This window comes from Pipistrellus kuhlii, unplaced genomic scaffold (genome assembly GCF_014108245.1).
Source record: "Pipistrellus kuhlii isolate mPipKuh1 unplaced genomic scaffold, mPipKuh1.p scaffold_m20_p_8, whole genome shotgun sequence".
Lineage (NCBI taxonomy): Eukaryota > Metazoa > Chordata > Mammalia > Chiroptera > Vespertilionidae > Pipistrellus > Pipistrellus kuhlii.
In genome coordinates this window covers 53,156,477-53,444,834 of record NW_023425584.1, presented here as the reverse complement: position 1 = coordinate 53,444,834, position 288,358 = coordinate 53,156,477, and the positions used below count along the sequence as shown (strand labels likewise).

The following is a 288,358-nucleotide window of genomic DNA, read 5'->3' as shown; positions in this document are numbered from 1 at the left end:
CTTTGGCCAGCTTGAATCTTTGGCTGGGCTACTGTGGGACTCACGCCATGGAATACTGTCAGCACAAGGGATATCCTTTGGAAAACAACGCAAGCTCGCTCGCTCCCTCCCTCTCTGTTCTTGCATGCAACGGTAGGGAAACTCTCACTCCTCAATTCATTAATGTCAAAGAGCCTGAAGAAGTTAGTAAGGACAAAGAAAAGCCCTGCTAATTAACCACTGTGTTATAATCATCATCAAGAAGTACAAAGTACTTTTTTGTGCCAGGTAGCACATAGATTGCACAAAAGACAATTTCTGCTGACAAATATTCTGACAGACCTCTGTTTCAGGCCTCGCCGGTTGGACTTTTTGTTCCAAAGACTCCTGATTAATTAGGAAAATTCAGCGAGCAATTAAGAAAATAGCTCCCCAAGTCATTTAGGCACAAGGTAGTGTTTTCCTGTTATATTTCAAGTAAACAAAAGGATATTGGTTGATTGTTGGAGGGGAGTTGATTGTAACCTTTTGGCTCTAAATAACGAGCCTGTGTGCAATTCCATTTAATGGCCTGGAATTCCAAAGCTATGGAGTTCATTAGGGAAGCAGAGGAAGTAAACACATGAAAAACAGGGAAAGAGACCCATTGAATCCCGACTGGCTTCCTTTCCCCGGCATTAATTGGCAGGTGGACCAAGTCCACAGCCACGTCTCACTACACACGGACAACAAAATAACTTTTAGCTGTCCCCGTGCTATCTTTCAGTCCAGAAGTGGGTTCCACAGGTGCTCAAACGGATCGATGAGGGGAGCAGTGCAGAGGGGGGACTCTGAACACAGTAGGAGTAGAATCACTGAGAAGTTGATAACGACGGATGTTTTCAGTTACAATTTTAATGGGACGTAATGGCTTCCCCACAGGAAAGCTCCTGGATCCATAAAGCCGGGCCACGGCTCCCTTACAGGAAAGGAGCTGTTTATGACAGCCCATGCCACCTGCCTGCCCACCGAGTGTGCGTTGGCCCTCTTGGCAGCAGCAGGGTGGGGTAGTCACTAGAATCAGGGCTGGGAGCCAGCAGTGTTCCACTTCCAAATCCTGGCTGACTTCTCCGGTGACCTCTGTCTGGTCCCCTCAATAAAACGAACCACTGCTTATTTAAAACGAGCCAGATTATGTGGTGCCTTGGGAAATAGCCACACGTTACTGGGATTTCTCTGGCACAGAAAGCATTCAAAATGATCCTTGTCACCAACAAATGTGTAGTGAGAATCTATGCACACAAGATAAGTGAGTCAAAAGGCATATGGCATTCCTAGATGTTTTCAATATGCTTCTAAATACCCAGTTTGTTGTAAGGGGATTATTATTATTTTTTTTTTTTACATCGTGTTGTAAAGCATGATATTTAAAAAATATTATGCAAATGTATCTATTTTTCTAAGATTTTTATACATTAAATCAATTCTGTAATAGTCTGTTGGTAGGTGTTGTCTGTGCTACACAAAATCAAATTTCAATCTAAATGTCAGTAACAAAACACAAAAGTTCCCCCTATAATGAATCAGAATGTTCCAAATTTTCTATTGTGGTTATTAAGAACAGAGTGAGAAAAATGTTGCTGATCTTGGAAGCCTATGTTTGCACCATTAGAATTATGAGGGGGCGCGAAGACAAGCTATTCCCTGTGCCCTCGGAAGGAAGTGGGTGGCAGCTCCTGGGCTCGGTGGGCAGTGCTCCACAACAGCCAGGGGCAGAACAGCCCCAGCAGCAGCTGACCAACTCCAATGTTTTTGTACTAGCCTTGACTTCTACAGTTGAGAGATGAGAGAGAGAGAGAGAGAGAGAGAGAGAGAGAGAGAGAGAGAGAGAGAGAGAGAGAGAGAGAGATGTTCCAGAAATTAATGGTGTTGAAAAGATGGATACCCAAAAATGGAAGGTGGCGGGAGAGAAATGCTTCTCACACATGTTATCAAACATGGGAAACAATCAGTGGTCACTCCAGAGATCCCAAGTGTTTTAGAAATTCAAATGGTAACAAAAATCTGGCATTTTAAGACTCCAATCACCTGGCTTAATTTTACATTGAGAACTTCAGTGTTGCTGTACGATACAAGAAAACAGAAACCTATTTGGAGTCTCACAGAAGTTCCCCTGGAGAAAACTGTCCCCACAAGAAGCTGAGTCCCGCGCGGTGGCTCCGGATGGCAGCACTCGGCCACAGCACACTGCTCTAGGCCCACCTACTGCTGTGGGAGTCATGGTTTTCCAACTTCTTAATGAGGTAATTAGCTGGAGTTGAACATGAGTGAACCCAGTGGTAAAAGCAAAAAAAAAACAAACAAACATGAAATTATACTGTCTCTCCTTAGCAGCTAACTTTCTTTTTCTTTTCTTAAGTACTTTTTATTTTTCAAGTAAGTTGATATACAATATTATCTCAGGTGTACAGCTTAGTGGTTAGACATTTATATAAGTTATAAATTGATACTGATAAATCTAATATCACCTGGCATCATACATAGGTTATTACAATATTATTGACTATATTTTCTATGCTGTACTTTACATCTTCATGACTATTCTGATACCTACGCTTGATCTTAGCCCAATGGCTAAGAAAGGATCCTGTGACTATTCTGTAACTACCAAGTTGTACTTCTTATTCCCTTTACCTTTTTCACTCACCCTTGCAATCACCATCCCATCTGGCAACTGTCAAAATGTTCTCTGTATTTATGAGTCTGTTTCTGTTCTTCTTGTTCATTTATTTTGTTTTTTTAGATTCCAGATATAAATGGAATCATATGGCATTTGTCTTTCTCTGTCTGACTTATTTCAGTCGGCACAATACCATCTAGATCCATCCATGTTGCTGCAGATGGTAAGATTTCATTCTTTTTTATTTATTATTATTTTTTTTATCACTGAGTCTTATTTCATTGTATATATGCACCACTTCTTCTTTACCCATGTTTCTACTGATGGACACTCAGGTTATTTCCATATCGTGACTATTGTAAATAATGCTCCAACAAACATGTGGCTGTATATGTCTTTTTGATTTAGTGTTTTGAGTTTCATTGGATAAATACCCAGAAGTGGAATTGTTCAGTCCTTTTTTGTCTTTTGCTCTAGCCTTTGTTTTAAAGATATTTTTATGAAATATCTTTTTCCATTCCTTTACTTTTAGACTGTATGTGTCTTTCAATTTAAAGTGAGTCTCTTACTCTAGCTGGTTTGGCTCAGTGGATAGAGCATCAGCCTGCGAACTGAAAGGTCCCGGGTCCTAGTCTGGTCTAGGGCACATACTCAGGGTGGTGTGCTCAATCCCCAGTAGGGGGCAGCCAATCAATGATTCTCTTCATCAATGTTTCTCTCTCTCTCTCCCTTCCTTTCTGAAATCAATAAAAAATATATTAAAAGAATAAAGTGAGTCTCTTATAGACAGCATATGTAAGGGTCTTATTTTGTTACCCATTTACTCACCTGTCTATTTATTGGTGCATTTAATCCACTTGGACTTATAGTGATTGTTGATAGGTATGTATTTATTGCCATTTTATTCATATTTGTGATCTTTTTCTTCTTCTAAACAAAGACCCATTAACATTTCTTGTAACAATGGTTTGATGGTCATAAACTCCTATAGCTTTTTATTGTATGGAAAACCCTCTGGAAGCATCTTGGGTAGACCCAAAGGTTGGGTGGGGCAAGTTCTCAGGGAATCACCAAGGCAGTGATTGTTGGAGACTCAGATACAAAAGAACAATGGCTTTACTGTGTAAATGTTCTACATCGCTTTTATCCACTCAAAAGAAGGGTCTCTTACCCTTTGAGACAGCATGGAGGTACCTGGAGAGTATTATGTATAAGTGAAATAAGCCAGTCAGAAAAAGACAAGTATCACATGATCTCACTCACATGTGGAACCTAATGAACAAAATAAACTGATGAACAAAATAGATCCAGAGACATAAAAGCATGGAACAGACTGACAAATCTCAGAGGGCAGGTGGGGGTGAGGGGTAAAGAGTGGGAACAGATTAACCAAGCAACATATATGCATATATACATAACCATGGACACAGACAATGGTGCGGTGAAGGCCTGGGGAGGGGAGGTGGGACAGAGGTTGAGGAGGTAAATGGGAAAAAAAGAGGGGACATCTAATAAAGGTAAATTTTTTTAAAAAAATGGCTTTGGCCAGCACATCTGCCTGGGAGAAAGCTGTTTCTCCAGTTCTTGCCCCAGAGCCAGACACCTCAGTTCCTCCCTCTGTGTCCCTGGCACCTTTCCAGCTGTCACCTCAGCACTGGAGTTCTAAGCAAGTGACTCTGAGTCAGTCTGTGTGCAGGCCCTTTAAGAGGAATGCCTGGGACTCCAGTAGCCCTCTGTCTCACTCAGCCACAATCCCCATGGGTTTTTACAGCCAGAAGTTATGGGCACTTCTTTTCCTGGCACTGGCTCCCTGGGTTGGGGGTTCTGGAACTCCTTACTCCTCAGGGGGGATCTCTGCAGCCAAGATAGCCCTCCCGATCTTTAACCACCACAGGTGAGTCTGGGGCCTGTTCTGAATCTCTGCTCCTCCCAACAGTCTTCAAGTGATTTTTCTGAATAGCCTTAGTTATAGGACTTCTGTTTACCTAGACTTAATGATGGTTGCTCAGTAGGTTAGCTGTAATTTAGATGTAGAAGGTTCTGATTACCTACTCTACCATCTTGACTGGAAGGCCCTTGAAACTAGTTTGTCTATGATTCATTTCTCCTGTTAAAAATGAGACCACCGTATGGGCCTAGCCAGTGGACATGGACAAGGGGGGTTGGGAGAGCATATCTGGGGAGGGGTTTGAGATGGGAATGGGGGAATAAGGATAATTATGTGAGACCATAATCAATTAAAAAATAAGTTTCAAGGAAAAAAAATCAATAAAAAGCAAGTGTTGACAAAAAAGAGAAAAAAAATGAGACCACCATTACCCAGCCGGTGTGGGTATCAGCAGAGATAGATAATCTAATGTCTATCAGCAGAGACCCATGAACCAGCAGGTCACAGTTCAGTTCTGGTCAGGGCACTTGCCTTGGTTGAGACTCCTTCCCCAGTATGAGGCATGTAGGAGGCAGCTGATCAATATTCTCTCTCATTGATGTTTCTATCTCTCTCTCTCCCTCTCCCTTCTTTTCTGAAATCAATAAAAACATATTTAAAAAATAATTTTAAAAATGAGACTACCAAAAATACTTTTTTAAAAAATCACAAGTATCTTGCTATTGACAGCCTTAGGACAAAGTAGCTAAAAGATGAGCCGTAAAGAAGAATGTCTAAGTTGATCAGAAAGGCATACCAATCTCTCCTGTCATTTTTAGACATACAAATAACAGTGTACACCTTCAGAAGAGATCTCTAAGTTCTGCCTGTAAGCTTTCTTTTCCCAATTTTGCACATGTGATATCATTGTCCTTGGTGTCATCAAATCTCCATCAAGAACAAGGTATTAGTAAGCTTGAATAGCTGTAACAAAATGTCACAGACTGGATGGTTTAATCATAATTTTATCACTCACTAGTTATGGGAACTTAGGCCAAACTTGCTTTCTCATAGTTTTGGGAACTAAAAGTACAAGATCAAGGTGTCAGAAGGTTTGATTCCTGGTAAGGGCTCTCTTCTGGCTTGCAGATGGCTACCTTTTCACTGAATTTTCACATAACATTACTCTATGCTCATGATAGATAGATAGATAGATACATAGATAGATAGATAGATAGATAGATAGATAGATAGATAGATAGATAATCTGATATCTTTTCCTGTCCTTATAAGAATTTCAATCCTATCAGATTAGGGACCCACTCTTATCACCTCATTTAACCTTAATTGCATTCTTAAAAGTCCTATTTCCAAATATAGTAACATTGGGGTTACAACTTCAACATATAAATGTTGTGGGACATAATTCAGTCCATAACAAATGATAAATATTGATTAGTAATTATTAATCACACATATGCACAGGGCACTAGTATTGTCCAATTCAATTGCTAATACTAGGTAATAATTGTTTCAACTAATTAACAACACAAGTCAAATCAGGGCATTAAGCTAAGTGAAATAAATCAGACAGAGAAAGACTTACTGTATGGTTTCATTTATATGAGAGATCTAAAAAATCTTAAGTCATAGACACACAGAATATATTGGTGGTGCTAGAGGCAGGGGATGGAAAAAATGGGTGAGGCTGACTGATTGGTACAAACTTACAGTTATAAAATAAGTAAGTGCTGGCAATGTAATGTTCAGCATGGTGACTTTAGTTAACAATACTATAGTCTATATTTGAATGCTAGATCTTAAAAGTTCTCATTGCAAAAGAAAGCTTGTAACTATATGAGGTAATAATGGATGTTAACAAAACTTACTGTGGCAATCATTTTGCAATATATACATATATCAAATCATTATGTTAATACAATGCTATATGTAAATTATATCTCAATAAAAGTTGGCAGGGAAAGGAAACTTAGCAGATAAGATCTCATTTTATACTATGACAGATATAGACACTTCACAGTATCTAATGGAGCCAGATTGATTTGAAATCACAATTTTATCACTTACTAGTTATGGGAACTTGGGCCAATAGCTTAACCACTCTGAATCTCAGACATTTTGTATGAGAGAGGTTTATAAGGATTGAAATGAGGTCCTTAAGTATTAAGTATTTAGCATAATGCCTGGCATATAATATATACTGAGTAAATGGTAGTTAATATTATGAATTATGGTAATATAAATATAAAAATGGAATTTATTTAATCAGCAAATGGATGTTTGTCAAAATTCTGTGGGAAGCTAACCTTTTGTATCTTTCACACTGCCAGGTAGGAATTTTCCTGGTTTGTTTTAGGGTTGCAATTCAGAGCAACATTGTTCTCTCTGATGATAACTAAAGTCCTCAAAGAGCTTAATAACTTGCTTCAGGCTCAGAAATGGGCACTAGGCACAACCCCCACAAGATGACAAATACTCAGGTGCCCTCTGGAGGCTGTGCTATGAGAGAAAAGTTCCAGCCCAGGGGCAGCATAAAGCTAGTGACTGAGGGAGTGTTGAGAGTAACATCTAAAACCACGGGACCAAGCTTAGCATGAAACACTACCTCAGACCCTAGAACATTATTTGCTTATAACTGTGAGTGAAGATGGATGTTTTGATTTTTAGCTATAAACCTTCTATTTCTTGGCCACATTGATCTCAGGGTATTTTTGATCTTATGAGCAAAGCAGTGTATTTGTTGTGATTATTTTTTAATTACTATTCCTCATACAGCTTTTGACATTTATAAGCAATTCAGTTCTCTTCTAAACTTGGTTTTATAGATTTTTCTAGGTGTGCATTGCCCTTGCTTCTTGGCACAGCACTGGGTTGCTATTTTTAACAGTAAGCATGACAGTGTAGATACTGAAATGGAAACACAGCCAAAGCAAATTTGGATTCAATGAGAGGAACCAAGAAGCTGACATTCAAATGTCAATGGATTCCCCTACTCACCTAAAAAAAAAAAAAAAAAAAAAAAAAAAAAACATTGTAAGATTTACTTACTAGATTTATTTTAAGACTCTAGGTTGCTACTATATTAAGCCATATCAATTTATTTCCCTCAGAATGAATAAATATAAATGCTTTAAATTTAGGTGCCTCCCTAGGACTTCATTTCTGAACACATCCTTTAAAATTATGCTATTTAAATACTTTGCTCTCTACCTCTCCTTCCTCTTCATAAAATGTTTAAGAGTAGGAGAGATTATAATACCCTGTGTTGGGGAAGGGTGTAGTTAACATTACATAAAGCTGATGAGAATGTTTTGATTTCTAAGTTGCTGTTATGATCTAGCTATCCACATTTGATTTTTTCCCAAGCTACACTTTACCTCACTTAAATCCCTCCAGGTGGCCTAATTGTTTTAACACGCAACTGGATAATATTCCCATATCTATTGTTTTCTTCTCCGAAAATCTGATAAAGAGTTTATTGGTTTCACCCTCAGGAGATTTGCTTTCCAGAAAGAAAAATATAAGTATCAGATCCTTTGGAAAGGAATGATGCAGTGAAATTTTGGCTGGTCATTTTTTTTTTTATTTTTTTTTTTGAGAGACCAAGAAAAAAATGCTGTCAGCCATAATGCTAAATTTGAAAGTGCAATGTTGTGCCAGCGGGTATTTTAGCAAGGCTGATGCTATACTTGGGAATTTGTCAAGTACACCAATAATATTTCATAGCACATTTGGCTGTGTGCAAAGTAGATACAGAATTTATTCTTCACCCTGACAAGGAGAAATGCCACACATTTAAAAATGTATCGGGGTGAGTTCCTCCATTCTCTTCTTCTATTTATTTGTAGGGTGCTTGTTAAAAAGCACCTAAGCTGCTTTTAAATGTCCTATCTTAGCTAACATTGTGGGATTTATCCACCAAATGAAATTCAATCATGTTCAGGCAGCTAGTGGAAAAATAAAATAATTTATTCTGTACACTTGAGCAGCAAATCTGACTGGGAAACCAGCTGTAGGCTGGTGAAATGAAGATATTTTCCAAATGGTTGTCCTTAAAAAACTCACTCAGCTCTCTTGTGTCACCTGCTGTTGCTCTTCCAGAACCTTTGGTAAAGAAAATGAGTAGCTGATGCAGGATTATATCTACTGTAAAAACACATCCACTGAGAAATGGCATTCTATTATTCCTAAATACTCAACATTTTGGAGCTAGAAGTGCCTTGGAAAAATAATTCTGACCAGGCTTGCAGGAAAAGACAGGGACTCTAGGCAAATTATGTGAGATCCCAATTGTCATTTAATCTAGGGTTCTTTTCTTGTTTTGCCACATATGTATATTTAAATATGTTTTTATTGATTTCAAATAGGAAGAGAGAGAGAAGAATAGTGACATTAATGATAAGAGAGAATCATTGATTGGCTGCCTCCTGCACACCCACACTGGAGATCAAGCCCGAAACCTGAGCATGTGCCCTGATCAGGAATCGAACCATGTCCTCCTAGTTCATAGGTTGATGCTCAACCACTGAGCCACACCATCTGGGCAGTAAATAACTTTTTACCTCTAAGCCTTGTCTCCTCCTCCAGAATTGATGGCATCAAAGACCATGTTCTAAGCAGCTTTTTAAAATATTTTTATTGTCTAAAGTTTTACACATGTCTCCTTTTTCCTCAATTGACCACCCTCCAAACCATTCCCACCCTCGCCAGGCAAGCCCTCACCATCTCAGTGTCTGTGTCCATCGGTTATGCTAATATGCATGCATACAAGTCCTTTGGTTGCTCTCTAAGCACCTCATCCCCTGACATTTGTCTTTGGATCTATTCTTATTCATCAAATTATGTTAACCATTATATTCCACATATGAGTGAGATCATGTGATATTTATCTTTCTCCAGCTGGCTTATTTCGCTTATCATGATGCTCCCCAGTTCCATCCATGCTGTTGCAAATGGTAAAAATTCCTTCTTTTTTATAGTGGCATAGTATTCCATTGTGTAGATGTACCTCAGTTTTTAAATCCACTCATCTACTGATGAGCACTTAGGCTGTTTCCAAATCTTAGCTTTTGTAAATTGTGCTGCTATGAACATAGGGGTGCATATATCCTTTCTAATTGGTGTTTCTGGCTTCTTGGGATATATTCCTAGAAGTGGGATCACTGGGTCAATGGGAGTTCCATTTTTAGTTTTTTGAGGAAACTTCATACTGTTCTCCACAGTGACTGCACCAGTCTGTATTCCCACCAGCAGTGCAGCAGGATTTCTTTTTCTCCACATCCTCATCACCACTTGTCATTTGTTGATGATAGCAATCCTGACAGGTGTGAGATGGTACTTCATTGTTATTTTGATTTGCATCTCTCAGATGATTAGTGACTTTGAGCATGATTTTATATATCTCTGGGCCTTCAGTAATGTCCTCTTTCAAAAAATGTCTATTTACATCCTTTGCCCATTTTTTTTTTATTGTACCATTTATCTTCCTTTTGTTTAAGTTGTATGCATTCTCTGTTCTAAGCAGCTTTTATTAATATCTTTTATGTTTCAACATCTCTTATGATAAGGAAAGGAGTTTTTTTTATATGTTTACTTCATAATTATGACAACATAATTCTAAAGAAAGTGCTCCTTTTATGGCATTTAGGCAAATAAATTAATTGTAATCCTCTGTAACACATTATAATCATTGGTCTATATAGGGCTCTATTTTCTGCTTAATTACTTTAAAGTTTTATAGTGATTATTTGGAGATCTATCATTCAACTTAAGATGTCACAGGGCAAGTTCCTGCAGTTTTTATTTAACTGCAAATGTTCACCAGTCGTCTACACATAAATGATTTTTAAACAATAAAACTGGATGAGATTACCAAGGAGTATCTATCTATCTATCTATCTATCTATCTATCTATCTAAAAGCCTAAGTGACCATTCAACTGTTCGACCGGTAGCTATGGCATGCACTGACCACCAGGGGGCAGACATTCAATGCACAGGCATGGAAACATGGAACAGATCGATGAATCTCAGAGGGAAGGGGGGAGGGTGGGAAGAGATTAACCAAAGATCTTATATTAGAGGCCTAGTGCACAGATTCATGCACCAGTGGGGTCCTTTGGCCTGGTCTGTAGGGACTGGGCCAAAACTGGTAGTCCAACCCCTGAGGGGGTCCCAGATTGTGAGAGGGCACAGGGTGAGACTGAGGGACCCCATGGGTGCACAAATCCGTGCACCAGGCCTCTAGTATAAAGATAAAACTATAAAAAAAAAAAAACACTGAGTCTTGGGAGATACCAATGTTATAAGAAAAGGGGGGAAAAAAAGGGCACATGTCTCAGTTGGGGGCTCAGTCCGATTTGGACACATGTGATTGATTGATGTGTCTCAAATCTTTGTTGCTCTCTCTCTGTCTTTCTTCCTTCCTTCTCTCTCTGTCTTTCTATATATATTATATATATATATATATATATATATATATATATATATATATAGAGAGAGAGAGAGAGAGAGAGAGAGAGAGAAACAAAAATTCTATATATATAGAATTTATATATATATATATATATATATATATATATATATATATAAAATTATATATATCTAATTTTTATTTTTTAAACTTATTTTTATGTATTTATTTTTGTGGCTAATCCTCACCCCAAGATTTTTCCCCAGTTTGAAAAATAAAATCTTTTCTGGTACTCTACAATATTAATTTATATATGATAAAATAAAAACCTGCAGAATAGAGAAGATATTTGAAGCAAAGCTAATATATCAAGAATATTAACAACAAAAAGGGCCTTGAAATGTTTGCTGGAAGTTAACAGCAGGATTGCGTGGATTTGAGGCTACAGTGACTTTATTTTCTCAAAGGTCTCACTGCAATCAGTACAATTTAATAAAAGTGTTAATTGCTATAACATCTTATAAATACTGAGTCCATTTAAATACATGATTGCATAAATATGAAATACTTTAGTTAATGTTTCCTGGATATTTTGAAATTAATTTGATTTCATGGTACTTCAAGCATGAAAAAATGCAATTTTTTTCTAAAAATCGCTTAATCTAGTTATTAACTGACTATTTGTATTCTCATTGGATAGTTGATGAGTGCTTGCCTAAAGATATGGCTTCATGCATGCCCAGCAATTATGTCATTATTAAGCATGGAGGAACCCAGCTGTGTTTTGGTTCCATTGAACATACTGAACTATCATTCAAACATTTTTGCTAAAATAAAATTAACATGCATTTTGCAAAGGAATTTTTTCATTTAATTTTAAACCCACAAACATTTCAGAAGAAATTTAATCTATGTGATTCTGAACTCATCAAAGATTTTGCTAAGAACTGTAATATGTTTTAAAAGCTGCATGTCATTTAATGAGATTTATTTGTCCCTTTTCTTTTCCTCATTTTCTGACAAAATGCCATCTCTGTGAAACAAATACCATTTTAAAGCATTCGTCATAAAATTCTAAATTTACAATGTTTTAGTTGTTTCTAAATTGTCTAACATGAAGTCTTTGCTTGTTATTGTAAAAACAGTTTGGGAGGCTGAGTTTATCATTAATTTTAGAAAAATTAAGAAGCCTGGCCAGCTGGTGTTGTTCAGTGGTTGGGCATTCACACATAAACCAGGAAGTCATCATTTGATTCCTGGTCAGAGCACATTCCTGGGTTGCAGGCTTGATCCCAGTAGGGGGTGTACAGGAGGCAGCCAATCAATGATTCTCTTTCATCATTGATGTTTCTATCTCTCTCTCCCACTTCCTCCTCTCTCTGAAATCAATAATAAAAAAATTAAGAAGTCTAGCTATAAAAACGTCTTTAATTGGAAAGATTAAATAAAGATTAAATATTTGCTAAGGGACTATTTTGTATATTGCTTTAAATTTATCTAAATAGGCAACATCCATCACAAAACCTGGCACAGAGTAAGTATTTCATAAGTCATTGTCAAATGAGTGAATGAAAAAATGAATGATTGAATATATTAAACTCAACTAGAAAATACACTGGACCTTTGCTATATTGATTTTAGATTCTATTTAATAGGACTGCTATATAGAAAAGATAATACATTCATTGCTTGTTGATAATTTCTTATTTAAGTATCTAAAACAAAATATCTTTACATAACATAAAAGTATTAATTCACCTACTCAGTTATTAGCTTGAATGAGGTACTCCTCATTATATATTATGCATAATATGTAAGACATGTTCAATATTTACATATTATATATGTGCATGTTATACTATATATAAAATATGAACACATACTATATACACATATTAGGGCTATATTATATATCATATCTTCTGTTATTTAACTGTATGTATTCATGTATTCTTACACCATCTTGTTTGATCTTTGCAGTGATATTGTGAAGCATTAACCTTATTTTCTATGGAAAGATACAGAAGAAAGAATGCTACCTTGCATTTGTAAATGCACTTGACCCTTGAACAATGTAGGAGGATTAGGAATGTGACAACCTGTTGGTCTGGGCAGGCAAAAATCTACACATAACTTTTGACTCCCCCCAAATTTACTAATAGCCTACTGCTGACTGTAAACATAACATAAACAGTTGATCTACACATATTTTGTACTCTATTCTTACAATAAAGTAAGCTAGATAAAATAAACATATTATTAAGTAAAATACATTTATAATACTATATATAAAAAACAAAACAAAATATCTCAACATGTATGTGGCTCTTTGCAGAACAAACCCGTTGTTGTTAAAGGGTCAATTGTAATGAAAATATGTCTAAAAACCTGAAGTCTTCTCTTAAACACTTTCAAATGAGATATTGATGCACTAATTTTCTTGCTTTCTTTGGCTATATTAAAATTTTTACTTTCTCTCGGTTTCTTCTATATTTGTACAGAATTATACAATGTACTCCACATAAGGGATAGGATTACAGAAGTCATGTAAGACTCTTGAAATATTATCAGGCTAAATTCTGGAAACCATTAATCTAGCTATTTTTCCCACTACTGAACTATCTTAGATTTTTCTCTTCCTTTCCTATTTCTCCTTCGTTTTCCCCCCTAATCACAAGAGATATAGTTGTAATAGGCTTATTTCTTCTTCAATTACTTTGCACTTAGAATGAGTAATGTGATAGAAAGAAACTGTAAGTTTATAGGTCAATAAATTCCAGAACACATGCATCTCATTTGACTTTGTGTCCAGGTACAAGAAATAAGCAATTACTGGTATTCTTTACATCTTTGTAGTCAAGCCTAGCTGTCTTAGTGATTATCAATGAACTCTCAGAATAGTGAATATTTAGCAGAAATTTGTGCTGCCTGATCTGGTTTATAAATAGAAGCAAATGGAGGTTATATATTCTTAGAAAAAGTTTTCCTCATTTTGCTTTATATTCTGTGAACTATACGCTTAGGGTGCATTGTAAGGCCCAATTTATCATAATCAAGTTTTCACTTCAATTCATCAAAAGCTCAGATCTTTCCTTAATTCATTACAATGCATTATTCTTTGTTGAAAATGTTCCCAGAGACATATGCTTTGTATACCTTTTCTTAAACTAAAAGAAAACAAATAAAGAGTGGATTCTGTTAAGCGAACAGATGCCTAATTCCATATTCTGTCTCTCACCAGTCTGTGAAATCCCCTCCCCTCTCCTTCTGAGAGCATTTAGAACCTCACTCTGGCTTTACATGAAGGTTTCCTGGCAGGCTAGCACATGCCGTATGAGTTTTATGTACAGATGTGAAACATGGCCTGTGGTTCTCTTGTCAAAAACAAACTGTTCAAAAACATGATCAATTTCTGGTGCTGTCAGCATCTAGACTGGTTTTCTGTAAACACAGTAGAATGTGCAATGCTCTTCCACTTAACATCTCTCTTCAAGACTGAGGTCTTGCACCGTATTTTCTGGCGTATAAAACGACTTTTGAAACGGGAAAAAAAAAAAAAAGAAAAGAAAAAGCCTGCTCAGATTGGTCAGAGTCAGAGAGGAGGTCTATTAAAAAAAGAACTGGTGTTGCCTCAGAAGTGGGGGGTAGTCTTATACAGCGAATATAGGCCTAAACCTATGTTTTAACTGTAAAATTAGGGGGGGGGGGGTCGTCTTATACGCCGGAAAATGCGGTAATCTATTCCAGACTCTATGCTCAAAACAAATGGACTGGCTCTTCCCAGCTCCTTCAATGGACTCCAGTTGAGATTAACTTCCAAAGCAAGTGAAAGGGCTCTTGGTTTTTTTGTATTATAAACTGTTCACAATTCCTTTGTCAACATTTGCAACAGGATAAGCCGTGAATTGTTCTTCTCTCTAGTTCCCTCAATAGCCCTAAGAGGAAGTCCCATCTTTTTCCTGGCCACTGGAGCCCATCCATATGAACAATTTACACATATAGAAAATTAATCCAGCACACATTAGCCACACACACTAATAGGGAAGTTTTCCTTCTCGTAATAAACATTTTATTGTGCTTTTTTGTTTTGTTTTCAATTGGGAACTGCTTAACCAGAAAATAGAGCTACACTGAAACTAACCTTTCCACTCAACTCCACAGAAAGGTCACCTTTGCTGGGCAGATGGTGATGTGCACTGCTGTGTGCAATCCATTTCCATGTCAGTGGGCATTCTGCGCTTTTCAGAAGCAATTTAAAACATATTTTAAAATAAAATGTGATGGGATGGGTTGTGCTCTAAGTGCCCACACTAGGCTGACAAGCCCTCTTTTTTCCTGCTTTAAGACTAGCTAAAATTAGAAAAGGGAAATTAAGTTATAAAGTTACATTTGTACGCTGTGTGTGGGGAGAGGTGTTAGCCTAAATACAATAGCATCAGAGTTTGAATAAGCTTCCAGCTATATCACCAATAATAATTTGTGAGACAGGAAAATGTAATACCAAAACTGCCTCCTAAGAAAAGATTAGTTAGTCATAATATTATAGAAATTGTCAGAAATTTTTTTTTTTAAATTACTGGACAAAAACAAGGTCTATAATTTCTAATCCTGTTTCTGCCATTACTCAGCCACTTAATTTCTTTGGACTTTAGTTTTATCACATAAAATAAAGGGTTCAGTTTATACCAGCACATTTAACATAAACTTCTTGGAACCCAGCTCTTCAAGATCCATAGTAAAAAGAATTTCATGATCAAGTAAGTTTAAGAAATTTACATACTGTTTTCTCTCCTTGTCATATATAGAAATTCATGAAGAAATTTGCCTTTGAAAGACTTTGAGAAGTCCTACAGTAAAGAAACCATGTAACTTTGTTTGACTTAGTGTGTCTGAATTTTATTTGACCATAAAATATAGCATTATTAAAATGCTAGGAGACATATTTTGGGAATCATTGCTTTACATAATTTATAAAATCTTGTTAGTCTGTTTTATGCATATTTACATTTTATGATTGATTTGATTAATAATATTACAACTTTAATATTTTAAATTAATATAACACCTATTTGATATTTTACCATTTTAATGTCACTATCTCTTATATTGGGTACCTAATATCAGAAATATATTTAAATGGCATTGAGATAATTACAAAGTCTGATCTTCAGATTCAACAATCATGTTCTTTTTTTTTTTTAAATATATTTTATTAATTTTTACAGAGAGGAAGGGAGAGAGATAGAGAGCCAGAAATATCGATGAGAGAGAAACATTGACCAGCCACCTCCTGCACATGCCCCACCGGGATGTACCCGCAGCTAAAGAACATGCCCTTGACCGGAATCGAACCCAGGACCTTTCAGTCCACAGACCCACGCTCTACCACTGAGCCAAACCGGTTTCGTCAACAATCATGCTCTTTATCCATATAAGTTGTTTTTAATCTCTTTGATTTTTCAACTAATCGATTATTTTGAACTCACACGCCTTATACCAGTTTGTATATTGTTAATTTTATTATTGCATCTTTGAGCGTCAAAAGAACTTGAAGTCCAGTAAATATCTGTCAAAATTAAAACCCAAACTTTAAATTCTTTGCTCTGTGGCTGAACCTACTGGGCTCTGTATTATCTGAATGACTGGCATGATCCAAAGACTTTATTAAAAAGTCATAGATTGTTCCTATTTAGCACTCTAGACAAATCACTATGATGATTAGGTCATGGACAAAGTTTGCAGTAAGGAGATAAAGTTTGGGGATATAAGGAATTGATGAGATATTATGGGATATACTTAAGTGCAGTTTAATAACAGTAATCTATAATCACATGTTAAAAAAAACAAACAAAACACATTTGGGAACACCCAGATCACACCAGATACCTCTGTCACTTAAAATGATTCAGGCAGTAATTTGGCAGCTGCCACACTATGGGTGCCATATGTGTGATGATCTCACAGAGCTGAGATGCTACCTCCTGAATCAGTTTTGTAACTGTGATTCATACTATGCTAGCCAACCTCCCCCACATTCTTCTGCCTCTCATGCTATTTTAGTCTTATATCCTACTCTGCACCTATCCCTAGAATTAATCATCTAATCATTCCAGAATGAGTAAAGAATGGACAGAGAATGCCTACAGTACTCTTTGAACATGTTCCAGAAAATACCTATTATTTATTAAAGAGACAAAGTATAACTAATTTATCAGTGTTCTTTAAGTAATACTAATTCTAAACTGCCCCAGTAACCCAATAATACAAAATGCTAACTTCTGTTGGTAAGCACAAGCTTTCTCTACCCACATATAAGAGCTAACTTAAATATATGACAATGATAAGGGGAAATGGAAAAGAGAAAGAATTTCAGTTCTAGATGGGCTTCCTAAGAAGCAACTTGAGTTTGATTCTAGAGATTGAATTGGCTCAGCCAATGTGGCTCAGTGATTGAGCATTGACCTGTGATCCAGGAGGTCATGATTTGATTCTTGGCCAGGGCACATGCCCAGATTGCAGGCTAGATCCCGAGAGGGGGCCATGCAGAAGGCAGCCAATCGGTGATTCTTTCTCATCATTGATGTTTATTTTTCTCTCTGCCAATCTCTCTGGGATTGCATCTCACAGGCAAGGGAGGAGGGAAATGCTGGGTGTTGGGGAAGAAATAGGTTAGAAAAGTTTTTAAATGGACAAATATTTTAGGCTTACGGCTTTAGTGTTGCTGTCACAAGCTGCTCAACTGTGTCCTTATAGCTCAAATGTAGCCTATACTTATACGAATGGGTGTGGTTCTGTCCCAATTAAACTTTATTTATAAAAACAGATGGTCCATTGACTAGCTGTACTTTGCTGACCTCTGTTTGAAGTCTTGAACATGATAGATGACCAATGTTTGACCTTATCATTAATATCCTGTTAGAATGGGAATAGACAGTAATAAATAAATTAACCCAAGAAAATGGGGAATAAGCCTTTCCTGTAAGTAAAGTTCTCTATGCCTTCCACCTCTTCCTAGAGAGAACCTAGAACCTGGCTGATTCAGAATCACTAATTAGCCAGGGAAGGAGAATAGAGGATTCAACAGGATCAAAACACCAAAGTAAAGGGTTATGAACACAGAAAAAGAGTTAGACAGGCTGGATTCTACCTTGTTTCCCCGAAAATAAGACATCCCCTGAAAATAAGACCTAGCGCAACTTTGGGAGAAAAAATTAATATAAGACACTGTCTTATTTTCGGGGAAACAGGGTAGTTCAGCCTTGCCATTCACAATGAACCTGATCTCGACTGATTTTTTTATTTATGTTTATTGTTGAAAGTATTACAGATGTCCCCTCTCCTCTAAATGCTCCTTTCCACCTTTCCTCCACTCCCCCAGGCCTTCACCACACCATTGTCTGTGTCCATGGGTTATGCATCTATGCACATAGATCTCCATTGTTTTTTAAGTTAAAATGTTTTAGTTTTGAAAGTGTTATTTCAGAAGATCTACTTTCTTTCCACTCTTATTGATTATTCTGCGAGCCAGGTCCAGCTTTCCTGTATCTCTTTTAGAGTTTTGAGAAGAGAAAACATATACAAAGGACCATGGCATTGGCTATTGCAACACTGGATAATGTTTACAAGGTGGCAGATACCTCCTTACCTTAGAGTGTGCCATCAGAATAGTAAAAACTGTTTTGTTTTCATTTTGCTCAGATGTTCTGCTTTTCTCTTTTTCTTTTTTTAAATATATTTTATTGATTTTGTACAGAGAGGAAGGGAGAGAGATAGAGAGTTAGAAACATCGATGAGAGTCATTGATCAGCTGCCTCTTGCACACCCCCTACTGGGGATATGCCCACAACCAAGATACATGCCCTTGACCAGAATGGAACCTGGGACCTTTCAGTTCCCAAGCTGACGCTCTATCCATTGAGCCAAACCGGTTTCGGCTGTTCTGCTTTTCTTATTCCCTAATGTGATCTTTGGCAATTCTTATGTTGTCTCTCTCTCTTGTTGTTTTTTTTTAATGGGGTGCTTTTTTTACAATCTGGATATCAATGTATAACTAATTATGTATTGAAACTATTTCCCCCTCTATTTGTGGATTGCCTTTTCTTTAATTTTGGTGTGTTTTTTGTGAATAGTTTTGTGTGTGTGTTAAAAAAAAAACAACACGCTTCTTTATTCCAAAGTTATAATGATATTCATTTTATTACAATGATATTCACTTGTATTACTTTGAAAAATTTCATAAATTTATCTTTTCAACTTAGGTCTTGAATGCTCTTGAGGTTGATTTTTGTGTAATATAAAAGCCAGTGATCCATTTTCCCCCATTAATATAACCAATTGTCCCAGATTGTTAAAAAGTAAAAAACCTGCAATGGCATTTTCTTATACTAAATTTATATGAGTTAACCTGTGTCAATACCACAAATATTAATTTACTTAGCTTTATAATATGTATATTATGTTTTGAAATCTGTTAGGGTGAATTTCCTCACCTTATTATTCACATTTAAGAATTTCTTTATTGAGCTCTTATTCTTCCATGAAATTTTACAATCAATTTTCAGGAATAACTCACTACAAGTCTGATTATAATTACATAGATCAATTTGGAGTTGAGAAATTTGCAGTATTGAATAAACTTATTCACATTTATGATAAATATCTCCAATTATTTAGATGTTTTGTTAAAGGCTTTCCAGTTTCATAATTCTCTGTATAATACTTCGTATTAAAATTATTGTTAGATATTGTGTGTTCTATAGTGTATATATATATATATATATATATATATTTTGTAAATTATATTTGAAATGTAAATTATATTCTAATTACTTTTCTATTGGTTCCTTGATGTTCTTTGTAAATAGTCACATCACTTGCAAATAATTACAATTTTGTATATTTCCTTTTCTATTTTTTAAAGTCTTTTTCTTAATGATTTATTTGGGTAGTGCCCATTTTAATATTGAAGTAATGATGGTAGATAGTCTAATCTTATTTCTGACCTTAAAGATAATTATTTCAATGTTTTATATTATGTATTGGAGGTCCAGTGCACAAAATTTGTACACGGAGGTGGGGGTGGCCCCTCAGCCCAGTGCACCGTCTCCAATCTGGGACCCCTCAGGGGAAGTCCAGCTGCTGATTTAGGCCCAATCCCACAGGCAGTCGGTAGATTTGGTTTTAATGAATACATTTTTGAACTATTAAAGTAATTATAAGGTCATACTCTTCTAATGTTTAGGGTAGTTAATTTAACAATTTAGTATTTATTAATTTCCTAATATTAAATCAAGATTTACTCCTGGAAAAGTTTCCAAATTGTCTACCAATATTTTAAAGCACATCTCTGGGAGTCCTGACAAAGCCTGTGTCCCTGCTAGTCCCACTTTTTTCTTCTGTTAGCCCTGACAGTTGGGTCTGCCAAGATGGAGAAAGGAAGGTGGGGAAAGGAGTGGAGATGCAGGTACTAGTAGAGAGGAGAAAGCAAGTTTTAAGACTTCATTTTATATTAATTATTTAACCTTAATGCTGCTCTCCACCTCCCCTTGCCTTGTCATCCCATATTCTCTCAGACTCTAGCTCCACAAATTACTCTCTTGCCTAGATTTCAATTTAAATCCATTTCAACAGCCAAAGAATCTGTAGCCAAAGAAACACATGCTGCTTCAAAAAAATGTATGTAGTTTTTGTTTCTGTCTCTTATGATGTCCTGTAATTTTTATAATTGCAACTATCTTTGTTGAAACAGGAAAAGAAGATAGAGATATTTGTACCATCCCTGCTTCCTTAGGATTTTCAGCTTTATTTATACGGGTTGTATAATGTTTAGTAAATAAGTGTATCATCTTTATTGTTAATAATTTTTAAAATTATAACTAGAAATTTTAGTGTGTGTGTGTGTGTGTGTGTGTGTGTGTGTGTGTGTTTCTTGGTGACAAGGTTTTCAGGAATGGATTCTCCCCATTACTAGATTTGGAAGTCCCCAGTAAGTTTTTTGTTGTGTTTTTTTTTTTTTTAAATCAAAATAGCAGTATTAATTGCCCCAAATAATATATTCCCCAAAATGTGGTTTTGATAAACATGTTGACTTATATTTATAAGGAACCCAACAATGGGCAAATAACAGAGATTCTATTTCTGAAAACACTGACTCAGAGAACTTAACCTGGCAGTTTTTCTAATTATTTGGCAATTCATCAGGACATAGAAAGGCTTCTGATAGATCTGGTCCAGTGGGAACCCAAGTACATTTATGAGATTCCCATTAGAAGCATGAATGCCCTGAAACCAGTGGGAGCTCCAAGGATGCAGAACTGTCCAATGGCAAGCACAGTGGGCGGAGAAGCAGAATTTGACCCCAATTGGGCCTTTCTGCAATGATCTCAGACAGGAAAGGTAAAATCAGTTTATACCTTTGAGTTCTTCCTTTGTAACAGAGCAGTTGTTACAAGGAGCAAACAAAAGAATGGACTAAAATCACTTTGGAAGGAGGAAAATTTGCCACAAACAAGTCACACAAGTCTTGTCACAAAGGTAAATGGAATCCCTTTAGACTCCCCCCCCCCCCCCCCCCCCGCACCCTCCCCTCCCCCCGCCCCTCCAACTTTTATTGCTCTTGAGACTATTTGAACCAGTGCAGGGGCCTGGGGAATTCAGCCTGGGCAACAGCCCCTCATCTGCAATCTCAAGAGCTTCCAAACTCCCTTGCTTTTTTGTTGCCCTTCCCAGTGAACTAGAAGTATTAAATTGAATAAGTTTAAGAGTTATTTCTAAAAATGGTAAGAACAAATTAATGACTACTATTTATTTTCTTACACAGCGCAGTTTCATTCTAATGTCCTTTGTTCTCAACCCTTTCCCATCATCAACCAAGATGGTCCTTGGACAAGCTCAATGCATTTCCAATGCACTTTTCAGAAGGTGCTCTTGTGTGACAATCACCCCTCAAAGATTCTAGATTTTGGTTAAAAAAGAGTTCTGGCAAAAACTGGTTTGTGCTGCAAAAACACTCAACTTGCCAATAGCCTTGTTTTTAGTTACTATGTACACAGAGAGGGAGAGAGGGAGAAAGAGCATGGTGCCGAGGAAGGGGATGCCTTCCCAATCGTGAGGAAATTGCCAATAATTCACAAAGGTGGAGCCTTAGAAAGTTGAAAAGGTCACTTTCCCAGCTGTGACAACAGCAGGCATTTGTTTTATACAGGAGTTATGCTCAGCATTATCTGTTATATGCTATCTGTATAAATCATTTTGACCTGTGTTACTTCTTAAACAAAATTATCTGCTTTACAGTTGCTTCCTATTCTGATGTCATCAATATTTATAGCTTTTTTCTTAAGTTAAAATTCAGGTACAATTTTAATGTACTGATTTTGAAACTAGAATTATTGCTTGCAGCATTTTCATGTGATATGTGAATTAATTGTAAGAAAAAGTTGAGAATTTTATGAAGTCAGATTTTAGGAGTATGAGAATAAAACAGGAATAGAACTTTTCAAAGATGGTGTAGTTATTGATAAGGTATTAAACTATTAACTTAATTGTGAGCTATTGAAAATTCATAAAATTTATAAATTAAAATTTTAATACTTTAAAAGCCTTAAAAATCATGGTTCCTGATAAAAGTAACAGTATCTCTACATAGCATCCATAAATAGGTCTTTATTAATTTAGAAAAGTTTCTGATTTTTTTTTATCCAATAGCCCTTTTAACAAAGGTGTCTAATATGCACTCTTGATTATCTTAATTACCAAAGTGGAACTGAAGAAGAAGAGAAAATGGTAGCTGTCTTACAGTAATCATTTTCTTGGGCTGTGAATCTGTAAATTATTTCTAATACATCATGAATGAAACATATGTCACAAACCTCACCTGACCAGTGCTTGCCACAATAGTGTACAATAAAGGTGAACTCCAAACACAGTTTTCTTTCTTGAAGTAGCCAACTTTTGCTTACATTGATTGCTTCCTTCAGAAACAGCTAATGGAACTGGGTATTCTTCTTAAATGTTGTAAAAATAAACAAACCAAAAGTAATGTTTTGTTATCCACCCCATATGTCAGTTGCTCCCTATTCTTCATCTTTTCTTTGTGTGTCAATTATGCTTTTCCCTGAACTCTTAACTGTGAATAATATTCCTCCAGCACAAGAGTCTAGCCAGGCATCACATTCTTGAGCATGTTCTGACATATTTGAAAGTCTTTTCTGATTTATCAAGTCGTTGAGTTGGTTTAAGGAGGATTATTGTTTAAAGTTCACTTTTACGTTTGTTTCCTATCTGCGATAGAGTATTCACAACATGTTACCCATTACACTATCAGTGGAAATTGTGTGATTTCTGGTATAATTTATTTTTCACAAACTATGTTCAATGATTTTTTTAAAATATAAATAAAATTGAATACCCAAAGAATTCCTTTTATTTTTTTTTCTTTCTCATCTTTTTCTATCTTAAGACCACTCCTCAAACATACTTTAAATAGGCTTAAAATTGAGAAAAATATTAATAACATCCAGTGGTAATAAGGTATAATTATTGATGTTATAGTTCTTTGTTTTCATTGTGTTCACAAATTCCCCTGCCTTTTATAAGTAATTTCTGTCACAAAGTTTAAGATGTTTATATTAATATGCTAGGTATCTGGTTAATAATGCAGATTTTGTAATCAAAGAAAACACAATAATTTCAAGAGAAACATCAAAAGTGCTTTATTCACAGTAATGTCCACTGGCTACATATTTCCCACATCTTTCAGGTAATTTGTGGATACCATCCCAATAGAACTTTTATTTATTTATTTTTTTAGGCAAACCATTCAAAGACCCAATTTCCCACTTCTTCATTCATTTTGAAGTGCTGCTCAGAAAGTGCATGTGCCATCAATCGGAACAAGTGGCAATCTGAAGGAGCAAGGTCTGGTGAATACAGCGGGTGGGTTAATACTTCCCAGGCAGAACCTTTTAACATTTCTTTTGCTGGTTGTGAAGTGTGTGATGGTGCATCATCATGAAGCAAAATTACTTTGTAGTGTTTCCTGGCACATTCTGGTCGTTTTTACCATCAAAGCATGCTTCAAATTGATTATTTGTTGTCAGTAGCAATCAGTATTAAAGGTTTCACCTGGTTTTAGAAGCTCATAATACACTACACCTTCCTGATCCCACCAAACACAGAGCATTGTCTTCTTTCTGAAGTGATTTGGCCTTGCATTCGATGTTGATGGTTGACCTGGATCAACCCATGATTTTGTGCTTTGGGGATTCTCAAAATAAATCCACTTTTCATCACCAGTCACATTCAATGCAAAAAAAAAAAAAAAAAAAAAAAAAAAAAAAAAAGACTTTCATGCAGTTGAAGCAACAGTTTACTGATGACTTTTCGTTTTTCCATTTGTATTTTGTTCAGTTGATGTGGCACCTATTTTCCTTTCTTTAAAATTTTTCCCATTGCTTGTAGATGATCAGAAATTGTTTGCTGAGCAATATTTAATCTTTTTGCAAGTTGTTTTTTAGTTTTACATGCATCTTCATCCAATAATGCTTGTAATTATTGTTCGTCAAACTTTTTTGGTTGACCTAAAAATTCTTTGTCTTTCACATTAAAATCATCACTTTTAAAGTGTTTAAACCAGTGTTCATAAGTATCTTGAGATGGAGCATGTTCACCATAAGCTTCCCAAAGTATACAATAACTTTCAGCAGCACTTTTCTTCAAAATAAAGTAATGAATTAAAACTTTCTGTAAATGCTCTTTTTTTTTGGCATGAAATTTGACATTTTTAAGTGTAAAAATATCCATGATGTTGACACCTTCAGAAAATTTGACATATGAAGTTTTGAAGCTTATTGTCAATACAACAAAATAGCATACATATCAAAATGCATATATATCAACATATGTGTAACTCCATCTACTGGGGGGGAAAATCTTCATTAGTAACCAGTACACCTACTACATATATGTGTTTCAGAAAGAAAGGAATTCTATAAGCCTTTTCGCTATTCTAACTGAACATGAGACATCTTTATAAAGTGTAAGGGGAAAATGGGAAGGAAAAGTCCATTCAACATCTTATCAAGGTCATTGTTTACCTGTTAAAAAGTATAAATCATTTAGATCATAGCTCCTATATTGTCCTTCTCCATCATCCTTCCCCAAAGGGTTTATTTCATTTGTTTTATCCTCAGCAAAACTTATGCATGCAACTTGAAATAAATAAATCTGCTTGACAAAAAATACCAGCAGGAAGAAATATGAATTACTGATTACCACCATCTAAACCTATAATACATCTAACAGAACAGATTATTTCTGGGGTTTTTTGTTTGTTTGTTTATTTGTTTGCTACAGGTCAGTTTGCAAAGGCAGGCCAAATAAAAATGAAATACCTATTGTTGGTAAAAATAAAGTATTTATCTGAAAAACAGAGGCAAATGGAAGACTTAAGAGCAGCATTACATTTCAAATGACTGCATCATCAGACAGTTACACTGCCCCATGCTGTGATTAGACTGAAGATAAGGTCTTCACCATCTGTTCTCTGGAGGTCCTGAGTTTAAATCTCAATGGGAGATGGCTGCAGGATGCCCGGGGAAAGGGAAAGGTAATTTATAAATTTCATTTCCCTTATGCTAAAGCGATAGTGATTTTTGCATACATTTGTTTATAAAAAGGGATAACATTGCATCCATACATGATATTAAACAGACTAACATTTAATTGTAAATTGAGACCTATTTTCACTTACTTGGTATGTTTCAGTGTTAGTTGGCTATGTTTAGGTCGTACTATACACATAAAGAAGGTGTCAGCAATTATACCTACTCTGTTGTAGTTTGTCTAATCATTAATGCTATTGGATTCTGACAACATTGTTTGAGTTGGAGTGGGCTGGTGATATTCAAAAGTATTTAAAAGTTCCATCAAATGTAATATTATTTTCTCTTCAAATGTTTGGCAATGGAGTAAATTAGAAGTTCACAATCAGGTTGAAGTTGCCTTAGTATTAAACCAAACCAAATATACTTTTGAAATAGCCAGGCAGATGTTGGCATCTGGTGCTATCTAGATTAGTCTGTGACACAGCTGAAGATGAGCATGGCAGTGTTTATTATAGGTACTCAAGAGGAGAGGGATCACCTGCCTCTATAAATGCATCAGGTTTGTTGCATCATGTCTATTTTAATTTCCTATATTTTCCTTGGTCTCCCAGAGAAACTGCATTTGTATCTCAAAAAAATCTTCAATATTGAAAGCATTTCAGAAAATATAACAATTTTTCTCAAAACCATTGTCCTCAAAATACAAAAGCTATTTCTCCATTTCCTCCCTTCTCTCTGCTCACATCCACCCATATATGTCTCTTTCCTACCTTTGTGCTATAAGTAGTCATTTCATAATGAATAAAATGATTATGTTCAGACAACAAATTTGGATTTTTTTAAAGGAAGTATTTATTGTCTGTACAACCCAACATATAATTCAGCTTCTTACATAGGATCCTAAAGGAAAAGTTTGAACTTTCCTTTCTTCTGGGAACTGTAAAACAAAATGGCCTTGGTAGCTCTTTAGTATGTTATGCCCTTGGTCAAAGCCTTCTTTCCCATTGCCAATTGGAAAGGAAAGGTTTAGGTTACATAATCTCCTGGACTCCTTCTGACTTTAGAACTATAAAGATTCATAAATGGGCATATTTTATAAGATTATATATGAACATTATAGGCATGAACTAACATACATTATATACATTTATAAATATAATATATATGTTTATTTTATAAGTATTAATGTCATAAAAACATGCTAGTCATAATAAAAACTTAGATTTTTTGGGGGGGAGAAATAAATTGTTACTTATTAATTAGATTTGGTAGTCAAAAAAGTTATTAGACATTTCCTCCAACTTTTTTGAAATTTTGGATGAAAATATTGTACATCCTCCTTTCAGGAATCAAGAATTAGCATGATGTTAGAACATATCAAAATTTGTATATTATATATATTTTTGTCATATGTTTGTAAATCTTTCTACCTAGCCACCTTATCATCATATGAAAGTTCATTTTTTTTTCTTTTTTTTTTTTAGTTCATTTTTTTCTAACATATAGTTTTAGTTTACAAATAACACTGGGTATGTTTCCGATAAAAATACAGTGATATTATTGATATAGTGGGGTTGTGTTGTATTAGTTCTTTCATTTTTTAATTTTAATTTTTTAACTGATGAGAGAGAGAGAGAGAGAGAGAGAGAGAGATTTGTTGTTCCACATATTTATGCATTAATTGGTTGCTTCTTATATCTGCCTTGACCAGAGATCAAACCAGAAACCTTGGCATATGGGGACAACACTCTAACCACCCGAGCTATCCAGCCAGGGCTGGATTAGCTCTTAAATTACTTAATATTGGGTGGTTGGCTGTAAATATTACATATGTCACTAAGTCTTGTACATTTTCTTCAGTTGCTTGTTTGCAGAAGATAGTGTCTACCATGAAGCCATGAAAATTATTAGAAATAGTCATATAGCTATGAGATTTTCTTTTAACAGTTAATCTGGTTGTATAATAAAATGATAGTTGATACTTTTAAATATTTTAAAGCACTTTAAAATGAAAAGACACAGTATACTTCTAGCTATGTACTAATGATGATTACCTCAATTGAGTTTTGAATTCTTTGAGCTAGGTCTAAAAAATGTGACATCCTGATTATTTGATCCCATATTGGAAAGTATTTTTGGGGAGAACTGTGTTTGCTTTTGATTGGATGATCTGGACACAGCATGTTCTCAGTGAAAGCGAGCTAACCTGGGTAGAGCAGAAAAAAATGGAAAGGCTAAAGTGGAAGAGTTACTTAAAATCAAAATAAGATCAAGATATTTACATTGCTATCATTTAAATATAGCTTATTCTATTATGAGAAATTATCAGATTGAGTGTAGGAGGTGAATATATGTTTATACAGATGTGAAACTGCTGTCCAAACTCATTATCCCATCGTGATTCAGTTAAATCATGCTCTCTAAGGAGAGTGATTTGTTATATTTGTGAACAGGTGGCAGCTTCATCTACTCAGAGACCAATTATGTAAAACAGCATGAAAATAGCCAGGGTGCCAGTGCTAGGGGGGTGAGGGGGTGGGGATAGCAGAGAGTAAATCTGTCACATGTTACAAAAGTAAGAGTGATTTGATTTTTGAAGGAGGAAGGTGTTTTTTTTTAAGTATCTAGTGAAATAACTCCCTGCATATGTGTCTATCATGTGAAATTTTCATCTGAGTACCTGGTTGTGAAAATCTGTTAGTGTAGGTAGTAGGAATAAAACTTAGCTCCATTATATGTCAATGGTATTTTGCCTTAGGACATGCTGCTGGAACTCATTTTAAAGGGTGGTGACCCTTAACAGACAGACTAAATGTTCAAATTTGAAAAATACTAACAGATCAACTTGCAACCATGAGTCCTGGCTGCACATACTATCCTTTTTTGGGGAAGGGAGGGGGGGTGTTAAACCATTGCCTACCAAGTTACAATTTACATGCAAATATATCTGTTTAGTACAGATTTCTTATGGAATTAACTAGTTGTCCCCTGGAAATGAAGAGAGAGGGTCCCTAGATAAATGAGGAAAAGTTTGGTTTGTTTTGAAGAGGGTGAACTGCTCAGAAAGCTTGCTGGGAGATGGAACGTTTCTGAGAACCCGGAGGCATGGATGAATGGGAAGCTAAGAGAGTGAGGCTGCCTACGGTGGGAAACGGAAAGCCATGGCTTTGCAGAATTACCAATAACTGGATCTGCTGGCAATTTCAAACATGCCTTTCTTTGATCCTTCTAGGCAAAACTTTTTTATACTAAAGTTTGTAAGTTCGGGTAGAGGATCAGTTTGTGTGGTTTTTATTTTATAGCCTGATAAAAATTTCCACAAACCCAAAGATAAGTTGAAGAAAAGCTATTCTTTCTGAAGCCTAGAAATGACTTACACAATGGTAAACAAGTTAGGAACGTAAGGGTGTTTATACTGTTGTAGTGTACCCCATCTTGCAAAGGACACCTCAAAAAAGTCGAATTATGGAGTCATTTATTAAAGGCCGGCAGCATATGAGGGGCTAAAGCTCCAAATCTCACAGCCCCGAACATCTGGCTTACATTGGCAGAATATCACAAAAGTATGGATTACAGCTTTGGGTCTGCAATGAGGAACCTGTTTTGCAAAAAGCATTTTACAGAAGTGAAACTGAGCAAGTTAGTTATCTCAAGTATCTACCAATCACTGAATCAACAAAAACACATATCTGGGTCCACCAGGGCAAAATTGTGCTGTCCAGTTTTGGGGATCACTGAGTCAATCGGAAAGTATTATCTGTAGCTACTGAGACAATTTAGGATAATTGAGCAGTCTTGGTTTCCAGAAAAATGTGCTTCAGTAACCAGTGAGATCACAATCAATGGGATATTCATTGATCACATCAATGGAGTATTGGGATAGCACACATAAGTTCAGAAAATCAAAATAGCTTTCTATTGTTTTAGCAAACAAATAAGTACAGAACCCAAACAGCAGTTTTTACCTGAGATAATTGCTACTATACTTCAATACAATTGTGCTTTGACACTACTCTTTTTTTTTTTTTTTTTTTTTTTTTTTTTACATAGCAAAGTTTGCCTACAGGAAGTGAAAACATTAACAGTACTCATAATCCCTGTATTTGTTGTCAGCATTGGGGAAAATAATGGAGCCTCTTTGTTTCAAAATAAATATTTTTTCAGTATTTGTTTGGGATTCAAATTCTCTGCTAAATGTATTGACTTAGTAGAATCCGCATCACTAGATTTCGACCTATCAGGCATGAGTATGTAGGATATTTAAAGTGTATTGTGAACCATTCTAATGGAGCTCATTCTGACTTGACAAAGTTGCTGCATGTGATCCTGAACTTGTTAGGTTTGGGGAAAACTGAGTTTCTGTGAAATGATGGTTTCAGATTTCTTGGATGACATGCAGTTTCTCTGGGTGTTTGGGAATGTGATGCAGCTAAGAATGGGAATAAACATCCAGCCACACCTATCTAAACACATGGCTAGTCTGCCCAGAGGTCTCCTGTGTAATTTGCATTAACTGAATGTTTTTGTGTTGTAGCTGATGTTGACTAGATGCTTAGTGTTGACTTAGCTTAGGCTAATAAGCAACTAGTTAAAGTTCCTGTATTACCTAGTTATTTACACATAATTTAGATTAGAGCCTACATTTTAATTTAATTTGAATCTTTTTGAATGAAGCAAACATTTTATCTTTAGTGGGTTTAGATTTAGGTACATTTTTGTAATTTCTGTGGTGTTGGATTTGCATTTGCTTTGTCACGGTGCTGACCAGAAGTCTTCTGGTTTGGCCATTTCCTGGTAATTGGGGGAAATTTCCCAAGATTCATTGGAGACCCAGCAGAGAAAATTTATAGAATTGGGAATGCTTGTGGGAATAAATTGTTTCTCCGTTTTCAGAGATGAAATTAGTCATATATGAATTATTAAAATATCCCCTTTAATCTGTCTGCAAATTTGGTCTGAGAAGGAATAAAACTGCAAAATTTGGGGGTTTTTCAACACCTCATTTCAGTGTGATTTGTGAATTTAATTTATATGCTACCCACTTTTCCAGCTAGATTTGTATAAAATTAGGCTATTCTGATCTCTCTGGTAGCACCTAATTATCCCTTCATTTTTCAATACCTACCTCTAAATCCTTCCCTCTGGTTTTATCCCATCATTGATGGTCTGATTTGCCTTCATTTTCAAAAAGTCTTTTTTATCTTTTCATTAAGTTCCACTTCAAATATTTAATCTTTAGTTACATTATATTTACCATTTCCAGTCTAGCACTTTGTTAATATGTGGACACCTTACTTGAATTCTATCTACAGAAAACTTGTAAATGCAGAAAAGAGCCTTGCACAAAGAGCTTTTAGAACTATTGTGTGTATAACACCACAGCAAGAGGTTTAAGCTCCTGTAGAATATGTTCTAGAGTCAATTTACTGGGTGTTAGTGTTTTCCAAAGTACTGTAAGTTCCTATAAACAGCAAACTTTTCTTGAGCTAATTCCCCACCTGTGAGAATGGGCATGGCACCCAAAGAAGCCAGGAGAGGAAGCCTGTCAGGGACAATTGTGCTTCTTGAATCTGCTTGTCTGTCCCACTGAACTGTTTGATCTCTCATGATGTGTACTCAGGGCCCCCTAAGCAGCTTTGCTCAGGTTTCCCAGCTGAATTCTGTGACAGACAGACATTTTTAGACTTAACACTTAAAATACAGTGAAAGGTAATGGGCAGGTTAAAAAATGAAAGGTTTTGTCTTACTTTTCACACACTTTTAGGATTAGACAGGACAGTATTTCATATGTAAATGTGTGTTTTTTATTTCTTTATCTCCTTGAGTAAATTTTACACATACATGAGTGAAATTTTCCTATCATTCCCTAAATGAAAAGTATTTCTTTTTAATATTATGGTTCTTTCTCCATAGAAGAATTAGGTGCATAGAGAGCCTGTGAGAGACTTTGTTACTTATTACACAAGAATGGAACATAAATATATATAAATTACAGGTTTTCTATCAGGATCAAAGGACAATTTCCACAAGGAAAAACAACAAATTGAAAAACCTCAGCCATCAGAAAATCTGGAGTGTGTCTAATCAGCCATAGAACTACACATACCAGGATCTATGAATTCAGTGTATATGTGTATGTGCGTGGTTACGTATACACAATGCTCTCAGATGTTTCTTCCCAAAGTATTTTTGTGTGTGCATATATTTTTTGCCCATTTTTTTAAGCAGACATCTAAAACTCTCAAGAAGACAAAATTTCATTTATCAACTTAGTGTTTATTGCACACTAGAGATCCACTTCAAAATGAAACTCACTTTCAGTTCATTTAAATGAGACGCTTTCCTTAGTCTGGAGAGGATGTGCTCTCCTGGAAGGCAGCCAATTGATTTTGCCAGAGGATTCTACTTCCACTGTCATTGGAAATTTCTCACACAGAGATACTCACATCCCGGGCAAGGATAATGATCACCTGGTTTAAAAAATGCTATTAATGATTGTTCAGATTTGGAGTAGATCAAGCTGTTTACAAATTATCCTACTAATATATCTTCCATGAGTCTGATGGGGAAGGAAGTTACGCAGGCTAATACAAGTCTCCAGGATTTCCCTGTTCTCTCTGGCATTTACCTCCATATTTATTTTTCTAAAGTGGCTCTGACACCTGCTTAGATTTCTTTTAAAGCTTATTTGTAAATCCTCAGTTAAAAAATATCAGATTGTTAGATTCGCTTCTAAGTCCCATTTTTTTTCACTTCTTTATGTCAAAATGAGACAAGATTATACTTCACAATATTTGTGAAGTATTTTTTTGCATTTCATTATCCACTAGAATTCATCCCCAAACTGTCTTTATAGTTTAAGATGGTTATACTCCTTACTTTCCACATTCTGCCACTTTTTTGGTCACAGGTTAACTACATTTTGTTTTCTTAAATTGCTCACGAAATAATCACCCATCATTTATGATTATCACATTAATTACAATAATTTATATTTCTGGAATACTTAGTGAGTGCAATGCTAAATGCTTTGCATTACTTCATTCAACCTTCGTAACAACCCTGTAACGTGGGTACCCTTACAGAGGTGAGAAAATTGAGGCACTGCGCATCACTAATCCACCCCACGTTTTCAGTCGCTCTTCAGTCCACCTTTCCATTAGCTTCCTTTCTGCCAAAGCTCTCTTTAAACAATGATTCTTCACCTCTGCAGCTGTCTGGAGCTCCTTTTCCTTTGCTGGCTCCCCTCTATCTTTTTCCTGCACGGACTTTTCCTGACATGATTCTGTAGTCAGGCTTAGTTCCTTCCCAATCTCCTGTCTGTTCAAATTGTGATTCCCTTTTCACCTCATAAATCCCTAGGCACTATTGGAGAGTCCGCAGTAAATCTGGAAGCACCCAAGGCCCAGTTTTCAGGTGTGCTGTTAGATGGCAAGATAACTGCGAGCTGGGGAATTAGTCATAATGAGTGTTTCTGTCAGTAGAGGGCAGGAAAGCGTACTCCCTCAGTCAAATAGATTAGCATTGATTACAGCTGTCGGGAGTTCTTGTTGGGACACATAGAGGAAAAAAAAAAAAGGAACTGTTGATAATTGATTCATCTGCTTGGTAAACCAGAGGTTTATTCCATTGAAAATATTTGTTATATATGAGCCCCCTCAGTTGTCTGAGAAAGGGTGGGAATAGGGTGAGGAGAGGGGAAGTACATTTACTTTGTTGTCTGTCCCTTCCTCCAAACCTGGTGTGAAATTCCACTTGGCATACTTTCTAAAATTTGGCCTGAGAAGCACACACAAGGATACACAGTGTATACAGGAAGCAAAATTCAACAGAGTACCTTTGGCTAGCACCCATGTTTATACAAAAGAGGAAATGGGCCATTATCCCACTCTCTACTTGCTGAACTTTGGCTACCATTGCTGTGAGGACAATATTTATCCTCATCTCACTTCATTCAAACTACTGCATTGTTTTCAAGGCACAGTATGAGGCCACAGAAACAAAACCCAAGCAAAACAAAACCTTACCTACCACAGCCAGACAGTTAATAAGTAAGAGAAAAAACTTGACAAGATCAGGCATACTTAAAATTTTTTTATATTTGTACACAAAGTGCTTTATAAAATAGGAGTGGATAAACCACCAAGATTTACTCTTTTAAGGGCATTTAAAGTTCTTTAAGACATCGAATTTTTAAAGTGGAAAGGACATTTTATGGATTTTACAGATGTTCAGAATACAGATGTACAGATTCAGAATCATAGGGAATAGTGCATTGTCCAGTATTATTAGGTAGGAAGGGACAGAACCAAGACCTGGATTAGGATCTCTGGATTCTCTTACATCCTTCAATGAAGCATATGCTTACATATCATGGTGGGTGGTATGAGATCTGAGGAGATATGATTTGATTACAGTCAACTTTTGCTTATCCACAATGAAAATATTCAATTTGTAAATTTTCTACCGCAAATTGTAATCTTGTGATACTTTTATGATGAGAGCACATATCATGCCACCTCTAACTTCATTTATATTCATTATTTTGTTGTAACTGAATGCTATAATTATTATGCTCCTCCAACAGAAGTAAAAAGAGATATTTTTTTTTCTTGCTGGAGGAAATTGGGGAAGTCCTCACAGAGGGCTTTAGCTTAGGATTCAGAGAGGAAGTTTGCTAGAACAAAAAAGGAGAGAAAGAAGAAGGAACCAAGATGGCAGCATAGGTAAATGCCTGCACTTGCTGCCTCCCACAACCACAGAAAAATTACAACTAAAATACAGAAGAACTATCATCAGAACTGCAGGAAAGCTGGCTGAGTGGAACTACTATAAGGAGAAAGGTAAAGAAGAAAGCACACTGAGACTGGTAGGAGGTGAGGAGACAAGGAATGGGCTGGTCCTGCACCCACGTGTGCCGCTTTTTTAATGGGGAGGGAGATTGCCCCTGCGGAGGTTGCCTGGAAGAGTGAGGGGACCCACACCAGACCCCCAGCCCAGATTCCCAGAGCAGGGGAAAGAAGTCCCTATGAGCCGTAAGAACTACGGACTGTAAAAACCAGTGAGGATTGGGGCTGAGTGACAGACTGTTTGAGACCCAGATGCTCCTCTTAAAAGCCTGGCACCATGAACTGAATTTACAAGCTCCCATTTCCTCTGAGCTGGCCATTGAAGTGCGAGCACCTGGCATGGAAGGGAAAGTCCCAGCTGACCTCTGGGCCCTGGGAAGCACTTGGACCCCCGTGTACCTCCCAATACCTGAGGCACAGTGCACCCTGGCGCAGAGATGCAGTGAGTGTGGTGGGTTGCTGTGGGCTGGGGACAGTGTGGGCTGGGTGGGCAGCGCACTCTCTCTTGGTCAGCCAGCCGTGTGCAAACCCACGGGGAGCCCGACTGGCCCCTATGGTCCATCACCCGGAAGATGCCACGTGGGTGAGGGGCAGGCTAGCTCTTCATGGGTGCCGGGTACCTGAATGAGGGGCTTCCCAGGTGTGCGAGCCCTGACATCCTTGAGGAAGGAACCAGGGGGAGTGAGAAAGACACCTTGCATTCTCATCACACCTCCTTCCATGTCACCCCTGCCCCTAGGTAGCTGGGGAGAGGTGACAGTACATCACCTATAGCTACCATGTTCCGTGCTGCCCCCTCATGGTCAGCACATGTCATAGCGAGCAGTTGAATTTCCAGTCACCCAGTCTCCCTGTCAAAACAGCTGCCCAAGGGGACAATATGCACATTAGGCTTTTATTATATAGGATGCAGCAATAACATTTTCATATTAGCCTTATTTAAATTCTCATTTAGTTGAAAAAAGAAAACAGAATCTTTTTAAGTAACAAATTAGGCACACATTTAGGGTTAGAATGCAGAAAACCTTATTCACATATTTAATGTTTGTTTTGTTGAGTCATAACTATAGCATCTCACTTCATGGTGGTCTATGAACAGCCAACTGTTGTATATATGGGTTTGTATAATATGACGTAGTGGAAAGAACTTTTGAAATCCATCAGAATAGATTCTAATACAAGCTGTTTGAATTTGAAAGAGTCTGACTCTGTACAAATAACCTTCCCTATAAGCATTTGTTAAAATGGAGATTATAATGCTCATTATTTTTTGAGGATAAATCAAATAAGATATGTAAGCATCTAACATAAGGCCTGGTATACAAAGGACATACTCAAGTGTAAATTTTCTTTCCTCTTGCCTGCTTAATGTAAAACTTGATATTTACTTTTTATCCCACAGGAAGAAAAACACAATTCAAAAGACAGGAAATTGAATTTCTAGGAAATTTGGGCTGGAGAACTATACTTCGATTTTTAAGGTAATTTAATTTTTCTAGTACTAGAAAATCAGTGCCTAATATCCAGCTGCCTTACTGCTGAGTAAATTCTTAGATTTTTATTTCTCAAACAATTCTGAAGTCATTGGATACTGATACAACTTGCTTTGTGAATATGAAATTTTGCCTAACTAATTAATCTAGATTAATGCACCTAATCAGCATAAGCCACCAGAAGGGAGAACAAAGTATATTATCATATACTTTGCCTTTTTACAAATAAGTGTAAAAAGGCAAAGTATATGATAATCCCAATGCCTTATCTTACCTTTCTTTCAAATAAAGTAGACTCAAAATATACTGGTCTAAATTGACTTATTGCTCATTGTTTCTAAAATTGTGACAATGAGGCACTAAAAATAGATTCAGGTGCTATTTATGTAGTTTTCTTTTTAAATGGACATTTCACTGTCCATAACTCCTCCCACAAAATTTTGACATCCTCCCCACCCCCAGGAGAATAATAAAAGAAAAGATCACCTCCTTTGCTACTATTTCCCTGAGGTGTATTTTATTTCCATCTATTAATCCACCTTAGGTGAACTGATGATCCCATCAATAGGTTAGTGTCACACAAGGACACTAGATCTCTGTCCAGGAAGAATAGCGTCCTCTTGGAGAATGACATTTTAGCTGTCTACAGTTGCTTTTATTCTAAATTCAATTATCTCTAGGACAGAAGGAAAGTGTCAGATGTCTCACTACAGCAGACTGTAGAATGCTAGATGTTTTATGAAACAATCTTGCAGGGTTTCTGATTAGTTAACATTTCAAGAAAAATTAAACTCATAATATGTGATCCATAAGAGTTCTGTTTAAAACTCAAATGTCTCCTTTTGTGTAAAAGTTTATAATTAAAAATCAATTATTTTAACAATGTTCATATTGAAAATGCTATTAAACTAACTTAACACCTTTTCTCTGCATTTTTTCAAGGGTCACCTATAGTGGGTGAAATGATTCTTTTAAGGAAGAACATGCTTTGAGGTTCATTCAACTTAATTTTGATAAATAAGCCAGAAGAAGCATAACTACATCAAGATAGAGGTAGAGGTGGAAAAGGGAATAGAAAGCATAAATGATGATGGAAAAAAATAAAATGAAATAAGAATATATTAAAAAAAAAGAACTATATCAAGATATTGAGGGGATAGAAAGAACTTGCAATGTATCTTCTGAATCATGGCTTGACTTCCTTTTAAAAAATATTTTTTATTGATTTCAGAAAGTAAGAGAGAGGAAGAGAGAGATAGAAACATCAATGGTAAGAGAGAATCATTGATTGGCTGCCTCCTGCATGCCCCCTACTAGAGATCAAGCCCGCAAACTGGGCATATGCGAATGTTAACCTCCTGATTCAGAGACTGAGACTCAACCACTGAGCCATGCCAGCTGGGCATGGCTTGATTTCTGATACTCTCAGAACTGCTTAGATACACATACCTACCCTCTTCCATATCTCATATACCCCAGGTCAACATACTGTGGCTCACGAGCCACATGCGGCTCTTTGGCCCCTTGAGTGTGGCTCTTCCACAAAATACCACAGCCTGGGCGAGTCTATTTTGAAGAAGTGGCATTAGAAGAAGTTTAAGTTTAAAAAATTTGGCTCTCAAAAGAAATTTCAGTCATTGTACTATTGACTAATGAGTTTGCTGATCACTGTCATATACCACCTGCCTCCTCATGAACCAGGACCAAACACCTTCTCAGTTAGAATCAAGCAATTCACAGACTCAATCCCACTTTTTTCTCATAGAAGCTATATGTTCTTTTATGGATAAACTCCACACTTGGGCAATATGATGTTTGTGTTATTACCAGCGTGTGCATGCTATCTTCTGGACATTCTGTATCCTTAATGTTTCCTTACCTGGAGCAGGTTATCCTGGATTATAAAATAAATAGATCGTGCTATGCTGGGAACAGTAGCAAGACATGGGCACCATTTTGTGTGTGTGTGTGTGTGTGTGTGTGTGTGTGTGTGTGTGCGCGTGTGTTTTTAACCTGACATTTGCTATTTTAAGAAAATCAAATTTTATTTTTTAGAAACATGAAAACTAATTTATAACTAGTTTCTGGTTTAGTATTAATATTTAGTATTTCCATCCCTTTCTTCTGCCCTGCTCCCACCCCTGACTACCAAAGATACCCTTGCTCCCTTGCTTCAACCTCAAGTTCTTGTCCTATTGTGTATGCCCCACTGGACTCCCTTCCTGCATACCTGTCTGCCTCCAATTATGGCCCTTTTTTCATTTACAGTGGATTACAGACAATTAAAATAAAAGGATTTATTTGAATTTTACATTAATTTGTATTATACAAATATTGTTTTGAGTGATGCTTACCTTCATACATGGACAGTTTTGAAACATTTGTAAATAAAGTTTAAACAATTGTCTACACATCAGATTCTAGCTTCTGTGCATTTTTTTTTCTTTAATGTGAAAGACATCATGATGTTTTCTGACTTGTGTCTGGCCTTATGAATAAAGCCATGTTTGACTCTGCACTCTAATTAATGGCGCTCATTTTCCGGCCAGGTCTCTATTGGCAGCCCAGGATGGATGAGGGCCAAATTTCTGAGGTTGGTTGTTCACTGAGTAGCCTAAACACAGACACATACACACACATATTCATGGCATCAGCAAATGGGGTTTAAGGTGGTCCTTCTAGAACAGCTTCATTGCAAATGGAAATTTCTCCCTCCACTTTAAGTTATATTTTATCATAATAATTTGCTTGATTTCTTTTGAACTTCCATGCCTGGCCCCAAAAGATACTGACAACAGATATTAAAAAACAAACAAACAATTTTTGGCTGCAGATTAATTTAAAAACCTTCGTACAATGAGAAACATAAGAATTATAAGGTAGTAAGTAGTAAAGAGTGAAGGCTCTGGAATAGATAAGATTGGATCCTTACGTAACCATTTACAACTATGTGACTCGTGCTTTTACTCAACCTCTGTAAACCTCAGTTTTATTATGTAGAATGTGGGAAAATTGCTCTTGCCAGTTTGGCTCAGTGGATAGAGTGTTGTCTTGTGGACCAAAGGGTCCTGGGTTCGATTTCAGTCAAGGGCACACATCTTGGTTATAGGCTCCTTTCCAGTCCCTGGGCACGTGTAGAAGGTAACTGACCTATGTGTTTCTCTCTCACATTGATGGTTCTCTCTGTCTTTCCCTCTCTCTTCCACTTTCCACAAAAATCAATGGAAAAATATCCTCGGATGAGGATTAACAACAAAGAGAGAGAAGGAGAGAGGGAGAGGGGGAGAGAGGGAGGGAGAGAGAGAGAGAGAGAGAGAGAGAGAGAGAGAGAGAGAGAGAGAGAGAGAGAGGAAAGAAAGAAAGAAAGAAGGAAGGAAGGAAGGAAGGAAGGAAGGAAGGAAGGAAGGAAGGAAGGAAGGAAAAAACGTGGTTAATTTTTAGTACCCGCTTATTGCTGGTGTCATATAGGTTAAATGAGATGTAGCATAGTGCCTAAGCACTGAGTAAATGGCAGTTGCTATTATTGTTAATTTTTATTAAGATTATTAAGGTCATTTCCATAATGAGGACTAGGGCTATAATTAAGAGTGGTCTATTTTAATGTGGCTAAAAATGACAGTCTCATCTGACGTGGCGATATTTTAGCTCTCAGGATCTCTGAAATATTTATAGGAGTTAAAGGAAATTCTACCCAGGCTTTGTAATAGATGGGAGCGCCGCTCAATATCTCTCTGGCAGACACTGTAGGCTGGATTCTTTTCTTTTTTTTAAGAAGTTTTGAAGTTTTAGAATAATAGAAACACCTTTTAAAAAATATTTGATAAAATTTGACATTTTGCTGTAGATACTAAGATAAAGATAATTTTAAATTAATTATTTTTCTTTCTAATAACATCAGGATATTGTACTCTGTGTTATCACCTCCATTTGGGCTTTACACCTCCAATCACATTTATTAAACACACACACACACACACACACAAACACACACACCCCAAAACAGACTTTTCCCTTTGTAATATTGTTGGGGTGACATCACTGGTCCATAAGATTTGCCAAGTGTCAAACTCTGACACCACTGATTCATCTTTTCTGAACTGACCTGGGTTTCCTTCTTAATAAATAGTTCCTTATCACTGTCTGTGTTCACAGGATAAACACGGTATTATCAAGTTATCAGGGCCAAATATGCAGTAAGATTTTATTTCCACGTCCAAATATGCTTTAGGATTTTATCTTCAGCTTAAATCAATTGTGGGTTTTGACTATTTGAGAGGAAAAAAGAAAAGGCATGAATTCAATATGCCTTGCAAAATATTTTTTTGCATTGAAATGTAACCATTGATCTCAGAATAAACATATCCTCTTGATAACTCAGAAAACCATAAGGAAGTTAGTGAAAATTGCCTGAAGGATACCTGGTTTTCTTCTCTGTGTCAATCACACAACTCTTCTTGACAAGGCTTTTTGCAATTGACACACATACATACACACTTCTATGCACTCTAACATGAGCCCACACACATGAGCACATGAACTTTCAAATTTGCAGAGATGACTAGCCATTTGAATCTGCATGTTCTGTGTTCCGTAGACCACACACACAAAAAAATCTTTCCTATATGGAAAAAAAAGTTAGGCTTGCTATTATTACAGAAAGGCTTGTAAATCACATATGTTAAACGAGTGAATAGAACAACAACAAAAAAAGTATACTTGACATTCTTCTTTCAGCAATTCAGCCAAATTCAGTGTGAGACTCCAAAACCTAGAATCATGTGGTGTGGATTGAACATCATCAGTCAGTGTTCATTGCATGCCTACCAGATACATGACATTATTATTCACTTTTCTACAGGCTGTGGTTCCTTAAGATGACCCTCAAAAGTTTAATAAGCAAATAAAAATATAAACAAAATAATATTCACTCAAAAATCCCAATTAGCTATGATTCATTCAAGAAAAGTTTTTGCCAGAAAAAATTTAATTAATTTATAATTGGAATATCTTGTATTTTTCTAAAATCCCAAATGATTTTTTAAATCAATTTAGAATTTTTTTCTATTTTCTCATATACAAATAAAAAGGAATGGTTTTTAAAAGGTGTTTCTATTATTCTAAAACTTCAAAACTTCTTCTCTCCCTGCTCTATATATTTGACACAACATACAGACACATTTATAATGAAATAGCCATTATCTTTATCTTTAAATTGTCAGAAGTGTCAAATTTGACAGTTTTAGAACAATCATTAGTAACAATTTTTTCAACAGATAATTAGTTTTCATTACCAAAAAAAATATATTTCTACCATAATCTAAAAAATCCAAAAATTTATATATAATGAAGATGAATTTGGTACTTTTATTAATTAAATATTTTTTTTCTTTGTGATAATATATGTGGAAGTTGGGTAACTTAAAGAGGCCTCACCTTTCCAAAGCAAACTAAACAAAACTTAAAAATGAAGAGAAAAGAATCAACAATCTTGTTGAAAATTCTTATATTTTTTCTTACATTGAGAAAAATAGATTTTAATATGCTTATTAAGTTAAAACAAGAAATGTGTTCCTTTTATTAGTTCCTTAAATTACAAAAAAATCTGAGCTTTAATTTTTTCAATATATAAGTACACATATAAATACTATTTTGGTATACAGATAAATGTAATATGCCCTTACAGTAATATAATACATGTTGTCATGCATACTAGTACTGGTATAACCAAGGTTTATATGAGAAAAATTCTGACCTCTGAAATATTAGGAGCTTTCTGATCTTTTCTTTCCAGCCCACTAAGAAAAAAGTACTGTTCATTTTATTTACAGCAGAGTTGTTTGATACCAATAGATGGAATAGATACAACAACGGCTGTCTAATTGTAGAGAATTTAGACGTGCAGTACCTTGCTTGGGGGAGAATTCCAGAAGCAGGGTCACCTTCTTAACTCTCAGTCCAGAGCACCTGGCTCCCCTGAGCTAGTCAGTGACTTGTCTAAAGGACTCCTGGTGAGTTGGTGGTGTTAGGGTCCCTGAGAGGCCCCAGCGAAGGAAAATACGGTGCCAGGCTTTCTCCCTGTGGCCTGGGGAGATTGTGGCCCGCTGTTAGGGCTATCAGCTCCAACACTAGAAAGAGGCAAGTCCCGGAAATGGAGACGCTACACTTGTGTGAATTTCAGGAATTTAAAATGAAGGACAACATTGACTCCACCCAACTTTATCGGGGCTTTTTGGCTTCCAAGGAGATCACAGGGAGCTGCAAGAGAAGGCTAAGTATGTATGTATTTTTAAAATGTTTTTAAAATATAATAATGATATAAATGACTTATCAATAACTCAATTATATAACTCCTATTCAATAATCTCTTATATAGTGCTATGATAACCTTGTCTAAGATTTTTGTGTGTGTGTTTTACCTGATCTGGACACTTATCCAGATTGAACTTTACTTTTTATTATAGGTATTTCTTTTCATATTTCAGTTTAGAGCTTTAAAAGCCTGACCAGAGTGAAAGAATAATGCAAGTGGACCAGGACTAATATTAAACAGAAATCTCAGAAAAGGCTACACTTGTAAGATGCCAGGTCATGCGTACCATGCCAAACAATGAAGGTAATATCAAGCTCATTCAATGACATATTTTGTTTGTTGTTGTTGTTTTTTTACCTTCTTATTTATTCTCTTTGAACTTAGAGAGGCTGACTTTCAACATGATTTCTTTGAGCTATGAAGTCCTCTAAAATTATCTCGTTTCATCTCTCATTTTTACTTACACATATGGTGGTCTCTAGTATTTACTTGATTATATTTGTTATGACTTGACAGAGAGTTGATATTTTGTTTGTCACACAGTATTAATTGTAAGGAATTTAATTTTTTTTATGTTTTCAGTTGAACCTTGAAAAAGTCACACAGGCCTCTGATTGAGCCTCCTGTGTTAGATTAACATGGAGCCACTCAAATAACAGGTTTCAATCATAGATTTCCTTCAATAATATGAAAACTTGCACTTAGATTCTTTTTCTTTAAGAATATAATATACCAGGAATGTTATTACGTGTTACTTTAACACTTTATCTGGTTCTATTTTCTGTCATTAACTTTGTGTCTTCCAGTTCAGAAGGGAACTTTTTCCACCTTCTTAAGCCATTTCTATCCCTGTGAGTTGCCATGGTAGTTAGATGGTTGGAGATATGAATTTGGCTAAAAGCTGGTGTTTCTTTCTCTCTCTTTCCCACATGCACACAGCCACAGAGAGCCAAAAACTATATACACGCAACACATATTACATACATACCACACATCAAACACACACACACATTCACACACACAAAGATGTTAGTAATCTGTAGCAATCCAGGGGAATGCTGGGTGTAAGAGTTTTGGGACTGCTCATAGGAAAATGAATTCTTTGTTCATGACCTTTTGCCAGAGCTCAGTTGGGAAATTAATATTATAATTATTATCAGTACTCATATAATGTCCAGCAGCAACAGAGTTTTCACTTTTCTCTCCTGTATAAGTAAAACAATATGGCTCTGCAAGTTATTCTTTACTATCAACTTTGATCTCTAAACCACAATTTCAATAATTCATGATTAGAAGCTCAAGTATTATGAGATACAAAAATTAATATATTACTAAATTTTAAATATTTTAGACACAGAGACCAATGTAAATGAGCTATTTTTACTGTTCTTCCTGCCAACTGTACTGTCTGAAGACTCTGGCCAATGCTTGAAAGCTCTTTTAATTCAAAACTCCCTCAGATGTTCTTTTATGATAAGAAAAAAAGGAGAAAGCAGAACAGCTTTGTGTTCTGAGGTAATGAAGGAAGGTCAGAAACCATAGCTTATAGAATTTTGGAAAAGTGTCAGAACTACTTAGAAAGAAAAGATAAAGATTATGAGCAGCATTCATCTTGCAATCCAATGTAATGATTCCTAAGGCTAAATTGAAGTCTTGTGGAACAAACAACGTGCTGACCCCCAAAATAACCTCAGTATAAGTATGAACCATCATGAGGATATTAGATAGAAGTGACAAGAGATTTAATGTTAAATTATAGCAGTGACTTCAGACTCACACGATAAACTCAAAGCAGAGTGTTTTCCATATTTTATTTCTGTTTTTGGTCAGTAGGACTGTAAATGCTATATTTTTCTTGTTTGCATCATCACTATAGTAACCATATAAATCATTCTAGCTGAGCTACTTTTGAGAGTGACAAGAATACTATTATTATTCTGAAACAGCAGGAATAAACTTGGATTGCCTGGGGAAAATATTCATGGTCACCCAAGAATATATTTGTGGTAGAAAAAATATTTTATTATCATAGAATATTCACTAGTATGCACCCTATGGAACCTCAATAGTAGTTTCCAATTATCTGTGACTCAACCTAAAATTAAACCAGTACAACCTCTAAAATTTGATCAACATTTAGATTTGTTGCCAGGAGGAAAAGTGATTGAATTTCATCCAAGTTTAAAAAAAAAAAAAAAAAAAAAAAAAAAAAAGGAAAAAAATGAAGGAGAAAAAAAAGGAAGAAAGAAAAATTTCATCCAAGTTTTAATCATAGTGCTTTAAAAGTTGTGTTTAACAGAGAATGATGATATGGTCTAGTAAGTGTTAACAACAAAGTCTTATGAATTGCAGCTATGATATAAAATGGTTGTCTAAATATAGGTCTATCAATGTAATATTCCTAGGGTGTAATTCTTGTCTTAATTATCTGCACAACATTGTGGACATTTCAATAAAAATATATGTATGAATCATCACACAGAAATTCTGTAATGTTTCCATGTTGTAGAAGGATGTTATAATTAATATCTAGTCTAAGATGGGAATTATCACAACTAATAATAATGAGAAATATTTTAGGGGGGGGGGAAACTGCTGAAAATGGTATTACAGTACACATAAGCACAAAGGATCAGGCTAAATTTAGTTATTCCTCCCAATTTTCCACCTTAATTCTTAAATTGGATTTTATGTGAAATTGTGGTATTTTACTAAAATGTGAAATTTTCCAAAGTTAGCTTATTTGATCTAGGACACTTATTAAATGCATACATTTACTTTGAATAAATTATTTTTTTTAAAGCTAAACCAGTTGTATGTAGTGGCACAACCTGACTCTAAATTCTCTAAATCCAATATCAATCTATAGATTTCATGGATGAGTGAAAAAATTACTGAAATCACAATGAGAAAACTTGGCTTGAGCAACTGTGGGTGAATGGTTAAGCCTCTCTGGGCTTATAAGAATGAAAGAACTGGATTAGATTGTACCCTAGGTCCGTTTCAGCTTTGACGTTCTCTACTTCTGTCCCAGTGATTCAAACCACCAAAAACCATTTTGTTGTTATTTGGCCATTAATTTTGAGATGACTATCCCCTTGACCTTGTAAGTACTTATGCATCATAGAATGGCTTTCATTGATATGCATAAAAAATGAGCTGTACTTAAAGAAATAATGGTAGGAAAATTTTTGGTTTAGATTTTTGAACCGTAAGGACTGTATCTTTCTCAGTTTCCTTCTAAATGTTTTCATGTTGATAATCCACTGCATCTAGTGGCATTCTCTACGTAGCATCTTTCAGCTGCATCCTTATTTCACTTTTACATAAGAAAACAATCCTAGTTGGTTCATAAGGATTCACTTTCTGGAGAGGCATGGAAAACATTTCTGATTTATTTTTTCCTTTCAAAGGTATCTCTGCCAGCTGCAAGTGAGATTCCATATGTTGTGTGGTATTTAAACAGAAACTGCTCTTGATTTTATTCACACTTGAACTACCCCATTTCAGATGTTCCAAAGAATAGCTACCTAAAATGAGCTGCAAAATAGATTATAAAATTATTTTGGCACCATTTACTGAAGTGAAAATGGATAGTATTTACTAACATATTATCACACCATCACATAAAAAGAAGGAGGCTGGTAATTTTGCTAGTTACTAGAGTACCATTTAAAGCAATTGAATGAACGGAAAGGTTTGTTGTTTTTTTTGTCTTCTTGGAATGACTTCCACACTGAATAGCTAGACCTGGCTGTATTCTTTCCAAGACCCTGATTTTTCTCCAAAGCACTTGCAATTATAATAGTAATTTACAAGTTACAATATATAGTCATTTACAATTATAAGCACATGCAATCTTGGCTTTGTGATGACAAATTTGAACATAATTGAAGTGGTGTTGTCATCTCCATAACAATTCTCACACACCCCTGTTATTCACAGTGCTGGAGAGAATGAGAGTTGTGTAGCCACAATGTAAGTACCTACTGGCAGAAGCTGTCAATAGCAGGACTGCTGTGGGTACAAGTTCAGATGCCTGGAACATTTATTACATGAGATTCCACAACTTCAGGTTACTAACTGCTGATTCTCCAGAGTCTTGAATACTACTAGTAGGTCTTCAGGTTACATCTGAGATCTGTTCCTATGGTGTGATGGAACGCGATTTTCGCCCTATGTTGGAACCCACCTACATAAGCACCTATGTTACTCACATGGAGCACATACACAGCAGCAATGAAGTGAAACAGTAAAAAACGTTTAAAAGACAGATAACAATTCCCAACCTTTACTTGTGGTAAATAAATAATAAAAAACATAAAGCACAGATGTACATACGTCAAAATGACAGAACTTTTTTTTTTAAATAAATAAATGGGAGATGGTGATGTAACCACGAAACGACATACATCGTGTTCGACATAACCCGAGGACTGCCTGTATAATAAGTATGAATAAAATCTCTGAAACAGAGAAAATGGTTAGTTGCCCTAAGATTAGATATGCTCTTAGTGTGAATGTAAATTTTATAAACATCTCTCCTTTGTAAATAAGTGCTTTCTAGACTTAGTAATTCTCATAACTTGAACCATTAAAAAATCTGTACCATTTTCTGCTGCATAATTTTAGGTATTATTTTTTTAGTCATAGCTATTTTTACAATACCAAAGGTCTAATCTAATATCTTTTCCCTGGAAGTTTAGGAACATTGTCATCTACATAGTAATGCTGCAATGACTGAAACTTCCTGGTGTCTCAGCAACAAAAAATGGAATATAATTTCTAAATATGCCAAATAGAATCAGGTTCTAAGAATGTTATAGCAAAAATATTAAAAGCATCTTATTTTTAAACCAAGAGAACGACATGCAAATCTTGAAAGTATCTATGCCTAACAGCAGAAACATAAACATACATTTTTTGCCAACTGAAATTTAATCATTAGGTCACAACTTATTATGTTAAAAAATAAAGAATAGTCTGCAGAAGTCTTAAAGTCTTAGATTTGCTCTTCCGATGTTTAAGTCTGAATTAAACATAAAAGTTTTATCCTATGACATGATGAAAGCACAGTTCTATGTATAAGATTATTACAAAGCAATGCTGACACCTACAGAGAATGTATGCAAATATCCACATTTAATTGGTATACTTATCATTGGTTGGTACAAATAGTTAAAATCCCAGTTATCTTGATATGCAAAAACAAGACAACTTGAGTTTGGTGTGTTATATTTAAAAAGAATGTTTAATTTATAACAAAAGACTCCTTTATTGACCTTTCAATAAACTTTATTGTTGTAACATTATTATTAGTGTCAAATCAAAATGCCTTGACTATTTTAACAGCTAAGGTGGAGCCTATCCTACCAGCCCCATTGCTATGGACCCATCTGCTGATGTCACCTGATGACATGTGTGAAAGACACTCACAGTGAAAAACAAACAAGCATGCTCATTTTCCTCCCCCTGTATTTGAGTAGCATTTTGAGTGAGGAAGGAGAGTTATTTTCCTCTTTCTGGGAAAGCTAAGAAAGGGTACTCCCAAATATATTCCTAGTGGCTAAAAAGATGCATGCCCTTGACAAGTGTTTTTCTCCTTGGGCTCTTCGACTACATGTTATAAAGGAACTATTTCTCTCAAATTAAAGCCTGATGTGCCCTTGGTCCAATGAATACTTTTTTAGTAAGCAAAACTCACTAGCCTCTTTAATGAGCATTAACCAAAGGAAGGCAAAAGCCATCTCTTTTATTTAACAAGTATATGAGTGTCTAGTGGTTATGAGAAGAAGTCAGGCTTTTACCATAAATGAATAGAGTATATTGATTCCAATGTAAAGCTCAAAATCCTACCAGCTATTGTGATAGAAAACAACCCATTTATCTGCAATAAAATGTACCTAAGAACAACTTCAAAAAAATGAAAGTTCAGTAACTTGATGGAGAAAAAATATAAAGTTGATTGAAATACAATAAAGCTGATTTAAATTAATAAAGTAACATGTTCTTAAATAAAAACATAAATTAATATATAGATGTCCTTTATCTCTTAATTAATTTGTAAATTTTATGTAGTTTCAAAACAAATCTTCATTGGAGGTTTATTTTCTTAAACTTGTTAGAAGTTATATTAAGGTTTTCCAGAGAATCAAGCAATATATATTGGTGTTGGGTAAGACAACCTGCTTTACTCAGCCTACCACTTTAAATGTTAATCTCATTCAGAAATACCCTCACAAACAACTCAGAATAGTGTTTATCCCAATATCTGGGCATCTATGGCCCAGTCAATAAAATTTACGATCACAGGTACTAATGGGCAATATTAGTTAAGAGCAATTTGAACAAGCCAAAATCGGTTTGGCTCAGTGGATAGAGCATAGACCTGCGGACTGAAAGGTCCCAGGTTCAATTCCAGTCAAGGGCATGTACCTTGATTGCGGGCACATCCCCAGACGGGGGTGTGCAAGAGGCAGCTGATTGGTGATTCTCTCATCAATGTTTCTAACTCTCTATCCCTCTCTCTTCCTCTCTGTAAAAAAATCAATAAAATGTATTTTTTTAAAAAGAGCAATTTGAACAAGAATACTAATTATAGAACAGTACTAGCAAATAATTATATGCCTAGTAAGATGTGTATTCCATAATATATGCTATATGCCATATTAAATGTATATAATATGAAGCAAAAATAATTAGCATTATCTAGACAGATACTTTAAAATGCAGAATTTATAATCTATCAGTAAACTATAATATCACACAAAAAAGAATTAGTCAATAAAATGATATTAGAAAAATTAATTTTTCATTTTATTAAAAATTTAGATAAAAATACAGAAAGTAAATTGCATATATCATCTGATCCTTAAATATGAATAAAGAAAAAATAAACTAAAATAAAATCACAAAGAGTGGTTGAATTAAGTAGAAATTTATGTGAGTCAAAACATGTCACATGAATTTAAAAAGACAGTGACAAATTTGAGAAAAATATTTACAATGATTATGAAAAGAAACTCGTAAGAAAAATCTAAAAATATTCAATTGAAAATTAGGCAATGATTATGAAAGTTTATTCCCAAGAAAGCTAATACAAATGTTTAACAAATATAAAAAGAAATTGTTCAACATCATTAGTAATTAATTTAATAAATTTTAAATTTTGCCTATTAAAATTGTCAAAGATTAAAAGTAGACTATAATCACTATTGAGTAGGTATATGGTGAGAATATACATTCTCACTTACTTCTGATAGAATATTAACATGATAAAACCTTACGAAAAGATCATATGTAATATGAGTTTGAATAATGATCATATTTTCTTCCATTAATTTTACTACATACTTTTATTCTTATTAAATTGTGCTAAGGAATATATCTATTTTTTAATTTATTTTTAAATTTTTAAATTTTTATTGTTGAAAGTATTACATATGTCCCCTCTCCCTTCCCCCCATTGACTGCTTCTAGCCTGCCCCCTCTACCTCCCTTGCCCCAGGCCTTCACCACCCTATTGTCTGTGTCCATGGGTTATGCATATATGCATACAAACTCTTTGGTTGATCACTTCCCACTCACCAACTAACCATTAATCATTAGATGACTATCCTCTTGACCTTGTAAGTACTTATGCATCATAGAATGGCTTTCATTGATATGCATCAAAAACCAACTATATTTAAAGGAATAATGGTAGGAAAATTTTTGGTTTGGATTTTTGATCTGTAAGGACTGTGTACCTTTCTCATAGTTTCCTTCTAAATATTTTCATGTTGGTAATCCATTGCACCTAGTGGCATTCTCTACGTAGTATCTTTCAGCTGCATCCTTATTTCACTTTTACATGAGAAAACAATCCCAGTTGGTTCAGAAAGATTCATTTTCTGGAGAGGCATGGAATACATTTCTGATTTATTTTTTTCTTTCAAAGGCATCTCTGCCAGCTACAAGCGAGATTCCATATGTTGTGTGGTATTTTTCATTATATGGATAGAGTTTATCCAATGAAATCTTTAGAGCATAATGAGAATCACCCTCACATTCAAATATCAGAAATATTACATTTGAAGTAATAACTATATAATATCTAATTTAGTTATATTGTATAATCATAATTCAACATTATATCTATTACATTATATGTGTGAGAATAGAATATTGTTGTGCATAAGTATGTATAGACATATTTTTTAAAAATGACCCTAGATAGAAAGTTTTAAGATACTGTCAAGAAATAGTTTGAGGTTCAATTAAATTAAATACATTTATTTATTTACTTTGGCATATATATGTATATGTGTATGTGTATATGTATTCATATATATATATATATATATATATATATAAAATAAAAATCTATTGTATATAAAATGTATTTCCAAGAATATGTTTCTTTGGTCAAGGAATCTTTTCTTTTTTCAGAAAAATTTTTTTATTGAACTTACATTTCTTGGGACATCTTTAAATATTATAGCACTGAAGAGGTATGAATTATTCCAGTTTTTCTAAGTGCATATAAATTTTATAATTCCCATAGCAACTGCAACTTTGAAACATTAAAAAACTAAATAAATGTTTAAGTGTAAAACACATTTTAAATGTGTATTATTTATATCAAATGCCCTGATGTGAACAACGCATTAATATGTTCACTATTATTAATAATAGAAAGATTAAAATACAGAAAGTTATAAAATATATGTGAAATTTGGGAAGAAATATAAGATTATTACCCAAGGTAAGATCTAAGGAGAGAACATTTTCCAGTTTTGTATAATAGATTAAGTAAAGGCTAAAACAAGGCCAAGACAAAGAGAATTAGAGAGCTCAAAGGAAGCCAACAGGTGCTTGATTCCACTTTCATTCTCCCCCATATTCTCTATTAAGGAACAACACCCTATGAAAATTCTTTCCTTTTTCCTAAAGTGAAAATGATAATTTTTCATAGAACATCTATAAAGTTTCATTTGTTTGTCATCTAAGTTATGATAGTTTATCAAGTTCTACTTGTCTTTTACCTTATTAGATTGTACAGTCAGGGTGATGCATATTGTACTGTTAATCTATACTAATAAAAGGATAATATGCTAATTAGACCAGATAGACTGGAAGTTTTCCAGACGACCTTCTGGACAAAGCCACAGTGATGGGGGCCGAGGCAGAGGCAGTTAGGGATGATCAGGCCAGCAGAAGAGAGCACTTAAGGGCAATCAGACCATCAGGGGAGAGCGTTTAGGGGCGATCAGGCCAGCAGGCAGGTGAATGGTTAGGAATCAGCAGTTCTGAACTATGAGAGGGATGTCCAACTATCGGTTTAGGTGCCCTGTGGGATTGGGCCTAAATTGGCATTTGGACATCCCCTGTGGGGTCCTGGATTGGAGAGGGTGCAGGCCGGGCTGAGGGACCTCACCCCTACTATGCACAAATTTCATGCACCAGGCCTCTAGTAAATACATATTGTCTTCAAATAATTAGGCATAATTGTAAAAGTTATAGTTATTACAACTAAACTTTTCAGTATAAGCAGCATGCCTGGAACTATGTTACGTGCTTTCAGAGGTAAGCCTAAGATCTTCTTATATATATCTTACATACTTATTTATGCAGCTATGTTTTATGTTGAAGTGCACTTAATTATTTAATATCTTAATTTCATGGAATAATAATATGTATTATAGGATTAATCAAAATATAGTATAATTACATTGTTCTAAAATTTGAGGTTTTATTTTACAAAAATGTTTGCTAAAAAGCAATTGTCAAATAAATGTCTACTTTTAATTATCCTATATAATGAAAGCCTAATATGCAAATTAGCTGAACAGTGGAACAACTGGTGAAATGAACAGTTGCTATGATGCACACTGACCACTAGGGGGCAGATGCTCAATGCAGGAGCTACCCCAGCCTGTAGGCCCCAGGCCAACAAAGGCTGGTATCAGTGGGGAACCCTCAATTGCCCCACCAGTCCCACGGGTTGCCCCGCAGAGGGATACGACCTACAGCGAAAGAAGACAGGGCTGAATGGTGAGCAGGCAGTGGCAGGGAACAGGGCTGGTAGGGGAGTGGGCTGACACCACCCCCCCATCACCCTGCTGGTCGGGAGGTGATTGGGCAGCGCCTGGCCGGCCAAAGCAGGTGCCATCAGGAACCACCCAATTGCCCCACTGGTTGCCCCACAGCTTGCCCCTGATTGCTGGTTAGGCCTAGGAACCCTTCCGGTGCACAAATTTCATGCATCAGGCTTCTAGTCTATATAATAAAAACCTAAGCGACTATTAGGGTGGAACAACCAGCACAACCGCTTGCTATGGTGTGCACTGACCAGCAGGAGGCAGACGCTCAATGCATGAGCTGCCCATTGGTGGTCAGTGCACTCCCACAGGGGGAGCACCACTCAGCCAGAAGCCAGGCTCATGGTGAGCTGAGTGATAAGGACCAAAGAGCAGATGGGTAGTAAGGAGCAAGGAGTCCTGGACTGTGAGAGGGATGTCCAACTGCCCACTGGGAGCAGACCTAAACTGGCAGTCGGACATCCCCCCGGGGGTCCAAGACTGAGAGAGGGCGCAGGTCAGACTGAGGAACTACCCCATTCCCACCCCCAGTGAAGGAATTTTGTATACTGAGCCTCTAGTTGTGATATAAGGAAGAGGCAAATTACTTTCATTTTCCTCTGATACTCAGCTTATATTATTATTGGACTTTTCACTGTATTTCCTTTCATTCATATGCATATTTGTTTTTCTTTCTTTTTTTAAAGTAACTTAATGTACTCTGACTGTAATGAAATTTCTAGAAAATTTGAGGAAAGCTTTCTAAAGGTATATAGGGGTGGGCATAAGAAGGTTTATAATTGTTCATATGGAAAAAAGACATGCAGGTTATGATTATTATAAAGCTTTATTAACTGAAAAGAATGTCATGATGGAGCAATAAACCTGCTTTTGCCCACTCCTGTATATGTTTAAATATTTTCACCCTCTCAAACCTGAATAAATGCTGTGATCTGAAAAATGAAAAAGTACTCTATGAGCCTTGCTAAGGTTTATTTCTTTGTGTGCAGTTCCTACAGAGATTCACACAGGGCAAGGAACTTTATGTTGGCTGACACCTTCTGGTTCTCACTAGAGGTTGCAGGATGTCAAAAAACTGACCAGCCATAGGGATGCAATTGCCAAAGTTATCTGCATAAAGCACACTCCTTGCTCAGTATCCTTAATGTCTAGGGCGGCACTCCCATTAGAACCCCATGCTCTGAAACACAGTGAGGCCAATTAGTGCCTGACCCCTGCACTGTTTTTGTCTTTGAAACTAATGGTTTCAATGCTACGTGGCCTTTCAAGACCTGGTAGGAAAACAGGATCTGAAGATTGGTATAATATTCTTCAGAGCAAATGCTTCCCTACAGGATAATAATTCAATATCTCTAACACTTCTTTAAAGAAGTGTTAGAGATATTGAATTATTATCACAATCATTGCTATAAGTTCAACACTTACAAAATCAATATTTCTTTAAGAGTTTTAATCATATTGCTAAAAGAGTAGGTAATATTGTCCTGTCATTTTCTTAATACATTTTAGTGGTTTCCATTAGCAAATATTTATTTGTTAACTTTAATTTTCAACTTTCCTCACATGTAGTATTTTCAATATTTAAGCTTTGATGTCGAGCTCATGTTTTTTTTATTTTTGTCCATCATATTAACTGTTAGAACATTAGTGAAACAAAAATCTCTCACAATTGTAGTAAAAAAGAAACAATTGTAACTCTTAAGGAGAACTTTTATTTTTACTTTTTATAATATTTTTTCTTTTTCAATTACAGTTGACATACAACATTATATTAACTTCAGAAGTCTTTTATAAGGAGAACCCTTCCTCTCTCTCTAAAATTAAAAAAAAAGTTCTCTTGAGCTAAATTTAAAAAATCATCATTACATTATTTACTTTGATGTATATTATTTTGGGAAATTCTTCATTAAAAATAATGAAACTTAGGTCAGAGTGGTAAATATCCATTTGGTTATATAGAGCCAGTTAATTTTTAGAGGCAGGAGGAATATAGACTAGTAACTAGTCTTCTCTGATATTATGCTTTTTGTGTAAGTAAGGTCATTTACTGGCACATATTCTATTTTATGCAATGCTTCTTATTTCATAACTTTGTTTATCATTTGAGATCATGTCCTGGGAATGGAGACATTTATATACTGGGTTATTAAAATTAAAATGGCTAATAAAATGTCCCACTGCATTCTGAATTAATTGCTCTACTAATTACTTTCCTGTTTTACTAGTAATTAAGAGCAGCGAGGTTCTCTGCATGTGGGCTGATGATTCCAAAAGTGTAAGCCATAAAGTTTGCACTGATTTTAAAGCCAAACACATGACAATTTTAATTTCTCATAGCAACTGTTATCATAGAGCAAGAAAACAAAGGAGGACCAACTCATTTATACAGGCTATCTAGAAATGTCTAAACCTTTTGTTATTTCTTTTGGAAATTATTAAAATGTTTTATTTTAAAAGGGAGCTGAACTTATAAATTGTTCTAGCAATAGGATTTAATTATAATTATGTTGATGTTGGAACCCATATAAGTGAGCACACTTTTAAAAAATCCTAAGATCAGGGAGAGAGAGAGAAAAAATAGATAGCAACCTTCTCCAGCTCTGTAAAACCACAATGCTTAATAGTGAAAATGAAACATTAAGAATAGCCATACAATAAACTATGATCTCAACTCACAGATGGTGGTGTTTTTAGAGGAGTGGGAATACTTTGGAAGGCACTGGTATTACCTTCTATCAAGTACATGCTAACTAACAGAGAAAATGGAGGAAATGATCCCAAAATGTCAGCACTTTCCCACCAGCAAAAAATTAAAATACCACACCCACTTTCATCTGAAATAGCAAGATAATTGAGGATGAGGGGTGCTTTCAAAGCCTTGTCGGAATCATTAGCTTTTGATAACCCAGCTCTCCGTGTACCCTGGCAAAGCCATGAGCATATTTCAGTGCTCTGCTGACCTGTGAGACAACCAGAATCCACTGTTCAGACAGCTGACATCCCTGGGCCAGCTGTGCTCTGCTCTGTTGACAATATTTTTATTTATTTATTTATTATTTATTTATTTATTTGTTTGTTTATTTATTTATTTATTTATTTTTTGGTTGTCAGACACAGAGCAAATCTGAATGAAAGCTTTCCCCAGGAGGTGAGAAAGAGGAAAGACATGAAGGAAATAGTCTCCTTTGAATTCAGCATCTCAGATTTTTAGAGTTTGTTGCTAGCCTCAAACGAACCATGTTCACCTATTTTAGGGAGCATTAGTTAATGTGAGAGTGCTTTGAAGATCAAAAGCTGTGCGTGTGTGTGTGTGTGTGTGTGTGTGTGTGTGTGTGTGTGTGTGATGGTTCATATTGATTGGAGATGGGCTTTATAGTGCAAAACTATTGCTTTAGTGGCTGGGAAAGTGACCCAAAGTGAGTTATAACACCTGAAAATGAAGGCCAAGGTCATTAATTATGGCCACCTGAAAGCCCAGTGCAGCTTACAAAATGAACTTGGCCTGGCCCCAGAACCAGAGTCAGAGCATAATAGAGAGTTTAGAAATACTCACAGAAAAACTAGTGTTCAAGTGCAGCTGCATATTATGAATAGAGTTAAATAAGTTATAAAATCACTTGGTGATTTTACAATGCATCATAAAAATGAAAGACACACAAGTTTTAAATATATGCCAACCAATTACTCAACAACTTAATCAAGAAGTTAGTAGACAATGTCAGCTTTTACAATTTAACTTGTCTCAGCACATTGTGTTTTTATGTACTGATTACTGAAAGACATTTGCTTTGATAAATCTAGCTGTCAGACATTTATTTTTACCAAATTCATTTAAAACTTTTTTTCAATGACAGTCCACATTCAGTATTATTTTGTATTAGTTCCAGGTGTTCAGAAATTATTTTGAGGAGGTAAATTAATTGTTTATAGGTAGAGGATGGAGTCACGAAACTGTGAAGTAGATGAGTTCTATTATGGATATAAGCATTATCCTCCAGTCTTCCCTTATAACTAGTCTCTTTCTAACTGTAAAGAATAATTTTGTATTTCCCAACCATTTTATAAATACTTATAATTTATAACTATTTATGAGCTTTCCTTTCAGATTCTCTGATTTGATTGTTGGTGTTCTCAGGACTGTGTCTTTGAACAGGAGAAGAGACAAGACTTCATAGCCTCTAAGTCCCTCTAACTGCTAGGCTCCATGCTAAGTGATGTTTACTGCTGATGTGTTTGCGTTGCAAAATAACCATCTGAGTAAGCATTTTGTTTTAAAGGTGAGAAAGAAAAAAAAATGTGCTAAGAAAGAATTAGTGGTCAAAGATAACTAACAACTAGAACAACAATGATGCAAAGACATTGTCTGACTCATAGATACAGAGAACAAATTGTTGATTCGCCAGAGGGGAGTGGGGTGAGGAGATGGGTGAAAAGGTAAAGGGAATGAAAGTACAAATCTGGCCCTAGGCAGTTTGGCTCAGTGGATAGAGCATTGGCCCCAGGACTAATGGGTCCTGGGTTACATTCTAGTTAAAGGCACGCACCTCAGTTGCAGGCTCAATCCCTGGCCCATGCAAGAGGCAACCAGTTCATGTGTTTCTTTCACATTGATGTTTCTCTTTTTCTTTCTCCCATTCCATCCCACTCTTTCTCAAAATCAATAGAAAAATATCCTTGGGTGAGGATTAACTACAACAAAAAAGAAGGACAAATTAGTAGTTACAAAATAGTCATGAAATGTAAAGTATAGCACCGGGAATATAGTTAATAATATTGTAATATGTATCCATGGTGCCAGCTGGGTGCTGGAAATATTGATAGGAACACTTTGTGAAGTTTGTGATAGTCTCATCACAATGTTGAACAACTGAAACTAACACAAAACAATATTGAATTTAAACTGTGATTTTAAAAAACAAAACAAAACAAAGATGTGCTTTGATTCCAAACCTTGATTTTATAGTAAATGCATAGATGTTTAAAATTAAATTTTCTTCATATCCTAGCATTAAATAATTCTTGTGATTAGAATATTTTTTGGATTGATGAAATAGACTCAATTTTATTTTTGTCAATAAAAAAAAAGTTATTTGCACAGATATACACAAAGTCTTTTGTGGGATTCAGAAAAGAGCATCCTGGAAAAGATGGGCATGAAAAAGATGTGACCTTGATTACATCAATGACTTGAATGCAAGGCAGGGTAGAATATAATTCATCTAGAATATAATTTATCTCTCTAGAATATAATTTGGGGAACACAGAAGGATACAATGCAGAGTGAAGCGTGACCAGATGCTTGAAGGGAGAAAGGGCTTTAGCTGGGATTAGAGGCCGTTGGTCACCACCAGATGTGCAGTTCTCCACTACACAGTCCTTGTCAGAAAGATTATCAGAGCATCAGGGCCCCAAGAGTGGTCAGCGGCAGGAGCCAGTGGAGGGTCAAATATTATGAGGTGACGGTAAATGTTTATAAATGACTCACTCATTCCAACTCTTATTCCCTATTTTCAAACTATAATAGCATAAGATCAGAAAAGTGATTGGCCTGGATGATTGGCCTGGATAATGGGCCTTATGGAGCATGGGTGTTTCTTTTTCACAGGAAACTGCTACTACTTCATTATTTATTTTTAAATTAAGTTGTTTTCATTGCATGGAAAGTATATAGTATGTTTATTGAAGGCTTCAGTGGCTATTTTTAATTTTCATGAATTAAGCAGAATGAAATAAAGTATAGATTGCATTTGCTAGGGAAATTGCATAGGTCAAATTGGGAGACCTACCTTATGCTCGTAATATGGGGGAAGTGGAGGAAGACACAGCACCGAATCAGCTAAATGAAGGGAACAGAAAATGGCCAGATGAGAGACATACTAAATTTTAGTCACAGAAGCATATTGTTGGAGAATTTATAAGCAACAAAAGTGATGTCACCTAATCTTTATTTCAGTTTGGTAGGTTTTGTATTAGTAGAATTTTTAACTAAAACTTTTCTAGCTATTTAATTTAATTTGTAATCAGGTGTGTGTGTGTGTGTGTGTGTGTGTGTGTGTGTGTGTGTGTGTAAGCTAAATTTCTTGCCTGATAGTCCATAATGAACAGGTTCTTCTCACAGATCACTAGGAAAATGTCAGTTAATAATCACCACCTTTTTAATGTGCTTACACCTGATTAGAAGTACCTTACATGCACAATCTTACTTAATACTCAATTCAACCCTAGTTAGTATTTAATTTGTTTCAAAAATCAAAAGTGAAGTAAGGGTCATAATTTGCCCAAGGCAAAATAACTACTAAATGACAAAATGGGACTTAGAATTCTATGTTTTCTGTTGGTGAAGCCTATGGTCTTAACCAGTTTGTCTACTTCTTCTCCCTGCATACCTTTGAATGTGCTACTGTGTCTTAGAGCTATGCCATTCAGGTCAAACTGAAAGGGGAGAAGACTCTTTCCAAATAATGTACTTAGAGGGGCTGGAAAGAGTTTAATTTTTTAAATTCAGTAAAGATGATAACAGCAAACATGTACCAAAAGTTCACTATACCCTCTGTACTGAAAGTGCATCCCGTATAGTAATTAATTGAATCTTTATAAAATGGTATTACTCCTCAGATTATCCCTGTTTATGGATGAGGAAACTGAGGACACAGGAGGTTTAAAAAATGGGATGGAAGTGACCAAGCTAGTGAGCAGAGAGCTGGAATGCAGGCTGAGGGATATGTCCAAGCTCCATACTCTTATGCCTCCCTAGCTAGGTGTCCAGGGGACAACAGTGAGGATTCAGTAGAGGTATAGAGGTTACACAATTGAAACTACTAGTGGATCCACACCTATGAGTTCCACCAGATGGGAAGTGGGATGACCCCTTCTTCTTCCTCTCCTTTCCCCCCATTTCCTTCGGTGAACCTGATACCTGAATAAAGGATACAATAATTAATGAAAGATGAGACAGAGGGCCGAAAACCAGGACTACAGGCTTTCTTAGAGGAGGAGGACCCTGCCGGGTTCACCGGGAAAAGAGCAACAACACGTGCAGAGGGAACACACCTTCTGAGGGGAGGAACAGGAAGGGATGGGGCTTAGGGTACTCGGCACATGCTGATTGGTGGTTTCATATAAGGCACATGATTAGGTAAATAGGTACTTAGGAATCAAGGGCTTAAGGTGTTTGGCAGGTGCTGATTGTGGTTCAATGTAGAGTCCATATAAGGTGCCTCGTTAGGTGCTCAGGAATGTCCAGGCCTCCGGTGTAGTTTACAGAAATGTCAGTGGCTCTTCTTGAGACTAATGTATCAACTAATACCTAAACAAGCAAAGAAGCCCAAAGTGCTAAGAGTAGATACATGCAATTTCTGTGTCCAAACATAGCCTTTCTGAATTTGGGGCTGACAGAATGGGTGATAAGCAAGTAAAAGAAGGAATAACTGTGGTCGAGATGTGATGAAAGGTGCAAAAAGATTGTTTTTCACAGACAATGTAGGTATGGGGACATAAGGATTGGAATTATCAAGCATCCCTTAACCTTCATGTGCCACTGTTATTGTTGACTTCATATCATAAAGCTACTAACTTGTTTAATCTAAGTATTATTATAAGAAATTATATATATATATATATATGCAATTGCAAATATGTTAATAATTATCTTTTCTAATACATATATACACATATATACATGTGTACACATGTACATACATATATATATTGTATGTAACCCTCAACACCTTTTTTAAAGTTTATCACTGTTAGCTAAAATCATCACATGTACCACCTGTGGTTGAAGTATTATACTTTGGGACACTGAACTAAAATTAAGAGATGCTATTCTTGTCCTTTCCACGTAAAAAACATAAATTTGCAAGAAAATATGAAAAATAAGATTTGCATGTGAGAGAGATGTAGAAATGCTCAGGGCTGAGAGAGAGCCTAAGACAAAGGATGGTAAATTAAAATGTTATGCAGAGGGTCTCATCAGGATGGGGTGAGAAGGACAGGGGAGAGGTCTGGAGTCACTGACTGCTATAAGAAACAAGGGCTGCCTCTGTGCCCAGAGCCTGGGATGCTAGAGAGTAGGGAGGCACAGCCAACTACCAAGCACCAAGGAATAACCAAAGACTGGGGTCATTACCCCAATCCACACCAGAGTCAACTGCTGAAGGAAGGTGGTTATTTTTTTTTCTTTTCCTAAAGAGAAACAAATAAACACCTTCTTTAGCACTTCTGTTGTGAAGCAAATATTGTTTTCTGTTCACTTTTTCATTCTGTCTCTGACACTATGTTTGTTACTAGGAAACAGCAATAAGCCCAGGTTTTGACTGAATGTAGTATCATCCTAATTATCCAGGGTTGGGAGCCTACTGCAGTAGTGATGCATGAAATACTGTGATATAAAAATCATAGAATATAACATTTTAAGAAAAGAAAACTTGGAAGTCAAAGGCTTCTTCACTTAAAAATATTTATTGAGATGCATATAGAGTAATTTAAAAAACACAACAGTATTAATGAATCCAAAGCAGGGTTTTAAAACAAAGCCTTAAAGTAATTGATTGAAACATATGAAATTGCCAATATTTGCTGGTTTTAATCTGCAAATAAGAATTTGATAGAAGTCCATCTACATACATCCTTTGGTTAACAGGTTAACAGTGTTCACTCCAGAGAAGAGGGCTAAGATCAAGAGAGAGAGAGGGAAACATTTTACTTTGTATACGTTTGAATTATTACTTTAAACCAGGGACTTGAGGGGGAGTATATTCATGCATTTCTTGGTTTCATAACAGAAAACAATCATAACTAGCTTTTCACAAATTGACTGCATTAGAAAATAGACCTTTCTAAATGACATTGCCTACAAGGCAAATTTATTTTAACCACTGTGATAGCAAACAGGGTATACCGATTGGCAGAGAAGGAGCCTCTTGCTTCAGCTATCTTGGGTGGCTTTATTTTGGAGGACGGCTGGGGGCTGATGGGGTCCTGCTGCAGGTGGCCATGCTGGTTGGGGCAGTTGCCAAGTAGATGCCAAAGTGACTTCAGTGCAAGTCTTACTAAAGGAACCCATCTCCTCTTCCTGAGGAGATTGGGTCCATGTGATATACATATGTGTGGCTGCAAACATTCAACTCCCTTCTCAGGTGCACATTCTTGTTTTTATATTTTCCTGCAAATTCTTATAAATTCATGTTTTTCCACGGACAGGGCAAACTATTTTTAGCTTGCAATCAAGGCAACTATAGAAATCAATTAAGCTTAAAGTGTGCATTTCAATATTATAAACTTGGATTTAATAAAGGCCTGTGATGTAAATAAGTATTCTCTGCAAATATTTTAGGTATAAAGAAACACTTGTATATTTTGATTTGAGGTTCTACTATGTTCTAACTCTGGATTGCAAATTTGTAAAATTATAAAACTAAGCAATAATAAATTCTTTAAGGAAAACGTGATAGGAATCATTATGTAATGAGGCAGATGTCCCTATATGGTAGGTACTTTTGTTTTCCAAGACTGAAGAATGAGACATCTTTATTCCTTAAAGTAATTGGTATTTAGGCAAACTCCCAGTACCAAGTCTTGCAAATTTACATATGATCAAATAGTCTAATGAGATGAGGTGTTTGCTGACATTTGGATTACCAAGGGACATTTTAAAAGGTGGGGGGCAGGGAGCTGGGACACTGTCAGCAGCTCAAGAGCAAGGATCTCTAAAGGAAAGTCGGATTTCCTAGGCTTTCCCATTGGGCTAAGCAGAATACATTGTTTAGCCCTGCACTAGAGCAACACCTTTATTAATTATGCAAACTCTTTTTTGGATGGGAAAAAGAATTTGAGGATGACTCAGCGAGAGTTTTCAAAACCAAATATTAATACCTCCACCAGCCCATGAAACATGCTCTTTGCAAACCTGCTCTCTGCTCTGTGACCTGGGGGTTACCAGTCAGTCCTCCCATCCTTTTATTTTTAGTTTAAGTTGGAAATAGTTGGTACTTCAAGATTAGCCTCTATTTTTTCTTCAACCAACATAAAACCGGGTCAAATTCCCTAACCAAAGATCTGGTCTACCTGTCAAAGGTGTGTGTGTGTGTGTGTGTGTGTGTGTGTGTGTGTGTGTGTAGTTACCTTCATATTTCCCTTTAGATGAGCCTGTATGTTGATGGGAGCTTGGGAAAGTTAGATGTTAACATGTAAAGGCAACTTGAGGTTTTTTAGAAGTCCCCGCTACCGTGACAGTTCAAGATTTAGTTGGGAAAGGAAAGGCTCCCAACCACCAGTCCCTTGGATATTTGGGGGACTTCTCACCTATTTTGGAAACCACTTGCAGATGTGGGCAAACCTCTGAGTTGCGCACACCGGGGGGGGGGGGGGGGGGGGGGGGGGCGGGGGTTTGCAGAGATTTCCTCTGATTTTTTTTTCTTCTTCTTCCCAATTTCCCACAGCCTGTATTTGTCTTGCGTCTGCTAGGCTGACATGCGGTTTACCTCGCGGATCCCGCTGCCAGGTTTTACACCCTCTTCTCTGGTGTAAAACGGCTCAAGCCCAAGGATACCGAGCAGCTCTGGGCGCGGGCGCCAGAACTGTCACAGAAAATTTGCTTCCCAAGTAACCCTTCCAACTTCCCTGCCTGCGGCCACGTGAGCCGCAGCGCCAGCCCATCAGCAAGGTCTCAGCGTTTCCTGCGGCTGCAATCTGTAACTTGACTTTGAATGTGTGTGTGTGTGTTTCTCCCTAATTGTAGTTTTGAGGAGCTTGGTTCTTAGTAAAAGTTTTTGATTAGGGGGATTTTAAAACTGTTTCCTTACCTAAGCCACGGAGGCTCCGGACACTTTCCCCCCATCCCTGGGTTGGACTCACGTTAATGGGCAGCGAAGGAAAGACACACACTGGCTGTTAAGGCGGGGGGGGGGGGGGGGAGGGGGGGGGAAAGGCAGAGATTTGGAGCTAAGTTATGATCCCCTCGCACCACTCCCTGGCCTGACACTCAAGATTGACACGGACATCACCTATTCATTGCTGTTCGCGGACGCAGATACCTATTCTATTCATTTTTTTTTTTTTTAATCTCCGGTAAAATAGAAATGGCACATTCAGCGCGCTCACGTCTGTTTGTTTGTCTAAGGCTATCAAAAGAAGTCACCGAGGAGGCTGTGGCCCGGATCCTGACCCTGATTGTATGAATAAGTAAGCAGGATGCAAGTGATTGGGTTAGATGCGGCGAAGATTTTTTTTTTTTTTCAAGTTAGGAAGAGGGTAAAAAGACAGCCTGGGGTGGGGGAAAGGCAAACAGTGCATCCCCCAGTCCTCGGACTCCGTCCTCAGACTCCGGCTCTCCTTGCAGACAGTCAGTTGCTTTGCTGGCTTCGGCAGCAGGCTCCTAAGGTCTCTAGGCGTAGACGATGCCTGCCCCCCACCCCCTTCCTCGGTCTCCCCTTTCAGTTCAGATGTGCTGATGTGCTGACCGGATTCATCTTCCCGGAGCGGCGGCGGCGGCGGCGGGCGCAGGCAGCGGCGGCTCGCACTCGGCCGCCCGGTCGGTCCCGGCGGGGGCGGCGGCGGGGGCGCGGGAGCCGGAGCTCCGGGTGCAGCTGAGCCCGCGGGGCCGCGGGCCAGTCCGGCCGCCAGAAGGGACGACCTGGCCGGCGGCGAGCGCCCGCTCCGCCCGCCCTCCCGAGCCGAGCGCGCCCGCAGCGGCTCCTCCCCGCCTGCGGGAGCCCAGCTCCTCACCTGCCCTCCGCCCACCCGCGGGCCCTCCGCCAACTTCCCTCTCTGCCACCGGGGGTCACAGGCACGGCTCGCCCCCCTCTCCTGTCCCAACGGCACACGCATGTCTCCGGACACCTGAGCACCCCGGTCCCGCCGCCGAGGAGCCTCCCCGCGGGGACAGGAGCGCCGGCCCCCGGGACCCCCGCACATCAGCGCGGAGCGCGGGCGCCTCTCCGCCCGGGCCGGTCCCCTCCTTTCCCTCCGGGGAGGAGGATGGGGCTGGAAACGCGCTCCCCGAGGATGCTCTGGTGGCTGGTGGCCTTGGGGGTTGTGTTCTACGGGGAGCGGTGGGTCTGCGCTGGCCTCGATTACGATGACACTTTGGAGGGGAGCGAAGAGGAGAAGGAGGAGGCGATAGATTACAAGGACCCGTGCAAAGCCGGTGAGTGCGCTCTCTCTCTCCGGGTGGGGACGGGGCGCGCGGGGCTCCGCGGCGCCCGGTGGTCTGTGGGCGGCGGTGGGAGCTCACCTGTTTCCTTCGCTCCCTTGCCAGCCCCCCTCTGCCGCCCCTCCTTCCCTCCTTCTCTCCCCCTCCTTTTCCCTTCCCTCCCGGCACCCCAAAAGCGGCAGCCGCCGCGGCCCGAGGTGACCGGAGTTGCGTGCTAGCGGCACCGGGTGCCAAGCGCCAGGCTGCCAGTTTGGGGAGAAAGGTCCTGGAGCGGCTTCCCCTCCCCTCCCTTCCCCCAGCAAAGCGACCGGAACGGAGGTGTACACACAGCTGGCCGCCGTGGGTTTTAAATGCTCTCCACCCGGCGGGCACGACACCTCCCCTTTGTTCCCCCAACGGTGGGTGGGGATGGAACTGCTACCTCGGGACCCGGGTGCTCCCTCCCTCCCGGCCAGGGATTTCCCGTGTGGCTTCCAGGCGAGAAGGGGGTTGGGACGCCCTTGGAGGCTCTCCCGCTGGAAGGAATTCCAATGCACGTGCCCATTTTAAAAAAAAAGAAGAAGAAAGAAAGAAAAGAAATCAAAGTTGCCACCCCATTCAAACTTGTGTCTCCCTTCCGGCGGCGTACACCCCCGGGTGGGGACTGCATCGGACCGGGCACCGCCTGAAGCTCAGGCTTCTCCGCGCCCCGCGCCCCGGAGCTCCCGGGACCTCCCGTCCCGGAGCGCGCCCCGCGCCCCGCGCCCCTGCGGGTCTCTCCCCGGCGGGTCTCTCCCCCGCGGGTCTCTCCCCCGCGGGTCTCTGTCCCGCGGTCTCTCCCCCGCGGGTCTCTCCCCCGCGGGTCTCTCCCCCCGCGGGGCGGCGCTTCCCTCCCGCCGCCCCGGGCCCGGCTGCACGTGCCGCGGCGGAGACCACGTGAGCGCCGCGCCCCGCGCCGCCCGCGCCCGCATCGCCTCCCGCGGGGTCCCGGCGCCCCGGACCCAGGCTCTGCGGGACTGAAGTGGAGGGGACCCCGGAATCAGTGTGGACCTGTGACTGACTTCTGAAGGAAGGTTGCAGGGGTGTTGGGGACCGACCTGCCAGGGAGAGTGTTTGGGAGCGGAAGGCGTGCTCTGCCCCATCCCGAAAGGTGGGCCCTGCGGAGGGGGACGGGGGAGGGAAGGGAGTGGGCAGAGCCCCGCAAACATCTTGGCCTCTCCCGATGGTGTGCGGGGCTCCTGGGTCTGTGACTGCGAGTGCTTCCCTTTTCTGGCTAGGTAAACCTGGTTCCACCTCTCTGGCGCCCGGGGCAAGGAGAGGTGTACGCAAGGAAAACTGATGGAAATTCCCTGGTTAATTTCTGCCTCCGGTAGCACATTGTTCTGACAAAGGAGGATGTGTGTGTGTGCTCCCTTTGCGTTATCAGATCTTTCCTGGTGAGCTCTTGCTGCAGATACTTATCAAAACTCAAAGTAGCTTAGAAGAAACTTGTCAGTCAGGGACAAACACACACAAAACACAACAATCCTGATTTAATTCATTTTGGCTTATACATTTTCTCCTCTCACCTTTAACTCTCAGTGGATCGCACTAAAAGTTTCTTGGGCCTTGCCTGGTCATTTGGAGGACAGGCTGTGCTTCTGCCAGGGGTAGCTAGTGGCTGAGCAACCAGAATTCAGTACAACTCCTAAACTTTTTATTGAGAAATTTGGTTTTTTTTTAATAATATTCACAACCAGGTGAAAATGGTGCACTTTATTGTTTTAGGTAAGGTGGAAATGAAGTATGTTAGTTCTAAACATTGTCTAGGAAAACTCTGTTCCACTCTGTTACGAGAAAGATTCAACCAGCCATCAACCTGAGCTGAACAGGGCTCAGTTGGCCCAATTCCAGGGAAATAAATACAGGTTTGTACACAAATTGAAGTAAAAGTGCCTGCCTTTTAAACAGCATTAGTTTCAAATGTGACTATATAATAAGCAGTGTCAAAAATTAGCTAATGCATTTTCAGCAGTTACGTCATCCCAAGCTTATCTTATGTTAGAAATTGTCCAGAAGAAGATTTTGTGAACACAAGTGGTCTCTTTTCTATTTATGGATGTTTTCAGTTTTTAACATTTTAGTAGTTGCCACATACAGGTTGAAACATCTCAGCAAATAAGGGGTAGGGTAAGGAAAAATAACCTTCACCAGCAGTCACTTTTGTTTTTCCTTTAACACAGGTTTATTCTGAACACCGCTGTTGAAGTTAAAACAACCTTGAATAGATTATTAATCTAATCTTATTTCTTCCCTGTCTTTGAGTACCAGAAACATGCTTGTGTGTGTGTAGTGAAAGTGAAATAAGAATGGCCCAAGTGGAAGGCTGAGAAGTTTGCTCAAAATCTGAGATCACTTTTTAAAGTATCAACCCTGCTTTTTAATTTAGTGAAATGAAAGGCTTTACATTTACCATCTTGGCTAAAGAATGGCAAAATCTTTGTGCCTCCCTTTTGGCACTGTATAAGAGAAAAGTTGTAATGACAAAAAGAAAATAAAAAAAAATAGTACATTGAAATCCCAAACGAGTCAAAAAAAAAAAAAAAAAAAAAGTCCCTAAAGTGAGATGAGGACAGATATGTGAATGATGGCCACTCAAAAGCAAAAAGGACTGTGCTCTCCAGACTCCAGGCCACCTTTGACCTGCCCTTTCCAAAATTCTGAGTGAAGGGCTTGGCCCTGAAATAAAGTATTCTTTCTGAACTTTTCTAACAGGGGTCCTAATATTCTGGCTTGGTGTCCAAAAACTTTATGGCTTCAGAGCATATTTGAGCACATTATTTCAACTGAACACTACAGCTCTGTATGGTAGAGTGTATTAATCTTCCCATTACACAGATTGGAAAACAGATGCTTAGTGAAGTTAAATGTGTTTGCTAAGATTACTCATAACTTAATTTTAAGTCTCCTGGCTGCAAAGTCTGGCTGTATGAAATGGTTACTGCAGTCTTAGCTGGCCTTTTGGAAGCCTTTCTTGAAATGCAAACAATAGAAATCCATCCAGGTTTAACCTGGAGTCTAGACTAAGAAAAAATGCAGTTACTTTTATATCTGATATGAGTGGAATGGCTAAAAAAATAGTTTCATCTTTTCCAAACCCAATTAGAATATAAAGTCCTTGTCCTAGCTAGTTTGGCTCAGGAGATAGAGCACTGGCCTGCGAACTGAAAGGTCCCAGGTTCAACTCTGGTCAAGGGCACATGCCCGGTTGCAGCTTGATCCCCAGTAGGGGGCGTGTAGAAGACAGCCCATTAATGATTATCTCTCATCATTGATGTTTCTATCTCTCCCTCTCACTTCCTCTCTGAAATCAATATTCTGTATATTTTTAAAAAGAATGTATAGTTTTTGAGATAAAAAGTTATAGCTGATTTTTAATGTTTATCACAGGATGGATTACTGTTAGGTGTGTAGTTTGTTCTCGATACCTATAGATTATTAATATTGATCTTTACCCCTTATCTATAAACTTTTGTTCTAACCAAATTCAAATGTTATCCAAGGAGGAATATCCATATATTGTGCCATACTCAATATATTTGTGAAACAATACTTAATATATTTGTGAAACAATCACAACTCTGACTTCATGAATTCATAAAACTAAATAAAAAAAAAAGAAATCTTGTATTAATTTAATTGAATTTTGGTTTCAAAAGGCATTTTGGGTCTACGTGAAAGTAAGTAGCTAGTGCAGCACAGCTTCAGATATATTTATGCAGCCAAATCCATTAGGACAGAATATAGGTAATTAATGTCTGTATAGATAGACACAAAGATGCAGATAATTCAAAGGAGTGCCTGACAGCCTTTCTCCAGTGCAGTCCATGGCCACCTGAATTTGCAATCCGATTTCTCTTACTCTCTCCAGTGCAGAATGGTCTTGCGGGACCTTGGGATGCTGGTGCTGCAGGAAGTCCTTCCAGAACAGAGACCGAGGTGTCCTGTTTCACTGTTGAACTATTCTAATAGGTGTAAATCTGAGTGTTAATATGTGAAGAGCCTGGGCAAATTCAGTGTGTAAATTTATCTCTCAGATTTGCCTAGAGATTACCCGGAAAAGCAGAGACCTGATAAAACCAGTCCGTGTTCTCCCTCCCTTCCCCCCTCCTTTTCTTTCATCTTTTCTCTTTTTGGACTTTAGGTTACATCGGGAAAGCTCAGGCAATTGAAAATATAATGTCAAATATAGGAGATTGAAGAAAGCAGTATGTTGAATGATGGGTGGAAGCTGATTAGACAGATGATTTGTCCAGAAGGATAACCTTATCCTCTTACGCAAGTGTGAGCATTCTGAAAAAAGACTCTAGAATCCTCTGAGTCAATGGTTCTTTCTTGAAAAAAATCCAAGCATGATTAAAGGTCAGTGATTTGCAAGGTTACATTTGCCTTAGAGTCACATATGCAAGCCTGTTTATATAGAAATAGATTTTTGGCATCCTAAAGGTGTCTCCCTTCCAGTGCCCTGGTTTCCTAGTATACTAATTCCAGGGATAGTTTTCATAAGTTTGTAACTTCTCCATAAGATTTTATCAGTCTTTTAGTCCTCGATGTTGTACTCTCTAGCTTCATCGGCAGCCTCATAGGTGTGGTCTTTTAGAATTCCTGTTCAGTGCCATGTCTACTTTATTCCATCATAATATTAAGTACCCAAACATATAGTTTTTGGTTGGCACCACTCTAGGTTGCCAAACCCTCATGTTGAAAATGCATTCCATGGAGCCGCTTCTCTAAGGCAGTCAATTCTGTTTTAGTTTTCATTTCTCAGATCTTGAACTTCTCTTTTCTCCTCCTGTGTCTGGGGCCAATTTGGAAGTGGCCAAAATACAGTTTTTGCAAAAGGCATGGCTAAAGCATTATATTTTACATATTTGTAATTCTGTTCTTCATTTGCAATAGTAATTCTTTAGCCTCTGTCATGAGGACCCACATCCATTTTTGGCTAACAAATGGCAGTTCCTGTTATTAGCTATGAATAAGGTTATTTTTTCTTAAATATATTCTTGTAAATGAATAAATTCTCTGAATTGTTACATGAACTACCTAAGAGAAGGGATCCAGGTAAGGAATTCCCATCCCTTCTCTGTTTAGGTTTCCTTTGTCCACAGTGAAACAGTTAAGAGTGTGAAAGAGGCTAGTGAAGACCTTTTGAAAAAGTTCATATATGATCTCACAGCTTTTCCTCTGACCCTCATGATGGCTCACTTTTCTACAAAAGTCTAATATATATGCCATTGTAGGGTTTCTTCTACAGAAACCATATTGTTTTCCTCCACTGTATATGTATACATCTTATATTTTTACATCTTAAAAAATTTTTGATTTAAAATTTAGGCTCCCTTGGATGCCACCATATTCTTTGAAACCTTAAGAATATTAGTCACATCAGTAATCCGTTAGGCTTCTCCATCACTGAGATTAGTGGAAAGAAGAAAGCCCTCAAATTTTTCTAGAAATCAGATAGAAAATATTAACTGCTAGTGATTTACCATCATTAATATTTTTTTTTCCTTTTAGAATATTACCTATTATTTCAAGCAGTACCTTAGACCCATATTTTAGAATATTTAAATCCAGTTCCCTCCCTAAGCTTTTCTAAGAATGCTTAGGAAAGATAGAAGCAAGTAATCCATTTAAGCTGTGGCCTTGCACATCCTGCTGGGGCCATCTGGTATCTGGGGAGATGGGGGAAGGGGCACCGTGCTCCCCTGAACTGTAGGGAAGCCCCCTGCAGCATCCTGAGCCCACAGCTAGGCTGGCCTAGGCCGGGCTCAGGTGCCTGGCAAGATTCCTGGGGATGTAGGATTTCCTCTACTGGGGAAGTTGTTGAGGTGTCTTCCAGTTCTTTCACATTCCAAGACCTGGAATTAATCGTGGTCTTACATTTCCTAAATTAAGGCTTGGAGTGTCCTCTCCCCAACCCTGCATACAGTCGAATGATTTAGAAATATGGTTAGTGGTGTACTTCCTCTAGTTATCTATCAAATAATAATATTTGGGAAGAAAATTAAAAAAAATGTTATAGCCTCGCAGCTATGGAATGGATTCTACAAAATGTATTCTTCCCCAGAAAGTGGGAGGAGGGTACCCCTTGCTTATTTACTTCTTGCTATTGTCAGCGCTGCAAACGGGACCTTGATTATTGGGTTTTGAGACACTGTGGGCTGGCTAATGGAATGCTTGTTTTGTCAGCTCCTTACAAAATGGGTGCTAATCCTGTCAAGCTCGTCTGAAGAGTTCAACTACATATTTGTATTAAGAAGTATTGCAAATTAGATGTTAGTTGAAAATCAGAAAGTGAACTGAGCAGATGTTTATCTGACTCAGCTCTTTTCCTGCAATTTACATGTATGGTTTAAGACAAAATATTTGCTATAGACCATATGGGACACGAACTAACTTCTTCAAATGATGACAGTTCTAAAAAGTTGAAACCATACATTAAGTAGGTCAGAAATGCTTCCAAGATATATTATTTTCCCCCAACAAAATCTAATTTTATGTTATTAGTACCCCACTCAAAGCATTTGCTTCAGTGCTTGATAAAGACATTTCAACAGTTTTTAATACACTGCGCTGTTTTACACATTACAGGAATCTTTACAGGGATGGAGACACAAACCACATATTTAAGTCAGCATTTGATACTGTCTGTGTTGTTGAACTTCCTATCGATTGCATTTAATTTGTGTGGTGGGGAGGCAGAGGTGGAGGGGTGAGAGGGTGGAATAGTTTCTTCATTCCTGACATTGCTTATCTATGCGAACCTGTCAGCACATGGGTTGTGTACTACAGGGGCACCTCTAATGGCCCCGGCCTGGTTGCTAATATCAACGTCTTTCGAGCTTGCTTCCTCGGCCATGAGTGGACTTGACGTGTTTATTAGGACAATCTCGGTTCTTGTGCAGCATTGGGAACCGCCTTGGTATCAGGTCAATGGGACGACTGTGCTGGAAGGGAGGAACTCTGTTTCTCTGCTTTGATCGTTTGGAGTACAAATACCTAGTAGTTGAGGGTTGAAGGCATTAAAATATATATATTTATAAAATTGATTTTTTACAGAGAAGAAGGGAGAGAGAGTTAGAAACATCGATGAGAGAGTCATCGATCAGCTGCCTCTTGCACACTCCCTACTGGGGATGTGCCTGCAACCAAGGTACATGCCCCCAACCAGAATCGAACCCAGGACTTCTCAGTCTGCAGGCAGATGCTCTATCCACTGAGCCAAACCAGTTTCAGCTGATGATATTTTTTGTTTTGTACTCATGTTATTGTGTTATGAAGTATGCCTCATCTCGTGGAAGGTAAATCTTTAAAATACCCAGGAAGACCCTTATGTGTAACTAGAAAACAGCCAAATTGAGAACTTTTAAGTGAATACATTTTGGACCTCATATACCTCACATATCTAAGATTTGCCTTCATGACTCATGTCAAAGTTCATAGTTCATAGTTTTACATTAAACATATTAAATGGGCTCCTGTCTTCACCGTATCCCATCTAGTTAACATCATTCCATCTATTTAACATTATTTTGTCCCCCCAAAAGGGGATACTAGGCCTCAAAAATGACCTTGGGTGGCTGTCACCACAGTCCGTAAGTGGTGAGAACATGAATTGAGGTTCTGTGTTCCAGAGGCCATTCTCTCTTTGAATGCTCTACGCTGGCTCTCCAGCCAGCACAAACGTCTAGAGCCTGGCAGTTGAAGTGATGGTCTTTGTGCAGTGGGCATCCATCCACTGTGATTTTCTGTACTGAGAATACATCTCGTGTTCAGCGTTCAACATCCTTACATTTTGTAAGCCATGTACTGTTTTGTCAGAGTGGGGAGACCTACCACTGAAATGCCTCAGTTAGGTATGAAACAAATGAAAATGCTAAATAGCTTTGGGGAGACACTGCTGTGTGTTGCCCCAAGTATATAACTTGTGACAGCAGGCTTTCCATGTCGATTAAGGCAGGCGTTGAATTGAATTTGAGCAGAATTCAGTCATTAGTGTTCCTTCTTGGCACAGATTCCAGCGTTTTGTGTGGCACATGTTAAATTGCTTCACACTTTCAATTTGCTCTCTGAGTAGTCAGTGAGTTCATGATTATGAGCCCATGGAGTGTGAATAATATCCTTTCAAATGCAGGCAATTCAGGAAAGTGGTTTACAGTGTACATTATGTATGTAAATGACATGTGAATGCCTTTGAGAAAATAAATACACTGTGAGAAGGGAACATAAATAACTTGATCCTTTTCAATCCCAACTTGTCTAAAAGCCCTAAGATCCAAAGCTTGAAAGCCTTTAGTGATCATAGGGTTAACTAAACTTCTTAGAATCCAGTCTAGTTTCCTAAGGTTAGGAAATCTGGTACACTCAGAACACATACTGTATATAATATTTATTATATTACAATTTCTTTGAAGAAAACATATTTTTAGCAAAATATCTGGCTTTCTGGAGGGACAGTTCCTGCTTATACTTGTCCTCTAACAAATGGGTAAGAACAAAATCTGGTAAAACAGGCTTCCCTTTTCTGTCTCCTTCTTTTTGAAACCTGGGGACAAGAGAAACGTTCATATATATATATATATATATATATATATATATATATATATATATTTTTTTTTTTTTAGTCCAAAGAGAAGAAATAGTATCTATCTGGACCTGGATGGAGTGTAGACTGAAGGCAGTTGTTCGGGGAGAAATAATTGGGATTTGCCATCTGGAATGGGTAACGGAAGTAATGACCTAAATCTGGGGCCTTCTGTTGCCTTATGTTTCTATGGGGGAAAGAGATTTGTGAACCAGTAACCAAGAGTTAAAATACCGAAAGAAGATAATGATTATAGCGCACACCTCCCTAGTGTCCCAGGGTTCAGATGCTTGCAGTAAGAACAGATCTCTAGTGTATCATCCTCAGAGTTGGGATGCAGCTTCACGCACACAAGTGTAGGCTGCTAAAATGGGTATCTGATACTCTATCTTATTTCTATATTGAATTGCACCTGTTGCTTAGTGTTTCAGATAACTTGCCTTATGTCACTCAGTGGTGGAATTAGATTTTGAATATGAAACTCTGGATGTCATGTGTTGCTATTATTGGCATGATGTTTCTACTTTTTTACTTTTAGGGGGCACTAGTACATTTTTGAAAATTGGGATTGGCTTCAAAAGTTATATTTTAAGATTTCAGAGAGGCAGAATAGTTAAAAACTTGATCTTTGGAGTTTGATGGACATGGGATCTAATATTGGACCTACCATATAGCAACTGTGAGGATTTTGGCACAATATTTAACCTTTTTACACTTCAGTTTTCTGATCTATAAAATGGAGATGGTGTTATGATGCTCGTATTATTTGAAGAATTAAATGAATGTAAATTAATGATCACTTTGCCTGGAACACAGTAGTAAATAAACACTGTATAATTTTTATTCTTAGTAGCATGAATATATAGGAGGTGGAAAATTATTTTTGAATTGCAACTGAGTATTTGTGGGAAGATGATCTTTATAAAAAAAACATTTGTGGGATAAAGTTCATTTTTCTTGCCACCATATGTGCATGTCTCAAGTCCTCTACATACTGCAATTGAGAGGTTAAACTCCTAAATAGATTTTTGTTGGAAAGATATCAGAGGTAATAATATAAACATGTCTGTGTGTTGTTTTCTTGGCTACTTGCTCAAATGCTTGATATACTAAAAACATACTGACAATTTTCAGTTCACATGAACTAATGTGTGAATAGAATCTTGGCCATCTAGTCTTCCAATAATTTCTGGTTCAGATTTTATTTGCCATCTGGATTAACTTGAAGAGCTTACATACTCACAATCCTATGTTTACGCAGAGTTAAATTTAAGCACATGGCACTAAGCTAGAAATATTCATAAATTCATCAAAGCTTTATTGAACGCTTCCTGGGAGTGAAACATGGATTTATCTTTGGGTTCAAGAGATATGAAATATGATACAGTGTCTGATCTGGTGTATTCTTAACGTTACCATTTGCAGGTAGATTATAGTTTATGTATAAATACTTGCTTACATTCAAGTCACATAATTTTATGCTAAATTATCCTAATTTAGCATTTAAAAATGGACACTATTATATATTAATCAGAATATATATTCTTACAAATATTTCCTGGAATATGCTTTATTTATGGTACACAGTAGTCTCCTTTTACCTGTGGGGGATACATTGCAAGACCCCAAGTGGAGGCCTGAAACTCTGGGTAGTACTAAACCCTGTATAGTCTATGTTTTTTCCCTATTCATACATACATATGGTAAAGATTAATTGATAAATTTGACAATTTCATGGATAGAAGATTTGTGCTTACTGTAGATATTAGGAACCCCAGCATATAATTTTCTTTTTTTATTTAATCAAAAACTTTCAACTTTTCACTTAAAGGGAGCAATTTATGGCTTCTGTTTGACATATCCAAATTGCCAGCCTCACTACTATTGAACTTTGGGGGCATTATTAAGTAAAATAAATGTTTATTGAACACAAGCATTGCTATAATGCACAGTTGGTGTGATAACCAAGAAGGCTGTTAAATGGCTAACAGGCGAAGAGCAGTGAAGAGTTACAGAATTTTATGAAATTGGTAAATAGTCTGATGCAGACAGAATGAAAGGTAAGAAGGGATTGTGCTTTGGCAAGAAATGAGTCTGGAAGATGCAATGTAAAGGATCTTAAGTTATCGGTAAGGGGAGTGAACTTGATCCCCCTGGCAGTGAGAGGTAGATTTACTAAAATTTTAAAGTAAATCATTGGCTTGACTACAGCCACATTGTATAGGAAGGAGGGGTTGTAAAGGATGGGCTCAGTTAGTTGGTGTTGGAAGTAAAGAGCAGTGAAGCAGGGAGACAGCTTGTTAGAGTTGTAGTAGAGGTCAGTGTTGAAGAGTGCTTGCATTTGGAAGGCATCAGTAGTTACAGAAAAGAGGGACTGGATTTAAGAAACCAGTCACCAATTGCTTGGCCTTGAGGTGAAAGGTCAAAAGAGTAGAAAAAAAGGAGGAGCCAAAGATGATATCTAAATCTCTGCATATTTGAATGATTGGAGACAGTGATACAGGTGAGTAAGGTGAGAAAAAATAAAAAGACAAGTTTGTGTTTTGTAAAGCAAATAAAATTGGTTTTGAGATCCTTGGAGTTGTATGTGATTCTTAATGCTTGTTTTCTCAGGTCCCCTCATGTTCTTTAGGAATATATGGTTATATTTGGACTTTTGTGTTCTATATTAAGTTTGAAATCATGTCAGATCCCACTGTTTAAATTTAGATTGGAATTGCACTGGCTTTATAAGTTAATTTTGAGAGAATTATTATTATTATTTTAATATATTTTTATTGATTTCAAAGAGGAAGGGAGAGGAATAGACAGAGAAAAACATCAATGATGAGAGAGAATCATTGATCGGCTGCCCTTTGCACGCCCCCTACTGGGGATAGGGCCTGCAACCCAGGCATGTGCCCTTGGCTGGAATGGAATCTGGGACCCTTCAGTCCTAGGTTGACACTCTATCCACTGAGCCAGGCCAGCTAGGGCAAGAATTATTTTTATGATATTGAATCTTCTAAGTTATGAATGTTGTATATAATAGCATTTGTCTAGGCTTTCCTTAGTGCTGTTTATTGAATTTTTAATGTTTTTATTTGTAAAGTTTTTTTCCCCTGTATATTTGATAGATTTATTCATTTATTTTCTCATAATGTGAATGTGTACTTTTAAAAAGTTTTCTGTTGCTGTTTGTTGATTTTGATTTAAAAATATATATTTATGTTGATTTCAGAAAGGAAGGGAGCAGAGAGATAGAAACATCAGTGATAAGAGAGAATCATTGTTTGGCTGCCTCCTGCATCCCCTCTCTTCCTATTCTTGGGGATCAACCCAGGCATGTGTCCCAACCAAGAATCGAACCTCAGCCTCTTGATTCATAGGTTGATGCTTAACCACTGAGCCATAGCAGCTGTGCTGTATTTGACTTTTGATATACTTTTTATCTAGCATCTTTAAAGTATCTCATTAGTTTTTATCGTTTATCTGTATAGTCTTCATGTAGGCAATCAAATAATCTGAAATATACGTACTTTGTTTCTGCCTTTACTATGTTTATGCTTTTAATTTTCCTCGCCTAACTGTGCTGGTAGTCTTCCAGTGTTGCACGGAAGTGATGACCGAGGGCTTACTCTGTTTCCAGTTTTTAAGAGAATGCTTTCAATTACTTACCAGTTATGCATTTGATGTTTTCTATTAAAAACTAGATACTTTTTTTTTTAATCAGATTAGGAATTCAGCATTTACTGAGATGATATAATTACCTTTATTTTCCCTTTTAATGTGGTGAGTTAGAATAACTGATTTAATAATATTTACTCCTGAGATGAACCCAATTCGAGCATGATCCATTATAAGCATACCTTGGAGGTAGTATGGGTTTAGTTCCAGATCACTGCAATAAAGCAAATATTGTAATAAAGTGATCCACAATTATTTTGGTTTCCCAGTGCATACAGAAGTTATGTTTACACTGTGTTCTTCTCCTTTAAGTGGGCAGTAGCATTATGTATAAAAACAGCAATGTATATACCTTAATTAAAAGTACTTTATTGCTAAAAAATGTTAACTATCAACTGAACCTTCAGCAAGTTGTCATCTTTTTGCTGGTGGAGGCTCTTGCCTCAATATTGATGAAAACATGGTATCTGCGAAGCACAGCAAAGCGAAGCACATTAAAATGAGGTATGGCTGATTTCTTTTTACAACTTTGGATTTAGTTTGCTACCATTTTGCTTGGAATTTTTGTTTTTATGTTTCTTAGTTAAGTTGGCTGAAACTCTCCTTTTACTGTTGGTTTTTGGTGTCAAGATTATATTAGCCTCACCCATGCTATGGAATAATTTGTGGAAGATTGGAGTTATTTATTACTTTAATGAAGGGATGTTTCTTTGCTTCTTTTGGGTGTAGTAACAGTTCATGAGGAGTTTAAACTAAATTTCTTGCTTGATATACTGGGCTACTACGGTAAGGAACATTTAGAACTCCAACTTGCTTTGGGGATGATTTTTGCCTATGAGACTTCGGAGGTTACTTGCCTTTCTTCCCCTGCTTAAGTTCAAGTTTCAAGGAAATCAGTTCTTGTGCTGTTACCTGGGGTGGTATAAATTTAATTTTTTTTATTCCTTATGACATAGGACTCCCAGATTTTGGAGTTCTGGGTTATCCTACTAGACGCTCCAGCTTGGGTGGGCCTTGAACAGTATATTCCGTCCTCTGCACCCTGCTTGACAATAATAGCAAATAGTCATGTCAACCGAGCTTGGAAGTGCCCTCAGTTGAAAGCTGGCTTTAGTCTTCTGCTTATCTTTCCGGACCCCATCCTTTACTCGACAATGAAAATGTTTTTATTCATCTTGTCATACATTCAGGAAGATTTTAAGATGTATTTTATTTAACATTTTTAGTTATATAGAAAGGTCAGCCCCAGTACTTAGTCTGCCATGTTGGCAGAAGCAACATTCTCTAGAGAGGACTTTGAATGTTAAAAAGTTCTTGAAAATGTTAAACATTATTGGGCACTTCCTTCTAGAATTTAAAAGTTATGGCAATTAAATCGCTTTATTTAAAACTAATTTATTTATAAAATATAACTGTAAAGTTTTCTATGAGAATATACCATACATGGGACTTTCATAATGATTAAGCTGCCATTTGGTTTTAGCTGACTTTTGGGGATATTCATTCAGCCCTAGTATGCACAAGACCTCTGGAAATTTCGTGCATTATTGTGAAAACTTCAATTTAAATGTAAACAATTCTTATGCCCATTGCTTGGAAGAATTCAGTTCACATTTCAGGGGGAAGAATGTACATGTGTAACTCACACCAGCCATTGTGACTGCAGGGAAGAGGCTGCTTGACTAAAGCAGTACAAGTTGCCTGCACTGACCAGTGCTGCCTTTAGGCAGATTTGATTACTCTTTAACCTTGTGGAAAAAACTATTTTTAGTTTTCCCTAAACTTTCCAGTCAGGTAGATCGGGAATATTTTCTGCATCTCTTGATACTAATTGCATTGGCTTTTATTGATTTGGAAAAAAAAAAAATAGAGAAACAGCTCACCATCATTTGATCTCTTCAATTCTTAAAAAGTCATTAATAAGGTTTTTCTTGTTTTAAATTTAATATAAAAGGCATTTCTTTAACCTATTCTCACATGATTATTTAAACTTTTAATAATAAAACTTTGACCTCAACACTCATTCAGAGTTTCCTATATAACCTTTCATTTACACAGGGCCTCAAAGGCAGTCTTATTCATTAATTTGTAGGAATGTGGCTCTGGATGTATGTTCAGAATGTACTCCAAACTCCTCATATTAGAAGTGTTAGAATGTTATTCTGAAGAACTAAATGATCCCAAATCATACTTAACCTATCTTGGAGCAGGTGATTCAACTATGTGAAATTAGGGGAGGTAATTTATTAATGTGAACAGAAGTGAATTCAAAAGGTCACCTAGTACCCCACAGTGTGTCGTTCACTGATTTATTATGGCTTCCTGAAAATATGACATTAATGATTTCTTTGAATTAAGCAGTGCTCTTTCTCTGCCTCTTTTCTTTTAAAACATAAATACTGTATTCTGGGTCAACATTAAGTTATTAACATGAAAGGTCAGGTTCATTTCATAAATGTACTAGGCAGATAGAGAGTAAAAAGGTGGAGAAACCAGCTGTTGGGATAACTCCACCCTACTTTACACTTTGCTTTTGGGCAGCTCATGATCTGGGTTTCCCAATAACTCTCTTGTCCTTTAAACTTTTGCATTCTTTATATTGTTGCCTCTGCATTATTTTTAGTGATTCTTAGCCTTGTTCTGGGGTATGGTTATTGCCAGATGTTGGGGCATCATTTAATGCCGGTGGGTCTTGATCTGGCATCTGGAAGGGTTCAGCAATCTGGAGTAGGCTGCACGTAGATTAAATAAGCGTCCAGAGACGAAAGATAATTTTGAAAGGTATTGAGGGTCAGAGGAGCCTGGCAAAAGAAAGCAAGTTCTCCTTGTCTCAGGATCCCTTGCTTTTTATTAACATGAATTGTCCTAAGGCAAGGTGGAGATATATACTTCAAAGGGTAGGATTTTGTACAGAGTCCATTGTCAGATTGGGGAATAGCTTAGGTTGTCCAGGTGTTTGGCAAACGGGAGGCAATAACATGTAGATTAAGATGCCCTTAGCTTTCTGGCAGCAAACAACCAGTTTAATGCATCCTTTTCAGGTTTGGGGAAATGCCTTTAGACATTCCAGCAAGCCATAACATATGTGACTCAGTCCTTGTTGAATCCCCAAGTTCTATCAACCTTTTGATGTAACTCTTGCAATTATGGCATGCTGGAAACTGGCTTCTGGTAGGTTATAAGTATTTTTAGTCTCTAAAGAAATTATTGTGACTTAATTTTAGGAGATCCATCTTCAAGATGGTAGCTATTTCTCTTAACTCCTTCTCACAGCTCCAAATTATGCTTGCCGTTTTGAGTCATCCGTGAGCATATAAGCTAGTACTGAGCTTTTGAGTGGGATTATCACTTGATAGTCTTACAAACTTCCACAGTTTGATAATTTTTAAACTGCTTTAGTAAGGTTCTCTATATGGGTGAGTGTTCACTATTTAAAGAAAATTTTCTCTAAATTGAATGATCATATTTACTGATATGGGATTAGAAAGATCTTAATAAGTTCAAGCTGAGTGAGCTGCTTCTGGTCAGGATGGAGTAACAGGGACCAGGTTTATCATTGTGCCTGAAGCAATTAACAAAATAGAATAAAATAGACAAAATATATGGAACAATATTTCCCAAGACACTGGGCATCCGGCAACAACATCAGTCTTTGGGAGATAGGGAATCAATGAATTTAGCCCTATGATTACCTTAGAGTAGGAAAATCCAGGCAGAGACCAGAAGTCTCCCTGTGTTGAGGACATGGAACTGTGAATCTAAGACAGCTAGAGTTTTCAGGGCAAAATGCCAGAGAGGAGAGAGCAGCACAGATAAAAAATCCTGGAGCACTACAGAAAGTTCTTACATTTATTCTGCAGAATGTCCAACCCAAATGTTCAGCTGTCAACTGATTAGTGTGTTCATGTAACAAGGCTACCCAAGGCTCAGGAAATACCCACCCAAAGAGATAAAAGGGGGGAAATCCTTGGAGCTCACACAGAGCAAGTAATAGTGTTCTGTTTCATCAAACAGAGTGAAAAAACCCTCATATTTATTGGACATCAGGTAGAATACTGAGAAGAATTTTTCCACAATATTGGGGAGAACTTTGTTCTAGACTAAACACTACTCTGGTCCTACCTAACAAAGCTTGAAAAACAGGCTACCGAGGATCCAAGTAACTTAATTGCTCCTCAGAACAAAAGTAAAGATTACTTACAGGAATATAAAGATATCCAGCAACTAACAAGTTAAAATTTAACCAGCATTGCATCTAGCATACAATCAGTATTGCAACATTGTTTTAAGAGGCAAAAATATTGGAAACAGTTGGACTGTCTATCTTAGGAAAATGGTGTCCAAAATGTGTTATATTCTTAATAGAGAATGTAATAAAGATATTGAAGAGAATTAACTAAGCATATATCTGTTCATCTAGAAATATATTTATAGTGTAATAAATTTAAAAAATTTTACTAAAACAACCATAAAAATATTTGTGTATATGTTATGTACAGATAAGAAAAAGAGAAAAAATAGAAAAAGATATGGGAGGATACATACATGCTATTAGTATTTATTGCTTGAGGAAATGCATTTGGAATAGGATGTGCTATATAATTTTTTTCTTTTATATAATTGCGTTGTTTTGTAAAATAAGCATAAACTATTTTGCAATTTTTCAAAATTTAAAATATTCAAGAGGAAAAACAACAAAGACTATATGGGAATATTAAAGATTTTTATAAAAAAAATAATAGCATAGAAATACTAATTTGACAATATACTTTTATTACAACTGCAAAGTTGATATATACACATGGATAAGAGTCAGTAAGAAATTCAGAGTGATAGATGTATGTATAGTTATTCCCCTTTTATATCTAAATGTTTGTGAGCAATAATGATAGTTCTATTATGTAAAGTATGTAAAATATAGATGCATATGGACAAATGTAGATGAGAAAATGTAAAAATGTAAAAGTGAAAGGTATTAGAATGTCATACTTATGAATCACTTTTATTTTTAATTTCCTCAAAGTTTAGGTAATGTTATATTTATAATAATAGGCTTTCAAAGAACCACAAAAAATGTGATTCACAAAGAGGACAAAAATCAACCAAATAAAAGTTTCTCAGAAGTTGGACATGTGCTAGAACTACTAGACAAAGACATCAAAATAATTATAATGGTACTAGAGGCCGGGTGCACAAAATTTATGCAAGGGTAGGGTCCCTAGGCCTGGCTGGCAATCAGGGCCCATTAGGGACTTCGGCTGCTGGCCAGGACCTTCCTTCCAACTGCCAGCAAGGGCCTTCCTTCCCTGGCTGCTGGCTGCCAGCTGGGGCCTTCCTTTGTTCCCACCTCCCCTTAGTGTTCAGTGCACATCATAAAGAGCCATCGAACTCCTGGTCTCCAGGTCGAACTCCTGAGGGGACACTTTGCGTATTAGCCTTTTATATAGATAGATTTCATATATTCAAAAAGCTAGAAAAAAAAACAAAAAACTTAAGCTGATATATGGAGACATGAAAAATATTAAAGAAAAGATCCAAATCAAATTTTTAGAGATAATTAGCCAGTATCTCAGATTAAAAATGCACTGAATGGTATTATCAACAGGTTATACACTGCAGAAGGAAAGATTAGTAAACTTGAACCCAATATAAGAAACTATGTAAAATGGAACATAAAAAGAAAAAGACTTTAAAAGCAAGAACAGAGAATCAGTGAGCTGTGGACAACATCAATATGCAAGTAATTGGAGTTCTGAAGAAGAAGGAGATAAAGGGAGGTGGAATGTGGTTGGTGAAACTAGTTGAGGAAATTATGGTTGAAAATTTCTAAATCTGATGGAAATAATAACTCTATAGATGCAATAATATCAACAAATTCCAAGTGCAAAAAAGAACATGAAGAAAACTGCACTGTGTCACATCATAATCATATTGCTTAAATCCAGTGATAGTGAGAAAATATTAAAGAAGCCAGAGAAAAGAATATATTACAGAAATACATACTAAGGAATTATTTATGGAGGTGTAAATATAAGCATGACAGCAGATTTCTCATTTTAAGTAATGCAAACTAGTGGACAGTAGAGCAATGCCTTCAAAGTACTAAAAGAAAAACATTGCCAACTTAGAAGTTTTTTAACTGTGAAAGTATCTTTCCAAAATGAAGTAAAATACTTTTGGGAGGTAAAGAACATACAAAAGCGGAAAGAATTTATCACTATCCAGTTTACCCTATAAGAAATGTTAAAAGAAGCCTTTTAAGTAAATGGCAGATGACAACATGAAACTCATGAATCTACTCAAAGGAATCAGGAATGAGGAGCATAGGAAATGGTAACCATATTGGTCAACAAAGATTCTTTTCCCATTGTATTAATACCTTTCATTGTTTAAAATTTTTCTTCTGCTCTGTCTTTTATGTCTCATTTCACAAAGGATTTGGTGTCCTAAACATTCCCTCTTTATTGTGACTTTCCATATTTCCACTGAGTTCTTATCTCCTGGGCCATATTTACCTTGTCATCTTCCCCACCCTATTGTCTTCCTGTTTACTGGAATACTCTGCATCCCTGCCTTCTTGGACTTAAAAACATACACAACTCCTTTTATAAAGTTGAGTTTTGGCTAAAATTAGTATCAAATAGAACAACATTAAAATAATTAAGAGTAATAAATATTGGGCATAGTTTATTAGGGTTAGGAGCTGAAGTAAAGAGATAGTACTCAAGTGTGTTAAGACCTAAGTTATGATTCTTAACCCAATTTCTAGAAGCATCATCAGTCACTTTAATGCAGTGAGGTGGGTACCCTCACTGTATTATAGGAATGACTCTGCTTCTCTATTTTTAAAATAATACTGCTGCAGCACATTTCTAGGATAAGAGCAATATTTTAAACCTTATACTGTATAGTTCAGGAGTCAGCAGACTGCTGACTTGTTTTTGCATGCCCAGTCTTTTATACATTGTCTATGACTGTGTTCATGCTACAATAGCAGCATTGAGTAGGTGCAACCACTAGCGTTAGTATGGACCTCCTGCAAACCTAAATTATTCACTTTCTGGCCCCTTAAGAAAATATTTGCTAACCCCTATCATTAATTAAAAGTAATAATAGCAAATATAACACTAACTATGTGCCAAGTTGTTGTACTATATTAAGTATAACTATTAATTCTAATACTCATAAGAGCCATATGAAGTAAATACTGTTAAAATACCAGTTTAACTGGAGAAACTGAGAATTGTTAGGTAATTTGTCCTAAGTCACAAAGCTAATAAGTGGTAGGGCCAGGATTTGAACAAAGGTGGCTTGCCTCCAAAGTTTGGACTTTTAACAGCTGTCTCACACTGCTGCTCCAATGGAAGAAATAAAGGAAGCAAAGACTTTAGAAAAAGAATTCCAGCACATAGAATACATGGTGAATTTGTGGATATCCAACTAATTCAGGGAATTATTTAAATTACAAGAAAGAAGATAAGGTATGTTTAATTAGTTTTAGATTAATTAGTGCAGTTTGCTCAGGCTTATCCATGAAAGAATGATTGTGTGACTAGTCAATTAAAAAAATTAGTTTTATTCACCCTTAGTAAATTACTTCTTTAATTAGGCCTACATCTCAGTTTTGTAATTTTACAGGACAGGAGACTCAGACTTCTTTTGTCAGCTTTCCTATTTCTCTATTTTATCTTTTTTGTTTTCATTCAGTGTCATATCCATGGAACAGTTCCACCGAGGAATCGTAATCATTTCCAAAATTTTAGTTTTACAACTTTGAGTTTTCCTTAAACCTGTTTTACATTTTCTGCATCGCTGTAAGAGAGAAATCAGTAAGTATTTATTTCAGTAACAGTTTGCAACTGAAACATGTGGAACAAAACAGGCTCAAGAGATTCTGACAGTTTGCTTATTTTTCTTAAAAAATAGTTAAGTTTGGGTTTTTGACACATGGTCTCAAAAAAGTTTAAAAATTATAAACATACAATTTGAAAAAAACTTTCTCCTTATGGAAAATAGACTTGTGACCGGTGTTTAGCATGAGCTAATATTTAACAACGTGTCAGAATTATGCTTTTATAAAAGACCATTATCATACTATAGCTTTATCCATTTTTGGACTCCAGCCATGATGTCCTTTCCCTTGTAGGGCCATAATAGATATTTCTGTCAATGTGGGAAGCATGAGTTTTGCTCATTACGAGATGTTAAAGCAATTTCTGTTCATTGCATCCAAACAGCCATCTCAGTAATAGCAATGTGAGCATTTTCTTTTACGAGGCACCTGTGGAATATGTGAGGAATTGAAGGGAATGTCTTGGAGAGAGTGTCTTGTCCTGCAAAAAGAGAACTCTATAGTCAGGAGTAATAGAATAAGAATATAGGTGACTGTAGTCACAATGCAGAGCAAGGCAGTTTCACTGAGGACACTTGATGAACTTGTGGTAAGCTAAACAGCATTACGATATTGAAATACATGTTCAGGACAATAATATAAGTTGATGCGAAATAGAATAAATCTTTGCAACAAGCAATGTTATAGTTGTATCACGGGTTTTCTTGGGGAAGGAATGGTATTAACGTCAAGTTCATTTTCATTGCCTGCTCTAGTCCCTGCTGGCAAAAGTTTTACTAAATTCCTTGAGTGATGTATTTTATAAGCAGGAACCAATCAGAGACAAAAACAGAGAAAAATAATTGATGTTAAGGAAAATAATATAACATTTAGAATACAAACTGCATCATGCTCTACAAGGACATGAGGAATCATGTGTGGTGAAATAGGCACTAGGCTGAGAATCAGGACATTTGGATATGAGTCCTGGCTGTTTAACTTTCAGAAAGACTTGAATCCAATTTCTCAGGGTTTAGTGTGTTGCTGAGATCATGCCTTTCATATGGGAAAGGATTTGTAAGCACATTAACAAGGTCTGAGAGAACACACATATCAAAGAGTTACTTCTGGGGAGCAGAGTGGGCTTCTAGGGGCAACAAAGGGAGATGTTTACTTTCCTCGTTAGTATTGTTTGATTTCTTTCTAATGAACAAGTGTCACTTCACTTTCTTTAGTGTCATCAAAAAAGAAAAGTAAGTAAAAACTGTAAGACAAAATTTAATTAAGCAATTTCTAGACATTGATCTAAGATGTCTTTTATATGCATTTGATCTTAGCCTTATTTCCTCCAATAAAATTAAGGAGGTTAGTCAGAGTCCCTGAAACCAATTCCACATCTATCAATAGCATCCTATGATCCTACGGAGAGCCACATGTTTTAAAATATGGGCACTTCCTTCATCTATAATAATAAAAGGATAATATGCTAATTAGACTGGACATCTTCTGGATGTCATTCCAGATGTCCTTCCTGGTGAAGCCGGGGCCGGAGTGAAGCCAGCTTAGATCTTGGGCATCAGAGGAAGCTGCTGCTGGCAGCTGGGGAAGGAAGGCCTACTCTTACACAAATTTTTGTGCATTGGGCCTCTAGTTACTATATAAGGAAGGAATCTTTGAACTAATGTTTTCAAGAAAATTAGGTAACTGAAATACCTGGTATATTGTAATGCTGAAATAGTAATTTGTATCAGTACTAAGTAATTGAGTAAAATAATACATTATTTCACATAATTATACCAAACACTTTACTGTTAATATTGTACCTCATCCAATTTTACATAAAAGGACATTAGGGCTTATTAAGGTTAGCTAAAGTAGCCATGATCATATAGCTGCTAAATGGTGAAACCCAAGCCTGAGTCCTAAGCTTGAAATCTTTTTTTTTGTCAATTACAATATTATTGTTAAAAGCATTACATGTGTCCTGATTATTCCCCATTGTCCTCTCCCAGCCCACCCCATCCCCAGCCCAGGCCTTCACCTTCCCTATTGTCTGTGTCCATTAGTTATGCTTACATGCATACAAGTTATTTAGTTGATCTCTTCCCCTCTCCCTCTATCCTCTCTTCCTTCCCTCTGAGGTTTGATGGTCTGTTCAATGCTTCCATATCTCTGGATCTATTTTTGTTCATCAGTTTATGTTGTTTATTATATCCTACAAATGAGTGATATCATGTAATATTTATTTTTCTCTGACTGGCTTATTTCACTTAGCATAATGCTCTCCAGGTCCATCCATGCTGCTGCAAATGGCAAGAGTTCTTTCTTTTTTTACTTACTAAATACATCTGCTCTCTCAAGTCTTTTGGGGTGTAAACTTCTATGATATGGGGAAGTAATGATTTATTTTTGTTTACAAAGTGAGAAAACCAGAGTATGTTTGATTTTCATCGAGTGTGTAATTTTTAAACTCCACTTTCTATTCAAGTTAATTTTTCAATATAAGTTAACAACTTCCACCTCCTTTCTGTGTGCCTCACATGCTTTACTCTATCTCCCTATTCTTCCATAATAAAATGCATTACCCACATTTTAATGTTTCTGAAACACAAATATCTCTCAATTTATGGGCCTGTTTAATGTGAAATATTTCTTTTTTTTCTACAGTAAAATTGAAGTCAAAGATGTTCTTAAAAACTATATTGTCTTTGAATTCAGAAAATAAGACAGTACTCTTTTGGCTGCACTGTTGCCATCGTTAACAGTCTAGGGGCTGATGCATGGTTTCCTGTCTATCTTCGTGGTCTTAACACACAGTCTAATTCAGATCTTCAGTGTGAGTCTCTGAATTGTCAGCCATGGAGCCCTGCTAGATTGGACTTCCTCCTCCATTGCCTCCTAATTCTCATTCCAAAATGTGATTTGGTTTGTCTTCTGTTCTGGTTTCCTAATCAGTTTCTGTGACCCATGTGAATACCTCTCCAGCTTTTCAGAGGATCAGAATCACCTAGAGAAAAATGTTAAACTTGGGATTCTTCAGTACAACTCAGAAGTGCAAAACCAGTTGCTGGGATTGGGACCTGGAAATCGATATTGAAAAGAATGCTTTCATGCAGAACCAGGCTGGGAATCCTGTCCGTGTGACACGTTGCCCTGAAGCCGGTGCCTGTGTAGGTTTTCTCCTGGTTTAGCGCTCTGGGTTCTTCACTAGGTTTTGGGAGTTAGGGAATTGGATATCATTCTGTCATGGCACTTTGATTAGAAACTTACGTACGTATTGAGAATTTCCATAAGAAGGCATTCTAATCTCTAAGAACATGTGTCTGCTTATACTTATGGTTGTGTAAGCATATCATAGTAAATTGCATTTAGAATAATATTCCCAATAGAGGTATTCATTTTACCATATAACTAACAAAAGCCTTTAGGGCTGAGTTCTTTTCTTTTTCCTTCTCTAATCAAATATAAAACACTTTATGCATTGGAGTTTCAAGCAAATATTTTTTAGAAATTATGATCAGCATACCACATGACTGTGAAGTAATCACATGTTTATTCCAAACAGTTTTTCAAATAAGAGGGTTCGGCCAATTTCCCAGCGGATACATTTTGTATTTGAATAACAATTCCAGATCATTGATTTTTTTTCCCCCCAATCCCCTTTAGTACTGAGTTTGTTATGTTTAAAATATTCAATGAGAATGAAGTTATTTATATTAAATAACATTGTGAATATTTAATCAATATCTACAAAATGCTAGTAATCTTATTAGATGCTAGACAGGCACATGGTTTATGTCCTCGTGTTGCTGACTATTCTCTTTTTATTGTGTGAAAAGGAGCCTTTTCAGAGCCAAGTGTTCGTGTTTGGCACCTCATGCTGCTTTTCTCCCCAAGACAGCACACATAGATTACTTTTTGAACTATGGCTTAATTACAAAGAACTGTATAAAGCAAATAGAATGATATGTAATTTATTCAGGGCAAAGCTCATCCTGCTTAGGTATGAGAGTGAAGTTGAAAATATGTTAGCACTGCCTTCCAAAATGGAATCCTGTATTACTGAGCCTTCCTCCTGCATCATCCCCCTAATTTGCAGTTGTGCAAAATAACAGTTGTCTCCCAGGAGCCATTTAAACCGAGGTACTCTGTGAAACACTTATAGTGCAGTTTATAATTATTTATAGCATACACCAGGGCAGTTTCAAAACTCATAAGAAGTCAATGCAATTAATCTCTATAATCCTCTCATTCTTTACCTTCTTTAGTCACCTTTAGTACCAACAAGAAATGTTTAAACTCTTTTCAGGAATGTTTGTTTATACTCATTACCCTCATTAGATAGTATTTTCTGCTTAGTTTTCATCTTTTACCAAAAGGTCATAGGGTTTGTTTTTCCTTATAACTAACAGGCTCTGCTAAAAAAAAAAAAATAAATAAAAAAAAAGTTATATTCAACGGGATTTGGAGAAGTCTTGAACTTACTTGTGTCACTTTTTGTAGATTTTTTTTTTTCCTAAATAGACATCTATAACTTTTGGAGTCTGTGGAATGCAATTTGTACTGTTGTCCAAACCCATAGAATACTCTGACTTCAGGCACGGTGTCAAAGGTTTGCTGTTCAAGTGAGTTCAGCGTCACCTGAGAGGGAGGCAGGGCAGTCCCCAGTGAGAGAGAGGGCCATACCGGGCTAACAAGCCTGGACGATGACAATGTCCTCAGGAAGAATGTGAACAGTCTGAGATTCTTGTAGATCGTCCTTGCGGGCTGTTGGGTTAGCCTGCCTCATTTTCACAGATGCCAGCAGAAACTTTTGTTTTAGAGGCAAAACGAGGACTCCAGGTTTGTGTGAGTTCTTGGGGGTGCCGTGTTGACATGAGCCGGTGGATGGTGCTGATGCAAAGGAGTCATGCCCCTGCTGGAGTTCCTGAGCTTAGGGAACGCTCTTCCCATGGGCTGAAGCAAACTTGCCCAGACTTTGTCCCGGAGAGATGTGCTGCTCAGCAAACAAGTCTGCTCGCTGCCCTGTCTGCCTACAGACTATTCTTTATACAGAAACCCTGGACCACATGGTCTAGGTCTAGAACTAAGGGTATCAGTACTTCTGCTCACAAGGTGTGCTCCCAGGAGACCCTTGGAGAATTGTCTCCTAATAGTCCTGAGCAATGAGTACGCTCATGGGTTAAACTGTTCCTACCAGAATTCTTTTATCCTGTCTACCAATTGTGGTATACCGGAGTATATCTTCTTATATCTTCGTCAGAGGCAATACTTATGATTAATAGTCTAAATCAAACATAAATGATTAGATATACAGAGGTGTGGAGCAGCAGGTCATCATAGATCAGATCCCATTTCATACTAGATGGCAAATGATAGTGGTGGCCTTTTAGGGTTTTAGGAAACATATTAAATAATAGCTCAAACTGGAATTTCCTTTTGAAGAAGATGGTCTGAGGGGAAAAAAAAAATGGAACAAAGAAGAAGCGCCAGAGAAATAAGGTGTAGCTATTCAGGCAGCACTGTGTAACTACTGAGAGCAGGATTAAGTCTCTAGTCATAGTTTGATTGAAGGCTTGTGGTTAGGTTTGAATGATTAAGATGGAATGATCTGATGAACTACAGGTTTATATTTTTCCTTGCCAGGTGCTTAATTGCCTGCAGGAAGATGATGCTTTTGAAGTGTGTGTTGTATTCACTGTTCATGTGATTGAGGTTATTAGTACTGAGGATTATTTATTTACTCAGTATTACCAACTAGAACACTGAGGCTCAGGAAGTCTGGGAGCCTTCCCTACAGTCACACAAGGCCAGGAGCAGAGCTAATCTCTTCCATCTCCCCATAGGGCACGTGTTAAAAGTGCACATTATTTTAAGGTCAAAATGAGAGAATGAGAAAGAGTGAGAGAGAGAAAGAGTGAGAGAGGGGCGGGCGGGATTGAGGGAGACAGACAGAAAGAGTGTTCTCAGCAGGAATTGTAATCCTCCATGTACAGAAAACTTCGCTTGTCACTGAAAATACCTACTCAAATTAATGTTTGGGAACTTCCCAGAATGAATGAAGGTGCCTTTCAGTTTATGAATAGAGCTTGGCCCTAGTGTAGAAATATATTAATTGCCATTCATAATCACTTTAGAAAGATGAATATCTGAGACGAAAATATGAGACTGTCTTAAGCATAGTGAACAAACAATAAGCCAATTATAATTTGTCCGGGAAACTTTCAAGCTTTGAGAAATTGGCCATGTTTCATGTTTGGTGGGAGGCAGGAAATGTCAGAGTAGTTGAACTACTTTCACCTATAACCACAGGCTTTGGCCATATTCAGCGGGAAGGGATCTGAGAGAGCATCTGCTGGGGTGATCTCCCTTTGAAGAACCTGAGTACTTGGAACCCTGTGGCAGGGCAGAGGGACCCACTGAGGACGAAGATCTTTTAATTAGAGCCACTCTATTTTCACCACATCTGGGCCTCTCTTATCCTGAAAACAAACTCAAACTCTCACCAATACATAACATTTTATATCTTGATACGAGTTTGGGTACATTAAAAGGAAGTGAATATACACTTAAGATTCGTGTGTTTTATTATATTTGCATTTAATGAAAAAAACAAAACATAAACAATTACTAAACTCAGTTGTAACATGCCACAGAACTTAGGGGGCCGTGTGCGGATGTCTGTGATGTACTTGGAAATCCACCCAAAGTGGGTTGATAGATGGGTACACATTGAAGCAAGGATAGTAATATGTTAATGGTAGAATGTAGACAGAGGGTATATGGGTGCTTACCATATGATTCTTTTCAACTTGGCTATATGTTTAAAATTTGTCTTAATAAATTATTTTGGGGAAAACTCACAAACATTTTGTGAATTTTTGTAAATGAGGAAAGTGAGAGTCAGACAGAATAAGATTAAGGCACTGGCAGAACGAGGACTGGAACAAAAACCTTCAAAGAACTGGTTCTGCCTCTTAGATTTACATTCAAATTTGACCATTTGCTCCAAGATTTCTTTACCTAAATGTCAGAAAAACCAATGAGTGATGTCAAATATGGGGTGAAAGGCATTCTACAGGATTATCAACACCCCCTCTTTCTTTGGTTTATTTTCATGTTGGTAGCATTGAGGCAAATTTTATGCTTCTTCTAGTTCAATGTGTTAGGACCCATTGTGAAGTTATATACATATTTTATGGTATTTCTGAGCCAACTTTCCATTCTGTCTTCCACTCATGTAAAAATGCATATGGTACTTCTTGGTCAGTATATTTCTCTGAAAGAATATAAGTGAAGGTAAAGGTGGGGGGAAAAAACAACACAAAAAACTGGTTTTGCTTCTGCTGTTTGGTATGTCATAATGAAGAACTATCTAAAAATGACTTATTTATTTTTTACCCTTCTAGAACATTTAGACAGTAGGAATTTCTGGAGTCAAGACCGCTTTAAGTTTAAATTCCATTTGTGGTATTTCTAAGTGTGAAAACTTGGGGAAGTTACTTGCACTCTCTGAGCCTTTTCCCTTGGGTATAAACTGGGGATAATAGTACCCTACAGATAAAGGCAGTTGTGACAACTTTTATGAGTGGTAACCTTAGGGTTTGCTAGTGAAAGACTTACGCATAACATTTTATATGCATATTTTGTTTCATTTATTGTACTTTTTATTTATAGTTGACATCTACTTTCACAAGAGACTGCGTTCCTGGATATTTATAGGATTCACATCTTCATTTGTCCTGTCAATAAAGCATAGGCACTCTAATTCTTACATTGTTTGCACAAAAGCATGAGTCATCTGGAAAGCTCATTTCATTAAGATGGGGTTTATTTATTTCTAACTCTCAAGTCGTCCTTGAAAAGACTCTTGCTTTCTCAGATTTTAGTGTTGATCACTGCTTTTCAGTTTCCTCCCTTGAATTCCAAAATGTAAGAATTGGAGAATTGTAGATTTGCACAACTCAAGATAAAGAAATGTAGAATTCTAAAAGAGTAAAAAAAACAAACAACAAAATCAAAATTAGTCATTAGTATAACTTTTAAAAATTACAATATAAAGATGCTACTCTTCCATATTAAGTGGATCAAAGTATTGGTGTCAATTGTAGGCACAGTTTCAGACTGATGAAAATGTTAACTAGAAATTTATTGGATCGTTTATATTATCCACCTCAGCATGCATGTACATATGAGATAATAGTATATCATTTGAAGGAGGAAAAATGTCAAGGTTACATTTACTATAGTTCAATAGTTGTACAGAGCTTTCTTTGTCTATCATTTGTAATATTTTTTGAATAATGTGATATTTTATAGTTTCCAAAAATGATGAAATGATTTTATAATACAGAATTATCAAATTTGGGGGCGAGGGGAGCTGGGAGGAAACTTTGAAATCATCTGGAATTTTAGATTCCTGGTTTTTAATCCTGATTTCAGGAAATTAAAAAACACACTAATGTTTAGTCATATTCCAGATGTATATATTAAATTAGAATCCCTGTGAATGGGGCCTGAATAGTCTTAGTTTTCAAAACCTTCCATGATGTCAATGTCAGGATCATCTGCCTGTTTTTTTTTGGGTTTTTTTTTTGGCTAACATTTAGAAAGGAAACACAGAATTGCTCTAGATTTTGGTGAAGTCATAGAGCTATTTACCTTCAAAATTGAAACTGAATCTTGGTCTCCTATTAAACCAGTGGTTTCACTCCCACACTCCTTTCCTTTGGTCAGTTTATGTGGCTCCAAAAATCCTTGGGGTAGGCTGCTTGCGTGTAGTCAGGCCTTGTTTTGGTGGATGAGCCTGAGGAATATCATATATTTGTATTTCCTAAAACACTGGGGAGTGCGTAAAGATGTTGGCACAGCCCCTGTATTCCTGAGCTGAACTGGTGGAGCTGGCCCATAAATAATAGAGCCTTCTGTGAGCAGGAGGAAGTTCAGTGACACTTCTGAGTAGTTACACTTAGTTTTATGCACTACGTATCAATTAAATTATATTCCACATTATTCAATAATTATAGAATGTATGTATATTAGGCTAGATTTAGTTATGGGGCATATATTAAGTTTATTTTAAAGATATTAGACTAAACAAATACTCTGTATTAAAGCTCATTTAAAATGACTTTATGATATTAATTTTTACGATTTTGTTCTTATTTATAAACAACAATATAATTTATATACTATCCACCACTAATTGGCTTTCTGTGTATGCCAGAATTTTTAAAAATAGGGAGTTATAATATTGTCATGCCATTAAAGCTAATGTCCAAGTGAATGGCAATATGGAAAAACGTGTTTATAACCCTTTTATGATGCTGTATATTCTTTGGCTAAATACAGTTTATTCTAGGTTTTCATCACCATTTCTTGCTGTGGTGAGACAGTGTTATAGTCTCAAATGGCATGTGGCCAAACATGGGTCAGTGTTAGGCCTTGAGGGCCTGGCTGAAAACACTCCCTCTGGGATACTCCTGTGCTTCTTTACTTCCAGACTGACCACTGCTTTAAGCAGTGCTGGCCCATTGCCTGGGCTGCCGAGCCCTTGGAGGTCAAGAAGAAGCACCTGGACTTCTCATGATGGGAGTCAATGTAAGTGACTTCCTAATTTGGGGGGCTAACTCCCTTCAGTGATTCCGCTCTGTATGAAGTCAGCATATAAATGATCATTTCCAGTGTCTGTTTTATGTCATCACCATACCTCAACATAATGCCACTTGGCCTAAAATAAAACGTTAGAAGTATTGCTCAGGTCATAAATTCTTATATATCTTTGGTGGAAAGCATAGTACAAAAATATGATGCATTCAGGTTTTTTTTGTTTGTTTTGTTTTTTGTTTGTTTCCTTAGGATTACCCATAGATATTTTTAATTCTGTGAAAATCCCGCTTTGAGGAACTTGGAGTTACTTTGAAAGTTTATGTCAAGAGAAACTCAGTGAAAACTTAGAATATTTGCCGGGACCGGTGTAGCTCAATGGATAGAGCGTCGGCTTGGGGACTGAAGGGACCCGGGTTCGATTCCGGTCAAGGGCATGTACCTTGGTTGCGGGCATATCCCCGGTAGGGGGTGTGCAAGAGGCAACTGATCGATGACTCTCTCTCATCGATGTTTCTAACTCTCTGTCTCTCTCCCTTCCTCTCTGTACAAAAATCAATAAAATATATTAAAAAAAAAAAAAAATCATTATAAAAACTTAGAATATTTAATTAAATAAAAATTTTTGGACTTTAAAGCTGAACATAAATGGGCTCATAAATGCATAAGTGGGAAAAGATACAAAATTTGAGAATAGTTTTAATTTTGATATGTTTGAGCATTGTTGTTAAACACTGTTGCTCAGAACAGATATCTTTCTTTTCAATGTTACTTCCTGAATTCCCAATCATGTAGTGATTTCCAAGGTAACATTTAGTAAGCTGTTACAGAAAATACTTGGTATATGTTCAAATGGATAATAGAAATAGTAGAAATAATGTTTGTTTGTGATAAATTACAGGAGATTAGGGTTGGATTTTTCCTTTAGGGCAGAATAATGAAGTTATAATAAACAAAGATAAGAGGAGAAAATAATTATAGAATAGAAAATATTAAAATAACATCATTTTATTGTCATCAAGTCCTGAGGATCTAAATTTCTTTTCGAATTGTTTTCTGTGCAGTTTATAAGTTCTAAGATAATGGCATTTAAAGACAAAAAGAAAATTTCTCTTGTACAGTTGACTCCTGTGTAAAATTATAGTGCTTCACTATATAGAAGGGAAAACAAAGTTCTGCAGTAAGCACAGATTCAAATTAGCTTATTATTATTTTTTTTTAATCTAGTGGCTTGGATCTAACTCATGTTTGAACTGATGTCATACAAATGAATGTTTTACATAATGGTAATTTCCTTAATTGAATTCATCCTATAAAGTATTCAAACAGAGAGCCCTGGAAGAGCATGGTGACAGAGAAAAAAGCCCAGGTGTAGTTGACGTTCCCATCCCCACATTACTTAAGAGTCATGTACGTTCTGTGAGCACCACTCTCATTCCCTGTCCTGCCTGCCTTCCTAGGTTGTTGTGAAGACCAAATGAGATCATAGATGTGAAAGTACTTAGTAAACTGTAACAAGCTGTAGACAATCTAATCTTTTGGGTGCAACACTTGGAACGAAACGTTTAAAATAATTTGGGTATTTTATTCAACTTTAGAGAAGGCTGTCTTCTTTATATAAATTATATTTTTAAAAAGAGCGAGAAACAAAGACATTACTATATAGTGGTCTGAAGTACTCGGAATAACAACGTAAATGTTTGGGAAAAGCAGCTTTAGTTACCATGGCATACCCTGGGATTTTCACTAGCTTCCTTTCTATCTCTCCTCCACTTCTGCCTCTCCAGCTCTCCATTCTGTCCCCCCACCCACTTACTCTTCCAACGTCGGTTGGACTTCCTTGCCTGTTTCAGGACTTTGAGTTTTATACCTTCTTCACGGGTGTTATATCACTTAGACATCTGGCCGGTTTTGTATGAGGTTTTTGACACCTCTCCCTTGATGTTTTGTAGTAAGACAGGGAGAAGTTCTAAGCTGCTGGACCGGAAAAAGGAGCGTAGTCTTTGGTCCCCAGTGAGTCATGAAAGCACAGGTAGTGTTGACAGGTGTGAGTAGCTGCACTTCGACTGAGACTGCTCCTTGGTTTGAAACGCTTTATTTAGACCTGTCACTACCATTTTCAGTTAACAATTATTTAAAATAAAACAAAACAAAACAAAACCCACTACACATGTTTAGAATGAAAACTCAGAGAAAAGCAGAAACAGAAAAGTAATGTATAAAACGGGAAGGAAGCAGAGTTTGGAAAGAAATACGTAGAATCCTGCATTGCAAAGGTGAATTTTTAGGTGGGATATGTGAGGAAGACTGTTGGATGAGTGAAAAGGAACAAAGAAAACTCATTTTTTACCAGAGTTGCTCTGGCTTGTCTGAAAAGCTGACGGGGGCTCTGGAATTCTGGGGAGCAGTTCTCACCAAATGACCTATGCCAACCAACAGCCCTGGAAAGGGAGAAAAAAGTCCAAAAATGAATGGGTAAAAGGAGGCAAGGAACTCATTTATCTTGGCACTCATAGTTTAAACACAATTGAAAGAGGAGTATCTGTTTTGAAACGATTTAAACTTATTAGCATGAAATACTTGCTATGATTGTTTGTTATTGGCTGTTTGTGTAACGTGCAGTTGAAAGAGGGGATGAGAAAGTTCAGTATTTGCTGAACACTGTTTACCACTCTGCAATTACCCCAAGGCAGAAAACGAGTTGCTTTTTCTCCATTTCCCTCTCCTTCATGTCTTTATTATTGCCATTCTTTCCCTTCCAAACCTTTCTTTCCATGTTTCTTCCTTCTTCTTTTCCTTCTTTATTCTCCATTTTCCTGCCCCAAGATTGTAGAATGACTTCCTCAGACTTACAAGCCCTGACTTGACAATGGGACCTCTCGGAAGGGTTCTCCTCCAACATACCAATCATGAGTGATACCAATTCAGAAGAGACGCACATGCCATCTTGAAATTTCAACAATTCCCTGCTGCCTAAAGAAGCTGATATTGATAAAGACATAAAAGTTTAAAAATAGAGCATTACTTCAATAATGTAGGCTATGCACTGGCATTGTCTTACGGTTTGCAGAATTTATGTTGATGTAAACGCTGGGAAGTCTGGAACCGGTTCTTTCGATGGAGGCCGCTCTTCTCCGAGGGTCAGGCACAGGTGCCAGCCCAGGATTGGAGAGGGTTGGCCTCTGCTCACCGGAGGTTCCTCTCTTTGCCTGGGCTGCCTTGTGGGAGAGAGTGATCGCTGAGCTGCTGTAGTGCACCTCTGTCTCTCAGGCAGGGATATTGGTAACTAGTTTGTACCTGTCATTGGGAAAATTACACAACGGTACCCCCACTGAACAGAAGAATTACAATAAGGCACGTTTCCTTTCCGGTGTGGCTCAGCTCTGAGACCGGCCTGGATAGGGGCCCTGGTTTGCCACTGAGAACTGTTGCACAGGTATAAACAGTACCATCTTAGGCCATCGTCCTGCCTCCAAGACACAGGATGATGGGAAAATGGGACATTTTCCTGCAAATGATGATGCTTTGGAATTATCAGGCATCACCACTTCATCTGTCAGTTTTTAGAGATTGAAGCAACTCATTACCTAAAGTATTATATAAGTAAAGTGCTTATTTTAAATAGGCACATGGTATGAATTATTTGAAAAATGAATATGAAATATAATATTTGTCCCTATGCTATTCAGCAAGGCGTTGGGGTAGGGAAATAAGGCAAATTAAATGAAAGGTTCAATTGTGAATACTCTCGTGGGTCAAAGAGTTGGTCACAGTAATGATGATTCCCAGCCTTGGTAACATTCCAGATTCTCTGATAGCTTAGGAACTTTAGGAACATATGGATTGTAAAAGCAAAATATCAAACGTGTGCACACGCACACGTGTGTGTGTGTGTGTGTGTGTGTGTGTGTGTGTGTAGACTTATACTTTCTCTGGCATCTATATCTATATTTTTAAAATATTAATTCACATTTTAAGACCTTACTGAGGAGATAAGAAGCAGGATGGGAAACATTTCTGGTTGAAAACTTTATACTCAAAAGCTGTGATATTCCTCTTAGCTGCATTTAAAAATAGGAGTAACTATATTAAAAGAAATGAAGTTTGGATATAACGTGATAGGCAATTTCCTTTTATCCTCCAGCTAAAGTTATCTTAGGGACAGGAAGACCATAGGGGAGGGTGACGTGAGGTGGGAAACAGGAGGCTGCTCCATCTCAGGAGATGGAAAGCAGAAGGGTGAGTCTTGAGCATCTTTTGGTCCTATTTGCACAATCCAGTCATGAAATCACCTGAGTTTCAGGAATCCCTACTGTTGTTCTGGACATGGCAGCTGGCGTTAGTGCCAGGTATTGTTTTCATTGGTACTTGAGCCAGAGTGGTGCCATGCCCCAAGAACTCCCGGCCAGCTAGCTGTCCTGGCCAACTGTGTTGTTTTATTAACTTTGCAATAATGGAACCTCATTGTTTATACACTTGAACAACTATAGTTTTGAACTTTACCTATAAGGCATGACAAGGTTTTACTACAGTAGAGGAATAGCTTATGCTATGTTTATGTTATACATTTTTTAAAACAATCCCAGCTTCCTTATCAGAAATAAAAAGTAACAGCTCTAGTGGTTTATAATTCATGTTTGATTTCACAGTTTTGAAATTTGAGCTGATATTATTTTACTTATTTAGAAACTAGAACAGAACGCTAAATACTGGGTCTAACTTTAAGAATTAAAAAAAAAAGTATATACCCAAATTTCAATTAGAAATTTCACATACCATAAAAGGACATAGTTTTGTAAGATACTCTCTATACTAAAATCAAGTGAAGGGTATTTGCTTACTCTTTTATTAATTTCTGCTTTCTTAGACTGTTTTGTAGGAATATAAAATTATGTTTGATATGGAGGAGGGACCTTTAAGAAAGTTTAAAGTAAAACTAAAATAAAAGCTATTAAGATGATCTCTACAGCATGTTAAGGGTACTTAATTCCCTTTAGAACTGAAAGTTTTACTAGCTTGTTTTTTTGTGTGTGTTTTTTTTTCTTTCTGCTCTAGTTGCAGCCATAGACCAAGTGACAGCATCACTGTTTTTAATAAAAAGGATTAATAAAATTTTAAGCGGATTAAGCATTTCAGATTCTCTCTTCTGTGCTTAATATGAGAGTGTTGGCTTGAAACCAGTACACTATACATACTAATTTATTGCTACTTTGCTTGAAGTAATGTAGAAGATTACCTCCTCTGAGATTATTCACCTGGGGTAGTTATTCTCAGCCAGGAACAATTTTACCTCCCGGGGACATTTGGCAATGTCTGGAAACATTTTTGGTTGTCACAATTTGTGTGTGTGTGTGTGTGTGTGTGTGTGTGTGTGTGTGTGTGGTGGGGGTTTGCTACTGGCATCTAGTGAGTAGAGGCCAGAGATGTTGCTAAAACATCTTACAGTGCGAATGAAAATCCCCACAGCAAAGAGTCATCCAGTCCAAAATGTCAATAGTGCCTGCAAGGTTAAGAAACCCTAATCTAGGAGTGTTTAAAGTTTGTCTTCTTCCTCATCGCTTTTCTTTTGACATTTCCTTCTTTTTAACCCAGTATGTCTGGCTTGGAATGGAGAAGAAGTAATAATTTTCTGTTTTGTGCTAAGTGTAATCTTTTCAAAGTCATTTTCCAAGATTGGGTATTGTACAGAGTGAAAAGGAAGTCAGGAGACGTGCACTGTCGGTATATGACCTTGGACATGTCATGTCAACGCTTTCATTTCTTTATCTTTAAAAATCGAAACTGAATAGGACCTAAGGATTCTTCTAGACCAGTGGTCAGCAAACTCATTAGTCAACAGAGCCAAATATCAATAGTACAAGGATTGAAATTTCTTTTGAGAGCCCAAAACCGACTTCTACGCATGGGCCACGAAGTTTCAGTCGCACTGTACGTGCTTGCCTGCACTTGGTATTTTGTGGAAGAGCCACACTTAAGGGGCCAAAGACATGCATGTGGTTTGCGAGCCGCAGTTTGCCGACCACTGTTCTAGACCCACACAATCAAAATAATTTGGCTAAACCATGTCTTCTACCTGACATGAGCACCTCCTCTGCATCAAATAACATGCAGAGTGAAACAGCACAGAAGATCAGAAGGTGTCATTCCTGACTGCTGTGTGAAGGCAGCAGTGCCCATGATTTAATAACTGGGGAGACAGACATGTAAACAGAAGTGACTGCACTAGGATAAGTGTCTAATAAAAGTGCGATCGAAGTTCTACAGAGCAGGAGAGGACAGCCAAGACTGTGATAAGGAGAGTAGGGTCAGTTATCAGAGAGATGGTAGAACCTGGCGTGGCTATTGGAGGAGGGGGAATTTGCCAGAAGGCAAGGAAAGGGCATTCCAGGCAACAGGAATGGCATAAACAAAGGCTCAGAATTACAGAAGCTCTGGAATGTTTGGTGATGTTACAAAGTTTTAGGGTGGCTGAGACATCACTCTTCTTGCATAACTTTAAAATATCACACATTTTTAAAGCTATGACAAGTCAATATGACCGGCTCATCCTTACCCCCTCACACCTGAGCCATCCCACGTGAGTGTCACAGGCACAGACAGCCTCAATTACAGGCTGAGGATTCCTTCAGGCTCTGTTTCTCCGACTTGTTTTAACTTGTTTCCGATCTGCTGCTTCACTGTTAATGCTGAGACTCGGGATGCTGAGCTGTCAGGAAAAACAAATCCATATTTTTAAAAAGTGCCTGATTCCCACCTCCCTCCCCCCATCCATTTCCCTTGAAATAACTTTGAATTTTAATAACTCCCCTGGGGCAGTGGACTTGGGTAATTAAAACATCTGATACCAAGTACAGTACAGCGCCTTCCCATTTGGCCCTCCTAAAACAAGCAGAGAGCCTGATGGCAGAAATAGTGCCGAAGCTTCTGGCACAGTGGGAAGTCACGCAGCCCGGGATTTTGGCTTCGCGTGGTCCAATGCCGCTGAGCATTGCTGAACAATTGGTTCGCAGTTTGCTGCTGCTGCTGGGAAAACCAGAATCTTCCCTTAGAGAACTTCTAAAAGGAATGAGAGTGTCCTGAGGAAAATTCATCTTTCTGTCCTGCGTGAAGAAGTCCATGCATTTTGCATGAGTTTTCCCTCAGCAAGTCTGACTTTTTTTCGGGAGAGGGAAGTTGAAGAGGAATAACGGCTCCTGTTGCTCTCCTTTGGAAATACCCAGCTAGAAGATGAAGCTCTGTAGTAGATATCTCAGTGACTCCAGGAGAGTTCAGGAAATCTGTCTTCTGTTTCCAGCCAAGCGGCTGACTTCCTGTGACACTTACTTCTTGAAGTCTGAACTTCTCCTTCTAAAAATGAATCGAAGAATACCTGCTGCTCATTGCTTAGGAAGCAATGTCTGCAGAGTATTTGAGAAGAAAAAGGTTCCATAACACAAATAAGTAGTTTTCCACCCTGGATATCAGTGAGTTCCCTGTTTATATGTTTAAGTTCTAAGAAGTCTCACACTTGGCAACTTTTCCTTTTCCCCACCAGGATGTGAAATTCACGGTTAACTGCTCCTTACGAATTTGTCCCAAGTTCACTTAACCTAATAAATATCCCATAAAAGAGCCAGCTTGGCTGGAGTTGAATCAGCTCAGCTTTGCTAATTTGGTCACTACTAAGCCAACACTTTTTTAAGCTGGTATGAGCTAAGGGGGAATGTTCAGAAATCAAGAGTTGGGTGCATTCTCCCAGAAATCCCTGGAGTTCAGCTGTCTCTCTCTGGTTGGTAAGAGTAGGAGGCACAGATACTGGTAACTATTCCAGGCCAACACATCCCCTTTGGTATATACAGACACCCTCGGAGGTAGTTGAGGAGGGACTATAACTCAGAATTAATGCCCAAGTAATCAGGTGTGACATATGAGGATTTAAAATGTTTTGAGTTCCTGCCGAAACCGGTTTGGCTCAGTGGTAGAGCGTCAATCTGCGGACTGAATGGTCCCAGGTTCGATTCTGGTCAGGGGCATGTACGTTGGTTGCAGGCACTTGCCCAGTAGGGGGTGTGCAAGAGGCAGCTGGTCGATGGATGTTCCTCTCTCATCGATGTTTCTAGCTATCTCTCTCCCTTCCTCTCTGTAAAATAAATCAATAAAATATATTTAAAAAAAAAAATAAATAAATAAATAAAATGTATTGAGTTCCTAAAGACTGTTTATTATGCAATAAGTGCATTTTCTTTTATTGTTTATTAGATTTTTTTTCTATGTGAAGAATCATTATATCGATACTTCATGTTTTAGAGCAGGAATAAAGTTTTACTGCAATAGCCAACACTCATTCTTCACATGGAGTCTGCAGCAGCTTTTGCATTAAAATAGCTGAATTTAGTAATTACAACGGAGAATTTATGACCTAAAAGACTAAAATAAAAATATGAACTATCTGGCTTTTTACAGAAAAAGTTTGCTGACCCTTGCTTTAAAGAAAAAATACCTTTATAAACTAAATAAATTTCTGCAATTTAGAGAAATTCTCTCAGGGTGATCATTCACCTAGACAAATGAAATTCTTTTCTTTTGAAGATGTGGTAAACCCAAATACTTTGTTTTTATCATATTGGCTTTATAATACCTGAGAAAAAATTTTTAAATGCAAATATTGAAATATTATGTAAATGAAAACATATTTCTTATGATCTTTAAGCATTCTAGAAAAAAAAAGTGCATATGGAAATAGAGTGATTACTATACTGGTATAAAGTAATATTGAATTCTATGTCACCAGTTATTTTAAGGAAATGAATAAATAAAAATAACAGCAGCAAATGTTTATGAAATGCTTATTCTGTGTTAGACACCATTTAAATACTTTTTAATTCCTTTCATCAGCCACACTTTGAAGCAGGATGATTATTTTCCTTGCTTTATATAGGACATTTTTTAGTTGTGGATACAGTGAGGAATTTACTTTTTAAGAATAATATTCTAACCCTAACCAGTTTGGCTCAGTGGACAGAGCATTGGCCTGCAGAATGAAGGGTCCCAAGTTTGATTCTGGTCAAGGGCATGTACCTTGGTTGTGGCCACATCCCCAGTAGGGGTGTGCTGGAGGCAGCTGATGGGTATTTCTCTTTCATCAAGGTTTCTAGCTCTCTATCCCTCTCCTTTCCTCTCTGTAAAAAATCAATATAATATATTTAAAAAATAATATTCTAATAACATACTTATTTATTTTATGGACTTATTAAAACATATGATTCGTTAAGTTTCCAAAAATTGCAAAGCCAAGGAACTGACTGTATATTATTGAGAACTAGAGGCCCAGTGCACAAAATTCATGCATGGGGGTGTATGTACCTCAGCCCAGCCTGCACCTCTCCAATCTGGGACCTCCCTCTCACAATCCAGGGCTGCTGGCTCCCAACTGCTCACCTGCCTGCCTTTCTAATTACCCCTAACCACTTCTGCCTGCCAGCTTGATCACACCCTAACTACTCCCCTGCCAGCCTGTTTGCCCCTAACTGACCTCCCCTGCAGGCCTATTCACCCCTCACTGCCCTCCCCTGCATACCTGGTCCCCCCTCCCCCCTCCAATTGCTCTCCTGTGCAGGCCTGGCCCCTCCAAACTGCCCTTCCCTGCAGGCCTGATCACCCCTAACTTCCCTCTTCTGCCGGTCTGGTCACCCCTAACTGCTCTCTCCTGCAGGCTTAATTGTCCCCAACTGCCCTCCCTTGCAGACCTGGTCCTTCCCAACTGCCCTCCCCTGCTGGCCATCTTGTGGTGGTCATCTGTGTCCACACGGGGGCAGTCATCTTTGACCACATGGGGGCAGCCATCTTATATGTTGGAATGAGAGTCAATTTGCATATTCTTTTATTAGATGGATTAGACAGGATTGAAGCCTGGTGATGGGTGGGAGCTGGCAGGTTTGCCCTGAAGGATGGGGATTCCCTTGGGGCATGGGGCAGCTGGCCACGTCCCCCAGTGACCCAAGTAGAGGCCTTGGTATCTGGGATTTATTTATCTTCTATAATTGAAACTTTGTAGCCTTGAGTGGAGCCAAGCCTCCTGCTTTCTCCATGGCAACAGCCATTTTTGTTGGGATTTATTTATCTTCTATAATTGAAATTTGTAACCTTGAGTGGAGGCAAAGGCAGTCCAGGGCAGGCATAAAGCTTGGATTCCTCCATTGCTGGGGCAACTCAAGCCTCCCGCTCTCTCGAGCTATGTGGCTTCTGGCATTTTTGTTGGGATTTATTTATCTTCTATAATTAAAACTTTGTAGCCTTGGGTGGAGGCTTGGGTCCGCCAGGTTGTGTGGAAAGCTTGGCTTCCTCCATTGCTGGGGAAACCCAAGCCTCCATATTGGTTGGGTTAATTTGCATACTTGCTCCTGATTGGCTTGTGGATGTGGTGGAGGTACGGTCAATTTGCATATCACTCTTTCATTAAATAGGATGATAGCAAATGGTTTTAAAACAAAGGAAAGTTATCTTGAATTATAATCTGGCAGTTTTCAGTTATGAGCTTAATTTAAATTTCTTAAGTTTTTGCAAGGCTTAATTTAATTTTTAAAATATGCCTATGTTTATGATGGTTTTATTTTTCTCTTCCTTTAAGTTATCACATTCAAAATGTGCCTGTATTGGAAACTGCAGTGGTTGGCTTCATATTCTGCACCAGATAGTTCTCCATTAAGGAGTTCATTCTGAGACACTGCACTCACACAAAGATGATGTGGCCTGAGGTAAATGTGGCTGGATAATTGATAAGCATAGGATGTAGTCTCTGTATGGCTTTTAATAGTAAAGCAGAAGCTATGTTAAGCTGATTATATGAATGTCTGAGGGCATACCATGCTACATGAAAGGAGTTATCAGGGCTGCCAACCTTACAGGAGAGGTTGAGAAGTATATTTCTCCTACATAAGAGAAAAAAAAGAATGTCAGAGGAGTGATTGATAGAGTTTGACTGCAAGTAGAAGCACCAATTGAAACTTAGCTTTGCATGAAAGTCAGACAAGGATTGGACATTGAGGAATAGGGAGTGAGGTGTTTGTAGTTCAGCATTTAACACCACCTAGCTTTGCCTACTCAGGAATTTATCTTGTGGAAGTACAAAGGAGGTGAGAAGCAAAGGCAAATAATGCCATCAGAGACATTTGAGATCAGAAATTCCCCTATTTAGTCCACACCCATGAGAACCCCCCATGTTTTCTTGAACCCCTATTTCAGCTATTCCACATGCCACCATATGCTTTTAATTCTGAAATGTTATTTAACCTGTTGAACTTGGGAATTCTCATTTGAAATATATTTTGTGGGTAGAAAGTGAATATTCCTAACAAAAAGTATGCCCCATCCCTGATTCTCATTATTTTTACCTATACAGCTGTTTACATCAAGATTAAATATCAGAATAATAAATAAGGATGATTTATAAACCTTTTAGCATCTGCAGTAACCATAAAAACTTGGAAGATAGAGCTCAGTCATGAGTCAAGAAATGATGACTGAGAATGGGAAGTTAAATTGAATGTTCTGACATTCATATTTCAGATTTCCTCTTTTAGAATTTGTTTGTAAGCTGTTAGTATTAAAGAGATTTATAATTACTTGTCAAAAACATTTAGAAATAATTAATCATTACAAAATTAGTTGATATAATTATGTAAATTAATTATAATTCTATAGTATGTCTGTATTATTTATGAAATTATTATTAACATGTTAATACTAGACCCTGATGCACAAAGATTCATGCAAGAATGGGCCTTCTTTTCCCTTGGCTGCTGGCACTGCCTTTGCTCTGGCCAGAGCTGCCTTTCCGCCTTCCCATACTGCTCAGAAGCCTGGAGAGGCTGTGGCGGGGTGGAACACCTGCGTCCCGCCCCACCCCTGGCCACTCAGCACCTGTGTATGCAAATTAACCCACCATCTTTGTTGGGTCAATTTGCATATTCACTCCTGATTGGCTGGTGGGTACTGTGAAGGTATGGTCAATTTGCATCTTATTCTTTTATTAGTTTAGATTCATTTTGATACATCAAATCAGTTATGGAGTTCTCTTATCTGTGAAAAAAAGTTTTCCATTTGTATATAGTCATTTGATAATTTATACTTCCTCAAAAAATCTGTTATACATATACTAGGGAATACTAGCCATAAGAAAAGATGAAATACTGCTATTTGCAACAACATGGATGGGACCTAAGAATATTATGCTAAGCAAGATAAGTCAGTGAGAAAAAGCTAAGAACCATATGATTTCACTCATGTGTGGTGTATAAAACTGAAACTCACAGACGCAGACAATGGTATGGTGGCTACCAGAGGTGGGGAGGGAGGTGGGGAACGGGGCCAGACATATGATGATTTGACTTTGGGTGGTGGGCAACAACACAATGTGCATGAACACTTGAAACCTATATGATCTTATTAGCCAATGTCACCCCAACAAATAGAAAACAAAAAAATTTCCCTTGAGAATAAACGTTATTGAATTGCAGAATGAATCGTGACATTGAATTATTTGAAGTATGGAAAAAAAGCTTCAGAAGCTAGAGTGTAAAATGTTGGCCAGATATAATACTGCTCTTCCCAACTGTACAGCAAGACACCTCAGTTATCTGGGCACTTCACTTTTTGTGATTAGAAGGTTAAAGCAGCTTTAAGTCCATGAAATTTCTCAAAAAGATCTCGTATAAGACAAGTTTATACACTTCTAATATATGTGCCCCCCAAACTCAAATGAGAAAAAAAACAACCTCACCAAACCTGAAACAACCCCCTAGCCCATGTATTAATTTTTAAAGCTTCCATTGCATGCCAGTGGTGGACACTTGATCTCATTTTGCTTAACTTTTAGTAAGTTCTCCTCTGGTCTGATCAGTGTTTTCTCAGACACTCCCTGGGATGTTATTTGGTACATGAGGGTGGGGAGGAGAGGTTGTTTTGTGACATCATGGTCTTGGGGGAGAGAGGAAGCCTCAGATTTGAGCCTTGTTCCTCAGTTCACACTGGCCTCGGGAGGTGACAGTTCTGGTCTTGTGCCCACCGCTGTTTCCTTGGCTGGTGTTCACTGTGGAAGTCAGGGATGATGAACGTGTGTCCCCGCTGACGCAAACCCACACGCTGTCACTGCTGTTGAAAATCCTGGGGTCGGTAGCCCATTCCATCCTGGCATCTGTTCCTCAGCTTCCCATTTCAGGGCCACTTTGCCTGTTGCAGTAGCTCCCTTCCATGTCTTATCCAGCACCATCAGCTACCTGTGCCCCCTGCACAGGGCACAGAGAAATAGCCAGAATGCCCTCCTTGCCCAGAGGGAATTGAGGAGGGGCTGTGATTACTAACTTGCACTGGCATTACATTCAAAAGCCCACATCGGAGGGAGTCCACTGGACAGGCACTTCCCTGGCAGATTCCCAGGTGTCCTGTGCACTCAGGTTTGCTCTCAGTGCCCCTGAGCGGCTCCCCTCCCCGGCACATGTTGTGGGAGCTGAGACACTCTGATTTCCCTGCTGGTTCTCCTACCTTCAAATTTCTATGCATTTTACTTATCTTTTCTGTTTTGCTGGATGGTCTTCTAGGTCATGTCCACCTCCTTCTCATGGTAGCATTCATTCTTTCTTTTTAAGTGCAGAATGCCTGCTAGGAAACTCTTGTCATCTTAGAGGAAATTTTTTTAAAAAATACAATCATGTTTTCAAAATAGCATTTCTGTAGTCTCTGATATGTGACTTAAATTGACTGCACTAGTCCAGGCAAATAGAACTTAGAGGATGGAGCCTCCATGTCAGATATTGATTATTGGGTCTTTAAAAGGTACGGAGAGTGGTGCTCAGAAATCAGACTCAAAGAATTCATGTTTGGCTTCAGGAGAATGTCCCAGGAGCTGATGACAAAGAGAAGGCAAGATATAGAGGAATAGGTCTCTGTCTCCACCACATGTTTTCTTTACACAATTTAAAAAGTGATAATTTTATTTTTTGTCATCCTCTAGAAGTGACAAGTTAGTATTTTTTAAAAATATATTTTTTATTGATTTCAGAGAGGAAGAGAGAGGAAGGGAGTGGAAAGGAGAGAGAGAAAAACATCAATGATGAGAGAGAATCATTGATTGGCTGCCTTCTGCATGCTCCCTACTGGGGATCAACCCCGCAACCTGGGCATGTGCCCTGACCAGGAATTGAACCATGACCTCCTTGTTTATAGGTTGACATTCAACCACTGAGCAATGCCAGCTGGGCAGTATTTTTAAATATCATTTTGAGCTGACCAATTCAAACATATTTGGTTGATATGTTTCAGTCTACTGCAATTGAGATTAAGAAATATTACTTTATTTATAGTTGTTTTGATTGTGTTTTCTTATTGATCTCACTCCAACATACTCTAGTATTACCTCTAATAAGTCCCCTGGTGGCTTCGTCCCCTCATTAGTGACCTTCAGAAATCCAGTAGATTTTAATATGTTTGTCACAATGGCCGCAGGATTCCATAACAAAAAGATAACTGTAGTGTTTCTTATTGGTTCAAAATATCTGGAAACTAGTCATGAGAAATGAAATAAAAAATATTAAGATTAATGAATCTGAACCAAAATTTTGTGTTTCCTTTGTTAAGGAGCAGTCAGCAGTTGAGGGCTTGTTATTTTGTTAAAGTGACTATTATAATGAAAAACGAAAGCTCTATAAAAAAAATAGCAAATGATATGCCAAGTGCCTGAACTGTTTCTGGAACTTACATATAAAAAATTGAACTTTAAAAATCAGAAGTTACTTTCATTTTGCAGATAAGGAAACTAAAGTCAGAAAGGTTAAATCACAAAACTAAAAACTAGTCAACATCTATGCCTTTTCATGTTATTATGATTTAGTAAATAGATCATGTTACAAATACCTTTGTGGCAAAAACAAAAAAATCTGTGACAAAACGTTCAATGCTTAATTATTTTAGGAATACACTGAAATTATGCTGAAAGAGCCACTATTACCTGACATCAGTCTTTGGTACTCTACAAATATATAAATTGAAGGTAGTATTAAGTAAATGCTCTTTATCTAAGTTTAACCCCTTTTAGACCTTAGTATTATAAAATAAAATTCAGATGTAGAAACCAGACCAAACAAACATATAGCTTAGTGAATTATAAGGTGCATACTCTTGTAAGCATCACCCAGGTCAAGAAATAGAGCGTTTCCATGGTCCCAGAAGCTCTCCAGGTGCCCTGCCCTCCTACTAATTTTTATAATGAACACTTTTCCCAATGGTTTTATCAACTGAGAGTGCAATCCTAGACACTATAGTTTAGTCTGGCTCATTTAAAAATGTAATATATCTTTTAAATCTCTTTTGATCTACTGGTTCCCCTTCAATCTCTTTCTTTTCCTTATAATCTACTTGAGGAACAACCTTTTAACGGGTATAGTTGACCGTTGTCTAGGTTTTGCTGATTCAGAGGCTGGTGATGCATTCTATCTGCTCCTCTCTGCCTTTTGTATTTCCTGCACTTGGCAGTTGGATTGAGATGTATCATAAGACTCAAGTTAGATCCCTTTGGTGGTGGTTTGTTCTCTTACCAGGATATACATCATTGTCTGGCTTTAACTTTAAAAAATATATTAGTAGCTGTTGATAGTTATTGCTTCTAATAACTATTAATTCCTTGAGAGTTGCAAAATGATGCTATTTTTTCATTGACATAAATAATTTTATAAAGAAATATTTGCTCGCTTCTATGTTTTGGTTATTTGAAGGTATAGTTCATATAAAAAAGGCAGAATAAGATTTAATTCTCATTATTTGCACAATTTTAAAGTCAATAATTTCATTCCTATCATCCTTTAAAAGAGAAGTTAGTATTTTTAAGTATCTTCATGAACTGACTAATTTCAACATATTTGATAGGTTTCCATCCACTGCAATTAAAATGAGGAAATCTTGCTTTATTTATAGTGGTTTGATTGTGTGTGTTTTTAATATGGTTTTTGTAGTGGTTGCTCTAGGCATAACAATATACATTTGTGGCTTAGCCCCCAGTGTACTGGTGTCAATATTTTACTACTTTGAATGAACTATGGAAATCTTCCATTTAGTTTCCTTTACCTTTCTCGCATTTAAACATCATTGTCCTAAAAAGTGTATGATATCACTTGTATGAGGAATCTAAAAAAAGCCAAACTCATGGAAATAGAGACTAGAATTATGGTTACTAGGAGCTGGCAAATGTGGAGGTGTTGGTCAAACAGTACAAATAGTACAAAGTTCCAGTTTAAAATGAATAAGTTCTCTCTCAAAAAGTACCACCTACTTCTCTTTAATGGCTGAGTAGTATTCCATTATGTTAACATATCACACATTTTTTATACATTCAACTGTTTATGGCACATTTTGATTATTATAAATAATGCTGCAGTAAACATAGGGGTGCATATATCTTTTTGAGTCACTGTTTTGGGTTTATTTGAATATATTCCCAGAAGTGGAATCTTTGGATCATAAGGCAGTTCCATTTTTAATTTTTTGAGGAAACTCCATAGTGTTTTCAAAGGTAGTGACACCAGTCTGCTTTCCCACCAGCAGTCTGCTAGGGTCCCCTTTTGTCCACATCCTGGCCAATACTTATTTGTTGATTTGTTGATGATAGCCATTCTGACAGGTGTGAGGTGATATTTTATTGTGGTACAAAATAAACTAACAAAATAGACACAGACTCATAGATACAGAGAACAGATTGAAAGCTGCCAGAGAGAAGGGGATAAGGGAGCTGGGTGAAAAAGGTGAAGGGATTAAGCATAAATAAATAAATAAATAAATAACACCTCATAGACACATACAATAGAATGGTGATTACCAGAGGGAAATGAGGATGGGGGAAATTGGAGTAAAGTAAAGGATAGATAAATGGTTATGGAAAGAGACTTGACTTTGAGTGGCAAGCACACAATACAATATACATAATTGTAGACTTGGAACCTGTATACTTTTATTAACCAATGTCACCCCAGGAAATTCAATTTAAAAGATTTAAAAATGAGCACGTTCTGGAGATCTCATGCACAGCATGGTGATAATAGTTAATATTATAGTATATACCTGACTATTGCTCTGAGAGCAGGTCTTAAATCTTCCCACCACAAAAAAGAAATGGTAGTTAATGTGATTTGTGGAAGGTGTTAGATGATGCACTATATAAAATCAAATCAACACATTGTGCATCATAAAGTTACACAATGTTATACGTCAATTATATCTCAATAAATCTGGGAGGAATAAGTATTATCTTGAGCATCAGATGATAATTTTTGTTTCTATCATCATATATGTTTTATAAAACTCATGGGGATAGTCTCTTATATATAACACATTTTCTGTTTTTCTACCTATATTCTTCAGGCTCCAAGATCTCTTCATCTATGATTTATCATTATTTCTTAGCTTATTCACTGGAAAAAACTAGGAAATATTATGTATTTTTTAAAGATAAAATACCTGATGAGTTCATCCAGATACTTCCAGTTCAAATTTTTGATGTCTGGTATTTTACTCAATCTCTTTATTTCATTTTGGTTCTCAAAAACACTGAAGATGTTAGACTATTCCATAATTATTCCATCACACCTCTGACACCCAACATTCTCTGAATAACAATAATAGGACAATTATGACTAATTCTGATAACTGAAAACAATAAGACAAAATGTTTTTGCACAGGATACATTTATTAACCCCCCGCCCCTTGTTTTTTGGTCAGAGTTTACAGCCATAATGTACAATATTTGATTTCTTCTAACTTTCATTTATCTTTATTCTGCAAGTAAAGCACTTACTTAATACTTCACACAAATTTTTCTGATGATGTCCCTCCAGTCATTTTGGTTGTCTGAAGTGTGTTCTAGTAGATTACTGAGGAAGGGTTAATAGTAACCACATTCTTTGAGTTCTTAACTCTTGGTAACAGTTGTGTCCTTTATATGGGAAGTTGGTTTTGTTGGGTAAAAATCTTTGGCTTGTATTTTCATTTTTTTTTTTTTTTTTTTTTAGCATTTTTATGTCTGTAGATATTAATTATGGTTTCCTGAAAGTTTTGTCTGTATTTTCTCAAAGTTTCCTTTTCCTGTTTGTTTTGCCTCTCCTTCCCTTCCCCCCCTCGGAGCTGGATACATTTCTCAGATGTCTGAAGGTTCTTTGCTGTCCAACCACATTAACTGTGAAGTTCTGGAGTTGATTGGAAGCTCTGTGTGCCTGCGCGTGGCTTTCCAGTTTTTGAGCTTCACTGCAGAGTGGTTGTATGGCTAGCTAGCCATTCACTGTGTTTCTTGGTGTGGTTTGCTACCTCAAAGGGTCACCAATATTCTTCCTGATAACGGATGCTGCTGGTCTTACATTTGTGGGGCAGCTACAGGGGGTTATGGATCTCACTGACGCTTTTACAGAATATCACTCGAGACTTCTGTTTTGAATATTACTCTTCATTCTGGGTTTATTTTTTGGTTAGTGTACCTTAAACCTGGCATCTTCTAGGTTTACTTCTCTACAGAATTTATAAAATGTCTTTTTCTGCGTAGCTTGACAGATCTGGATGGGGGAGAGTCTGGGAATAGTTCTTTAAACAGATTGTCAAGTGGCCCTCCTGTTTTCAGCCCCAGCCCCATCTCAGCCTTTCGCTATCCTTGAAGCTCTCCACACTTGAATCTTTCTATCAATAGGTTCTTCAGGGCAAGTTGACTTGTTTCCTCTTTGTTATTTCTGTAATGTTTATCTTTCTTCCATTCTGGTGTGGCCTTACACGCCTGTGGTTGCCACTTTCTTCCATTTTGCTAAGTCACTTACTATCCCTTTATCAGCTTCTTATTTGGATTGCCGATGTCTTCTAGTTTCTTTTAAAATGATGGCTAGACTTTGCTTTCTTTTCTGTTTATTGTTTAGGATGGTTTTGAGAATACTACAAGAATATAGAAATATATTTACACATCCATCTTGAAATGAGAAGTTTACAGCTATATCCTCAAGAATCCCCATGGACTTCCCATACATAAATTATATTATAGTCTCACAGCATTGGACACAATGAATATATTATTATTATGGCTAGAATTTATTTTCCTTTGAATTTCATGCTTTTCATGACTCTTCTTCTCTTACAGCTTCCTTCCTTATTTGTCTGTTCTTATGGTGCCAGTTTCATCCATAGTACCTCTTCAGCAGAGATATAATTCAGGCTTTTATAATTATTACTCTTCTGTCTTTCCATTAGTAATCACTTTGACTATCACTTCTAGCTTTAACCCAACTGCAGTTCTATATAACTATCTTCTTATTGAGCATCTTCATTTACATGTTCTATCTATTTTTATAAAAGTCAAATAATATATTTAAAAATATCTTCCTTATATCAGCTTCTCCTCTTCACCTTTCTGTTGAAGGCTATTATAACTTTCTTATGCAATCAAACTTGATAGTTTAGAATTCCCTTGAACTACAGCTTACATATTTAATTGAAAATTAAGTCAGTGCATTTGGTTCTTACTTTAAAATTGTATGTGATTGTATTCAATGTTTTCTTTCCATTGCTGCTGTTTGATCCAATTTGTGCTATTTTTTGTTTATTCTAATAAAAGATACTAAACACATTTGTAAAACTAAAGATATCTGAGTGTAATTTTCATCACGTTAATTTGAGAAAGTTGAAATTCTTAAGAAATGTACAAAATAGCTGTTTCTGTCTATGTACACATAGTATATCTACATCTATACATGTGTATATTTATACACACATATATGTTTATATATGTACACACATATACACATACTAGGCATAAGAGTAATATAAGAGATTGGTAATTTTATGATGGATAAATTTGTGGTATGGAGAAAAGTTTATTTCCTAATTTGTTCAAGAAAAGATTTTTCATTAGTATGCATATGCACAAAGTAGAAATTGTTCCAAACAAAATACTTTGAGATTTTTGCCCTGCTATATATTCCTCTATGTGTTATTGTTAGGAAAGATGATGTGGATATGTGACCTATTACCCGTTTTATATCATTCATTTTATTAAAGAGCAGAATGCACATGACCAACCTTTGTTATCTAATTTTCTGACTGAGAACAGTATTGGATGGGGCCAGACTTGATTACATTTAGTAAACATTCACAATTTATTGGATTATTTATTTCTGCTATTTTATATACTGCCAGTTAACTGGAGATGTTACACATTTGCTTAAGTCTGTCCTGTAAAATTGCTAATTTTACTTATTCTACATACACATTTTATTTTGTTTGAATTTAACATGATTTTGTTATTTCAGAGATTTCATGATTATTTTACATCATGTAGAGATCAAACTAAATTATTTAAAAAACAAAAAGGCAGGCAACAAAATTGTATATAATTTATACTCATATTTAGTAAAAGACAGTACCATTTTCTGGAGTGGACATTTAAAAATTTTTTTAAAGTAAATCATTTAAAAATTAATTGTATTTTAAATTTAAAAAAAAAGAGCAGATAAAATTCCTTTAGTTATCAAAATGAATAGGACATTCAAGTTCCTTTTATTCTTCCTTAAGTTTTTTTTGGGTACTTTAAACCAAAATTAATTGCCCTACATGATTAACTCCATTATTCATTTGCTATTCTCAGTATATAAGAAAGAATTGCTTGCTTGTGCAAATAGAAAAATTGCTTAAATGGGTTTTTCTCCTGTTCAATCTAATCTATAATAATAAAAGCACAGTATGCTAATTAGACTGGATATCCTTCCAGACAACCTTCCAGATGAGGCCTGGGCTGCAAGGGAAGCCCGGGCCCCGAGCCCTCTGCTGGTAGGAAGCCCAGGTCCCAGGTGCCAGAGGGAAGCCGGTGCCGGCAGCTGGGGGAAGGAAGGCTAACTCTTGCATGAATTTCATGCACCAGGCCTCTAGTTACTTAATAATTTAAAAACATTTCAGAACAATACATTTTAAGCTTTCATACAAGTAATACAAATATTAACTTCAAAATCCCCGCGATTAAAAAATAATTGTATTAGTTGCATGCACTGTAATGTCAGTTTTATTTATGCTTTTAGAAATCTTAGAGAGCTTTGGAAGTTCCAAAATTTTAAAAGATAATAAACTCTTCTCTCTTGGTAGTGTTTTACATTTTCTGTTTCTTTTGATTATTTATACTATGATTTTTTAAAAAGGACAGATTAAGTGCATGTATTAAAGAAAGCTTTCTTTAAAAGAAAACTTTTAATTGAACGTTTAAAATTGAACCTTTAAACTACTCATGCGAGGAAGTATTAAGTAAACCATGAATCTGAGCTCCAGCTGTGGTGATTTGGAAATTATTTCCTATAGTCTTTCTAAGCCACATGTACTCGTTGGAAAATGTGAAGCAAAATGCTTATTAGTGACCTCATCATTTAAAGCCATGGTAAGGCAAAGTCATGAAAAAGAAAATGCAAGCACTATATAAATAAAGCTGCTAATGTAGATTGGAGTTATTTTTTATTTCTGATTTTTTTCCCTGTGTATTTTATTGGCAACAAACATTTATAGTTATCTCTTTTATTTCTGCTCCATATGCAAAATATATGTATTGGCTTCTGCCCATCATAATATTATTGAGTTTAGCTAGTCCACCTTTCTTTTGGGGATTGGCTTCTTTATGCTTGTGTATGTAGGTTTTTAGTGGATTCAAATATATAAATTCTTGTTTCAAGTTATATGGACTCAGCTATTTTAGAATAACCTGTCTTGTGATAAAACTTTATAATAAGTGGGTAAAATTCCCCTTTCGAGGACATTCAGTATCTGCAGATGCTCTTGTTATTGTTGATTTTAACGGTTGATGTTATGAAGATATATTTTTTTAAATTTTATTTTTATTGTTGGCACTATTACAGATGTCCCCATTTCCCACTCCCCTTTTCCCACCTCTACCCAGCCCTCTGGCCATCACCACATTGTTGTCAGTGTCTATGAGTTATGCATATATCTTCTTTGGCTAATCCCTTCACCTTCTTTCATCCAGGTAACAATATTATTTCCATCCTCTGTGAGACTTGAGATAACATATGATAGGGGAACACATGTTAGGTGATTTTAATGGTTAGGGGCCTCCCTTCACCCCTCTGATAGCTGCCAGTCTGTCCCATGTATCCATGCCTCTGGTTCTATTTAATTCATCACTTTATTTTGTTCATTAGATTTCACATATAAGTGAGATCATATGGTTTTTGTCTTTTTTTCTGACTGGCTTATTTCACTTAGCATAATAATCTCCAGGTCCACCCATGCTGTCACAAAAAGTAAGAGTTCTGCACCACATTAAAATTATTTTTATACATCAAATTGTGTCATTTATTGCTTAAACAATTACAAAAGCTGTCCAAAGTACTTATAAAAGTCAGATTTCTCATCTGGTCTCTCAAGACCCTGACTGAATGGGCCTTTATCTCTCTCCAACTTTATTGCAGGTCCTACTCTGGACTCAAAATGCTTAAGTCTCCATGGCCATATTTCAGTTTTTCTAACATAGAACACTTCCTGGACTTCAGAGTCTTTGCACATGCTCTTCTCTTCACTTTGAATACTCTTGGTTCATTTACTCAGTTGACTAATTCTCAGGCCTTCTTCATCAATCCAAAATTATTCTTATTCCCATGTTATCCTATATAATAAAAGGCTAATATGCAAATAGACCGATCAGCAGAACAACTGAACAACTGGTTACTATGAAGTGCAATGACCACCAGGGTGTGTGTGTAGCATGGTGGGCATCAGCCGTGGCAGGATGGTGGAGCATGTGAGTGGGGACACCACACTAAGGTGGGGCGCTGGTTGCTGTCATAGGGGCAAGCTTCTAGTGGTTACTGAAAATTCTTTGCTCCCATGCACTGCAGTTCCGCCTGGCACTCTCACCTGCAGCCAGCGCTGGAGCAGCTGCTCGCACCTGCTGCTGGTACTAGCAGCCCTGATTGGCCTTCAGTGCTTCTCCACCTTCCCCTGCTCCTGAGGGGCAATGGGGGCCAGCAGCCAACTCTTGCACCCATTGCCGGTGCCGGACCCGCTAGCACCCACTGCTGGCACCAGCCCCAATCGCTCGACTCTCTCAGAGGGTGCAAACGCGGCTGGCACTGTCAGTGTATGGGAATGGTGGCAGTGGGAGCAGGACTGTCAGCAGAGAAGGGACTGGGGCCCACAGCAGGAGGGGCACAGGGCTGAGACCCACCCCTGTGCCCACTGCAGTCTCAGACCCACAGTTCCTTTCAAGGTGCACAAATTCATGCACTAGGCCCCTAGTCTGTAATAATACTATTTACTTGATTATATATATGTTTCATTTTGTTTCCTTTTTATATTGTTTATCTACTGTATCACAGTGGTAGACTTTAAAGACCTGGGATTTTCTATATTGTTTGACAGGAGTCTCTGCATCTAACACCAAAAGATTAAGAATATCTTTACTTACACAAAGAGAACAGATTATGCAAAGTTCCTGAGGTAGAAAGGGGCTTGATGTGTTCCTAAAACTGAAGGGAGACCAGTGTGGCTGGACCACAGTGGGCAGCAAGAGGAAAAGGTCTGAGATTTAAAGTTTGGATCCACTGTTTTTGGAGACTGGCTAGGATGTGGGGCAGAATAAACTGGGAAAATCCTAGGAGGCTTGTGCATTATCTAGAGGAGAAGACAGTGATTTGGACTCTAGTGATTGTGATAGAGTTGTGGAGACAAGAATTGAGAGAAGATAATGTCAGTGCAGTTCTGCAGATGTGTAATTTATGATTGCTGTTACAAGTTTGGGGTGGGGGGATCAAAAATTTTTGGACATGCTGTGTTAAAGGTATCTGAGACCCAAGTAAAAATGTCAACTCTGGCAGTGGCTATGTGAGTTTCAAACACAGAAAAGAGATTTTAATAAACAACAAACATTAAAGAATTTGGCAATCTTTGATATGTAACTATTTTTCAAACTCAAAGAACTGGATATAACCAACTGGGAGGCACTGTTGAGAAGGAAGCAAGTCCAGGGAAGAAGCCTGAGAAATGTTAACAGTCAGCAAATAGACTCAGGAGGAATAGAAAATACTGTAGAAGGGAAGCTAGGATTGCGAGGAGTGGTCTGCCTTGCCTGATGCTACCAAGAGATGCACTAAACCACCTGAAATACTACTAATGTAGGCAAGAGAAGTTTTGGTGGTGTTGTGGGGCAAAAGTTTGTCAGGAATTGGTTAAAAAGGTGAGGAGGAGCTAAAGGCAGCATGTATAGACAATTTGAAAAATTGCTCTGGACGGAAAGCAGAGGGTGATATAATAGCATGAGGGAATTGGGGTCAAAGGAGGTCTTTAAAAGGAATGATAGTATTGGAGCAATTTTGTACGTTGGTGGGAGTCATTTTGTAGAGGGAATCTTCAGCAGAGTGGAGAAATTTTTGGATAGGACTCAATGCGATCCACATGACATCATGAAGGGGGACAGTAAAGGATCTGCATGGTCATAAACTTTATTTTTGCTGAAGTAGTAAAATTATTAATTCTATGATGATGGTTTAAAGTATGAACTGTATATTGTAACCATTAGAACAACTGAAAAGATGATATAAAGTCCACATAACATACTATATAAAAGATTCTAGTAAAAAAAAGCCAAGGAAAATTAAAATGGAATTTGAAAAATATGCAAAGGAAAATCAGTGGAACACAACTGTGGTGGACGGATTCTAAAGTTGGCCCTGGAAAATTCCAGTCCACAGGTTATGCAATCGGATGCTGTGCCAGTACTGCTGGAGGGCGATTTGCAGATGGAATTTAGGTTACTAGATGGGTTGACCTTAAAATAAAGAGATTATCCTAGAACCTAGATGGTTCTGGTGATCCCACCTTAATCAAGGCAGCTCATAAAAGCAAAAGGCAAAGAGCCAGGCAGAGAGAGGTAGCAGAAAAAGTCAAAGATTTGAAGTATGAGAAAAACTCAACCTGCTGTTGATGGAGGTACAAGGTGAAGAGGAATGTGGCTGCAAAGAGTCTTCAGGGACCTCTGCTCAGTGGCCCTAGGGAAGTAAATGAATTCTGGTAGCAGCTTGAATGAAGCTGATTCTTCTCCATGCCCTCCAGAAAGGAATGCAGCCTGGGTGATATCTTAGTTTCAGCCCTGAGGCAGAGCAGCCCGCAGAGCCAGGAGTTCTGACCTACAGGGAGCATGAGATAAACAGCTTTGATTTCAACCACAGAATTTGTCATAATTTCTTATGGCAGCAACAAAAATTAATACAGATTTTGGTAGCTGGAGGTAGGGTGCCCCTCTAATAAATACGTACATTGTAGAAATGGCTTTGGAATCAGGCTGTGGCAGAATCTAGAAGAGTTTTGAGGAACATGATAGAAACAACCTAGAACATGATACTAGTAGCTTACGGACATTATGGTTGCTACTGGCAAGGGCGTAGAGGGGCATGAGGGACATGTTATTGGAAATTGGAAGAATGGGATCATTGCTATGCAGTGGAGAGTGCTGAGCAAAATTGCGTCAGTAGTTTTGTTGAAGCAAAAACTGTAAGTGAAGGACTTGGATATTTATTTGAAATTCCCAAGCCAAATGCATATTATTGGTCGACTGGAAGGATTACAGTTATCTACAGTTTATCATAACTTGTGAGGAGTAAGGGTGAAATCTCTTTCAAACAGATTTAGCATGTCTGAAAAGGTAGAGTAAAAATGAAGGTCAAAATAAGATGTTAAAAGCAGTTATTGTCTTGTCAAGGCATAAGTATTAGGTTTGACATCATGATTACCAGAATGTCATTCTGAAAGGATGAACGACTTCTACATTTTGACACTTAACCATGGCTTTGGGTAATGTAAGACCAAGTGAGGAAGGCAGGTCCAAGTGAGTGTGTATAGTATTTGTCCTTTGCAATTTACTGTCATTGCTCAGGTTCTCGCCCAACCTGCAGTTTTGAAGGAGCCGTGAGGTACGCCAGATGGACAGCCTGTGCTTCTCACATCCTTTGGCCTCCCCCAAGCTTCCCTCCTCCTTCTGGAGTCTTGTTAGCTGTGCCAACTCCGCACCACAATGGGAGCTGACTTCTACCTGCCCCTCGGCTGTGTTCTCTCCTCTCAAGAGCATCTGTTTATATATAGCACCATGCTGCAGCACCCAGCTGGGTTTGTTGTTGCTCTCCATTTGCAGAGATGTTAACTGCAGTTGTATTTATTCATCATAAAGAAATACCTTTGAGATAGGTCATCCACTTGCTCTTTGTCTTTTTTTATTTTTTTGCGGGGGGGGGGGGGGGGGGGGTGGTGGTGGTGGGGGCGGGGCGGGTGTGTACAAATGAAGAGAGTTAATTGCACTCAGTTTAATCAAGGACACAGTGCCATTTATATACTTACGTTTATTTAAGAGTAGACCATAATTTTCCTTAAATCTCTTTTTGCAGCTTTATTAGGGAGAAGAGTTTCTTAACTGAAATGTGAATGCTAGGCTTTTGTAATTGAAAAAATTCCATTGGAGAATACTTGTGAGGTTCTAGACCTAAGAAGGGATCCTGTAGCAGAATATCTTGTAATAAAGAGAATATTTCTGTGTATTTTTTTATTTTTGTTTTTTATTTTTAGTGATTTTTGTTATAAAAAAATCAGTGCTCAAACTTTACTCTGGAGGCTAGGATTTTTAATTTGGTTACCATATGACTGTTACTTTTAAACTCAAAATTTATCTTATATCTTATTTTGGATCTTTATTACTTTAACTCCTCAAATAATTATTGTCTTCTTTCTGGTATTCACTAATTGGATTTGCATAAGACTGTTGCAAAGCGCCACACAACATAAGCCAATGACAACAGGGGATGCCGAAGGATAGTGACATTGACTCAAACTATATAGCCAGTGAGAAATAATCAGATAAATACCTATACATCTGAGGGGAGTAGTAAATCCACTTACAGGCAACAAGTGGGTTTCCCCAAAAGGAAGATTTTTCAAGGACCTGTAAAATATTGGTGGACTCATAAAACAATAAGTGGGACAAATTATAAATAGAAACTTAGTAATACTCCTGAGGAAGAGGGGGTGGTGATGAACACAGTCAAGAAAAATATTGTGTGATAACAAAAGATTCTAGGTTTTTAAGATGAAATATTAACAGTACATATTTGGATTAGTTTCTTCTTGTGATGGTCTCCTTGCTATTTTATGTTTGTCATAGATCATATTTTTATTTATTTTTGTCAAGTGGGGAAGTTATATTCCCTTTCATTCAGGGAAGTTGCATTTGATTCTCTGATTTTAAGAATTTTTGTAGTAAAGATTGAAAGATAATAAGATAATTCAGGTGAAGGGAAAAATACACAATATTAGTGGATGACTGGAAGGATTGCAACTGTCTATAGTTTATTTTACACTACTAGAGGCCCAGTGCATGAAATTCATCATGAGCAGGCTCCCTAGGCTTGGCTGGTGATCAAGGCCAATTGGGGCCTTTTGCCTGCGGGCCAGGGCCTTCCTTCATTCCACACTGCCCCCTGGTGGTCAGTGTACATCATAGTGAGCGATAGAACTCCCGGTTTCCTAGTCAAACTCCCACAGGGACACTTTGCATGTTAGCCATATATATATATATATATATACACACACACACACACACACACACACACACACACACACACACACACACACTAGAGGCCCTATGCAGGAAATTTGTACAATAGCAGGCCTTCCTTCCCCCAGCTGCCAGCATCTGCTTCCCTCTAGCACCCAGGACCTGGGCTTCCCTTTGGCCAGCAGCAGGCACCTGGGACCTGGGCTTCCTCCGATAGGATGTCTGTCTAATTAGCATATTACACTTTTATTATTATAGATGAGGAGTAAGAGTGAAATATCAATACATAAGAGCCTCTATCTACACCTGGTAGGAGAGTTTAGTCTCCATGGTGATTGCCCTGAGTTTTACAGATTCACTGCAGCTGTGCATTCACCATGAAAATGGATGAAGTGAAAAAGTATGGTTGGGAGAAATTGAAGGAGATACCCAGTCCCTCAGAACGTTATTAAAATATCACCGATTTCTGAAATACATGTGTCAAGTGACATCTTTAAGTGGAATTGTATTGTCATTAACACCTAGTAAGAAACATCTATAAGCCAGACAGTTTGTCAGAATCACAGAATTTTAACCTAAATATGGTATAAACCCTTGTGAGGAGATATCCTAGCATATACATTCAAATTAATTAAGTGCCATAAAATAAAGATATTAGAAAAGTAGTTGTAGTTAAATATTACAGTCTAATCAGACTGGTTTGAATCTATTTGGTGCTTTGCTGGCTCAATTTCTCTTAGGCTTGTTTTCTTCATCAGTTTTTTAAAATTTGAGGCAAATGACTGGACTCCCTCTTAAGTTGTTGTGTATCAATACCTGTATGATAATAACTTTAGTGCATGTTACACAGAGTAAGTTAGTCATAAGAAAAATTATATGTTATTTATGAGAACAACATTGTAATATGCATGGTATAGGACATGGAAAGTCTCTGTGTTTGAGTGTGCCTGTCTGTGTGTGTTATTTGGGTATGTTGTTCCCAAGACCTCTGACTTTAATGTTGTCAAACAGATTTAGGCCCAACTTCTGGTTTGATGCTCGTTAGTTTTGACTCTGATGATTCATGGTCTCTTTCAATTTTTATCTCCTCATATATTGTATGAACAGATAAAAATTGAAAGGTTGTGTGTAAGTTTTAAGAGACTCTCTAAATCAAATATAAATAAATTCATTTATCTCAATTAACCTTGTATATTGGGGCATATATATTTTTTTCATCTTGAATATGTGAAAACCATGTTGACCAATGTTACCTAGCTGTTTATATTCAGATCACTGAGATTTTTTCTCAAACTGCATTTTACTTTGTCCATGACTTAGTTTCTATGTTAAGTTAAATAATCAAAGTTATATAAAAATAACTAGACTATGTTGGGCTAGTATATAGACTCAGAAATGACTTAATACGTTTGGATTATTTTGACGAGGTTATATTTACCTTTAAGGAACTCTACATATTAAACCCTTTTATAAAAATCATTCTGAAATCCTATTTAGAGCTTTTTAACCCTGGAGAATGAGGTTTGTATCTTGAAGTAAACGAAAGACTCACTCCAACCTGTGTGGTACCTCTGCATCCCAAAATCCTGTGTTATTTGAGCATTTTATTTCTTGGAATTTCAACAAGAGCCTTATTGATTCTTAGCATAAGGTTTTTCATAAGCTTACTTATCAGCTTTACTGATCCACATCACATTGATTCTGATAACTAGAAAAGGACTGAGCAAAGCTTTTGAAAGTAAGTATATTGATAGCTGGAGAAGTGACCCCATATACAACCAGAGGAGGACATGGTGACTGTAATGTCAACATGGATGTGTACTCTTGCAGATTCCAATAATCTGTGTTCACAGCACCTACTATGAGTCACTGAGAAAGAATGTCAGCTATCCATTTTCTACGAAGGCAGACATCTGTGTATTATTGCATTATGTTGCCATCTAAGAATTTGATGTGGAATGTTCACTTGTCCGGAATACTAAGAAACATTAAAGTATGTAGAATGCCTTATGAAGGATTGGATCTTAGAAAGGACAAGAACGAGAGAAGAGGGAACAACAGCAGAGAGCTTGGATGAAGCAAAGAAGTAGAACAAAACTACTGTCATGAGATAATGACAAGACCTGAGCAAAGGATGAAGGCGCACTTTGAGGGCTGCGGGCTCTCAACTTTAAGGCTTATAAACATCATCATCAACTTTAAGGCTTATAAACAAACCTTTATTGGAGTTTTTGTGTGAAGGAGTAATGTTAAAAGTGTTCCCAAAAGATTAGTCTGATGGAGTGGCATGCCAGAAGCCAGAATGGTCCTTGCTGATAGAGTATCAGCCTTTGGACTAAAGGGTCCCAGGTTCGATTCTGGTCAAGGACAAATGCCCAGGTTGTGGGCTCTGTCCCATTAGAGGGCATGCAGGAGGCAGCCGATCAATGATTCTCATCATTGGTGTTTCTATCTCTCTTTCTCTCTGCCTTCCTCTCTGCAGTCAATAAAAATATATATTTTTAAAAAGAAGTCAGTATGAAAGCTACTTATGAATTTAGCTAGGTGATGAGAGCCTGGTCTAGCATGCTGAGAGAAATATTAGAAAAGACAGAAAAATTAGTGAGGTGTGTAGAGGGCAAGTCAACAGAATGTGATGATTCACAATCAGTATGGGGTAGATAAGAGGGAGAGGGCAATGACAAGCTTAACATTCAACAATATCACTGGAAAGGAAAACTATTTTAAAGGCAATGGATAGAATTTATGTGGGAGTTTTTCCTTTATTTGACTGTAATTAGTCTGGTTTCTGTTTAAGGTTTATTCATGAGTTAATATAATTTAAAGATAAAATGCTTGGGTGTGAACTTTACCCCTTACCAAAACTTAGACAGGTTTGTCTACCTCATTGAATTTCAGTATTTTTCATCTGTAAAAGGGTGATAGGTCTATCTCATAGGATTATTATGAGAAATAAGTGTAGGCATAACACTTTTGGCATCTCTTCTCTAAGTTGTATTCTAGTACATCAGAGAAAAGCGATCTATGAGTGCTTAACTTGTCTCTGGTTTCAGAAGTCTGTTTGCAGAACAAGAAACAATTTATTTGTACATGTTGAATTTTCTTTCACAACATGGAACTTGAAAACAAGAAGCATGAATCTAAATTTCTGAGGTTATTTTGACTGTGTTTAAAGAAATATTATGTTACTAATCATCATATACTATACATAAGAACTCATGTAATTCTAACCGCTTCTAGGTCAAAGGATTTCAAAGTACAATTTTTCTATGTCCACTTCCAATTTTGAATTTTTTAAATTATTTTTTTAATGTTGACACTATTGCAGATGCCTCTCATCCTCCACCCCCCTTTTTGCCCACCTCCACCCCCCCCCGCCCCCCGGCCTTTACCACATCATGTCCATGTCCTTGGGGTTGCTAATTCATCAGTTCTCAGCTTCAGAACATAGATCAAGCAATAAATGGTGAAAATACTACTTTTTCACTGCTCTTTAAGGAAGTGGTAACTAGTTTCAGGCTTAGGACATACTCTTTCGGATTATTGTGAGAAGACCATTATTTGCCAAAATATTATAGTTGCACTAAATACATGATGATTCAAATGAACATGGAGAGATTGGTTCCCACAGAGAAAAATCTTAGCCCATTGATGCCTTAAAAGGGGAGCATAATGAGTTATGTTTTGACAATATTTTTTTAAGAAAAAGATTCAAACTGTAATGTTTTGAATGACATTTTTTATTCTACTCATAAGATAGGAAATACTATAAACAGTTCATCTCTTAAAAGGCAGATTTTCTCTCCAAATGACTTTTGGGATGGATAGTATGCTGAGCTACATAGGGAACAGTGATACCTTGGTTCAGAGAGATGTGGATTGTGGTTTTGGAAAGCCACATCCACTGCTGCCTGGGTGGTGAAAAGAATATAAATATGTATGTGTTAAGCCTGGGAGAACCTGGAAGTGTTTTGAATTTGGCAAAATTAAATTTCACATTGAGATGTTTTATGTTTAGCAAAACTCAAAACATATTTTGAGAATCCCTTTCTCCCTGAAGTTTATACCTCGGGGTATTTTAAGCAATCTTTTTATTTCTGGTTCATTTCCAATATTTTATGAGAGATTGCTGATAACCATGGGACCTTCTTCTTTGAACTTAGAAATCTTGTTTTGCCAATATTGAATTGTATTCCAGTCCAGAAAGCCTGAGTTCAGTTTAAAATTGTAATTTGGGCCTTGATGATTGGCCATATATCTTCAGACTCCCAATATGTTTAATTATATTGAAATGCTTAATTATTCTACCTTTTATTGGATATATAATTTTACCTTTATTATTGTGTTTCACTGGACATTTGTTTCTAAAGAGATCAGGACCCTAAGTCATTTAGCATGAAGGTTACCTATAACTTTTATTTCTTAGGGTTGAGTGATAACTATTTATATATATATAAACATTTAAAAATATTGCATATACATTTAAAATATATAAATAGGCTACAAATTCAGCAATTCTCTCTGTAAGCCAAGTTCTAAGAAAAATATGTGGAACATGAATGGATGAATGGATACAAGTTATGATAGCAGAGAGTATCATAAATTATTTTGTGGTATTTTTTTGTTTTTGTTTTTGTTTTGTTTTGTTTTTTAGAAATGGCCTAACAGAAATGACTGAGGCCTGCTTTTCTCTTCCTGTCATACATATGTGGCATTTTTGAGGTCATGAAAATAAACTATAGAGCACAAGATCAGAATTACTAATCACTATTAAAAGTACTTTTCCATATTAAAATGTTGAAAACTTTAACTGATCTTTGAAGAATTTTGTTTTATATATTTGATTATCACTAGAGCACATTTTTATTATGTAACTAGAGGCCCAGTGCATGAAATTTGTGAACTCTGGAGGGTCTCTCAGCCTGGCCTATGGCCTCTCAGTCTGAGAGCCCTTGGCAGTTGGTCTCTGCTTTTCCCTATGAATATTTATAATTAATTAGATAATTTTCATATGTATTCACTATTTTTGTGTTTAGAGATGCTCTAGTCTAGAAGTCATATTTTAAAAATACTCTAAACATTACTGTTTCTTTATGAAAACTTGCTTTCTTTAATTTCTAAATGGCCACTTGGGTTGCTTCCATTTCTTGGCTATTGTAAATAATGCTGCAATGAACATAAGGGTGCATGTGTCTTTTCAGATTAATATACATATTGGGTTTTCTCAGATATATATTAGCATGCATATATATATATATATATATATATATATATATGTGTGTGTGTGTGTGTGTGTGTGTGTGTGTGTGTGTGTATATATATATATATATATATATATATATATATATATATATATATCTCCAGAAGTATAACTGTGGAGTCATAAAGTAGTTCTATTTTTAATTTTTTTAGTAACTTCCATAGTGTTTCCTATAATGGCTTTACCAGTTTGCATTCCCACCAACAATGCATGGGGTTTCTCATTCTCCATATCCTCTCCAAAACTTGTTTATTGATGTATTGATGGTAGCCATTCTGACAGGTGTGCGGTGATATCTCATTGTGGCTTTAATTTCCATTTCTCCGGCGATCAGTGATGTTGAGCATCTTTTCATATGTCTATTGGCCATCTGTATGTCCTCTTTGGAGGAGTGCCTATTCAGGTCCTCTGCACATGTTCTTATTTGGACATTTCCATTTTTAAACAAAGTATATTATGTCTACCTGACAGTCCAGGTAACATCCTTGCTTCTGTAAATCTAAAAAGAAAGGAACCACCTATTCCTTCACATCTCACATGACACCTTCATGTGGTTGAGTCACCAACATGACCTCAAATTGAAATTTTTAGCCAGGCAGTACTTCTAACTTAATATCTAACTTTAACAAATGACTGAAGTCAGTGATAATAAACTGCTATAACAAGTAAAGGGTATATGTTACAATACAATAAGTAGTAAGGAATAAATTCTATGAGCAGGTTAGTAGTATGATCAATATCCTAGACTTTTCCAAGGTTCAAAGGGGATAATGGGGATGAGGGTACTTTGTTAGTAGTAAGCACCACGTGTTTGATATTAGTATAACTTACACTTTATGAAACTTTAGAAGTAAAAGTTTAAAATGTTGAAAATAACTTTGACTAGGGACATGTCACAGATATTTCCGCTTGTTTTGGTGTGAATAAAATTCCTTTAATTATCCTCTCAATTGTTTAAGGTCTGGGACTATGAAGAGGAGAAATAGAAATCAGTATGTGGAGTCAAGTTTTTAGAATGTCGGTGCATTTTTAAATTTCATAAAGTTTATTTCGCCGAGCACATGATATTTTGTGGGTTGTACAGTGGGAGATATTAACCGAAGTAAAAGGACTCCAGCTTTTGTCTTGGGCCCAAGAGGAAATGTTTTACAGTGATGAATAGTAACCAGAAAGGTTGGAATGCAACATTTTCTCTCTTAACCTATCATAATATCAATAGTTAGCCCAAATGAAAATGGAAAAAAAGTGGGAAAAAGATCATTCTGTTTGTGTGTGGAGGAGATCAGCCAGTGGGCAAAGTATAGCTTAGGAAATAGAAAATAGTAAATACCATGGACAGTTTTACTTATAGAAATACATCAAGATGTACTCCAAGAGCTAGTGTCAATATTTAGAAAGTAAACAGACTTAATGTAAAAAGAAGTATCAGGGTTGATTCCTACACTGGCCACAAGTGCAAATAATAATGGGGCTAAGGGAAGAAGAAAACAAGTGTTTGCTCTGCCATTACAAGATGTATGAACTGAGAAATTTGCTAGTGGTTGATTATAGTACATTCGTTATTTGCGCAGTATAAAAAAGGCAGTTTTTAAAAACGTATGAACTACGAATGTTTCATTTAACTAAAGCTTGCAACAGAAAATATTAGGGTGAATCAAAAATTTTCAATATTTATTTATACACTCTTGATCAAAGTTCTTTTCTGTCAGCGTTTTCTCTTGTGAGACAAAGAGTTCAAAATGAATGTTTGTGGTATGGGTGATATTTTAAAAATGTCCTGAGAAATCCTATCCACAGGCATTGTGGACTATAAAGGCAGATTGATATGGTATTTCAATGGATCTTTTGTTATGGGGGAATTTTGGTTTTCTGACTTAAAAAAGAAAATATGTTTATTTGAAAACTTAACATTTAATCATATTTGTAGTGCAAATTTGCTTTTGAAACAGAAAAAAAAAGATTTTAAAAAAACAACTTGCTGCTTCTCTGCTCACAATCTAGATTAATCTTCAACTCATCCATATCATGAAAAATAACTTTATTATAAAATGCCTTCATATTTTGGAAGAATATTCCTTGTTCTAGAGTGGTATATATATGTATATGCATATTTATTTGTTTTGTATTTCAGATCAAACATTTACTTTTGTATTGAGATTATATTTTATTTCATGTTCAGGAAAGAATTGAAGAATTGCAGCAGTTCTGTGTTCTTTGAAGAGAACTCTAAATTTGGAGTATGTTTGGACAGTTTACTTATTTATTTATTTTAATAACAGATATTGCACCATATCCCCTACTCCCACTTCAAAAAAAATCTGCTTTGGTGATAAAGGCATCTTGTTTTAAAGTGGCCACAAGAGTCATGTTACTCAGAAGCGCTTTTTAATTCAGTTTATGAGGAAAAGGTTGTACATCTTATTGAGCTCATCATTTGTAACTAACTGCATGCACATCACTCTTTAATTGTAGTTTAGATGAATTTGTTCAGTTTGTGATAGTATATGGTAGAAGTGAAAATGCAGATCTTGAAAAAAAAACCTGTAAATTATTTAAATAAAACACTACGTGGGATGCTTTCTTAATGAAAGAAACATCACTGAAATAATTGGATTGCAAGTACTTTTTATTATTAGAAATTTAAGAAAGTAATGTTCTAGATGGGAAACATTCTTATCCCTACTTTTTGAGAGTCTATGTAAAAACGTATCTTTCTTTATTTTTATATTGTATCAAGAGCTTTTAAAATTTAGATAATTGATTCTTGGAACTTAAGTTAACTTTCATTTGTGTCATAATGCAAGAAAAAATTATTCTGAGCATATGAAATGACACCAGAAAATTATTTTCTTTATTAAGTAGGGAAACATTGTCTCAAAATGTATATATTAAATGTTTCACTAGATCTTACTTTTCCTTGGGAATTTTCTTAGAGGTTGTCAATCATGTAAAAATATTTGACTTTTGAGCCTTCACTGTTGCTCTTGTCTGAGGAGATTTTCACTAGGCCTTTCTTGGAGACTAGAGCAGGCCTTCACATGACATAATTCTTCCTCCCCAAATCCAATATCAATAAAAGCAAAAAGTTTAAGTTCTATATGGAAAAAGTATAATAAGAAAGTGCTCTTGGCTATTGTTGAGTCTTTGAGCTATATATCTCTCCAAATCCCATAAATCTCATGATATTTGATCTGTTTAGTTCACTCATGCATTTTCTGAGCATATCAGTGTGGGGCTTAAAGAAAAGGAGGCACATTTCCCATAACTGCACTTAATATATTCTACCGAAATAAAAACGAAAGGCAGCTGCCTTTTAATTGTGTGGTATTTATTTATTTATTATTTATTTATTAAACAATTAACCCATTTTGGATGGAAAGGATTTGAAATACTCCTTCTTTGGAATGGTTGAATACCTAGTATTTTGGGTCTTAAGGTAAATTTGTAAAGTATCTAGCATGGCTAGCCTCCTTTTTGCTGTACACAACGTATCCCCCATTCCTTGGCATTTTCTTATTTACATGTTCTTTGTGCCTTAGGACATACATTGAGGTCCTACTTTCTTTCAGGCCCTCTGGCCATGAGGGTAACTGATGAGCAGCACATGCTTGCTGCAGTCAGTATTTTTGAATTTAGATTGAGGATTCAGACGGTTGAAAACATATTATGAAATCTCATGTGGTGCTTTATTTCTGAGAGAAGTGCAGGCAGGACATGGAAACAGACGAGACACCTAATGGTTGGTCGGGAATACGAGGATGCTGGGAGGGCTTTCTGTAGCTGACGCCTAAGGAGACTCTTAGCCACTTGTCTATTAGAGCTGCTCTGAAGCAGTAATCAGCTATCAGGTGTCATAGCATTAATTCAAATAAATAGATTCATCTTCTTGAGCGAATTTAGTTTGCAAGTATTTTCTCCCGAGTCGACTGAAAGGCTCTGCTTTTGGCAACAGTAGAGGTTCTCTACTTGGAGTGATCCACCAGTGACCTTTCCCCTGCAAAACATGTGGTGACTGTGTTTATGAACTCATGCATATTTTTTGCAGATAGCTTTTAGGAAATCACAGATTGGAAGCCTCCCTTAAGCTGGTCCCTGGACCCCAGCTTCAAAACTGAAGGGCTAAGGAAGTGAGTGGAACAGACACGATGTGAAGTTAGGGTATAGAGAACCACAGTGTTGTACTACTTATTCTCACAAACACTCTTTTCTAAAATGTGTTTATTCTGTCTTCTACAGTAAAGGAACTCTGTCTTTCTTGGTCTCTGATTAAAAAAAATTCGTAGTACGATGAATGCAAACAGTCTTCAGGAGAAAAACAAAACCTGTGGTTTTCCATGTAGTTTAAAAATTGTTCTTTTTGACATTTTATTTTGAATTACTGGTTAGCTCTCAACCCATTTTTGACCATAGGCATCCAAGCAGAATTCCAGATAGGAAATATTCTAATTGCACTTGAGCCTTTCCCCAGTATTGTCATCTATAACCAGTTTCCTATATTAGCTTCAAGTTCTGCTATCACTAACCTCAAGTCACTATGTGAAACGGAGCACAGGAGTTATCATTCATAGTTTTAAAACCATTTCTCTCTAGTTTTGTTTTTTAATGCAAAATAAATGGAAAATACCTCGTAGAAAGAAAAACAGAGAACTCCAAAGTGCACTTGAAAATTACAAATATTTTGGAGCTAAATAACAAATATACATTAGATTATAATGCAAATTCTAAATCCACATTAATATAAATTGTCTTGATCTAGTATGTTATACCAATGATAAGTAAAATACTTTAGCATGAAGAAAACACCTTAAGGAAAACTTTAAACGTGTAATATAAAGAAAGAAATTGTGCATTTTAATCTTGTGACAGCTGCCCTGGTTGGGTAGCTCCGTTAGTTAGAGCATTGTCCCAATGTGCCAAGGTTGCAGGTCTGATCTCAATCAGGACACATACAAGAATCAGCAATGAATGCCTAAATAAGTGGAGCAACAGATTGGTGTTTTTCTTTCTCTCTCTCCTTTCCTCTTACTCTCTCAAATCAATAAATAATTTTTAAAAACCCCTATGTAATAGATTGAAAATTCCAACATGTCTATTATTTTATTGATAATATCAAAATTTAAAGGTAGATAAGACTTACAGGCTATTAAGTTTACACACCATAAATGAATTGGCTTAGTCACTCACTACTTGTTTTCAAAGAAATATTTGGTTTTCTCCTGAAGCAATTCTTGGCATATTCAGAACCACCTAACTATTCTGAAGCTATTAGTTGAGAAAAAAAATGACAAATAAAAAATGAACTTATGTGCTCCAGAAAAGTTTTGTCTCCTCTTAAGAATTATCTGGACTTGTGCCTTTTCTTTTCCCCAGAAGTAATGTTTTTGCTTCTGTGAAGTATTGTATCCTTGGATTGCTGATCTGTGTTTGATATAATCCATCAAGACATGAATCTTATTGCACGTGAAAAGTCATTACAAGAAAATAAAAATCTAAAACACATTTTTTATTTTACCATACTACTTTTATTATATAAGTGTAGTACTGACAAACTGTGTTTTGTTTGGTTGAATGCCTCAGCTTTCAAATCAACCAGCTGATTCAGAAGAAAGTAAAAGTTTATTCTTGCAGGGGAAAAAAATACTACTAATAAAGATGTTGACAATGGTAATTATTTGTACTAATGGGAGCTGGTTAAAAATGTAGGGTTTGAGACCTCTCTGCAGACCAGCTCTCTCTAACCAGATCCACTGTGGTTCCTATGCAAATTAATGCTAGAGAAGTATTGGTGTCGCTAGCTGCCCCCCAGCACGAAGAAAGCAAGCCAGGCTGAGAGTCCCTGCCAGTCAGTGCCCACAACAATTTGTATAATAAAAACATGTGATGGAAGGTTTAAAGAATTACTGAACTTGGATTTACATTAAAGTAGTGTGAAATCTTGAAAAAAAAGAGACAATGCAAAATTTATTTTTATGAAAACTAACAAGCCTTTTATATAGTAACAAAATATTTTATTTAGGCAGGCCATCTATTTCCTGGGATGTCTGGCTTTCGGGGAAGTGGAGCATCAGAGGTTTCTGTTGCATGTGAAGGAGACTGATTAGAATCTGGATTCAATTTTAGGTATCGAGCAACTGCTCAGCCAGTGCTATAAACTGTTTTACAGACTCTTCATGACTTTGTTTCTATGATAGTACAAGATAGGAAGCAGCTCTTTACTTCCACAGGCTGCCATTCCATTGACATGAGGGCAGAAGAGAGGGGTTAATGAGAGAATTCCGATTCTAATAAAAATGTTTCTGTATGTGGCACTGATAAACTACATTGAACTAATTTTATTTCCTTCCTTTCTGGATTTACACATAAACCTAATCCCTTATCGCACATCAGTATTTTTATGAGGGAACTAAACTGGGTAAATAATTTTATATGCTAAACCTTTGATCAAAGCCTAAAGCATTGTATAACTTTCAGGATTAAAGTTTAAATTTCACAAAATAACTAATTTTATTAACTAGCTTTTTATAGTTAAAATTCATAAGTATTACAGTTTGAATCCAGTAAAGGACAGTGATTTGAAAAGCCTGGATATTGTCACTTCCTACATTTTCCACGCATTGCCTTACTCTTGGTTTTGCAGAGGAAAAATTTAAAGCAAAAATTTTAAAAAGAAAATTTGTAAAATTGTATAAGTATCCTAATCTTTCAAGGCATTTGTCAGTATTGTACTATCTCATGATTAATTTGTTCTTTCTCCTAAGTTTGTGATTTCCTAAAGTTATTATATGTTGATTTCTGATAGTACTTAATAATTGATTAATTTTGGACTCAAATAAATAGGGAAGCTTATGCTGGTCTTTTAATGAACCTTGCTTGCATTGATTTTGCTTTTAAATATTTTACATTTTAATTGAACTTTTCTTTTTTTTTTTTTAGCTGTGTTTTGGGGTGATATTGCCTTAGATGATGAAGACTTAAATATCTTTCAAATTGATAGAACAATTGACCTTACACAAAACCCCTTTGAAAAACTTGGACATACCACAGGTATGGTTGTATTGGTTTCAATTTGCATTAATTTAGAAGAAAATGTACTCTTTAAATGCTATAATGTCTCTCTGATCAACTTTGATTTCCTGGACACAGATGAGCTTATTTAGAAATTAAAGATTTGCTCATACTTTTTATTTCATTAGTTAATTTATTTAACCAACAGGTTTGTGGTGTTTACTATGTACCAGACCTGGTTTAAGTGCTTTGGAGATATTAACTCTTTGAATCCTCCTAAGAAATCCAAGAGGGTAGATACTATAGTAATTGTGATTTACAAATGTGGAGACTGAGGTTTAGAAGGTTATATAGTTTGCTTATTGTCACACAGCCAGGAAGGGTCTGAGTCAGTACCAAAATTCAATTCCGAGGAAGGCCAAATTTCACTCTTGAGCATTATATTCAGTTGCCTCCCATTTCCAGTTGCAAATATTAAGTTGAAAAATGTAAAGTATCCATAGAGTAATTATACCAGACTTAGTTAGAAAAATTCAGTTAGAAAAATTAATCTATCTTTTAATATAATTTTTATGAAAACCCGGAAGACAATTTTAATTATAGTTGTTTGACATGCTTGAATTGTGCCTATATGAAACTTGTAATATTTAAAAGGTTGTTTGCGTTCTCATTTTAAAATACTTTTATTTTGAAATATCTTAAGTTATTTGAAAATTATTCATATTATCTTGATATGATTTTATTCTATATTATATTTTGGAGAACATTTGCAACTTTAAAAATTCTTTTTGAAGCTATAAGTAAAAAAATTCACTCAATGTAGTGCTTTTTGATCTCATTGAATCTTTCCTCAAACCCAGTACTATTTTTATTTTCTTCTGTTCTATGGAAAATAAATATATAGTTGATTTGTGCAATCCAGCAGTCAAAATTTGGCTTAAACTTTTTACTTTTAATTAATATCTCTTTTCAATTTGCTTTTTTTGCACCTTTTGATTATGCTAAATTTCAAACATATGGAAAAGGTGATAGGATACTGTAAGAGTCACCACCACAATGGTATTCCCACTTAATGATTCAATAATTCTTACATTTATCATATTTGATCAGTGTGTATATGCATGTATACATGCATAAGCATGCATAAAACATTTAGTAATTAATTGCAAACTGCACAGCATTTTTATAGTAAGTAGGTTAGCATTCACTTCTTAAAAATAAAGATCTTATTCTATATTAGGGGCTCGGTGCATGAAATTTGTGCATGGGGCAGAGAGGAGGTTGTCCCTCAGCCCAGCCTGCACGCTCTCCAATCTGAGACACCTTGAGGGATATTAAACTGCCCGTTTAGGCCCTATTTGGGATTGGGCCTAAACGGGCAATTGCACATCTCTCTCACAATCTAGGACTGCTGGCTCCAAACCGCTCACCTACCTCTGCCTGATTACTCCTAACTGCTCTGATTGCCAGATGATCACCCCCTAACCACTCCCCTGCCAGCCTGATCGATGCTAAACTGTCCTCTGGCTGGCCCCGTTGCCCCTAACTTCCCTCTCCTGCTGACCTGGTCACCCCCAACTGCCCTCCCCTGCCAATCTGGTCACCCCTAACTACCCTCCCCTGAAGGCCTGGTTGCCCCCAACTGCCCTCCCCTGCAGGCCTGGTCCCCCTCAACTGCCCTCCCTTGCTGGCCTGGTTTGCCCCAACTGCCCTTCTCTACTGGCCTGGTCACCCCTAACTGCCCACAACTGCCCTCCCCTGCAGGCCATCTTGTAGCAGCCATCTTGTGTCCACATGGGGGCAGCTATCTTGGACCACATGGGGCATCTTGTGTCTTGGAGTGGCAGTCAATTTGCATATTACTCTTTTATTAGATAGGATAATCAAAATACCACTATCACAAATATTAAATTTACATTATAATACAACTTACAGACTTATTTAAAATGATAATACATAGTACTTTAAGAATTGTATGCTCTAACCTTTGTTATATGTAGGGACAGCCTTTTCTGAGACATATCCCAAACATAGGAGGAACACTACATTGCACTGTGCTCACATATAGTACATTCCTGTAGGACACGTGTATTGACAATTCTCCAGTTTCTATCTCACACTTAATCCGGCCACAGAGACAAAGGATTCTAACAAGAGAGCAACGAAACAACTCAGCAAATCTTTGATTTATTGTGTTACATTTCATTTCTTACATAAATTTTTGTTAGCTTCAACTTTAGTCAGGTCATTTCTTTAACCCATTGTCTCTCTTCATATTGGGAGCATTCATTTTCTGCGACTTAAAAAATGGCAAAACTATTTAATTTTGTCATTTCATTTATATTTAAGCTCTGAAACAATAATAGTTTGAAGAAAACTACCATTATTTTAAGTAAATAGCATAAAACAGGTTATACTGTCAATCATAAAAACAACATATTCTAAGTGAATATGTGAAAGGTACATGTTTGAAAGTAATTTGCATTATTCAGTTAAATATCAATATAAAAGTATTTTGTTTTATTTTTTTTACTTTATCTTTTTCCTTTCTTTTAGTTTATATTAAATTGATTATATTTATTTTTTCCTAATTTCAAAATATATGATCTTTCCCATAAATATTTATTTAGTTTGAATATTTTCATTTTGTTTTTGGAATATCTGAGAAATACCACCTATTTCATTAATTTTCTTTTTCTATTCCAGTTAACTATCTAGATGAAATTTTATTTCAATGCCTATAAAAAATTATTCAAAATTCCTAAATACATTGTTCACTTTGATAGCCTTGAAACATTTTCTTTTTCAAGTCTATAATTACTCTAATCCTAATTACCTTAATACTAAGACATTTATTTCTCATAATCTGTTTCAGTCCTATAGAATATGAAACATAATTGTTACATAATGGTCACTTTAAACATATAGATGCCATCCTTTAAAAATGTTTCTTGTAACTGTTCAGGAATGAACATGTTTAAGTATTATCTCATCTTTCTAAAATGTTCAGTGAAAAAAATTTCAAACATTTTTCTCAAAGGGCACAGCAAAAATGTGACCATGTAATGCAAATAATTAAACAGAATCTTAGACTGTGAACAAGCACACTAACATATTTACCTTATAAGGACTTAATTGATTTTTGATAAGGCTTATATGGTAATAATTTTTATTATTTTGTTATTAGCTTCAATCTAGGTCATTACGTTACAGTTTTAATTTCAAGGGGGGAAAAACAGATATTGAGAGGCAAGACTTCAAAATCCAGATTGCTGTTTTTATGAATTTCTGGTCCTCTTTTACTGTTTTAGCCCAAAGAGACTCATAAAACACACTCTAGTGGTATGAGTTCATTTGCACTTATTCTGATATCATTCGTGTTCATATTAGTTGTTTGCTCGATGATACCTCTTTGTAATTTGTCTATTAAAAATTCAAGAAGGGAAACTAGGAGGTAAAGTTGAGAGAGCATTTTTATTAAAACCCTAGAATAAGAGGACTTGATTTTCATAAAATAATTTGTTTTCTGACTTCTGACAGGAATCTACCCATTCTAGTCTTTGCTGTTAAAATTGCAAGAAACATATTTCTTTATTTTGACCCTTGCTTTTACCTTTTAAGTTATAAAATTACTTACATCTATTTTTTTAAATTTGATCATAACTTTGGAACAAAATTCACGCTCTCCATTTTTTTTTACTGTTTTTATTTCCATTTGCTGATTTGGCATCTGAAATGTTCAGCTTGCATTGGGGAAATAGCTAGAATGCAGTCAACAGGGCAGAACAGTTTGCTGTCATCCTGTGTGATGTCATTGCCACAGTGAAGAAAAATGTTTCAAATTACTAATAGATGACTCAATTTCCATATGTCCAAATAAAGTCATGTCGAGTGCTTTCTGGATCGCCCCTCACTGCCTGTGTTAGTTAGCAAAATTTGCTAATGAATAATTGTTCCTCTTCTAAGATTTATGGATTTTCATGACTTTAACTTTCTAAGACCACATTTAAAAAAAGATGCCCCGAGAGAAATTAATATAGCCTATTACTATTGTTTATTTACAAAGAACTTAAAAATACAGTGTTTGATTTAACTATTTTATTTTTATTTTTAAGGTGGATATGGAGACCATGGTATGTCAAAGAAACGAGGGGCCCTTTACCAGCTTATAGACAGGATAAGAAGAATTGGCTCTGGTATATCAATGTTTAAAGTTGCAGACGCTTGACTTGATGTACAGTAAATATTATACTCATAGCAGTTCAGTTTGCCATAATGATGCCAAGTATGTGAAGGATATATGCTAAGAAAGAGTCCTTTGTTTTTATTGTTAGTTGATAGCTGATGTAAGGCCTTCAGAACTTAATGGGGGACAATTGCAATGTTCTGTTAACTTATTTTCAGCCTCTCCTTATTTAAAAACGCATTCGGTATTTATATTGTTGTTAATGTTTATTTCTAGCAAATGGACTATCACACCAAGGTGTTTTATTAACCATGGAACTATATCAGTTTTAATCGAATGAAAAATTTCATGGCTGCTTGAAGTAAAATTCACTTAAATTGACAAACATTTATTAGATTTAAAGAGTAGCTGAAATATTTTGACCCTTCCAAAAACGTATATAGAAAAACTGCCCTCTGGTTTCATAATTAGTTAATATTTTTAATATTGATTTTATGAACCCCTATTTATAGATTTGAGTTGGTGTGTTTTTTTTAAGAATGTTCAAATTTCATATTCTAACTCCTTAAATTGATAGTTTAATTTTCCCAAGCAAAGATGATTTGCTCCAGGGTATTAGAGAGACATGCTATACACCTGAAACTGAAACAAAATAATATTGAATGTAAACTACAATTGGAAAATAAAATTTTAGAAAATACTTTAGGGATATGGCATAGGGCATATATTCAATATTTATTGTGTCTGAAGTATATATTGGCCGTAGGATATTTATGTTGGCAGTGATAGATGAATAAGAAAAAATAATTCTGCAAATTTAGCAGCAAACATTTATGAAAGGCCACCAAGACATGATAACTACAGATTTGAAAGATACTCCAGGAAAGACTGCATTTTATGCCGACCTATTCACCGTGCACCGGTTTTGCTGTGCACCTGGGTGTGTGTTCAGGGGAAATTGGAATGGAGCTCGCCATCAGGAGACTGAGCCCTTCTCTGACTTAATGTTATTTCCTTCACTTTCTCTATAATGTAATATTCATAATTTTAATCTGTACTATAGAATATCAATGCTAAAAATGATGAAGGATTTAGCAGGAATAAGAAGAGTTTTGAATATCATAGAACTCTTGGAACAATGTGTTTTGGTGGTGAATTTCCCAGTGGTCTAGTAAAGTAGAATACTCACATAAAGGAACTTTTCTGTGGCCTGCAAAGTTTGCCTGACTTCTGCTCATTGTCGGCTATTGTATAAAAATTCATGAGAATCTACTCATAGAGCGTTAAGAAATGTACTTAATGTGATACACTTAAATCTTTCAATACTTTCTTCAAGTAACTAATTTATATGAAGCTTGCCTTCATACTTATACAAATATGTAAATAAGGCATTTTAACGTTTGTCCTTTAAGAGGTATATGACTCCCGATCCAAGGACTTGTTTCACAGAATCTTTCAAATGTCCCTGCAGGCTTGGAGCGAAACAGCACAGTTAAGGAAAAAGTACCTCTAAAATTTTCAGGGCAAAACGAGAAAAATCGAGTTCCTAGAGCTGCTACATCAAGAACAGACAGAATATGGCCTGGAGGTGTTATTCCTTATGTTATAGGAGGCAACTTCACTGGTAAGATACTCCCCCACCTGTCTATTGGGACAAAGAAGTAATAATTATCGTACAGATAAAGGGGACATTTTTATGGAATATTAACCTATAAAAGATAGTATTAAAGCAAACTTGAGAAATGCTCCCCTTACCTCAGTTGTTAGTTTAGAATGTTTTGTAATTGAAACATTTACTTGGTCTTGACTTACTTGTAAGAGTCTCAGGCACTGAGTTTCAAATGTGTCCATTAAATCTGGATGCTGACTTCTCTTCAACTGACAGGAAACACATATGCCCTGTTCCCAGGGCCCTGTCCACACCTATTTGTGGAGATTGTACAGCCTGACCCTTCTGATTATAGAGTGAGTGTCCATTCTTAAAATGGCTCACATGGGGAGCTCCAGGCTGGTGTTCTTTGGTTGATGATAGCATAGTGGTGGCGTCTGAACTGCTCAGCCAGACTCGGGGAGAGGGGAGTCCACGTATGGCCACCCTCTCCGGGGCAGACACTGTTTGTTAATATCATGCCGTTTTTCCAGGCAGCCAGCGAGCCATGTTCAAGCAGGCCATGAGGCACTGGGAGAAGCACACATGCGTGACTTTCATTGAAAGAAGCGATGAAGAGAGTTACATCGTATTCACATACAGGCCTTGCGGGTGAGTAGAACAAGGATGACTTACAAGGGAAAGAAATCCAAAGGCAGGATTCATTTCCTAATACGTGCTTAGGGTTCTGCCCATAAGAAAGTATACATTTTACGTAAGAAAATATTCTAAGTAAATATATTCTTTGACCACTGACCTTAATGCATGTATCTCAAGTGCATTCCTCCGTGACCCCAGCTGCTTTTCCTTGTGTCCTAACTCTGAAGTGGCATTGCCTATGTTCTACACACCTGAGTTAGGAATGTCAGCAGCAGCATCTAGTGATTCTACTGTGCTCCCTCTAAAACCCACTGGTATTCACTCTGTCTTTTGGTTTGCACTTCTGTGCCACGTCAGTGCCCTGGTCCATTTACCGTATGTCTAGGACATCTCACACCTGATCTATCCCAGCTGCTCTGCCGTGTTGCCCTACCAATTCACTGACTAGAATTATCTTCACAAAATACCGATCACATCAAGAGACCACACTATTATGGGATTCTTTTCTAGACATGCTTCTTACAGGGTGATAACACAAACTCTCTCCGAAACAACTCACCTGTCATTTGTGGAAATGCTGTGTGAAGTTTTGGTAGCCATTTCTATCACAGTGTGCTGATGAATATTACTACCTCTCAACCAATGGAAAGGCACAGAGAATAACAGGGTCCTCAAACTTACTTTTAAAAAGGAATACCCATTTCACCCTTTTAAAAGTGACAAACACACATCAGTATCTTGGTGTTTATTTTGGGAAGTGCTCGTCTGAGGAGAAAGTCCACATTCCTTGGTATAGAGTTTAAGGAATGCCGTGAACTTACCACAACTTCCCTCGGAAGCTTCTTCTGCCACCACATCTCTCCACAGATCTCATCATCTAGCCAAGATACAGTAATAGCCGTTCTTGAGCAATGCGGTATACTGTAAAAGGCTTCCTATTGGGAAAGTTTGCACTCTTCTTCCCTGTATTTAGTGGAACTTATATTTACTTATTTAAGTTCAGCTTGAATTTCTCTTTGCTTGCTTGCTAAGAATACTTGGCAGGGTGTGCTGCCTACACCTGCATCACATTGGGAGGCTCAGCTCCTGGACATGGAACAGACTGTGGAGCCTCAGAGGGAAGGCAGGGAAGGTTGGGTGGGTAGGAAGGGATCAGTCAATGAATTTGTATGTATGTGTGTATAACCAGTGGGCACAGACAATAGTGTGGTGAAGGCCTGTGGTCAGGAAGGCAGCCTACAAAAAGTAATGCAGGTGGGGGAGAGACATATATAATACTTTCAACAATAAAGATTTTTTTTAAAAATGCATCAATAGATTAAAATGGTGACAGCCACATCCTGCCACCATAAAAGTTCCCACCATTGCAAAATAGTGATTTTCCTAATGGTGTTCTTTTCTTATCCTTCCTACATTGATTAGCTCAAATTCTTCTATGAAGAGGAAGTTTCTCTAATCACTTCTATCTATTTGGGTACTTTCTAGTGTACTTTATATATGGAAATGAAAATAAATAATTAACTTATTTGAAGGAAATAGTTCTTGACCTAATTATGTATTATTCTTATTCTTTTTTGCCCCCCAAGGGGGAGTATATTTCACTAGGTATGGTGTGGGACGGTTGTTATTTGACTTTGTGCTATCATATTTTCTTAGATTAGTTAAGTTAAAAGTTACGTATTTTATTTTGGCCTTGAGTGACATTAAGAAAAATGATACAGCCGAAACCAGTTTGGCTCAGTGGATAGAGCATTGGTCTGCAGACTGAAAGGTCCCAGGTTCGATTCCGGTCAAGGGCATGTACCTTGGTTGCGGGCACATCCCTGGTAGGGGGTGTGCAAGAGGCAGCTGGTCGATGTTTCTCTCTCATCGACGTTTCTAGCTATCTCTCTCCCTTCCTCTCTGTAAAAAATCAATAAAATATATTTAATAAAAAAGGATGCTAAAAAAATGATACATTATTTCTTTTCTATATATTTTTAGATAGCACCATAATTTTTTAGTTATGGCTTATTCAAGTGATGTTTTCTTTTACGTTACTCTAATTTTAACTTGATGAGGCTTGGTTACTTCTGAAATGCTTCCTATTTTTTATATCTATTTAATATTAAAAAGGTCTAAATCTGGACTGTCCTTCTTTCTGGTTATTTAATAGAAAAGGATGTAACTCAGCTTACATATTTCTAAACACATAATGTATTCAGATCTTTCTTCTTTCCCACCCTTCAATTTTGTAAAACAAATACATCCAAAGCACCGGTCACTTGTTATTTAATTGCTTAATTTCTGTTTGCAACAAATGCATATTCATACTCATTTTCTTTCATTCATTTGGCTCTTTTCATAGTTTTACAGTTCACTTGTTTGATCCTGCTAAACTACTATTCCCCATTGATCATCATTTCTTCATGTTTTTGCTCATGATATTTTAGTTGCTTAGAATGCCTTTACTTTCATTTCCCAACAGTGGGCATCTTTCACACATTTTATTCTCAGCCATTTCTGAGCTGCCCACAGAGGGGCTTTGCTTTATCCACAGCTATCATGGCTACATTTCTGCTGCCTGTTCCCCTAAGGCTCATCACCAGTGATGAGGGCAGCTAGCTGATCTCCATGTCCCTCAACACCCAGCACTGCTTTACAACTAGGGACCTAGAAAATACTGACAACTTACATATTAGCTAAAGTACATTGTATGTAACTCAGAATAAAAGAATGTAGGAATTTAAAGGGGTCTTGAAGGAAAATACTGAAAGCCTCAGAACTTAAAACTGGAAATTTATACCATTTCACCCCCTCTGCCCATTTCTCCCCCAGTCCCTTCCACTGGTTACCACGAATCTGTTCTCCTACTATGTGCCAGGCTGTATTCTAGGGGCCGCAGATACAGCAGTGAACAAAGATGTTAAATTGTGGGCCCACAGAGAGCATTCTTACATTCTAGGGTGGGGAAGCAGAAAGAAACACAGAAATAAGTGAAATACCCTGATCCCCAAAAATAAGACAGTGTCTTATATTAATTTTTTCTCCCAAAGTTGCGCTAGGTCTTATTTTCAGGGGATGTCTTATCTTTCCATGTGCTAGGTCTTATTTTTGGGGAAACACGGTATAAGTGTATTAATAAGCCCTAACTTCTAGGACAAAAAGTAAAGCGATGTATGTAGGACAAAAGGGCATTTGTGCAAATACCTGGAAACCATGAAGAAGTGAGACATGGGCAGGTAAGGGAGATCAGAGTTCCTGCCGGAGGGAGTAGGCAGCCAGGAGGCTATGAGCAAGAGCGTGTCTGCAGGCTAAAGGCACCGCAGGGCCGCATAGCTGAGTGGGGTGAGAGATGGGACAGTAGTAAGAGATGAGATGATAAGACATTTGTGTGGGAAAGATCACGTAGTATCTTAAGAGTTTTTGTAAGTATTTTAGATGTTCCTCTAAGTAAAAGAAAGAGCCTGTGGTCAGCTGAGGCAATTTATAAATTTATAATAAATATGTCAGGGGTTCTATTACCAGTTTTTTTCCTACTTTCACAGACTATTGTAAAAGTCAATGTGAAATGTATTTTTTTGCTTCCCATATGGACCCCATCTTATTTATTGGAGAGGGCTATGGATGAAATTACACTAAAAAATGTGTTTGACATTAAATAAATTGACCCTTCTTCTTGATTATCTCCCAGGTTTTGATATGCAAAGTATTTTCTTTTGTGGTTATGACCAGCAAAAAATGACTCAGCGTGGTTAATTTAGTTACTACCTAATTATCAGATTTCTCATTTTTTTGTCACTATTGCTATATGGCAGCAAATATTTAAATCTATCCAAAATCTGTACATTTTGTGGGTTTTTTACATCTAATATTTTATTATTGGGTATATACTAAATGACTATCTATGTATGAATTACAACATACTATTGAAACAAAACTACCTAGGAGCAGAAACACAACTCCCTGATTGTTTCTCTACCAGTTTTCTCTTCCTATTATTGATTTATAGAAATCAATAATTAACTGTTATAATAGATTCATAAATAATAAGTCAAATTAGTTCATCTAACTGGAAGGTGTAGGTTAAAATATTTAGGCATTTAAATACCCACAGAAACCATTAGAATGACAAATGTTTGTATTTATGAACAACCAAAATGACTATCAAATGTACTTACTCTGGAAATTGAAATTTGTGAAATTCTTTTATATATATATTTTTCTTTATTGATTAAGTTATTACATGTGTGTCCTTATTCTCCTAGTGGGGGCTCCCCCACCTCCCAAACATTCCCTCACCCCCCTGGTGTCTATGTCCATTGGTTATACTTATATGCATGCATAAAAGTCCTTTGGTTGTTCTCGCCCCCTTCTCTCTGAGGTTTGAGCATCTGATCGATGTTTCTCTGTCTCTGGATCTGTTTTTGTTCATCAGTTTATAAGTAGGAAAAATATTTATTTATTAACCAACATCTTTCATAAATAAATTTAATTCTGTTTTTCCTAAAGAGGAAAAATAAACTTTGTTTTTATATTTAATACTGAAATAATAGATTATTGCCAGATATCAGTGTTGACAAATTAATATAATAATGGATAGTGAAGATAAAAAATTATATTAGAAATGTCAGTTGATAAGTCTTACGTTTATATGTACAATAGTACATTAATCAATATTTGTATTTTATTTTCTAATTCATCTCCTCCTAAAAATGATTTAAGACATATGTCTAATATATGAGTTAGTATAAGAGCACTTAAAGTGATTGTTTAGAGACTTTTGTTGTATAAAAATTAACCAGGGTACTAGAAATTAGCCATAATTATTAATAAAAATCTATTCTGTCTCTGTGATGGACTTTTTAGTTCATCACAATTCTTAAGAAAGTTACATCATATTTTAATTCGTTCAGCATTGCCCTTTCCACCACCATCTCCTCTTTCTTCTTTATTCCAGATGCTGCTCCTATGTAGGTCGGCGGGGTAATGGACCTCAGGCAATCTCCATTGGCAAGAACTGTGATAAATTTGGAATTGTTGTTCATGAATTGGGCCATGTGATAGGCTTTTGGCATGAACACACGCGACCAGACCGAGATAACCATGTAACCATCATAAGAGAAAACATCCAGCCAGGTAAGAATTGGGGTTCAGGGTGACTGAGTTTCTTCTGGTTCTGTTTGTACTGGTTATCATTTAATTCTTGACAAACATTAACTGTTGTTTTGTTTTGTTTTGTTTATGAAAAATACCCATGCTGGTGTTCTATTTTTAGTGTTTTTCTCTTCAGAATAAATGATCTTATGTGTTTTTTAAGGGTTACTTCCCCCTGCCCCCTTAAGATTTTAGCTTTTATTTCTAAACTTTGTATTTTCCAAGATTGGCTGTAGGCTATTGAACCATAAATACTATTAAAGGTTTTAAAGCATTTTATATACTTAGCTCTATATTTATGTTGTATGGATTTAGAAAGAGTCTGGAGTCTACCATCAAATATGGCTGCTACCATAGGTATCTATATTATATTAGGGACAACTTTTGGAGAAATTCCAGGGAAATGACTCATCCCTGGATAGTCTAAATAGTTTCCTTAGATTTTTCTTAAACCTGACTGCCCGAAAGACAAATATTAAGAATGTTTTCAGCAGTTGAAATTTAAATTTAATTTTCTCTGACAGTTGATGTGTGTACAGCTTTTTGTTCATTTTGACTCTCATAACTTCATAAACATCAGTACATTTCAATTATCAGAAGAAAAATCTTAATGCTTGGAATTGTCTATGAGATAGTATGTATTTCAAGTGTAAACAAAGTAAAAAATGTGTCTTTTTAAACTTATTCATGGCCAGTTTCAATTACAACCATTGAATTCTTTAGAATTTCCAGCATTGATCTATTTATTTACCCCTCACATATTTGGTGACAGTTATTTCTTGAGGCACTATTAGATGTTGGAAATTCTGAGATGAAAAACACAAAACACAAATGATTGCAAGTGAGTGAGAAAGGTAACAATTGTCATATTGAAATAACTAAGGACTCAGTTAAGTAGCACGTCAAGAGAAATAAAAAGGAATAATCTTTCAAAATATTTTAAGAGGAGCATCACCATCTGAGGAAATCTCTTCAAGGTTTTATTTTTAGGAAACAGAATGCATGGTGGCACCAACAAATGAAATAAGAAATATGTACAAGGCAACACTTTGAGAGGAAGGAAAACAATCTACTCTTTTGCCAAAATTAACATATTAATGAAATTCAGTATTGAACTTTCAATGTGATATTTAACATATTAATGAAATTCAGTATTACACTTTCATTGTGATATTAACACAGCGGCTCTGGATGGGTACCTTTGCACAATGTGGGAGTTAGCATGTAATTACAGTATGCATGAGATTAGCCACTTAGTGAAGAGAAGGTGCAGGCACAGGAATCACTCTTCTCTGCCTGTTGGGAGGCTTCTGAAATGTTATATGTGACGGCTTCTTAGGTCAGGAGTACAACTTTCTGAAGATGGAGCCTGGAGAAGTGAACTCCCTGGGAGAAGGATATGATTTTGACAGCATCATGCACTATGCCAGGAACACCTTCTCAAGGTTGGAGTCTCAGGTTATACCTTTTGACTTTTAATTCCTTTCCTCTATATGATTTCTCACAAAGCTTTGTTTAACATTAGAACTGGAAGCATTTTCAAATATTCGTGCCATAAAATACAAAAATATTTGATTGGTATGTAAAGCCAACACCAGGAATTTTAGATTTTTTAAAACATATTTTTACATTTGCTATCAGCAAACAGATGCTTTTACTACTTCCTTTGTGATCTGGGTGAATTTTCCTTCTTTTTCTTGCCTAATTGCTCTGGCTAGGACTTCCAATACTGTGTTGAATAGAGGTGGTGTGAGCAATTAGGCTTGCCTTATTCCTGATCTTGAATTAAAAAGCTTTCCGTTTTCAGCAATTAAATATGATGATCCTGTAGGCTTTCCTATATGGTCTTTACGATGTTGAAGTACTTTCCTTCTGTCCCTCGTTTGCTGAGTGTGTCTTTATTTTTATCATGAAAGCATATTGAATTTTATAAAATGCTTTTTTTTCTGCATCAACTAGATGAATATGTGTACTTTGTTGTTCATTCTATTAATGTAAGTAATTGAAGTTTTATAGTTTCTTCTATTCTCCACCCACAGAGTCTATAAAAGTTTTAGTTGTTTTCATGAATATAGCCCATCAGCAGATTAAGGTACTTATTTGTGGGAAGAATGAGGCTAAATATAAAGGGCTTTTATAAGCATGCATAGTTTGTAATGTAGATTTTTTTTTTTTTGCTTAACAGGGACTTCCCATTTTCCATTAGTGAAAGAATTGTAAAATTTTATGAAGTTTATTTAAAAGCATAGCTAATTTACTCTTCTATTGTAGGTAAAACAAATGAAGGTTAGTAATGGAAGCCCTCAGCATCTGACTCTTGTCTATTGATAGTGCCTTACTGAAGGTGTTTGAGGAAGAGACTGCATTGCTTAATGGCCTATGGCAAGAAGATAGTTGTTAACTCCCTGATCACAAAGAAAGAACAAAAGAATGGTGACTGACCCCCACCCAATGAAAGGGAGGTTACTTCAGTAGACAGAATGAGTCAAAGTTCATCATTCTAGCGTCTGAGTTTGAATACATACAATTTAAGATGCCCATATACTTTTAAAGTGGAATCTCTTTTGAAAACTGGGGGGAAAAATTTTCAGACTACAAATCTGTTTTTCAGAAATTGAAAATAGTATTTTATTAGTTCTGAATACTGCAGAAATTATAACATTTCATTAATTTGGACTTACCTAGTTAATAATCTGTTGATTCATGCAACATAGTTGAATAATGACTTTTCTCAATGTTGTCTTGTGCCTCAACTTCCCCTTCAATAGCACTGGCCTCTCTGGAGTTGCATCCTATTAAGTATGTTTAAGCTCTCACTTTTGATGGTCAATTACCAACAACTATCAGTTTCCCTTCATCTCAAAAAATTTACATATGGAGCTATGTAGATATTTAGCTTTGGTTTTAAGGGTTCCATTCTCTATTTGAGTTACCTAGGTTTTATCTAAAGATCATTACCTAAACCTAGAAGCTAAGGTGCTCAGTCATAAATTACTCACACTTTCTGTCACTTTTCTGTTTTATTATCTTTCAGACTTCTATATTATTCTCTGGTTTGCCTGTCACTATCTCAGTTATCATTATTTTGTTTTATGTCTTTCTCCTCCCATGAGAATGCAAGCATTATAAGAGGAGGAATTTTATGTCTTTTATTTACTGCTGTAAATCCAGAACTATAACAGTTCTCAGTAAAATATTTCCTAAAGGTAGGAAAAAGTAGAGCTGAATTTTTTTACCAAATTCATTGGGGTGACATCCTATCTAATAAAGAGGGAATATGCTAATTGACTGCCATGCCCTCAAAGATGGTAACGCCCACAGCCACAAGATGGCAGCCCCTAGTTCCCTCAGCCCTGCCTGCCTCCAGAGTCCTCCAGTCCCTTCAGCTGCCCAGCCACCCAGGGCTGGCATAAGGTACAGGCAAACCTTGGATGGCAGCTGCCCAGTTTCTCAGGGCCACCCGAGGCTCAGGTAACCATGGCCAGCTGAGGCTTGCAATGCCTGCAGTGGCAGCAGCAGAGATATGAGGGGGCTTTGCCTTCTCCTAATTGCCCCTCCTGCCCCTGAGGGCTCCTGGTCTGTGAGAGGGGGCCGGCCAGGCTGAGGTACCCCTCTCCAGTTCATGAATTTTCATGCACAGGGTCTCTAGTTATTTCATAAAATTATATCAGTTTCAAGCGTACAATTCTAAAATGCATCATCTGTATATTGTATTGTGTGTTCACCACCCCAAGTCAAGTTTCCTTTTTCTATCACCATTTATCACCTCTATACCCTCTTCTGCCTCCCACATCCCCTTTCCCTCTGGTAATCACCATACTATGAAGCATGTTTATGAGGTTTTTTTGTTTTGTTTTGTTTTTTGCTTAATCATTTTTTACCCAGCCTTGGAACCCTATCTATAAGTCTGATTCTACTTTGTTTATGAGTTTATTTTGCTCATTATGTTACCAGTGAGACGATGAGACTGGTTTTTGTCTTCTTGGAGGAAAGGTTTCAATCAAGAGACAAACTACAGCAAGCAAAGCAAGTAAAAATGTATTGTCCACAGCAAAAACACACTTAGGACAGTGAAATAAGGAAGGGCATAGAAGAAGCAATAGGAGAGCCTAGGCTGGGCTACTTTGGAAGTCAGAGAAAAGAGGATCTTGAAGACAGATTCAGAGGATTAGCCTGGGATGAACTGCCGCTACCCATCGCCCCCCTAGTTGCAAGTCTCATGGGGTCCCTTGCAGAAGGGTGGGGAAGAAGGAATGGTGCAGCGTGCTCACACACGGGGGTCTTTTTCATTGAGGGTATGCTGGGTTCCTAGGGGAGCCTCAGGGAAGGGTCTCAATAAAACAATCAGCTTTCTCGGTGTGCTCTTTCAGGGACGTGGCGCTGGTTGGTTGGCACCAGGGCAGGGTTATTATTCAGTGCAGCTCGTCCTGAGGCAATCACTGCATCACTGCGTCATTTGTCTGTTTTTCCTGCTTTTCTGGGCCTGGAGTTGATATACAACTGAGGGCTAGATTTTATCTGGAGCTGATATACAAACAGGCCTAGATTTTATATGGAGCTGATAAACAACTGAGGCCTAGATTTTATCTCTAGGGAGGAAAAATCAGGGGATTGAAAAGTAGTTACAGAAAACAAGGATTCTTTCTCTTATTTAGAGATGGAAACAACACAGCCAGCATGACTCAGTGGTGGAGCATGGACCTATGAACCAGGAGATCAGGGTTTGGTCCCTGGTCAGGGTTCATGCCTGGGACATGGGCTCCATCCCCAGTGTGGGGCGTGCAGGAGGCAAACTATCAAGGATTCTCTCTCATCATTGATGTTTCTATCTCTCCCTTTCCTTTTCTCTCAGAAATCAATAAAAAAAAATAAAAAAAAACACTTTTTTTTTTAAAAAGATGGTGAAATTCTTGGAAAGTATGTAAACTGAAATATATTACTTATTGCAATGGCATCATAGGAAGCTGCCCATTCCACTGAAGTTTTGAAATCTTTCATAATTAATGATATCCAAACTAACATAAAATAAAATACCTTTATAGTTTATCTTTTCTTTTTTAAAACAAAAAAAAAACACAAAAAAAACCTTAAATACACATTCCGTTCTTCTCACCACTTAGAATAGTCAGTCTCCAGCCCATTGAACTTCCTTTAGAGCTATAAAGTTGTTTTTTATTGCAAAATTAGGCTTTACTTTCAGTGTATTAGTCAGAATTTTTAGTTATGCATATTAAGAAAAATAGTGAATTTCTCTTACAACCTTGGAACAAACAACTCAGTAGCCAACCTTACTATTATTAAGGCATTACTTAGGTAGTTATTTGATTATTAATTTTAACCTGAAAATTTTATACTATATGTATGTGTGTGTATCATTGAACTATTTTGCTTTATACTCTTCTATCTAAAATTTGACACTCTTTGTTTTCCCTTGCTCTTTAGCATGTACTGTAATACTTGGAAGAATACTAAGATTAGAAGAATCTAAGATTTAATTAGAATAATACTAATATTAAATTAGTAGTTAAACTAAGACATGAACCTACACATACATACATACACACACACAATATATGTGTGTATTTTACAATTTTAGTAACTTCAAAAATATTTATGGTAGGTTGTCTTTAAGAAAACATAGCTACATGAGGAAGACTTGCTTTACAACTTGGTAATACAAGGGGTTCTTAGATCTGCTTGAGAGATCCAAACAAAAGCCATGTGTATGTAGTGGGGAACTCTATAGAATTCTAGATTTTGAAAATCATGTAATATACATTTCTAAGGAAATGTGAATATCATCATTGACTTGATGTTAGGCACACATATAGTGTGTTCCAAAAAATGTATACACAATTTAAATAATTTATTAATTCCAGTGGGTTAAATCTGAAAAGAAAGAAACATCAACTGAACCATCAGTTATAAAAGTGTGTATACTTTTAGGGGAAACACCCTGTATTTAGCACACATTTTATTTCTACTTTAGTAAAAGTGTTTTGAAAGTCTGACACATTATTTAAAGCCCATCACGGATGTTTTTCCCCCGTGATTGACTTGGGTTTGAAAAACAACCAAAAAAACCCTAATACTTGTAAGAAGGACATGTGACTTAACTGGGTGACTTATGTGTGGCTTGCTTCTGATTTTTTTCAGGGGGATGTTCCTGGACACTATTCTCCCTTCTCGTGATGATAATGGCATACGTCCTGCAATCGGTCAGCGGACCCGTTTAAGCAAAGGAGATATTGCACAGGCAAGAAAGCTGTATAGATGTCCAGGTATTGCACCATACGAACACAGAGGCGTAATTGTGCCAGAGTGTGCTCTTCCAGATGAATAAGCCACGATTTACTCAACTGTTTACATGTCTCTTTCCATGCTGGCAAGTGACTTACTTGGTTCAAAGTCAGTAATCAGAAAATGAAATAGGAGAGAACTCTGGAACACCCACTGATATAATTAAAAACAAATTTCTAGAAATCAGATTTTAAGCACAAGGATAGTGTGTTTTCTTTCTTTTAATTTAAGGAGTAAAAGACAAAAAAGCATGTTTGTCTGATAATTATTAAATAGTTGCATGATATCACAGTCAAATGCTGAGTCTCCTTGCCAATATAAAAGAATGTCCTTCAGTTCGACTTCAGATTTGAGTCCTGATTGATCTTTTCTTGCAAGTAACCCATCCTTAATGGTATATAAATTATAATTTTATTATTGGAATGAATAACATTGTTGTAAAAAATTTTGTTCCAACCATGTTGCTAATGAGCTACTGATTGTTTTTCTACTGGATAAAGTTGTTGAAAAGATTAATGGAAAGGCCTGGTTGTTTTTTCTACTGAATAAAGTTATCAAAAAGATTAATGGAAGGTCTTAATAAGGAAGTTCCAAGGGAACACTAGTGCTTTACTGGTCCAAGGGGGAAAAAAAAAGTCAGCTTCCAATGTGGAAATGTTGTATATTCTATGCACCTACTGTACACTTAAAATCCTCTAAATTACCTTATTTCAAAGAAACATACTTAACTTTACTTAACATGGATTTTCCAGAATTTTTGTCCATGTATTTATGTAAAACACATGCTTGTGTAGTATTTGTTAAAATCTAAATTTTCATAGGGAAGATGAATTTATAAGCAAATGTCACCACTATGATAAAAGACATGGGTACTCCTTGGCTAATTTCTGGCAGTATTGGATGAACTAAAATTTTTAGATTTTAAATTTTTAGCTTTTTAAATTTCAAAATAGAAAATTATGGAAAAGATTATGTGGTTGATAGCAACTGTCCAATGGACAGTTCCCATATTAAACATTTTGATTGTCTCTCTAAATATATATGTCTGTACATTATATTGTACTTAAAAGAACACACTAGAGATGCATTTACACACTGAATTGTAGAACTGTCAGTCAGTGGGAATTGAAAGAATCACATGTGTATGACACTAATTTAATTTTCAATCTATGGCTCTTAAATATTTAGTTATTAATAGGAAAATAATTAGTAAGCATAATTTTCACTTGAGACTTTCATCATTAAATAGAGAAATGGGCTATTTTCTAATTTGAAATCTACACTAATAAAAGAGTAATATGGTAATTAGATCAGATAGACCGGATGTCTTCTGGACATCCTTCCGGATGTCCTTCCAGACAAAGCCACAGCGGCTGCGAGGGGCCGAGGAGGGCCGGCAGCTGTGGTGGCCAGCAGTGGCCGCAGCTGTGGGGTGATGGGGGCAGGACCTTCTCCTAATCAGCCCAGTCACTTCTCTCAGACCCTGGGTTAGGCCTGCTCCCTGCAGTAGACATCCTCTGAGGGTTTCTGGACTGTGAGAGCAGGCAGGCTGGGCTGAGGGACTACCCCCCAACCCAGTGCACAAATTTTTGTGTACCAGGCCTCTAGTATAGTAATATGTACATTGCTTTGTTTAATATGGCAAAAACCACAGCATACAGGCCTCATCATTAATGAGGAGATACCTTGTGTTTCTAAAGCAAGTCTTTGTATTGCAGCTTATAAACTGCAAGGAGTAAGGGAGAACTAAAAGATACAGTTTATATTTTTAAAAAAGATACGTTAACTTTTAATTCCCAAGGTCTTTGAGAATGACCTGGGCTTGATTTTTTTGTTTTGTTTTCATTTTTTACTTTTTTTGTTTATTTAAGTATAGTTGGTGTTCAATCTTAAGTTGGTTATATTAGTTTTAGGTGTACAATATAGCTATTGGACATTTTTATACCTTACAATGTGATCATCCCACTAATTCTAGTAGTCATCCATCCTTCATACTCACTAAGCAATACACTCTCTCTTTTTCTAACTATCCCTCTTTCTGTTCTTTCTCTGTCCCTGTCAGCACTGAAACCATCCCTTCCATCTCTCTCTCTCTCTCTCTCTCTCTCTCTCTCTCTCTCTTTCATAGATGGTAGTTCTGAGCCCTACTTATGGTTATGTATTTAAGGTTCTTAATTTCCTCACAATGAGAGCACTGATGATGTTGGTAAACATACACTTGCCATTGTCAAAATACAGCTCAGCTACACTGATGCTGTCGGTTTAGCAGTAACTCTAAGTGCGTCAGTGGAATTGTGGTGAAGATCCACAATTATACACTGAAGTCTAAATAAGATGGCTCATCTGAGAATCACCTAAGAAAGTAAAAATTTATAAAATTACACTTGGTTGTTTCTTGCTTTTAATAGAGAAGAGGGTTTTATAAAACTGCTTATTTCTTTGGCATCTGTCTTGCCGTTTTTGTTAGAAATTGCTGGTGAATACAGTCAGTAAGAGCCACTTGGCTACTTTTCACTCCAACTTTTTTATTCCGTATCAGTTTATGCTCAAAATTCTATTGCTTCTGCATCTTATAAAGCTGTTCCTTAGAGTTTAATCTTGAAAGGAGGCCTGACCTTGTTCACACATAGATATCAGAGGTTGTGGCTTTTCTGGTCTTTAATTGCATTTTCTCTTCATTTATTTTTTCTGTAGCCCAATACCCTTATTGTTTATAACTACTTTGTACTTATACCAACTATCAACTCTAATATTATCTTCATAATTCTTTCTTAATTAAATATGTCAAGTAACAGTGAATTTATGAGGAATGTAAGGTAAATACCTTATAATAAAGCAGCTTCTAGGGATATCTTTCTTTTAAATACAAATGTTATGTGTTGACTTTGTGTATAGTGATAGATAAAGGTCTAAGCTCATTTTTTTTTGTGTATGTGTATAACTAGTTCCCACAACACCATTTGTTGAAGAGACTGTCCTTTCCCCACTGTTTAGTCTTATCACCCTTATTGAATATAATTTTACTGTATATGCATGGGCTTATTTTTGACTATTCTTATCCATTGGTCTACATGTCTATCTTATGACAATATCAGACTGTTTTGATTACTGTAGACTTATAATATGTTTTGAAGTCAAGAAATGTGAAACTTCCATATTTTTTCTTTCTCAAGATTGTTTTAATTATACAGAGTTTGTGGTTCTATATGAATTTTAGGACTTTTTTCTTTCATTTCTACAAAACCAGTAGGATTTTGATAGAGATTGCATAGAATCTGTAGGTAATGTTGGGTGGTATGGAAATTGTTGCAATGTTAAGTCTTCAAATCCATAAACACAGAATTTCTTTCCATTACTTTGTTTTCTTTAATTTTTCCCCTGTGTTGTTAGTGTAACTGATTTTTATATGTTGATTTTCTATCCTGCATTTTTGCTGAATTTATTAATTCTAATAGCTTTTTTGTGAATGTGTGGCATCTTTATGGTTTTATACATATAAGATCATGTCTTATGCTTAGAGAGATAAAAGCTCAACTTCTGAATTATGTTTTGTTTTAGAGTAATTTCAATTAGGAAAGTGATAACAATTTTTTGCATATTTTAAACCTTTTCTCCCCCTGGATATGACTGCATTTTTAATTAAAAAACACAATCTTACAATCTTCCTATCTGTGAAAAAGCTATGTAAGAAGATGTCATACCTTAGGGCATCATAATAGCTGACCCTTACAAAGCTACTTTATGAAATACATATCAGCTAGATAGTCACTTTATAGAAGATAAAACTGAGGTGGAAGCTTATAATACTTACTTGTATGATGTAATTAGTAATACCATAATAGTTTTCTCATCCACATACCTTGCAGAGTAAATGGGAAAACTATGCTTTTTAGCTTAGTATTGTCACATTTCCTTGGTAATTTTTCTTTAATTCTTTTAATAATAAAATTTGCTCTTTATATCTGAGCATTAATCTACAAATGGCTTGGAAAATGGATGAAAATCTTTTAGTAGAAGAAATTAAGTAGCCTGGGACAAGCACATGTACTGAATAAAATGGAAAAATATTTACCACAACTTGACTATTGTTTGTACTCCTTGCATTATAAGCAGATGCTATATATTTATGAAATTATTTTTTAATTATATGTTATACTTGTTTTTCATTTATATAATCTGTTTTTAATCATAGCATTATTGATGTGTTTGTGGATTAACTATATTTCATTGTTTTAATTCTATTATAGGAAATACAGTATCAGCATTCTATGTACATAGTTCAGTGGATGTTTCAATCATTATAGAATTTATTTTTAAATTGTTGTGAATTATAGCTCTTTTCATTGAAACACACTCAACTCCAACATGACTAGCATCTAAACTGACTTTAGTGAGAAGCACATTGTTTGCATACATAAATCTTAACACATTTTAATTTTTCTAAGGGTCCTTGTAACATTATATTTATCAAGTGCCCTTCTTGATTAATAAAAAGTTCTGAATTGCGTATTTTTGACCAATGAGCATTTTGTCTTGTTCTAAAGTTGCTTTTATCACAACAAACATTGCTTACTAATACTTTAAACTTATTCTGCTGTGCAAACATGATATCTGTGTTTCTTAGTAAATATTTATATTGTATCAGACTCTTTTTACAGCTCTATTTTGTGTTTTCAAAGTCATCATCTTTTTTTTACATTTAAGATATTCAAAGCCATTGACAGCTTACCAAGGATATGATGAGCTGCTGGTAGCTATTGGCCTCTCATATGGAAATATCTCAGTTTTTATATCAGTCTCTTCTACATTGTTGTTGAGTAAAAGTTTAAAGATGACTGGCTGAAGCATAGGAATTATTTTTGGATTAAGGATACTTAAAGCATCCTAGGTTCATGTAGCTCATACCATGTCTTACAAAACAACAGGAAAACCCATTATAGAATAACTCTGACCTTGGCTGCACCAATAAACTAATTACACTCTGCTTTTGCCTTTGTTGAAATGGCCCTAGAGATATCAATCATACAGAACTGAAGGCTGTGGAGCTGATAATTTGCTATTTCAGATGACTAGTATTTACTTCCAAGAAATTAGACAGGCTTAGTAAGAGAAAAATGTAATTGCTTTTCCAGCAATTTGTACTTATGATCAACAGAAAAGAGAGAGTAAATAAACATCTACATCATGTTGGAAAATTTGAGTCTTCCATGATTTTTTAAAATATATTTTTACTGATTTCAGAGAGGAAGGGAGAAATAGAAATATCAATGATGAGAGAGAATCATTGATTGGCTGCCTCCTGCATGTTGGACCAAGCCCACAACCCAGGCATGTGTCCCCAACCAGAATCGGACCCAGACCCCTCAGTCCGCAGGCCTACCCTTTATCCACTGAGCCAAACTGTCCAGGGCATCATGATGTGTTTTTTTCTTTCAGTTTTTTTTTTTTGGGGGGGGGGGCTTATTTTGAGAAAAATTTCATTGTGATTACATTTTGGTACCACTTTTGTGGATTACTTATTAGTTATTAGTTAAGATTTTTTTTTTTCAATTTTCACATGGAGTAATTTAGTGTAAATTGAATTTAGCCTCAATTTACATTGAATATGTTGGTGGAATGTTTCTTGTGGTCTCAGAGCCACATCAACAAGGTAGCGACTGTCCTGAATCAAAATATGGGTCATTTACAAGTTGGCCACTGGCTCCTTGGGAAGGAATGACAGAGATGTCAACGAGGAAGGACTTTATACAGGCCAGGTTATTGATCTCCTAATCTCGTGATTTGGTTAACCCTAATGATCCTATTAGGTATAGTGAAATTTTTATGAGACATAAAAATAAATAATTTAGAAAGGGAAAGTCTTCTATAAAATACAAATACATACTCTTGTCTAACACTAAAAGACTCACGGTTTGAATTGTGATGCCCATACCTTTCATTAAAATGAAAAATGATCTTATATTTTTTAGTAAATAATAGATTTTATCTTTTTTAAAAATCAAATATATGTATTTTGTTTTTTATTTCAGCATGTGGAGAAACCCTACAAGAGTCCAATGGCAACCTTTCCTCTCCAGGATTTCCCAATGGCTACCCTTCTTACACACACTGCATCTGGAGGATCTCTGTGACCCCGGGGGAGAAGGTAGTTTATAACATCAAGAGTTCTCTTTTACTTTCATATAAGTGCAGAGGTTCATTTTTCAAATTTAATCTGCTTTTTTTTTTTTTAAATTCTCGTTTGATTAATCAAGTAAAAGACTAAACAGTTTAAAAATTTATAATGGGTTTTAAAAGATTAGACATTCTAATTTTCAAAAATATTCAGAATGGCCAATATAAAAGTGAAAGGCCTGTTGATAATTTTTTTTATCAAAGCATGCTCATTAAGAAGGAATAAAACGTGATATAAAATATCATTAAGTTTATCTCCCTGAATATTATCAATGAGTTATTATCTAGAAACATCATGGCACTCGTGTTACAAACGTTCTTTTTTAATAAGACTGTGTGTTTCCTGCAACTAGACGACAATGTTTTCAATATATTGGAAAATTTAATAAGTAGGTTAAAAGTCAGAGCCATGAAAATATTTAATTTTTAAAATACATATGTTACAGACAAAGTCATGGAAGAATATATACCGAAACAATGCTTATTTCTCCTTGTTGAATTTATATATAGGTTTAATTTCTTTTTTAAAAAAAATATTTTTATTGATTTCAGAAGGAAGGGAGAGAGAGAAAAAAAACACTTCAATGATGAGAGAGAATCATTGATTGACTGCCTCCTACACATCCCCTTCTGGGGATCGCCCACAACCAGGCATGTGCCCTTGACCAAAATTGAACCCAGGACCCTTCAGTCTATAGGCTGGTACTCAATCCACTGAGTCAAACCAGTTAAGGCTCATTTCTTCTGTTATTTCTTTTTTTAAACAAATATATTTCTTTATTGATATCAGATATGAAGAGAGAGGGAGAGAGAGAAACATCAATGGTGAGACTCATAGATTGGCTGCCTCCTGTACACTCCCTAGTGGGGATTGAGCCTGCAACCCAGGCATGTACCCTTGGCTGGAATCAAACCTAGGACCTTCCAGTCCACAGGCCGATGCTCTATCCACTGAGCCAAATTGGCTAGGGCCTTCTTCTTTTATTTTTTATGATAAGCATATATTATTTTGTGCAGGAAAGAATATCATTTATTCATTTATTTTTTATTTGTTTATTTGTTAGTTAAACCTCACCAGAGGATATGTTTTCCATTGATTTTTAAAGATAGTGCATGCACCCTGACCAGGGCTGGGAACCAAACCCAGGTATGTGTGCTTGACAGGGAATTGAACCCACAACTCTTCAGTGCTTGGGCCAACACTTTACCTACTGTACAATACCAGCCAGGGGAGGATGTCATTTAAAAAATGAAAGTATTGTTGTACAACAACATGAATGAACGTAATGCTACAGAACTATACACTTGAAATGGTTAAAATGGCAAGTTTTATGTTATGTACTAGAGGCCCAGTGCATGAAATTCATGTACTGGAGGGGGGGTTGTCCCTCAGCCCAGCCTACACCCTCTCCAATCTGGGACCCCTTAGGGATCGAGCCTAACCTGGCAGTCGGACATCCCTCTCACAATCCGGGTCTGCTGGCTCCCAACCGCTTGTATGCCTGCCAGCCTGATCACCTTCTAACCACTCCCCTGCCAACCTGATTGATGCCTAACTGCTCCCCTGGCGGCCCAGTTACCCCCAACTGCCCTCCCCTGCCAGCCTGGTTGCCCCCAAATGCCTTCCCCTGCCAGCCTGATTGCTCATAACTACCCTTCCCTACCGGCCATCTGTGGTGGCTCTTTGACCACATGGGTGTGGCCATCTTGTGAGAGGGCATGAGGATCAATTTTCATATTACCTCTATATTATATAGGCTATTTTACCACACACACACACACAAAAAAAAAATAAGATTGTCAGTGCATGTGTTTGTCTTGTAAGACTAAGCCTGCCAAGGTAAAGACAGAGTCCTGTCCAATCTGAGGCTGTTTTTGATGTTGCACAGGATGTGCTGGTAACAGTCCAGGTTGTGCAGCCGAGAATGTAACCTTGCTGAGCTGATAAAAGCATACAGTATCGATTCTTCCATCCCTCAGAACTGATTGATCTTTTAACAAGGATAGACTTCTTACATATTGAATACAGTTAGCATTTTTTTCTTTTCCTGTATAACCCATTTAAAAGCTATCATTTGACTACTTTAATTTTGCAAAAAAAAATGTCTTGTTAACCACTCATCTAACGGTTTACACATATGGGGTCAATTTACAATATAATGTTTATATTGGCAAAAGCACTGCTTAAATCTAGCAATTACTGTATAGATAAATTGTTGATTCCATTAAAATGTGTCTTCTGGTGTGTGAAAGAAATCTTTGCTATCAGGAATCTTATGGACATATATCAAGGACAAAACTTAGTGATTTCATAGGCAAGCTCTGAAAAATAGTTGATGAAAGCAAGATACAACTTATCCTGGATTTGCAGAGATAAGAGAGCTCAGATCTTGGAGTTAGTGCAGTTAATTCAGAGAAACATGGAGAGCACTGGCTGAAAAAGGAAGGAGGAGAACATTTTTTCAGAGTATCATCTATAGAAATTGTAATTGACTGGATATAAAGTTGGAGTGGGAATTAAGGAAAGGGAGGTAGAGCATATATGCATAGCCCATGGACACAGACAACAGTGTGGTGAAGGCCAGGAGAGAGGGGGGCAGAGGCTGGGTGGTGGTGGGTAAGGGTGGGGGAAATGGGTTTTATCTGTAATAGTGTCAGCAATAATAAAATATATATACTAAATATAACAAAAAATTAATTTGTACCAAATGGGATTTCTGCAAACTATTTGCAGCAAAGTATATAATCACTGAATGAAACCTCTACTAATTATGTAAAGTATATATATATGACTTCAGAAATAATAAAATCTATTACATTTTTTAAAAGACCCTGTGAGTTAGTTGACGGTGACATCAAAATTTAAAAATACAGATATCACGTATGTTTAAGCAGAAAAATTATTTCCATGGCATAATTTAACTCCTATTTCTCACCTGTCATATAGTTAATCCCAGATGGAATTTGGGATCTATCTGAGTCAGACAACTAGTCTGTTGTAAGGCAAGGCCTTGCACCAAGGCCACAAGCTTTCTTGTCCATCCTTTATATTTTAAAGTAAAAATCATTTATTTTGACATGTTGATTTTCCTGAGAAAATTTAAAGTTGATCCTATATTGTCCTAGCCAGTTATGCTCAGTGGTTAGAGTATCCGCCTACAGAGTGAAAAGTCAAGGGTTTGATTCTGGTCAAACATGCCTCAGTTACAGGCTCAATTCCTGACCCCAGTCAGAGTGATTGTGGGCAGTAACCAATTGATATGTATCTCTCACATCCATGTTTCTCTCTCTCTCTCTCTCTCTCTCTCCCTCCCTCCCTCCCTCCTTCTCTCTCTCTCTCTCTCTCTCTCTCTCTCTCTCTCTCTCTCTCTCTCTCTCTCTCTCTCTCTCTCTCTCTCTCTCCTCTCTATCTCCCTCACTCCCTTCCATTCTTCCTTAAAAAATAATCAATGGAAAAAATGTCTTCGGGCCGAAACCGGTTTGGCTCAGTGGTAGAGCGTCGGTCTGTGGACTGAAAGGTCTCAGGTTCGATTCCGGTCAGGGGCATGTACATTGGTTGCGGGAGGCAGCTGGTCGATGTTTCTCTCTCATTGACGTTTCTAGCTTTCTATCTCTCTCCCTTCCTCACTGTGAAAAATCAATAAAATATATATATTTAAAAAATGTCTTCTGGTAAGGATTTATGAGAACAAAATTGAGCTTATATTTTTGTTTCCCAGTATCGTTGGATTAAGTAAATTGGATTATTTTTTTCATAACTGTTTTAGCACTTATATTGTGAGAGATGCCTGAATATGTACCATGGAAATAATAATACTATAGGAGAATCTTAACAATACTTGAGATTATTAGTGTTTTCTACACATTATCCAAATAAGTCCTTCAGATTTAATTGTGCTGAGTTCAGCTTGATATGATGACCTCCATTTTACAGTGATAAAATTCATTCAAACTCAGAAATTTTAAGTAAACTAACAAACTGAGAAGCTAGAACTTTAATCCTGGCTTTCTGACTCCCAATCACAGTAGGCTTCTAGATGTAGGAAAAGATGCAAACTGTTCCCTTTAGCATGATACAGTTCAAAGCTGAACAAAAATTTAATGATCAGTTATTCCAGGAATTGGCACACTTTTTTTGGAAATGATATACAGTAGATATTTTTAGCTCTGCAGGCTAGACAGTCTGTTTCTAACACTTGGTTCTATTATTTAGTCCTAGACAATATGTAAAGGAATGTTTCCAACAAAACTTTATAAAAACTGGCTGTGGGCTGGGTTTGGTGCATTGCGTATAGTTTACTGATCCCTGTTCTGCTCCTACTCTAAGTCTGATTTCTGTGAAGAAAACTGTAGTTTCCCTAGGGAGTTGATAAGACTTTCATAAGTTGCTTCTGGCTAAGGCCAGAAATCTGTTTAATTTACTGCTTTTGATTCTAATATCTCTTTCCAAATAACCACTTCATACTCTCAGTGTAATTGACAAGATTTGTAATATCTTCCCCATCCTCAGCACAATAAGGTATAAATGTTCTAGTTGATCTTTCCATGGTTCTCATGGAATTAGTTTAGGTAGTCAATAACATCATCATCATTCTGTCAAAAGTTCATTGATTTGCATCTTCCTCTAAAGACTTACAAACACCTGGTCCCTAGACTATTGATCCATCTTTCTTCAATATTCTTCACTTTTTCTATTATACATCATTGGAAAGCAGTTTTTAATAAGCAAACTCCACCACAATTGTATCAATTTAACTTCACAGTTAAATTGATACAATTGTGGTGGAGTTTGCTTATAACAAATAAAATAACAAATAACAAATAAAACTCTTGATTGATAACGGGAAATCTTAAAATTGTTCCTTATATCTCCCTCAATCACCTTTTCCAAGAGAACTATGGGTAATCTTACATCAATAAATGGTAATACTTGTAAGAAATAAGACATCTATGTAATTGTTCTCAGTAGTTTTTATTTTGCCATTCTTTGAAAAAAAAGATGCAACATATTTGGATATAATAGTATAATATAAAACAATCAAGTATTTTCCAGTGCTTATGGTTTGTAATTCATGTATGGATTCTGCTAGCAATTTTAGGAAAGGGCCAGCATTTTATTTCTATAATACATCAGAGCCCTCCGATTTGATTTTCAGAAAATCTATTTTTATTACATTTTCTGCTTTGAACGGGCTTTGTGTTTTATGTTAAAGTAAGCCAGTTTTGTTTCTCTATGGTACTTGCCGTTTAAAATAGAAGATTCAAAAACAAGATAGGAAAATTTTCTGTTTAGAGTTATTCTCCTTCCAAATGTGTGTGTGTGTTCCAGACTTCAAATATTAACTATTTGTTAGCGATCCAAACACATTGTTTCAATTCTGAATAACATTGGATGATGTACATACTTCCAATTTAGCTCACCTTTTTTACCCCACTGAAGAGGAGGTTGAGTTATTTTTACACTAGTATAAAACCCCCCTTTAAACCCAAGAGGAAGGCAAAAAATAAGTCTTGGGGTCTACTGTTCATGTCTGTATCCTAGCTGTGCCAACTCTGCTGTAGTAAAGGAATTCTTGTATGGCCATACAGACTTGAATCCCTTGTGATTGCCATATGGGAAATACAAATGCGAATGAAATTTAACACTGGTAGTATTCCCTGAGAAAAACCAGAAATTATTTCCCAATTATGTCCTAAGAATGACTTAATGTTGTATTGGTATTCGGAAATAGAGGAGAAACATTTTGGGATCTTCAGAAAAATTGTTCAGAAATAATGCATTTTGATAGTCAACTGTTGAGGATTATTTACAAAGAAAAGAAAAAGATAAGTCCTTTTATCCTTGGCTCTTTTGGATATTTTTGCAAACATTTTTGAAGATATTTGGAATGATATAATTAGGTGCAAGAGAAGAAAAGCAAAGAAAAAAGAAAAACTATGAATAAAGTAGATAAAAATACAATAAATGAGTCATTTTCTTAAAACCAAACTATGCCTCATCTACTGTATTACATTTTTTAAAGTGTGTCTCTATTTTTACATCCTTAGTAGACTTCATTTCTTTGTAATCTAGAAAGTACATTTAAAGTAATTGAAATGTTTTCAATTCAATGGTGAAATGTTAATGCCATTATTAGGTAAAATTGACTTTCATTGTAGTTTGATAAATTCTTAGTTTCTATTTCCATAAAATGGTTATTTACATATGTAAGTATAACCAACTTTGCTATACAGTATTATGGGTGGTCATTGTGATGCAGATATATAAGGTGCCATGAAAAATATTTATTATTATGTTGTATCTTCATTCTTGGAAAAAGGTAGGTAAAGATTGGTTTGCCTTAATTTAGTACTTAACTTCCTGTTAAATATCAAGAAAGAAGAGTACATGGTAGTAATTTCTTGAATGTGGATTCAGGTTGATTGGTATGTCTTTTTGTTTCTTTTTTTTAGTCATTCCTTGAGAGTTCTCTTATATCTAGATTTTTATATCATCACAAAAAGATTCTTTGTGTAGTGTTACAAACTATAGTTTTATATTATAATTTGTTGCTTATAGCCAAAGACTTTTTCATTTTCTGGAATAAAGAACAGATTAATCAAATGCTTTAATTATCTTAACTGTTTTCAGCAGAAAAGAGTTAGAATAAGTTGTGGTTTTTAAAAATATATATTTTATTGACTTTTAAGAGGAAGGGAGAGGGGGAGAGAGAGATAGAAATGTCAATGATGAAAGATAATCATTGAATGACCTCCTCCTAAGTGCCTCATACTGGGGATTGAGCCTGCAACCCAGGCAGGTGCCCTGACCAGGAATTAAACCATAACCTCCTGGTCCATAGGTTGATGCTCAACTATTGGGCCACGCTGGCTAGGCCAGAATGAGTTTTCAAATATAAAAAAATATTTTCCAAATGTACTTTTTTTCATCAGGTAGGTGAGTTTCTCATTAGTTTGACTCTTCTTTGGATGTAATGAAGAATTTGAAAAGTAAAGTCTCTTTATAAAATAGTTAGAAAATTATCTTGCCAAGAGCTGTTTTGAATTATCATCACAAAAAGCAGCAGCATTTCAAAACAAAGTACAGAATAAAGAGTCATGTGCATGAACTAACTTGAAAGGTCTTTGAATATATATTCTTGGATCTAGAGAAGCACAGTGACATCTGCCTTTGATTATAGTTACATGGACAAATTCAAATTCTAGAGCTGTTCTTGAATATTTCAACACATACAAATAATATTATGTACTTGGAATATGGCACATGGTGATAATTTTTAATGAGATTATATATATCTGATCATCTTTGAAATAAATTATTAAAAAGGACATTTATGGCAAAATCAGAATGTTTCATGGTTTAAGTCATGTTTATCTTAGAAAATTCAAAATAAACTCCATGAATGAAGGTTTCTGTTTTTTTTCACAGTTGGTCAAATTTGCAGAAACTGTGCTTTAGTTGCTAAAATATTCCTGCTTTTATATTATTGAACATTAGTGAGAATGAGAAAATCAGGGTGGTGTTCGTGTGTGTGTGTGTGTGTGTGTGTGGCATTTGTAAAGAAAAATAATTAAGAGAATACTAATGTAGAAAAAAATTAGCATCTGTTTTCACAGTAGCCCTGATTTCCTGACCTCCAAGAATCAAATCACCACGTGCAGTTACAGTCGTTTTTACTTGGTGCTGTTTTGCTTTGTTTTGCAGATCGTTTTAAATTTTACCACGATGGACTTATACAAAAGTAGTTTGTGCTGGTATGACTACATTGAAGTGAGAGATGGGTACTGGAGGAAATCGACTCTCCTTGGTAAGAGATCAATTTCCTTCTCTGTGGCCGTGCACATAGTCTGTCCTGCTCAAAGACTATTGATTCTTTTAAGAGTCACCTTAGAGTTAAAATTGTATGTGACCAGCATATTTATTTTACTATTCTTTTTCAAACCACAGCAAAAGTACGACAAATAAATAGATTGATTTAAACTAGCTTTAAATATGAGGTAGTACTCAGATCTGATTTAATATAATAACAAAGTAACGTTCACATCTATTATGCTTATAGTGACTACTCATCACAGTGTTTCTGTAGTTTTAATTTTAGAAATCATAATTTTAATGGGAAGATTAGGTAAAGTGTGTGTCTGTGTGTGTGTGTGTGTGTGTGTGTGTGTGTTTACTTGCTCAGGCAACAGTATGTGAGCTGTTTGGTACAGCACTTGCTACCTGGTTTCCTATGCCACGCACATTAGCTGGTACTGTAAACCACAGTTTTGCTTCTCAGAGAGTTTATTGTGGCTGGGAAGAGACATCTGTAGTTTGTGTCATAAATCATAGCTCAGATTTGATGCTCAGGGAATTCTGCTGCCAATGTGAAACCACAGCCCCCACCATTAACTTGCATGAGGCATTTTCCTGTTGCCTTGCTTTACATGAAGGTGAGAGCTGTTGGCATGTCAGCATCTATTAATTTTGTGTTGTTTTTTTTTAGATTGTGACTTTACCCTTATTCTTAGAAGTAGCTTTGCTCAGTTGCATTTATGTACCATTCAGATCTTTTTTTTCTTACCATCTCAAACCTATTGCGTGGACACTGTTCTATTAAAAGTGACAGCAGCCTTAGAAAGTCCAAAAGAGAGCCCCGTCGAAATGTTTAAACAAAGAGGAGACATAAAGGTTCGAACGAAGTGAGGTTGAGGAAAACGTTTTCAGAGACATTTGGATTCTTGGCCTAGATGAAGCAATTTGTGATGCATGTGTGTATGTCCCAAAGAAAACATTTCGCTGAACTCATATTTGAGAATCAACTGTAAATTAAGACATTGGAGAACACTTCCTCCAAGCGCACCATCAGCAGTGGTGTCTGAAGGTCCACACTGCCCTGGTCGGACCCCAGTTTTCCTGTGGAAAGCTCTCCCCACCATTTACTCCAAAACCTTGTCCCTCCAGCGGCCTGGCAACATCAGAATCACTTAGAAGGTTGTTAAAAATGTAGAAATTTATGTCCACACCATCCCTCCTGAATCAGAGACTGTATTTCACAGACTCCCTGGCAATTCATAGGCACATTACAGTTGAAGAAACATTTCAGTTTTACATGCCCAACTTGTGCTTTGCCAATTAGGAACACAGTCCCTCACCTGTTGGCCATTACTATGAATTTGTTTCATGTTGACTGCCATTTCAAATATACTAAAGCCATGTAGGACATCATGGCCAGGGGCAAGCAAAAATTGGAATACAATATATTAATATTATTGTTTGTAGAATAATTTCATGTGCATTGTCCATTTTGTTATTAATGGAATTTAACCATTTTGTTATCTCATGGAATTTTACTGCACAGTGGCAGACATACAGTAATGAGTATTTGTGGAGGGTTGAGGGAAGAAAGCAGACATGACAGGATTTATTATGTTCTTTGGTATTTTTCTTGCCTATGGATACACCGTTATAAAAATGTTAGAGCTTATATTCCATTTTTCTGATACTACTTGCCGTTCTGCCTACTAGCACTGCAGATTGTAGCGTTATAGATGAGATGGAGTGTATGCAGTAGCGTGAGAACCTCGGAGCAGTGTGTCCGCCGCTCTGATGAGTCATCACTGAGCCTGGCTAGACAAGGAACTCCACTTTGAGCTGAGGCAGAGCCTTAACCAAGTTACTCCCCTATGAATGACCAGACTGACAATTTAAATGGGCTTCTCAGCATCATTTATACTTCTTTTCTGTTCTTCATAGAATAATATTCCCACCTTGATGACCCACATGACTTTTTACAAGTATGTCTTTGAATTAGCTAATTCAAATTAATTCTACAGAATAAAGATTCTGACAGGTGGTTAATCTGAGGATATGTTCTAATATTTTATAAATAGACACAAAGGATTGGTTTATTTATCTACCACTAGTAAGTAAATAGAAAGGTGTGGTTATGGTTCTAGTTACTAAGGATAGCCATAGGAACCAAATCAGGTCATATATATCAATATATATATATATGTATATATATATAGTTACTGTAGAAAGCAATTAGAATACAGAGTCATATTTAGGAGTCTCTCTCTTTATTATTTTATTTCTTTTAGGCAGATTCTGTGGGGACAAATTACCTGAAGTTCTTACCTCTACAGACAGCAGAATGTGGATTGAGTTTCGGAGCAGCAGTAATTGGGTAGGAAAAGGCTTTGCAGCTCTCTATGAAGGCAAGTCACATTGAGATTTACAGGTTACTTCCTCTAAGTAGCTCTTAATAGAAATATGCTTTCTCTCAAAAACATACGAGAATAAAAACCAATAAATAAATAAATAAATAAATAAATAAAAAATACAATCTCAGTACACTATATATAGCTGTATTTTTGAAACTTTGTGTTATAATATTCACAAGGATGATTTTTAATAAAAATACTTAGTGAATGTAAATTGCATTTTTAGTACCGTTCATGTAGTAACATATAAATGAACTCAGGGATGTGTACTGGGGGGAAAGGGGCAGAAGAGTTCTTAAACTGCAAATGGTGGTGGTTGTTTTGTTTGTTTTTTCATGATAATATTAGAATATTGTGAGGAACTTATCATTTTCCTTCAAATTGACTTTGTGTCTGTCTGGTGCCTGCCCTGCTGAAAAGCTCTGTTGGAGGAAACTGCACAGAAAGTGATTGTGCACATTCTGGAGCACGCTTTGTCTAAAGGAGAGGGTCAGCATTCAGGGAAGAATCTGCCGGGCTCTCTGTTCTCTCCTCCTCGAAGACAATGCACTGGCATTGTGCTCTTGGCTTGTTCTGCGCCTGCCTGGTTGTGGGTGGAGGAGGCCTTTCTTGCTCCTGCCTCTGCTCGGACAGGGGCTTAGGAAATGTAGAAGACAGCAAACTTCTGCTTCCCTTAAATATTTAAGTAAAAGGAGGCATTTTGTTTCAAAGATTAACTGCACAGCAGTGAAAAGGATTATTTGGAAGGAGCCACAGATGTTGAGCACATGACATTAGCCCATGGCCAGGGACCAGAGTTCTGTGCAGCTTCTCTCCTGATCTGCTCTTTTACCTGAGATCAAATCACTGAAAGAAGCAGCTCAGGGAACCACAGAGCAGACTCACACGAAACTTGTAAAATCTCTCAAGGTTTTAAGTGTTAAAAATATGTTTTTTGTTTTGGTGGTTTAAAAAGCACTTATGCCTGTGATGACTACTATCTAATATTTATAGTTAAATGGCTAGAATTTTGGGGACTTTTTAAAATTTCTATTTATTTATTTATTTATTTATTTATTTATTTATTTATTTATTTTTACCATCTAAATTTTTACAACAGTATAACCGGCCAAGTTGGATTTTTATAACCTGGTTTTTATGGAATTACTCAGCTACAGGCACTGAACTAAAATGTTATTTTTAGAAGAGAATGAAATGTCATGTCTAGATTTACTTATTTACTTTGCTTCCCCCAGCAATCTGTGGAGGTGAGATACGTAAAAATGAAGGACAGATTCAGTCTCCTAATTATCCCGATGATTACAGACCAATGAAAGAATGCGTGTGGAAAATAACGGTGTCAGAAGGCTACTATGTCGGGCTGACCTTTCAGGCCTTTGAGGTAAAGTCTTTTAGGCAACCTTCTTGAAGTGTATGCTCTATAAATGACAGTGGCATTTAAGGGGATCCTCATTAAATAAGCAAAGAACCAGAGAATCAGCGTTTTAATCAGCCAAGAAGCAAAGGATTGCCTATAAAATGTAACATCAAGAGCCAATGTGTTTTTTTCCTCCCATCCTTTCTCTTGTTGCAGGCTTTTGCAAGAAGATTAAAGTGTGTTTACATTATCTGTGCTGTTTGAATCAGAATGTTTGAAGTACTGACAATGGTTTCTTCTGACAAATGCACAGGCTTGTTTCACAGAGCTGTTTTAAAGGTCCATTAAATAATAGAACTTTTATTTCTCTTCTAAACTAAGAGGTTAAAAGGTAGACTTTCTTTTTTGTTGTCGTTTGGGGGGGAATCCATTTTTGCCATTACACAGAAAAGCGTTTATATCAGAAAGAGGGATTTAAGTGAATTTAGGAGCTTTTGCCTTCATGAAAAATAGTTATCGAGGAGGAGGTCAGCACCAGATGATGCAGAATAAACGCAAGACCAGTCAGAATTCTGGAGCAAAGTCTGGGTCCCAGATTGCCATACTAGCTAATGAGTTATTTATTTATTTATTTACTCATTCATTTATTTATTGAGGTCAAAGGAACAGAGGGATTAGAGGCCAAGCGATAGGGAAGTTACCAAGAACTTCAGCATATGTTTAAGGAAAAAACCAGTCTAGAAATTTAGAGCCCAAGTGAAATTGGAAGGAATGATGCAATGTGGTGGTAGGTCCAGGCAGAGGGCTCCAGATACCACAACTGGAGATTAGTACTTCACAGATTAGAAGGCTGGTTTACTGTCCAAGCAAGTAGAAGGCAGGAGGGAACCCCATCGGCTGCCAGGGTGTGCTGAGTGCAGTGACTGTGATGGTGTCTTTGTCCCCACAGCAGGCGCATCAGGGGAATCCAGGCATTACTTACTCAGAAACCCAGAGAATATTGCATCCCCGCCTGCAAGCTGTGTAATATATTTTTTGAGACTCATCTCTACCATTTTGCATGTACCATTTGATTTCCCAAGGCATACATTTTTTTTATCATGAAAAAGTTATCTTTTCTGCTGTGGTCGTGATGTTTATGCTTTCATCCATTTTGCATGTTTGGAAACCGTGGTTCTGAGATCATTTGATTCACATTTGCATTTTATTATTTCAATGGAACGATGAGATTATAAATATTATTATTCAAATTAGAGCATTTTATTGTTAACAGAAATCTAAAATTGGGTAGGATTTGCCTGCTATTTTTGAAAACAAAACAACTGGTTTACTGAAAAATTATTTACATAATAACCTCCTTACTTATATGTTGTGATATTGCGAAAATTAAGCAGAGGACTCTCTTTTAATATATAATCCAATGACTTATGGAATTTTATTATAGAAGTGATGTCAGAAAATGCATTCATTCCATGTGTCTAAAAACTAAGATAGTACAAAGGACAAGTAGGAAAGATTTACATCTCAAGCACTTAGAACCATGCCTAACACAGAGTAGTTACAATAAATACTTGGTGATTGAGTGAATGAATATATTATTACTAAGCTTTAGGATTGAAAAAATCTTATGCCATAGTTTGGCTCACAGTACATTTTATTTATTATCTCTAGTTCCTGTTCTTTCTTAATTTTGATTTATTTTCTTAATTTTAATATATTTTTATTGATTTCAGAGAGGAAGGGAGGGAGGGAGGGAGGGAGGGAGGGAGGGAGAGAGAGAGAGAGAGAGAGAGAGAGAGAGAGAGAGAGAGAGAGAGAGAGAGAGAGAAACCTCAATGATGAGAGAGAATCATTGATCGGCTACCTTTTGCCTGTCCCACACTGGGCATGGAACCTGCAATCTGGGCATGTGCCCTGACCAGGAATTAAACTGTGACTTCCTGGTTCATAGGTTGATTCTCAACCACTATGCAATGCCAGCTGAGCTGATTTATTTTCTTATGTCTTTTTTTTTTCTCCATTTATATTCTAGTCATATTTTAATGTTTAATAAGCCTCTTATCTTTAAATGACTAGCACCAAACCTTTGTATTGTCTTACTCACTAAGCCACTCTTCTTTGGGTTTCCTTATTTCAGTACTAGTGCCCCATTGCACGGATTCATGCACATTGAAAGGAAATTAATTAGAAGGTGGCTAGTGGAGCGGGACTAGGCAAGATGGGCCAGACATGCCCTGGAGCCAACCACCTGCGGTCCCTCCCTGACAACTGCACTTGGGGTGGCCCTGCGGCTTGAAGGGCATCTGTGGAGTGAGCAGGGTCCCTCTGGCAGGTGGGATACCTCTGCCTGGCTTGCCAGGATCAGGCCCAAAACCAGCTTTCCGACATCCCCCGAGGGGTCCTAGATTATGAGAGGGCAGTTCTCAGGTGACACACCCCGGAATCGGGCTCTCTCCTCTCTGGTTCCGGATGTGTCACCTAAGAACCATCCCTGCCAAGTCACCACAGCTTGGCAGCTCCTGCACTGAGTGTCTCCCCCTTGGCGGTCAATTTGTGTATACATATATTTATTATTTTAGTGTGTCTCTATTTACTCAAAGAATATCCTTAATTCTACTTTTTCTCTTTAACACCAAGGCCAGTCTATCAGCATATTTCATTTATTTTTTTCTTCAAAACATGTTCCATATATGACCCCTTGATACCTACTTTCTGTCCACCAGTCTGGTACCAACACTGCCCCTTCTCATAGCTCTATCCCGGCCCTACATATCCTGTTCTCCACAGAGTCAAAATTACACTTTTATAATATAAGATAGATCATAACACTATCCTATTTCAGAGTTTTTGTATTATACCTAAAATAGAACACAGATTTAATTATCATGGAACAATGTGTGCCACAATTTTGTCCTAAGCTCCTCTCTTGGGGCCAGCCCCTCTGGGCCTTCCTTCCTTTCCTCAGAAATGCCAAGTTTACTCCCATGTCACAGCATTTGCATTGATGTTCTTCAATTTCTAGATCTTTGCATTCTTCCCTCATCTTTTACCTAATTCAGACTTTTTCCCTTTTTCTTAGAATGAAGTTTAATCTATTTATTTATCTTTTTTGTTAAAAGTACTACTTCTTAATCATAAACTCTTTAAAAAGTCCTTGCCTGGTAACTCAATTTAAAATATTTTCTTACCTACAATTGCCTACAAACCATTATTATGGTTTAGTTTAGTTCACTTCACTTACATCTTTTGGAAGTTGATATGGATTTGCTTACATGGTTATTGTTTGTCTCTCACTAGATATGATCGTCAGAGGGTAGGAATCTTACATGTCTTATTGATCACTGTATCTCTAGCATCACTGGATGCATGATTAATATTTGATAATGGGAGGGATGGATAGATGAAGTATATGTAGGTGTGGGAACACATGATTGGTAGGTGGAAATTAACATATCCTTCCTTTATTAGAGGTATGTAAGTTTTCATACAAAAGGAAATAAGCCTGGATAGGTTTGGTTTATAGAGGATCTAGTGTGCGGTGTGGTTGAATTTAACTAGAGATCCTGGGTTCTATGAAATTCATAAGTGAAAAGGGATTTAGAGATGTCCTAATATACCATTTAAATATTTTTAGATTACGGAACTGAACTTATGCTATTAACCTAGTATCACACAAATGAGCCCTAAATCAGCATTAATTTTCAGGTGCAGTATATCTTTATTCCTCACAAATTCTGTATTTACACATTTGCCTACTCACTAAAACTTATTTGTAGCCCTCAAATAATATTCACAGTGCTTCTGGGCTATCCATAGACAGATGCAGAGCAGCAAAATATTTGAGTCAACTGACATGCACATTCCCGGTTTTGATGTGCCTTATGGAGAAAATGTGTTAGACAAGCATCATTCGGGTATAAGTTATAGTGCTTTTGGCCATGAGTTCAGTGTTAATGAGTTGACGGTATATATAACGGTGCCTTTAAACAGAAACACACAGAAAACAAGGTTAGGCATTGATGGCTTGACAAAAACTATGTTACCAGAAGTTTGCAGGAACCTAAAGAGTACTAGTATTTCTGCGGGAGCAGTGTATCCACTAATTCCATGTTTTCAGTGACTGTGGAATTGAATGACCACGAATACCGAAAATTGACTGTATGTATAATTTTACTTTTAGTGGTCAGGTGGTTTATTTCATTTAGTCGGTTACCTTTTTATATCAATTTATTTCTGTTTGCTTAATATATTTTCAATATATGTCTTATACATTTTACATTGAAAATGTATAATTTTTAGAAAGTCCTCACCAATCTGCAGTGTTTTGTGTGTGTGTGTGTGTGTGTGTGTGTGTGTGTGTGTGTGTTTCAATTATTATTCCCTGATATCAGTCAGGACCATTTTTCAAAAACTGTTTCTATTTTTGTAACTTTTACATTTCCTATGTTACTCTCTCCCCTTTAGATAAAAGGGCCCATAAGATAAACTTACGCAGCATCCTGTTGAAATTTACTATACAGGATTTACTAGCTGTCCATTATTTATACTTTATTGTGAATTTATGTCATGACTTTACCTCTCCTAACGCTATTTAGACTTTAATGTAAGTATAGAAAGAAAATCTCAACACGTGCTTTGGGTAATGAATCTCTGGTGCTTTTCAGCAGGAAAGGACACTGGTTGGGGTATAGAGTCCTGATACTTCTATAAGCATACCCTTTATGACGCTTTTTCTTCTCTAGTAGTTATGGGTGCATTGTGTCTGAAGCCCAGTACTGGAGTGAGCTTGTGCTTGTATGGAGATAGTGATGTCTGTAGCCACTGACGAATAACACTGCGCCTTCTATTCGGCAGCAGTGTTATTCACAAAGAAGCCTCTAAACCACTATCTTACTTGAACACTTTTAGTATGCAGACATACAGAAGAGAAAAAGTTTGGGAGACTGGAAATGTTTATAGTAACGACTTTCAAGAACTGTTAATAAAGAAGAAAAGAAGTGAAATAAACTCAGAGCTGACTTATGTTTACATGGAAATCTCCACATACATTAATTTAAGTGGGATGAAGTTTGAGGCACTTGTCCACATTTCTACACACTGATTTGGTTGTAGTTTCCTTACATTAGATGTTCAATAGTTTTACCCATCATTACTGGAGGCTACAATATTCCAAACTATTTACAGAAATTTTTATCTTGGCACTTTGTGGACTGCCTAGCTAAAAGTAATTGTTTGGTTATATTAAGTATTTTATATTAGTTTAATTTAATTAGACTAGTCTTTGTTAATGAACTAAGAAGCTTAGACAGGGAGGTCTTAAATTATTTAAAATTTTTATGCTTATGATATGCTAGTTTGGGGATTAATGGCCCCAGCTGGGTAGTTCAGTTTGTTAGAGCATCATCCCAATATGCCAAGGTTGCATATTCAGTTGTGGTCAGGACACATACAAGAACCACCCGATGAATGCAAAACGAATTGGAACAACAAATCGATCCCTCTGCACTCCCCCCTTTTCACTCAAATCAATAAATTAAAAATTTTTTTAAAGAATACATGTTGGTTAATGACTGTTGAAGAGAATTAAGTAGGTCAACAGAATTATGGCTAAGGCTATATTTCTACTCTGAAAGATTAGCATGTTTTTGTTTAAATAAACTTGGCCAAGGTCACACAATTCATAACTGTTAGCACTGATTGACACCAATTCCATGGCCTGTGCACTCTTCACTGAGGACTTAGTCACAAAGAGAGGCGTCGACATTTTCTCATAGCATTAAATTTTTTCCCTTTATAACATTCTTCATTTATACATTTGTACTGTTTAATCAACATATATGTCTGTCAGTTAGGGATGTGTCTGTTTTATTCACTATCAAGTGTATATTTTCTTGCCATAACAGATTTTCATACTATCAAGTATATATTTTCTGGCCATAACAGATTTTCAATGAATATTTGCTAAATTTATGAATAGTTAAAAATAATTGTGTCATGAAGGAAAAAATTCAAGTATGCAACATTTAAAAATTTGAGTCACATAAAAATTAACATAAACTAGACTTTTTGTTTTCTCATATTGAGAATATTTGTTTTTCTTTTTTGAGCTATAATTTTTTGTGTGTTAGCTTTTATTAAAATTAAATAGTAATAATACCATTAAAATATTAAGTATGAAAGTAAATTTTAAAATAATGACCTATTATTAAGCTTTTCTTATTTTTTAAAAAAATTCCTATTATTGATAGGATTATTTATTAGGTTCTCTGGATTTTCCCCATTGTTTAATTAATTTTTTTAGTGACTAATGCTTAATGACTAATAATGATTTTGCTAGTTACATATACTAACATGTTCTTCCAAAGCAAAGAATAATTGCTTTAGCCTCATTGGCATGACCCTGTGGTTGATCATCCACCCAAGAACCATGAGACCACCAGTTCAATTCACAGTCAGGTCACATGCCCGGGTTGCGGGCTCAATCCTCAGTGGGAGGCATAGGATGCAGCCGATTGACAATGTTTCTCTCTCATCGATGTTTCTCTTGCTTTATCCTTCTCCCTTCCGCTCTCTCTAAAATATCAATAAAATATGTTTTAAAAAGGAATAATTACTTGAGCATTGTTCCAAATGTATATAATGTCACAGGGTATTTTCTACAAAAGTTGCATTATTTAGGATATGATTGCATTACTTATATTTTGAAACTACACGCTAACAGTCAGAGGAGAGGCTTATTTTTTTTGTTATGTTAAAACAGACATAATATAAAATTTACAATTTTCACCATTTTTAAGTATATAGTTCAGTAGTGTTGAGTACATTCACATTGTACTCAATCCATCACCACATCCCTCTCCAGAACTCTTGCAAAATTGAAACTCTACACACAATAAACAACAACCTCCCTTTCTCCTTTACCCCCAGCTCTTGGCAACTACCCTTCTCCTTTCTCTCTATGACTTTATCTACTCTACTCTGATACTTCATAAAATTGGAATCATATATTTGCCTTTTTGACTGCTTATTTTACTAGTGCAATGCCCTGACCTGAAATCCAACCATCATGTCCTGGTTCATAGGTCAATGCTCAGCCATTGAGCCATGCTTGCTGGGCATCTCCCCTTTTAAGGCTGAATAATATTCCATTGTATTTATGTACCACCTTTGTTTATGCATTCATCTGTTGACAGACATTTGGATTGCTTCCACCTTTTGACTATTGTGAATGATACGGTTATAAACATGGATTTACAAATATATCCTTAAGACACTGCATTCAATTTGAGGATTATATACCTAGAAGTGGGGTTGCTGAATCATATGGGAATTCTATTTTTAATTTTTCAGGGAGCATGGGAGAGGTTTTATTGGAAATATTATCTGGAAACTTTGGAATTTTTCAAGCTTTTTACAGTTAGGTACTTCAGTAGATATTTTTGCAGCGTTAGGTTTATTTAGAGATTTGGTTATAAAATGGAAGCAAAGTGGGTGAATGGGTCCTGTGCCGGGCCATAGGCCTTCCTCTAGGCTGGCTCTCCTTCAGTGTCGGCGCTTACCCACAAGCACTGACCACAAATCTTTGCACCGCCTGCCAGTTTTAGAATTTAGATAATCTGTAATTGACTTTAGTTTTTGCTAATTGGAAATAACTCAGCTTGTTCATGCTCCCTTTCTAACCTGCTAGTAAAGGCATGAGCCCCCACTGAGTAGTAACAAAATGTAGCCTTAATCCCTTCTCACTAACCTGTGTACTTGTTTTTCCCTCTTTGGTATTTGCATCTACTTCCAATATCAGTTTTCTAAAAATAGAAGCTTACTATCATTTTCATTGTATTTCCTATATGCATGTTAGGCCTGTTTACATTGAGATAAACTTGGCCTCGTTCATATATGGTTTGGTTACCTTAAAGTCTATAATAAATTAACATCATCATTATCCAAACAAATTTATTATATGTGCAGCTGTGCATGGCATTGCATTCAGGTCACCTATCTGTGAACTGTGTCCAGGCTATAACTCAAGAAGAAATTGCTCTTTCTTATTGTTTTGATAAATCACTGAATTTGATATTCTTTTTCTCACGGGACTTAAGGTTACCGGCATAATATCAATACACTGATTCACTTTTTAGCTTCAACCATATTTATTTCTAGCCAATCAGTATATTACTTGATTAAATAATTGATATAGCTAGAGCAAATGGTACACAAGTGACATAAATAAAATAACTGAAACTTTCATTTGTGCTCCTCATTACTTCTGTGGAGATGTAGTTGAAAAGGTATAATTATAATTAACATCAATATAACAGATTCATTGTGGTGGCATTCCACTTAGGGTTAATTCAATTAAGCTGGAAAAATATGCAAACAAAGATCACTGATGTCATTGAGAAGATATCCAGGATGGTTGGTGAAGGGGTTATGCATTTCCGAATATTATAAATTCATATGTATGAGGCTCATTTTATTTTGTAAGTAATTCAACAACTGTGGCCTTTACTATGTGATAATACAGTGTATATTTCTATTGTGTTATTCATAACATCAGGTGCATAATATTTAATATGTAAATAATACATAATTCATAAGTAGCTACTAATGAAATCAATTCTACAATTGATCATTATTATGCATTTATCCATGAAATATTTATCTTTGGGTTTCATATAAATTATTTAAACTTATTAAGTAGCCAGTGACTATACTTTAAATTAAAAATTAAAATAACCTATTACATATTTGTTAAAAAATAGATTGAGTTTTATTTACAGGGAAGTATCCATTATCTTATTTCTTTTCAATCACTTGTTTTTTTCATATTTATATGAATATAAATTTTTGTTTCATTTTCAATAGTGTCTATTTTGTTTTTCCCCTTGTAATACTGTAATTTTTAAAAGCAGTACTCTCCTCAAATTAATTAAGCTTTTTAAATTAATCTTATTAATTTTTATGCTGCACTGTGATTCTGTTGTGGTCTCTCTTCCTTTCCTCTTCTAACTCACACCCACCCCCCTTCCAATATCATTCATGAGTCAGAGGCAGTTCATTCTGTGCTGCTTTAAGCAAGTGAGTATATGATAGCTTGCTGAGAACATGGGTTATTTTCCTGGCAGTTTTGCTCTGGTTCGATGTTGCTTATTCTTTTATCAAGCCCTACACCTTGAGAATTTTAGATGTTATTGTATTTGCCCCCTTGACTGAAGAATAGCCTTTGGCCATCTGTAAATGGTCTCATCTTTATATAATATAAAGGACTTTGATTTTGAAACGAGTATATTAAAGGCTAAGAGAAGAAAGACTATATATAGCTGATCAGAGTGGCCTGGTCATCTCCAGTGACTAGTTCAGTTACTAGTGCCTTATATTGCTAGCTCTCCCTCCCTGTCTCTCCATTTAAACAGCTACAGTTTAAAAAGTGTGTTTTAAAAATGAGATATTATTTATATTAAATATTTTATATTCATTCCCATAACCTCACACAGAAAGAGAAGACATTTATAGGAAAAAGTCTGGATTTATTAATCAAATTTAATGAGCCTCATGGAGCATCCTTCGCACTTCCTACCCCCACTTCTCTTAACCTCTTGTTCCACTTTATGTTTTTCCATGAAATGTATTACTTTCTAAGAGTTTATGATTTAATTATTTTCCTGTTGATTGTTCCTTTGCTCTCTAGCCACCAGAGGCAGCTAAGCCCTACGAGGGTGAGGCTCTGTCATTCTGCTGAGTGGTGCATTCCAAGCAGTGGGAAGAGTGCCTGGCAGAGTAGGCACTGCGTGTTGAAGGAATGAAGGAATCCTACTGTGATTGGGAAAAGGAAGCAGCAAATGTAGTTCTTAGTTCTAACCAAGTCTGTACTTCAAAAATCTATTTTTAGTCTTTTGTCCTTATGATACTTAATTTGAAGACTATTGCTATTAATGTTTGACAATTCAGGAAACAGACTCTTCAAACAACTATACAGTATTTTTGTGTATTCTAGTTGTAGTTCCATGAATGACTGTATTTTGCTACCAAATTATATATATTTTAACAAAGTGTATATCAGATAGTGGCTCACAAGGTGTGATACTTTTCATGGTTCTCTAACTTCAGATATCTAATAAGCAGTTGACTCTATTAAGATTTCAGGATGAGTGCCTCCTTCTTGTAAAAAAATAAATAAAAAGCAAGAATTTTCTTTAGATATTGTCTCATAGCTTTTAAATTAATTTTTAAATTTTGGCTCTGTTGCTTTTAGAAGTAGTTCTAGGCAAAAAACATGAGTCCAGGAACTTACAGTTTTCCGTAAGTTTCATAAGCCGATAGTCTGATCTACCATTTGCATTTAGTTGTTGAAGAAGATAAATTGAGTTCTGCCACTTAATATGGGTTGAGGGGAGTGTGTTGAGGTAAAAGTACTTATCTACATCAGCTGAGGTACTTGGAGAAAGACTACAGTATGATGGTCTTTCCACATGTAACTATGCTAACTATCAGTAAAGAATTCCATAGATCGGGTAGTAATGTAATCCATATTATCAGACTTTCCCTAAAAAAGATATCTAGCCAAAACCGGTTTGGCTCAGTGGATAGAGTGTCGGACTGAAAGGTCCCAGGTCCGATTCCGGTAAAGGGCATGTACATTGGTTGTGGGCACATCCCCAGTAGGGGTGTGCAGGAGGCAGCTGGTCGATGTTTCTCTCTCATCGATGTTTCTAGCTCTCTATCCCTCTCCCTTCCTCGCTGTAAAAAATCAATAAAATATATTTTATTTAAAAAAAGATATCTATAACCTAAAACAGTTTAATATTTGTCTGTAGAATTTGAATGCAGCTTTCTTTGAATAAAATAGCTATTCCCTTGATTAACAATAGGCAGTTGCTATAGCTATATTTCTGAGAAAATTTTACACTGCTTTTAGCATAATCTGGCTGACTTTTAATGACCATTATAAATATGGATATATTTTCAATTCTATTATCTAAAGAATTACCACTTGTATTTTAATTTTCTTTGAAAAGGCAGTTTAACCTTTGTTGATCCAGATGCATACAGATGTATTATTCTGTAGATTTGTTTTCTATCTCTCCATATCTACCAGAATAATAGGGGTCTTTTATCCCTGGGCGGTGTAGATATCACCATGCACACTTGCAATATATGTTATCATTTAATATAAATAATCTGCTATATGACCAATCAGTATTATGGCACTGAGAATACATAATAATCTTACCATAGAAATTGTTTTATCTATTAATGAGACATATGTTCACATATTTTTACTCTCTAAGATTGAAAGACATGACAACTGTGCCTATGACTACCTAGAAGTTCGAGATGGGACCAAAGAAAATAGCGCTTTGATAGGGCGTTTCTGTGGTTATGATAAACCTGAAGATATCAGGTCTACTTCCAACACCTTGTGGATGAAGTTTGTTTCTGATGGGACTGTGAACAAGGCAGGGTTTGCTGCCAACTTTTTTAAAGGTAATTTGAAATAATTTGAAATGTGAGATTTTTCTTATCTAGGATAAATGTGATATTTAGCTTTGAGGTAGGGACAACTTGAGTAAAGTTTTATTGCAAGTTGAAGTATGCACTGTTCAAAAAGGGGGTTTTGAGGACAAAGGTTATTGGTAAAATACTAGAATTTTGGACTTTGTAGCACAGGGTGTTAGTTCTTGTGGGTATTAGTTCCACTAGGATATTCTACCATTTTAAAATGAAATAGGCAAAATAAAATTCAGAAAGGGTCCTATAGACTGGGAGAAAATATTTGCAATATAGTTAGTCATCAAAGAATTCATACTGACTTGTAATTCATAAATTTATTTTTAGGTGAAAGCATTTCCAAATCACCCATTATAGAATGCCTTTTACTACATTGGAAAACCTTTATGGTTTCTTAGTGAATACCTAGAATTTTTTTTTTGTTTTTTTTAATAAAGAGTATATATTTTCATATAGTACATTTTTGTTTCCATATATAATTAAAAGAATGTATTGGTGTAAAAAAATGAAATTATTACATTTTCTGAATTAATATATCTATAAAAAACACTGAGTGCTTTACATTTAAAGAGGTCCAGTAAGTTTCTGAGTTTTCCCTTTTTAATTTATATTCACCATGACATATTTCTTTAAAAGCATTTTTTAGGATATCTAGAAAATTATACTATGACATCAACAGGTGAAGCTGTGTTTTTTCAGTAAGGTTTTCTGTTTCATTCTGAAAAATAATAATACCGTGTCTGAGATAAGGTGATCTGCAGTTGGCCCTGCTCTAGGTTTCTAGTACTTCTCTTGGTTCTTACATGTTCTCAGGATGCAGTGACATGAATTCTTGTTTTTCATTTATTAAGGGCTTGCAAATTGTTCCTGCTCCTTTGTTGAAGCAATTAATTGGCTCATTTCCATTCAGAGCTATTAAGGATATCATATTTTCAAAAAATCTTACACCTTAGTATATAAAAACAAAATACTCCAGTCATTCTCTAACTCTTGCCATCTTTATAGAGGAAGACGAGTGTGCCAAGCCTGACCGTGGAGGCTGTGAGCAGCGATGCCTGAACACCCTGGGCAGTTACCAGTGTGCGTGTGAGCCTGGCTATGAGCTGGGGCCTGACAAAAGGAGCTGTGAAGGTATGACTGGGTTTGCCTTGGCATTCCCTGCTGAAACCCTCTATCCTGATTTCTTTCTTTCATTAAAGTCTCATTCCCTTTCTTTCTGCCTCCCTCGCCCTTTCCTTTCCTTTTTAATAATTTCTTTCCTCAACTAGTAAGATTCAATGGTTAGTCACAGCTAATGTGAAACTGCTTGGCTCCTCATTATAAAATTAGTCGTTTCCACCTTTGGTTACTAACCAGGCCAATTGTCTGTCTGCCTGTCTGTCTATCTATCTATCTATCTATCTATCTATCTATCTATCATCTATTTCTGTTTTTATTTCTCTCTGAACCTGTATTTTTATCCTCCTGTTCTTTTACCTATGACTAACTATTACCTTTTCTTAAACTTAATTTATGGTGTGTCTTCCTTGTTGAACTGCAGAGTCCTAACTCTGAGTCATCTTTGTATTTCTAGCATCTAGCACAGTCAGATATAAAGCAGAAACTAAAAACTTTATTAATAAAAGATTCATAAAAAAAAGACATTTTGTCATTTTTGTACATTTCCTTTGTAATTCTAAGACGAGATTTCTTGATGGTGTTTTGTTGCGATGTCCTGTGATCTGTTCCAGTCAAAGCACATGCCCGGGTTGCAGGCTCCATCCCCAGTGCGGGGATGCAGGAGGCAGCCAATCAATGATTCTCTCTTATCATTGATGTTTCATTCTCTCTCCCTCTTCCTTCCTTTCTGAAATCAGTAAAAATATATTTTTAAAAAAGACAAGTATGCAGAGACTAAGTTTTCCTTATATTGATCACCCAACTTTAAAATGATCTAAAATGCTGTAGGACAGCCATACTTTGCTTGGTTCCAATGCTATAAAATAGCAGTTTCTAAGAGGGGTTAGATGATTAAAATAGTTGTACTAAAGTCTAAGGAACAGAGACTGCAATGCTCTAGATCTTGAAAAATCTGAAAGATGGTTGAAATTTAATGGTGAGATTTTGGGTTATCAATTGGAAGGTGCTAAGATGACTTTGTTAAGGAAAAATTATTTTCTTTTCTTTTCTTCTAGCGGCTTGTGGTGGACTTCTTACCAAACTTAATGGCACCATAACCACTCCAGGTTGGCCCAAGGAGTACCCTCCTAATAAAAACTGTGTGTGGCAAGTGATTGCACCAACCCAGTACAGAATTTCTGTGAAGTTTGAGTTTTTTGAATTGGAGGGCAATGAAGTAAGTGAATAACAAATATAATTTTTCTATTGTGTTTTCGGATTTCCTGGAGGCAAACTGCTAAACTAAAAGGAATAGGAAAGAAATAATGTATTTTGGTGGTACAATAATATAAATATTGTAGTCTTTCTTTGGTCTACTACTCATTTCTTCAACTGTTTATAATTCCTGTTGGCATTGGATAATATTGTAGACTGTTTCTGAGTGACTGGAATTACTTTGAGGGAGTTTTTATTTAGTGTTTTAATTTGCAGCATTTTGTGATTTATTAAAGAATTTGAGAAAATTAGGGTCAGCTTCATGTCACATGGACTTTTCTAAAATGAAAATAAACCAAAATCCACTGGTTGAGTCATAACAAAAATATATTTTGGGAGAACCCACTGTATTTGACTTGTGGCAATGGATATATTTTCATTACATAACTAGTATTTTATTATGAATGTGTTCCCTGTTCACAAATAAGGAAAGATTAATACTTTACCCTTAATAAAAGAAACACTTGGTTGATATTGTCTTTGATTTACAAAATTAATATTTTAACCTCAATAAAAATGCACTTAATTGATGTGATCTTTCCTTTACAAAAGCTTACTGTAGTGAAGGTACAGTTTTCTGTCAGGTGATCACATTTAAACAAGTGAAATTATTTATTTGAAAAGCACTTCTGTGTGATTTTAAACCTAAAAAGGAAGTTGCTTATTTTTGTGTTTCCTTAAAGGAAATTCAGGTCTGAAATGTAATTCACATATGTATTTCAGAGAATTGTAGACTTTTAGGGTTCACTGGACATTTTGAGATCTTCTTTACATCATGTATACATTCTATGATGGGAAAGATCACAGTTTATATTCACAATATACTTTATCCATGTGGAACTTCCTTTTTCTTTAGTATTATCTGAAATTTAGAGGAACTTTGGTGAAAATAATGTTTGTAGTATTTTTAGAAGTGTTTTCCTATGATTGACACTTTTTGAAAATGGGAATCTCCCTACCAAGTACTGTGGTTTGATATGAACTTTGTGTTGAATGACTTCTATTCGCTCAGTTTTCCCTAAAGCTATTGGTTGTGGCAGATAGGACATTTTGATTCATTCATTGATAAATGTTTCTAAGAAGGCTAGAAGTTTATATTCAGAAGGAAGTGGGAATGGCTCTAAGTAAATAGAGCATTGTGTTCCAAAACCATTTTTCTCATGGTAATGGTCTTATTCATGGAAACCCCATACAGACTTAGTAACATATCTCAGTCTCTTAAACTTATAATGATGTCCCTATGTGGAAGGCTATTATAAAATTCTGTGTATTTTCATAGTTGGATGTCTTAGCTATCCTATCTAATAAAAGAGTAATATGCAAATTAACCATCACCCCACTAAACCCACAAGCCATGCCCACCAGCCAATCAGAAGCCAGCATGCAAATTAACCCAACCAAGATGGCTGCAGCCACAGAGCAAGCAGGAGGCTTGGATTTTCCCAGCAATGGAGGAGGCCAAGCTTTCCGCACACTCTGGCTGGCCTTAGGCCTCCACTCAAGGCTACAAAATTTCAATTATAGAAAATAAATAAATCCCAGATCCCAGGGCCTCTGCTTGGGTCACCAGGGGTGTGGCTGGCCTACAAAGCACCACAGACCCCTCACCCAGACCACCACACATCCCAAGGGAACTCCCACCCTGATCCAGGACACTCTTCAGGGTAAACCAGCCAGTCCCCACCCGTACACCAGGCCTCTATCCTATCTAATAAAAGAGTAATATACAAATTGACCACCACTCCAACACACAAGATGGCTGCTCCTGTATGGTCAAAGATCCTGTCCCCATGTGGAGACAAGATGGCTGCCACAAGATGGCCAGCAGGGGAGGGCAATTGGGAGGGACCAGTCCTGCAAGGGAGGGCAGTTAAGGATGACCAGGCCAGCAGAGGAGGGAAGTTGGGAACAATCGGGCCTGCAAGGAAGGGAAGTTGGTGGGGGTGGGGAGGAGCAGACCTGCAGGGGAGGGCAGTTAGGGGCAATCAGGCTGACAGGGGAGTAATTAGGCATCAATCAGGCTGGCATAGGAGTGGTTAGGGGGTGATCAGGCTGGCAGGCAGAAATGGTTAGAGACAATCAGGAAGGCAGGAAGGCGAGCAGCTGGGAGCCAGCAGTCTTGGATTGTGAGAGGGATGTCCTAGATTGGAGAGGGTGCAGGCTGGGCTGAGGGATACCCACCCCTGTGCACAAATTTTGTGCACCAGGCCTCTATTTTAAAATAAAGGCATGAACAAAAGCCTGACCTATAGAATAGAGTTTAGCTAAAACTTAGTTATTTTATTCACTCAATGAATATCCAAAAGAAAAGTCAATGTCAACTTTAGCCTTAGTTACATTCTCCTATACAGTGTCAGATCCTCTCTAAACAAAAGTGGCAGCTGTAACAAAGTAAATAGAAAAATTATTTCATTTTTTTTCTAGCAATATTTTGCTAATTCATCACCTAATTAAAACCACAAGAACCAGTAATTTGAGTTGACATATTGCAAAGTACAGATCATACCCCAGGGTTTAATCATATGCATTGTTATACTTGCTAGTTACACATTTTTATAATAAGGTCATTCATGCAAGATGTGTTCTTTAAGGTGCCCTGTTGAAACCTTAGAATTGTATTATGGAAACATCTGTTAGTGGCCATAAGATTGCTTAAGAATACCTGGCATTCACTTAACTTCTTCCATTTTGATGGTGTTTATATATTACATATAAATTCTATCTCTTTTTAGTATAAATGTCTATCTCCATCCCACTGTATAGAATTATTGTTGTTTGTAGTTCTGCAGCATTGCTGCAGAGCAACTCAAATTAAAAAATGTCAGTTTAGCCGAAACCGGTTTGGCTCAGTGGTGGAGCGTCGGTCTGTGGACTGAAGGGTCTCGTGTTCAATTCCGGTCAAGGGCGTGTACCTGGGTTGTGGGCACATCTCTAGAAGGGGGTGTGCAAAAGGCAGCTGGTCGACGTTTCTCTCTCATCGATGTTTCTAGCTCTCTATCTCTCTTCCTTCCTCTCTGTAAAAAATCAATAAAATATATTTTTTTAAAAAAAGAAAGAAAGAAATGTCAGTTTGGCCCTGTCTGGTTTGGCTCAGTGGATAGAGCGCCAGCCTGCAGACTGAAGGGTCCCGGGTTTGATTCTGGTCAAGGACACATGCATGGATTGCAGGCTTGATCCCTAGTCCAGGGTGTGCAGGAGGCAGCCGACCAATGATTCTCTCTCATTGATGCTTCTAACTCTCTCTCTTTTTCCCTTCCTCTCTAAAATCAATAAAAATATGTTTTTAAAAGAAATATAAGTTTGTTTGATAAGTTTGAAAGACAAAGGATCTTTTTATTTTATACCAAGTGCCTTACTTTGAAATTTCCTAATTGTGCTGTTCTGATTAGAATGAAGTTTCTGGGAGGCAGTTCTAGACCAACCCAAATTCCATATTATTAATCACCACACTGCAGTGTAGACGATCTATAATTTTGGGCAAGTTATATAAAATTTTTGAGCCTCAGTTTTCTCATCTTTATAATAGAAAGGATCATGTCTATTGCTAATGGTTACATTATAGACTAAATTTCATGTAGTTGTTGTCAGCATTAAATAAGATGGTATATGACAAAATTTTTCCACAGTTCCTAGTGAAAACTTAAATATTTAAAAATTTAAAAAGAAATATAAGATATATGCTATAAATATGTATAAACAAGCACACATTTATATCTCTTAGTTGGGCCCTTTCCTTGAGTTTGTTTGTTTGTTTGTTTTGTTTTGTTACCTATCAATTCCAATTTAATAGGAAATACAACATAGGAAATATAGTCAATAATATTGCAATAATCAAATGTGGTGCCAGAAGATACTTGAAATATTGGGAGGACCACTTTGTGAAGTATATGATTATCTAACCACTATGCTGTGCAGCTGAAACTAATATAAAATAATACTGAATATCAGCTGTTATTGGAAAATAAAATTAAAAAATAAATGTCAGTTATCTCATACTTCCAGATCTGGTGACTATAATAACCATGTGTGTTTTTTACTAGGTTTGCAAATATGATTATGTGGAGATCTGGAGTGGCCTTTCCTCTGAGTCTAAATTGCATGGCAGATTTTGTGGTGCTGAATTACCTGAGGTGATCACATCCCAGTTCAACAACATGAGGATTGAATTCAAATCTGACAACACTGTGTCCAAGAAGGGCTTCAAAGCGCATTTCTTCTCAGGTATCAGTATTGAAGCTGCATGTGCATATCACACATTTCCAGGAGGATTGCCTTAAATAGCAATGTCACCTCTTCTATAAAAGCAACTTGGAGGTACATAGAATGCATGAACATTTATCACAGGATGAACAATTTTTTACGTAAAATCAGGATGTTAATAATAGGTGCCCTATTGAAATGTAGCTCTCAAACACTTCGATATTGTATAAACTAATCAAATAGGGTAAATGCTGGTATAGTAATAGGAAATTACAATAATATTTTCATAAAGTGACTTCACTCTTTAAAAGTGGATGGGGATAATAATATCAAACTTCCAAAAACTGTCAGACCTTTTCAAAATAATTTATCTTTGTTTTTGGAATATGTGGTCTTATTTTAGAAACCTATTTTTTCATTCTTACTATTTAGCAATATACTTCTCTTATTATTATATATGTATTCTTATTAGCTGATATTAAAATCCCATTTTGCCTCATCACTATAGAAGTGACTTATTGCAGGAAGAGACTTAGTACTAAGGAAATTATCATTTTACTTAAAATAATGTATTAGTAGATATATTTAGCATTTGAAACTTCTGTGTTTGGAATTCAATAGTTTAATGAACTCACAGTAAAGTTTTATATCTCTTAAAGCGCAGCGCTGAAATTTGATAAAAGGTCCCCACGTTTTAAGAAAATATATAGAAAATCAGTAAAATTACCTTAGTTTCCCAATTTCACACCTAATAGAAATATTATTATGAAAATTTAAAACTAGATAAAATTGTAATAAACCTTACTGTAGCAATTTGTTCTGCCTTTCAGACTGGGGAAGCAATTTACAGCAACTGAATTCCAATTATATTTTAATATTAGGTAATTTGGATTGAGTTAATTCAAAGTCCATTTATTCCAGTCCCCATGTGTTTAAAATTAATGAGATTTACAATAGCAATGTTTTCTTTGGAGTTTTCAGTATAATTGAAGTTAATGGTTCATAAGCTCCATTGAGCTTCAAGTCATACACAAAAGTGCATTCAAAATACAATGGATTTGGTTCCCTTGTTCTCATTCCCTTCCTTCCCCCAGACTTAATTGCCTTTTAAAAATTGTTCTGAGGTATTCTTTTAAGATTTATGTTATTCAAAGTAGACTTTTAATATCCTATTTCAATGAAAAAGACTTCCTTAGTCTTCACTATTTTAAAAATATCATGGATGCTGCAAATTTTAGGTTTCCAGTCATTAGAAATAAGGCTTCTTACCTTATTTAGAGCCACCAAATTACTCATTTTAAAAATTGAAATTGTAAAATAAATACATTTGATAATCACATTAATATTATTCAGGATCCCTCTCACATTAAATTATTCATTTTATTTAATAATACTTTTTTTAAAGGTGCATGTTACATATACTGGTGACAAAGCACAATTAAATTTAAAGTTACCAGAATATTTAAAATTCATACTCTGATATTTTTGGTCAGGGAAAGCTTTCTTAATCATGAAGACAGGTCATTTGTTTATGTCTTTAGGACAGTGCTATTGAAATATAAGGCATGCTACTTTAATTCTTATAATAGAGATACGAGGGCACATACAAAACATGCTGTTCTCAGCACATGGCGAACATAGTCTTTATTCCAATTTCTGTATAGTCATATAATTGTAAAATTATCTGAGTACCTTGGTAGTTCTAAAGCTCATAATAGTTAATTTTCTGTAAATCACATTTACTGATGCAGATGATTTTAAGAAATCGTCTCTGTTTTTAGTATTTATCAGTGATGTATTTAAAAATTATAAGTCAATGAGATGACAACATTTCATTTTGATAGAGTTTAGTCTACATTGTTCGATGGCATGTTGGTAGTAAAGTACACTGAACAATAAAGTTCAAGGGAAGTTGAACCCCAAAGCCAATTTGGGAATTTTCTATGCAGACACACATTACTTCTGAAATCACAGGAAGGCTGTGGCATTCTCATTGCTATATTCATTTGACAGATAAAGCAGCTGAGAATAAACTGCTTAGTGTCACAGAGCATGGAAACCCACCCTTTTTCCTGGTTTGTCTCAACTATAAGAGTTGACCATACCCTTTGCAAATGGTGTTAGTTACATGTTACACTGAACATATTTGTGATAGAAAATCACCAGATACACTTTTCACCCTTTTATTAGATTATTATTTTGTAAAGTCCAAGATAATTATCATTGAGTATAAACTTTCAGTGTATATATATATATTGAAAAGTCTTGGCAGTTTGTCAGATTCATATTTAAAGTACTGTGGTTCTGGATGTGTAAGTAGATCTATTTCACATTTAAGTTCCTGGGGACTATGTCTGCCCAGGAAAAGGGAAGATAAAATATAGTTGTAGTAAAGAGCTGGTGTGGTGCTATTAAGAAATGGCAACTAATGAGTTGTTACTTAATGTCCTAATTATGATCATCTCAAAATCAGAATTTACAAAAGATTACCCATTTTAATAGATAGGTGCTACTCACATTGAAATTATTATTTGAGTTTTAATAATGCTTCAAGTATAATAATAGATAGCCAGGTATTAATTTAATGATAAAAATAAACTAATGATTCCATGTACAAATAGTTATCTATGATAAAATATGAATGGAAATTGCAGTAGAAAACTACTAGTATCTGTGCATTATGCATACAGCCAAGCATATGAGTGAGAGCAACCCTGAAAGCTGCTATGCAAAATACCAGGAACATTTATATTAAGATGGAGAGTTAGTGCATTATAATTCTTTCCCAATTTTTCTCAGTTTTCATTAGATTGAAATATTAAAATAACTTTAAAAGAAAAACACATATCATATCTCTACCTACCTGCTACCCAAAACATTTCTAGGCTTGCAAACATTACCTACTATACTTTGATCATTGAGAGTTAAGAAAATTAAAAATTTATCTATTTATTGATTAGTTAATAAATATTAATACAAGTTAATATTAATATGTACTTTTAGTTAAATTTTACAATTTTAATTTGATAGTTAATTTGTAGTATTTGTTTAGACAATTGATTAAATGTTACTCTAGTGTATCCGTTAATCAAGAGATATTTTTGAAGACTTAGTCCTCTTTTTAATATTTTTATTGATTTCAGAGAGGAAAAGAGAGGGATAGAGAGATAGAAACATCAATGATGAGAGAGAATCATTGATTGGCTGCCTCCTGCCCGCCCTCTACTGGGGAGGGGGGGATCAAGCCCACAACCCAGGCATGTGTCCTTGGCTGGAATTGAACTTGGGACCCTTTAGTCCACAGGCCAATGCTCTATTCACTAAGCCAAACCAGCTAGGGCTGAAGACTTGGTCTTAAATGGTTCTTTTTATAACCAGTGTTTTCAAAATTTCAGAGGTGGTTATGAATTTATGAAAACATAATCAGTAATATACCGTGTTCAACTATTTTTCCACATTTTTTCCTAAAAACAGTTATTAAAGGAGCCAATAAAAAGAAGAAACAATATTTGAATTGGTGATTCCATATTATTTGAAGAAGAAAGCTATTTAGAATCAATTCTAGTTTCTTTCTGCTGTGATGCATCAAGGAAAAAGACAAGGAAATGTTTTTAGGTTTTTAATGTACCGTATAATGAAAATGTTTATAATCATATAGAGATGTTAGTTATTTTGGCATATAGCCTTTTATTTTAAAAGCACTTTATAGACCTAGGAAATGGAAGAATGACTAAAAACTATCAGTCATTGATATCAATTTTCTGCCATACCTATGTTCATAAAAGTAAAAAATCATCACATATGAATTCTGATTTAATATCTTAAAGTATTTAGTAGTTTAAGAATAAACCTCATTTAAAAACAGTCTTCCTCATGGACAACTTTAATGGGAATGCAATCTGTTACTGATGGACCTAGTGACTTGCTTTGTGGAAAAATAGAATAAAACCCAGATTTTCTTACTCCCAGGTTTGTGTCTGTAGTAAAGGAGTCAGATAAAATGATTTGTGCAGTTGTTCTATCTCTAAATTGAAGTGGTTTTCATTCATATGCTTCTAACCTTATTCATCTTTCACCATATACAGATATATCTTTACATTGTTCCTCCTATACATTATTTCTGTCATGGAATGGACATCAATATTTTAGAAGAAGTTCAACCCAATTTTATTCTAACAAAGCTTTAAATATTGGTGTGATTAATTTCCAATGGGAACATAAAACTTTCCTATGATTTTGAATTCTGTTCCAAGTTTTTGCTATTAATGATATTTAAATATTTGCATATCTTAGTATAAATTGTCTCTGTGGTAGCTCATAGTTTACTAGTGCTTTTCTGAAGGTGATTATTCATTCAATAGTTTTGTGCTGAAATCTATGTATGTGATATCTGTGTGTACACATGCATGGGAGTGCGTGTGTACCAGGGTGCATGGGTCTGTTTATTTTATATTTGAGCATTTACTGGCAGTTTACTGCTCATACATGTTTCTGTTCTGGTGCATGGACCCTTCTTTTTCCTACAGACAAGGAAGCCTTCTGCAAAGAGAAAATTTTTATTTTTGAATCTTGCAAGACCTTGACACAGGTTGCCACTTCAGTACCATCTAGTAGGTATTATTCTTAGACTGATGGCCTCTGACAGTCTCTGAGATGCTCTGCAGGCCTCTGTGGGGAAATGCTACCTGCTCTGCCCCTTTAATGGACCTGTCCTTCATCTAACATGAAAGAATGGAAAGTAGATATGTCCATTCCAATGAAGTAGGCTCATTTCCATCTGCAAAAAATAAATGTTTTTATTTCTACTCAATAAAACATTTATTTCTCTCACTAATAAAAAAACTATTGTAAAAATGTTGTGCCTACAGTATGAAAATGCTAGAAAATTTCAAATGAATTATTGATCAAATTCTCAATGACTAAGTTTATTATACAGACATTCTGAGGAATATTTAAAATGCTGCACCCTTCTTGGTTCTCTCCTTTGGATTTTCATTGTTCAAAATATTTGTAATTTGTGTCCTAAGAGAAGAAATGGGGGGGAAAGTGAAAACGTAATTGTGTTTGCTAATAGCTTTTCTCCCCTGGGTTAATGACCTTTCATCCGTAAGAAATCCAGAATATACTTGTGGAATTAGGTATTTTATAATGCTGCTATTTCTCATCAGCATAGATACTCTGAAATTACATCCACTTTAATTAGAATAGTGTATTTACTTCTAATCGAACAAAGGTGTGTGTTTTAAATACCTCACCATGTTCACTACTTCATAGACAACTTAAAATATTAAGTACCTTTTTTATCTGAATGATGTAAAACATCTGGATAATTTTAAGTGTTCCAATGTTTACTGAAATTTTCTCTTTTCATATGGCCATTTGACTCAAGGGGGCAGTTTTATATGCTATTTTTCTGGGCATGATGACTCCTTTGCTGCTGTTAGTTATTGTTTTGATTAGTCCAGTTTTGAATTTAAGCTAAACTTTAGATTAATCCATACATATATTCTAGCATATATCCTTAATTTTATGTAACATTGATTATATTGGTTGACATTAGATGTTGGAACAAAGGCAGGACACACCAATCCATGGGAAAACTAAAACGTAATAGATACTTAGACAATAATGAATATATAAAAATCTTTTTCTTCTCCTTCTGCTCTTCCTCCTTTTCCTCATTCCTCTAAAAATTATTTTAAATTATTATTTTTCAATCACAACAGACATATGAATAATTAACTATTAAATACCACTATTCTAGTTTGATTGGTTTTACTTTAAACATTATTTCGCTTTAGTTATCATTACCACAGGTCAGATTATATTCTATCAACTATGAAGAAAAAAAAAATCCTCCTTAGAAATACAACCTAGTGACAAGATTTCCATCAGAATGAAGCTTCAATGTCAGAAATATTTGTTTTGTGTTAGAATTATTTTCATGATGAAATGACTATGGATTTAAAAACTTGGCAATAATAACTTGTGTTCACTCATTTTTTAATGATAACAGTTTTATATCTGATGTATGGCAATCCAAACAGATCTGGATAAAAGGATGATTCAGGCAATCCCTGCTACCATAGGGCTTGTCACTTAGCAACTACTCTGCTTACAGTTGTTAGATTTTCAACCAACTCTCAAGTCTGGTTGACCTATAGTACAACTAAAGTTCACTCTGTCAGATTTACTTTAAGTACAACAAGCTACTGTTACATAAACATTTTCATTGAAAATACGTGTCTATTGCAGAGTAAGAAATTCTGGCACCAGAAAATTTTATATTGGCTCTTTCCACTTAACAAACATGAAGTGTATTCTATATCCACTTATGAAAGAATGAAGCATCTTAAGACCCTCTGGAAGGGAACATAAAAACAATAAATTTAGAACATTTACTGCTTGGCTAGGTAAAACAGAAAATGTAGGTAGCTGCCACTATGGTGGCAGGAAGCGTGATTTACCATCCACCTGTTTTGTGTTAGTCATTAATAACTCAAACTATAATTTTCACTCTTGATGCAAATAAGGGAGCAGGGATTCCACATTATTATAAATTTCTCTAAAATTAATTTTACCAGGCTAATTTTCTATTAAATTCTAATTTCTACACACGTTGGTATTTGATGCTAGGTAATTTTCCTTATTCTACATGTTGTGTGTGTTTCTTTTCTTATTCTACATTTTGTGTGTGTTTCTTTAGTCTCTATAGTAAATATTAAAAGTAAGAAACTGTTTTAAAAAATAGGTAGAATATACATAAGTAATAGAGATATTGATTCTGACACATTCTTTAAAACTTTGGGACGGCCTGCTCCTATTTGGAATATTTTTATATTACCAATGCATGAATATATGCCAGAAGCTGTGTGGACTTTGCCATGCAATCAGTCTCCAAAAGAGGAAAAATAGATGTATATTTAAAAATCATCCTCAGATACTTTAATAAAAACATATTTCTTAAACCCATCTTCATAGAATGAATAGTGACTGGATAAAAGTGTAAATACAGTATTTACTATTTGTGACCTACCATGAGCTCACAAATTCCCTTTAGAAAACTAAGTTGACAGTGTAAATTATGAATTCAGCCTAAGTCCTGATACGACTTCATGTGTCCCCTTTGTTCTCTGTGGTATGGGAGTGATAACAGTTTGAGTGACATGTCATCATATATGTGTGTCGTGAGCAATCTGTCGACTTTGACAGACAAGCCAGCTGTGGACTAAGAGCTGAGGGACATGATGTGGTGCTGACGGTGTCTCTCCCTGGATTGCCTTCCTGCCACTCTAGTCTGGCTTTTGTTCCTGTAGTGCATTTGCTGGCTATTTCTCAAAGCTCATATTTCCCATTCTAACCTTTGCTTCTAGCATAATAAAAGCCCTTTTAAGGAATTACTTATTAATAAACTGGGTTGCTGGAGTCGATTTTTAAAATAGATACAAATTAGCTTTCTTCTTTAGGATGGTCTGTTGATGCCTTTTTCTGTCTTAGAATATTATGAAATGTCCAGATTCATCAATATTTAGCCTAACTGTAATGTTAATGAAAAAAATCAACTATAGTTGTTACACTAACTAATTTTTAAGTGATTATACACAAATTTTGAAGCCTTGTTTAGCCTCTATCTAAACACTTGGGTTAATATATTGAAGAATTTCTCTCTACGTTAATGCCATGTCTTGCATTTATTCAAACTACTCACAGTTTTACATTTATTTTTAAATACTGACAATAAATGTTCAGGATTGGTTGTAAAAAGATCTGCTCTTTCTCTATTTCCTACTCAAAGCTTCTACTCCAGGAGTGAAAGAGGACTGCAAGTTCTCATCCTGGCACAAATGGTCTTGGACACTCAATTCATGGTACAAGGCGCCACGCTAAACAAGGACTGGGTAGAACTAAGACACTATCAGTTTGTTTCTGTATTTTCTGTCTTTTTTTTTTTCTCTTTTGGGAACAGGGTAAGCTGTGGTTTAGTTTATCCTTTTCCAGTGTTAACGGAAACAAAATGATTCTTCTTTGATATTCTTTGTTTTTAAAGCTACTCACTAAACTGTGGGGTTATCTCTTTGCTAGACAAGGATGAATGCTCCAAGGATAATGGTGGGTGTCAACATGAATGTGTCAACACAATGGGAAGCTATGTGTGTCAGTGCAGGAATGGATTTGTGTTGCATGAAAATAAACACGACTGCAAGGAAGGTATGAAGAGACTGTTATTTTTTTTTTTAAATCTTTATTGTTGGAAGTATTATATGTCCCCTTTTCTTCCCCTACTAATCCCCCTCTAGCCTGCCTCTGCCCCCTGCCCCAGGCTTTCACCACCCTGTTATCTATGTCCATGGGCTATGCATATATGTAACATGGTCTTTGGATGATTAACTCCCACACACCCATCCTCCCCTGCCTTCCCTCCGAGATTCCACACTCTATTCTATGCTTCCATATTTCTGGATTTCAGGAATATTCTTTTCTTGACAGCAGCTAGAATTTCAGGCCGTTTGGGTAAAACACTGCTTCCAGGTAGAGTTCTTTTGTATCAATTAGTGATATCACTTTTGAGTGTTCAAATGTCAAATATATACACATAAACATATATACATATACACATATACACATACACACACACACACACACACACACACACACACACACACACATATATATATATATATATATATATATATATATACACATACACACACATACATAAATACATATACACATATACATAGAGTGGTCCAAGATCCAAGGCAAACTATTGGAAACCTCATGTTACCTAAAGAGCCTGCACTTCACACATGGGTAGAATTAGAATGACTTTGTATAACAGACATAGTTGCTGCTGTAATGCCAACTGGCAGCCAGAAAAGTATCACTTTATCCCCAGGTTTTCATTGGACAGACCTTTTGACAGTCTTCATATTTTAGCTGAATTTCTGCTAAAGGCTTTACATTGATTTAGTTTCCCTCCCCAAAATATCTCAAAATGTGCTATATGAGTGATGCCACTTTAAATACCAGGAGAGTTAAACTCAGATGCATACCAGAGAAAAAGCATTGCAAATGGAGATACTGTGCTATTTAAAGTTTTAGTCTTGGTTTTAGCAAAAGGAAGGAAGAAAGGGAGGGAGAGAGGGAAGGAGGGAGGGAGGGAGGGAGGGAGGGAGGGAGGGAGGGAGGGAGGGAGGAAAACATACTAGTAGCACAACAGTAGCCTACCATCTTTGGGCCCCAGACCTTACAATATTTCAATATTTTATAAAAACAGTGATACCCAATATGAGCTAGATGGGCACAATACATATTTATTCAGTTTTTTACTTATTCTGAATAAATACTTTGTGTGCCCATCTAGCTCATATTGGCTATCATTGTTGCTGAGGGTCTGCTCCTGAATTTTCTACTTAACTTGAATTTATGCCAATTTTGAAAGAATTACTAAAGCAGATTTTATATCTTGTGTCATTAGCACATGTGGATTGGTAGCTGCCTGCCTAGAACCACAGTTAGATAGCAACTGTTTGTACGCACATTCAAATAGTACCCTGAAATGACCCTTATTCCATTCAGTTCTATTCTAAAATGGTCATGGTCAAGGGTTTATCTCCCTCCCCCCATGTTTTCATTGAGCTACTGACATGACCCAGAATCATAGGCAAGCAGGTTTTTCTTGCTATATTCATGCATGAAAGTGAAAAGAGACTGTTCACTTTCATGCATGAATATAGATCCTTAGAGATTTTGATATTTGTAACTTGGTAAAGTATTCTATGAAATTGACAGGAACAGGTCCAGTCAATTGTCTTCTCAGATATGGAAGACAGTTCAGAGGGGTGGAAAAAGAGAGATAGCTTTTATAGAGGATACATGTAGCCCAGGGCTCACAGGTAGCAAATAAAGGTTCATTACAGTAAATATTTTCAAGAAAGGATTTTATAGGCTACTTCCTTATAGATAGAACTATATCCAGGTACCCCAACAGAGTTCATTTTTGCAGCCAGGGAAGGGGTCATATTTTCTTTGACCTCTGCTGTAGGGTCGGCACTGTCACAGTTCATCAGAAAGCCTCTTGGCTTTGTCTCATGAGCTCTGGAGATTCACATTGCTTCTGGCAAGGCAAAGACAAGGGAGCATGTAAGTTAGAAAACTCTAGTCAAGACAGGATCCAGACTTTAAGGCTATTTTCTTGCTACACCCATGTAGATCCTATATTGTTGGAAAGGAATTGAATTTCCCCTCCTTTTTATATTCCTCACAAATCCAAACCTCCCTGTGGACATTGACAGAGATAAGGTCTAGGTCTCATAGTAAGGACTGTGTCAACAGCATATTCCTGAGGACATATTGTGCAGCGGAACAGGTGTTTTTTCCATTTAGTAAAGAATTTCCCCAAAGAGGCTTCTTGGAAAATTTCAGAGAATTTATTGTATTTTAGAATAGGATACATAATCCATAGCAAATAATCCAAGTTTCAGTCAGGATGCATAAGGTGCTGCTTCGTAAATCACACAGAATGAACAGAGCCTGAGGATAGTAAGTGGTTTTGAAGTTTAATATAAACAAATGGTCCTCTTTAAGATGAAGTTATTTTAATTATGAAAAGCCTAAAAGAAAGTTTGTGTTAGTTGGATATTCTGGGAAATTAGTTTAGAAGCTTAGCACAATGGCTAGTACCTAGTCCCTTATTTTTCTCCCTTATTGCTTCATTATACTTTGCTGACAATTGGGTTAATTTACTTTAGCAGCTGAGATTTTAGTGTTAGTATTCAAGTGTATATTTCAACTAAAGGAGAGAGAAAATATAAATACATAATTCATAAAGTGGCTTGATTATCTTAATTAGCTATAAATAATCTTGATTATAGAAAAAATTAATTGAAATGTCAAAATCCATTGATTTTTGTTTGTGGCATTGCATTAAATATTTCGCACATACCAGTGTTGATAGCCTTAATTGTCAATATATGCTGCTCTGTTAAAGTCTGAACTTACAGACCCAGCCATTTTAAATAGCTTATTTCCTTTCAGGCATTTATAAAATTCATTGTAAACACTTAATTTCATGAAAGCAAGAAAACAAACATTGCCTGATTATGCTCAGCAACATGTGTGCCAAAGCAGATGAATATGATCACAGGAACTGGAGTGATGATTAGTTAGTATTCAAACAAATCTTTCAGGATAGTGGGTAAATAAGCTGCTTTATTGTTGGTCCAATACTAGGCTAGATTTCCACACTGATTGATCTTATTGTTACAGCTGAATGTGAACAGAAGATCCACAGTCCAAGTGGCCTCATCACCAGTCCCAACTGGCCAGACAAGTACCCAAGCAGGAAGGAATGCACATGGGAAATCAGTGCCACTCCAGGCCATCGAGTCAAATTAGTAAGTGAGCACGTTATCCTTTTTTTAAGCCGATGGCCCGTGTCTTCCATGGCTAGCACACTGAAGTAAAATAAGTTTGTTTGATTGAATTGAGTAAGTAAGACAGATGGAAAAGATTGTCTTCCTTTTGCTTTCCCACTAACACGAAACAAATCCCTGATTTTCTAAATCAAGGTGTTAGTACTGGTACTCATGAACTTCTCATATAGTGATTTTATCCTGGATGCTTTAGAAGGTATTACCAAAGTTACTGCAAAGAATTCAGCTCTATTTCCTAATGTATTATTGAAAGTGACCTTTTCAAATGGAGAAAATAAAAAAAAATTAGCAAGACAGTAGTAAGTATTCACTTAAACACAGCATAGCAACTTCTACTGGCTATGTCCATTCTATATGCCTTATTTACAGAGCATATGTATTTTTTATAATAAAAGTAATTCTGTTTTGTGGTTTGTGAAATATTATTTTTTGCTTTATAAAGTTGCCTCTTTAGACATATACTGATATCTTAGACTTCTCACAAATTGAAATATGAATGTAATGTTTGTCCTTTCTTCTGTGGTCTTTCAGCCTCAGATTCTGTCCTGGTCAAAATATATAATATATTAAATTTCATTACAGGCTATAGAATACTTAGAGAGTATACTTTTAAGAAATAAAATCATAGGAATATAGAAATTTTAAAAATTTTCTACAATATGCTGTTGTCAAAAGCATGAGGGAATACTAGCTATTGTAGCAAGGCTCAAAATAATCTAGCAGTTGCCATAATAAAAGACAAGAAATTGTGTAGAGAATAAGGCTATCAGTCCATGACAGCTTACTGGACCAGTCCAGCCATAATGTTAATTTTAAAATTGAACTATTTCCTTTAGTGATTTTTTTTTTTTTTTTTTTTTGTCAATAAAGAGGCTGTAGTTCTCTGCAATAAACAACAAAATTAGAGACAGTTGCCAATACATTCATATTCCTATTATGGAACTCCTTTTAATCAACATATAATATTTGAAAAATATTAGTAAGTGACTTTCCAAACAAAGACATTAATTCATTTCAACCAGTCTTTGGAAGGACGCTAGATGCTAAGATGACAGCACTGTAGGAACCTAATTGCTTTCCAGTCCTGTCCAAGGTCCTGATTAAGAGGATCACTCTCTCAAGCTATGGGCTAAAATATGGAAGCTGCATTCCTTTCAACAGGGCAGTTAGCTAAAGGAGTTAAGAACATAGATTTTCCTGAAGACTTTTTTTTTCTGTGTGAGATTCAGATTTTGTCTGGTTTCAAAGTCCTCACTGAAGAATTTCCTTTTATGTTTGGTGTGCAGTATATCTGTGTAGTGTCACTATTTAAAGTCATTTTCATTGGGTATAGAATTTTAGGATGACAATTTTGTTTTACTGTCTGCACTTTAAATAATAGATCCATTATTTTCTGACTTCCATGGTTTCTAATAAGTCTGTTGTAAATATTAATTATTAATTTTATTCCCATGAAAGCAATTATTCCTTTTCCTGTGGCTGCATTCAACATTTTCTTTTTATCAGCAGTTTGAATTCAGTGTATCTAGGTGTGTGTGTGTGTGTGTGTGTGTGTGTGTGTGTGTGTGTATAGTAATTTATCCTCAGAATTCTGTGAATTTCTTGCATCTGTATTGTGGTTTCTGTCATAATTTTTTAAAAATTTTCAACCATTATTTATACACAAAATTCTTCTGCACTGTTGTCGCTCTTGACCTTTTTGGACATTAGTTACACATAAATTAGGTTGTTTCATTTTACCCCATAACTCTTGGATGTTCTGTTAGTTTTTTGTCATTCTTTCTTAGTCTAAGTTTCAGTAATTTCTATGAACCTATCTTTAAGTTCTGGGATTGTTTCTTTGGCTATCTTGAGTTTACTGATAAGCTTTTAAAAGGCATTCTTTATCTTTCTTATTATGTTTTCTATCTCTAGCATTTCCATTTGACCCATTATTATACTTCTCACGTGTATCAGTCTGCTCAGGATGCCATGACTAAATAACAGAGTGTTTAAAACAGCAAAAATTTATTTTCTCATAGTTTAGAAACTAGAAGTTCAAGATCAGGTGCTATCAGTGTTGGCATTTAGAAGGCCTCTTTTACTGGCTTGTAGATGGTGTTTCATTGCTCTATCCTCACATGGCCCTTCCTCTGTGTGTGCATGGAGAGAGAGTGAGCTCTGGTGCCTCTTCATCTTCTTATAAGGTCACTAATGGGATTACAGTCTCACTCTTATGACCTCATTTAACCTTAATTACCTTCCTAATGGACCTCCCTCCAAGTGCAGTTACATTGGTGTTTAGAGCTTTGACATATGCATTGAGGGGAGGACAATTCATTCCAAAAAAAAAATCTCTCTGCTGAAATTTCTGATCTATTTTTACATGTTGTCTGCATTTTCATTAGAATCTTGAACAAATTAATCATAGTAACTTTAAATTCTGTTGGATACTTTAAACAAAGGGGTCATGTTTGAGTCTGTTCTGTTATTTTATGTCTTAACACTGATATTTTCTTCTTGCCTTTCTGTGTGTCATGTAATTTTTTATTAAACGCCAGACAGTATGTATATAATAGTAGAGACTTTATGTCTGGAAGTAGACACATCTCTTCTGTTAGGCTATTAATGTGTGTGCATGTTTGGGAAGGGGTGTTGTTGAGTACATCTAGTCAGTAATTAAGCTGAGTTTGGTTCTTCTTGTTCCTATGATTATCTTCAATGTAACATTGGCTTTAAATTCATTTTTTTTAGATGGGAAGCTGAGATTTAAGAGGTATTTTATCAATGTTTGTGTTTCATCTTTAGCTTCCCCATTTATATTCACTATGAACTGTGTCTCTCTCCACACTTTTTTCCTTTTTCAGTGGTAGACTGAACTTGTTCATTACTTGGTGCTTGCTAGTCTGGTAGTGAGGGCTGGGGGTTCTTTATTGTCTTAGCACAGCCTCTTCTTTAGACAGGCTCTGTGTTGTTAGGTCTGAGGGATTTCCCTTCTCAGTGGTCCTATTTTTTGTCTCCGTGGAAACCAAACTCCACCTTATGGCTCTAGTTGGTTTTCCATAGGAGAGTTTCTTTGCCTTCTCACGGTTCTAGTAGACTTCTAATATTATTGAGATAGGAACCTGTGCCCAGAACTTCCCCAGGAGCAGAAGTGTTTTGTTGTTTTAACACCTTTCCTTTGGCTACACTAGATCTATACCTTTGCCCTGGTGGTGATAGGGTTTTCTGCTCCACTCCCTGAGGCTTAGGGCTTTGTTTCTCAGAAAGAGTTGCAACAGGGCTTCATGCTCACAGCAGTGACCTATTTCCTTTTCCAAGCCTGTAACGCCAAGGAATGCACTCGGCCATCTCCTGCTCTGCCTACAGTCTTTCTCATGAACAAGAGACTGAGGTCATGGAGAAGAGTCTCTCAGTGGTTGCAAACTCCCCATGTCTACAGCTCCCAGGAGTTTTATATTCTTACCCTTGTTCACACCTGATCTTTACCATACCATTAAAAATTGTAGCTGAATGCTTCTTACTTAGTTATATGGCACCCAGAATTTCTTCCTTCTGTAGTCTGTCACTGTGAGCAGATGTTTATGTCTCATCTCTCCTTGGATAGGCCTGAGATTCAGTGGATTTGATACTACTTGGTTGACTGGTGACTTCAGTTCTTGGGTATGTTCAACAAAATTGTGATTTTTTTAGTTTACATAGTTTTTTTCTATTAGAGTAAATGCAGCTATTTCCAGCTTTCTAGATTCATGGGGGAAAAGAATTTCTGATGTACCTCAATTTGGCAATACTTTATTCATTCTCAAGTGTATGCTTTCCAGCTTATAGAACATCTCTTTCAACTCTAAGTCTGTTCTGTCATACCTCACAGGCTTTAGTTTTCATGCAAATGTTTTCTTGAGGATCAGGATGTAAAGCATGTCTGTTCAACAATGGTCATACTTACTATTATCCTAAGAAGGTAATTTTCAGAAATTTTCAGAAAGAAAAGAAGAGCTTTACTGCAAATATGGATCTTTGTTTTAACTGTTTGACTTTGTGATCTTAGTAGTAGTTATGGTCTAAACCAGGTTTTCTCAAATATTGGCATGCATCAGAATTATCTAGAGGACTTGTTAAAACACTTTTGCCATCTCAAGTTTCTGAATAATAACATATTGACTCCACCTTTCTTCCCCCCCCCCAATTATTCTCCCAATTAAAACATGATTTCCATTATCACTCTCAGAATCAGGATCAGTAAATAGGAAAGTAGTCCCAGGCAGGTGAGGTGACTTGGCAAAGATTATAAAACTAGTAGGCCTATCAACACCTTTGAGCCGATGCATTCTGTTTCTTCACTTAATATATTTTTAATTATAGCATCCTGCATCAGAGAAGAAAGAAATCCATAATTGCTATGTATGTGCACATATGTCGTAATTTAAATAGAAAGCAATCATGTTAGTAAAACAAACTTATGGAGTCATAAGGCTTTTTCTGAGAGGGAGGCAGGCGGTCAGAGAGGAGAAATGATGTTATTCTGTTGGTTTTGAAGATGGAGGCAGTGGACATGAGCCAAGGAGTAAGGGCAGCCTTTGGAAGTTGGAAAAATTCAAGGAAACAGGTTCTCACTAGGACCTCTAGAAGTACTATATGCTGTCCACTCATTTTTGTAGACTATTGACTGCCACAGCCCTAGGACAGTAAATTTGTGTTGTTTTAAGCCACTAAGTTTGTGGCTCTTTGCTATAGCAACAGTAGGAAATTACTGCATTTTCCTTGTTTTTAGTGTGTGTGCAGGCATGTGTTTAATCATGAGATACTTACTCTGTGGTAATAGCTACAAAGTAAAAGGAGCCTTGGTTGAAAGGGATAAAAATCTGAATGAATAAGAACAAGGATCTATTATTTCTGCCTTCGTCCTGTTTTAGGTTTATGAGACTAAACTGCTCATCAAATTTTGGGGGACCTTTTTCATTATGTTGAATTACTCTTCATTAAAAACAGCCCTGGCCAGTTTGCTCAGTGGATAGAGAGGTAGCTCATGGAGTGAAGAGTCTCAGGTTTGATTCCAGTCAAGGATACAGTACCTAGGTTGCAGGCCTGATCCCCAGACCTGGTCCAGGCATGAGTGGCAGGCAACCAATCGATGTCTCTCTCTCATATTGATATTTCTCTCTGTCTCTCCCCCTCCCTGCCATTCTCTCTAAAAATCAATGGGGGGGAAATATCCTCAGGTGAGGATTAACAAAAACAAAACAAATAAAACTGAAACAAAATTCCAGGCAAGGGAGCATACAGTAATTAGTTTTATTTGAAGTTTCATAGCCTAGAGTTCTGCTAAGTTCCATAGTTGTTATTTATAGCTTCATACATGGGATATTTTTAGAAAACAAAACACCCTCAAATGTCATATAGTTCTCTACCATAAATCCATAAAGAGTGTATTTAATCAAAGTTAAAGAGGGCTCATAGGAAGAAAAAAAAAAAGAGCTTTTATATTAGAGACTGGGATTTGTATTCCACTATACCATTTTTTCCAGTGGCCTCTAATTCCTCCAATATCTTGTGGGAAACCAAATGACAGTTCTTCCCCAAAACAGGAAAAGGCAAAAGATGGCTTGGGACTAGGGAGCTCTGAATCCTATTTCACAGCTGCTCACATTGCATCAGTCTCTTTAATTTTCTTAAATGGTCACCCTGGCTAAATTTTATATCCGCATCCAACACTATCATTTTATTATCTTGTCCTTTGTGGATATATGTAGTGACACTGAATGGCCTTATCCTTTAGCCAGTGCCTGTATTTTCAATAAAAGCACCTCCACAGATGTTCATATGAGGGGCCTGCATATGCAAGCCTGGCTGGAGGCCAGCTAGGTAGATGAGGCTTTCTTGTGTGTTCCAGAAACACACAGTTATTCTTTCTACAGCCTAAAATGAGAGTTCAATTTTTATTCCTTTGAATGGGACTCCTTGATCTCCTAGTTTATCTTATGGGAAATACATTAAGATTTCTGACTAGAGCTCACAGTTATTCACTCTTTCTAAAACCTAGATTAGGAAACTTAAAATCATAGAACTATGATCATGGAATGAGTAAGGTTTAAATTTGAATACCAAAATGTCTGTAAAGTAGTAGTGTAAGTGCTTAATAAAAATATTTTAAAATCCCACAAAAGAGGGTAGTGTTGCAGCAAAGTTCAGAATTCCTGACAGCTCCATACCTTGGCTTTGCTAGCTGCTCCGTCTTCTGTGAAGGCGAGGAGCTGTGGGGTATCTCAGTGTCTCCGTGGGGCATTGTATCGATAGTAACATTGGTTCCTGGCGGCTGCATTACTTAGAAAGAGAGATTCGTGGCTCAGACTGTGTCATAGCGTAAAGTAATACATCGTGCGTCTCACTTTATCTTTGGAAACCGGAGTATTTTTAAAGATTTCTGATTTCCCATGGTCTCCCATAATACTTCTCTATGGAGTAGAAGTATTTTGTATTGAGGCAAAGTCACTATGCATGGAGGTCCCTCTGTGTGGATGCCTCGATGATATTTAGGGCCAGATTAATGAGATCTCAGTATGTGAGTTAGTCATGCTTTGCTTGTGTGTGGTAGAGCGTTTAGGTTAGTCTGACTGCTGGGAAAGGACCACCCAATCTTTGCAGTGGACCTAACAAGCTGCCACCAATTCCAAGAGGAAAATTCATTCATATCTTAATGAATGAGAGTTCTCTGCATTGCTTGAAAATATGTCCGCGACAGAATCTTTGCCTAATTTGATTCTTATAGTGTCAGTCTGATTCCATTAGTAATTTGATAAAAAGCCAGAGCCAGTTGGCTCCGGACCAGGTGTCAGTATGCCCCCCAGCCCACCAGCTCAATGCCACTTTGTGTAATGTTGCTCCGCTCTGTAAAACAGATGTTATGATTTACTCCAGACATCCTGCATTTCATTAAGGAGTGAAGTAGTCAGTTATCTCATTCACTTAGTTTTCAATGGACCAATCAGTGGACTGAACATGTGTGGTCTGTAAAATCTGATCCCAGGTTTAGCTTTTGCTTAGAGTATATGCTTTAGAATGCCATTACCCCATCACTCTCACAGTTTTCTCTTCTACACGGTATGTTTCTCTGTTCTTTATATTTATAGGTGGATTATTCTGAATCACATTCCGAAGGGACAACTACTTGTCATTGTTTTCAGATAACAGTATTTTTCTTCTTGAAATACTGTTGATCTTATAATTCAGAAGCTTCATATAATATGTAATAAATTTATCTAGTACAGTTAAGCCAACTTTCTTTGTTTTTTTTGTTTTGTTTTGTTTTGTTTTGTTTGTTTGTTTTTAAGGTTACAAACTGAAATTAAGACTGTAGATGCGTGCACAAGGATGAGAGAGGCTGAGTGAGATCTCCTCAGAGACAGAAAAGCAGCCGCTTTGGTCTGCTACTCCCAGAGCATTTCTACTCAGGGATTTGGCCATAAACATGGGATAGGTGTGTAGGCAAATGAATGGCAGAGTTACCCAGACATTCAGCCAACTATCCATTTAGGTTTATCGATGTCTAATGTCTACTCTATGCCAATAGATAATAGATAATAATCAATGACAAACTCCTTAGGTGGCTGTCTACTTTGAATATTGTGTTTCAGGATAAACTGTTCTCTATATTTTTCCGCACCACTTTTTTTATTTCCAGTGAAATTATTTTTTAATATGTTTTTTTTTTTAATTTCAGAAAGGAAGAGAGAGAGAGAGAGAGAGAGAGAGAGAGAGAAACATCAATGATGATCATTGATTGGCTGCCTCCAGCACGTCTCCTACTGAGGATTGAGCCTGCAACCCTCATTCTCTAATGCATTTTAATTTACTCTTTTTAGAAATTAGAATTCAATGGAATGAGACATGAAAGATCACCCTTCTTTCTTTTCTTTTCTAAGTACCTTTCATTCCTTTCTCCTGCACCCTAATTAATATAAATTGTTTCTTTCATTTTTTTCTCTTACACCCCCAAAGTCAGAAGTGATAGTAGACAGTGGTGTGGTATAGAACTGTGGCCAGCACTGAGGGAGAACTCTACTTAGTCACTTTTTCTTTGAAAATTATAAAATGTATTAAACTGAGCATTATAATTACTTCACAAAATTGCATTAAAGAAAACATGGAGATATATATATATATAAAGTTTATGTGCAAATATTTTATGCAGCAAAATTAATTTTCAAGTATATTTTATATTTCCTCAGTGTTTTTTGTTGTTGTTGTTGTTGTTTTTTTTTTAGCTTTGCTCTATAGATTTAAATAGTAGTGATAGCTTTTTTTTTTTTTTTTTTTTTTTTTTTTTTTTTTTTTTTTTTTTTGAATGTGTGATGTTTTTGGGGGAAAGAAAAAAGCCTTATTTGGTAATTGTGAATAACCTGGAATACCTAGAATCATTAATTTCAATGTTATTTTCAGTCTATCTCAATTAAATTTTTCTTTGCGACAGTTAATGTATTATATACATATTTAATGGATTTTTTATTTTAAGAATGTGCAAAGACATGCACATAAAAATTACCACACAGGTAAACTAGAATGATTTTTAAATAGCAAAGCATACTAAACTTTGTAAGACTCCAAATATAAAATAAGTATACCATTTATTTGAATAGTAAATTTTAAAATTTTAGCCTAAATTTATATTAGTTTCTAATAATGTGGGTTATAAAATCTAAATAAAGAAATAGATAGTGAAAACTTTATTTGTTTTATTCTCTCAAGATTTACTGCATTTAATTTTTGTCAAGATAAGATCATTACTTTATGGAATTTTCTTCTTGGTTTAGGTGCATGAACGTAGGATGATGTCCAATAGTTTTATGATCATCAAAACCAGAAAGAATCAATTTTTTAATATAATGGTTTAAAACTTTCTGATACATTCGTAAAATATTTGTAATTAAATTTGGGATAAAATATTACTGTGGTATTCTAATTTGTCTAAATACTGTTGTAAATTTAATTGCAATAGTAGAATCAGTTATAATAGTTGGATAGTAGACTTTCAAATGGAGTTAATGCATTTTTTTTTTTCATTTGTTTTCCAGAGCTTTTACATTTTATTGATTTTATAGCCCTTTCAATAATACGCTATATGTATTAAATAATTTGCATGGCCTGAACATATTTCATTGATCTGTATTTCTACTTCAAAACCCAGAAGCCACTTTTAATAATAAGTGACCTCCCTTCCTTTTTTCCTTCCTAACTCCCATCATTCGTTCCTTTCTTTCTCTCTTTAAACAGGCCTTTAGTGAGTTTGAGATAGAGCAGCATCAAGAATGTTCTTACGATCACTTGGAAGTATTTGATGGACAAACAGAAAAATCACCAATTCTTGGACGACTATGTGGCAACAAGATCCCAGAGCCCCTAGTGGCTACTGGAAATAAAATGTTTGTTCGCTTTGTTTCTGATGCATCTGTTCAAAGAAGAGGCTTTCAAGCTACACATTCTACAGGTCAGCAAATCAGGGCCCTGCTTCTTTTCTAACTAAGGGCCAGCTTTTCTTCCTGTGAATGCAGTGGGTCCCATAACAAGATCCCACAATAGAGTAAATCTGACTGAAGCACTGTCTAGGAACATGCTGCATCCGACCTAACTAGCTTTGTCGTTGATGAACATTTAGGAAGAAGACCAATAGTTTGGTCTGATTCGTATTCAAATGCAATATGATCAAGTGGGACTACATAAATATTTCTATAATGTATTATTAAGTGTAACAGTTTGATTTATATGCCATATTTAACAGATAGAAATTTATTTTTCGCATCAATACATTTTTTAAATCAAATTTGGCCATCATCTCTCTGTTTTATAGAACCTTATTTGTTTCCCCTTTTATTTGGCATGAAACACAGAAGTTCTATAAACCTAATCACTAATATGATTTACAGATTACAGCTGTTCTACAAGTCTTTAAAGAAATAAACTATAATTTAGAAAAATATGAATAATTTTAGGCAAACATATAGAATAGTATTTTTATATCTTGGATTCAATTTAATAATATATTCCATAAGTTTCTAGGAAATGTCTTTTTTTTTTTTTTAGTCTTTTAAAAAAAGAAATCAGTTAATTGCTGATGTTTACTAGAGTCATTTAGTTTATAGTGACATCTAGTGGCATTAACTATATCTAAACTAATGAGACACCAGAGAAATCTATTTTGGTGTATAACAGTATACATCAGTGATTTTCAACCTTTCTCATCTAATGGCACACATAAACTAATTAATAAAATTCTGCAGCACGCCAGAAATATTTTTTTGCCAACCTGACAAAAATAGGTACAATTTTGATTCCTTCACACTGAACAGCTGTTGTGTTGGCTGTTGTCATATTTTTATTTGATAATCTAAGGCAAAAAAAAGTCAGTGCCCTTGACTAAATAGCCAAGTATTACATGTTTTAAATATTTTTGCAGCCTACCAGTTTAAAATCGCTGGTCTACATATTTATGAAACAATTTTAGTGCAGTAATTTTTGTCTCAGTTTCATGCTGATTGCTTTTATCTTTGTGTTTCATTTTGTTTTAAAAATTTGAATTTGAATTATTTCATTGTCCAATATTATTTTTCAATCTAGTATATTTTGTTATAAGCATTAGATTTACATTGAAGGCTGTGAGAATGTGGATATTGTCAGGATATTTATCTGATTCATAGTAGTAATAATTAGATTCATATATAATATGAAGTAATAATTTTTCATGATTAATATAAATATTTTGGTTTGAGAAAAGTCTTTCATGGACCATAAATTTTATATTAATGAAGGATTTTTCATACATTTGACATTTACTTTTAAAATATCTTTTGATAACTTGTCATGTGTTGAAGGAATTTAGAATCCCATTACTCCATCAGTATTTTTCTAACAGTAGAGAGGTCATGGTAGATGATATTCTGGCTATCTCAAATTCCAAGAATGCAGTGTGAAAACATGCTTTCAAAACTTTCAAAATAGCTGATGATATAGAATTTTAAATTATCTGAGTATAAATTCCTTTTTTTTAGCTTTGTAAAATTTTTCTTTAATAGAGAAACTTCTCTTTGTACTTGTTGTAAACGGAAAGTAAAGATTATGTCGGTACATCTGGGCTCTTGGTCCAACTATGCCATCACTTACCTGGGAACTTGGGAAATGATACTGTCTTTGGATCTCAATTTCTTCATCTGTAAAATAATAATTTCAAAGTTTCTTACAACTACAAACTCCGTGATACCTTAATGTGCCTGGCATCTGTTCATGGAGTCTATTTGCAGTGTTTATATCCCCATTAAGAATCTATTGGTAGGATCTAATTCTCTCTTTTTTTTTTTCTTTTTTCTTTTTTTGGAAAGTTTAAAAAATACTTGTTCTTAAAAGTAATAGGTCCTTTTAAGCTCTTCCAGCCCACTCCCATCTCCCCCCTCCTCAGGTTCTCACCACCCCATTGTCCCTATCTGGAGGTTATGCATATATGCATACAAGTTCTTTGGTTGATCTCTTCCCACCCACCCTCCCCTACCTTCCCTCTGAGGTTCAACAGTCTGTTCATGCTCCTAATTAAAGTTGATATTCAATATTAAATTATTTCAGGTATATTGCATAGTGATTAGACATTTATATAGCTTACAAAATGATACTCCCAATAATTCTGGTACCCAGCACTTTAGACACATACATTTGCTTTACAAACATTGAATGCTCAAAAAAGCCATATGATATAGATGTTATTTTTTTTCCCAGAGGAAGACATTGAAAATCTAGAAAAATTATTAATTTTCAAAGAATTCTAAAATTACATTAAAGCATGGGTTTTATCCTAATTATGTCTCCAAAGTTTATGTACTTTTACTGTAGTATATTTTCTCCTAATGTATAAATTTTGGATTAGAAAGGAAACTGATAAAAAAAAAATGGATCACTATTATTTTAAGCAATAGATAAAGATTGAATGCTTTCTTATCTAAGTTTTAAACAAATCCTCAGTCCACAAAAACCTAACTGATTAGTCTCGTTTTTTTTTCCCTGTGCAGTTTATACCCATTCATAAACCCCCGAGAACAACCTTGATCTCATTTTGTTAAGCAAAATGTGCCTTGGATATTGTCCTATCCAGCACTGTCATCTCAGAAGTGAGGATCCTGAGATGACAACCACATAACACAAAAAAAATAACAGTTGGAATTAGAGTCCTGGCCTTCCAACTTCTTATCATTTGCTCTTATCAAAAATTGTAGTTTTTTTTTTCTTTATGTATAATTTTTTTGCCCTCATTTAACCAGCTTTCTTGGAATTTTCTAGACATGTTTATTTTATACTGCTACTTCCTAGAAGTCACATCTTTTAAAATATTCTTACCAATAATGTACTGCCTACTATGTATTTTTCCCCAGCACTTTCTTTTTAACAAGTGTTTTTTTATTCTCTAGTTTTTTGACAAATATTTATTTAGCACAAGCTTTAGATAGATATGTAAGGTGTTAGTAATTTATGAAAGAAAATTAGAAGCTCAAGGGAATTTATAGAAAAATAGGAATTCTCACCTATGGACAGCTCACAGTCTGATAGATTAAACTGCTTTTCAGACGTTTCTGAACTTCTGATTGTAGGTCAGTTTCTACTAACAAGACAGCCAAGTCCAGTACTACATCTGTCCACCGTTTTGCTACATTTATAGTGCTTATGCATGATTTGCTGCCTTCTAGAATACATAGAGCTATTATCAGTGGGCCCTGAAGTGTGCATTTTAATTTGCTTCCCTAATTTATATTTCTCTAAACAATTTTAATTTTATCCACAAGAAAATCTTCTAACATGAATTTTGAAACCAGGTGATTGGAAATACACTTTAGTATAGCTTTATGGCTACTTTTCCTCAAGCAATACTGTCCAAATCTACTGGAAATAGATTAGAGAATCATGTTTCCCCCTCACAGTAGATCTGGTTTCTTGTAGGTCCAATTTTATTTTAATCAGGTAGCAATGTTTTGTTACAGTTTTAAATAAATGAATTGTAAGAAACAAATCTTCCCAATAAAAAGAAAAATCTGGTGTATTCGCCCAGAGGAGGCAGCTATAATACAGGGAGAAAAAAAGAGAAATGTGGAGAGAAAGTAATGGTCTGGTAGGACTTTTCTATAGCACAAATCATCACACTTTTAATGCCATTTTAAAATCAAATGATACATTATTATGCTTCTTAGAAAGGAAATTATTTTTATCTAACTCAATTATATTAGAAAACCCACCACTAAAAGCACTTACAGGTCAAATTACAGGACCTCTCCCGGAATTTAATACTTTTTCAGGAAATGAACAAACTTGTCTTTCCAAATTAAAATGAAGGCCACCCCTGGGCTTCTCTTCCCTTCTTTACCTTTCTTACTGAGCATCATTTTCCATTTCTCAGAATTCTGTAGAAGACGCTCTGGGAGCTTGCAAAGTGTTTTCGGTGGGTTTGAAGATGGTATTGCTGACATGCTAACTTACTGTTTATATTTTGCTGACTTGGTAAATGAACAGGGATATTTGTAGGAAATGTGCTTACTCTATTTAAATATCTTCTTTTAAAGGGACCCTATAAAATGAATTGATTGAACATATTTCAGAAGCCACTCATAAGCAATTGCCCCACTCTGGCTATTATTCCCTCTTGATGGAAATGCTTCCCAGGCCAGTCATATCTCTTGTATCCAATAGCCAAATGTTCATCCTTTATAAAGTTATCCTGCAGACTAAATTCTCTCTCCTTTTTTTTTCTTGGAAAATTAATTCCACATTTATTATGTTGAGGCATCCATAGGAACTCATGGGACTTATAGAGTTCATAGAGTTATTTGAGTGATTCATAGGAATTCAGTTGTGTATTGAAACAGATAAACAAAACAGGGAACTTTTTGAAATATTTTAAGTCATTTTTTCAAACTATGCCATTTTTTTTTCAATAAAATTGAATTATAATGCCTTCTGCAATTTGCAGATAGAAATAACTTCTAAATTTAGACGTTAGAGAATGGTTAGACTCCATTGAAATGGAACTTGGACCTGGTACAGCTCATTGAACTTACTTGTCTCATTTTTTCTCCTGGGCAGAGTGTGGTGGCCGGCTGAAGGCAGAATCCAGGCCCAAAGACCTTTACTCACATGCACAGTTTGGTGATAACAACTACCCAGCGCAAGTCAGCTGTGAATGGCTGTTGGTGTCAGAGCAGGGCTCGCGGCTGGAGCTGTCTTTCCCGACTTTCGAAGTGGAAGAGGAAGCTGACTGTGGCTATGACTATATCGAGCTCTTTGGTGGCCTTGATTCAACAGCGATGGGGCTTGGTCGATTTTGTGGATCAGGGGTAAATACAGCACCAACAATACCATAGCCATAATTAAAAATGCCTGTTGATTCATTATTAATATATGTAACATACAGAAGAGCGGTATTTTTACCAAAAAAAAAAAGGATGTATTATCAGTGTCTTAACACATTATAACACGCCTTGCCACTTCTTACCACTTCTGGTGAATTTGCTTGATAATTTAATCAAAAGAGACAAATGAAATCAGTAGTTGTAATTTCTTGTTACCATCCACATTCTAACTTTTATATCCTTGGCTTTATAATGCAATAGATATTTAACTTTTTTAATAATACAAATGGAATGTACTTACACCCACACATTTGATAATGTTGTCACCTTCCTAAATTAAAGCATCCCAGAAAAACGAATATGCACACCGTTTAGATGGACATTCTCTTTTCAACAAATGTGTTTGGTGAGAGTGGATGGTCCCCCACAGGCATGCAGGTCAGTCAGATGTTATATAACTGCAGGGTGTCACTTTGCACAGGATACATTGGCAGGTACAGACCAGAGCATGTCACAATGAGAAATTTAAAACAAAACAAAAAAAGGAAAGCCTCAGTGCCTTCTTTCCCAGAATCCTCTGCATCAATATCAAATCCACATACTCAATATCTGAATATATATATTGTTGTGACGACATTATCCCCAATTTTTTTATTGTCTATCAGTTGCTATTGCTTAATTGATACTATTAAACTGCTATCCAAATAGCAACTGAAATGAAAACAAAAACCTTCTTGGACTTCAATTATTAAAACAAGAAGGGATGCAAAGTTTGGATTCTGGAAGTGACTTTGCCTCAGAACAGCTCCTGAAACAAGTTTACTAATGTCTCTTCATCCTCTCTGAGCCTCACTTTATTTATTTGTAAATCAAAGGAACTTGGCTTAAAAATTTGGGCACAAAAAAGACCCAAGTTCCAGAATTTGGAAACAGACTTAAGAATGCTCAAAGCCCAGCCATATTACTGACTAGCTGTGTGAACTTGAGCATGTCAACTGTTTTCTGAAACTCAAGTTTTCTCCTCTGTAAAATGAAGAAATCGCTCATATCCACTTTTCAAGGTGTTAGGAGGAATCAATTACATACCCCCCAAAAAACATAAATTCCCTTAAGGAAAAGTGACTTATCCTGTTGTTTGTTTGTTTGTTTTCTTCAGCCACCAGAAGAGATCTATTCAAATGGGGATGCAGTTTTGATTCATTTTCACACTGATGACACAATCAACAAGAAAGGATTTCATATAAGATACAAAAGCATTAGATATCAAGAGACCACGCATACCAAATAACCAATACCAAAACCTCCTCCAGAAAATAAAGGAATGTGCACAACGGAGAGAAGATATAGTTTGTTTGTTTTTTAATGAAGATATTAGCACAAATGTTTTATATAATAAAACTGAACAGAAGAAAAGTGTATGACCAGATTTATCGCTACTGAATGAGAAGTTTGCAGCGAACCTTGGTCAGCAATGCAGGATATTTGACCTCCATGCTGACGGTGTAAATAAAGCTGGCAGGAGGGCCTGATGTGCGTCAGGAAGACTCCTCGAGCTTTTGTTCACAGCTTGACGCAGATGCCTCACAAGTCAGACAGTTAGGTTCAGGGTCTGTGGCCCTGCAGACTGTTCTTTTTGACAATTTTGCAAGATCTGGGAGAAATAAAAGGATCTTGCAGGTCATAAACTGGAAAACCCTCTCCTTGTTCTTCAGATAATTGCTTTGGCTCTGTATCTTGGACACAGTGTAAACCAGATCCTTGTAAAATGTTGTGAAATAGGTGTCTTAAGAGGGTGGTTTGTAATTTAAATGTAGGTGTGGCCAATGTTTGGAAACTGGAATATTTCAGCTTCATTATTTTCATTTGCAAGCCAGATTAACCTCTTTGAAACATAGATCATCTTGAGACCATGTTATTTTACTTATAGTTTGACAACTTTGAAATGTCAGTAGTTTCTACTATAGCAATTAAAATCTATTATTGAAGTGCTGAAAAGTGCCCAGTTGATTGGTAGACTCAGTTCTTTCAGCGAAAGTACTGCCTTTTCACACCAAATCCAAGAAGCCACGTGCTGTCTTAGGAACTCTACAAAGAAAAAAAGAAACACAAAAACTCCCAACTGGTGTGAACAGGATTCTTCTAAATGAAATGACTGTCTGGATGGTTCATACTCAAGTTACCACTGCTGCTATTGTCTTTCTTTTGTTGTTAATCTGTCGTAGTTGTAGTTGTTATTGTTGATGTTGTCACTGTTAATGTTGTATTTAAAAAAAAATGAAATGAAGAAGAAGTAGGCCTTGTAAGAATTGAAAAATCTCTCTCTTTTTTTTTCTTCTTGGGATTCACTTTAAGAAAAAATGCAATGTTGGAAAAAGGTTTTGTCTCTGAAAGACTTTCTCTGGTGCTATTCCATGAACATTTTATTAAACAAAGTTTTTTTACTTTGAGCCAACCACCTGTATACCATGAATGTCTCCCTCTGGTGGCATTTGAAGACTAAAGACTTGTGAAGTGTATCAAGAGTATATCATCGCAAGGGCAGCCCTTGTCCTGTGGAACAACTACTTCTAATGCCTTAGAATTCTTGCACATGATCCAACAGATCCTTCTAGAAACGCATCTTTTGAAATATTGAACATAATAGTGTATGTTAATTAGCAGCTCTATGAGGAAAATCCATTTCTCCTACGGAACATTGGGTATAAATATGTTGACCTGCTTTTGTTGTAGAAAATGATTTTCTGCTTTCAAGCCATGTGTGTTTTTAATATTACTGTATGTATATGTGAGCTTGTCTGAGTGAAGCTGTAAGAAGGTGAAAAGTAGTGGGTGGTTTGAAAAGTTAAAATTTATGTGCCAAGTTCTACTAGAATCCTGTGTGAAGTAGCACCTTTCTTAGGCAGTTTCATGGACAAATAATGGGAACTTCTAATTATTATAGACCCATTAAAAAAACGGCTCTTTCCTTCAGAGAAACTCTATTTTGATATTTTTATGTTGATTGCTCTATAAAGTATCTTTGTTTCTGTTAGCTGTCCATGAATATTAAACATTTAATAAAATTGGGCATTTTTCTTCATTTTTTACACAATTAAACTATACACACAGATGTAGTTTATTTGTTCTGTTATTGTTGCTCTAAAGAATCTTTTCCCTACCTTTGAATTATAATATGTAAATACATTTTAAAACCAATCTTTTCGTCTTATTGAATGTTACTTTGGAAATGTATAACTGTTGCCTGCAACATAATGAGATTTTAATGGAGCTGACTTATTCCAGTAACTCCTTTACTTTTCACTAATCTCTAATTAGCCAAAATTTATCAGGAATGGGAAAAAGGAATTAAAGAACACGTGAACACCTAGTGTATGACACTATGCTCAGCCTGGGCCTGGGCACAGGCACTAGCTCTTTTAGCCTTGCTGCTCCCTTTGACAGCTGTGATGATGGTCTCATTTTCTAGTTCAGGACCTGAGGCTCAAAGAATGCACATAATATCCCCAGGGTCACAGTATACTGTCCAATGTTGAAAGCCAGCTTGTCCCTTCTAAAAATCTGTGCTTGTCCTACCAAATGTAGCAGAATCAATCTTAACATATATGAATAGTAGATTTTTTATGATGAAACTTTTCTACATTGAGTAAATTATAAGGGTGAATTACAGTAAAACCTTCAGGATAAAACGATTGTTCCTTTCAGAAACAGCATGGCAATTCAAACATCAACTGTAGATAGCTTCAAGGACTACAGTTAGTACTAGGAATAAAAGTAAAAAAACAAACACACTATAGTTTGGAGTTAGTAACCATGGGTGTTTTGTTAAAATAAATATTAAATTATTTAATCTGCTGTGGTAGGGAACTGTAGTGATCTACTCTATGAAATATTCTGGATATTCCAGTTGACAACTAGGCTACGATGTGCTGCTTCAACACAACTGAGAAGTTAAAGTTAAAAAGGTATTTAGAAAGCAAATGGAAATGTCATAACTTAGGTCTTGAGTGTGGTCATTGATTTTTATTGTATCTTATGTCATATCAGTTCACTGCATACCAATTTATATTAATTCCACTTTGGCTTAAATGTGTTGTTAAATGCAAATACAGACAGCTTCAATGTTTTGTTAATACCGTTCTAGACATTTTATTAAATTAATTTTGTAAGTTATTTTCAACCCTTACGTTAGTATGTTGGTTGTTCTCTCTTACTCCTATGCATTCTGTACACAGAAAAAAACTGCTCCCACTTCATATGATTTTATTAAGTTATTTTTAAAAGTCATTAATCTAGTTTATTACCATGCCTTAATTACCTGAATAAAACATTTTTAAACAAATGAATGAGAAAAAACAATTATATTTTTGAAGTTCTTAAATGTTTCCTGTTTATATTGGCTGGATTTTTGCTATCAGACTAATTTTAATATATTTCAGTGTCATACTCAAATTCTACTCAATTTTGTTTTTAAATATCTGTCTCCTTCATTTGATTTATATTACTACTGTATCTTATGGGAAGCCTCAAATAGAAAATTTTATTCTTCCATACAGAAAATCTCTAAAAGCATCTAATGATTATTATTCTTTAAAGAAAAATAAAAGAATAAAATTTACTTTTAAAAAACATTAAATTATAGATTGCTTAGATTTAGTAAACTACAGTTGTGTGACATGCAAAATGACTTTTACTTAGCAATTATAAAAATGTTTGGAAGTTTTGTTCAGTGAAAATGGGAATAAGACTTACTTTTTGGAAAACCTTTAGTACCACTTGTTAAATCTGGCATGGGAGAAGAAATAGGAAAAATAATTACCTCCTAAAGTTTTATAACTTGAACTACAGCAATACCTCCTCCTCCTCCTTCTTCTTCTTCTTCTTCTTCTTCTTCTTCTTCTTCTTCTTCTTCTTCTTCTTCTTCTTCTCTCTCTCTCTCTCTCTCTCTCTCTCTCTCTCTCTCTCTCTCTCTCTCTCTCATCCTCATCTGAGGATATTTTCCGATTGGTTTTTTTTAGAGAGAGGGGGAGAGAGAGGGGGAGAGAGAAAGAAACATCGATGTGAGAAACACATTGGTTGGTTCCCTCCCATCCCAGCAGGGCGGAGGATCAAGCTACAATGGAGGTATGTGCACTTGGCCAGAATCAAACTCCAGACCCTTCAGTCAATGGGCCGATGCTCTAGCCACTAAGCCAAACCAGCGTAATTTGACTTATAAGAATATCAAAAAGAAAAAAAAATGGTTTATGAATGAATGGAAGCATTTTATGCCCCAATACATAGTGAATACTTAGCTTTTAGTCTTTTAGTGTTGTTATAAAAATGAAAAATGTTGTTTAGAAAGTTTAGAAAAAAAATTGTTGCAAAGCTGGCTCTGATACATGATGAAATATTACTAGTTTCTGAACTTCCTTTTGACATCTACTCTTCTCATTGTCCATCCTTCACCGCACCCATCTTTCACTATCCACCATTGTATTCAACCTGAATCCAGGCTCATGTGTGATTCAGATCTGCACTTTGACACCTCATTTCTGCAGCGACTGATACAATATCCTCTCATACAATATCTCAAATAACAATTAAAAAAAAATATATATATATATATATATATATATATATATATATATATATATATACACACATTAATGATTTTTTAACCGAGAGGAAGGGCGAGGGATAGAGAGAATCATCGATGAGATAGAAACATCAATCAGCTGCCTCCTGCACACCTCCTACTGGGGATATGCCTGCAACTGAGATACATGCCCTTGACCAGAATCGAACCTGGGACCCTTCAGTTTGCAGGCTGACGCTCTATCCACTGAGCCAAACTGGTTAGGGCTCAAATAACAATTTTTAATACAATAAATATCAGTTTCTAATTTTAGAAGACTTGTCAGTGGAAATATATTCGGGTCAAAGCTTATGAAAGAGAAGACCTAAGGAGCCAATATGCAGCTTAAGATGTCTAGATAGAAGATTCTGGCAGCTGGATCTTGTCTTGCCTTTGTTGCCAGGTTGAAAGCATTGAGTAAGTAATGAAATTATTTGTGGTGTTATGTGTAATTTCTATATGAAGACAAACTAATAGCTTCACCAATCCCACTGCCCTTACTCTGCTCTGTCTACCCATATTTTTTGTATAGCTGGAAAATTAGTTATATAGCATTTTATTTGTGGCCTATCAAACTTTTAGAGCATACTTGTCTCTGAAATAAAAATAGCAACCAAGGTTATTCAAACTGATACATAATATTGTAGTTTACACATGAGCTCAAAGTGTGATACTATTATATATTCATTGCATTTGTAAAACTTCCAGAGTTTTGCAAAGCTGTAGATAGCACAACAACTCTTACACACTCCTGGAAGGAATGACAGTGAAAACCCTTCGGATAGTTACTTGACCATATCTAACACTTGGAAGGTGTCCAACCCATCAACCAAGAATTCCATTCGATGATCTAGAAATATTTTTGTCCTCTTGCCTGGTTTTAGAGAAGCCATTTGAACTTTCAGAACTGAGTATCAGAGAAGTTGGGCCAGGAATTTTGTTCGTTTGACTACTCAATCTCCTTACTAGTAATTGGTCAGTTCAGATTTTTCTATTTCTTTATAATTCATCTTCATAATTTTGTAAGTTGTATAATAATAAAACTGTATCCATTTATTCTAGGTTATCCAACTTGTTGGTGTATATTTGTTCATAGAAATCTTTTATGATCCTTTGTATGTGCACAATATTGGTTGTAGTGTCTCCTCTTTCACTTACTACTTTATTTACTTGAGTCCTCTCTTTTGCTTGGTAAATCTAACTAAAGATTTGTCAATTATGTTTGTTTTTTCAAAGAACCAGCTCTTAGTTTCATTGATCTTTTTTATTTAATTAATGTTATAATGTTTCCAATTATCCCTATTAAAATAGTATATTATTCTTGGGGAAATAACTATACTTATATCGCTGTATTTTATCTATCTATTAATCTATCTGTCTATATTTCTATATACCTACCTATCTATCTACATATACATGGGTTAGGTATGAGCTACACCTATTTTGACAGCTGATCTATTATAGTTAGTTTTCTTCCCCAATTATTACATTAATAATCACTCATTGCATTCACTTGTCCAACATATTTTAAATGTTATGTAAATTCCTCATTAAAATTTGCTTTTCACTTATTTTTATTTTCAGTAAAGTTTAGTATTACCTTCAACTACTGATGAATTGAAACCAATCCTTTTCTTTATTGTTTTTCTTTCTAAAAGTAATTTCTACTTGAAAAATTATTTTAAACGTATTTCCTTAACATATGCAATCACATACAAAGCACCACAATCCTCAATGATATACTTTTTAAAATATATATTTTATTGATTTTTTTTTACAGAGAGGAAGAGAAAGGGATAGAGAGCTAGAAACATCGATGAGAGAGAAACATCAATCAGCTGCTTCCTGCACACCTGCTACTGAGGATGTGCCTACAACCAAGGTACATGCCCTTGACTGGAATCGAACCTGGGACCTTTCAATCCGCAGGCTGATGCTCTATCCACTGAGCCAAATCAGTTTCGGCAATTATATACTTTTTATACTAACATATATTAATCTATTTTCATGTGCCAGGCACTATTTTAAGATCTTTAATTACATTAATTTATTTAATCCTCAGAATAATCCTACAAGATAAATTCATTTTTACAAATGGCAAAATTGTATCACATAGTAAAGAGTACTAACCACCTCATTCATTTTTTTTAAATAAATCTTTATTGTTCAGATTATTACAAATGTGATCCTCTTCCCCCCCTCAATTGCTCCCCTTCACCAGGTTCCCACCTCACCCTCTGTCCTTTCCCCATCCCCCATTGTCCTCATCCATATGTGCACAGTTTTTGTTCAGTCTCTTCCCGTACCCCCACTCCCCTTTTCCCTGAGAATCGTCAGTCCACTCCCCTTCCATACCTCTGATTCTACAATATTATATTCACCAGTTAATATTGTTCATCAGATTTTTAAATTCCCTTGGTTTTTAGATTCACTTGTTGATAGCTACGTATTTGTTGATCATAATTTTTATCTTTATCTTCTTCCTCTTCCTAAATAACCTCCTTCAGCAATTCATATAATTCTGGTTTGGTGGTGATGAACTCTTTTAGCTTTTTTTTATTTGTGAAGCTCTTTATCTGTCCTTTGATTCTGAGTGATAGCTTTGCTGGGTAGATTATTTTTGGTTGTAGGTTCTTGTTATTCATCACCTTGAATATTTCTTGCCATTCCCGTCTGGCCTGCATGGTTTCTGTTGAAAAATCAGCTGACAATCTTATGGGTGCTCCTTTATAGGTCACTACCTGCTTTTCTCTTGCTGCTTTTAATATTCTCTCTTTGTCTTTTGCTCTTGGAATTTTAATTATGATATGTCTTGGTGTGGTCCTCCTTGGATTCCTTTTGTTTGGGGTTCTGTGGGCTTCCTGGACTTGTAAGTCTATTTCTTTCCCCAGGTGGGAGAAGTTTTCTGTCACTATTTCTTCTAGTACTCTTTCGGTATCTTGCTCTCTCTCTTCTGGAATCCCCATAATTCTGATGTTGGTTCGCTTGAAATTGTCCCAGAGGTTTCTTACACTATCTTCAACTTTCTGGGTTCTTTTATCTTCTCCCTTCTGCAGAGGAGTGTCCTCTGGCTCTTTGTGTTCTAAATCTTTGTCTTGATTCTTGCGATCTTCCAGTCTGTTTTTAGGACTTTGTATAATATTTTTTATTTCAGACAATGTTTTCTTCATTTCTTGTTGATCCCTTATTATTTCTAGTTGCTCCCTTTTCATATCGTCATAGGTCTCATTTATTTTATCGGCCTTTTTTAGGATATTGTTGAATAACCTTATAACTGTAGTTTTGAACTCAATGTCCAATCTTTTCTTTTCCTCCATCTCCTTCCTTTGTGTCCTTCTTGTCTGCATTTTAGTTGTTTCCCTGATTTGATGGAATAGCATAGGGTAGACACCCGAATGCAGCCTACCACAACAAATTTGAATTTAGAACTGAAAAACAGGGGAGGCATTGCCCTGAAGCGCCAGACGGCTGGCTGAGAGGAGGCTCTGCCATCTGGGAAGGAGAGAGAAGGCACGCTGAACCTCAGGAACTGTGAAGGACTTTTCTAAGGCGAGACTGACAGGGAACCAAAGATTGTCTGCGCCACCCCGAGACCCCACCCTATTCAAGCAAAGTACGGAAACCCTCCTAGCTGAGTCACTGCTGATCCTCACAGCCAATTGGCTTGGAGATCAACGCTTCCCAGTGATACCAACAATAAGCAAGGCTTAACAACAAGACTGCACACACAGCCCACAAAGGGCTACACCAAGACTGTCCACTGCAGGTAACTGGGAAGGCTGTGCTACTGGGCTCTACCAGAACACCTAGCCCACCTCATTCATTTTAACTTTCACAATATTTTATAGACTATTAGTGGCCCGGTGCATGAAATTTGTGCATGGGGGTGGGGAGGTCTCTCAGCCTGGCCTGTACCCTCTCCAATCTGTGATCCCTCTCACAATCCAACTATTTTACTATCCTCCAATCCTCATACGGAGCTGATTATTTCCACTGGCTCCTAAGTGCTCACCTGCCTGCCTGCCTGATGCCCCTAACTGCTCTCCCCTCTTGGCCTTAACCCCCTAGCTGCCTATGTGCTCTCCCTTCCTCTCCAGGCCTTCAGAGCCCAACGCAGGAGTGCTGAGAGCTCTCTGCCACGGACCCATCCCAGTCCTGACGCCCCCTCTGGGCTGGGTGGCACCTCAGGCCTGCGTGTGCTTCCAACAGTGGGGCCGCTGTGACGCATTCTAATGCACCCCTCTGGGCCAGGCAGCGCCAAGGTCTTGTGCACACCTCTGCCTGGGGGCTGCCCCAGTGGCAGCCTCATGTCCTGGTGGCACAAGTCCCACCCAGCAGCTCCAGCCTGCACATGTCTCTGTGGGGAGTGGCCTTCACTTGTTAGCTCTGGACAGGCCTGTGCATGCCTATGCTGGGAGCAGAAGTCCCCCTCCCCAATCCCCCTCCCAACCAGCTTCTGCCTGTTGACCGGTCGTGACTGAACACTGTTAGGACCAATTAGCATATTATATTTATTTATATATATATATATATATATATATATATGTAGAATATATATATACACATAATATATATATACATTATGTGTGTGTGTATATATATATATATATATATATATATATAGAGAGAGAGAGAGAGAGAGAGAGAGAGAGAGGGATAATACAGCTATTTTGCGGGGATATTTATTCAATGCAGTACCTTTTTTCCCCTGAGGACTTGCATGCATTAAAGACCCATAGCTGCATTAATGTTATGGTTGTTAACATATTAAAGTTTATTTAAGATATGTGTGCAAATAAGCTTGAAGAAAGTGTTAAGGATATCAGAATGCCTTTTAAAATTTTATATTTGGGAATAATAAACCAAGTAAAGCCATTGTAAGTAGCCAGGTAATTCTTTGTATTACAAACTAACCAAATTGTGAGGTCATTTTGCATAAGGAAAAATGTCAGTAATGCAATCCGTAATATAATATTATCACAGTTAATTAAGTGTACTTAGTTTCCCAACATTGGATATAATGATTAAAATACACTAATATTGACCTATTTTATATTATGTTTTGAACATTTTGTCTTACTTCTATCAGTTGGGGTTACCTATGTCCATTATCCCTACTTCTTTTTTTTAAAATATATTTTATTGATTTTTTACAGAGAGGAAGGGAGAGAGATAGAGAGCTAGAAACGTCAATGAGTGAGAAACATCGACCAGCTGCCTCTTGCACACCCCCTACTGGGGATGTGCCCGCAACCAATGTACATGCCCTTGACCGGAATCGAACCTGGGACCTTTCAGTCCGCAGACCGACGCTCTACCACTGAGCCAAACCGGCTTCGGCCCTACTTCTTATTAGTGTAAATTTTTAAGGTTGACTCAAGTATGAGGTAGATGTATTAGTTTGTATTAATATATGAATTAATATTAGTATATTAGCGTAATAATGTTATAATGCCCTTTGCAGTTACTCAGGTCTCAATAGTTTCATTTTAAACTATTTCCCTATTCTCCAATCCTCATATGGATGATAATTTCCACGTCTATATAGCCAGTGCAGACTGCTTTGTTATGTTCCTGATCTGAATATCAAACTACCAACCAGGTATTTCAAAAACACCTCAAACACAATATATCCAAACTGAAGTCAGGATTCCATGTACTCTGTTTTCAGGAATGATATAATTTCTCCTTGGTTGTATAATTGCTAAATCTAGGTGTAATGTTAGAAATCCTTCTTCTGTACCAAGACTTGCCAATATTACTTCCTAATCCTCCCTTAGTTTGCTTCTCCCTGTCTCTATTGCTGCTTACCAAGGGGGAGTTGTTGCCATGTCTTCCCTGGTCTTTTGTGATAGTTCACTATCTACCAGTCATTTATTCTCTCTACACATAGTAATTTACTTAACCCTAATCCTATGAAGCCAATACTATGATTATCCTGATTCCGCTCATGGGGCAATCTGTTTACTATCACACAAACTAAATGAGATGGCTGGAATTTGAACCAGGTCTACCAGGTGCCTGCCTATGTCCTTATACAACATTACAGGACCTGATGTAAAGAAACAAATATTTTCCCTCCTCAACTTTTAGGAAAATGGATTGTGAATGTTTTAACTGAAGTTATCTTGAGTCCTTAATACAGTCTTATAAAATGGAAGGCCACATTTTTCATAATGAAATTTTTTAAATCATGACTGAGCAAAATGGAGACTATAACATTGAAATCTTAGCTCATTAGAATTCTTTCCTCGGGGAATTAAGATAATGTGATCCAGATCTTTTTCCCTCAAAAACCTGACACTTGCCTTAAGAGAGGGATAGAGTTTGGAGGAACCTGAGGAGTAAAGATCTCACATGTTCTCGGAGGATGCCTGTGCTATGTCAGCACCCCCAGTCAGCCTTGGGCAGTGCTGTGTCACAGTCTATTTACAGTGAGTCCTGGGACTGCGGCCTGTGGGGCATCCCTCTCTCCTCTTGATGACAGTAGTATCCATGTAATTTAAATTCCAGATGTGCAGGAGGCAGGTTGACATCCTGTTTTAAAAACTGAGGAGACTGATATGCAATACCTTCCAAAGTCCAACTCTAATTTTCCCAGAGATAGACTCCAGGACAGCCTGTAGGTTTATTTAATTACACTCTTTATTTTAAAGTTTTATTTTCCTAGTTCATGTTTAGATATGATGGATGAGTTCAAAATCAAAATCTCTGTAATTGAGTTGACACCATACCCAGAGTTGTAAAACATTGAAATTCATTCAATTTATTGGGGAAAAACATTTTCTCTCCAGAGCAATGGGTATTTTGCAAAAATCAATAATTTGTACTCTCTCTCCTGATGTTATGTCTTTGTCCATTTCTGGATGATGTTTAGAGCCTGTGTGTGTGTGTGTGAGAGAGAGAGAGAGAGGCCATTTTTTTTCAATTGATAGTTTATTGTTTTAGCAAAATGTTGGAGAACTTCTCTAAAGAAAAAAGAGTAAATACACTTAAGAATTCAAGAGTGCTTAACAAAGGAAAAAGTTAGAGGTTCAAGCAGCCTTGGTAGTCACCACTCCAACTTCCTCAATGTATAACTGCAGAAATTGAGAGCCATGAACCTAATAACTCATGTAAGCTAATGAACAAAACCAAGCCTAGAGACCAAATCCTAAAGATGTCAGGCCGATGCTCAATATGCCCTTAGTCCCTGAAAACAAGTTTACCTCTGATATGATTGGTATCATGATTTTTAGTTTTTATTAATGTATTTGTGTATTCATAGGTTTGATTCAATTGATCAAAATCTATCAAGTCAACTTATTTTTGCTTTCTCTTTTTAAAATGTATCTATTTCTGTCCCATATTGGAAGAGAGTGACTTAATTGCTATGGTCTTTGTGCAGGATAAAACCAATGCAGACTACATGTGGTCAGCTCTCCTTCAGGTTCTCTTTTCCCATTGTATTACTTAACAAAAGTTCAAAATCTAGTACTTATCTTTGCGACCCACGTATAATGTACCACTCGTTACTCTTCCTGTTTCTCTATGAATAGCTGTTAATGCATAATTCCATAGGAACAGATGAAGATCATGCTTAATCACTAAGAGAAAATAAGTTTTTGACAAAAGTAAAACCATCATGACTACAATAAGAATTAATTTTAAAAGTGTAACATTGCATTATCACATTCAATTTTACTTTGTAAGATATAAGTAAATGTAGAATTATTTTAATTGCGTGACAATATATTAAGCAGCAAAAACAATTAAAAGTGTATTATCTGTTATAGATGTTCTGTGTCAGTCTCAGCTCTGAAGGACTTTATAAACTTTACTATTAATTTTTAACTCAATGAAGAAAATATTTTGCATCTTGCATAGAGCTTAATTTGTGGGCACCAATATTTTAGTCAGACAGCCTGCAATGTAATCCAGTTCCACTACTTAGGTCTAAGTGTGATTATTTGTAAAGGTTGCATTTATTTTTTTTTTCCAGAATTTAGAATGAATAAAGTGAGATAATTTTCATGAAATATGAAACAAATATTTGGAATATATTAAAATTTTAGTAAACATTAAGTATTAACATTGCCAATATTAGCCAAAACATTTATTTGAGTTATTTTCTATCTTAGTTACTTATATATAAATTTAAAACATATTTGTCACTATATAGGCAATAGAACAAAAAATATTAGTGCTGTTTCATAACTGTCATGTAGTTGAGTTGTATACTTGCTTGACTTTGTCCACTAAGACCAATCTGTAACTCTTAAAATCTGGTTCTGGTGCATTTTAAGGTCTTTCCCAAATATATCTTGGCTACTAATTTTTGTTACTATCATATTTAAACTCATTTGCTGTAATTATAGTAGAGTTTGGCAAAAAATAGTTTTTTTGGAGACTTTAAAAGTGTGACTGCCAATGTGTGAGTTCTAATATTATAGCTCTGTTCTTACTTAATCCATTTAGATGTGTTATACCAAGTTTCATCTTCCAAAATGATTTCTCTATAATAAGGCACAGATATTTTTTAAAATTCTTCAAATACATATGTCAAATTACTATTGTGTAAACCTGACACATTATTTGGCTAGCCTCACAGAAGCAATGAAATAGTATTAAAAATAGCATAATTGCTAATATTTGGTCAGCTTTGTAGTAGTATTTTTCTGGAGAAAACTACCAGGCTCAAAATTTTAATAAAAATAAATGCTGTCATTCAAAGCAAAGCAAGAGATATTTAATCATAAATTGACATCTTCAAGGCTCTCTACTACACAGTATAGAGGACTGAAGGACAGTGAAGACACAAGCTTCTTTTCAAGGAGCTTATGAAATGGTATGAAAGACTAAAAATAAAAGAAGAGAAAACTGATTATATACAACAAAAGGAAAGAAACAACAGGGAATGTGGGATTGCTACCCGCAGCTGATACATGGACAATAAATGAGATATAAAAGAAGAGAAATGCCCTAACCGGTTTGGCTCAGTGAATATAGCGTTGGCCTGTGAACTGAAGGGTCCCAGGTTTGATTCTGGTCAAGGGCATGTACCTTAGTTGCAAGCACATCCCCAGTAGGGGGTGTGCAGGAGGCGGCTGATCCATGTTTCTAGCTCTCTATTCCTCCCTTTTCCTCTCTGTAAAAGAATCAATAAAATATACTTTAAAAAAGAAGAGAAAGGAACATTTTTTTTCAGAGTTGGGTGATCATGGAGTTTGCACAGTTTTTAAATCATAAAAAGAAACTGCAAAGGTTTCTGCATAGAAGAGAGGAATTTTGAAAGGATGAAACCATTGTGATCCAAAGTGCTGATGTGAGATACTGGGCTTCAAATCAAAGGCATTTAAGGAAAACAGGGAATTGTGTGGGCTGGGAGGTTTCTCTGAGACAACAGATGGCAGGCAAGGCCAGACGGAGTATTTCCCTCTAACTCTGCTTGGGAATATTAAGCTGGCAGAGAGCTACACATAGTCTTGAAAATGTGCATATTAACATTAATATTGGTCAGCGCTCACATTTTTTAAAACTGTTTTGAGGTTGTTGCTTCACAAAGCATAGTGCTTTTTACATACATGTTTGCTACTGTAGTAATGTGTGCGACAACTGAATAAAGTAAAATATTTGAAATGTTATTCTCATCTGTTTGCTGGCTCATAAATCTATGTGAAAAGCTATATTACAAATCCAGTTAAGCTTTATATTACATATATTTTTTAAATGAGTTTGGTGTCTGTTTCTTCCCTGGGGGTTAAAGACTTGGTTTTAATCCAGGGCAAGACCCATTCTCTAATATGAAGTTATGCACCCTGACAGATGTCAATAGTAAGTAACTTATAGATGCTTCAGAATGTTCGAGTATTAAATCAATGAATATAATTATCTAATTATCTTTAGATGATTGATGACCAAATAACCAGAAAACAGCCATTTGTCAGCAGAACAGTCACATACATACTGCAGGGGTGGCGGAGTTCTGCTGCACGTCCCCTCTGTTCCACTTCTGGCACAGCTCATCGGTGAGGAACTGCTAGGATTTTTTTCTATCAGTAATAATTTATGAGACTTGAGAAGGAACGTGGTTAAGTAGCCGCACCTAAGTGTAATTTCTCCCAAACAAAACACACTGTATGTGAAAGATGCCAGGGAGCATTATGAGAGTCTGTCAGGTTAATTCCACAGAATTTATTTGACTCTCTTTACCCTGTTCCCGAAGAGGAGAAAGCCCACACAGTCTGTGTTAGAGCTGATTCCAGACGCTGTCGCTGGATGTAGGTCCTCCCTCCATGCGTGTGGCACATGTTCTTTTCTTGCTTCAGAGAAAATAAGCTTAAAAAGCCTCATAATACGCGTGGCTACCCACGGCTCTTTTTAAACGCGCTTTGGAGGCGTTACTCAAACATTTTAAGATCTGCCATGGATCAGACCACCTTGGCAAGCACAGCTTTCAGCATTTATATCACTGGATTCCTTAGAAGGAATTCAACACTAGTCACCTTACAACATATGTTTCTCGGGCACTTCTTGATTCCTGTGCAGACTGCAGTCTTTGAGGTATGCATATGTCTAAAAGGGAGGGTGCAAGTACTTGACAAGAATGCTCTCTGGTTCACTGGATATTTTAAACAAGTTTGCTATTAGAAAACACAGGTAATAAAAGCCAAAAGCCTGGCAAACAGGAAAATATCTTGCTATGCATTTCTGCCATTTGGCTAAAAAAAAAAGTCTTTGTTGATTCATGAATAGAAGTAAAAGGAAGAAGGGATAAAACCTTGTCAAGCTCAAGTTAGGCCAATGAGATGGGTAGGGAAGACGATGACCATTCAGAAAAACACCGATGTTTTTGTCTTGGCCTCATGTCCGTCTCCCTCCCTCCTTCCTTTCTTGGCTTCTTTCTTTCCTCCTCCCTTTATTTGTTTTTTTTGTAGCTGATCCAAACAAAACAGAACAAATGCAGGAGTAAAAAATCAAATTCATATTTTATTTGTGGATTTTTTATGACAATTGGCAATTATAAGCTCCAGGAGTAACTAGAAAATCACCCTCTCTACCTAAGGACTTGTCACACTGGCATTGTTTGGTTGGAAGTTGTGTTTAGGGGCAGAATATCCTCTAAGAAATAGAGATTTGTGAATATGACATTGGAGATCCTGGAAGCCCTCATCAGCGGAATCACCTACCTTACATTCTAGGTCAAAGGAAGTTAACAGCATTTGAGTTTGTAAAAACACTACACTATTCTCTCATCAAAATGGATGCAAGTAAAAAAATAATTTAGATTGGCTGATAATTTTTTGGAGAAAATATTAAAAGTCACAAAAATTAATTTCTAAGAATTGATAAAATGGTACAATTGGTTTGAACAATGAAATTTGAAGTGCACTGTACTTTTAATAAGGAAAATAGGATGTTTATTTAAACATAGTTGGTTGACTTTGCAGGCTTGAATTAAAATACATGAAGAAAAAAAAATCACAAAGTTATCCAAGCATACCCTCAGAAGTAGAACAATGGAACATTTGTTTATTCTGAAGAACGCAGGAAATGAGCCCTCGGGGCTTCATGATATCAATAACACCCATAAAATCAGAAGCAGATAGAATGAGTGACCTCTTCCCGAAGGAAGCCAGTCTTACTATGTGGTGGTGCATTTTTCGGACATTTTATAAAACATATGAACAAAGAGTAGAAGGATGTGCAAACCGTATGGGAACAAGGAAGCTGTTGCATGAAATGTTTTGGACTGGGATCATCCATGCCCATCTGTTCCTATTACTTAGAAGAAAGAGATATTCTCAGCTCTTTAAAGTTAAATGAGATCAGAAAACGGTTACATTATGTTAGAGTTATTGGTTTCTAGAGGCAATGTTCACATTATTTCCCTGATCACCTCCTTGGATTTGCTACCTCCTCCCTTTTCATTATCATATTACCAGGATGCCTGAGGGCTGAGGCCACCAGCTCATCACTAGGAAAAGTGATGAGATGCAAATTAGATTTGCAGCTACCCACTGGCTTTCTTGCTATGCTAACAATCAGGTAGTAATAGAAGGATTCTTTGAACCTATAAGAGCCTAAATGATATCATCTGTTACACACAAAACTACATTTAAGACCTGACATTTACTGAAAAGGAGAACATAGAATTGTATTTGCTTGAGATTTTGCTGTTACATCCCTTATAGTCACCAAAATCTTCAGTGAAAAACAAATTATTTGCTTATATTTTTAGTTTAAGAACTACCTTGAGTTAGGGCAAGTGGTTTGTTGGGCTCCTTCGTTTCATGTTTCTCTAAATAACTCAAGAATAAAAGAACTAATTGGTACTCTGCCATTGAAACATGGGCTTTTAACTTACAGGCATGTGATCTTCAAGCTATAGGAATTATATCTTCTTCGATTTTGAATTGAACAGTTAAGTCTTTGCCCACCTGCGGTGCCTCAGAATTGCACAATATCCATACCCAGCCAGTCCCACCCCGTCAAGCCCCAGCAGGTGGGGGGGGCGCAGCCTCAGGTCCCATGGCCCAGCACCAGGCAGAGGGCACAGCCTCAAGTCCCTCATCAAGCTCTGCAGAGTTGGGGGTGCAGCCTCAAGTACCCCGGCCCAGTGCCAGGCGAGGGGCATAGCCTGAAGTCCCCCATCAAGCCTGAGGTGCCCTGGCCTGGTGCCGGGGCGGGGAGTGTGGCCTGAGGTACCCAGTCAGGTCCCACCAGGTGGGGGACATAGCCTGAAGTCCCCTGTAAAGCCCTGCTGGGCTGGGGGTGTGGTCTAATATCCCCCATCAAGCCCCATCAGGTGAGGGGTGCAGCCTCAGATGCCCTTGCGCCGAGGCAGAGGGTGCACCTTGAGGTCCCCCTTTAAGTCCTGCCAGGCAGGGGCATGGCCTGAGGTCCCCTGTCATGCCCTGCCAGGAGGAGGGTGCAGCTTGAGGTCCCCAGCCTGTCCCCTGTCAAGCAACACAGGACAGGGGAGTGCAGGCTCAGGTCCCCTGCCCAGGCCCAGCACCTCACAGCCTCAGCTCCCTGCTGATTGCTCTTTAAGGCTCATTATGGGAACTCAACCTCAGCTGTGGGCGCCTCCATCTTTGTGACAGTGTGATGTTCAGTTTGCATATTTCTTCTTTATTAGGTAGGATTTTCTCTCACCTTTTTGCCTCTCACTTATTTAAAACTACACATGTATCTACCACGATAGCTATATCTATGTATATGAATGTTTTTTTTTTTACATCTTAGTCCATACCCATGCCCATGTACTCACTTGGTTTGATTGCCTCCCTAAACCTTCCCGTTCTCCCTATCTGGCTTCTGAGCACACCTGACAGTGCCTGAGTCTCTGATAGGAGGCCTGTTTCAGGTCACGGCCCCTGTGGCACAGCTCCTGGAGGAGGAGTTTCTACATGGGCATCTGCAGTGGGAGCTGTCGTAAGAAGTTTCCCTTCAGAACCTTCTCCTCTAATAGCCATTTAGACTTTCAAAAGAGCAGAAATGCTCATTTGAACGGGCACCATTATTACTTGCTTTGCAAAAAGATGTTTCTGGCAGGTGAAACATAAATTATAGGCACATAGAGCAAGTTCACAGCTTGAACGTGTGTTTAGATGTCACTCAAGCCAATCACAATTAGGGCTGTAGAAACTGTTTCCACTTCTCTCTAGCAGGGAGTGTAAGACCAGGGCATGAACAGGGAGCCCGCATCTGAAGTGTGTTTACATGGTCTGCTTAATGGTAGCATTTTGTATCGATACATGGTACATGGATTCATTTCTTAGACTCTGTTGAATGTATTGATTTAAATCATAGATTTGGTTTTCTCGCATAAATAAGCCAGAAGTAATAAGTGTATCTGTTAGGAGGAAAATATTCCAAAAAAGCGTATAAGAGAGAGTCTTCAGAGGCACATAATAATGCTCATTGGACTGGGGAAGAAGAAGAGTGGGATAGAATGCAAAACACAAATCTTGATCTGACCTGTGTCTCCAAAATATACAGATTTCTCTGTACACCTCACTCGAAACTACATATAAGGAGGCGTGCAAGTGACGACTGGAGGCTGCTTGCACTGGCCCCAGAAAGGAGAGTTCTGTTTGTTAGAGAGGGGTCCTCACTGCCCCTTGGGATTCCAGCCTGAGAGTCCCACGATGACATGCCTTTGAAAACCCCTGACTCCTGGAAAGCAAACCTCGTTTTAATGAAAATCATGGTAATGGCTTCATGGGAATACGTTTTACTAAATGATTGGGAATGCTGTTGCCAGGGAGATAAACCATCAGTTCAAATAGAGAAGTGTAGATAACACATCCATCCTCACAGTCTAATGCAGTACTTGTCTCTAGTTGTTAGGTTCATTGCAAAAATAGAAAACACCATGGCCTTGAACCAGTTCATGCAAGAGAACCAGAGTAGACATAATAACTCTGATCGGAATGGTTGGACAACTCTTTGTGATTTAAAAAGCAATTATCGTCACAGTGGATTTTTCTCAGAAAACAGTAAACAAAGTCAGTAATAACAAGCTGACCTCAAGAGCAATCTGCCTGAAGCTATTTACAGCAGGAATGTGTGCTCCTCCTCTGTTTGGCTCATGCATCTGCCTTGGGAATGAGCGATTAAACATGGATTTAATACCCAGCCACCCAGTGTCAGTGTGTGGCCTGTGAACAAAGCTGCTGACACAACTTCACTCCACCCTAGCAGGATTTTCCAGTGTGAGGCCAGCTCCCAGGAGGAGATATATACAAGTTCAAGGAAGGAGAAATAATATATTTTATGTTTATAACTTTCAAAATCAAATCTAATTTTTAAATATTATGTACCAATTCAACAACAAAGACTTTCTTTCTGAAACTAAAATAGTTTAAACTAAAATGGCCATGGGAACATGGGCTTTTATCCATGTTCTTAAAAGGAATCTTCAATAAGAGATCTCACAAATACCGTAAGTGCAGATTATTTGAAATGAACTTTGCAACAGGGGAGGTGCCTCTCGACCAAGGTAGAGTCAGTTTTAAACTTCTCAAATATTTTAGAGAAGCACAATTTCTTTCACATTTCTTCTCTTCCCTCTGCATATGCAGACATCGTATATTTCCCACGGATTTTGACTTAAATTTTCCATGGTTGTCTAAAGAATGATGGCATTCTGTTTTGTTTTATTTTTTTGTTTGTGTGTGTGTGTGTTTCTGTAACCTCCATAAAAAATGGTTTCTAATTCTTTCTTGTAGACATTCTGAAACCTGAATGCTATATATCTGACAATAGTTCAATGAAATCTCTGGGAAAGATGTAGATGTACCCTAAGTTCATGGGTTATGTGTAAACGAATCACCAGTGATGGGGAAGTTTTCTCTCATTTTGGTGCATATGATATTTTAGTATATTTCAGTGAAAATGGTCCTCTCTAGCTTCAGCCTTTTATTTTTATTTATTTTATAAAAATATATATACATTTAATATATTTTATTGATTTTTTACAGAGAGGAAGAGAGAGGGATAGAAAGTTAGAAACATCGATAGCTGCCTCTTGCACACCCCTTACTGGGGATGTGCTTGCAACCAAGGTACATGCCCTTGATAGGAATCGAACCTGGGACCTTTCAGTCTGCAGGCCAATGCTCTATCCACTAAACCAAACGGGTTTCGGCTATAAAAATCTATTTTTATTTATTTCAGAAAAGAAGGGAGTGGGAGGGAGAAAGATCAATGATGAGAATCACTGATCTGCTCCCTCCTACATATCCCACACTGGAAATGGAGCCCATAACCAGGGCATATGGCCTGATCTGGAATTGAGCTGTCACCACCTGGTTCATAGGTCACTGCTCAACCACTGAACCACACCAGCTGGCCTCTACCTTCAGCCTTTCAAAAAAGGGCTGTTTTCTAAATAATAAAGAAGTGGGTATGAAATATTTATATGATTTTTGAAATACTGTCTGATTCTATCCTTCTTCCTCTTCCTCTTCTTCTTCTCCTCTCCTTCTTCTTCTTCTTCTTCTTCTTCTTCTTCTTCTTCTTCTTCTTCTTCTTCTTCTTCTTCTTCTTCTTAATATGCCTGTTTACATTAAAATCCATAAAAGAAGACTGAGAAACTTTGAGGAATGAGGAAATAAAATAAGCAGAATGCCTAAAAAGGGAAGGGCTTTAAAAATAGGAGTAATGAGTTCTTTCTACGTGACAAACAGTGAGGTGATTGCATGGGGTAGGAGGTGAGAGGAGGTGGAAGAGGATAAGGAGTGATAAATGGTGATGGGGAAAAAATAAAATAAGATTAAGTGATGAATAAAGTAATAGTAGTAATTCACTGTGTCCAGTGCTACAGAGAGGTCGGATCAAATGAGGACTGACCATTGGGCTGGACCTAATGAGACTGGGAAGACAGAAGCTGAAGTTCGGACTGGAAAAATAAAGGTCATTGGATCCTAGTCAGAGCAGATTCAGTAGACTAGACTCCTGGGCACACAGACCTTGCTAGAATGGCAAAGAACTTGGCCTTAAACAGAGTAGAATGAATGCATCATGTATTTTTAACAGTCCGAAATGAAATAAATGAATATAAATGTAAGTCAGTTCATGTATGTGGTGGTGAGAAGATCAGGAAATCTATTCAAAGTAATTCTATTTCCCAAGTAAGTAAGAGGAAGCATCATCATGTGAAAGAGAGAATGAAAAGTGGATGTTGAAAATTTGAAAAGAGAGAGTAATAATAATCCCAAAGAATGGAAGGATGAATTGATTAGGGAAATGTAGTCCTGACTACTGCTGAAGATTGAGTAGAGATTCAGGTGGTGAGAAAGCAGAAAGGCCAAGTTAATGGATTAGTGATGTTTGTGGGAAGCATCAAGGAGTTGTTCCAGTGGATGAATAGAGCAAACTCACAGGGAAGACAGGAGGTTATAGTTGAGAGACATGAAGAAATCAGTAATAAATCATTGGGCGGGATTGGAACTAATCTTTTACATTGATATAGAAATCACCCAGAATGATGACATGAATGTTGAAGAGAAATATCAGAATCTAGTTCTGCAATGAATGAGAGATGGCGACAAAGAGATAGTTGACTTTAAAAGAGAGAAAGAAAGTGATATTGCCTATTAATTTGAGCTTCAAAATTACACTGTTGAGGGAAAAGAGAAACTAAATGTTCTAGAATATACAATGAAGTTCAATGAGGATACCTAATCTTGAGGCATCAAAGCCCAGAAATTAATATTATGGACTTGGAATCAAATTAACTTCTGCTACTTAGCAGATGTGCTGACTGTGGGTAAATAACTTAAGTTCTTGGCATCCCACTTTCCTCATCGCTTGTTGGGAATGATAGTTGCTATCTCAGAGAACTGTGTTAGGGATTAAGTGAGTTTAATAGATGTAAATGCCTAACACATGGTGATTAGTCAGTGAGTTTGGATATTACTGACTTTTAGCCTGTGGTGAGAAGAGTATTGGAGGGGAAAACTGTGTCACATCTTGATAGTACTACAGGGTAAATTATGCCCCTAGAGAGTAATCTGATTTGGGGTAGGGCAGTAAGATGTTCAGAGAGTATGTTGAGGATGTGGAATATTTTGCTGATGGCCAACTCAGAGCCCATAGAGTCCACTGGTAGGAAGTTTGTGTTCACACTACATGGGGATAAGAATCCTGTGGTCATGGGTGAAATGGAAGTCTTTCATTACTGTGTGTGTTAGTAGCTTTATAACATGTTTGGGAATTCAATCATAATTATCAGAAGTTTTAATTATGATTTAATTGCAATCTCCTTCTCAATTTGGCTTTTCAAGCAATTGGTAGACATGGGGTACACATAGCATCGCATCATGAGCATTTAAAGTATAAACTGGCCTGAGAGAATGGGAAATTCAGCAACAGGAGCCCCTTTGCTCTGTCAAAATACTATGCATTGATTTTGATTCACTGAGAGAAGCCAAACATGATGGATATGGAACTATAAATAAACTTAAGCCTAATTTGCCTAAACAAACACAATCATCTAAAACATAAAACAAGATGACTATTGAATTAGGTGGGGTTCTGGTACATTTTATTTAAAAATGCATCCAAATTTAAGTTTTTCAGTTCACTTGTAAGTCTTCAGCTTTTTGTCAATGTATCTTATCATTTGAACACTGCTTTTTTTCTCCAGAAATTATGTATGTGTGTTCATGCTTATTGTAAGAGAATTTATAATACAAAGTAAAACAGAGTTTTAAGGAATTGGTAAAACAGGTTGTATAACTCTTAGAGGAATGCACTAAGGGAGCACTTACAGAGACAAGTGGAAGTAATCACAGACAAGCAGAAGACATAGAAGATTTGCAAATGAGGAATTGATATATGCAGGTGCCAATTCAGCACAAACTTCCCAATCCCCTATTCTCTGAGGCTTTAGAGTTTTACCCTGGAGCTCTTGTTAGTACATTTATGAACATTTTAGCAGCTCTCTAAATTGCAAACTTTATTACAGGTCATGCTTTTAAACATCCGCATGTTGCACATTTTGTAGGAAGGAAATGAATTGAAACAAGAGGAGCCTAAACCTACATGTTTTGAAAAAATAAAAAAGCAATAAAGAAAGCACGTGCTAGCCATTACAGATGTTTGCACAAATTAAAAGTCCCACTGCTTTTTAGAGATTCTAGGTCAGCACAAATAAAATTTCACATTAGGAATAGTTTTCCTCTTGAGGAAACTTTGTACTAAACAGCTGACCTGATAACTTACTAGCATACTTTACCATAAGCAATTATTAAATAGTTATGAATGTGTGTTACTGGGAATAGAACTGTTCGTGCAAAAACAAGTTTACTGGTACATCATGTTATTATAAATATACTAGAAGCCCAGTGCACAAAATTTGTGCCCTGGGGGGAATCTCCTCAGCCCAGCCTGCACCCTCTCTCAGTCCAGGAGCCCTCAGGGGATGTCTGACTGACCGCTTAGCGCCATAGGATGTCCTTAGCACTGCTACAGATGCAAGAGAGGCTCCACCACCACCACTGTGCTGGCTGTGCTTCTGGCTGAGCCGTGCTCTCCCAGTGAGTGTGAACTGACCACTAGAGAACAGCTCCCGCATTGAGCATCTGTCCCCTAGTGGTCAGTGTGCATCATAGTGACTGGTTGTTTCACTGTTAGGTTGATTTGCATATTAGCCTTTTATTATATAGGGTTTCTAATAAAAATTATAAAATTTTAATCTTATTGATAATTACTTTGTTTCTTCCTTTATCTTTTCCTTTTAATGTCAATCTCTCCCACATTTACAACATAAGAGGGAGATTTGTGAAGCTTGAAAAACCATGTGAACCAAACTTTCTTCCAAAGTTCAGAAAAAGAAACTATATAAAGAAAAGAACAGAGAATATAAAAAAAAATTTTAAGTTGAAGTTTAATTTAAATCACTATAATAGGAAAATGTTTAAATGAGTATTACTTTCTTAGAGAAAATAACAGTTTCAAAAAGACAATCTCCTAAAACAATTCCAAACAAGCTGAGGTGCTCAATAAAGATACAAGATATGAAAAAGCAAGATGAATCAGAATTATAAAGTCAAACTGAGGTAATAAAACTAAAGAAAAAAAATTTAGAAAGTAAGAATGCAGAAGAAACAGATCAAATAAAATGTTGTAAAAATAGAAGGTAAAAAGAAAAAATTTTAAAACTTAAAGTAAAGCAAGTCATACAAAAAATTCAAAAAGTAAAAAGTCTTGGAATTAGTCAAAGAAGATCCAAGATCTAGAGAAAGGTGATCTCTAAAGAAGAAAACCAACATAAATTATCCTATATAATAAAAGCAAATTTTCCCCTCTACCCGGAGGTCATCCTGGAGTTTGACCAGGGGGCAGGGCCATTTGGGGGAAGGGAGGGAGGTCCAGCTGTGGCAGGTGGCCAGGGAAGGGAGGGAGTAGCTGTCAGCTACTAGGGACCCTACCAGTCCACAAATTTCATGCCCTGGGCCTCTAGTAAAATAAATAAAACTCTAAAAATATTCATTAGGAGGAGAAAATCTGTCCTAAAAAAAACAAAGAAAATATTCAAAACAAGGTATTAAATTAGCATATGGAGAAACTAATACCAAGACTTCAGCTCGTAAAATTAGAAGATGTCAAAAAGAAAGCCAAAAAAAAAAAAAAAAAATCTGTTGAGTGTCTAAGTGATGTGATATGTTTTTAAAAATGTAAAGATTACATCAGACTTTTCAACAATACCTTGTGACATAATAATGGAGTAATATATTTAGAATTCTCAAGCAAACAGTCTGTTTTGTCAGTCATTTGGTCATCCTTCACTAACTACCCATTGCCAGGCTGGTCTTAGGCAGCCATCTTGTAAGGGTGTGAGGGTTAATTTGCATATTACCTCTTTATTATATAGGATTAATGTATGTAAGCAAAATGGTAGAATTGGCATGTCACCATTTTTAATCCTCCAACAAATTAATGGTCCTAGACTTTGAGAAACAATGGCAGCTAACATAAAAAAAAGTGTGGAAAACAGCCACTCTGTGCCTCCTGCTGAGAGAATACAACAGCACCTATAGTCTCACCCGAGGGTAGTGAACATGTCTATTTAAGCCTGAGTCCAGTTATATTTTAAGGAAATATAGAGAACAGAGGAACACACTAAATTGCACCATTTAGTATACATTGACAAAATCTAAGACCAAGATGCTAATAAAAAGGGAAACTTTGTGTGGTGGTGTTGATATATGGGAAACCTACTTTTCATTCAGTTTTTCTGTAAATCTAAAACTGCTCTAAAAAGTCAGGTGGCTTTCATTGGATTGGAACACAGAGAAAGACTCCTAAGGTTGCTGGGATTATAACAGTATTCACCTTATAATTTACCAGGGTACATGTTTGGTGCAATTTTTTCTTCTTAATACTGGATTTATTATAATATATATAGCATATATATGGCCTGTTAACATGATAACCTGGCCAGTGATTTATCTCTGATGGCTGACTGAGACAGTTATAATAGATGAAAATATCCAATTAGCTTCTGGTGAGTCCTGGAGCATTGTGGGAATGTGCAGCTATGGAATAGAGCCTAGAAGGCAGGATAAAGGTCTTTCCCACAGAGAGGAGTACTCATGGTCAGCAGTCAGCCTCCTAGGGATGTCTGCCATTCCATTTCCTTAAGTTCTCTTTCTCTTTCTTCAGTGATCAGCTGTCTTCACTTGGCAGGAAGTCTGAGTCCACACAAAGTGATTATGGAAATCACTAGTTATTTTAATGTTAGCAATAAACAGTCATTCAAACTCTGCTCTTTCTCACAAATGTAAACACCCCATTAGATAGCTGTCAGGTCAGACAGTAACCTGAAGCTGAACCTTTTTGCTTCTCTGTAGCTCTGGTTCTTATCTTTCTCCTCGGTGTGATCCAGGTCCTTTAGAACTGATGCTCATAAAGGAAAATATCAATTCTTGTCTAATAGCTCTTACACACTAGATGGCAGCATTGCTCCTTATCTTCCAAAGAAAGGGACTCCATGGCCTCTTCTTTCAAACAGAACAGTCTCCAGACAGAATATCTTGCTGTCACAGAATCTTACTGAGACAGTACTTTCCTTGTACTCTCTGGTTTGCTATGATAATATAGCTCCTGTTGCTTAAAGTTTTATGATTACTACTCTCCTTATCTAAACAGCAATATTTTTATAGAAAAATTATAAAGGCAAAAAAGAGAGTATCTGTCAAGGCCTTATTAATATTAATATTATGGGATATTATTAATACTAACCAGCTTCAAATATAGCTAAGAATACCAAGCACCTTTGAAAACTTGAAGAGCAGATTTAGTACAAGTAACAGAATTCAGGAAAGAGTTGTACATGTGTATCAAATTTATATATATATATATATATATATATATATATATATATACCATTTGTACTAAGCATTGTGTGTTAGATATATATGTGTGTGCAGAATTTAAACTATGGATCTTTAAGAAACCTTAGAGAATAGAAATTTATATTTAAGCATTTTCTTTTCAGCAGAAAGCAAAAGCAACACCAGAATATCTTGGAACAAAATTTGCCAACACCCTTGTATCTGAAGCCACACGGTCACTCTCGCTTGGCAGGTCCAGCCTTCATATCAGCATGACTTGATCAGGGGGCTACATTTATCCACAATATTTGTCACCCACTTGCATGTATGTACACTCTGTACATTTCACAGGCACCATGATTCAATTACTACCAGGAGAGGCTTAGTCCCTTCTGTTCAGTTCATGCTCTTGTGCTTGTGTGTAGGCAGTTGTACAAAAAGAAGCAAGTGTGAAACCTCCCTTATGGCCTAATATGTTAGTTTTCATCTTTCCCCCACAAGCACAGTTGTTAATTCTAGCTCTTAGTGTGCGTTACATAATTTAAGTTAGGAAATACCACATTTTATGTAGTGTGAAATAATTTACCTTAACTTAAAATAATTTTTTTTAAAAAATTGACAATCAGTGAGGTAGATAAACACAAGAAAAGTCAAAGTCATGCAATTTAGGCACCTACTGTTAACCACAGTAACAAGTGCTTAGTAATTTAGATTCCTTTGTCAAAAATGCATAAAAAGTCAAATGCAAGAAAATATTATGGTACCTAATTTTAATTCATTATCCTGTAACCATCACTAGTAAAAAGTTATTTTAAAAAAGGATTCAGGAATTAATTTCTAGTGAAATATTTATGTAGAGAAACAGATATACCAACAAATGTATTTCTAATATTTAAATAGTAATGGGGAAATAGTAGTGAAAAACTTTTTATGAAATATTTTATATTTTTGTATTTTTCTACTTATCTTCCTTTTCTGAACCATAAAATCCATGTCATGCATATTACAAAAAATTTTTTTTCACATACTCAGTAATAAAATAGTCACTCATCTTAAGTAAAAGCAGTCTGCTTGCATCCTTCACTTTTACACTGGTAGCTAATTGAATGCAAAAACAAATGGAAAATTATTTAATGGGATTAGGTCAGAGTTGATTGGGTGGTGAGGGCCTTTCATTCTTTTCTATTTCTACTTGAGCACGTTTATCATTTTGCACCTAGGAAACACACTTATACTGTATCAGTTATTTACCAAGGGCGTTTGAAGATCTGAGTGAATTGTATTTCTGATTTTGTCTGTAGTATTTTTCTTCATTCATGGTAGCGCGTTCAGAATGAGCTCCTTCTGGGAGCTCCTAAAAGTGAAAATATGAAATAATAATGCAGATTATTTTGCGCTAAAGGTAACTGTGACCCATTGGGCTCAAGAGAAACTTCTGCCTCCCCATCTTAACTATCTAGAAGAATTTACATCAGAAGCCTGGCCCACAACAAGAGTTACCACCAGAACTGACTTATTACCTATTTATGTAGCAGGGAAACTACAAAATATCTCCCCTTCTTATCTTCCTGCAATGACCCTTTGATGCCCCCCACGGTGCATTACGTTAGCGCTGGCTCTGAGTGTCAGACTCATACCCCTGTTTTCTTTCTGTCTCGGACCCTCTTGAGCATGTGGAGCCCTGCCCTCACTTGGGAGCTGTCTGTGAAGGCCCACAACCTCCGCCCCTCCCCAGCAATACCTCAACCCTTCTCCCCTCAATGCCTCAATCCTCTCTGCCCCCCCCCAACCCCCCTGCCCCCGCAATGTCTCAAACCCCTCTCCACCACCCCGAGGCCGGGACAGAACAAAAGTATGGTAAAGGCATGGATTTTAGATGTCCTGGCATGCCAGGTGTGGAGCCACACACCCAGGAAGATATTGTCTCTGTGGCCAGAACCTGCCCCAATGGGGGAGCAGGAAAGTCAGTTCTGGTTCCCGGCTGCCCGCTGTGGCCAGGACCTGCCCTTGTTGGGAGCCAGCAGCCAAGTCTGGTTGAATGCCCAAGAAGCTGCCATGGAAAGGGAAGGGTGGCCACAGCCCCTGTGTGCTGTGTGCTGTGTGCCCATCCCTGGAAACATGTGCGCCCAGTGCCCTGAATCCTACCCTATTTGTGTGTTGTTCTGGCTCTTGTGGGTGGGAGAGCCAGGGCCGTTCAGGATTCTGCTTTTAATTTATTCAAAGTGGAAAATGAAGCCAGAACAAAGCCTCAGGGACAGAAGATGGTGGCGGTCCCCAGGTCCCAATGCTAGGAGCATAAAGGTGTTGGAAGGCTGCCAGGAGGAGGCCCCGGCCACCCTGTCATGTCACTCTGGCTTTTGCTAAAGGTCAAGAGGTCAGGATCCCACGGAGGACACAGAGCCTCTCCCCTAGGGATCAGGGTTTTCTTTCCAGCTCCTGGGGGAGTACAGGGGGTGGCCCAGTCAGGCCCTGGTGACTGTTACATTCCTCTGGGGCTGTTCTTGTAACCACTGACTTTACCCCTCCCCTTCTGTAAACGAGAGTTTTCTAAAGAAGTGGTTGCCAGTGGCTTCACAGACACCCGTTTCTGTGTAGTGTCTGCACCCTTTGCAGTTTGCCAAGCCCATTGGCTGTTGGAGGCTGAAACCCATTTCTCCCAGCTGTTACTATCCCAGAGAGGAAGTCAGGACCCCAAACCGGTCCTCACAGGTGCACCCAGCAGGGTCCCTCCTAAAAGCCCCTTCCCCGGGGGTCTTTCTCATTAACGACGTGGGTAGGGCTGGATGTACATTTGTTGGGTGCATGAGCATGAATAACCAAAGGAGAGGTTTACTTGGCACCCCTGGGAGGCCAAGCGGGACATGCAGACCCTGCTTCCAAAGAAATGTGATCGAGAGGTTGCTGCTCTAATGGGGAAGGTGAGATCCCCACTCTTCACTCATTCACTCACCCAACATCTGCTCATCAGTGACGCTAGCGCCTAAAGGCGAGCCCAGACTCGGGTGGGGGGAAGACACTAGGGCACAGAGTCAAACCCAGACACCTCATCTGTTGGGTCAGTACTAGGCCAAAGTGAGGGGCCTCAAGGCTGTAGGGAAGGTACCCAGTGCCCACTGCCTTCCTAACTTCCGCCCTTCCGGGAGCTCCTAAAAGTGAAAGTGTGAAATATGGAACTTAATCATCTCCCTTGTGCCCTCAAATTTGCCCCGCCCCCTGAGTCCCAGCTCTCCAGTGGACCCTAACTGGTGACTGAGAGAAGGCAGGGCAGGGCAAGGCATTTTGTGTAACTGCATTTTGTGTAACTGGACCCTAGCCCTAACCCAACCAATCAGGTCAGCCAAAGTAGTGACATCACCCCCCCTATAAAACCCATTGATATGTTAAATCATTTCTCTCTCCTGCCACACCTTCGCAGGTGTTAAGTGGGACCAAGCTTGGACTAGTCTGAAATAAATACAGGCTTTCTGCAATTGCATTGGATTCCGCTCCCTGGTAGTCTTTGGGGATCATGGGCACAACAACTGCAGTGGCCCCTTCCACACACCTCCCGCCCTGGCTCTGCCTGGCTCTAGTTCTCCATCTCCAACCCGAGGCTGCCCCAGCCTCACTGATGGCATTGGGATTCCTCCTAGCGTTGGGATGGTCTCTGCCAGCTTATAGGTGCGAAAACCCAGGCGGCTCAGACTCCCACCCAGGTACCCAGTCCCATCCTGGCCCTGCCCCCCTTCCGCTGGCCCTGTCCACCTTACTCAGGCCCAGTGTTACCAGGTCCGACCCTAATACCCTGGTGCCTATGAAGACCCGCCCCCACCCCACCCCACCCCATCCCACCTCACCCCACCCCACTGTGCAAGACCCTGCCCACTGACCCACTGCAGCGCCCCCTGTGCTGGCCCCACTCCCGACTCAGCCTGGGCCCTGGCCCCGCCCCCAGGATCCTGCCCCTAGGCCACGCCCACTCACCAGGGCTCAGCCCCAGCCCCGCCCCGTGCTCGGGGCAGGACCGTTGGCAGCGCCCTAACGGCTCTAAGGGCTCCGCTGGCCACCCATAGGAAGGTTTCCAAGTCCAGCCGCCACCCAGACAGCGACAGCAGCTCCGAGGAGAGAGAGCCAGGATGCAGAACAGCCTGGGCAGAGGGGGGGCCCGAAAGAGGTACCTGTTCAAGCAGGGCCTGTCCGAGGAACCCACGAAGAAAGCAGAGGGGTGAGGAGGCGGGGGGGGGGGGGGGGGGGGGGGGGGGGGGGTGCGGCAGGCGGGCAGGACTTGGGGAGCTGCGGGGGCAGAGGGTGGGCCCCTGTGAGACGCGTTCCCAATGGAGAAAGTGACCGTGGACTAGGTGGAGGGGGGAGGGGGATCCGGGCTCAGGAAAGCCTGCTGTCTGGCTCCATCCCGGTGATGACGGCCTGGAGGCCACTCTCAGACCTGCGAGCAGCCGGGCCCTGGAGCCACACTCAGTGGCATGACCTCTGACCTCGCTGGGGAGGCAGGGTGTCCATGTGGGAATGGGGGGGGGGGGGCAGCCGGGGGGCGGGGAGCCTCGACATTTGGGGAAGGGAGGGCTGACTGACGGACTGACCGGCAGTGTCTCGAGAAGGCGGGGCCCCCCCGGTGTGACCTGGGCGCCTCTCCCCACCAGTTCCACCAGCCTGCCCTCCGGCGAAGCCCTGAAGGAGGAGGAGGAGGAGGAGGAGGAGGAGGAGGAGGAGGAGGAGGAGGAGCAGGAGGAGCAGGAGGAAGAGCAGGAGGAAGAGAAGGAGAAGGGGAAGGAGAAGACAGGTGCGTGTTGGGGGGCCGCTGGTGGGGGTCCCTGGAGGCAGCCAAGGAGCACGGCAGGGGTGGTGTAGCTGACGGGGAGACACCCCGGAACTCATTGGGCAGACCCACCACGGGGTTCTCGTGGGGCTCCAACTAGTTCCAAACCCCATGACTGAAGGCTAGCCTCTGCATTTGGGGGCTGCAGACCTGAAATCTCTGGGCTGCCCACTCTGGGGGGGGGGGGGGGGGGACAGCTGGGCCTTGACCTCGTCTGCAGAAGGGGCGGCCTGTCCTCTGCGCCCTCGGGGCTGTGGCGCCTTCTCCGTACTTGGTGGCTGACCAGCTTCCTCACCCGCTGCCAAGAGCCAGACTCCCCGGAGTCTGGGTTCCCCAGGAGCCTCCTCTGGGGGGTCATTAGGCAGGTTTGCACCCCTTGCCACTCCCCACTCTCCCTGCTCCAGTGTTCACCTGGGAGGTGAAGGCCAATGATAGGACCTACAACAACCAGTTCCAGGAGAAGATATTCCTGTGTTGGCAGAGGAGGAAGTACAAGGTGGGTGGCCCTGGCCCCAAGGCTTTCTCCTACCTCCTCCCACTCAGTCTTCCCCCCACACCCCCCCTCCCAGTTTTAATCATGAGTAAATCACCAGTTTGATGCTAGAATGTCCTGTGTTTCCTTGCCATCCCCCCACCCCGTTCACATTAAAATAAGTCAATATTAAACCTTCAAAGTACATCAGGCTCTATCTAAAATCTTTTCCTGTGTGTGACTCACTTTGAGAAATATGGGGGTCACAGCCCTCTTCTATGAGTCTGCATCCAATAGAGGCTCAATTAATGTTGGCTTAAGGCTTGGCACTCAGCTAGCACTCAGTACATCTGTTTGAGACTTTGTATGCACTGGGTGCTCAGTTATTGCTGATAGTAGCTAAAGCGTGGGGTGAGGCCAAGATGAAGTCCTGGCCTGGCAGTGCCCCCATGCTGGCTCTCATTCTAGGGCAACACCATTAGCACAGCCAAGTACAACTTCTTCTCCTTCCTGCCCTTAAACCTGTATGAGCAGTTCCACCGAATGTCAAACTCCTACTTCCTTTTTATCATCATTCTCCAGGTAGGGCAGGGTGGGGTGGCCCTAAGGGTCAGCACTTGTACACACATCATTCCTTCCACCTGCTGGAACCGCCTCCTCCAGGAAGCCCTACCTGGCCATCTTTGACACATGGCTCTGTAGACACTGGGTGGGGGTGGGAGGATAAGTGTGTCTGTTGTGAGGTTGGTTGTTTGGTTGGACGGGGCAGCGGGGGTGGGCAGTGTCTGGTTCCTCACACACTGAGTCCCCCTGCCTAGTCCAGGGCCTAGCACACAGGAGGTGCTCAATATACGTTCAACAATGAAGGTGAATGAGTGGTTCCTTCAGGTTCAAGGAGGGTGCAGCCACTCCCCAGGATAGACAGCCTTGGCCACATGACCCTCTTGGCCCCATCCACCCAGCTGACTCCAGAGGATGAGGAGGAAAGGATTGAGAGCAGGTTCTAGGGATCTGCAGGGCTACTTCCCAGAACCTGGGTGGCCCTGCCAAAAGGGCAGATGTCAGCCTGTTGCAGTTGGGTGGGCAGTTTACAGAGCACCCTGACCCCCCACTCAATAGCTCATTCTGGTCTGACTTCTACATCAATCCCATGAACATACTGTGTACAGGTCCCATGCTGGAAACTGAGGACCCAGCAGTTGCCCTGACAACCACTCTCATTAAAACACATGGCAGGGCCCAGTGATGGAAAGAGGACCCACTCCCCCACCTAGGCTTGTCTGCGATTCACTTAGAGCTCAGGCCTGAAGGGTGACTGGGAAAATCAGAACTATAGGGAGGGAAATAGTAAACCCAAGGCTCTGAGGAGGGAACATGCTTGGGGTTCCTGGGAAATGTGTGTGACATGGGAGCTGGGCATGGAAGGAAGATGAGTTTGCTAGGAGGGGAGTTCTGGGCAGGGTGTGGAAATAGGCCATTGTCCCAAGGCTTGTGGGGGGAGGTGGCTGGCCCCTGGGTCCAGGTGGTGTTGACAGGTGGGACACAGGATGCCAGGTTGAGGGGCTAGATGGGAGGGCAGTGGGAGGCAGTTGTGGGGAGTGTCAGGGGTGGTGGGTTGGTGTGAACCACCGTGTTTGTCAGGGTGTCTTTCCTGAGGTCACCACGGTACCCTGGTTCACCCTCTTTGCCCCACTCGTCTGCCTTATCCTCATCCGGGCCATCCGAGACTTGGTGGATGACATCGTAAGTAGTCACGGGACTACTGGGGAGGGGGGTGGTACCAGGATGGGGTTCTTGTCTTGCTTCCACAAGGGACAGGTGCAGGCACATGACCCTTTGGCCCTTGCTGCCAATAGCTATTGTTCCAGCAGTTACTACTTCCCCCACCAGGGTCCCTGGACAGATATGGCTGGTGTGGGCTCACTATAGGGTCACATGTATGAGCTGGAACTGCTCTGCACCTAGGCCCTTCACCAGGGTGGTATGGGGCAGGATGGGTGGAAGCAAGGCTGGGGCATTGTCCTGACCCATCCCTGTTGACTCAGGGACGACATATGAGTGACAGCACCGTCAACAACAGGCCCTGCGAGATGCTAGTGGGGGAGAGGTAAGGCCTCCAGTTGCTGTGTTGGGGAGTTCATCCTGAGAAAGGGAACTCCAGCACGTGTGTGTGTGTATACAAAAGTGTATGTGTACATATCAGGGAGGAGTGCCCAACAGAGTGCCCAGAACCCTCCACGCCCGCCAGACGTCTTGGTTGAGTCTGATGTGTGACAGGCACCCAAACATTTATTGGATGCCTGCTGTCTACCAGGCCTGGGGCTGTGTCCTGTAATGATGAGGACCTGATTGTTAACCTTGCAGGCCTGAAAGTTCTGTGGAAATGGGAGGCAGGGAAATTCTGAAGAGACTTGGACAAAGAACTGGGGGAAGGGGGCAAGGTTAGGGAAGGTTGGACTTCTTGTGTGGACTAAGAATCCCCCTCCCCCAAAACATGTAGGTGTGTACACAGGGAAGCAAAGCACCACGGAGGCATCTGTAGCCCCAACCTCCTGAAGTTCTTTCAGCTTCAGGGTGGCAAGAGGGCCAGGGGTTTCAAAGATGTGCCTGGTTGGAGCCCTCTCTTACATCTGCCACCCTCCCCCAATAGGTTTATGTGTAGAAAGTGGAAGGACCTGCATGTGGGGGACCTGGTCCGTCTGCATGACACAAACATTGTCCCGGTGAGCTGTCAGCTGGCCCAGAATTTCCCACTTCTAGTGTGGGGGTGGGGAGGGCCTGCCTTCTTGCTTGCCTTCCTCCTCTCCACCCCTGCAATGCTATTTCCTTCCTCCCATCCCTACCTTCCCCACCCCAGGCCGATATACTCTTATTGGCCAGCACGGAGCCCAGCAGCTTGTGTTATGTGGAGACAGCCGACATTGATGGGTGAGATGTGGGTTATCAGTATGGGTTTGGGGGCCTGGGAGCCAGCAAGGCCTTCCTCATTCCCCAATAGCCACAACATATGGTTCTCCAAGCCCTCTGGGATATTTAGGTCATTCATTCTGGGAGCATTTGTGGGGCACCTGCAAGCTGGCAGGGGGCAGTAACATTAAATCAGGTGAAGGGACCCATTTTCTTTGCACCAACATTTCTAGAAGCCCTACTGTGCTCCAGTTACACCTGCCCAAAAGAAGGCCTGGAGTCTGGCTTCAGCCATTTTGAAAATGCCCTGCGTGATTTTGGACAAGGCTTTCTCCCTCTCTGGGCCTCAGCCTCCTGCTGGGCAGCTGGCATGCTTAGCAGGGACCCAGTGAAAATGTTTGAGTGGCTTTTGAAAGGGGTTTGGTATAGCTTGCCAGGGTGCTATCTGTTCCTACCTCTTATCTCGCTCCCCTTCTCATCACCAGGGAGACCAACTTGAAGTATAGGCAGGCCCTGTTAGTCACGCATAATCAGCTGACCACTGAAATGAATATGGCTTTCTTCCATGGTAAGAGGTAGCAGCTCACCCACCATCCAACCATCTGGGCCTTTGTCTGCCCCTCTGTACAGTGGGCATGAAATTTCCCCACCTCACTGGGTTTTGGGGAATGGCAATGGCATTTGCTGGAGGGAAGTGAAATAGCTTTTAACAGACCAGCTTATCCATGCCTGTTTCATATCCTTTGAATCTACGTAACAGTCCGGGTGTTTTCTGTTATTGTTACAAAACATGCAGCACTCTTTTTATCAGGCATTTTTATTTTTAAAACATTGCTCACATTAAATGTTTTTGGTTGTTTAATAAAAAAAAAAAAAAAAAAAAAAAAAAAGGCAGCATGTTGTGTGTACAGAGATAGGGAACTGACTCACCCATTGCAGTATATTTTTATTTCCCACCTGGAAAGTGAGACATTTCACACTTGTGCATTACAAGTACTGTCTGCCCAAGGACCAGCAAGGGGACACATTATTTTTTTTTTCCTGTCTTGTTGCAAAAACAAGTTACTCTCATTGGTGCTGGAGCAGAAGCTTTTCTCTTGAACAACAACTCTTTTGTTCCTGATATTCAAGCATTGGTTGCATTTGTTTTCATGATATCTGAAGAGAAGCCTAGCTTACATGGAGAGATAGGCACTGTCTGCCGGATGCTGGTCTGGGTCCCAAAGTCTCCAGCATGATGGAGATGAGGCTGGAACTCACAGGTATTGGAGACACCACTGGCAGGAATAAATGTCTAGTGACCTCTCAGGATTGTAACCAGGAGGAAGGAGGCTTAGTGGGGGTGGAGATGGGGGACCGGAAGGATCAGAAGAGAGGGTTTTCTTTAGGAGTTGCGAGTCTGGGAACAGCATGTACAAAGACCCTCAGGCTTATAGAACCAGCTTTGGAAGTATACAGGAGAGGAGGCTGCATGGCAGGAATATGGAGGTGCCAGTGGGACAAGTTTTGGGCAGTGTGATGGGGAGTGTTCCCCACATTCTGCCCAGCCTTGCATTGGAGAAGCATGGCCCTACCCCAGGCATGCCTCGAAGCTCCTTGATTGATCTGTTGCTCATAGGCAAGGTGGTGTGTGAGGAACCCAACAGCCGGATGCACTATTTTATGGGGCATCTGGAGTGGGAGGGCAAGAAATTCTCCCTGAACAGTGGCAACATTCTTTTACGTGGCTGCAAGATTCGAAACACGGACACCTGCTATGGAATGGTCATCTATGCTGGTATGACTACTTTAGGGCCTCTGCAGCATGAGCTGCCCTGGTGGTGGTGGGGGGGGGGGGGTGAGACCTCTGAACTTGTTGGCAAGAAGTCACAAGGCCAGGGCCTACCTGCTGAGTGTCTGCTGTCACAAGATGTGGGGCTCTTGGCACAGTTTCTATGGAGCCTTGGGTTCTAAAACTGTGCAAATAAACATATTGAGCCAGCCTTCTTGGATGGGTGGCTAGTCAGGTATGTGGATGGATGTGTAGAAGAGTAGAGTGACAGAGGGATGGAGGATGAGGTGGATGGATAGGCAGGTAGACTGATGGATGGATGCAAACCATGCAGGTTTTGACACAAAGATCATGAGGAACTGTGGCATGGTCCATCTGAAGGGGACCAAGATAGACCGTCTGATGAACAAGCTGGTAATCATGGTGAGCTTCACAGAGCCCCTGCCCTGGGGTAAGGGCTGAGGGACACAAAAGAGGGAAGGGAAAGTGCCCTTCCCGTAGACAAGTTCAACCTGTCATTTTTCAGGCCTTAGTTTCCTTCCTTTGCAAAATGTATGCAACCTGATCCTACAAACAGAGGTCTGTGGGCCAGAAAATATTACTGTAATCAAAATCTTTAAAAAATTTCTTGATCCTGAAATTTTTCCAAACCTACAGGAGATAATAAAATGTTCAACTCCCCTCCATGGACATTTATTTAACAATTCTTAACTTTTAACCTAATCGACTGTCTTTTTAAATAAAAGTCATTGTAATAATATTTTTTTAATAGCAGCCACAAAACCCAGCAAAACCCCTGCAAGTTCCCTCCCCATAGGACTCCCAGCCACCTCTTCTTAGCATTCCTCCCCCATGCTGATGGGTGGGAGTGCTCCCCCTCTCCTGTTTGTCTTTTACCCTGTGGTGTGTTGGTGCTGCCTTGGGTTCCCCCACAGGCTCTACTGTTTCCCTTTCCTGAGCAGATTTGCATATTCGTGGTGCTGCTCTCTATGGCCTTGACCATGGGCTTCTGGAGCAAGGTGGAAGAATTCAGGACCATGCACTATTATGTGTCTGAGTTGCGTGTGCATGATATAATCACCGAGGTTGTCATCGTATTCTTGAGCTTCATCATTATGCTCAGTGTCATGATGCCCATGGCCATGTTCATCACGTGAGTCCCGGACACTACTCAGCTAGAGAGAAGTGGGAGCTCAGGTGGGCAACGGGACAGTATGTGACCCAGCATGTGTTTGCAGAGCTGAATTCATCTATCTGGGGAACAGTATCTTCATTGACTGGGACGTGGAGTTGTACTATGCTCCCCAGGATACGCCTGCCAAAGCCCGTAGCACCAGTCTCACTGTCCAGCTGGGCCAGGTGGAGTACATCTTCTCGGACAAGACTGGCACACTCACACAGAACATCATGACCTTCAAGAAGTGCTGCATCAATGGCATTATCTACGGCCCAGACCAGAATGAATCCCTTTATAGGGAGAGCCCCTTCCTCTGGAACACATTTGCCCATGGGAAGATGCTGTTCAGAAATTCGAGGCTCCTGAGTATTGTGGGCAACAACAAGGACAAGATAGTGCGGGAATTTTGGCGTCTCCTGGCCATCTGCCACACAGTGATGGTGATGGAAAAAGACAGTGAGTTTTTTGCTGGCTACCCAGGCCCTGGAGCTTCTGAGGGCCTGGAGCTTCTGTGGTCTGGCCTTCGAGGTTGTCCATCCCAACTCCCAGGGCTCCTGTTACCCACCTTATAGAGTGCTCAAGCATGGTGCTGGAGATCTGTTACTGAGCTGGGAAGGGGAGGTCCCAAGATGGGGACCCAAGTGTCGGCCTTCTTTTATTTGGCTTAGAGGTTGTACTGGCCCAAGAGACCATTACCTTATATCTGGTGAGCACCAACTGTGTCCATTGGAGATGGTTTTATGGTAGGTTCCCATAAAAGACAGCATGTTCTCAGCAAATGTACCCCTCCCACATCCCATCCCATGGCTCCTTCCCTGCCAGATCAGATATTCTACCAGGCAGCATCCCCTGATGAGGAGGCACTGGTCACGGCAGCCCGGAATTTCGGCTATGTGTTCCTGGCACGCACACAGGACAGCATCACGGTGATGGAGTTGGGGGAGCGGCGGGTATACCAGGTCCTGGCCATGATGGACTTCAACAGCATCCGAAAGCGGATGTCTGTGCTGGGTGAGCACCCTTATCCCCAGGGATGGAGATGGACAGGAAGGGGAGCACTTATGGGCAGCCAGTTCTCTACTTCCACAGTCCGAAGCCCCGAGGGCTCCATCTACCTCTATACCAAAGGCGCAGACACTGTCATCTATGAACGCCTGCATGGGAATGCCTCGTTTGGGAAAGGAAAGCCCGTGAAAAAAGCTACAGAAGAGGCCTTAAATGTGAGTCTTGTGAGAAGGAAGGAAGGCTGGATAGAGGGAGTAAAAATAAGGGAGGGTGTGCAGAGAAATGGCCTCAGGTACACAGGTAGTCATATACAGTTGGCCAGGCTGTGCCCTTTACCTAACACAGAGAGAGCATTTTTTTCTAAGTGACACAAGTGACCCTCTCTGGTTAGGCTTTGACCCTGGATTCTCCCAGCCCCCTCAAACCTTGTCTAGTTAGGCATGGGTTCTGAAACACAGCCCCAAATATTTTGTCTTCATGAGTGAACTCCAAATATCTCAGCCAAGCTTTCGTAGCTGTATCCTGCTGCCCTCTCTAGACTAATTCTCCTTGCCCCCAGGGCATTCCCCAGGACACCCATTTTCCCATGCTCATGTGATGCCCTAGGACCTTTGCACACACTATTCCCTCTGCTTGGATGCCTTCCTCTATTCTGTCACTCAGGATCTTTTGGTCCTTAGGGCTCTGCCACCTCCAGAGAGACTTTCCTGCCTGACCCTAATATGGGGCTGACAAGTCATGCCAGGTTCTATGGTCCAGCTCTGACCCTTTGAGATTGTCCAAGGGCTTTGCTGGATCCCCAGCATCACCCAGCACAGGCATCGGGGTTTGTGCAAAGAATGTTCTTGGCCTCTCATTCAGGACTTCACAGTGTGCTCTGCTCTGTCAAGAGCAGGACTCCAGGGCAGGCAACTAGTCTCTAAGAACTGGGGAAGGGCAGTCAAGGTTCAAGGAGCCTAGGCACAGGGAGAAGGGACTGAAAGAAGCAAAGGGAGGCAGAGGTGACAAGGTGACACCTGTCCACCCTCTCCTCCCCCAGGCCTTTGCTGAGGAAACTCTGCGCACGCTGTGCATGGCCTACAAAAAGGTGGAAGAGGACCAGTACCAGGAGTGGCAGCAGCGGCACCAGGAAGCCAAGATGCGTCTTGAGAACCGTGCTCAAGCCCTGCACCAGGTGTACGAGGAGATAGAGCAAGACCTCCAGGTGGGCGTGGCATAGGAAGTGAGGGAACTCCAGCACCCTGGCTCTGGGACCCTGAATCTCCCATTTGTGTTGGGTTAGCTGGGTCCCTGCTCAGTCAGTCTGTTCCCTGCCCACTCTCCATCCAGCTGCTGGGAGTCACAGCTATTGAAGACAAGCTTCAGGATGGTGTTGGTGAAACTATCCAGTGTCTCAAGAAAGGGAACATCAAAATATGGGTACTCACAGGGGACAAGCGAGGTAGGTCCCAGGATGGCCATTGATGGGTGGGAAAGGACCCATAGATGCCCCAAGCACTACACCATCAACCTATCCCACTGGTCTGGGTTCAGTCCTGCCCCCCACCTTGTCCTAGAGAAGGGAAAATAGGATGATTAAAACTGCTGGCAACTCCCTCAGGTGGGTGTCAGTAGGTTCTGAATTAGTGCTTCTGTGGGTAGGGGAGACATACACACAAAATATTTAAAATGTTGTTTTTACAGCTGTGTTATAAAGACAAATATCTAGGCTGGAAAACATACTTTTTATTCAGATTTCAAAATAAAGTATTTTTGTGGGTTCCTACAAGTGCCCTAGCATGATAGGTCTAATGACCCCTTGGCCCTTGCCCCAGATAGCCAGAGTGCAGGCCCCTTTGCTCAGAGCAGCAGACCAAAATCTTAGGTCAAGCTCTCATTGGCCAGCCTGGGTTGCACCCTCCTCTGAACCAGTTGCCATAGCCAGGAGGGGGCTGAGCTGCCTGGGCATGGCCACAGGCAAGGGGCTGAGCTGGACTGGTTCGCAGAGACGGCGGTGAACATCGGCTATGCTTGCCAGCTGCTGTCTGAGAGAATGGCCATTCTGGAAGAGGAACAGATAGCGTAAGGAGGTGGGGATGGGGCAGTTGAATTGGTTGGGGGCAGGGTGAGGGTGGGGCATGGCAAACACCTATGGCCACCTAGGTGTGGCCCTAGGGATCAGCAGTGTCCTCAGCCTCCACTTGGCTGGACTCCCAGAAGAGAAAATTGAAGCACAGCTGGAGGTAGAGGGTGGGAGGAAGCTTGTTCCTGGGCATGGCTGAACCCCAACTTGATCCTTGCAGTGAGATCCTGGAAGCCTACCATGAGAGCAAGAACAGCCTGCCTCAGATCAAGATGGCCGCCATAATTGTTACTGGAGAATTTCTAGTCAGTGTCAACTCAGACTTGACTGGGATCCCTAACATGGGGGAGGGAATTGGTAGGAACTGGTGGAGGTAGGCTGCTGGAAAAGCCAAAATGAAAGCCATACTAGGAGATGGTTTTCAGAGGGACTGGAGCCCATGTGGTCAAGTCCTCACTGGGGTTTGTGGCAGAAGGCCAGGAGGGAGGAGAGGCAGTTGGAGACGTTCATTAAGGGGAGGGGTGAAGGCAGAGAGATGTGCCCCTTTGCCTCCACCCTACCTTGTTGACCAGGACCAGCTGACCAAGAGTGCAGCAAGGCCGATGCTTCAGAATAAGAACTCTAGCACCCCCCAGTGCCTAGGGATGTGGCAGGAACGGGCCTTTGTGGAACTCGCCTGTAGCTGCAAAGCAGTCATCTGCTGCCGGGTGACACCCAGGCAGAAGGCCCTGATTGTGGCGCTGGTCAAGAAATACAAGAATGCCGTGACCCTGGCCATTGGGGATGGCGCCAACGATGTCAACATGATCAGGAGTGGGTGGTGGGCACTGGGTCTGGGGGGAAGGCCTGTGGCGGGCTGGGGGTGGCCCAGGGCTAACGTGCTGTGTATGCCCCTGCAGCTGCGGACATTGGGGTAGGGCTGGCGGGCCAGGAGGGCATGCAGGCGGTGCAGAACAGTGACTACATGCTGGCCCAGTTCTGCTTCCTGAGGCGACTGCTGCTGGTGCATGGGCGCTGGTCCTACATGCGAGTGTGCAAGTTCCTGCGCTACTTCATCTACAAGACGCTGGCCATCATGATGGTTCAGATCTGGTTCGCTTTCTATAGTGGCTTCACTGCTCAGGTACACTGCAAGCAACAGGCCTTTGGGGATTCTTTGTGTTGGGGTTCTGTGCCCTTCCTGAAGGGTGGTGGGCACTACCTACTCCACTCGGGTCCTTGCGGGGCAGGGATTGCCTGAGGTCGCAGGGCCAATCAATCATTTCTATGGCTGCATTCATAGAGGTATAGAGTATAGATAAAGGGAAGGGATGGTTTCTGCTCAGTCAGCTTTGAGCCTGACATTTTCAGGGATGTTTGACAGATTTGAGCTCTGAAGCCAGTGCAGGGCAGCAGATGCTCCAAAGGGTAAATCTTTCTGGGGGAAAGAGGGGAAACTTGAACCCCAGAGAAGATAAGACCTGGGGTCTGGATCCTAAGTTTAAGACACTCTTGACAGTATCATGGTGAAGAATAAGTGTGCCTCCTAGAGCCTTAGAAGAGTCATAGGGTGATGGTTTCCCATGGCTATAAGGAAATTGAAAGTAGATGGCTGTGATAGAAAATAAGCTGCTGTCATTGTTATCCAGTCATTTGAGAGGGAGCTTTACCAGAGGACACCCTTGAATAAATATAATTGTTTGTTGTACGTTTTTGTTTCCAAGTATTTTATTCATTTAGCTGCTGCTGTGAATGGAATTTGTTTTCTTAATTCCCTTTTGAGATAGCTTATTCTGTATAAACAGATGTGTGTGTGTTTTTTTGTTTTTGTTTTTATGTTGATCTGTACCCTCCAAATTTGCTAAATTCTTTTTATTGATTCCAGGAGATTTCTGGTGGATCCCTGGGGATTTCCTGCAGGTCATCTGCAAATATAATGTTTCCCCTTTCTTCCCCTCCAATTTGGATACCTTTTATTCCCTTTTCTATCTAATTTCTCTGGCTAGAACTCCTAGTGAGATGGTGAGGGTTGGCATCTTTGTTTTGTTTCTAGTCTTACTTGAGGACATCATTTTTATCCGTTTGGACTCCTGGGGAATCTTTTATTCTGTATTTCATTTCTCTGATTGTCCCCAGCCTGTTTTTGTTTTTGTTTTTCCCCCTGAGCATATCTTCATTTTTTGGTGCTCCAAGAGGTTCCAGGCTAATTTTATTCTTTCCTTGCCCCAATCCTGGAATTAGCCTCTCTCCTAAGGAAACCTGGTTCCTTTCATCAGAGAAGGATAGTGTCAGTCACCAAGAGCTAAGTGCTCAGTGTGTGCTTGGTGCCACTGGATAGACAGATTTAGGAAATGTACACATATTAGCCCATGAATTGACACATCTATCTGTCTGTTTTTATATGTCTACCCACCTAGCTTGTGTATATTAAAAATTATATGAGTTCACACTGATATTTCTGATTCCAATCCAAAAGACAACGCTCAGTTTAGCCTTTTCCAGGTACTCATTTATAACACTTCTCCGGCAGTGAGAAACTTGATTCTTATAAAATTCTCAACCATTATTTTTTTGCTTACTTGCAGAATGCACATAAAATGGTTTTTGGGCTCTGGATCAATGTGGCTCAGTTGGTTGGGTGTTGCTCCATGTACCGGGAGGTTGCTAATTCCTGTAAAAGATAATATGCTCAGATTTTGGGCTCGATCCCTGGTTGGGGTCATGCAGAGAGCATCTAATCAATGTTTTGTTCTTACATCAATGTTTCTCTGCCTAACTCTCTATCTCTAAAAATCAATAAAATATTTTTTAAATGTTTTGTCAGTTTAAGAAACATGCAAATCTTTAGAGAATTTTTGTAAGTTTATTTGAACCAAACTGTAGACAATTGCCAGGATGCAAAATTTCAGCAGGTCAAGATAATGCTCCAGAGAATGGCAGTTTTTTGCCTCATTTTATATATTATAATCAAAAGAGCAGATCCAAGTGGTTTTCATGAAATCTATTGGTGATAAATTAAAGAGACATGTAAGAGAAAGCAAAACAGAAAAAACTCAGGAATTGAATGAAAAGTAAAATGATAGACACATCTTTTACACAGGTGGGTACACGAAAGTTAACAATCAGCAATTAACTCAATAACAATGGGATTCGTGGTCTCCACAGAGTGGTCTGGAAAAGGGAAAATTACTGACATTCCAAAGCTCTGCTATCATACATGCAAAAAGACTATAAGTTCAGTTAAGGTACTGATTGACTTGTAGGGAAGATGTAGGGCTAGGACATTACTACCCAACATATACTAGACCATCCTTTGTGGTTATATCTCTGAGTTTGCAAGACTGCCTCACAGGCTTTCTCTAAGCTTGCCAGGTTAGCATGTGGTCCCTATTTGTCCACATTTTAAAAAATGCTATTGAAACAGAAACCCTTTCTCCTCCAATTAGGCTGTATTCAGGCATTGAAAGAGAGTTGATTGAGCTCATTGTCTGCTGGGGTCTCTTCCAACTCCTTTTTACCCAGAAATGTCTCCTTAAATCTAACATGACCAAAACCTATGTTTTTTAACCATATTTCCTCCTGTAGCTCTTTATTTGCAGCTCTTATATTAAACATGCAATGATTCTATTTTGAAAGAATTAGATTCTATTTTTTCTCTTTTTTCCCCCAAACGTTGGTTATAATGCAACTTCCTAACTCACTAGGAATCCTTCCCAGGTGCATAGCTAACTTGAGTGGTTCTCCTCAGGTAAAGAGCATTTCCGTTTCTGGCCATTTGGCATTAGAAGGCTTATCACTAACCACATTCTCCCATTCCTTCCCATCCTTAGCCTCTCTATGAAGGCTGGTTCATGGCGCTCTTCAACTTGCTGTACTCCACCCTCCCAGTTCTGTACATTGGACTGTTTGAGCAGGTGAGCAGGCCAAGGACTTGCTTCCTCCTTTCCTGAGATGCTCCAGTCTCTGCCCCACCTTCTCCTCCTGGCGGTTGGGCTAGGGTGGGGATGGGGCTGACAGAGTACTACTGTTCCCACCAGAGCCCAACCTGACAGTGGATGAAGCTCTCTTGCCCAGCTACCGCCCCCAAATCTCAAACCATAGTGGGGAGGAGATTAGAAAAGATGGTTCTTCTGTTTAAGAGGGGTCTGGCTACGTGATCCAGACTAGGAAGTCCAGTAAAACCTTTAGGATGATGGAAGTGCCTCATGCCTATGCTCACCAGATAGGAGCCACTAGTCACAGAGGGCTAACAATTAGTACTTGAGGCTGCCTGGTGTGATCTGAGAAATGAGACTTAGCATTTCTTCTTTTTTAAGATTTTAAGCTGGTAAAATAACAAAATTCACCATCTCATCATTCTCACTTGCATGGTTCAGGCATGCCAAGCATGCATTTTATTGGGAAACCAACCTCCAGAATTCCTCCACCCCCACCCCCATTCCAGGATGTGAGCGATGAGCAAAGTCTGGAGCTGCCCGAGCTGTACATTGCTGGCCAGAAGGAGGAGCTCTTCAACTACTGGGTCTTCTTCCAAGCCATCGCCCATGGCATAGGAACCTCCCTAGTTAACTTCTTCATGACCCTGTGGGTCAGCCATGACATTGGGCCCATCAGTGACTATCAGTCTTTTTCCACTGTCCTGTCCCTGTCAGGCTTGCTAACAATCACCATGGAGGTAAGCAGGGCTGCTTCCCTCCCCACTCCCAGTGGGACCTTGGACACCAGCCATAGAGGTCTCATCACCTGGTGACCCTCCCTGAGAGGCCTTAGCAGGTGTCACCCTTCAACCTCCTCCACATAGCCTTGCCTGGAATTCTGGCCTCCATGGTTTAACACTCCTTTTTCCCATTCAGGTCATCCTCATCATCAAGTACTGGACAATCCTGTCTGTTCTGGCCATTTTCTTCAGCTTCTGCCTCTACATAATGATAACTAGGACCAGCCAGAGCTTTTGGCTCTTCGCAATTTCCCCCACAACCTTCTCTTTTCTGTGTGAGCCTTCAAGGAAGAGATAGGGGGGCCAGCCCTGGAGATGGGTGGGACCAGTGTTATAAGGGAGTTTTCACAAAGGCACAATATGGGTTAAGGGTGAAGAAAAAGGTGGGTGTTAGGAAGAGAGGGGGGTCTGGAGCAGGCTCTGGGGAGGTTAAACCCTGAGGCAGGCCATGACCCTGCCCTGTCTCCTCCAGCTGTTGATCAAAACGTTTTATCTCATCCCTACATCCTGCTGATGATATTGCTGAATGTGTCATTAAACACCCTGCCTGTACTGGCCTTCCGTGTCATTTACCAAGCCCTCAGGCCGCTACGTCTCAAGGTGAGGGTGGCTGGGGTCTCCACTGCACCTTGCTGGAAGCAGGGACTCCAAGGAGATGTAGAGGTGGGGTCATGGGTTTGGAAACCTAGATGCACACCTAGTGCGTTTATGGGGAGGCGGGGGCAAGTAATAGGCTCTGGGACCCCAGAAAGGAAGCCATACTTTCTGGTTCCAGCACTGACTTTGTCAGACTTCCACCATGAATTATCTAGGACTTGGGGGTTGAGATGACAGAAATGACCTGGAAAAGGTTTAGGCAAAGGGATATTAAAAACACTCCCAAATGTGTTTGTTCACCCATAGATGAATGGATAAACACAGTGTGTAATTCATCCACATAGTGGAATATTACTCAGTCTTTAAAAAGAAGGAAATTCTGACTCCTGCTACAATGTGGATGAATCTTGAGGACACTATGCTCAGTAACATAATGCCAATCACAAAAGGACAATACTGTGTGGTTTCATTCATAGGAGGAGGTCCCTAGATGAGTCAGATTCATAGAAACACAAAGTAGATAGTGGGAGTAGGTGCTAGAGGAGTTAGTTTATTGGGAATAGTTTCAATTTTGGAAGATGAAGTTCTGGAGATGGATGGGAGTTGATGGTTGCATAACAATGTGAATGAATATGCTTAATGCCATTGAGTTACACTCTTAAAAATTGTTAAATGGGAAATTTCATGTCTATTTTACCACAGTAAAAAATGTTGGGGGACTTAAACTGGCTCAGGTAACAGAAACCTAGAAGGACAAGCTGCTGGGCTGGGCTACAGAATTGACTGGAATAATGTACCAAGATATGGCCATAGACCTGCCATGTTTTGTCACACAGGCTAAAGACATGGCTGCCCCCATGGTTAACTTCTCCTGCCTTAGACAAAAGATGGCAGTTAAGGCACTTGGTAGTTGATCTAGAATCAGGTCCCAATGAGGACTCTAGTTGGGTCAACTTGGGTATGGAAGAGCCTGGTCAATGCATAGTGGCCAATGGGAGCAGGTAACCTAAGAGAAATCAACACTGAGATCTTGCTTGCCCCTTTACTCTGCAGGAAGAAGAGAAGGAAGAGGAGAAAGAGGAGGATGAATTACCGATTGAGGAGATCCCTACCATGCCACGGGCCCGGCGCTCAAGCTATGCCTTCTCCCACCAAGAAGGCTATGCAAAACTCATCACACAGGGCACAATTATGGGAAGAAGGTCAATAACCACCAAACGCACATCTGATGAAGGACCTTCCACAAGCTTGGAGTTTGGATGAATTGTCCATGAGCATCAAGTTACCCTGTTACCAGTGGAAGATGTCATTCCTGGAGGAGAATAGGTTCTAGCACTGGAGGGGAAAGGTGTCCTCTGAGAATATCATCTTTGTGATGAGCTCCTCCTTAATTATGGAAGGGCACTCCTCTCACCCCCACTTTTTTGGTATATGTAATAAAAAATTAATTAGGTCAAGTAGTCTATAAATGAATACTGTTTTGAGTTATTAAAATGCTTTTTTGAACAACACATTTCCAGTGTCTGGTACAGTTTACCAAATGTCCATTTTCATGTAACTCTTACACAGTATAGATTCCATTAATGTCATTACTCACCTAACTGTTAAAAACGTTTAACACCCTAAGTTCACAGTACCCTGTGAAGTGGAAGGCGGTATTGACCCCATTCTACAGATGGGGAGATCTAAGTATGGAAAGATGAGGCAGGTGGCTCTTGGAAAGCCATGTGGCATGGCCAGGTGTGGTGTGGCGGTAGGGCTGCGCTCCAGCTAGGGGTCCTCTGCCTTGTCATTTACAGGTCCCAGCACCACTGCAGAACTGCATGGAAAGACCTCAGAGTGAGACCAAGTTTCTGTCTAATTGAGAATTTAAAAAGAGTATAAGTTTTGTTTCTCATTAAGCCAACCACTCACCCTTATCCTGAAAAACTAAACTATGACTAAATGTCAGTTGGGATAATTTGCTCTATTTAAGACTTTCATAAGTTGACTTGAATTTTGTAACTATGTGTGTTCTCAAACCCATTTGGAAGACAATTTTAAATGGCATTAGGGATGATGAAATTTTGAGAACAGAACATAGAAATCAATAGTTAATGGAGTTAAATCAAAACACAAACTATATGCTATGATAAAAGAGTAAAATCCTAAATAAGTGGAGAATATTTCTCAGTGTTTAATAATGCCTTTCACAGAGCAAATGTTGAGTAAGCATTGCTTAGATAAAGGACAAATGGCACATCTTTAAATTCCTGTCACTGACAACAGCCCTGTCTTGGGAGAAGGGCAAAGGCCCATGGGTTCCCTGGCCTGGGATGCCCTGCTAATACAAAGCTGCTCAGCCAAATCCTTGGGGTGTCAATACTTCCTTTCTGCCCACTAAAAGATGGGGCTATAAACAAACTCTCCTTTGAATTTTTACTGCTATTTATAAAAAATATTCAAATATGATTAAATATACAAAGAGCCATAGTGCCTTATAAGGAAGTGTCTTTAACACTATGCTCATATATTAAGGACAGAAGTGAGGTTAAAGCTGTGCCATTGTGTGTTTGTTTTGTTTTTTTTTTTGGTTCCAGATTTTCAATTTATTTCTAATGCTAAAAAGCACCAGTGCCCACATAACCCTTCCTGCTGAAAAAGCCTTATTCAGAGTAGTGAGTCCAGCTCTCCAGAGTACATCCTAAATGCACTTTTGGCTTCAAAGGATGGCATGTGGCCTGGGGTTGCTCCGGAGCACACTCTGGAGGGGACTGCTGAATATGCTGTTATTTACTCCTTGTCTATATTTAATCCATGCCCTATCTTGACTCAGCCCAAGAATATATTGCTCCCAGAAGTAGGAGTTCCTTTGGTCCTAAGGCCTTCTGACCATTTTGGTCTTGAGTTGTATTCCAGAAGAGTAAATGGTGACATATAAAATGATTAGAAAAATCTATTCCGCAGAGTGGCCAGCCAGAGGTTGCTTTGTGTCAGGCTGCATGGAGTGGGAGACCCCCCTACTCTGGCATGCCATAGCTCCACCTTGCTCCCTTTTATTATAGGCAGGCCTGTGGGCACCTGCTTCTTATACTCCAATAAAAGTGAATTTAATGAAATTTCCTCTTCTGTTCAGAGGCAAAACACTTGCCATACTGTCAGAGAATAACCAATGTCACAGACAGGGTTGCACAGCATCATTGAGATTCTAAACTAAGGTGACCAGATGTCCCGCTTTTGGTGGGACAGTCCCAATTTTTAACAATTTGCCCCCCGTCCTGCGTTCCATGGTGTTTTAAAAAAGTCCCGATTCTCTTGACGTGGGACAAATTGTTAAAAATTGGGACTATTCCGCCAAAAGTGGGACGTCTGGTCACCTTATTCTAAACTCTAGTAAAACCAACCAAAGGATGCTAGAATCAGGCATACACTCCACTTGTCACCAGACTTTGGACTTTTGATTTTTCCATTCTGCACCATTTGGTTGAAATTGCAACCATCTGTACACATTGCCACTTTCTTCAGACATTCCCCAAAGACCAACAGCAGGCCTGTGGCACTGAGTCAGGTGATCTGCTTCAGGTTCTAGCCAAAAGATATCTTCAAGTGTGAGCTCTACCCAAAAGAAAGAGCAGCTATGTGTACTCCAGACTGGGATTCCAGAGAAAGAAATCCATGGACAGATTTTCAGGATTATGACCTCTGTGACTAAGTATTCAGAATACTGGAACAATGCCAGGGAGGGAACATATATACCTGGAAGCCACTGGTTTCATATCTGGGTCAGGGGCTAGAAAGAAGGCTCTCAAGGGGCTGAAATCACCATGTATGGGGAAATCCTCTACTGGCCACGGGGGAGGTATTAGATGTGACCAGCCAAAGTGATTCCAAGAACACTGGCTAAAACCTGCTGGAACAGAAAGTCAAGAAAGCAAGTTCAGATAGCTCTTTCTGGTAGCTCGAAGGGCGGCTGGTAGAGCAGCAGCAGCAGCTCATTGAACCTGACTAAGTAGGGCCAGTTAGGGACTCTGGACTGGACTGTTGAAGCCTGGGTTGGCTCCATAGCTAGTTCCCTGCAGGGGGTTGGATAAGGGCTTGGTGCCAAGGGCCCCTCAGTCTGGAAATGGGGCCAGCTGAAAAGAGAGCCACATACACCCCATGCCCTCTGTTCATCACACAACACATATTCCTAGGAACCTAGTACTAAATCATTGTAGACAATATGTTTCTGGGTCAGGTTTCCTCTGGGGCAGAGCACCTCCCTCACGGCATCTAGATCTATTGAAAGACAACCCTCCACACAAGGTTTGTCTTTCCATGCCTATGGGGGCAAATTGGAGGGGGGCAAGAAAGAGGAGGTGGACCATGGTGGCTCAATTTCCCCCTGTCCTATCCATCTTCTCAGCTCCCTGGGAGCTATATTTGCCAATCCACTGGGAGCTTTGGTGGGAAGGATGGGGATGAGGAGTGGACGAGGGGGGAGCTGCTCTAACCTGAAGGATGTACCACCTCTGCTCAGTGAGAGACACCTCTCTCACCCCACTGAGGCTTGGGGAACTGGCTGGGACACCTCTTCTCATAAATTATAAATGCTTTTAATGGCATCTACAATGCGTAATTACTTCCAAGAAGTTTCCATTGACTTTGCCCAGATCCATCAAAGGAGTCACTATCTGCGGCAGCTTATAGCCTTAAAAAATGTATTTCTTAGTGATTTTCCACATTTCAACATTAAAGGAGTTAGCAGAAGAAGCTGATTTCAGCATTCGCGGGTGACTTTGAGGGGTTTCAGAATCAGGGGAGGAAATAACTGCAGCTGTGGTGGAAATAGCAAGAAAACTAAAATTAGAACTGAAGATGTGACTGAATTGCTGAAATATTATGATAAAACTTTGATAAATGAGGACTTGCTTCTCATGAATGAGCAAAAAAAGTAGATTATTGAGATAAAGAAGCTACTCCTGGTGAAGGTGCTATTAAGATTGTTGAAATTACAACAATCTTAGAATATTACATAAACTTAGTGGATAAAGTAGTGGTAGAATTTGAGAGGATTGATTTCAACTTTTAAAAGAAGTCTACTGTGGATAAAGCCACTATGGGAAACAGTGTGGAGTTTCCTCAAAAAAAGTCAAACTGCCATTTAACCCAGTGATCCCACTTCTAGGAATATATCATAAAGAATCCCAAAACACCAACCAGAAAACAATATATGTGCTCCTATGTTCATAGCAGTGCTATTTACAATAGTGAAGATCTGGAAACAGCTCAAGTGCCCATCAGTAGAGGAATGGATAAAAAAAAATCTGTGGTATATTTATACAATGAAGTACTACACAGCTGGAAGGAGAAGAAGAAGACAGAAGAAGGAGGAGGAGGAGGAGGAGGAGGAGGAGGAGGAGGAGGAGGAGAAGGAGGAAGAGGAGGAGGAGGAGGGGAAGGAGGAGAAGGAGAAGGAGAAGGAGAAGGAAAGAAGGAGAAGGAGAAGAAGGAGGAGGAGAAGGAGAAGGAGAAGGAGAAGGAGAAGGAGAAGGCCGGCGCAAGAAGTAGGAGAATGGAAGGAGAAGAGCGGAAGGCGCAGGAGAACTCCTTCTCATTAGAGGGAAGGCGCCTTCGGATTAGGGGAATGGCTACTCTTTTTCCGAGAATGCCTCTTCTTTATCCTTTGAGGTAGCATGAAGGGACCTGGAGATTATTAGGCTAAATGAAATAAGCCAGTCAGAGAAAGACAAACACCACATGATCTCACTTCTATGTGGAATCTAATGAACAAAATAAACTGATGAATAAAATGGAACCAGAGGCGTGAGAAAACATGGAATGGACAGATGAATCTCAGAGAAAAGGGGGGAAGAGAGATGGGAAGAGATTAACCAAAGATATTATATTCATATATGCATTGCCTATGGACATAAACAACAGGGTAGTGAAGGCCTGGGGCCAGGTGGAATCTGATGGAAGGGGACAATGGGGGAAAAAGGGGAGACAGTTGTAATACTCCCAACAATAAAGGTTTAAAATGTATTTCTTAAACAATAAGACTTTAAAGTGGATACTATGCTAGCAGGCACAGAAATAACATTAGTCTTGTCCATCTCCATCAGAGTTCTTGGTAACCAAGTGCATTGTCAATGAGCAGTCATATTTTGAAAGGAATCTTTATTTCTCAACAGTGGGCTTAAAATATTCAGTAAACCATGTTGTGAACAGATGTGCTGTCATCTTTGAAAATGTGAGTTCAAACTCCCAATATAAGTGCTCTAAAAAAATTACGAAGTTTGTACTATCTATAACTTAACATACATCACTGAGTTTTATCTAACATAGGGGTGTCGAACTCAATCAGAGAAGGGGCCAAAATCTAAAATCCAGCCTAAATTGGGGGCCGAATGGTTTACTGAACAGTCATAAACTGTCATTGTGATGGAAACGCAGCGGAGTGCAGTGATGACAGCGCGGTGCGGGCCAAATTGCAAGGCCTGGCGGGACGGATTTGGCCCGCGGGCCTTGTGTTTGACACATGTGATCTAACACCTACCAACCCCATACACATATCACTCTAAAATTTAAAACAAAGTGATTAAGAAAAACAGAAACAAACCAGATTCACCTGTAATTAATAGGAAAAATATCTTTATCTAAAAGATATAATATTGGCTTTTTAAAATAAAAATTTAGTTAAATATAAAAATTAAAATAATCTCAGAAAAATAAAAAAGAAAAGAAAAATTTTGTGGCCTTCAATTATAAAAGGGAAAAAGAGACTGTAATATATAATGCAGAAAAAAAATGTTTGTATTAGACTTTACTGGGAACATTCTTTATACATTCTCCAAAACAGAAAAAAAGCCATGATGACTAGGAGTTGCATGAACATGCTGTTAAGAAATGAAAAGTTGACATTTAAAGCCAGGTTAAGAAATAAATGCACAAAACGCAGAGTTGGGAAACCAAGATGGCGTCATAGGATAGACACCCGAATGCAGCCTACCACACAAATTTGAATTTAGAATTGGAAAACAAGGGAGGCATTGCCCTGAAGCACCGGATGGCTAGCTGAGAGGAGACTCTGCCATCTGGGAAGGAGAGGGAAGGCACACTGAACCTCAGGAACTGTGGAGGTATAGAGAACTGTATGCGCAGAAAGGCGCTGGCTTACTCCTGGCGCAAGAAGAGGGAGGGCCCAGCTGAGTTCGCTGCTGGCTTACTCCCGGACCACTGAGAGGGTGGACAGCTAACTCGCAACTGGCTTTCTTGTTTGAGAGGAAAACAGAATCACCCTATTGCTCTGATAGATGGCCCAAGTCAAGGAGAGGCCAGACTGTCAGGCAGTGGGCAGAGATCTCTCAGAGGTGTGTGAAGCCAAAGGCCATTACTTCAGGACTTGGGGAGGAGCCAAAGGGAAAACAAAGCTTGTCTGCACCAACCCGAGACTCCATCCCATCCAAGCTGAGCTGAGAAGCTCACCCAGAGGCTGGCTTTCTCTAAGGAGGGACTGGCCAGAATCCAAAGCTTGTTTGTGCCTTTACCAAAGAGGTGCGCGTGCCTGCAACCAATCTTCCGAAATTCACTGCAAACAGGACTTTTCTAAGGAGAGACTGACAGGGAACCAAAGATTGTCTGCGCCACCCCAAGACCCTGCCCCATCCAAGTGGAGTACAGAAGCCCTCCTACCTGAGACACTGCTGATCCTCACAGCCAATTGGCTTGGAGATCAACGCTTCCCAGTGATACCAACAATAAGCAAGGCTTGCCGGGACTGGTTTGGCTCAATGGATAGAGCGTCGGCTTGGGGACTGAAAGGTCCTGGGTTCGATTCCCGTCAAGGGCATGTACCTTGGTTGCGGGCATATCCCCAGTAGGGGGTGTGCAAGAGGCAGCTGATCGATGACTCTTTGTCATCGATGTTTCTAGCTCTCTATCTCTCTCCCTTCCTCTCTGTACAAAATCAATAAAATATATTTTTAAAAAAACCAAACAAACAAACAAACAAAAAAAAACAAAACAATAAGCAAGGCTTAACAACAAGACTGCACACACAGCCCACAAAGGGCTACACCAAGACTGTCCACCACAGGTAACTGAGAAGGCTGTGCTACTGAGCTCTACCAGAACACCTAGCACACAAAGCTATTCCATCAAATCAGGGAAACAACTAAAATGCAGACAAGAGGCAGGACACAAAGGAAGGAGATGGAGGAAAAGAAAAGATTGGACATTGAGTTCAAAACTACAGTTATAAGGTTATTCAACAATATCCTAAAAAAGGCCAATAAAATAAATGAGACCTATGAAAATATGAAAAGGGAGCAACTAGAAATAATAAGGGATCAATTAGAAATGAAGAAAACATTGTCTGAAATAAAAAATATTACATAGAGTCCTAAAAACAGACTGGAAGATCACAAGAATCAAGACAAAGATTTAAAACACAAAGAGCCAGAGGACACTCCTCTGCAGAAGCGAGAAGATAAGAGAATCCAGAAAGTTGAAGATAGTGTAAGAAACCTCTGGGACAATTTCAAGTGAACCAACATCAGAATTATGGGGATCCCAGAAGAAGAGAGAGAGCAAAATACCGAAAGAATACTGGAAGAAATAGTGACAGAAAACTTCTCCCACCTGGGGAAGAAATAGACTTACAGGTCCAGGAAGTGCACAGCACCCCAAACAAAAGGAATCCAAAGAGGACCACACCAAGACACATCATAATTAAAATTCCAAGAGCAAAAGACAAAGAGAGAATATTAAAAGCAGCAAGAGCAAAGCAGGTAGTTTCCTATAAAGGAGTACCCATACGATTGTCAGCTGATTTATCAACAGAAACCATACAGGCCAGACAGGAATGGCAAGAAATATTCAAGGTGATGAATAGCAAAAACCTACAGCCAAAAATACTCTACCCAGCAAAGCTATCACTCAGAATTGAAGGCCAGATAAAGAGCTTCACAAATAAAATAAAAAAAAGCTAAAAAAGTTCATCACCGCCAAACCAGAATGATATGAATCGCTTAAGGGGGTTATTTAGGAAGAGGAAGAAGATAAAGATAAAAATTATGAACAACAAATATGTAACTATCAACAAGTGAATCTAAAAACCAAGGGAATTAAAAAATCTGATGAACAATATTAACTGGTGAATATAATAGAATCAGAGGTGTGGAAGGGGAGTGGACTGACAATTCTCAGGGAAAAGGGGAGTGGGGGTGTGAAAAGAGACTGAACAAAAACTATGCACCTATGGATGAGGACAATGGGGGATGGGGAAAGGACAGAGGGTGAGGTGGGAACCTGGTGGAGGGGAGCAATTGGGGGGGGAGGGGGAGGGGGGAGAAGAGGAACACATTTGTAATAATCTGAACAATAAAGATTTATTTAAAAAAAAGAAAGAAAGAAAGAAATGCATCAGAAATTCCAAGTTTATTTTAAGGCTAAGAAACTCAAGTCACAAAGTTTTTATTAAAGTTTACTCTAACTTTGACTATAGTACATATATATAAAATGTAGATAATTGAACTCATGAGTGGCAAATGTAATGCCATTGAAGTTACAAAAAATATTTAGTAATGCGTTAAAATTTATAATAGCCTGTTTTCAACACAAAGAACTTTGATTTATGTTATTTTTAGTTCCTGTGACCTAATGGATTTCCTTAAGAGAACTGTATTAGTTTCTTCCCAATGCTAGAAATAATCTATATATATAAAAGCCTAAGTGATCATCTGACCATTCGACCATCTGGTTGATAGCTGTGATGTACAGTGACCACCAGGGTGTAGACACTCAATGCAGGAGCTGCTGAGCTGTGGTGACTTGGCAGCTGCAGTTTTTGGGTAACACACCCAGAACCAGAGAGAAGGGTGTCTGATTCTGTGGTGCATCACCTGAGAACTGCCCTCTCATAATCTGCCCTCTTTGGGGATGTCAGAGAGTTGGTATCAGCCTGAATCCTGCAGACAAGATCCAGGGACCCACTGGTGCGTGAATCTGTGCACCGGGCCTCTAGTTATATAATTCAGGAAATGTTTTATTTTACCCACAGAATATCTTCTAGTTGTATTTAAATAATCCCTCCTTCCTTTAATTTTTAATGTTTTCTGTTAAAAACTAATAAAAAAATTTAAAAATCAAATTTATGTTTCTATTTGACATTTTGTTTTTCATTTTTACCAATATATGAAATTATATTTAAAGAAGACAATAAATACACTTGCACAGGATCAAAGAAAAAGAAAAATTTCGCCAAAAAATTGCATTTTACACGGAGAGAATAAGTGTAGCTAAATAATAAGCTACACTTATTAGGCGAAAACTTTTCTTATGCTGTATATTGCAGTGTATGTTGCAAATACTTTTCTGGAAGATATTTTTGGCATTAAGAATACAGATAGTTAATGTCCACATATTCAATTCCTCCATACCTAGGATTTTATCCAAGTAAGTATGCCACAACATTTATTCAAGGCTTCTCATCAAAATTGAAAAGAAGCTAAAGGGACATGAATAATTTTCTTAATATGCATAATTGTATAACCATGGACTTATGCACAATTTGGCTGTTGATTAATATTACAGGATATTCAAATGAAAAAAATACATTCCGTTTATTGAACACATGTAAGTGAACACTTTTATGTGCACAGGAAAAAATAGTATGGAAAAGAATCTTAACTATTAACAATGATCATGGCTGAGTTTGGAGGTAAGAAATGAACTGGCAGGTAAACAGCTTATATAATCTTTTTAAAATATTTATAAAAAATACTTATTGTCTCATGAAACTACCAAATTTCTAACTTTCTAATATAAATAAAAAGCTTGTTATCTTAAAAGTTTTATAAAATGATTTTAAAGGTAGTTTATTTTTCAGTGTATTTTTTTTAAAAAATCACTCTAAGTAAAGTCTCTTAAAAATATTAATGATTGTGTCCTGGTATTTAATCTCAGGTGCTAAATACTTTGCTGCCATCTGCTGTATTTAGCACCTGAGATTACATGGTTACTAATTCATGCCCAAGCTCAAGCATAGTTCTTGGTGAGAAACAGGAAGAGGTCCTTGGCAAAGCCACTTCTCACCTTCCTAGTTCTCTGCCTCCAGCCTTCCTAGCCTTGGGCCTAGTTAGGGTGAAAGACTGAGAGCATGCCACCAGCTGGAGACTTGTGTCTCATTCCTCATTAGGAGGATTAAAGTGCTTTGGCTTCAACATGAGAAGTTTAAAATAATACAAAAACAACCATTTTCTGAAAAAGAGAGGAACCGGGCCTTTGGTTGCCTTAGGTCTCCTGAGAATTTAATCCTCGTTTTACAAGATCTGCAAATGAACAGAGAACCATCTACATGAGCTGAAAGGGTTAATGCTCATTGCAAAAGGACTCCTTTCCAAATACAGGTGACCTAAGCAGTGGGGACAGCAGAACACTTGAATATAACTGCAAACAGACTATATTTTAGTGAGACCATTGCAGCATTGCAGGTGACGCCACTCTTACATTTATGAAGATACTATTTCACCTTGGCTTTTATTGGGCACCAAGGGTCAAGGGTCCAGGGCAGTGACTGTGGGCCCAGGGCAGTGACTGTGGTCAGCCTGGTCAGGGTGTCAGAAGTCCTCCCAGGAGCATTTCTCACACCCTTGAAAGAAAAATTGCATTTTCATAAAGGATAGTTCCTCCTTTTCAAGTCTGAAGCAATGGTAAGAAAATCTCATACATTTATGAGTGTGCATGAAAGAGCAAAAGGGGCACTCAGTGTGCCCCTTGTGACTCAGCATTTATGAAATGACTATAAGAGCAGTTAACCATTTGGCAAATGCAAACCGAGGTTACTTAGCCAAGACCTATCATTAGAGCTAATGCAGTACTCCTGTGGCTTCATTCACCCCAAAATATATCAAGCAGAGCCCAATGCAGTCAAGTGTTTATTTGCTGCTACTTCCCCCACTAATGGGTTTTAAATGACTTGCAGGCCCTGTACCTCTTAGCCTGAGAAGTAGGACTTCACACAGCTTAATTACTACTGGCCTTGCTGAACATGTGCTACCACCAAGCCCAGTAGGGAAACCAGCCTCAGCCACAAGTATTCTGACTGCTATTGAGTGAGGGAGTTAGGGGTGGCTCCAGTTCTTTGCAACAGGTGGCTATGTTCCCATGGACTAAAAAAGAGGGCTTGGCTCATGGTAGCATGCATGTGGGAATCACACCATTCTCTGAATGGCTTGGAATTAATTTCTCAGTCTCTAAAAATGCTTTGAGATTGGTATTTTCCAAATAAAGTGGCCTGGGAGGATTTTATTGCTTTAGTTAACTTAAAATTAAGAATATAAACTAGTAAGCCTATACTTTAGTGTTCTCTTGCTTTAAGCACTCGACAGACAGATTAAGGGTTGAACACTTCATTTTTTGGTAATGAACTAGTACTGGAAAATTATTGGAGATGAAACATATTTTTCTACAGGGTTATGTAGCTTGACTACAACATAAAGGCTAAACCATAAAATAAATCCCTTTCTGCCTCTTTCGAATTTATATTGGGACTAGAGGTGCAGTGCATGTATTCCTGCACTGGTGGGGTCCCTCAGTGTGGCCTGTGAGGATTGGGTGAAACCAGTAGTCTAACGCAGCCTACAGCTCCTGCCTGCCTCTCCTACTCATCCTGGTCTGACTATGCCTGCCACTGCCACTCAGTAGGCTTGATGCCCCTCCACTGCAGCCTCCAGGCAGTGGTGGCCAGCCATGAGCCCTATGTCTGGCACCCATTGGTCAGCTGAGTGGTGCTCCCACTGTGGAGCACACTGACCACTAGGGGGCAGCTCTTGTGCTGATCATCTTCCCCCTGGTGGTCAGTGTGCATCACACAGGTTGAATGGTTCTTAGGCTTTTACATATATAGATAAGGAATAAATCCTATCAACATTCATGAGTTTCTGGCATTTATGTTCTAAATAGTCCATCAAAGACACAGATATACAGATATAAGTATACATTCGAACACACATAGAACTCAAAACAGCACGGATTTTTGCAGAGGATATATGTGTCTTTTGGGGGAAAAAATATGTACCTATGAGGGAAATTGTTTTGAGTCAATCAAGTACATTTTTCAAGTGAAAGTCCTTTAAAAGAGATAAATCAATCTAGGCTGAAGGGGGAAACAAAACGGGACAGTGAATGAACAACTTGGTAAAATCACAGGTCAGACTGGTTAATGGCACATGCTTTGGAGTCGGAGCTGTCTAGCTCTCCTATCAGCTGTGACACTTTGGTGAATTTATTCAACATCTCCAAGTCTCCATATCTTCATCTTTAAAATTGGATAACTCTTAATTGATATGCTTTTTTATAAAGATTAAGTGAATGTTATAAAAATGTAGCTAAGAATTTTACAGTAATATATTTTTAAAAATTGGTACCCATTAGATTTACCCAGTTGAAATTAATTTAACAAATATTTATTGAGGTCTATTGTGTGCCAGACACTATGTGCTCAGAATTCAGAAATAAACCGGTAAGCAAGAAAGCAAACATGGTCTGTCTTTTTTGAAAGAGGCCAGGCAGGAGAGGCGCACAGTGCTAACACTCTCAGACATTCCCAGTTTACTGAGGAACACAGTCACCCCCACAGCTAAGTTTAAAATGATGACTGTGAAAAGTACATGACACTGTGAAAGCATGTAACAGGGAAGATACATTAGTTCAAGAGCAAAACAATTTCCTTAAGACCGTGATGATTCAACTGAAATACGAAGGAAAAGTAGGAATCCAAGAAAGAAAGAGAGAACAGAAGGATTTTGCAGACAGTTTTCAAAGCCCAGTGGAAAGGGCACACTGGAAGCTGCAAAGCCACTGTCCTAGGACCACTGGGCGAGACGAGGAAACAGGAGCAGAGGTGAGGCTGCCCTGGGAAGGGCTGTTTGTGAAAGAACTATGTATGTTCTTGTCTTTAGAAGGGCATTGCAAATATGAAAAGTAAAAAAACAAAACAAAAAAAAATGTCATTATTGGCTACTAGAGCAGCACAATTGAGAATATAACCAGGGAGGGAGGAAGGGAGAGAGAAAGATAGGGAGGGATAGTGAGAGGGAGGGTGGGAGACTTAGAACAATTGATTTCCTGAAAGTATTTATCTTAATCAGAGTGAAACAGATGAAGGCAGAAAACAGTACAGTACATGAAGTAAAATGAACAAAGGGTTATTATGACTGGATAGGTTTTGAGATCAGAGTTACAATACCATATAAATAAATGGGCTGAAAGAATGCATTTTAGGATGAATTTCATAAAATGAGCTGTAAAGCACCTTCCATTTCTGTCATTACAGACTTCCACAGCATTTCCATTTAAGTTCTATATTAAGCATTCAAATGATCAATTATACATCTGGCATAAATCAAAACTAAATAGTTTGTTAATGGATTTTTTATTGGTGTTGCTATTCAAGCAAATGGGTTGGTTCATAATATCTTATAACTTGCTTCTGGTGGATTGAAAACAATATTGCAATTCTGGTGTGAATGAAAGTGAGGATCTCAGCATGAAGAAGCTGAAGATATTTATATATCATTCAAAAAGTACTTTAATGTAGCAACTCAGGCTTAACGATAGGTACCTAACTATGTGCTAGAAATGTCTAATCATATTAACAAAATTTCATCTCAACTAGGTACTGTTAACACCCCTAATATCTTCAGGTTTAGAGAATATCTTCAACACATTGGCCTTCATAATAGAAAAAGAAAACAAGATAGTTTATTCACATCGTTACAATTCTGAATAATCCAACAAGGTACGGAGAGGATGAGGTTGAAACTAGAAATTATTATGTGGGCAATTATCAAGATTGCCAGAATTGTCTGAAGGCACTGAAATAGCATAAAGTTTGAGTTTTTGAAAAATCATTCTGGCTAGTGGGTAAAAGTTGGATTGGATGGGAAAATCACTAAATATAGATACTAATTAGGAAGTTGCTACATTAAACCAGATGAGAGATAACAGTGGTCTGGGGAGATAATCGCAGCCTGAACTATGATAGGTACCACGGAGATGGAGAAAAGTGAATGGATTCAAGAAATATCTAGAAATTAGAAGGAACTGTGGAAATTAATTGGACATGTGTGATAAAAAGGGATAGAGTCAAGGGTAACTCTAAAGTGTAAGGCTCTGGGGAATTGGGAAGATAGTTGTGAAGTGACTGGGGCAGGAAATATAAGAAAGCAAAGTGAGGAGGCTGGGAGGTGCATCACAATGGAAGGTTCTGTTTCAGACATCCTGGTTTTGATCTGCTAATGAGACAGCTGTGTGGACATGTCAGGTCAGCTGATACAAATCCAAGTTCAGATGAGAGGTCTGGTATAAAAATAAAGATTGAGGCATCAGATGTGGGAGTGCGTCCACTGACTCAGGTTCATGTTTAAAACGGAAAGAGAAATAGACTAACTGTTGAGAAGCCCCATTAGATTCCTGTTTTTAACTATGTGAAAGGTTTACAATCTCATCTTTAATAGGAACTGATATAAAGTATCACTCAATCTCTCTAGTTTTCCAGATTCTATTTATTTCAACAGATAAAAATCACTATATTAAAAAAATGTTTTTATTGAATTAGCAGAATTAATTAGGTGATGTATATTTACTGGATCATTAATTAAATTCTAATAATTTACAAGTGCAACTGGTAATATAGTAGCATACACATTTTCTACAGTGCAAGAATTCTCAAAAAGACTTTTAACCACAATTTTCTAAATTTTCTATTGATATATCTTATACAAAGTAATTGCTATTTAAAGGAAAAAAAAAAAAACCTCTTTCTGGACATATATGTCAAGTACAACAGAAAAATTTGTAATTATATGACATATTACAAACACAGTATTTTGTTTACTTTTAAGTCAGTCTCCCGTCTAATCTAAATTATATTTTTCATTCTTTTTCTGTATTCCAAAAGTGCTGTCCTCTTCAAGAGCAATTTTTCATTTCTAGCAAGAAAGTAGCTCAGAAAGAGCCAAAGTATGAATTTTAAATATATTCATAAAATAAACTTTCCAGTTCAAAAAGTTAATATTTATAACTAAGTGTAATATTATACTACTCATGGAATTTTTTTTTTTTAATTTAAGGACTGACTCTATTTACAAAAATATGATTGCAATGAAACTTCCTTAACAGCATTCAAAGAATTATAATTATTTTAACATCTCAATTATTTGTCATGAACATAATAGGGTTTTAAGCATCTTTGGTTGTGTAAGTACAATTTTTAGGTATATACTCATGTTATCAAAATAACTTAGCTAATTATTTTGAGAAAAGCATAATTTATGTTGAAATTGGTCCAAACAGAACATTTGCAAAATGGAATGAGTCCAATGTCTTTAGCATTCTTATCAGATGGGTGCCATCTTGATGAAATTATACTGTGTCATGAATGAGTCCATTGAAAATGAATTTCAAAAAAAAAACACTAGTGTTCTATGAACACATTAGAGCTATGTACCTGTGCAAAAAATGCTTACAAATAACCACAAAAATTTTTTAAATACCACAAAATTATTTTCTAATTGGTTTAATTTCTAGTGAAGACAAACTCAGCTCCAACATAGGAATAATACATGTTCAAAAGATATGATAATTAATATTTATTAATTAAATCACTAAATGCATTACATGCATGCTTATTTGGTTATCGAAATGGTATCTATGTATAGAAAGCAGGGACAACTTAAATGAGAAGTCAAATGATGGTTTACCTTTCTATAATTCTGAGAACTTCAACCTTTGATTCTGAGTCAAAGCAACTTTCCACTAAATGTGTCTTTGGTTTTAAGCATAATCAGCTGAGTATTAAGAACTTCCCCCATCATTTTCCAACACACTAATTATACGGCAAATTTCAGTTTACTTCCTTGCAGTCATACTATTAGGTGGCAACATTTACCTGTAGCATTTCCTAGTAGGTTTAATCTATAGGAAGATTCATTAAAACAGACACACACACAAAATACAATAAAGGAGAGCCTGTGGCTCCCTAGGGAAATTGGTGTTTGGTCATCCTTTCATCAGATGAGGGGAGAGCAGTTAATTATACAGCATCCCCAACCTACTCCCCAATGTGATTTGAAAGTCAGCTTATTGAGCCACTACCTTTTAGCAATGGTGGTAAGGCCAGTTCCTTGTTCAGGTTTCCTTCACTACAGGAAACCGGAAACTGTCACAAGAATGTCCGTTATTCCACCTTCCGGCCATACAACTGTAGGTGAAATGTTTTGCTGTCCTGTCTCCCAATAGGTGTGTTTTCACCTTGGCTCTGCCAATGAGGTTTCCGTGAATGACACCAAAGAGCATCCATTCAGATGCTCTTTTTCTTCCTAAAAATGGGAAATCAGGACACACCCAGGCGCTGTCCCCAACCAGATGTATAGCTCTGGTCAGAATTCATCCACACATTTTCACACCACAGCTTCCTTAGACATTGGTTGCCTCTGTGAAAGAGCCATTGGGGCCATATTTCCTTTTCACTTCCAGGTTCTTTTTAGCCTTGAATGACACGAATACTTCCGAGTGGATGGTGTCCAACCTGGGCTCACAGCGGAAGGCCGAGAGGAAAGCTTTTCTGTAGTTGCTGTTCATCCAGCCATAGAAAAGGGGGTTGGCAAAGGTAGAGCACATGGCAATGATGTGGAGCACGGTGAAGATGAGCTTGTACTCCCTCAAGTTCAGGACTTGGTTGTCAATGTCCACAGCGAGTTGGAAGGCATGGAGAGGCAACCAGCTGACCGCGAACACCACCACCACGCACACCAGCATTTTGGTGGTCTTTTGCCGTCGCTGATGGTAGTGATCACTCGCAGCTCCAGGGCTGACGTGGTTCTTCAGTTTGCTCCAGATGCGCATGTAGGAAAAAGAAATGATGCTCAGAGGCAAAACATACAGGATCAGTAAGGAGGAAAGACTGTAGACAGTGCCATACACGCTCTTCTCACCAGGCCACTTCTCCGTACAGGCCACAATGGAAAAGTCAGGGATAATCTCAATCAGTGAATACTCTCGGAAGATGGCCAGGGGGCTTGCCAGCAGGGCACTGATGCCCCAGGCCAAGCCAATAATCAGGAAGCTGATTCGCTTGGAGATCTTGCTCTCCAGGTGATAGACGATGCAACGATGCCGGTTCAGGGCAATTACCATCAAGGTGATGGTGGACACTTGTACTGCCAGGCCCTGGGCATAGGGCACCAGGTGGCACAGGACAGGACCCATTTTCCACTCTCCCATTAAGGTGTAGGTAAGAGTGAATGGCAAGCACAGGGTGTTCACCAGAAGGTCTGCCACAGCCAGGTTGGCAATGAAAAAGTTGGTTACTGTTTGCATGCTCTTGAATTTGATCACCACATGGATCACCAAGGAGTTGCCAATCACCCCAAGCAAGATGATGAAGCAGTAAGCCAATATGAGGATGATCTGCACTTCAATCAGCGTAGTGCTGTCTCGAAGCTCTGGCTTAGGGTCAGGGGCCAGCTCACCGTTAGGAGTGGTTTGCCCTGGACCGTACTGCTCCACTTTCATTTCTTCCACTGTCTGGTTCTCATCAGCCTCTGCACCTATTGGGCCCATTTTCAGGAAGAAGAATCTACAATTAAAAACAAAAAAAAAGAACAACTATGACACAAGGGTGAGAAAAAGGAATATCACAAAAGGCTTAGTTTCATTTTGGTGGGGGCTCAGAATGCCTGTCCTCTGATATCTCAAATTGCACATAGTCAAATATTTTAATAAAGCAGACCCTTGAATGTGTCTATTTTTTGTCTAAGTCTAAATATGGATGAATTAAATCAGGTACTTGACATGTATGTTACAATGGTAAAATGTAATACCTATGTATAAATGAAATTCCTATGTGAATGCCACTAAACTGATTCAATCCATTTTATGAGATGGATACTAGAAACTTTATCAATTAATTTTATAACTTCTATTAATTCATCAAATTAATTTTAAATTAATAAGAAAAATAAAGTGTCCTTCAATATCTTGACTGTTCTAAACTTATAAATATAGCAACAAACTACACAGAAAAGAAATTTTGAAACCTTTGGCCTGGTGCCTGAACTTTGGGAGTTTAAAATATTTAGGGTAAAGTGAGCAGATTTTCTTTCTTACCCATTGTACCCAATGTAGGGGTTAGAAATACAATAGATAACCTGTACAAAGCAGTTAGTTTTTGTTTTTTTCGTGTTCTAAAATAAACATTTTACCTGACATATATCAGAATCCTACAGAGGAACTATGCAAAAACTATGTCTAAACCTGAACTCCATCTCTCACTAACCCCTAAATATTAAGGTTTTCACACTTTGCTTCCCCAATGGCAGCCCCCAATCCAAGACTTTTTCTTTACACGCCCATCTTCAGGCACTGCTCCCGCCATCCATTAAGCCAAGTGAACTCCAAAAGCAGGTTACCATTCTGGGCTTCTTCATCTCCTTTAGCCCCCACATTTCAGAAACCCTCAGACTGGTCTCTCACATATCTTTCCCAGGGGTCCTCTTATCATTGCTACCACATTAGTTTTGCCTTTGCTCTCTTACCATAATTACTCTAATAGTCTTCTATCTTATCTCCCTCCCTCCCTTCCTTTCTTCCTTCTTTCCTTCCTCATTCATTCATTCACTTAACAAATATAATTGAGCATCTACTAAATGCTCGGAGTAGCTCCATAAGCATTTAAAAACTTATGTCTGGAAGAAGAATTCTGTTGGGGGAAAAAAGACAGTAGGATAGGACCTTTATTCTAGGCTCTGACATTTTACTAGGTAGTAAAATGGGGTTTCTGAAATTCAAACATGATCATATTACTCCTCTTATCCCCCCAGATTTCTTAATATGTTGGCTTTTAATAATATTGTAGTTCCCCTTTCAGGTCAATAAAAACACTCAGATCTCAAGATCCTGGTAGTGGTATCTGTTGAATATATTCATAATGGGGGGGAAAAAGGCTTCCATCATTAATTTAGAACCTCATTTAATGAATTCATTTTGTATTCATCATAATAGCATCTACCTACATTTGTGAGTCATGTTTATTCATCCCACAGACCGTGGCTGGCAGGGTCTCAGTGCCCCAGCCCCATCTCCCACCCTTCCCCTGGAGGCTGACTGTTACAGTCTACACTTTCAGGCTCATGATTCATCGGATGAATGGCCAATGGGAAGTCCTGGCAGGTAATTAGAGGGCATGAGGAAGGCAGAAGCCACTGTATTCTCCTCCCTTCCTCTCTTCTGACAGAGCCTCACAGCCCATCTATGGCTTTGGTTGGCGCAGGGCTGACCCACAGTGATTCTGTTCCCAGTGGATGGCCCTGGTCCCTGGGGTTCAGTCACAGTGACTCCTCCCCCTGTCCCTCTTCCTGGAAGTAGCAATGATTCCTTGCTCTTGCTAATCCCTGGCAGCCTCAACATCCTGTTTGGCTTTCATTGCTTATATAACCAATTCGCTGCATGTAATTCCTTCTCTTTTACATCTCGAATAGCTTCTGTTTCCCTGGACCTGCTGCTCTCATTGACCTGCTGCTCTCCCACTAACGGTTCTGCATCGCAGATGGATAACACTGGCATAGGAAGAAAATCCCAACGCCATTGTATACATTCCAAGCTTTCCTTGGACTCATCCCTGCTGACCCCTCTGGCTTCATCTTTCCTGACATCCCAGTACATACTGTACTTCTGTTGTGTTAAACTACTCCAGTTCCAACAGCACATCAGCCTTTCTCTTGTCTCTCTGTCCCCCCACCCCCTGCCCTGAAATGGGAAGCCTCTCACTTCCCCCAACAACCTGTGCTCACGTCTAACCCCAAAGCTCAACGTGTCATGTTGCAATTGTTTCCCTTCCACTGACCCACACAGCATTCTCTGTGAGACAGAAACTGGATCATTCCCACGCCTTGTTAAAATCTTAGCACACCATCCAACACATTAAAGGTGCTAGATACTTTGGCAAAACAAATATGAAGCTAAAGGAAAACATAATCATGCTGAAAAACAGAGAGCAGCAAAGCACCAAGTAATTTTGATCCTTTTCCTTTACTGACTGTAATTGCCTGTACAGAACTCCTTGTTCTGATATGCCAGCCTTTAATTATTTCCTTATTCTTGGCCAGGTAACCACTTCCACAAGAAAGTTGTCCCAAGATGCCAAGATCCCTCTTAAACCAATCCCTGATTAGAACATTAAAACATTGGCAGGCAGTATACTCAGAAGGAAACTTTCTATCTCAAGGGCTTAACACACACACACACACACACACACACACACACACCACACACACACACACACATCACAACACACACACACACCCCATACACACTCCCACACACACACATACACACACACACATCATAACACACACATACACATCACAACACACACACACACACATCACAGCATACACACACACACCACAACACACACACCACACACAGGAGCCATAATGCAGAGAGAGATTTCCATGTACTCACATATTTACTTTACTAATATATTCAAGTTCTCTTTGTATAAATTTTAAATAGACTGTTCCAAGAAGGACAGGTCCTCATTTGCATTTGCCTCTCCTCTTTAGTAATAAGGGAAAAGAGAAACTAACCAGCCAAATCTTGGCGTATATATTTGATAGGCTGTGCCATTTCTCTTAGACTAAGAGAGTCTTTACAGAGTGGATTAATCAGTCCTGACAATTCATTAACAGAGCTAACGAGACTCCAAAGGTCTGAGTTAGACGTTTGCAGCAAACTAAATAGAGACTGAGCCTGAGATAGAAGGATATTAAAATGTGTGGCCACATTTTATTTATTAACCTCTTTTGCTTGATAGTCCCATTTTCTTTATTTCAAAGCCCCTTTAGTTAAAGCTTCTCTGCAGGAACAGTTAATGATCTATTGTACATGCTATTAGCATATGGGTGCTGGATGTCAGCCAGGTCAGCGCTCACCTGGGAATGTGTTACTTCATGAGCGCACTTCTGGAAAAGCGGAAGAGGAAAATGAGAGAGAGAACTGCCAGGTTAAAAACTCAGGAGCACAAAAATAATGAGAGAAGTAAACAAGGGGAAACCCTTTCCTTGAAATAACACCTTTCTCATAGTTCAAGACACTTAAGGAAAACTGAATATTTATTTACCTTACAGTGACTCCCAAAAATTCTGCTATAGTGATATTTCTTTATAGAACAGGAAAATGGCTACAAGTCCCTACCCAGAGATTCAAAGCTTTAACTATACATTTAAGTTTGTGGAACTTTTAACAATGGTATGCTTATTGTCACAGGTTGGCCTTGATAAAACTTAACATCTTATCAATCACAAAACCTTCCAGGAATTTTTCCCAAAGGAAAAGCCCAAAGATCATGCCAAGAGCCTTATACTTGCTGGTCCCAGGGGAGAGAGGAGTGGACATTCAAGAATGCTACATGCAAGTCATGGCTGTTTGCCTAATAAGCAGAAAGTTGAAAACATTTGCTAAAGGGCTTCAGTGTCTCTCTTCCAATTGAGTTTGTGGTTTTTCCTTGAAAACAGCATTGTCTGTTTCATGTCACTAACTTTAATGGTTCCTTTTGCAAAAAAGTAAATAAATAAAAATTCTTAAGGCTTTTACTTTTGTCTTCTCCTCCGTCCACCATAGGCTCCTACCAGTGGGTGAAGTCGACGTGGAAAACCAGTGAATGCTTAAATAAATGTGTTTGTCCTTGAACAGCTTTGGAGAATCCCTCCTCTCCCCCCCACTTTTTTTTTTTTTTTTTTTTTTTTTTTTTTTTTGACAGGGGTTTCATTTTAAAAAGAAGAGGCAAGAACAAGAACAACTTGCTACTCTGGAAGGAAGGGTCGAGGAAATGGCCAAGCATCTTGGGAAGATAGGAGTTGGGGATGCTATCACCTTTGACCTTAATGGCGGGGGGAAATTCCTGCACTCATGAGGACCCCCCCACCACCACCACCACCACACACACACTCCGTCCCCTTCCTAGCACATGAGCGCCTCTTTGTGGGATTTTCTTCCCAGAAGGTGAATCAGGGTTAGGACTTACACTTACTGACCTGGCCGTCAAGTTTCTTTCTGCTTAGAAGCACCAGCAAGACGTGTGGCAGAAGGCAAGTCCAGTTCCGTTTGTCCGTCCGTCCTGACGTCCTGACCTCGCAGGGCAGACGCCCCCCGGTCCAGGTCGCTGGGAGTCTGGCTGCTTCCCGGGGCTCCGCACGGAGGTTTGCAGCACAGAGCCCTGGGGTGAGCGGTGGGGTGCGGAGGCTGCGGAGGAGGAAATGTTGGGAAGGGCGGTGGGGGCTGTGAACCCCTTCCCGCGCAGAAGAAGACACAGGTGGGTGCGAAGGTCCGGCTGGGGAGAGGCGTGGATGGGAAGTATCCCAGGCGATGGAGTAGCCGACTGCGCCCTGGGTCTCTGCCGCCTCCCGGCTCCGCAGCGCTCCCCCGGCGGGGCCCTGCCCAGCACGCCGCCCGGTGCCGGCACCACCACCTGCAGCTGCTACTCCCTCTCCCCGGGGCGCCTCTCAAGTTTGATGCTCTTCGTGGGGAGTTTGCAGCATTGCCACCCCCTTTCCTGTCCACCACCCCCTCGCCTTGCTATCGGCTGGCTCCTCAGTTCCGCGAGAGACAAGCCGGGAAGGCTGGGCCCCACCGCCCGCTCCCCGCCCCCCCAGACGCGGGTCCGGAAAGGGACAAGTCCTGGGCGCGGGGAGGCGGGGGGGGGGGGGGGGGGGTGGGGAGGCCAGACCCGGCTGCGGAGAGGGTCTCTCTCTCTCTCTGTCTCTCTCTCTGTCTCTGTCTCTCTCTCTCTCTCTCTCTCTCTCTCTCTCTCTCTGTCTCTCCCCCCCACCCCCCACCCCCCACCCCCGAGGGGAGCAGAGGTGGAGCGCTGGCCCAGAGCGCACCGGGCACGATCAAGCGGGGTCCGCCTGGGCGCTCAGCTCCAGGGCTGGGACGCCAGGCGCTGATGCAGCTCTACACGGGCGGTCGCGGAGGCGAAGCGAGTTCAGATCCTTTTAGCCCAAGACCAACAGGTGACTGCTGACCAGTCAGGTCTGGCAGCGCGGCTTCCGATGCTAAAGCAGCGGCGGGCGCGGTGTGCGCTCCGGCTCCAGGCAGAGCTGGAAGAGGAAGAGGAACACAGTGGGTCACCAAGAAAACCAAAAGGCGCGTTATCTAGCTACCCGACTTCCAGATCCTTCGCTCTTGGGTCATTTCCCAAGCCATTCCTGCCTCCGTGAGCTCCGGTCTCCTCGTGGCGAAGCCCAGGGCTAACGCCTGCAGCCCGTGCGTGCGATTGGAGGAAAACAGGATCCTGGCGCCAGTCCACAGAGCTATGGGGTCTGTGTGTTCGGTGTTCCTCCCCAAAACTCTTTATTCAGAGCCACTCCTTCTGGAAGTTTACAGACAGTCTCTCCTTCCCATGTTCATTTCCGGAGGGGACAGCAGACCCTATCTATTGTAGTTAGGAAAGCCAAAGCCTGAAACTGGAAACCAACTTCTTTCTTCACTCTCCCCTGTTGGGGTTTTACCCACGTTACTTTCCTTCTATGTGTCAGTCTCTTGGTTTCTGAAATGAGAACAATCACACTGGTTCACCTGGGATTTCTCCTGAAGTATTTAAAAGGGGGTGAAGGAGGGAGGGTTAAACTATATATATATATATATATATATATATATATATATATATATATATATATACACTCTCCAAAATACCAGTTAAGGCCTAACCTCAAGAGGATGGATTTTCAATCCCATGCCCGTTTACCCTCCCTAATAATGGTGCATTGGTAAGGCCTCTCTACATAGCCTGTTCTGAAAAAGATCTTAATGTGGAATGTGCCCATAGCAGCATAGAAATCACTTCTAAAATACAGCAGCTTGGGCTTTTCAACTACCAAAAGACACAAGTAAACAGAACAGGATATATCCAAGATGCTCTCCACAGCTCCACTTAGACTGCTTTTGTAGATTTATTTATTTATTTATTTATTTATTTATTTATTTATTCATTACTTCGGGTAAATATTCCCTGCTCAGACAGGTGTTTTATGCAACAGGTTCCATGCGTCTTAGTATCTTTGCGCCAGTGAAGAAAGAAGTGTGTGTGCTAAGGAGGGCAATGGTGGAAAATGGAAGTGGCTTGAAACAACCACCACAAAAACAAATACAGTACACAGGAGGGCAGATGAGTGCTGGCCTTTGGAGTAATTGCTTTGCAGGAATCACCTGATTTTCCACTGACATTGATTGCACAAAACATTTTTGCCTCCTTTAAAAGCATCTCAGCAATCATGCACAGATATTTGCTCCTTCCTTATCGACAGATGTGTGTCTTAGATGATTCACATAGTTCCACAGACATCTAGTCAGCTGCCCTAATAAGAGTAAGTGACCTCTTTGACTGATGTCTTCCAAAGAACAGAACTGAATGAGTAACTAAATCTGTTGAAATTAAAGTTGCTTTACTGTGTGTCATATTATCATGGATAGTTTTAACTATAAACTCATGATATTTTTGTGTATACATTTTAATGTGCATATACTGAATGCTATGGTAACAATGAACCACTTTGAAGAACACTCATAAAGGCAATTAAGACACTGATAGAAGATTGTGGAAGTGGTGGTGAAATATTAATTCGAATTGGGATAGGACAGGATTATCACTGCCTAATTTTTCTTGCATCAAATTACTTAGTGTCCCAGGCACTACCACACCTCACCAGACTGTGTGCTGACTGCTCTTCAAATAAGGAACAGACTCAAACTCAGATGCCTACAAGGCTGGTGCTAATGGCAGAAACACCAGCAGACGAGGCTGCGGGAGACAGTCCGGACTGGTGGGGTTTGACACCTTGGACAGCACAAAAGCATACTTCGCTGAGGGAGAAGTCTGCTTCTCATATTCCACTGAGCTGCCCTGCATGACCCTAGACCCAGTATTGTCAGATCTGATATTCAAAGATAAGCAGAATCCATGTTCTTAATTTTTTCCCAAATTTTAAATGAAGGAAATTAATTTTTAATAAGCCACCCCCCCAGGTGGTACATAACTGTGCAGACCAAAATAAATAAGGAGATGGATGGGTGGATGGGTGGATGGATGGGTGGATGGGTGGATGGATGGATAGATGGATAGATGAATACATGCAACCTGACTCATGGGTCTCCAACATTGAAGCTTCTGCTATTAGTATGTGATATTTGACAAACGTCCTAAAATATCTCAAACATGCCTCTACTACCGTTTCCTCTATCCTGTACAAATACCATTCTTCTGTGCACATAAATATAAAAGGAATACAACTAAAAATCAGTTGCCAAACAAGTAATTTTCTTTTCCACTTCTGGATGAGTGAGACTGTGAAATAAAGGACCTAGTGAGTAACTGACCAATTCAGTATTTTGGATAGTTAAAATGGAGGGGAGGAAGGCAAGTGAGGGAGGAATGGGGGCATCTGTAATAGTGTCAACAATAAAAATAAAGAAAAAAGAGTAAAGAAATATACATTATCTGAAACAATGCTGCCCAGGTGGGACTTTCTACGGTGATGAAAATGCTTTATGGCCACACCGGCCAGGAAGGTAGCCATCAGCCACAGTGGCCTTGAGCACTTGAAATATGGCTGGTGCAGCTGCTGACTGCTAACTTTTAATTATTTTAAAAACCCACTGAAAAGAATAAGTGTGTTTTGATTCTTGGGGGAATGTCCTCCCGGTTTCCTTCTGCCAGAAGCTAGTTTTCTTCTCATGTGAATGTTACAGTTTCCTGAGAGATTATTAAATAAACTTCGATCCAGATCAACCTGACTTCAATCACAGACAGAAAGAAATAGCGTAGTGCAGCCGGAATGTGGAAACTGATTCTAGAAGAAGAAAAAAGGAAGCTTTGTAAGTCAAGATACCATCACCTGGGAGAAACCCAAGGAAGGGGTGAAGAGCACAGGACCAAAAGAGAGAGGAAGGCAAGCCCAGGCAGAGGAATTCTCTAAACCCTACTAATGTCAGAGAAGCTCAGGGAAGCTATAAAATAACCTGGTCTAAACAAACAAAGCCTGCTGACAAGTCCTCAGTTAGGAAATAGTAATAATTAAACTAACTTAGTGGGTAGTTATAGTGTTCAGTATATTTGAAACAGATGCGGTCTTGCTTTGTTTAAATGTTCAATAAACTTAGTTATTATTTACCCTTAGGCATAAGTCCACCTTACAGAAATTCTTTTTTAAAGTTTCAATACACTCCTTTATAGTAAAAATTATGGAATTTAGATATCCTGGTCAATAGGCCATTTGGCTATCATACTGATTCTCAATTAATTATAGAGATATTTCTGACTGGATCTGTGCCCACCTTTCATGTCTGGCAGGAGAAGGCACAATGAGACAGAAGTAAATAGCTGAACAGATATGATGAGTTTGCGTCAAGTAGACAAGACAAGAGAGACCAGTTTATATGAATGGATCCGAAAGTGTTATAACTTTTAGAATATCTCTCTAAAAAAAAAAAACACAAAACATTTAAAAACCTAGCTAGTCTAATCATGCTTGTTTTGATGGTAATACTTCTACTTCCTTCTGCTTCATTACAAACTTTTTTTTTTTTTTTTTTTTTTTTTGTAAATGTGAATGAACAAGAAATGGCCACCAAATACTGAATTAAACAAACTGGTAGGCTAGAGTTCTTAAAATGTTTGTGTGCAGTATATGTGATGAAGACAGGTGTCTCATTGAAGAACAGCAACTAATCATTCAAAGTGAAATGAATGCTAAATCTGAAATTGGGCATAGGTATCATTTGCAATGATGTTCATTTCTATGGATTTAGAGATTTTATTTTTGTTTTGAAATTTTAAATATTCAAAGTAACTAAGCAGAATTGTAAGCAACGTTTTACTGAGATTTTTATTTCTCAGTGATCAGACAAATGGATATTGAAACTGGTAAGGATCTACATCTAAAAG

The 288,358-nt window shown here is 37.8% G+C and overlaps 3 protein-coding genes and 2 pseudogenes across 3 annotated transcripts; 3 read left to right on the top strand and 2 right to left on the bottom strand.

Annotated features, from left to right (window-relative positions):
- Nucleotides 1-64,230: 64,230 nt before the first annotated feature.
- Nucleotides 64,231-217,792, top strand: TLL1 (tolloid like 1). The gene is made up of 21 exons (XM_036424377.2): nucleotides 64,231-64,422; nucleotides 133,914-134,024; nucleotides 138,101-138,181; nucleotides 139,643-139,795; nucleotides 140,314-140,431; nucleotides 145,359-145,537; nucleotides 146,895-147,000; nucleotides 151,712-151,836; nucleotides 157,885-158,000; nucleotides 165,735-165,837; nucleotides 168,113-168,229; nucleotides 169,471-169,616; nucleotides 180,878-181,073; nucleotides 182,103-182,228; nucleotides 183,272-183,432; nucleotides 187,511-187,691; nucleotides 195,753-195,878; nucleotides 198,939-199,066; nucleotides 208,352-208,565; nucleotides 213,188-213,438; nucleotides 214,610-217,792. Exons 1-21 carry the CDS (start codon nucleotides 64,254-64,256, stop codon nucleotides 214,739-214,741), a joined length of 3,039 nt encoding a protein of 1,012 aa, XP_036280270.1. The 5' UTR covers nucleotides 64,231-64,253; the 3' UTR covers nucleotides 214,742-217,792.
- Nucleotides 104,911-105,051, top strand: LOC118711985 (annotated as a pseudogene).
- Nucleotides 217,793-233,426: 15,634 nt separating the features above from the next.
- LOC118711323 (phospholipid-transporting ATPase IK-like) lies at nucleotides 233,427-261,800 on the top strand. The gene is given in 26 exon segments (XM_045576698.1): nucleotides 233,427-233,559; nucleotides 246,112-246,203; nucleotides 246,648-246,761; nucleotides 247,821-247,922; nucleotides 248,225-248,286; nucleotides 248,830-248,902; nucleotides 249,037-249,107; nucleotides 249,572-249,654; nucleotides 250,705-250,863; nucleotides 251,192-251,280; nucleotides 251,820-252,010; nucleotides 252,096-252,490; nucleotides 252,857-253,045; nucleotides 253,124-253,254; nucleotides 254,079-254,243; nucleotides 254,369-254,480; nucleotides 255,025-255,100; nucleotides 255,322-255,406; nucleotides 255,674-255,914; nucleotides 256,001-256,224; nucleotides 258,911-258,994; nucleotides 259,525-259,755; nucleotides 259,934-260,072; nucleotides 260,270-260,460; nucleotides 261,448-261,612; nucleotides 261,614-261,800. Coding segments are annotated over 26 exon segments (3,711 nt in total). The 3' UTR covers nucleotides 261,728-261,800.
- A 1,447-nt stretch (nucleotides 261,801-263,247) lies between these two features.
- LOC118711321 lies at nucleotides 263,248-264,436 on the bottom strand (annotated as a pseudogene).
- An 11,807-nt stretch (nucleotides 264,437-276,243) lies between these two features.
- NPY2R (neuropeptide Y receptor Y2) lies at nucleotides 276,244-284,059 on the bottom strand. Its single transcript, XM_036424789.2, has 2 exons — nucleotides 283,442-284,059; nucleotides 276,244-278,995 (listed from the first exon to the last, which is right to left on the bottom strand). Exon 2 carries the CDS (start codon nucleotides 278,977-278,979, stop codon nucleotides 277,834-277,836), a length of 1,146 nt encoding a protein of 381 aa, XP_036280682.1. The 5' UTR covers nucleotides 278,980-278,995; nucleotides 283,442-284,059; the 3' UTR covers nucleotides 276,244-277,833.
- Nucleotides 284,060-288,358: the final 4,299 nt, after the last annotated feature.

Excerpts from the sequence above, each read along its gene's own strand:
- TLL1 (XM_036424377.2), top strand. The coding sequence starts at position 64,254 with ATGGGGCTGGAAACGCGCTCCCCGAGGATGCTCTGGTGGCTGGTGGCC. Across the intron at positions 151,837-157,884 it reads AAAGCTGTATAGATGTCCAG|CATGTGGAGAAACCCTACAA; the intron begins GTATTGCACCAT and ends TTTTTATTTCAG. Across the intron at positions 168,230-169,470 it reads CTTTGCAGCTCTCTATGAAG|CAATCTGTGGAGGTGAGATA; the intron begins GCAAGTCACATT and ends TGCTTCCCCCAG.
- NPY2R (XM_036424789.2), bottom strand. The coding sequence starts at position 278,979 with ATGGGCCCAATAGGTGCAGAGGCTGATGAGAACCAGACAGTGGAAGAA.